At 40.8% G+C, this 288358-nt stretch overlaps 1 protein-coding gene across 2 annotated transcripts; it reads right to left on the minus strand.

Annotated features, from left to right (window-relative positions):
• Nucleotides 1-12074: 12074 nt before the first annotated feature.
• Nucleotides 12075-240620, minus strand: SUCLG2 (succinate-CoA ligase GDP-forming subunit beta). Of its 2 annotated transcripts, XM_074957444.1 has the most exons (11): nucleotides 240492-240620; nucleotides 198575-198716; nucleotides 135928-136027; nucleotides 135705-135795; nucleotides 124054-124206; nucleotides 122943-123032; nucleotides 119464-119560; nucleotides 107932-108093; nucleotides 102066-102208; nucleotides 28928-29048; nucleotides 12075-14123 (listed from the first exon to the last, which is right to left on the minus strand). In XM_074957444.1, exons 1-11 carry the CDS (start codon nucleotides 240573-240575, stop codon nucleotides 14008-14010), a joined length of 1299 nt encoding a protein of 432 aa, XP_074813545.1. In that variant the 5' UTR covers nucleotides 240576-240620; the 3' UTR covers nucleotides 12075-14007. The 2 variants fall into 2 exon arrangements, with proteins under 2 accessions (XP_074813545.1, XP_074813546.1); XM_074957445.1 differs by lacking the exon at nucleotides 28928-29048.
• Nucleotides 240621-288358: the final 47738 nt, after the last annotated feature.

A 288358-nucleotide genomic window follows, 5' to 3' on the forward strand; every position in this document is an offset into this window, starting at 1 on the left:
CTCCCACAAAATTTTACACACAGATTTGTTTGTTCAAAATTTCTTGTGGGGGAAAAAAAATCATTTTCCAACCAACTCTGTGTAAAAACATATTTGTTTCCCTTTTCAGTTCCACGAGGGTAGGGGGGCTGGTATGTATGGCTTGTTGGCTGGTATTTCTGGTTGACAGTTTAATAATGTATTGACTTTGTAGCCTTTGTTTAATTTATTAGGTTACCAAGGGGCCTTTGGCTTTGATGCACTATAAATAAATAATTATAATAATTAACCCCCGCATTTCACTCCTTTTAATAAATGTCAGATGGGAAGTGGCAGTGCAGTTACAACCAATTCCAGCGTCAGGAACACTTATCCTAAGGTCATTTTATTGCATGTGAACAGGATCCTGAGAAAGCTCTTAATGCCTAAAATATGGAAAAACATTTCATTGTCTGGATGATCTGCTCTTTATCCAAACTTCTGTATTTTTAAGTTAGTTTCCAAGCCTGTCCAACATTACCTAGAGGCATGAAAGATGCAAGCAAAGCAGCCCAAGAAAAGTGGATGAAAAGGAATATTGTCTCTTTGTTGCTGTATCATTTTAGCTAAGGTGGAGGCAAAAAAGAAAGAGAATATTTATCATTGTTAAGGCTGCACGTCTTTCACAGAGGTCACGGATTCCATGACTTTCTGTGACTTCTGCAGCAGCCAGCAGCAGTTTGGGTGTGTGGGACAGAGCTCAGGGCTGGGGCAGGGGATTGGGGTACAGGGCGGCGCTTACCTAGGGGTGGGGGGCTCCCTGGCTCCTACTGGCATGGCCATGCAGCTCCTAGGTGGAGGGGCCAGGAGGCTCCGCCCATGCCCGCAGGCCCCACCCCCACAAATCCCATTGGCTATGGGTCTCGGCTAATGGGAGGTGGGCAGCTGGTCAACCCCCCACCCCAGCATCTGCGGGGCCCCTAGACCGCCCCCTCCCCAGAGCACCCAAAGCCCCCTGCCCAAGTTTTAGTTAGGAGTATATAGTAAAAGTCATGGACAGGTCACGGGCCGTGAATTTTTGTTTACTGCTTGTGACCTGTCCATGACTTTTACAAAAAATACCCCTGACTAAAAAGTAGCCTTAATCATTGGCAACAACTGAATATTTAAGAGCTCGGTGTGCTTTTAACAAGTCAACACAGGAAATCATCTCTAGATTTACATAATGTTATCAGCTGCCCATGCTAGTAGTTTAGAAAATTCCACCAAAAATGCACCATTATTTTTCAGAATGTCTATGGGCAGTTTATCCCCCTGAAATATCCTTTAAAAAAAGTTCCCATCAGTGGTAGCCAAAAGATGGGGTTTTTTTCCATCCCTTAGGGAAGGGATTGTTGGCTATATTTCAGAAACCCCTTATTACAGCATAGTAATGCAATATGTTTATATTATACAACATATTTATTTTGAAATAATACTCTGATTCTGTATTTTACACAGAACTCAAGTATACATTGAAAAACTTGATGACATACACCCAAAAATGTGATATTCAGGTCACTTTTGGATTCCATCATATTCCTGTTTTTGTGCATTTTCTCTCTCTTCTCATGAGACAAATCACACTATCTCAAAATAAAAATGTATTTTATTCGCAAGTCTCTGAAAACATATTTCTGCCCTCTTTTGTGCTATTTTTGTTTGCTTGCAAATACCTAGTTCCTGCTCACATTTTCTTTTATAATTTGCTCCCTGTATTAATCGCAAACATATTGCAGGCTGTATAACCAATAATTGATGAAGCTAGCAACCGTCACCCAACAAAGCAGTTATTACATGCCTCATTCAGATTGGCTATTTGATATTGGTAACTAATTATTCAATTTGCATATAATAAAGATTCAAAAGCCCTTCTCTATCAGCTAGAGTGAGAACTACTGTTATCTTGCTTGACAAAATGCATGTGCTAAGATTCCCAATGCCTTTTGGCAGGAATTCATTGGTGCAGATGTATTCCTTCTTTTAGGCACCATTTGGTTCGATTATTTTTAATGTTTAATGGCAGAATAATTGGACCAAATGGTGATGCATGCGCCAATAAAAATATTTTCATCAGATATTTTATTGCCTAGTCCTATAGTTACAGGGTTAAGCATTTTGTTCTATTGACTTGTGACTGACAGTGAACTTTATATTCTATTTTCATAAATCACTTGATCAGTTTTAATTGGGGAGAACGCTGAACAAATGGACACCGGCCTGCCGACCAAAAATGAAAAAGAAACAATGAAAAACAAAGCTGCTATATAACAATCCCATCTACCCCAGGACAGAACCCCCACCATAAGCAGTGGGGGGAACCTGGCACACAGGACAAACGTGAGGTGCCCTGGGATGTCTTCATCATGTTAGCAGGCAGCTCGGCTTGAAGAGTGAGACAGTTAATGATTTCCCCTTATTATACTCATAAAGGGCCTGCAGTCCTTACTCAGGCAAAGTTACCAACTACTTCAATGGGAGATTTGGCTGAGAAAGCATAAGGCTTGATCCAAAGCTCATTAAAGTCAATAGGAGTCTGGGACCTGTACTGAAGCTGGGCACTGTGCAGGGATGTAAAGGATGCTTTATTTCGCCTTTGTGCCTTGTTGATCCTGGGCTGGTTGGTGGCCAATTCACCCATCAGCCTGGGCTGCACTAACTTGCACCCAGGAAAGATTTTGCTCTCTGGGAATGCTGCCAGCACAACACCTGCACCAGAAGGCTTTTGCTGAAGGTGGCAATGATGTAGAGCAGGCTCTAGAGCAGCCAGGGGACCCCTTTACACCTAGGACCAGATCATCCTGATTTATGTCCCTTTTCCATTAGCATAGCTGGGGTAAAGGGACCTCAGGCCAACCACAAACCATAAATCTGCTCTGATCAAGGGATTTGTGTGATATGAGTGACCCCCTCACAGTCACTATGCAGAGCTGTATCAAACCACCCCCATCTTTAAAGCAACTAACATGCCTATGTATGCAATGTGAAAATCCCACCTTATCTGCAGGAGATTCCTCCCACTAGGTTAACTCCACTGTACCACACTGAATTTTTGGTGTGGCATTTTAAGGTTCCAGGGGTTAAACTTTCCAAAGTGCCTATGTGTCTTATGAGGAGGCTACGCCCCATTGCCTTTCAGGCTTTGGCTCTTAAATCACTTAGCCCATGGTCCTCAGAGATATTTAGATGCTTAACTCCCATTGATTTAATTGAAATCAGTGGGAGTCAGGCATCTAAATACCTTTGACTATCTGGGTGGTAGGCACTTTGGTAAATGCTACCCCAGGACAGTGCTGCACCATTGTGTTATCCTTCATGGCAATGATTCCAGGGATATCATGTGCAAGGGAAGGGTTGCAAGCATTTTGGAAGACAGAATTGCAATTCAGAACTAATTGGAGAAATGGTCTGAATTCATCAAGATGAAATTCCATAAACATAAATGCAAGGCATGTCACTTGGAAGGAAAAAATGCACAGCTACAAAGTGGGGACTAACTGTGGTTAGCTGGAAAGAATCTAGTGATTGTAATGGACCACAAATTAAATATCAGTCAATAACATGGTGCTGTTGCGAAAAAAAAAGGCTACTATCATTCTGAGGTATGTTAACAGCGATGTTATACATAAGACATGGAGCTTTATGCCTGGTTCTGGGCACCACACTTTAGGAAAGCTGTGGACAAATTGGAGACAGTCCAGAGGAGAGCAACAAAAATGATGTAAGGTTTAGACAACCCGATCTATGAGGTAAGGTTAAAAAATTGGCATGTTTAATCTTGAGGAAAGACTGAGGGGAGACTAGATACAGTCTTCAAATCTGCGAAGGGCTGGTATAAAGAGGACAGTGATCAATTGGCCACTGAAGGTAGGGCAAGAAGTAATGGACTTAATCTGCAGCAAGGGAGATTTAGGTTAGACAGGAAAAATCTTCTAATTAGAAGGGTAGTTGGAATAGGCTTCCAAGGGGGCTTGCGGAATCCCCACCATTGGAGGTTTTTAAGAACAGGTTCGACAAACCCCATGCCAGGAATGGTCTAGGTTTACTTGGTCCTGCATCAGCACAGAGCCTGGACTTAAAGTCCCTTCCAGTCCTACATTTTTCTGATTGTATGATATTTTGGATATTTAATAGCTATACTTACCACCCTCCTTGTTATACATATGTATTAATCTGCATTGCCTTATTGTCCCTTTTCCTAGCAAAGGAGAGGTTGTATCAGAGGAGGTTCTCACCTGGACCCTCATTTATTAAGCAAACCCTTATCCAGTCTGTAGGTAGATGGTGGCACCCGAGGTGAGACTTAGCCCTGTGCTGAGACTTGTCTTCACAGAGTTGTCTTTGTGGTATTTATGACATTGAGGCTGAGGTATTCAAAGCCACCTACGGGATTAGGCTGCCCAGTTCCTGTTAGATATTAATGGGAATTGGGCATCTATATCACCTAGGTGGCTTTGGAGCGGCCATCCTAAGTGAACACGTACACCAGCTGTGCTGAGAGCGATTGCTCTGAGCGTGGCACAATGAAAATCACCCCGCCAAGCCATGTTCATTGGGAACACAGGAGCAGGTACCAGAGCATTAGAGTATGGGCAATAGCCCCTTTCCTGATCAGTCTCGTTTGAAATGTTGTTATAACCCAATCCATTACTATAGCATCATTCATGGAAGAGCCTCTGAGAACATTTCCCAGCCAGGGCTGCTGTGGTTAAGGCAAGTCACAGGACTGGGTAATTAAGCTGCCCACTCATCTACGTGCAGGGCGCCTCCTGTAGCTGTCTTCCCAGAGAATGAAAGGAAATTACAAACGCAAGATACAAGAGATAGGCCATTTAGAAACTGTTCATTGCAAGAGCATTGAGGTGAAGAGGCAGCAGGCTCCAGTAGACAGGCCGCTGGACTGAGACTCAGGAGATGTGAGTTGCATTCCGAGCTCTGCCACTGACTTGCTGGACAACCTTGAGCAAGTTACTTCACCTCTCGGCAACTATTTCCCCTCCTGTTACTGTCTGTCATGCCTATTTAGATTGAACGTTCCTTTGGGGCAAGGACTGCCTCTTGCCTGTGTCTAGCAAAATGAGGCCCTGGTTTCAACTGTGGCAGTGAACGCGGATGGGAAGTTAGGCAGTACAGAAAGTACGCCGGGGGGTGAAGCCTGCAGAACAGGATCAGATCAGTGGATTGGGGTGGGAGGATGGGTTGCAAGTGTGTAGAGGATTTACAAGCTAGGAGGTGAATTCACCTAAACTGTACGGTCTCTAGGGCATATCGTGTCTTCCGTGTTACTTGTCTGTAACCTAGTACAACGGGGCCCTGATCCTCTAGGGGTGGGGGTTCCTAGGTGTTATTGTAATATAAACAATAATAGCCCATTTTGTAACGGATCCAGAAATGATCAAGAGCTGAGGAAAGGGGGCGGTTTTCTTCCCATTTCTGGGAAATTCCTGTATTAGCTGAAAAAAATCAATAGGGGATGGATTTTTTTTTTAAACTGAAGAGGAGATCCGGGAAAACCCCAGAAGAACTTACTGGTATTCCCCATGCCCAAATACCCCAGGCACACAGACCTGCTATCCCATCCACAAACACCCCAGATGGCATGCCAGTACACAACTGTTGCTCAACCCCTGTAACCTCACTCCTGGCTATACTTTTGTTGAGGTCTTAGACTCCTGTGAAACTGGCCATGCCCTCCCCAGGAGGGCGATACCATACCTAGGAAGTTAAATGGGCTCCCTTTGGCTCACCTAAGACCGCTGGGCCAGAGCAGCGTGATGTTTAACTGTTTATTCTAGTTTACCTGTAATAATCTAATAAATAGCAAAGTAGAATGAAACCAGAGTGAAGAACTCTAAAGGGAGTTATTACAGGAGAGATTTAGCAGAGCTTAGGTAATATTAAAGTGATGTGTTTTTAAATTTTTTCAATTAGTTTATAATCACAGGCATCCGGCCAGTTTTGAGAGGCAAGGACTTATCATGCAGGGATAGAAGAAAGTGTCAGCTACTACAACTGAAGATCGTGCCCCTTGGGTGAGCAGAAGAAGCTGAAACCCAGGGGTGATCCTGGAGTGGTGCAGGACTCTGACTAACAGCTCAATCCAGGTCTGAATTCTTACACAGTGAGCTGATGTCAGTCAGGATTTATTACTGGCCAGGACTAGATGGAGGCTGGAATTTAGCAGAAGGGTTCTATCCAATAGAGAGGAGTGAGTCTCGCAACGGGAGCTGTGGGGGCAAACAATCTACCTAGTCTGAAGATGGAGCTTGATATGTTTATAAAGGAAATCATACAACGAGGTGTCTGTGATATCAGAGCACTGGACTGGACGACCCAAGAAGTCCCTTCCAGTACTATGTTCCTATCACTGGTGCAGATGAGAATGAGCAAGTTTGTCACATAAAACAGTTTATTAATACTTAGCACTATTATATACTTATATACAGACCTAAACACACACACTTGTGACAGAGAACATAAGAACGGCCAGACTGGGTCAGACCAAAGGTCCATCTAGCCCAGTATCCTGTCTTCCGACTGTGCCCCGTGGCCAATGGCACTGCATAATAGAAATGCAACTACTTCATATAGCTAATACATTTAGTTCTCCTGGGAAAAGTGGGGTTTCTTTGTGGGTATTTTTTGCCTGTCAGATTTATTTTATATTTTTCAGGGAAAACAACAGAGTTCCCTGGGAATTGAGAGATTTGGGGGAGGGGGACAGAAAATTTCAACAAAAATGTTTCTGGTGAAATTTTAATAAGAACATTTGGATCGTTCATCAAAAATAAGAAAACTTTTAGGGTTGCAGTGGTTCAAAGTTTTTCTGCAGTTCCAAAAGCAAAAAGTTGAAAATATTTGGCTAAATGAAAGCACAGGGAGCCTGCTGATTTAAGGGGGTGAAAGCCCCCTGCCTGTTCTGAGGAGGGGGAGGAAACGCTCCTTGTCCCCTGTGTGGGAGGAACCGGCCCTTACTCATTGATGGCTGTGTTGTACGTCTCCATGGAAATACCCACAGGAGGGGCAGCGTGGAAGTGGAGGTCAGGCAGGGAACTGATGTTCCTCTCATGGGGACTTCACCAAATATTCCCTGTAAACAGGGAGGGGGCTGTAGAGGCAGCATGGGGCCTGCCTTGCTCTGCAGCTCCTGGGAGTCTGTGAAGAAGGGACCTTCCTCCTTCACCCCTCCCAACCCTGTTGATAGTCAGCCCTTCCACATTGCTCCTCTGGCACCCCTCTAACAGCATGGCTCCCCTCTAGCACCCCACACCTTTGCACACCTCCTGCTCTAGGGGGGATGCAGCAGAGACCCAATTAACAACCCCTCCAAGCAGCCTGAATTTATGCACAGGCAACTGCTTAGATGGCTGCGGACTACGGATTTAGGGCATGATCAGTGCAGACAGCCGCCTCACCCTTCCATACCTTCAAACCCCTTTGGAGGAGGAGCTTCCTCAGAGAACTTGTGTGTGAAGTAGGTGTCATTACAGGCCAGGTAGCACACTCCTATCTCTACACAAAAGTCACAGAGACAGTCAGCGTATGGAAATGCAGTCAGGTAGGGAAGGTCCATCTGATGCAGGTCCCTTTCCCTGCCTGAAGTGGAGACGGTTACCAAGCTTCAAGTGAATCTTTTCTCCTTGTGTCTAAGCGTTTTCCTGTGTTTGACAAGCAGCGCACCACTAGAAAACCCAGGTGTACGACTAATGGTTTGAAATCTGAAGATCGGGCCTTACAAGGCTGAACAAAGCCATTGAAAAGTTTCAGGACTGAGCAACAGTGCATCTATTTTCCTGATGAAAGGAACCTGCCATCAAACCTACTACAGCCGGGCTAGAAAAAAAGTTTTAAATAAATGCGATCGGCACAAATTTTGCACCTCAGCATGCACACACATGTACTGATTTCCTCGGGGTGACAGGCAAATCCTGCTACTTTACTTACGAACGGGCTTCAGGAAGCAGGGGAAAAATTGTTGGTGCAACCTGTTCCCTTTTAAATTAAACATATTCAGGTTGATAGAGACTCCTTGTTCTTCACCTGGCCTGTTCCGCAGCGCAATAGCCGTGTTCTGTGTGTTAAAATAAATCTTGCGTTTGCATACTCTGACTTTCATTTCCTGACAGCTGGACATCCATTCTCTGGGAACTAAATGAAAAGCTGCTTTTCTCAAGCATAAAGCCTCTCTCGCTACCAAGACCCCCTCCAGCCATAGAACCAATATTTTGGCATAGATAATGACTGGCCCCCACACAGCTGAAGACTACTTCACCTCATTCCCAGTAAATTGCTCCTGCCCCCATTCCCAGCGCGAGTGGAGTGGGGAGAGCAGGGTCTGTGTTCCTGGTGCTCCTCAAAGCCCTGTGACTGAGGGAGGGGAGAAAGAGTTCGGGCGTGTCTACATGGAGCTGCAGCAATGGGGGCGGGTGACAGGATCCTCACCTGGGTTACCTGGAGTTGTCTGCAGACCTGGTGTAAGAACTGAGATGGAAATTCCTTCCCCGGGTCACCACAGATGAAGCTTGGTGGGCTAAACTGCAACATGGCATGATTCACCAATGCTGCCTTGACTGTCCCAGTCCTTTTATCCTTCAGTGGCTGCACCACCATTGACTTTGAGAGGGTGTCAGACGCTACCAGCTAATACCGATTTCCAGCTGGTGTTTCTGGTAATGGGCCTTTCAAGTCAATCTGTATGAACTCCCAGGACTTACTATGTTGGGGCATTTCCCCTAAAGGAAATTTGTCTCTTCTTGCTGGTGCTTTCCTGTCTCGACAGATAAAAAGTATTCAGTCCTTAACATGTGTGGCCATGCCTAACCAAAAAAATCTGCTGAATATGCCGATCAGTGTCTTTTCAGACCCAGGTGGCCTGCACTTCGTTATCATGAAGGCCTCCAGTACTGTTCCCTGTAAGACAATCCTGTTATCTTCATACACCAGCAAATTGGTAGCTAGATCAATGGATAATCGTTCCTGAACTGCACTGAACCTACCCAGTCTGGGTCTCCTTCAGTAGATCTATCGGCAAACCAAACATAACTCAGGGTCCTTTCACTGTTTTCGCCAGATGTCATCACAAGACGAGTCTGAGTCTGTTCTCACTGCCCTCACCTCAATTTGTTCAAATGCAAATCGGACAGTGATCTTTGAAGCATTACACGTTACTAGGAATAGATGGAATGGGCCCAAGAATTTAAACTTCACAGCTGATGATCTCTGCTCCTTGAGAGGCTTTGAGATGCCAGCTACACTAGACACTGTCCCCAAAATCTGATTTTTCATTAGCTGCACTTCCTGGTCAGTCACATTAATTGCTCTTACCCAGAACTCCCAATTTGGTCCTGCTCAAAACAGAGTTCCGCTAAACAGCAATCCCAACTGGATATTCATAGCTTCAAACTCTCCTACAGGTTCACTGCCGCAGTCCTTTACCCACAGGGGTATTATTGCATGATGTCCTAGCTTCACCATAACTTTATTCTGAGCTATTCATCTCTGTCACTCTGTAGGCATGGCCAGGGCACGTCTAAAGTTGCCTGCCACGGTCCACACTTCCTCCTACCTACATCCAAAATGGATAGCTGAGTATTGTCTAGGAACAAATTTGTTTTACTGTCCCTCCCATGAGTTCTTGTGATGCCCTCAGATGGAATCCATTCCCAATACAACAGCCCTAGAAATATCTGTCACCACAACAAAGTCCGTAACACCCAGCTGTTCCTTTTTCTTTGGAAGAACTTTAAAGAGATCTTGTCAAACCCTAATACAATGTCAGTGTGCAAGGATTTTCATCCTTTTATTCTTGTTCTAATAGGGCCCCGTCCTAGAACCTTTGACAACATATCAAAACGTCACCTGAACTTACGTTCTGAAGCAAGTTATTACAATGACGTTTGACACCATGTGTGCCTTTGGCTGGTGTTTTCCAGATGGCCTGTACTTTGCAATCTGCCTTCCAGTACTTGTCGGGATTCTTATGAAGTAATAACTGCTGTGTCACTAATGTCATGCATGGGTTCTGCCTTAAACACTAGGCTTCTACACCCACTCCAATTCGGTCCGGTGACGGTCCACTCAGTACCCCCGTGGATGTTTTGTGCAGAAGACTGACAAAGCACCGTGACTCAGAATGGTGCAGCTAGAAGCTCACCCTTGTGCGCATACTGAAGTCAGTTGCTGAGTTTCTGTTGAATAGCAAACATCAATGGTCACCTTCTCCATACGTCTCCACAGGCAGCTCAGTGCCCTGCAGGACTGACGCCATGCATCCAAAACGGGCTAGGGGGTGAGGAATATAAAGACAAATTACAAGTAAGGGCTTTGGTTCCAATTCCTGGCACCAGCAGTTTTGGCACGTTTATTCCGTGCAAAGAACGTCAACCAAGGACATTGAACAACTAAAGAGTGAAAAGTACTTTTGAACCCAGCACGTTCTAATTATTGGAGTGAAAAAATGCTGCTGAATTTGGCATTTCTAACCTTCAAATTCCACCACACACAGTGTTGTCAAACCACGGCACCTCTGAAGTGCAAGCATTCTCCAAAGTTTATACAGTTTCTGCATATCATCTCCAAAATAAAAATAAGGTTTTTGTAAGGGTGCAGTGCACTGCCCCATTCTGTATGTGTATATTGGGTATGATGCTTGGACAGGACTGGAAACACCTTATCATAAATGGAGGCATACAGCTTAAAACAAACCAACCAACATGCTTAAAAGCCTAAGATCACACAAGAATTGCCCATATGGAATTAAATCCACATCAACTTCACTTCACAGGTCCATAAAAAGGTACAGAATGGAAGAGCAGATAAGTCAGCAGGCAAACAAATCAGTCTTCTTACTCTAAAAAGAATAAGCAAAGTCATTAATTGGGTTGACTTTTGCATTTATTTGGCTAAATATTTGGTGCACGTGAAAACATTTGAAAAAATTTCATACAAATGTGCCAAATACTATTATTCTTTATGAATTTAGAACCCAAAAAGGTAAGTTATTGTGTGCATCTTTCACTCATTTTTATAGACACATTCCAGCGACTGTTGCAAATTACTGGATCAAAGTAGAGAAGATGCTTATGGTAAGGAAAGAAAAGACTTCCGTGACGAATATAAAAAGATTGTTTTAAATTTCAAGTACTAAAATGCACTAAATGCAAGAAACTGAAATTCACTGTTTAAGGCATGGGTGAGAAATACAGGATCAAGATTTTATCTGGTTGAGGTAAATAGGAGTTTTGCCACTGACTTTAGTAAGGCCATAAAGAACAGGGAGGAGCATTTATTCACATTCTGGGAAAGTAGGCAGCTCCATGGACATTAAGATGAATTTTAAAATGAAAAACTGGATCCATTTACAATCATATTTACCACTGGAAGTTGAGTCAGCCATACTAAATTACTTCCCTCAAAAACCTAAACTCCTTTTCATGGGTTGCTAAATTTAATTACCAGTTCTGTATATTTTAAAAAATTTAGTAGAAAGTTTAAACACAAACTCCTAGGGAAATCAGCACTGCTTCAAACAATACTGGTAGCAAAAAACATTTAATTCCAACTACCACAAAACTTTCAAAAGCACTAATTATTTAATATTTAAAAAGGCTACAATATGAAAATTTGGATTAATTAGCACAGGTCCAAACTAATGCCCACTTCTCTCAGATCTATATGTAGATTAACCTGAGTGTGTGTATGTTGGATACCATAAGAAAGCTAAAAAGAACAGGAGTACTTGTGGCACTTTAGAGACTAACACATTTATTAGAGCATAAGCTTTCGTGAGCTACAGCTACAGCATCCGATGAAGTGAGCTGTAGCTCACGAAAGCTCATGCTCAAATAAATTGGTTAGTCTCTAAGGTGCCACAAGTCCTCCTTTTCTTTTTATGGATACAGACTAACACGGCTGCTATTCTGAAACCTGTCATAAGAAAGCTAGATACTGTATGGGACCTTAACAAGGAAATATTTACTTTACCACTTTACTGACTGACACAAAAATGTTTTTATTTTCCTGTACTTAAAATATGTCATACTGAGATGTTTATGACAAGGGTTTCTTTCTTTTTCTTAAAAGTAGCCCACCGTATAATCATTTACCAGACCCTCATTAAATTGATCAAATACTTATCTTTAATTGAATTAGTAATTTTCTTATATGGACAGTAACTCACACTAGTATGTTTATCACTATTCTAATGAGGATATATTTTTTTCCCTTGGGCAACAGGGTGAAGGAAGAGGAATTAGGTAATTGAAGAATCTGGCTATACTGTATATCTACATAGATTAATCTAAATCAATCATTTCTGAATATAAATGTTGTCATGGAAATGTCAACAAAAATATAAATGACAAAGTATTTTTTCCCAAATAAAGCAGAGTGTTGATTAGAGTGGAGCAAATAATTCACAATGAATAATTTATTAGACAAATTTTACCTTTTCCCCCATTTACAAATTGTTCAGAAACAGATCATGACATTATCTCATTGGTACATTACTCAAAATTATTCACAAATTTCAGCAAACAGTTTGTGGTCTGCAATGTGTACTTCATTGATTAGTTACTCAAGCCACTTGGTAGTGTCTTCTGTTCCCTGATTGAATGATTTGTGTAAATAATCAACAGCTTGAATTATTATAACAGTACAAATGACTCTATAATCAAAATAGGATTTTTAGTGGATATACTCACATCTTCTTGTCAATTTGTTTGAAATGGGCCACCTTGTTTAAATTGGCCTCATTCGCATTACAAAAGTGATTTCCACCCCTTCTTATCAACTGTTGAGAATAGCCCACTTCCACCTTAATTGAATTGGCTCATCAGCACTGACCCCCCCACTTGGTAAGGCAACTCCCACCTTTTCATGGGCTGTGTATTTATACCTGCCTACTGTATTTTCCACTCCATGCATCTGATGAAGTGGGTTTTAGCCCATGAAAGCTTATGCCCAAATAAATTTGGTAGTCTCTAAGGTGCCCCAAGGACTCCTCATTGTTCTTGTCTGAAGTATTTGCGTTACTAACGCTTGAGCATTCAAATGTTTGTGAAAAGTGAACAAGAAAAGTTTTTTTCACAGCAAATCAAAATTCTTTTTTGGAAATAGAGTGACTATTTTGAGAATTTTTTTCTTATTACTCACATAGTGCGGCTATTGATTCGTACGTTATGCTAAATACTCAGAATTGCAATAACTACTATTACTTAAAGAGTTTATTTTGAAAAGTTGGCAGCCATTAGATTCACTGCATACATACACCCATAGATACCGTATGGCACGGACACATTTGGAAGGACGGTACTCAATTTCACCTCCAATGGCTACTCAATCAACTGAATCACATGTCATCTGTTTACTGGTACAGTAGAAGAATGGACGGTCCTTTCACTACTACAAATAACGGTATTCAATTTTTTTCCTATTGTGAGGTACACTTTTTGTATCTGAATACAAAGAAATCATTTTCAGGCATGGAGTGTGATACAAGCACAAATTATCTAAGGAAGAAAACTAACCTATTTATTGAAAGCAGATTTTTTTTTTGTTATTGTAAAAATTCATAAAAATACATCAATCGATGATTAGGCTTTACTTTTGCCTGCCGACTCTTTAGGACATTAAAAATGAACTCAAATGTTTTTCCAAAAAAATGTGGAAACAGTATTTGTTGGATTAGGGAAGAACCCTGTCGACAGGAATCAGTAAGTTGCTAATTATACCTTATTCACAAATCCATCAACTGCATTATTTTGGAAAAAAACACACGCAAAAAACCCCCCCAGGAACTTTGTGGAATTAAATGTTAATTAACGTATTTCTCAATCCAGAAATTTGCAGATTGAGGATTCACTAATTTTCGTACCGTCTGGGTATGTCAGATGGATAAATTCAGCAATACTGATGACTGCTTTAAGGAACCCTAATAATTCTCCCTACAACAAGAATGTGAATGTCACTTTTGTGAATCACAGAACCTCTACGGCAAATATCTTCAAGGAGTCATTTGTTTTCCACACTAGCCACTGCTTTCTTTGCTGCATCCTCAAGGTCCCTTGCAGAAGTAATTGGTAATCCACTTTCATTCAGAATGCGACGTGCCTCATGAACATTCGTTCCTAGAAAGGAAATTGAAAAGGTTAACTAATGAATACATGTTGCAAATGCTTTCTATTAACCCTTCATCAACCTGGTTTAAAGCATTAAACCTGATTTAATTTTGCTTTAAAGAGAGAGGAGTCACGTAGGGGTCTGAGCCCAGGAACTCCTAAAATCTAATTCCAACTCTGACAGTGCCAACTTCTGTGGCCTCAGATAAGCTGCTCTCTGATAACAGTACTTACCTATATCACAGGAGTGTTATGAGGACTCAGGGGCCAATCCAATGTCCACTGAAGTCAATGAAAAGACTCCCATGGATAATGGACCATGCTCCATTCCATTAACGTTTGTAAAACACTTTGAAGATTAAAAGCACTGGACACAGGTTAGGGGTATTATTATTACAAAAAAACCCCACCAGATTATTAATGATAACTCTAAAATCCACCTGTGATGGCCTCAAAGGAGTAAAATTATTATTATTTTTATTTTTAAGAAGCTTGAGGTTTCTGCGCAATCCTGAGAATTAGACTGTTTGGGAGTAGCTGATGCAAGTAGCCAAGGTATAGTCTGACCCTCTGACGATAAAGTACTTCTGCACCTCTGCTTAAAGTCCAGAAGGACTGGAGATAGAAGAGCATTCAACTGTAAATTATTCAGAGAATGAGCATGACATTATCCTTTGTTCCCTGAAAGATATCAAATACTATAATATCATTTGTAAGACTGTACAGCTATTGAGCCTATGTGCTCTGTTTGTAGACAAACACTTCAAATACACTCAACAGAGCACTCTCATAGTCATGAAAAAAGGCTATAAATTAAGAGAGACATTTCAGGGAAATGCGTGTTTCACACTGTCAGACTCATATAAAAGGCAAATGCAGAGTTAAATGAGAACAGATTAATGAAAAGAGATGACTGATTGTCATTGAAGCTCTTCGTTTATTAATACTGCACAGGGACAGGTCCTTTGAAATGTTCTGGCACAGTGATCACATATATTTAGTGTTTCCCCAGAAGTCTCTTACCTGGTTTGATGCAATACATTTGGCACCTCCTGGAAACACCAAACTGAAAATGATGGGCAGTTTTTACTTGCATTTCATGATGGGTGAGACAAAGGATTTAGAAAATTACTGGCAGACTTTCTCTCTCTTAACCCTTTCTGAGGATTTACTAAGCACATATTGAACATATAAAACTTCCAAAGGGAGACGGACATGACACTTAAAAGGTAGGCTGCTAGGTACCTGAGACCCCAATATGGAGGATTGTTAAGAACTAGGCAAACTGTTCACAACCATCAGTGTGTTCAGTAATGTTAAGTTTATTCTCCTGTTCATTCATTGACTGCAAACAGGCTCTACTTTTTACTAAGATGTTCTCTGTATGTAAAACAACACTGGGTCAAAACAGTGCATTATAGAAATATGTGAAAGAACCTGGAATTTACTGAAAATGATATTCATATTCAAAATCACGATCTGACTGTGAAATCACTTTGCCCAGTATGTTAAAAGTGTGCCAGACATAATGGGACAAATTCGTCCCTGATTTCAGGCATCACAGATGCTCAGATATGACAGAGATGGGAGCGATATAGTTCCCTAGACATCTAGATAAAATAGACCCTGCAACTCATCAAAATATGAGCCTATCACTAGATTTCCTGAGTTCTTGATGTCCTCTGTTGTTGCTATGCGTTCCAAAGTCTATGCCTTCACCCTCAAAATCCCCATGCTTCACAATGCCTCATGGCCACACATCCACTAGACCATAATATGGAGTGTTCATGCTCCATATTATATAGGATATAAAGTCCTAATGTAATCATTTCACTGAACTGTGCTTAGGAGTGACAATATTGATTTTAACCTTAAAGAGTCAATATTTTCACAGCTCCAACAGCCAGTAAAATCTCTCACTCTGAACTGTAGAAATGTTTCACTATTCCCCATAATTTATGCCCGACTTAAATTTATACATTCTACAACCCTGTTCGGTTAAATCAACAATCATTTTCTATTTGGAGTCCAAAAGAAATCCAGGGACACAACTGCATAGAACACTGATGTGCTGGGCTTATTTCTTTAGCATCACTGAGACGACGTGTTGCCAAAATGGTGCACATCCACAGAAGCATGGTTATGCCAACTTTATTGTATGGCAATGAAATGTGGGCACTGGGAAGTGGTGGACTGACATTTTTGATTCTCTTAGTCTTTGTCAGCTGCAGTAGCAGGACAAGATCAGAAACAGGGGTATTCGTAGCCGAACCCCGCAACTGCCTCCATCAGCACTGGTTCAATTTCAGTGCCTTTGGTACGGTCCTGTTGTTAGAATGGAAGACCAACAAATTATGAAGCATGTTTACCAAGGAATGCTGCTACACATCTGGCAATCATGTGGGCACCAAAAGCTTCGGTGGTGAGATAAGATCACCACTGATGGACATAGACTGAACATCCAGCCAAATGGTCTTAAGGACCTAGCTAGAGATCAGTCTGGGTGGCATTCAGTCTGCAAACACCATTATCATCAAGGCAAATCCGAAAAGATGCATACCCAAGTCCAAGATAGTGAGAACTAAGAGGTAGAGAACATCTGGTGTGAAGTCCTCCTCATCAATTTAGACCATGTACGCTAGGTAGAAGTCAGAGCAGCATAAAGGGGCTCAAGAAGTCCCAGATCCAGCTGAGGCAAGATTCCCTGGGCATTGTGCCTGAGGAAGTCGGCCATAAGGTTGCCTTCAAAGTACCCCCTAGCAATCCTTGGTGTAGGGTGATGCATGGGCGGCAGGACACTTTGGGGCAGGGCTGCACCAGGTTCTAGAGTGGAGATTTTGGGCTTTGTTGCAGCCCATAAGTTGGTGCACACAGCCTAATGTAGTTCCCAGGCCAGTCTAAGTTACACTGGAAGCCTCTCCAGCCCCCAGAGCAGCCCAAGATTGGGAAGATGCAAAATTAACTTAAAGCCACTGTAACCCCTGTGGGTTCTATGCTGAGAATGAAATCCCATGTACGTGTGTCATGCATTTCTGTTATCTAAACATTAATGGGATAGTATTGCTGGTGCAAGCCATGGTCTTTATGTAATACAGATGGAGTGCCTCTCTTTTCAAGTGTAGAAGATAGTCTCAAGGTAGGGGATGTATCAGAAATTGGTGTGGCACCTGATCTTCACCAACTTGGTGTTTTTAAATAAAGCTTTTTTAAAAAAATGTAAGTTAAGTTTTCTGCAGTGTGGACAGATGTGTAGATAGACCAATGTTTTATATATCAGAGGGGTAGCTGTGTTAGTCTGGATCTGTAAAAGCAGCAAAGAGTCCTGCGGCACCTTATAGACTAACAGACGTATTGGAGCATAAGCTTTCGTGGGTGAATACCCACTTCGTCAGTTGCATGCAGTGGAAGTTTTCAGAGGCAGGTGTAAATATGCAAGCAAGAATCAGGCTAGGGATAACGAGGTTAGTTCGATCAGGGAGGATGAGGCCCTCTTCCAGTAGTTGAGGTGTGAACACCAAGGGAGGAGAAACTGCTTTTGAAGTTGGCTAGCCATTCACAGTCTTTGTTTAATCCTGAGCTGATGGTGTAAAATTTGCAAATGAACTGAAGCTCACCAGTTTCTCTTTGAAGTCTGGTCCTGAAGTTTTTTTGCTACAGGATGGCTACCTTTAAATCTGCTATTGTGCGTCCAGGGAGATTGAAGTGTTCTCCTACAGGTCTTTGTATATTGCCATTCATAATATCTGATTTGTGTCCATTTATCCTTTTACGTAGGGACTGTCCGGTTTGGCTGATGTACATAGCAGAGGGGCATTGCTGGCACATGATGGCACATATTACATTGGTGGACGTGCAGGTGAATGTACCGGTGATGGTGTGGCTGATCTGGTTAGGTCCTGTGATGGTGTCGCTGGTGTAGATATGTGGGCAGAGTTGGCATCGAGGTTTGTTGCATGGATTGGTTCCTGAGTTAGAGTTACTATGGTGCGGTGTGTTGTTGCTCGTGAGAATATGCTTCAGGTTGGCGGGTTGTCTGTGGACGAGGACTGGCCTGCCTCCCAAGGCCTGTGAAAGTGAGGGATCGTTGTCCAGGATAGGTTGTAGATCACTGATGATGCGTTGGAGAGGTTTTAGCTGAGGACCGTATGTGATGGCCAGTGGAGTTCTGTTGGTTTCTTTCTTGGGCTTGTCTTGCAGCAGGAGGCTTCTGGGTACACGTCTGGCTCTGTTGATCTGTTTCCTTATTTCCTTATGCGGGTATCGTAGTTTTGAGAATGCTTGGTGAAGATCTTGTAAGTGTTGGTCTCTGTTTGAGGGGTTGGAGCAAATGCGGTTGTACTTCAGTGCTTGGCTGTAGACAATGCATTGTGTGATGTGTCCGGGATGGAAGCTGGACGCATGAAGGTAGGCATAGCGGTCAGTGGGTTTTCGGTATAGGGTGGTGTTAACGTGACAGTCACTTATTTGCACCGTGGTGTCTAGGAAGTGGACCTCCCATGTGGATTGGTCCAGGCTGAGGTTGATGGTGGGGTGGAAGCTGTTGAAATCATGGTGGAATTCTTCCAGGGTTTCCTTCCCATGGGTTAAGATGGGTCCACTCCATTATTTTAGTGGCCTAACTGCACTGACCCTGCAAACCTAACTCCCTTTTTTTAAGACACCCTCGCCCCTGCTCTTTTGATCCTGCTCTTTTTTGCTTATTTAATAGACAATTCTTAAGAGTACAGCACAAAGGCAATCCTACAAAAGGCAAGCCCAATTCCCCTTTGCCGCTAGAGTGTAATTAATGTCATCTCAATATTTAACAATCGATGCTGCTTCAGCCCTTTAATCAATGCTAATCCTAAATTTTAAAGACTATTGCACACCACTAGTGATTATGTCAGGACATTGCTGTAGAACACAAAGATAAACTATAACAAGTTTGCGTCAGGAAAGAGGTAATTTCTCAAGAAACATGCTGATTTTTTTATTTCCAAATTAAATTACCCTGACACAATTTTGATTGCACTAACTTTGTAGGATTTCAAGTCCTTTTTCTGATCATCTTTTTCCTTTCCTGATTTCATTCTTTTTAATCCCAGCTCCCCATCCTTTTTCAGGAACAGAGTCATACTAATGAAGGTGAATGGTGAAGGTTTCTGACTCTTCCAAAACCAGAAGAGCAGTTGTTCATATTCCCCCCTGGCTATAACCCCTACATTTAGGAAAACAGCAGTGAAGAAAAAATTGGACTTTCCGGACCCTTTCCTTCAACAAAGCTAAGTGACAACTCTGAAAACCGATACACTAAGCAACATACAAGGATCCCTCGACAGGTGTTTTGGCTGCATAGGTGGAATTCAAACTAGGGACTGCATCAGAAATTGTCAGCGTAAGGACCTGAACTGATCCTCTTTAAGAGTAGATTCTATAACTTTCCCTCCCCCTCATCAAATTGCTCCTTCATTTGCCTTGTCAAAATGTTTAAATTACTTCATAATTCCTGGACCTACCAAAATGAATTATAATTATATGTGTAGTTATACTTTAATTACATCCTTAATTATTAATCATGCAGTAAACATGCTCAGTAGCATGCAACTTTCTCTTCGGGGTGCTCATGATTTTAAAGTGTGATTTTGCTTAATAGAAACATGGAGAGGGTTTTTTTTTTTTTAAATAATTATACAATATTTTGAGATAGATAACAGCTCTATTCTGCCACAAGCAAGAGCCTGTTTCTGCAGTGGGCTCAAGTCAAGGTTCCCACTCCCTCAATTGATAGAAGCCAAAGACATCTCTGCAGCAGCAGGTCTGCTTACTTTTGTGATCGAAGAGGCAGATGGCTGAAGGAGGAATAACTAACTGTCTGCTACTGTCCTAGCAGCACTGGGAGAAGAGGTCATGCTTTCTATCCCCATGCACTGCACGGACAGTCGCAGCTTGTCTACAAAGGTCAATGACAACTAAGCAGCACCTGAAATCTATGACAGAAGGGAGCCCTGCCTGCTCTGTAATGTTTAGAAAAATCCTGTAGAAGTTCATAGAAGATTATAACCTTGATATAGTTTTTTCCCCCCCCAACCATCCTGTAGTATTTAAGGCAGAAATACATATCCACATGCAGAAGAACTCTTCAGGGTGGTTTTAAAAAGCCTACAGAAAAGGTATCCTTCTCTATAAAAATTCTTTAGGTTGTTAGAATAACTCTTATGGAATCCCATTTAATTTCTACAGAACCCCGCAGGATTAATCTGGCGCACAGATACAACAGTGATAACCAAATATAACTAAGATTAGACAGATGGATTGATTGATAGGCTTCTATAGGACTTTTCCATAAAAGGAGGAGGGTGGGAGGCGAGATAGAGCGAGAGACATTTTGCTGGCTATTTTCCTACAAAGCAAAAACATTATGCTATTTGTAGTATCCGAGTATTTAAAACTAACATTTTCTCTTCATGAAGTTGCTGAGGTCAATCTACCAACAGGTCAGAATGGGAGCAGTACATTAGATGTATGCTGTCTCACGTTGATTGCTCTAGACTGTACTTGACTAATATATTAACAAAATCAATACAAGACACAAACTAAAAAAAAAGGTTTTAGACAAAAGAATGGAGATAGGAAATTGGAAAAGTGAACCAATCTGTCTCACAATCAAAAGAGTGTGATTTTGGTACACATGAAATACAAAACAGCCTTCTAAACAGGACATACAAATAAAGACACTTTCAACAAGTATGCTGTAAATGACTGATATTTTCTGCTTCTGGAAATTCAGTTTGCTTTTGTTATGTACATAGTGATAGACATTTTAGGAAGATGGATAAAAGAGAGAAACTTGAATGATGTCTCTAAAACAGTCTGAAAGCACGGAAATGGATCTAAAAACTAAATAATCTGAAAGCATTAGAAACAGGCTTAAAAACTAAAGTAAAATGCCTTATATGGCAGTGGAAATTAAAGCAAAAAAAAAAAAATCCCCACAAAACTAGTCTAACATTAACCTCCTGCCACTGGATGGTGTCAGAGAACTGTAAACAGAATTCCATACATAGGCTATCAAGATAATCTCCCCTTCACTTATGCTATAATCAGCTGTATAGCAGTGAAAATGCACAATATTACAGGCTGCTTTCTACCTGACTCCTATTATAAGAATGCCATTGTACACGGGGAAAGCGAACCTCTCTTTTATTTTCTCTCTCTCAAGTTAATATCAATGTCACTCTATGGATTAGCCTGCAACGTGTATTTTTACCAGCACATCTTTGCACTCCACTTTATTTCAAATACACACTTTTGAATCATAGACCCAGAAGCGTTACAGTGTTTGCTGTGTCATGTCTCAAATTCACATTTCTGTTGTTACCACTTGAAGTACTTGTTACCACTAACCCAGAATTTTATTACACACATTTATTGTAAGTATGCTACCTTAAAAACCTACTTATAATTACTCTATTAGACATGTTTTATTGCTACAGTTTTAACAATATACAAAATCAGTTTATATTGTTATAAATGTATCTCTCGGTATGTCTACACTGCGATAAGAAAACCTGCAGCACCGACTCTGAGCCCGGGTCAGCTGATTTGGGCTTGTGGGGCTCGGGCTGACATCCAGGCTCTGGGACTCTCCTCCTTCCTTGGTCCCAGAGCCTGGGCTCCACATCGAGCCTGAACCTCCACACTGCAATTTGATTAGCCCATCAGCCTGAGCCTGCGATAGCTGACCCCAGACAGCTGCAACTTGCTGCAGGTCTTTTACTGCAGTGCAAATGTATCCTCTAGAAACTATGGATACTCGGGAACATTAAAAGTTTGAATGAAAAAAAAATCAATGTTTTTATAGCGCTCGCGAATGTGGTGTTTGGCCATACACATGAACTAGAAACAGAATGCGCTGCCATTTTGAAAATTGAGGTTCAGGAATGGGTTCAAGATTTCTGCAGTAACATCCAGCCCTTACCAGAAAATAGGGGAGAAAGTGTTTGCATCTGGGAGTGTGCAGGAAAGTGAGAGAAATAAAGAAATAACTTTCAAAACTGAGTACAGCCTTCCTAGCGGACATTTTGTTAGGGCATCATGGTGAGATATTTCATCACTCACATTTTGGTTAGTAAGGCTTCATCAGTGATACCACATTGTGACCAGGTGTCATTGCATAGCAATGTTTCAACCTCATGACACTATGTAGTGGTATACATCAAGGGCATTTCATCTCCATTAGTATACACACAGTTTCGAGTTAGAAATGTACAACCTTGAGAGCCTGGAAGAGTCAAGTGTTTGGAGTGGAATATAGAGCCTTTCACTTAGTCACCAGTGAGTTTTGGGATTAAATGGAAAGTTATTGTCAACTGAAGACTGGGTTTTGGTGGTTTATGAATTTTGTAGCCTTTGGCTACAAAATCAAGAAGAGATTATCTTCCAAGACTTTACTGCAGAAATCCTTTAAAACTTTCTATTCTGATATTCCTTTCTCCATTTTCTACTCTATATTTTCACCATAGCATTTTTCACGTTGAATTTTCAAACTCAGGATGTCAGAGTGGGGTTAACATTAGGCAAAAAATATTTCTTCATACTTTCAGACGTGTGTACATAATACCGTATGTTCTCGTCTCCTGTTAATCACAATAATTTGGGCGCTCATGTTTTTGGTAGATTTACATACGAGAACAGCATTTGTGCTCACAAACTGGACAACAAATAGCATTCAAATATGCAAATTGGGCAGATACATAACTGCTCTACTTGTGCGTGAAAACAGTTTCCATGTGCAACTCTGAAATTCTGAGCATGAAAAATTTTAGGTCTGCAAACGCATACCCAAAAACTTGGATGGGCAATTTTGGAAATGGAAATTCAGAAGCCAGTTTTGAAAACGTGGTCCTGTCTGCCTTCTAGCATGGACCATACACAATAACAGAGTCCACTCCCATTTGTTCCTGTCCTTATTATGGACACATTTGAAAGAAGTTCACTTTTTGGAGGGAAGAGAGAGAATGTCACAGATTCTCAACCAAAAAGCAGGAGAATATTTCATTTTATTGTGACAAAGTTAATCTCTTTATTCTTCCCTACCCTCAGTTTTTATTTTATTTTTGACCACAACAATGAGCTGCATTTTGGCTTTAGCCCAACACTGCTGGTTAGTCTATGTAGAAATCAGTTCAAACAGAATGTTATATTAAAAGGGGAGAAAAAAAAATCCTGTAAAACGGCTGCACGTACCCAGTAGAACCCATGTCTCTTATGTCTATAAAAGTTAAAACCTAGAATGTGTGGTTTTTCCAGTCACCCACGAGCCTTTTAAACAAAAATAATCCTGCGTCTCAGCTGGTGAGTTCTTTTCTGATAAGGCAAGTAAATACATGTAATTATAAAGTTACCATTTTCAAAGAGGAGAGTAATCCTTTCTTTATCCACTGGTAAAACAGCTTGTAGTTATTATACAGCTGAGAACAAAGATTTGTCCACAAAATCCTGCTAAATCAAGACAGATTTGACTGATTAAAACTTTACTCATCAAGACATTTGAAATACATTGCATGTGGGCAAAGAGTCTTTAAAGTGCAGGGCACAAATCGGTTAGATTTATGGGAGTACTCATGAACCTTCTGCTGGGAAAACGTACAAAATGGAAATACAAAAATGTGTGTTGGTCTCTCTTTCATCCAATGAAACGTAAAATAGTATCAGTTTTTTTTTAAAATGTTTTGGGAGCCCTTATGGCTTTCGCTGTATTGATTATTAATTCAGAATAATTTTATCTTCATACAAAGTGATGGGGGTTCAAAGAAGAGCAACATAGATGATTACGGGGTTGGAGGGATTGACTTTTGGAAGACAGATGAAAAGAACTGCTTATGAATAGGTTGGCTGAATGACTAAGGAGGCAGGGGAAGGGGCAGTCACATGAGAAGGGTCTATAAGTAAAATACCTGAAGGGAGTAAACACCACAGAAGTCCTTGCTTAGGGGGATACAGGAGGTAAAACTACGACTAATAAGATGAATTAAAAGCAACATTAGGGCTAACAGCCATAGCTACGGTATTATGGTGGGACAGTCTCCAAAGGGAACAGAGGTAGCTCCATCTCCCAAGACATTTAAACCAGCCTGGATAATCCCAGGAACCAATACTGCATGGGAAGGGAATGATTGATTAACTGATTTTTTCCATCTCTTCCATGAAGATCCAGTATTGATCCCAACAGACTAAGCAGCACACACAACTCTTCTGAGATAAAGGTCCTAGATGCAATGGGGCCAATTTGGGTCCCTGGACTGGTTGTCATAAACCATGTTCAGGTGGTAGTACAGAGGACATACAGGAGCCTCAAGGGGTTTTGGCAAGAAATCTGTCAGTGCAGGAGCAGTGTCGGGTCAATCAAGGCAGCCCTGCTTGCAAGCCCCTGCGTAATCATGAGTTACAGCATTCAGTGCTAGGGAGATTCTGGGCTGCAGGGCAGGCCATAGGCAGCTGCAGGTTAGAGCAGTACCAGGGTTGCTCTAACACACACCATGGATTGCTTTAGTTTTTGCAGTGTTCCAGAACCTGGGGAGGGCAAAGGTAGTGAAAATAACATGGCACAAGGTCCAGACATACAGGATCACGGACTGTGCAAATTACAAGTAGACGAAAACATCAAGAATTCCCATGTGATGCATTAGACAGGCAGTAGTTTAAGATGGGCCATAAACATTGCAGCCTAGTTTTCCCTGTGTCCCCTAGATGGTTTAAAAGAAAATGGTAATAACCAGCCTACAACTACAACTGTGAATTACCTTCTTCCAAACATGATAGCTTTTCAATTCCTAAATCAGTTCACTAACAGCTATTAAATCAAGAAAACTACGGCTGCTCTTAGCAAAAAACTAAAACAAACAACAAAAGTTGCATGAAAAATAATCAAATGTTGAGGCTTTACATACAAAATGAATTCCTATCTCTTAGCTACCTCCTTTGCTCTCTGAGTCACCTACATTAAATTACTCTGTTAGTTTGCCTTTCTTTAGGAATGAGGGAGTGTTTCATCATCCAATGAAATCCCCAGCAACCTATTTCTATGCTTCAATTCAGAGGTGTTTAAGGTTCTACCTATTTGGCAGAGTACTGGGCCTCCACTGATGGTCATGTTGCTTAATGCACTACTGGAAGGTGCTCAGATATTGCGGGGATGACTGTGGTACAAGAAAGTAAACAGAATAGAAGGAGTGCATGCTACAAGCTTTGGCATCCCCTGATGTCATGTGGAAATGACCTATGCACAGCAGAATGACACTGAGGGATGTGAAAACTTAGCTTCTTTGCCAAGGTGAAGAGAAGAAGTTTTTCAGATATGGAGTTTCACAGGGCCAACCTGCCACTTCAAGAGCCATGCCCCCAAGGCTCTGCATGTAACACTCACATTTTGGATAGCAACTACCTACCCCTTTAACAGGAAACATGGTGCATCCTGCCAGTGACCTGCCACACTCTTATTTGGTACAAGAGAAAAACAATGAGCCTGGTTGGTTAAAATGTATTGTCTGGCTCTTGATGTATACGCAAGGACACAATTGCTCCCCCACCCGCACTGAGCCTGAAAAGCCAGAGGGGTTCTAAAAAGCCTGGAATCCTTCACTGCAAAGACACCGATGGACAGCACAAGCCGCTCTGCAGTTCTAAGGCAGGGGCAGTTCCTACTACAGGTGGTTGAAATATTTTCAAAATTTTGATAGAATTTCAAATTTTGGGGGAAAACATTTGAAAGAAAAAATATAATATTCCCCTCCCCCCTCTTTTAAATTTCATTTCATTTATTTATTTATATACACGTTCTACTTCCTGCTATTCTGCAAGGAGTAACGCCAACGGGTCAGAGCTCAAGTGCTCAAGCTCATCAGCCACGCTCCATTTTCTACCCTGGATTGCTCTAAGCCCTGGGCTGCCTACTGTAAATATAGGGAAAAGTACCTGAGATACAACGCTATAGGTAAACCTGTGCAAGTGCTGACTTTTACATGGTGACCCCTATTAATCACCCCTCTCCAGGCACCGTCCAGAGGAAAAAGAGATGGGCCTTACATCAAACCCGCAAGGCCAAAGACTCAGACTCTGACAAATCAATTCCAGAACCAAGAGTTCTTCCCTGAGAACATTCTGCCACCAGGCCATCAAACCTGGGCAGTCGGCAAAAACACACCCCAGTAGATTCCACCCCCCACAGTGGCAAACAGGGAGAGAGGTGGCCTCACAATCTGTACGAGGCATTAAAACAGAAAAAAACAAAACAAAAAAACTCAACGCAACGAATAGAATAAAACCAGGCTTCATTGCAAAAGTCCTTAATGGTTAATATAATGCTGTAAAGAAGTGTATTTGTAGCACAGTTAAATGATTGGGTATGACTATGTCCTTGTAACTCTATAAGTTTGTGTAGGGAGCCAGGGTGGCTTCCCTCCGAACCAGAGGGTAAAGAGCCACTCTCTCAGCCAGACCAAACTTACTCCAACCCCCCGAAGGGGAGGGGTGGAAAAGGAAGTATACAGGGTGGGGCCCTTGGCCCAGTCAGGGCAGCACCAGGGAGGGAGACAGACCCAGGCTGCTGGCTGTTCCCCCCAGACCCTCGGGTAGCAGAATCCCGACAATGCCACTGACCCTTGCCGGCACTCCCCCCTGCCTGAGGGGCGCACTACAGACCCTTGCCAGCACCCCTCCCTCCGCTAATTCCCTAGGGACAGAAAGGTGTGACCAAGGCCTGCCGGTGAGACAGTAGCTCCCACTGCCCCCCAGCGGTGGGGGACCAACTGAAACCTGTCACAGTTTGGTATACAATATGAATCAGTTTGCACACGAAAATTGTGAATGACCAAGATCATGAATATTCTGTCAGGCAAACTATTCACATTCTTTGATCTATCAGAGAGAGACCTATGCAGAGAAAACCATAGTAGGACGCTCAAAGGTGTAATCTTGCCTTTCATGTTTTTATGTTAAGCTAAACTAATGTACTTGCTGACAAAACAACCCACTATAGCATGAATATTGATTTTACTGAGAAAAATGCCTTTAAAAACACCTGTTATGAAGTCTTTCCAAATGCGCTTATCAAAAACAAATGATTTGAATATAAGAATGTTGATGTCAGGGACCTCGGGTTTTGAACCTTGGTCCGCAGGGCTCTTCGGAGCTACTAACTTCTAGCCTGTCACCTAGTGACCTGCTAACTGTTGTCAGAATAGGAGCTGAACTCTGACAGAGGACCCCAGTCCTGGAATCCAATAGGCAGAATGTTAGTCATCCTAATTAGTTCAAAGCTTCTACATAAACCAGCACAGAAACAGGTAATTGTCCATTCAGCTGGGTTCTGCCTGCTTTGGACTGCTTCCTACTTCTACTGCTGACCTCCTGGTACCCTGACCCTGCCTGATTCCAGACACCAGACCTCAGTTTGCCCTCTGGCCTGACTCCTGATTCCTGCTCCAACCACTAGGTCGGACTGCCCACGTCCTGATCATGACTGTTATGCTGGTTTCAACAGATTGCGGGAAACCAAAACACTTTTCCTCTTATTGTCAAAAAAACCCAATCTTCCTTCCTCAATTCTTTCAGGAGACTTTTCAGAAACTGATGGAAGGAGTTGTGGGATTCTTTTTTTTAAGATAGCAAAATAACAAAAATATATTAAAACGAGCAACTGCCGAGCCACCAGACTTTTTAAAGCTTCACTGACTTTAAGGCCAGAAGGGACCACTATGATCATCTAGTCTGAGCTCCTGCACAACACAGGCAACAGAACCCACATCAAGTTTGTAATTTCTGGATGAGCGAGGGAAGAGATTGAGAACTCAAAAGTTAAGAAGCTTGTCTGGAATTTATTCAAGCTGCCATCCCCAAAGCTGCTGTGTTTTTAAAAACTGAGCTGGAGATCTGGGAAAGAACAGGTCATCCAAGTAGAATAATATTGTCTCTCTTTTATATTGTTCTTCATTTTATTCTTGCTTATGGCATTATAATTGGTCTGTGTCCGGATACATGTGTATACTATAACTGTGCTCAGTAAAAATTATTTGGAAAGGGAAAACAAACCCATCCAGCAAATATGCCCTTCCATGAAAACATTTTCTGTTTCGGCTGGAAATACAATGAGTAAAGTTTTTCTCATTGTATTTCAGCCCTTCCATTTGCATCTGGGGCCAGGAACTATAGAAATATGCGGGAAGAGTTCATTTATTGTATTTTAGATTTATACAGAAGACCATAAAACCTCTAGTTAGGGCTGTAGGTACTTTTCCAGATATTAAAAGTACAATCAGACTAACAGACGAAAATAAACAGAACCAGGAAGGGGAAAAAGGCAACACTTTAACGACAGATCCCCATCCCAGTACCTGGGAACAGAGATGAACTTTGCCATGTTCTCTAAAGATCAATGGATTTGGGTGATTTTGGACTGACTGCATGAATGAATCCCAAAGTTCAGGGCTCCTCCAAGAGAATTACCTGCCAGAAACTCACTCTCTTCTAAACCAAGGGGGTTCTAGCTTGCGTGCCTCTGCTTTAGTGAAGAGGCAAATGCTGCAGTCTTTTTTCAGAGAAAGCTCCTACTCAAGTTTTGCCTGAGTAAGGACTGAATAAAGACTGGAGGGTATGACCCTAAGTCATAGGGTTTCAGGTAAAGTTACACAGGCAAAGAGTTGGGTCAATTCTTATTGCATCTGAACTAGTTTGTGCATCCTTTACACGAGCCTGGAGAACAGAATAAGCTGAAGTGGAACACGGTGTAATTGAGAGCAGCTGAGAGCCGACTTTAGCCCCAAACCTTTATCACTCACCTTCAAGTCTGACAACCAGAGGCACCTTCAGTTCAAGTTCTCGACAGGCTTTGGTAATGCCATTTGCGATAATGGCACAGTTCACAATACCACCAAAAATGTTGACCAGTATTGCTTCAACCTTAAAAAAAAAAAAAAAGGGGGGGGGGAAATGATACGGTCACTGTTTTAGGCATTACTTTCTAAACAGGGGTATAAAGCACAGCCCAGGGGACATTCTCCCCTTTTACACACATGCCAACTACTACTGAAATCAGTAAATGGCACCCTGTGTAACTCATGAGGAGAACTTGCTGCTGGGTCAAAAAAAGCGTTTACTGTCTATAACGAGCTGTTTGGTGGTCTCGGCTTAAATTGTCATGGGTAGGCATTCACATTGCAAAAACCGTTAGTTTGGAGACTGGACTACTGGAGGTGGGCACTGGAAAAAGTTTAGACTTAGTGGCCAGACAGTGTTCTTATCTTTGCCTAGGCTGTAACCTTTATTATGCACAGACGGATTCAGTTTCTAACGCAGTCCAATTAATTCCTGGAATAAGTGGGCACAGTTATACAGGTTTGTGGCCCAACAGCCCTAATGGGAGAAATCCATTCCCATAGTGGTACATGCAAGTGATGCAATAGACCTTGTGCCGGCCCTCTGCACAAGGGGTGAATTTCATGCCTCTGCAGGAAGCAGTGAGATGGTGCCAATAGAAGACCATTTTAAGTATTTATTTTAAACCTAAAATAAGTAAAAAATAAAAGTAAATGAAAGTTTTAAGCTTGACTTGTAAACAAACCAAAGATAAATATCCTCTGTGCGTTAGATATTGTACAGACAGTTCAGAAACATCAGAATGGGATATATTTTTAAGAGAACGCATTATCTTTCCTGCATACCATAAAAAGCAAAAGGCTACTAATATACTGCGTGTAAGAGAGAGAGGGAGGCAGCGGGAGCGTGCATGTTTGTATGTGTGTGAAAAAACGATGGCAATTCTTATATTCTGTAGCAGGCACTTCTAATTTTCTTAGTAATGAAATTTAGCATGTGGATACTTACTGAAAAGTTTGCATGTATTCTATATTAAAAGTAACACAGATAAAAAGGTAATATACGCATCTTGACTTGATAAATAGGAGTAAGAAAATTCTTTATAATTAACAAGGCGACATAGGTAATAAAGAGAATTCATTACAACAGATTAATTGATGACACCTCCAGAAAATGGCTATTCATCAACTTAGAGGAATTGAAATTCCTGCACCCAATTCTCAATTAAATTATCCTACATTACATGCAAGACATTTGTGGATGCTCTTCGTGCCCCCTTTTATAATCATGCCATTCAAAGACAGCAAGAAACAAAAGGTGCAATGTGTATTTTAAAACTTAACATAGTAACGTGCCCTGGGAAAAATATCTTTAAAATAAGACCCATCTAACTTGATGTTTACAATGAATATATTAATGCAACAAGATCATCGTTCCATGTGGCATAATTCTGTAAAACATTTGACTATCTTAGTAAGGTACCAAAAATAATACTTATCTATTTGATCATTAAGTAGGGGTGCCCTTCCAGCCAATGCACTGCAATTTGTATCGGTCCCAACAGGCCACCCAGAGAAGATTTTCTCCCCTTCCAAGTGTAGCTGGCATACATGGTTCATTTGAGTCCTGATCTTGTGCAGGTGGTAGCGTTGGGATGAAGAGGGGGTAAAGAGCAAGGTGGTTCCAGAGCTGCAGTCTTGCAGCCAGTGCTAACATTTCACCAAGGACTGGAAGGGGCAAGAAAAAGCCATGGTCCAGTTCCCTTTAATCTAGCTACTGCAGGTAACAGCCTTCCTCATGGCTCTAGCCATCCCAGCACAAGCCCATCAGGGACCCTAGCTACGTATTTGGGTTACTAGCCCTTCCTGAATTCCGTGCCACCATGTCTACACTGCTATTGTTACCTATGCTAGCTAGATTAAAGCTAGCATAGGTATGCCTATCCATGCTACAATCACACCTTAATTTGCTGCATAGACGTATCCCAAATGAACATTTTGCCCAGCTCGACACGGTCAAGTTTATGCTGTCACCAAATAAATTTCCTGCAGTCATGCACGTTCATGTTTCTGAGCAACTGGGTTTAAGATGTCATTGCAGGCAAAACATTATAATTAGCTCCTGTGATTGCAATCTCATATACCGAGACTGAAGGCTTGCCACTGTTAGCATTATTTCTATCCTTGAGACATCCATTTAAAAAACAAAACAACAATAATTAACACTTCCCTTACTACCAGGAATTGTTTCATTAGTATCCTTCGGTGGATCTCAGATTGCAAAAACATTGGTTATTACAAGCACATGCAGTATTCATAGTATAGAAAGGAACTCTAACCTAAGCAGAATTTTAATATCATTAAGAAGGCAATGGTACCATCTCATTAATGTTTCTCGTCACTTCTCCTGTTCTCATCTTCAAGCGTTTCTTCATGCAGCCTTGTATGTCTGGAACAGTCTCCATCTGTCCATGCACTAAGTATCCTCTGTCTCTCCTCTCAAATTTCGTATTAAAAGCTACTTCTTTCACCTAGCCTTCCATTATTGATCTACTAGGATACTATCGGGCCCTACTTCTTTCCTCATCCTCTCAGTGTTTGCACGTCTAGAGTCATGCAGTTTAGATTTGCTAGCTCCTCTGGGTAGCATCCTGGCTCATCTATGTGTTTTCTAAAGTACTCTGCACATTAATAATGTCTAAACTCCAATATCTGAATTTCTTCCGGAGAAGCGTTGTGATAATTGGGCTGACAAATTTATCCTAACCGTGAGCTCAATTATAAAAAGTATATGAAAGTTCGTAAGAGGTTACAATAATCTATAACAACAAAAATTGATGGAAAGTAGGTCAAGTGACTTTCAAAAATGAATGTTATAAACAGATGCAAGAGAACCAGACAGAGAGATTAAATAAGTCAAAACAACCAAAGGCCATGCCAGTATAATTCAAGGACTGAGTCAAAATCGTGCTTGGTAAAAAACAGGAGATGTGGAACCGGAAATAAATGAATCAGAATTGATGTGTCAGATATTAGGCCTGACAAAATTAAGAGAGGATGGGCTATTCCACCCATCATTCCCTTTCTGGGTGCTTAAAACAAAGAGACTTTGGGGGGAGAAAGGACAGAAGTACAGACGGAGACTACTGGAGTGAGCTTCACCATCATGGCTGCCATTCCCACTGTTTCCTGGGACTCCTAACTTTCATCATCCTGATCCTAAGAGATGTCCTGACCTAGTCAGGCCAGAGAGAGGATCCAATGACATTGCGATCCTTCCCAGCTGCAGGTGAATCCCAACCACTACCTGAGATGAAACAGGATTGGACTTTAACAGCAGCATCAGCTCCAGTGCATCTCAACTAATTTCTTCTCTTTTACCCAAAACGACAGTTATAACCATCTTTGATATCATCTAAGTGACTGTCAAATAAGGGTTTTTTTCCGTCTAAAATTTCACAGCTAAAGGGAAAGGGAACAAGGGATGTTGTTAAAATGAAAGCCTTACTTAATACTTTACATTTCAAATGCTTTAACAGAATCCTTCATTTCTGTATCTTTAATAAAAGGTTAAAGGTGATTCTTATGGTGTTTCTGCACCAGGGTACTAAGCAGGCTTAGATCTCTTTATACACCTTGTTTAACACTCTTTAATGTTGGACAGTGACTAGGTCACGTGAACACCTTTGACCCATGTATTCCATCTAAATTAATAAAACAGAAGTTAGGTACCATAATTCAATATACAAGACAACAGCTGCTACACTTTAAGTACTGTACCTACACTAGCAATAACTAGCTACGTATGTAGCGTTATGTATGGTATTTCATCATCTGCAGTATACAAGATGACATAAGGAAAGGAATAATCTCCTCATTACACCAATATAGACTCCTAATTCACTTCAAAACAGTTTTCTCTTCTCCACATGGTTCAGATGTGTGTCAATATTTTTATTTAATGACATCTTTCAATTTGCTAAATGCATGCATTTTTCATACACAGAGTCTTGTTTTCATTACAGATCTTTCCAGACATTATGATGATGGTGTCAATGTATTTTATTTACTTCAGCTTGGGTCATGTTGTTCTCGAATCTTTTCTATTGTAGAAACATACAAAGGCGAAAGCCAGAAAAATCTCTCTCTCACTGACACATGCTTGATTGGTGTTTGCAGGTGAAAAATGCAAAGACAAACAGCCTTTCAAAGTATAAACATACTAATCTTTTTGGCAGAGAGATGCTTATGCAAATAGATAAAATGCCATCCACCTGCCTCAAGGGGTGGTGCCTCCTCACCTTCATAGTCTCTAGCCCAGAAGTGGGCAAACTACGGCCCGCGGGACCATCCTGCCCGGCCCCTGAGCTCCCAGCTGGGGAGGCTAGTCCCTGGCCCCTCTCCCGCTGTCTCTCCTCCCCTGCAGCCGCGCGGCTTGCGCCCACCCACCTCCCAGGCTTTCCAATAAGCCTGTGCTGCCACTCTGAGTGGCATGGTAAGGGGGAGGTGGATAAGGGGCAGGAGGTCCCGGGGAGTAGTCAGGAGGCGATTGGATGGGGCAGAGGCGGTCAGGAGACAGGGGGGTTGGATGGGGCGGGGTTCTGGGAGGGAGGAGACAGGGAGAAGGGAGGGTTGGATAGGGGGTGGGGTCCTGGGGGGGCAATTAGGGATGGGGGTCGGATAGGGCGGGGGGGGGCCTGTCAGGGGACAGGGAGCATTGGATAGGGGTGGGGTCCCGGGAGGAGGTGGATAAGGGGCAGGAGGGGGCAGTCAGGGGACAGGGAGCAGGGGGGGTTGGATGGGTTGGGGGTTCTGAGGGGGACAGTCAGGGGGCGGGAAGTGGGAGGGGCGGATAGGAGGTGGGGGCCAGGCTGTTAGTGGAGGCACAGCCTTCCCTATCCAGCCCTCCATCCCATTTTGCAACCCTGATGTGGCCCTCGGGCCAAAAAGTTTGCCCACCCCTGCTCTAGCCACTCATTGGGTGGCTCAGGAAGGAAGGGAGCTGATTGATTCCTCGCCCTCCCCCTTCATTGACTTAAAACCCTAGCGTGGGCCATGTGGAGCCTCTTTCTGACCATTCCAGCAGCCCCATCCTCCTCACCCAATACTGGTAATCTCAGAGCTGTGTTCTGCGGATACTCCAGGTCTGACCGATCACCCGTTTTGTGAGCAGGAATTTTTTCTTCCCATAGGGACCAAATTGGCAGAGGCCTGGGAGTTTTTTTGCCTTCCTCACTCATGCTGGAAGCACAGTTAAGTTACATAAGAATAGGATTTAATCATTAGTGATCGTATTTCGTAAGGGTTTTAGTTTGTTGCAATTCGTGGCCAGTTTCCAATGTTGTTAAAAGGATAAAACGAACAGTCCCCAGAAGTAAAAGACCTGGAATTTTACTGATTGGGCCTTGTGCTTATGGAATAGGGGAAGACTTCATGGGCTCAGGTTCTCCCTTTTAGCACCGTCTATCCCCCTCGCTGCACGGTGGGTGGTAGAACTCAGAAGAGTGAGCTGAGTCCTGGGGGTAGGCTGAGGAGGGTCTACCCTGAGTTATGGGTTATATGGTAGAAGCCCTGCACTGGAACCTCTTAAAATGCATGATAGGGTGGGTAGCCCTCTTCCCGTATGTTAAGTTTAATAAAGTTGAGGCCGGCTGCTGAAAATCCATCCCTATGTTTGTCTTCATTTGCTGTCACGTCTACTTCAAAGTTTCTTACCATTAAAATATACTGTAATTTTGTACTACAACAGTGGTGCATACAAGAGACACTTCTCTGTCTTTTCTAAAATATGTTCCTAATTTGGGGACATTGTACCAGGCATGTGACAAATCAACTTAAGCAAGTGTGTTGACATTACTAAAGATAAGGAAGAGGATTTTATGCCCAATACATATATTTTAATTCCTAATGCAGAATTTCTCATTTAAGTATCTGCTTTTCAGTTTTCAAGTTGAATTCTAATCAGTTCTCCTAATCCATTGGCAGCTAAAGGAGAAAAAAAATGTTGAAGGAAATTAGATGCAGCTTGGATAATTGATGTTTGTATGCCTGGCTTTAATAAAAATACTCTGTTAAATCAGAGATGAGTCTAAAAAGATTCAATCAATAAGACACTGAATCAGGTGGAGAATTCAATCTTGGGTTTTATTGTAATCTTATAAATAAACCACAGATCAGTTCAAATGGTGCAGAGAGATTCACTTATAAACTCTGCTGAAATTTGGGAACATTGTTTATATTTGCTTCCCTACCCTGAGTAGATCTTGCAGTTCTAAATAACGGTCTTCTGAAGTAACTGTAACAGCATTCAGATGCTGTGCTAGGATGAAAAGATTTTTAGTATTTTATGTGCACAGAGAAAACCTGTAAGTGTGCAGATTGCGCAGTCGGGATTAAGAACCCACCCACTGAATACTGGGATAAATATATATTAACATAAACAGCGTCTGATGCACCTGGAACATAAATGCACATTTAGAGTAGTGCACTCTGCCTGCATACAAGAAAGATCACCTTGAACAACATATTAATAATTAACATTTCTATCCAACTTCATGTCCTGTAAGACAAGTCTACATTTCAGTAACCTTTAGTAGGGTAATCTAGATATAGGCATCTCCACAGGGCAAGTGTTTCCTTTTACACAGACAAGGTGGGTGAGGTAATATCTTTTATTGGACCAACTTCTGCTGGTGAAAAAGACAAGCTTTTAAGCTACACAGAGCACTTCTTCAGACACACACACACAGCAGACTTGAAATCTCCATTGAGGCGAGCTACAACCAGTTTTGTAGCCTTCCAGTGAAGAAAAAACAATGGGCAGTAATGTGAAGGCATCGTTACTGCTAGATACTCAATATACATCTCATCAATTCCAAGTTTCAGAGTTAGTGGTGGAAACTGAACCGTGTTAACATGAGAGCTGTTCATGCTAGATGACAGTATTGAGCCTTTTGTAAATGTCAGAATGCCCATTAATATGCAAAAATGAAATATCCATCAGTATTGTGTGTACATACATGCACACGTATACCACAAAAATATGCATATACATATTTGTCTGTCTGTCTCTCTCTCTCTATAAAATTACATACATATAATTATGCACACATTCTGCATTGCCGTATCATTTTAAATAATGAAGCTGTGAACTACAGTTAATTACTTTTTGTTTATCCTGTCATCACGATACCAAACAAACCCTTCAAAAATGTTAAAAGTTTAAAACTTCAGAAAAAAAAATTAAATGCAGTTCTACAATTTTTAACACAGTAATTCTGCTAATGGATTACTCTTAAAGCTGTATAGCTCCTTGACAAAATCCAGTCAGTTATTATGTTGCAGGCAAGTAAGAACATTCACAGTATGGCATGCGGACAGCTTTGGTCTACCGGTACTTTAAGTTCAGTTTGTACAGTTATATAATATGTAACTGCCTATTATGGAACTTCCTATATATTTCTTGGTCTCTAAAATGTTCTGAAGTCTTAAAAAACATATTACAACATTCAGTTATTGTACATTTAAGAATTAATATGAGGGGGCATCCATGAAGCATTCCCCTAACCCCAAAAATCCATTTATAAATCTATAAACAGGACGTCTAGCTGTCTGCAGCTGCAGAGTTCCAGTCTGCCAAGTATCCTCTGAATTCTACAGTGCCAACATGAATATTGTATTTGATGGAAAGACTGGAGAGAGCACTTGTTTTTGGTGAAAAACTAGATATTTGCATGTTTCTATTTTTCTTTCTTTTCCCCCCTCCCATTTTATTGTAGAACAACTAGAGCAGACTTAGAACAATGATGCATGTTAGCACTCCGCAGCAATGACATCTATTTAGTATCGAGCATCTCTGATAGCTTGAAAAAAATAAATTAAAATAAAATAAAATAAAAAGCCTACATTAATACTTTAATTACAATGAATCTAATCATTGTAAGTGGAAAAATAGTTTTAAGAATATCTTCATATACACACAACGATCATGGATAGAAGACACTGCAGGGGAAGGCCAAAGACTTGGTATCTGGACCGGATAGCTGCAGACCTCAGAGAGAGCAATTTTCATGACAGCTGATCCCAAATAGGGAAGTGACATGAAATCAGAAGACCATATCTATCTATCTAGACAAGTAATTCAAGATGAAAATGACTGCAATACTCAGGTCCCCAAAATCAAAACTGCTGCTAATGTTCTCTTTGTGAGATACTTCTACCGAAGACAAATTAATGTTATCTAATCTTGTGACAGTAGGAAAAACTAATCTTCTGGATTAGTTCTCCATCTACTACTAATGTGAGATCTCTGTCACTCTCTCTCTTCCACACACTCTCTCCCTCTCTCTATACCATAAACAATATTCTAAAATTACTGATATTGCTGTCTGACCTTGCGGTAATCAGTTGCTCTGAAGCTTGATCCATTTATTTTAGCTGAAACAAACTGCTCAGCAAATGTCAGTAAAACCGTATCTGCAGTGAATTAAAAGCTACATTGACAAAGAACTTCCTTATAGCTTGCTGTGATTGAAATCTGACAAAACCTCTTTATACCTCCAGGCACCTAAACATATTGATTGACCACTCCTCTTCAAATATAAATAAGCTCTATTTAACCCCTTCACCAGCTAATGACATATCTAAAGACTATGAGGCAGGTAATACTTCATACGTTTTGTCTTCTTTTTTGTGGGTGATTGTGGCAAAACAGTGGGAATATTAATCTAAGGTGCCATCTAATGTCAGAAATATTTTCCATATATTTGAATGCTATACAGTGAGTTTGCGTGATAGCTGGAACGTGTTTTCAGGCTAACGGGGCACTATATCACAGTTGATAGGTCTAAGTATGTAACAAGTTTGACAACAATCCGTTGTTAAAGGTCCTAGCTTCAGGTCTGTGGATATATAATTTTATATAACTGATCCATTCAGGTATCAGAAAACAGATGAACAAGAAGGGCAGCATACTGGTAGATATTGCTTTTCAAAGAGCGCCCCCTGCTTTTCTACCTTCAAATCAGAAACCTTCAAAAAAGGGGAAGCTGTCAAAGTGAGGTTGTAAACGAGTATGCTATGGGAAGACACTGGGGTCCCAGCAGTAATGGTTGGTAAGAGCAGACGGAGGCTATGGCTACGCTGCAGAATTTACAGCGGGGCAGCTGGACCAATGCAGCTGTAGCACTCCTAGTGCAGACGCTCTATGCTGATGGGAGAGCGCTCTCCCGTCGATTGAATGGCCCCAGCCCCTGCGAGTGGCGGTAGCTATGCCCGTGGGAGAAGCTCTCCTGCCAATATAGCGCTGTCCACGCCAGCACTTAGGCCAGTGTAACTTATAGCGCTCAGGGGGGTGGCTTATTTGCTCCTGGTGTCGACAGCATCATAACTTATACAGACCTAAGCTGGAGGTAAGGTGTATGTAGCCTCAGTAAAACTCTTTGGGATAGACCCACAAAGGGATTTAGGCACCTAACTGCTACACAAAACCCATGCTCAGCTCCAAGCTGACTTGTAGGTACCTGAATTCCCATGATGCCTGAGTTTCCGCCAGTAATCCTACACATAGCCGCCTCAGACCTGATGACCAGCACCTAAATCCCAGCGAGATCCTCAAATTAGATGTTCCTCTGCCTATCTTGCCTGTAGGGCCCGATCCATTAAGCATGAAGCCGAACAGATCGAGCACCGCATGAAATGCTGGAGGAGGAGGAGGAGATGATGGTGGTGCCCTTATAGCCTGTAGCCCAGTGGTTACAGCACTCACCCAGGTTGTGGGAGACCTAGGTTCAAATTCCCACTCTGCCTGCTGTGGAGCAGGGATTTTTGAACCAAGGGCTCCCACCTCTCCAGAGAGCTCCCTGGTGAAACTGTTCCACTTTTAAAAAATAATTAGGTAGTCATGGGAGCAAGGACTTGAACTTGGCCCACATCCAAGGTGCGTGACCTAACTCCTGGGCTAAGGGATCACTCCCACTCTCTCTCTCTCTTTCTCTGGCCCAAGAAAGGACTTAAGCACCTAACTCCAGGAGAGGGTTCACAGTTGTGAATCCTGAGCAGAAATAGGTGCCTCCCACCAACCAAACCGTAGGCGCCTAAGCCCCACTGCTCTCCTCAGCATTTCCTATTGGTTAGCTTAGGCACCTCCCCGCTTAGCTTGCTGCCTTTTATGGCTCCCTCTCTTAGGTGCCTGACTCTCCCTATACATTGTTCAGAGAGCCTTGATGCCGAACTTGGGGCTGTGGATTCCATTAGGCAGCAGTGCGCCTATTCATTAGGCGATGCAATGCTGAACCTAAATCCCCTTTGTGAATCTAGCCTCCGGAGGATGGATACAGGGGACAATCTTACAATCTCTGTGCTCATTTTTGTCAGCTCCAGTCTGATGTCAGAGATGGACATTTTTCCAAAGAGCAGAATACTCCATGTGTTTAGGGTGGTAGCTCCAGCAGCCATCCTCCAAAACAAACAGGCACTTCTACAACGTGAGAACCTCCAAGAGCTTCACAAACCCTAATGAATCAAGCCCTACAGCTCTCTTATCAGGTAAATGTGCGTTGCATTATTTTCCTGATTTTACTTGTGGGAAAACTGAGGCACAGAGAGGTTAATGAGTGGCCCAAAGTGACATAGGAAGCCTGTGGCAGAGCCAGGATCAGAACCTAGATCTCCCATCTCTCAGTTTTAACTTTCTGCTTTGCATGGGTACGTCTACATTGCAATAAACAACTAGAGGCACCGAGTCTCAGAGCCTGGTCAGCTGACTTCGGCTGCCGGGCTATAAAACAGCAGTGTACATTCTCGGACGGGACCACGGAGGGTCTCAGAGCCCAGGCTCCAGCCTGAGCTTCTGCACTGCAATGTTGTAGCCCTGCAGCCCAATTTCCACAAGCCCGAGTTGGCTGACCACAGGTCTTTTCCTGAGGTGTAGGCATACCCCATGTGTCTGACGTGCCTGGGCTTGACGATTACAATACTCAATGTGGGTGTCATTAGTCATACCATCTGAAATGTGGATCAGGAATGGATTCCCTGCATATCTTACCTGCTGCAGTTAAACCACCCACATAAACCTGGCTGCATGTGATTTTACATACTTTTAGCAAAAGAAGAGATCCAAAAGCAAACTCCAACCTTCAAGGATGTCATCTGGATTTGCAACACTCTCTGAAGAATTTTGAATCCATAAACCAAAGAATGGATGACACTCATCCATGTACTTTTTTTTTTTTAAATCTGACAGACACAGTACGGATAATCTTCATTGAATATGTAATCCAAGAAAATATAAAGCTATGCTCAGGAGACCTGTTCTACGCTGGGCAGCCAAAATGAAGAGACAAGTAAAATGGAGACATAGACCTTGTTCCCAGGAGCAGAGCAGATATAGAAGTCTCAGCCGGTCCAGACCCACATTTCTGCTAAAATACAAAGAGCACTGTATCCTAGAATCATAGAAATATGGGGCTGGAAGGGACCTCGAGAGATCATCAAGTCCAGCCCCCTGCACTGAGGCAGGACCAAGTAAACCTAGACCAACCCTGACAAGGGATTGTCCAACCTGTTCTTAAAGACCTCCAATGATGGGGATTCTACAACCTCCCTTGGAAGCCTGTTCCAGAGTTTACCTACCCTTAGAATTAGAAAGTTTTTCCTCACATCTACCCTAAATCTCCCTTGCTGCAGATTAAGCCCGTTATCATTTAAAGGTTGTGCTGCCCTTGGAGAGTGCACAAAAGTTATTCCATATTTTAATGTTATCTGCTCTTTTCTTTTTATTAAAAAGCAAACAAAAAACATGCACCCATGGGACAAAACTGAGCTCCATGGGACATAAACGTTCAGTGCCATACATTGGCCTTTAATTTTGCGTCTCCAAAACCTGGCACCCACAACACTCAGTTTTGGGTATGCAAATTACACTTCTCTTCTAATTAGGCTGGAAGATGTATCACTCATGATTTGTTTATTTGTCTGATTTATATGTAACAGTGTTATTTGTATATATCAATCTGTCCTTCTGAGGGTGCAGACTCTTTGGGCCTGATTTCAGAGGCCTTATGCACCCGCAACTTGCACTAAAAGTGTAGGTGCTCAGCACTTCTGAAAATCAGGTATTTGGCCTTACAAATTTAGAATCCACTTTTAAAGAATACTTTTCTGAGTATGAACTCAGTTGTATTGCACCTTTGCCATAGTGTTCGGGGGATAGTGGGAGACTGGCAAAGCATTGAGAGAACTGCTATAATTTAGAGAAAAATGACAAATTAAAATGGTAGTGGTCAGTTCTGTGCTGGGATTTGACGGGCCTTTTTTAGTTTTTGGGGAACACATTTAACTTTGCTGAAGTTAGTATTACTTGGCACTACTACAGCATGTTAATGTCTGTACAGTGCTCTCGGCAGGTAGGGAATGAATCCTCACACCTGTCTGAGGGAAGTAAGTATCATTATCTCCAATCTGCAGCCAGGGAAACTCAGGCAAGGCAGAGAGGTGAAACGATTTTCCAAGTCCACACAAGAAGTTGGTGGTTGGGCTTGGATTATAACTCAGGTGTTCCTGTCTCCCAACACCAATCTCACTCCTTTACAACACATTGCTTTTAGTGGTAAATTGACCTCCCCTCATCCTGGAGGTTTTCAAATTGGTTTTCATCTGAATGTTTATATTTTCTTACAGTCTGGCATGAATACAGTGATCATGAAAAGCAGAGACTGATGCAATGACTGAACCAAGTATAATGGCTCTCCAATGCAGTCCACCAAGCCAATATATTCCTTACTATTAAGCCATCGTTTTTGACCAGACTGGGCTGTATCGTTTTGCCAATGTGTGTGAACACCACATCTATGATGGATTACATTGAAAATCACCACATACACTATACTTGTTTTCTAATCAATTTTGAATGCCGCTTTCTAATGGTGAAAGTTTAGTGAATGAACTCGTTCTAGACTTCTCGGATGGATTTGATGTAGTTATTAAAAACTATGCATGGATCTCAAAATAATTGAAAAAATAATGCAAAAAACCCCCAAGCAAGACTATTCTCACCCTTAACACTTTCGTTATGTCTTACTTTTCTTACTGCAGCACCTAGACTGTAATGGAGAGCTGATCCCATTGTGCTAGATGCTGCACTACACGCAGCAAAGGAAAAGTCTCTGCACCAAAGAGCTTACAAACTAAACAGACAAGACATTCTAGGAGCAGGGAAACATCCCCACTATATGGGCAGGGAACTGAGGCACAGAAAGATCAAGGGACTTGCCATAAGCCAAATAGGGGTCTGTAGCAAAGCTGGAACTGAATCTAAATCTCCTGATTCCCAGTCCAAATGCCTCAGGCACAAGACTCTTGCAAATATCTTTTTAACAGAAATTCAATTCTATAACATCCTTTTCTACTGCTTAAGAACCACGACATATGGCTCAAGAGCCACATCAATCCTATGTGAATAGAGAAGTAAATGGAACCTTTGCACAAAAAATCAATGGGCGTGCATGGCTCTCAATGTTTTGCTATGGATCAGCATATGATATATTTCGTTATAACATATACTGGCACAGACATACACATACATTATTTGCACTACAAAATATATGCAAAACAAGGGAAAGGAACACACAGGCCAACATTTTACTAAGTTAAAAACTTAAAAAAACCTAACAAGATGCAACTTTATATATTCTGTTTTATCCAGTGAAAAAGTATTTTAAATAGTCAGTCTTATTTTCAAAACTAAAAATGCTTCTCCCTATGGATTCTGGATGCAGCCCTACTAAAAAGCATTTTTATTTTTTTAGCACTCTGAAAAGGTCAGAATTTTGAGGGTTAAAATAACTTCAATGGAAAGAAATTTGAACAGATTCTGATAGAACTAAAATTAAGTTTGAAATATATTTTTAATGGTGTTCAGCATTAAATTCAAAAATACTCAATTGCCACATAAATTATATAGAATTACCAAAATACAGGCTGGACATTATACTGAACTCAGAGTTGCAGTGTGATTACACACTGACTTATTCATGAGATTAGTCCAGAAGAGAGATAAGCACTTTGCTAGCTACAATACTCAAAATGACGTAATAAAAGGTTGAAATCATATAGGCATATCTTTGCTCAATATGCATCTGTTCCCACTGATAGTTGGGATATGAACATTTATGAATGCCTTGAAAATGCTATTTTAACTGCAGGTTAAACGCAACCTGCCTTATTCAATGTTGAAATCTTACTCAGATCTACTAACTTTTCCTATTAGAGCCCATCTACAGTCCATTTACAAAGATTCAGCATATGTATCACATTGGTGTGAAAGATTTAGACAAACATCAACATGAAATCAATTGCTCAACACATCCACTAGAGGACAGTGCAATTCAATATGGAAAAGGAATATAAATATCCCCTTGGAGAGAAGACCTGGGTTATTTCTTCTACTTACAGCCAAGCCATCTAATTTTACTTTATAAAAATGGTGTAGAATTTTATTTTGCTTCTTTGGGAAGGTACTTCCAAAGCCTGAAAGTCACAAATTTAAAGAGGGCAAGTTATCTAAAAAGGAAAACAGGAAAGCTTGTGGCTGTGTGAAGAAATATGAATATAATGACATTTTTAATGTTTTTTACCATTGTGAAATGGGTCAAGATTTTAAATTAGTCCAAAAAAAAAAAAAAAGCATAATTGTTACCTCATCAGGAGAAAAACTCTGGTGGAAACACAGGAAAGAATTCAGATTCCCCAGCCAGGTGTTGACTGGCTGATGGGGAGAGGCAGGAAAATAGATTTTCTTAACTGCTGGGACTGGAAGCGTGGCCACCATTCCCACTAAGTCAGGAGACAAATCAACCACAGCTGCAAAACTATTTAGGCTGTCAGTGGCTGCTATGCTTGTGCTGTGTGCACTTTTGGAGATATATAGCACGAAGAACCGTCACAAAGCTCAATCCATCACTCCTTTCTGCTCCAAGTGTGGGGTGCATTTATTTGACCTTGCCTTCTCTAATATAAGACATAGCAGGAAGTGTGCGTGTGCATGCAGTGCGTATGATTCTCCATCTGGGGAGAGAAAGCACAACATGGGACAGATGTTAGGCATGTGGCTTAACGTATTGCTGGAAGGTGCTCAGATACTGTGGTGGAGAGCACAGTATAAAAACCTGTATAGAATAGAAAAAAATTGTGAATGGATGTGGATTATAATATCTGGACTGCATATTAGCAGTCCATATTAGTAATTAGCATATTAGTTCAGGGTTCCTGCTGGCTAAGGAGAAGACTGAAAACCTTTCTCCTGATATAACTAATTTAGCACTCTGTTGGATACTTTGTTCTGGTTAATTCACCTCTCTAGAAAAAAAGGTTTCAAGATTCCAACTGCCATGTGTCTGCAAAGTTATTCTGCAACTCCAATGAGTCATTTGAATTTCATGCGCTGAGCCAGTGCTCCAGGCCCTCCTCTCCATACCTGCCGCAAACTCAGATCCAGAATGCTCCACCATTTGATTTGGCTGTCAAGAGAAATAAAGGTTATTTGCTGGACTGGGAAAGACTGCCGAAAGAATTCAATGATGTGTCCCTTCTGTCTCTCTGAAGGGATTACTGTTATGGACCTAGAAGTCCTTTGACAGGAGTGAGAGAAAAGTTCAGATCCAAGGTGTTCTGTAGCAGGCTGGGATGTGCTCAGCATGGGGACCAGGCCTAGCTCCCAAGGGGACTTGTTTGTGACATTTTCTTCCTGGAATTCTCCCTTATTCCCTTTTGATCACAATATGGGAAGAGATTCAAGAATTAACTGGCTCAGTTCCCTAGCTCAATGGAATCCAGAATGCTGGACTGTGCGTCCCAGGCCCCATACTTGATAAGAGCCTTCTGCTCAAGTGACCGTGGTCTGTGCTTGTGGAGCAGAAAGAAATGAGTTGTATCCCCACCGTCACTATGAAATTCCAAATGGACACGGTGGGCAGCAAAGAGAAAACTGTGAACTTCCAGGTTGTCATGGCTGGTACGATATCTATTTTTAGCTCAGCACTCCTTGCAATGACAATACTCCGAATGTTTTGTTTTGTTTACAGGATGACACACTGAGTCCTAGCACAAGGAAGCAGTTGGGATCTAACAATGATGTCACTGTTTTCATGTACCCTTTGTACCTGACGACAATTATATTAATAGAAAACTAACTATTCCCCTAGTGTGACCCTGTCAAGGTTCCTTCCCCACTCTGAACTCTAGGGTACAGATGTGGGGACCTGCATGAAAGACCCCCAAGCTTATTCTTACCAGCTTAGGTTAAAAACTTCCCCAAGGTACAAACTTTGCATTGTCCTTGAACCCTATGCTGCCACCACCAAGCGTGTTAAACAAAGAACAGGGAAAGAGCCCATTTGGAGACATCTTCCCCCAAAATATACCCCCCAAGCCCTACACCCCCTTTCCTGGGGAAGGCTTGATAATAATCCTCACCAATTGGTGAAGGTGAACACAGACCCAAATCCTTGGATTTTAAGAACAATGAAAAATCAATCAGATTCATAAAAGAAGAATTTTAATTAAAGAAAAGGTAAAAGAATCACCTCTGTAAAATCACGATGGTAACTACTTCACAGGGTAATCAGATTCAAAACATAGAGAATCCCTCTAGGCGAAACCTTAAGTTACAAAAAGACTCAAAAACAGGAATATACATTCCATCCAGAACAGCTTATTTTACAAGCCATTAAACAAAGAAAACCTAACACATTTTCTAGCTAGATTACTTACTAACTTTACAGAAGTTGGAGAACTTGCATCCTGATCTGTTCCCGGCAAACGCATCACACAGACAGACAAACCCTTTGTTCCCCCCAAATCCAGATTTGAAAGAATCTTGTCCCCTCATTGGCCATTTTGGGTCAGGTTCCAGCGGGGTTACCTTAGCTTCTTAACCCTTTACAGGTGAAAGGATTTTGCCTCTGGCCAGGAGGGATTTCATAGCACTGTATACAGAAAGGTGGTTACCCTTCCCTTTACATTTTTGACAGACCCCTTACTTACACAACAGATTAGAATGCAGTATGGGAGGAAAAAAAATAAAGAGACTTTTAGATAATTTTTTGAAAAAGTATCAGATATGGGATATTGCTTCATTAATATTTTCAGCTGAGGGCATTACACTAGTATTTCACTGTCTGACTGCACATTTAGAATCAACATGTGGCAAGAGACGTTTTCAAGTCAGAAATGGCCTCTCCAACATAACTAGAAGAAATTAAATATTATTTAATCTCATTTGTTCCATTCATACCATTTATCAAGTCCATATTATTTTGGTAGCAAAGCACCAACCGTACTAATTAATCTGGAAATCAAGTTCTACAACAGATGGTGAAAAAATGAGAACAAAATTGCCCACCTATCTAAAGAGCAAAATCAGCCAACATAGTAGTTAGGACCTAACATGGCCTAATCTTGCACAAACTTAATACTGGACACAGTCCCAGTGATGTAGGTGGAACTATTCATAGCAATAGGACGTTCTCAGAGTAGTAAACGCCTGGAGGATCGTTCAGTACTTAGGGAACATTTGGGGGTCATGATGGATAATCAGCGGAACATGAGCTCCCACTGCAACACTATGACCAAAAGGGCAAGTACAATCCTGGGGTGCATAAACAGGGGAGTCCTGAGTAGCAGTAGAGAGGTTAGATTACCTCTGTATTTGGCACTGGTATGACTGCTGCTGAATATTGTGTCCAGATCTGGTGCCTACAATTCAAGAAAGATGTTGATAAATTGGAGAGGGTTAAAAGAAGAGTCACAAGAATGATTAATGGATTAGAAAACATGCCTTTTATAGTAATAGACTAAAGGAGAAAGTTAAGGGGTGATTTGATTCCAGTCTATAAATACCTACATGGGTAACAAAGATTGAATAATGATTTCTTCAATCTTGCAGAGAAAGATATAAAGACAATCTAATGGCTGGAAGTTGAAGATACACAAATTCAAACTGGAAATAAGGCGTAAATTTGTAATAGTGAGAGTAAATAACTGTTGGAACAACTTACGAAGAGTCATGGAGACCATTTTTTAATAAAGATTGGATGATCTAAAACATCTGCTCTAGGAATTCTACTGGGGAGGTTCTGTGGCCTGTGTGTTATGCAGGAGGTCAGCTTAAGTCAGGGGTGGGCAAACTACGGCCCGTGGGCCGGATCCGTCCCGCGAGCCATTTTAAGCCGGCCCCAAGCCGTGCCAAGCGGCTCGGCCCCACTCCGGCTGGGGCGCTGGGTCGGAGGCTGCACCAAGTGGCTTGGCCCCACTCCGGCCGGGGTGCTGGGTTGGGCCTGCACAACACAGCTCGGTCCTGCTCAGTCCACACCCCTGAGCCTCTCCCCATGCCCCAACCCCGATCCCCCTCCCACCCTCCGAATCCCTCAGTCCCAGCCCAGAGCACCCTCCTACATCCCAAACTCCTCATCCCCAGCCCCACCCCAGAGCCCACACCCTGTCCCACACCCCAACCCCAATTTTGTGAGCATTCGTGGCCCTCCATACAATTTCTATTCCCTGGTGTGGCCTTCGGGCAAAAAAATTTGCCCACCCCTGGCCTAAGTGATCACAATGGTCTCTTCTGGCCTTGGCATCTATGAATACATATCATCATCCAGCTGTGCAAAATGAATGTAGGAGACTGTACATGCTAGTTGTGTACACCCCAAAATCCCCTTACCTGAGAAAGATTACACAATATTTTAGCTGTGAATAGATCCTTCACAACGGAATAAAAGTTTCATATCACATTTAATCCAATATCATCCTGCATTTTGCTTCTTGCACCTTACGTTTAATTTCTTAATGAAATTGTACTTTGAAGCGTTTTTGACATTTTTAAAGAACCTGAAGTTCAAATTAGATTTCTGATTGCTAAACGATATTCAGTTATGTGAAAAATAAAAATAAAATAAGTAAAGGATTCATTATTTAAGCAATATGACAAAATAGGCAGTATATTTCTCTACTATATAAGAAATCCGCTATGACAGTGAATGTATTTCTGTATATCATGCTTTATGTGGTGTTATAAGGTTAAGGGCTGAGTGACTCTAACCACTTGAAAAGTGCAAAATCTTCTAAAAAGACAGTGCCTGGAGTATCTTAATGCTGTGATAAAATGGAACTAGCGGAGTGTACACTCCAATATGCAGCATGGATATAGTCAATGTAAATTATTGTTGAATTTTAGGAGTTAGAGTTTTACTGATTGAGTTCATCCTTGTACATTAACAGCACTCTAGGAAATTTACCAAAAATGTACAGTTCTTTGTTTTTATGAAGATCATAAGTACCCATGAAATGGACATCATATATGCACACTGCAGCTTTACTGAAAATCTACAAGACATCACATATGATTTCTGATAATTGTGGAAGAGTTCAAATCTGATAGCCCATTCCAAAGACCCACTTACAAATATGTATTATAAATAAGATAGGCAGGTTCATCAATGTATTTAATGAACATTGATATCAATTTGACATTACTGACAGGCAAATCTCCTTTGCTAACCACAATTCTAAAGCCACTTCATCATTCATAAAGAGAATAAAACCTCTTCAATGACATTTTAAATCCTTATTGGAAATGGTCTTTGGGGAAGAACTGGGCAAGAAATTGTGTGAATGCTACAAAACTGAATATCCAAATTATTTTTGGAAGTAACTATAAGCACAGCAGAAACAGAAAACTAGTTCCCAATATTAGCATAACACTCCTGACTATGCCATTCACTGAGATGTAGTAACACTATCTGTGTCTCACTCTATTTGCAAGCCTCTCCACAGTGCAGAGATTAGTGAATGAAGGCTATGTCTACACTGCAATTAGACACCCACGGCAGGCCTGTGCCAGCTCACTTGGGCTTGTGGGGCTCAGGCTAATTGCAGTGTAGATGTTTGTGCTTGGGTTGCAGCCCAAGCTCTGGGACCCTGGGACATACCCCCTGTTTTTTGGGAGGTGCAGGAGCTAGCTATCCTTGCATAGAGCAACTTTCAGGAGCGAGACATTTATATGGCTAATGAGAACATCCACAGCTACATTAAACAGAGGAGAAAAAGAAGAAAAAGAAAATGAGCCCTCATGACTCAGGGCATCAGCCAACCACTAACTGATAGAGTTAGAAATCAATTCCCCCTGTAGACAGGTTCTCTGAAACATTTGGGACTGGCCACTGTCAGAGATTTAACTAGTTAGATACAGATCTAGTCTGACAATTTCCATATTCTTTAGACAGTTGACCATCTGGATATTGTGTAATTGTATCCCCAAAATTGCAAGTGTAAAATTAGAAGTCTTTTTTGCATGTCTGGCCCTAAAACATTTTTTTTACTTTAAAATGCAAATTAGAATGCAAAACACCTCCCTCACAAACTCCCACCTATGACTCTTGAAAATTATTTGCCTTCTGGCTTTTTTCAGGACTTCCTCAGGCCATGATTTCATCTTTTCTCTGCACCAGTTGGGCTAGACACTTGCTTTATTTTCATTAAAGCTGAAAGTCTCACATAATCACAGGATTCCAGGACCTGGGGCAGTTAACAGTGACACCAAATATTCTGAGACTTGTGATGAAATGTATGGACATCTACTTTCTACCTCTATCTGCTGGACTCCACATTTTCCTTTCGGTAAAGGATTGGCCCAAGCACCATGTTTTAAAAATTGATGTCAAGGGAATAATTACTGAATCTAACCCACAGCCCAACTGATTTTCATTCCATAACTGACTATATACCCTAGAGAAAAGTACGGTGTATTTACCTACAATATCAAAATACTATATTTTGCTCTCGTCCACAAAAAATCAGATAAGGAGCAGTTATTTATCAGATACAGAGTCTCGGGAGAGCTTAATACTTTGTCACCTGAGACATATGTCTGACATGTATTCCCCATGCAGAGGGGAATGCAGTATCACAGAAACTCATATCTAGGTCAGACTATTGTTTTGATAGATGGAAACTCCTGAAAAAGAATTCTAAACTGGAGGACCTTTAATTAAAGCATAAAATGTATTGTCAAGGATACTGAATGATATATGCTTTGTCTAACATATAAAACCTGAAAATAATTAAAAAGTGTTCTTTTACAATAACACTAATAATGAAAAACCCAAATTATTGTGCATATGAGGTTTTGAATTATTACTACATCAACATCAGCAAATCAAAATGCATGCCCATCAACTCTTTACTATAAAATTTATACAAGACTGCATAAAAATAGAGAGCGGTAATGTTTGAGTCATGTGTCCTTGTTATCAATTACAATGATAATATTGTGAAAGCATTACAATCTTTTCAATTTAAGCACACTGTTTAATCAGGACGCAGTGTCTGTCTAGTGATTGTAATCAGACACTTGGAACTAAAGCCCTTACTTCTTTAATGTGAAGAATTCCTTGCTATTCCACCAAAAGGAATTGGACTTCATCAGATAAATGCAACTGTGACTCATGCCAGATTTGTCACTATGATTCTTGGCAGAGAGAGTAGGTGGAGCTTTTGCACTGCCCTTCCAATGCACCAGCGCTGTGGGAGGTATAGGCAGACAAGGGATGACCCACTCAGAGCTGGGGGAGACTGGGAGGCAGATTATGATTGGCTGAGCCACAATCTCCTTCCCAGTCTGCTCCAGGGCAGCATGTTGTTCAGGGCTGGAATCAAAGCCACAATTCAGTCCTTAACAGGACTTTTGTCCTGACTTTCCTCTGTTGGGACCCCCAGCCTCCCTTGCTATGTATATTAAAACCATGCACTGGGAGCAGAGTTTCTGGAAGATGAATGATCGTTTTTATCTTCTGTGAGGTTATATAAAAGTAATTTGAAAGGTTTTTTTTTAAATGGAATAACTGACAGTTTAAAAATTAATGATCAGTAAATTACATTTTCACACAGCTAGAGTGCAACGTTAAGGATCACATTATTGGATGACTGGATGGCTCACAGGCTTGACATTGTTTCTAGAGCTTTTTGGATTTTGTTAATCATCATAACACGCAGTCTGGGATTAAAAAAAACCAAACCCCACTCAGAAAATATACTGGGCCAGATCCCCAGCCGGTGTATATCAGAGCTATGACAGTTTACTCCGGCTGAGAATCTGGCCACCATCTTTACTTTACGTACCCTTTATCATGCGCTTCATTTGACCTCAAAATTTCTGCATTTCAGTTTCTGGGAAAGACTCATTCTCCTTGCAAAGAAACAAACACACAATACGATTTATCAGCAGCCTCCCCCTAGTTTATAGCAACGTACAATAAACAAGAGGGGAGTGTCCAACCCACAGCCCTGAAGTGATCTGAACAGCAAATCTGAACTGTGAAAGAAGTCACAGTGCTACATGAAGAAACAGATGGAGTGAGCATAAAACAATCACAGAAAAGCCAGAGCGAAGGAACGGTAATCAAGGTTGAGATGTTCAAGGCAGACTAGGGGATTCAGACACATTAAAATTAAAGAAGATGCATCTAAGGCTACATCTACACTAGTGGTTCTCAAGCTATTTACCACTGTGGGCCACATATGCAGCTCTCTATGTTACGTGTGCTGCAGCCACACGATCTATATACTAACTGTGTGGCCCTGAGGATGTCACGTGGGCCACAGCTGGGTGCTGACTGGGCCACAAGCCTATGCTGGCAAAACTTACGTCACTCAGGGGTGTGAATATTCCACCCCATGAGCAACATAAATTACACTGACAAACGCTCATGTGCATAGTGCTATGTCGGCGGGAGAGCTTCTCCCACTAACACAGCTTCTGCCGCTCATGGGCCTGGGTTTTTTATGCTCTCTCCCGTCGGCATAAAGCGTCTTCACCGCACGTGCTGTAGCAGCGCAGCTGTTATCGGTACAGCTGCACGTATAGATGTAGCCTAAATCACGGGCTGCTTTGTAAATCTCAACCCAGATCTCTGTGTAATAGAGCATCGGATAAGGGTCTCTCTCTTAACCCTAGGTGACCAATATTACCCTAGCTGACAAGGGAACTTGGTTACAAAATGATTTGCAGTGAGGGCAACAGAAATGTAACCTGCAGATCCTCTGTCTCAAGGAGATCTGTATTAATCAACAACGATTTAGGGCTTGGCCCTGCCCTCTGATAGGCTGCGAAGTACTGTTTACAAGCATCTGCTTGGAAACCATTTAAAAATTGGACTAATAAGCATAGCTTGGTAATGGTGAAAATTATTAGTCGCATGGATTGGCTTTGAGGAGTATGGCTGAGATTTCAAAGCCATCTATGGGATTTAGAGGTACATTACTTTTAATGGAAATTGGGCATCCAAATCTCTTGTGGCTTTGAAAATCCCAGTTAAAGTACTCAGGATAGGGCTCAAACTACTACACTGCGCACACTATTGCTTGAAACTAAATATGACCAATCTTCTGTAACAAGTGGGGAGAAATGAATAAGGAGTACTAGTCAATATTCAGTTACAAAACTGACTACCAACTGTCGCCAAAAGCCATAATTTCCTACGGTGTTTTTAAAATGACATATCACTTCTACATTAAGATTTTCTGCAATGATCATTGCAATATACAATATTGGTGATTTAAGAATATAAACACAAGATTACAGTAATTTCTTGTTTCGGGACTCTTAAGAGAAAACTGATTAGGAAATAACATTCTGTAAAAAGAAAACATCTTATTAAATTAATTCCTAAACACATCTGTGAAGCAAATCCAACATAAGCTTGATCTACATTAATAATGAAAATCTTTATCAATTCTCAACCTCTGAGTAAATCAGACCCAAGAAAATCAGATGAATGGTTTTACCCTGTAAAAGTGCAAAAGCAAAATGTGAAGTTTACTATCTTCTTGGGGCCACTTTTCATTTTTCACAGCTGGAAGAGATCAGAAGAGTGTACTCAAATTTCCCAGCTTTTGGGGATTTTTCACAATGTTACCACAATGCTCTGTTCTCACATACAAGTTACTATTTGTACTGTGTTAGTGGAGAAAGGAACCAGTCAGGATCTGGGCATTGTTACTCTAGGGTCAGTACAGCTACATAAGAAATCAGAGTCCCTAAAACCAAAGCTTACAATATAAACAGATAAGGGACATTCAGGGAGTGGGGAGATGAATATGATCTAACACACAGTTTTATATTTGCACAGTAAACTTTTTATATACTTTAATTTTTTTTTTAAAATCAGCTATACCCAACTGAACAGATCCTGGGGAGGGATTTAAAGAGAGATCATTACAGATCATTTCAGAGAGGTTGTTTCATACATAGGGGTAGTGTGTAACAACACTGTTTGTTAACAAAAAAAGAGTGCGTGCAGTATAACAGGATTTACCTAAACCATCAGCTGAGAATCACAACTGTTCATTTAAAACTGATATATTACTCTTTAAAGGCCACAAACCAAATGCACAATAAAGGAACTGAAAATGAGCTCAATATAAGCACAGCACAAACCTCACTGGTGGCACTGAGAACTGCTGTTCACCTTCTCTTAGCCAGCATTCGATGGAGTTTATTCCAGCTATAAACTTCCATTTTATTTTAGTTGCCATTTTAGTGCTAAATTTGGTCTGCTTGGGAAAACTAGTGTACATACTTGCCATAAAAAAACATGGTAATGTGTGCCTGTATTCTTCTCAGTAATGGCCTTGTAAACTACTAGCTAAAAATAGATTATTCATGCTAAAGGATAATGGAGTGTGCCCAAAGAACCCAGTGCAATGCCTACTGCAACTGATAAATAGACATCAGTGGGTGTTGGACTTGGGCAATGGTGAGCCATTGCTGATTGATGGGATATACAAGGAAAAATGCGCAAACCAAGCCTTTATACCAATGGCTACATCAACAAAGGGGACTTAGGCTCAGCACTGCAATACCTAAATTTATGCTCTGCTGCCCAGTGGGATTCTCAGCCGCGAGTTAGGTGCCTAGGCTCCATACATAATGCATGGGGAGAGACAGGGGCCTAAAAAAGGGATTCACAGAAGCCAGCAAACTAAGCTGCTTAAACTAGCAAGTAGGAAATGCAGAGATGGGCGGGCCCTAAGCCCCAGCCCTCAAAAGGGCATTCGGTGCCTCCCTCCAGCTGGGATTCACAAGCATAAACCCTCTCCAGGAGTTGGTAACTCCTTTCTTGCAAAAAATGAAGGTGGTGGCGGCCTTCTAGCCAATGGCCCAGTGGTTAGAGCACTCACCCAGGATATGGGAGACCCAAGTTCAAATCTACACCCTTCCCATTCTAGAGCAAGGACTTGAACCCAGGTGTTCCACATCCCAGGTAAGCGCCTTAAACCCTCGGATGAATCTCTACCAGTGTCTCCTATTGAAGCTGTTCCACTTTATATAAAATACTTTACTATTCATAGAGCCAGAGGGAGAGAGAATGACCAGAACAGTCTATTGCACTCACTTCTGGGCTCAGATTCCAGACCCCGCACTAATTAATATTTAAGTATTTCATACAAAGTGAAACAGCTTCAACAGGAGCGTGAGAGCGCCCCACTCCAGAATACCCCATAGCTCAGTGGTTAGGGCACTCACCGACAAGACAGGAGATCTCAGTCCCTGCTCTGAATCAGACAGAGTAAGGATTTGAGGCAGTGCCTCCCACATCCTGTGTAAGTGCTCTAACTGCTGTATATTAGGGTGTCAGGGCAGAGCCACCACATCATCGTCAGCTGCATTCTGTGCGGTGCCCAATCTGGAAGACATGCTCTTAGATGGCCTCTGACAACACTTACAGGGGAACTCCTAGCTTGTTAATCTGCCTTGGCTTAGGTACTAAGCAGCCTGGTAGCATCAGGAGGTAGGCAGCCATGTGCAGGTGCACAGGCAGAATTTAAGTGCTACGGGGACTTTAGGAGCCTACAGGGTTAGGTGGTAACTATGCAGGTATTCTCAGGACCTAAATTTTGCATTTGGGCATCTAAAGTGGCAATTAGGTGCCTAAATCCTTTTGTAGCTCTAGCCTTAAGTTCCTGCCCAGAAAGGCGCTGGGGAGAAAATGTCTGACCCACAGTTCCTTGGGGGTCTTCAATGAATAGGACCCTACACCACATTTTGGCCCTTTGAGAACACACACCAAACTACTCATTTATTTTAGACATTATCAATGAGTCCCTTGAAATATAGATACAGATGGCCTTTGTCAAATCAATCAAATTTAAATCTTGATGTTGGTAAAAGCAGTTGAGTGGTCTTGAAAAGTAGTAAAAAAGAACAGCACCAGACTACCCTGCAGCATTATAAATAGCTCTTAGCTTGGTGACATCTAAAAGCGCTTACAAAGAGCAGAGCAAAGGCTTTTGGTTTGCTTCAGACTAATTAAAATGTTTAAAAAGCATTTAATTACAATATGCCAAACAATATAAATGTAAAGATCTTTCCTACAGAGACTGTGTGATGAATTGAATTTATTTTTTTTAATCAAACCCTTGGCAAGCAGTGTGGATTTCTTGTTTGTAAACAACTATACTAATGCTAAACATATTTATTCATGGCTTGACAAGAAATATTGCTATGTAATTAATCATTTCCCTATCTAATTTAGACAAAATAAAAAAAACAAAAACAGAACTTGTACCCCTCTCCCATTATGAAATAGTCAGCTATACCCAAATGAATAATTATCTGAATTATCAACTATCGACACATGTGCAGCTCTTTTCAGTCCAAACAATGCCAGACCCTTGATGCATGTTGGTAATCTCATACACATTCACTTACTCTTTGTTTTAACTAAGAAAATCTCCTTATATATTAAATACGCTCACAATCATGAACTATTAAAACTATTGTTTCAAGTTATCTATTTATTGCAGGCTTCCCTATTTATATTCATTGCTAAGATGCCAACTCTGAATTAATTGGAAAGTGTCTGCTTGAGTGGGGGGGGGAAATGTTAAAGGCCATGGGTTAAGATTAATTCTTTGAAAATAAGGTAACACTTTAAAGCTCTGGAAAGTCGTCACTGGAATTGGCTCCTAAAACGGTGCCTTGCTTTGAAAACTAAAAGAACTGAGTTAATATAAAAATTTTCATTAGTACATATTTAGTTTTACAAGTCTAAATTGTTTGAAACTGTAAGAGTGGTTTGATTTTTATATACAAACATTTGTAGACCTCAAAGGTTGTGCGATATTACCTTTCAAGCTGTAACTTTCTTCCTGGTTCTCAAAGGAGTCAACATGAAAACACAGCAAACTAACATGTTTATGTAAAAAAGATCAAACTCCTTGTGAAAAATGTAATATCAATCAAAAGAAAAGGAAATTTAAACTCCTGCTTGAGTGTCTTTTTGCACATAAAGACAGCGTACCTGTATTATTTTGGGGAAGTTCTGTGGCCTGTTATACAGGAGGTCAGACTGGATGAACACAATGGTCCCTTCTGGCCTTGGAATCTATGAATACGTTTTTGAACTTAAACGGAGAAAAATACAACTACATTTACAAAGTTATTGTACACAAAAAGAATAATCTTATCTGTAAAAAGGTGCAGGCACATTGCACAAGTGACAACTTTGCCAGACAAGATCTTCTGCTGCAAAAAAATTAAAATAACGAGACAAAAGCCCTTACTTCATGCTAGAGGCCTAGCACAGAATAGCATGATTATACCACTTCTTTCTGAACACTGCTTTTGATTCGGGTTGAGTCTGGAGTTAACAAAACAACATATTCCATGGGGAAACTGTGCGAGGTCTGTCCAGCTTAAAAGGCAAACACTGTTTAAATTTCAATATTACAAATAAACTACAGAAAATATATTTTTGGCAGAGTGATGGGGGGACAAAAGGGTAGGAACAATTTAATTTTAGAATTCTCTTACATTCCGTGAAGTAGAAAGAATAATTCTAGAGTAACAGCAGCTGATAATACGTTTATTGTGGAAGCCTTACATTGTCATTTGTCTTCAGTGTCTGCTGCTGACAGATAGACTCATTTATAATCCTTTGCCAGCCTAAAACTGGCAAACTCCTTTGAATTAGTCCCCAAACTTGAGCTGACGAATTCAATTCTTTCCACAAATGACTGGGCAGTGTCTCAAAACTTTGCTTAGAGAAAGTAAAAAGTCTTATATCTTGGCTAACAGAGGGTTTCTATGGGCTTTTCCCCAGTTTTCGTTGGAATACTGATTCTTTTGAGTTTTAAGGAAAATCTGGACGCACAGTAAACAAACAAACAAACAAATACAATCACATTTATTTTTTTAAAAATTCCAAAACCCAGATCTTAGCACTCCTTTCCACCCCCTCAAACTTCAGGGAAGTTAAGATCCTGGTCCAAACTACATGACACTGCATCTCTAACTCCACAGGGAATTTTTATCAAGCAGACTCCAAGAAATTGCCATTGTCTATTCCATTACTTGCTACAGAAAGAAGGCTTGGAGTAGACAAGACTTGAACACACAGTGAATTAATCAGACTTTCTGTTCACATTCATGATTATTTTCCTCCTCCTCAAAGGTTCTCAGGCTCCCATTGTTCCCACCCAGAGAATGCAGTCCCATGGAAACCCTTTACTGAAAGGCTCTCAATGTATTTTACCTGCACATGCAACAAAAGTTATGTTCAAATATTCTATTCAGGCAGCTATGATAAGAGGTGTAGCAGGTTAGTACATTACTCCTTTGCTTTGGGACTTTTTTTTTTAAGGTTCTGTGAAATTAGTTTGATGGTCTATCAAATCCCCCCTGCATCCATGACCAAATATCTCTCTCAGTGTGGAATGACTGTCAATCTGAACACCTGAAAGAACACTACTGCAATCAGAAAGGTGATGCAAAGCAGGATTGAAGAGCACTGGAAAATGTGTGTGATGGGCCCTAGCTATTAGAAAATTACTTCATAAATACCCAAATGCTTTAGAGTCATATCTGCCACCATTTATTGATTTTTCCAATATCCAGATGCAAAAAACAAAACAAATGTTCAATACACCAAGGGGCTTTTACCACTCAGAACTGAGGAAATAAATACATGAATGTCAACAAATCTTGCAAAAAGAAAAGGAGTACTTGTGGCACCTCAGAGACTAACAAATTTATTTGAGCATAAGCTTTCGTGAGCTACAGCATCCGATGAAGTGAAAGCTTATGCTCATATAAATTTGTTAGTCTCTAAGGTGGCACAAGTACTCTTTTCCTTTTCTTTTTGCGAATACAAACTAACACGGCTGCTACTCAAACAAATCTTGGTTGCACAGAAAATTTAAGCAATAGATGTACACATTTAGAAATGAGGAAAGATTAAAAGAACTGGGTATGTTTAATACAGTAGATTCCGCTTATAGCGCCCCTCGCCTGCCAGCAAATACCTGTTACTATCGGCAGTTGCAAATAAGTGGGAGGCCTGCAGCCCCTTCTGCCCTGCTTTGCTGGGAGGCAGCCTCAGAAGAAAGTAGTGGGATGGGCAGAGCACCGGGCACAGGCAAATTTGTGGGGCTGCAGCCAGGGAAGGCACGTCCCAGTGCTTGCTTCCCTGGCTGCAGCCTTGCAAATTGCCTTGGGGGGGGGGGGGGGGAGACAGGGAGGGAAGAAAGACACGTTCTTCCAAAAAATGTTAATAAGCAGCACGCTGTTCCCAGTATCCAAATTCCAGTAACAATCAAGTCAGTGGGATGGGATTGGTTCCTTGTCAAAATGTTAACCAGAAGTTGTTAACACCCAGTTTTCTATTAGCAGAATCTACTGTATTGAGAAAAGGAGACTGAGGGGGGACCGGATAACAGTCTTCAAATCGGTTAAGGGCTGGTATAAAGAGGATGGTGATCAATTGTTCTCCATGTCCATGGTAGGTAGGCCATGTAGTAATGGGCTTAATCTAAAGCCAGGGAGATTTAGGTTAGACATTAGAAAAAGAACTTCCTAATTATAAGGATTGGTGAGCACTGGAATAGGCTTCCAAGGAAGGCTGTGGAATTCCTGTCATTGGAGTTTTTAAAAACAAACAGGTTAGACAAACACCTGTCAGGATGGGTTAGGTTTACTATGTCCTGCCTCAACATGGCTGGGCTAGGTGACCTCTAAAGGTCATTTCCAGCCCTACACTTTAATGATTCTGTGAGTAAATGATTTGGAAAGGGGAGGGAATAGTGAGAGAGCAGAAAATCAAGACCGGAGAAGACTGTGAGGAGCTTCAGAGAGAGATTTAAACAACTAGGCTAATGAGCAAGATGGCAAAAAAAATGAAGCTCAATATCAATAAATGCAAAGTAATGTACCCTGAATGGAAAAAATTAAAAGTACTCTTAACACCTTACAAGTTAACTGTATCAACCCAAGTAAGGGGCCACGGCACCACTGCAAACAGCTCAGTGAAGACCTCTGCTCAATGGCTACTAGATGCTACGATAATACGAGTAATAACAATGTGCAACAGTGCTCAAAAAGCCAACAAGACTTTAGGATACTTAGGGAAAGCTATGGAGAATAAAATGGAAAATATTGTAAAGCCATTTATATAAATCAATAGTGTGGCCTCACATGGCATACTGTGCACCGTTCTGGTTACCCCAACTTAAAAAGGATATGGCAATATTTGAAGGGGGTCACAGAATGATTAAGAGCCTGAAAGAGCTCCCACATGAAGAGAGACTGAAAAGACTGGGATTCTTTACCTTGCAAAGGAGATGAGTAAAAGGGGACATGATAAAAATATATCAAATGAATAGTCTAGAGAAGGTAGATGCAGAGGTTTTTTTCCCTCCCTGTCTTATAAAACAAGAACATGTAGCCATTCAATTAAATTACAAGTGACAAATTCAAAACTCAAAAATGGAAATACATGTAATTAGACTGTGGAACTCACTGTCACAGGAAGTTATCGCCAAGAACTGCACAAGATTCAAAAAGTGCGTTGTGTGAAAAAATACTTTGTTTGTTTTAAACCTGCTGCCTACTAATTTCATTGGGTGGCCACTAGTTCTTCCGTTATGAGAAGGAGTAAATAACACTTCCATATTTACTTTCTCCACACCAGTCATGATTTTATAGACCTCTATCGTATCCCTCCTTATCATCTCTTTTCCAAGCTGAAAAGTCCCAGTCTTATTAATTTCTCCTCATATAGAAGCTGTTCCATACCCCTAATCATTTTTGTTGCCCTTTTCTGAACCTTTTCCAAGCCCAATATATACTTTTGAGATGGGGCGACCATATCTGCCTGTAGTATTTAAGATGTGAGTTTACCATGGATTTATATAGAGGCAATATGATATTTTCTGTCTTCTTACCTATCCCTTTCTTAATGATTCCCAATATTCTGTTTGGTTTTTTTGATTGCCGCTGCACATTGAGTGGATGTTTTCAAAGAACTAGCCACAATGACTCCAAGATCTTTCTTGAGTGGTAACAGCTCATTTAGACCCCATCATATTATATGTATAGTTGGGATTATGTTTTCCAATGTGCATTGATCAACACTGAATTGATCCAGTATGTCAATTCTGTGATCCTATAACTGTACACTTATTTCCCCCTATTCGGATGTAGTCACTAAAAGGGTAGTACTTGTCCATGTCTGAATAATACTGACAAAAACCACCATTCATGCACAGTCCAAATAATCAAAGTCTGGATAACAAAGGGACAATCCTAACGCATGTGCACACTCTTAAACTACTGAAGAACCGTACAATTTTATATACTCTAAAAGGAGAAGAGATTAGGAGACACTACTGCTATTCCATGAATGAAAGCAGAAAACTTGGGCTTCTTCGCAGGATAATCAACAGAGATACATTTATACTCTTATCAAGTTAGCACACGTTACAGAATCTAAAACATTTATTTGCTCACATACACAGAATGTTCATTTCCAGTTACCTTCATCAAAAGTACCAAATATATGTAAACCTAATTAACTTTAAATGCTGTAACTCCATGAAAGCGAATTATTCTCTCATTGCCCTGATGATTTACAATGCATTTAACCATGTCAAGTGCATGAATAATTAACGCGTTGAATGAAAAGTTAATTAAAATAATACAAGAAAACAAATATCAAACGTTAAGATATGCCAACTGCTAAGCAGTTGTTTTGTCTGTTATTCCATACCTGCCTACTACAGGATTTCTTACACCTTCCTCTGAACTAACTGGTAATGGCCACTGTTGGACACATACTCATAGATGGGTTCAATGTAGCATTTCCTATGTTCCTACATTATGGCATACACATAGGATAAAATTAAAGGAGAGGCTACTATAACTACAGTAAATACATTATATTAATGTTTTGCAAATGTGGTTTATCAGCAATTTTCTTTTTAACTAGTTCTCGAGTCAGCCTTCCAAAGTAGGTGGTGTATCTGTTCTGTTTACAGTGTCCAGCACAAATGGGTCCTGCTAAATAACTAGGTAATACTAGGTGCTGCAGTAATACAAATACATTATTATATTTGTTGTTGTCGTCACCAAAGGGTCTGAGTTCCTAGTCAGAACAGAGATGTCTCAAAAAATGTTCTCAGCTTTAGTGCTTATTACACAATTTTTTTCTTGCTTTCATTTTCTGACTTTCTCCCTCTTTGGAACTCAAGCTCACATGAAATTTCCCTTCCTGCAAAATAACTGTGTCCTAGTTAATCATCACTATATTCTGTCTACAATCTTACATCCTTGGTTTTGATTAATCAGAACATCAGCAAATTCAGCATCACTGATTTCCTCTTATAGTTGCAGCTGTGATGACGGCTTCTAGAAATACTGAATCGGGAAGAAAATGTTGAAATAATGCTACACTTTGAGAAATGTCTCTCCTTTCCCTTCAACGTACATCTCATGCACAGGTAATAAAGCTATTTTTGAAGTCATTACTACCTCTCAGGTTCTGAAGTTAAAGAGATGACAAGTTTTAAAAAGTGTTTGTGAGAGTCCTATCTATCCAGGTTCTTGTAATGTGCCCATCACTGTAGTATTGAAAATCTTAAGCAAAATCATAGCAGAAAATGAATTCCACAAACCCTTCTAGCAGAGATAGCCATGAATGTTCCCAATTAACAATGGTAAAAGTGAAGGAAGTGTTCAGGTTTCTCCAAACATTTTCAGCTGAAATAAAGAGCCTATCTTCAACGCTAACTGCGACAGCATAGTTGTCTGGCATAGTTAAGAACACAGCCATGTTCCAACAACATCTTTTCATTGTAGTGTGGGCAGACCAGACTGTGCTAAAACTGTTAAGGAATAGCGTGACAACTTAGGTCATGGCATGCGTTAACGAACACAGTTCTATAACCATGATGTGCCATCCATACTTCAAACAAAAATAGTTTTTAGAACATGAAAGCCCTTAACCAAGCCAGACATTTGGGAGTTGGCAGTTAGGCTCTTACTGTAGACAGGCCCGCAGAGAAACCGAATGACATTTTTACTGATTTTTGGACAGCCCTTTCAGTTTTCCAATTAATAAAAGCATCAACTAGTAGTTGCCTTTAGTGCAATAAGATACTAAAATAGTGACTTGTTCCTCATTAATTTTTCATTTCCACAAGCAGAAGTCTTTTCTGTGACCATGCAGTGCCAATACAGACACATTTCAGGAGCGTTCAACACTGGACACATACATATTCCTCAGTTTTCAATTTCGCTGCGTAGCTTCCTATGCAACTTGGACACATCAGCCACAGCACCAGACAACTTTTCACCAGAAACTTGTAACTTGACATATACCTTTGCTTGCCTTAGGCTTAAATTGATTAATTCATCTTTCACTTGTGATAAAGTCTTTTAAATGCTTCAGTAAGAAGAGACAGCCTTCATGAACTGGACCAGAAAAAGGAAGATATCTGGACTCTTTTTACACTTAAAATGAAAGAATATGGTAGCATCCAGAGTCATGCAATCAGAAGTCATCTATGACTTAAATTTGGCTGTTTTTGTGTGCACAAGTTCAGTTTCTCCTATATTCTTTTCAATGTTCACTTTGGAGACTACACTAATACTACAATGCAATGTTTCAGTCCTTTTACCTCTCCACATTTGTCATCTACTTGTGAATAGAGCAATGATGAGAGGAATGCTGGGTTTAGTTCTGGAGTTCTCACTTTACAAAGGATATGCATATTGGAGACGGTTCAGAAAAAAGCCTCAAGAATTATTCGAGGTGTACAAAACACACTTTACAGTGAGAGACATAAAGAACTCTACTAATTATTGATGAGAAGGTTAAGGGCAACTTCTGCCTACAAAGGGAGAAGATATTTGGTTCTTTTGGGCATCAACAGAATACAAGGAGAGGAAGTAGAAGCCAGAAAAATTAAAATTGTATATAAGGTGCAAACCTTTAAGAGTGAGAAATTAAAAACTCCGGAACAGCTTACAAAGGGATGCGATAGATTCCCCATCAAGTGAAGTCTTTAATCAAAGATGAATGCTGTTCTAAAAGATATGTTCTAGTTGAAAAGGCGTGAGGCTCAATGCAGGAATTACTGGGTGATGTGTTATTCAGGTCAGACTAGATGATTATAATGGTCCCTTCTGACCTAACAACCTATGAATCTATGTCCCAAGATGCAAACAGATTGGTTTTTCTTCTGCCATTTCTATACATCTCAGAAACACCATGCAACAAAATTATATGTACAGTTTTGCTTGGTTTGCTACAGTTTAACTTGGATACAGAACTAGATCCTCAGCAGATGTAAATCAAAGTAACTCCACTGATTTCTCAATGGAGAATTAGCACCAATTACACCAAGTTACACCAGCAGAGGGCCTAACCCATAGCTTTGTCTACGGTAGTGCTCATGTTCAAGTGCCTTTTCTCTTTCTCTACGCAATATAAAAAACTTTGCCCCGATTCAGTTTATGCCGTACGTAGACAAAGAGGGTCTATTCAGAAACATGTGAGCAGTCAAAGTTGATGTGGATTCTTTGAGAACAGGTATAGTAAACTGAAGCTTTCACTAAACTGGATACACATTCCAGAGTACTAGATGCCAAAATACAGACAATTAGGAAAGTTACTGTAACACCAATGATGATGGTGCATCGAGAAGGAAACTAAAAAGGCTATGGTAATTTCAAGGTCCATTAGACACACATTGGGTGGGGAGGAAATGAAATAGAAAAGGACAAAATCAGTAGGGAAAGAAATTTTAATTTCAAGCTTCTAAGAAGGTATTATGAATAATGCAAAGAAAAAAAGAATCCCCCAAATATTTATGCTTTTAACATTTGGAAATTAGAAACATAATCGTTAAAGGGACACTACTATTGGCATGCAATCCCACAAAATACTGATAAGGACAACTTAAAGCTCATGTCCCAGTGACAATCTCTTCATTCATGCCCTGGCCACTGTGCCTGCTACTTCCCCTTCACATGTGAAAGGCTCAAGGTGGAAGCTTATTGGCTGCATTGTACCCCATCTGCATCTTTGGCTGAGGAGGGGAGAGAAGTAACCCTACCGGACAATGCCGTTCACCAACTTCCTTTCTTAGGACCTGATCCAATGCCCAGCAAAATCCACAGTCTCCTAGTGATTTCAATGGGTGTTGGACAAAGAGGAAGACAAAGATCTTGCTCAGTTCAATGACAGGGATCTGGGCAGAGCAGTCACCCTCTTGATCTTTCCTCTGCTGCACATCATGCAGGTATATCAGTACAGGGTGTCAATAACACCATTCAAAATTTCTTCCCCCTCTTCCCTTATTAGGATCCTCCCAGTGGCTAATGATGCAAGTTTTAAGATTTACAAATTCATAACATAATTTCATTTCCTATGACTGAAATAGCTACACAGCAACATCCTATTCAACACTAACACACTCTTGGGGAAAGAGATGCCCATTAGCTTAGACGCATAGAATCATAGAATATCAGGGTTGGAAGGGACCTCAGGAGGTCATCTAGTCCAACCCCCTGCTCAAAGCAGGACCAATCCCCAACTAAATCATCCCAGACAGGGCTTTGTCAAGCCTGACCTTAAAAACTTCTAAGGAAGGAGATTCCACCACCTCCCTAGGTAATGCATTCCAGTGTTTCACCACCCTCCTAGTGAAAAAGTTTTTCCTAATATCCAACCTAAACCTCCCCCACTGCAACTTGAGACCATTACTCCTCGTTCTGTCATCTACTACCACTGAGAACAGTCTAGATCCATCCTCTTTGGAACCCCTTTTCAGGTAGTTGAAAGCAGCTTCTCTCACAGCAGTGCTCAAGTGCATTGTCATCATGGTAGGACAGGAGGCGAGGGTGAGAAACTGTCAAGTTCAGAAGCTAAACTGACTACACACAAAATGCTATTCAAAAGAATAAAGTAGACAATCTGAGATGAGGGGAAAGTACTGTATTCCTCTACAATCTGCTTCATTTAGTGACCCTAGGTGTTATTTATAACAAAGGTAGGTAAAATAATTCAGACAAGAATGGGATTTTTTGGTTATCATCCCTTTATTATGTGCAAAGAGGCATGAAGATGTGAAATGCTCTGTTACTGTACAAATGGTGTGTAAAAGCAGCACTTTCTGGAAGTGAAGAGAAACATGTTTCTAATTATCATTGTGCATCTACTATTCCAGCTGATATTATTCTATGCTTCTTTCAAGTAAAGAACAGGAACTGAAAGTAAATTGCAGCAGCACTGGTCTGATTTTCACTATTATTTCAGAGAAAATGAGCTAAAATCAACCCTTTGAAGCTTTTCACTGTTCAAGATACGTTCAGCAATCTAGAAACTTGGTGTTCCGATAGATGCATCCCCCCCATCCATGCAGCTCAGAAGAGTGGTAGAAATACTGTAGCTTGCAGGGTGGACATTTCAAGACAGTGAATGTGCATTCAAAAGATATGACCTTGGACATATGTAAAGAGGGAAAGCAGCTAGAACAAACATTTACAACACTCCTAAATATAGAATTAGAGTTGAGAATGGATAAAGGACATTAGATATTAGCCAGATCCTATTATGTCTAAATGACAAACATTCATGCAACGTTCTGGTGCTATGTTACTCTGCCTGTTCTCAGCTATAAGCGCAATCATTAATGCACCAAAGTTTCACTTTTCTAACTATTATGTCCCTGATGTTAAATGGCCTTTATATCTTAAATTGGTTAATAAAAATCAGATATAGGGTAGATGTAGCCTGAGAAAGGACTGGCAAAATGTGGTGACTAATTTGAAGGCATTAACTCTTTAGGCTCATGTAGTGAATATACAACCTGCATAACATGAACATCACAAAGGTATCACCTCAAAGCCCCCTGTTAAATCATCTCCCAAAATGCCCCCCTCCAATATTTATCTTGTAACAGAAATAATGAGCTCAGCACAAGGCACTCCCTAGAGATTAACGATCAGTTGAGGTTAATGGCCCTCAGCTATGCCTCGGGCCATCAACTCCTCCCAGCCAGTCATCAATCCCCAAGAAATGCCTGATGCTTCAATTCGTAGTGCTTAAGCATCAAGCTTGTAAATTTTCCGAGCACTATAACTCAAAAAGTAACATTTTTTCCCCCTTCATATACCAGTATTTCGCTAGAGCAGATGGGTCACATAAAATGAAAGTGACTTTCTTTTATAGGGACCCTCTACAGCTTTACAAAACAGAGCTGTATTTATTTATGCTTATTCGTTCAGGAAGCTTATAAATAAAACCTCTTTCCCTTTCAATTCTGTAAATTTCCCATCTGACAAAACAATGACCCAAAACTCCCCTCAAAAAGAAAATTTATCAAGCCTGTCAGTAGAGAGAAGTGCGAAGTGCACCCTCTGGGAAACATGTTTATTAGTTACTTTGTGATGCAGAACAATCAGAGGGAGCACTAGAGCACAAAACCGTTTCCTACAGGTGCAACAGAAGAAAAAAATGGAATTTAAAAATTGAGTAAGAGTGACACACCGCAGCCAGGTGCAGTGTGATGTGATGGCTGTGACACAGGACGGAGACTCTGGAGAGCTGAGAGCTGTTACAATCCTGGCTCCACCACTGACCTGCCATCTAACTTTGGGCAAGTTACCTCACGGCCCTATGCTTTTCTTTCCCCTCCTACTCTTGGTCTGTCCTGTCTATTGTGAGCTTCTTAGGGAAGGGACTGTCTCTCAGCTACATGTTGGCACAGCACCTCGCACAGTGAGATCCTGGTTTCGGCTGGCATTTGTAGGTGTTACTGGAATACAAGCAACAATTATGGACCTGCCATGGTAGACCACTGCACCTGTCCGGAGCCCCAGCAAATCAGTGGGGCTCCTACCTGGCTGTAGGGGTCCATATGCATTGACCCAGCCCCAAACTTTTCAGCTATCATTGCCCAATTCAGCTGGCCATAACCTTTTATTTATTTTAACAGCTACTTATGCTACCACTTCATTTTTCTGAAACCAAAATTGTACAGCATGTAAAAATTACTTTTTCCCCCGCCCCCTCTCAATTCCTTTTATTAGTATTTAGGAGAGTCATGATATGTGAGAAAGCTTGCTTAATCACCTCAGACACAGTCCAATGAAAGAACATTTTTTTTTCTTTATTCATGTTGTTACGTGGTCAATCAATTTTAATCTATTCTAATATATTCATTCAGAAGGTCAATTATCCAAATGCGTCTAATTCAGGCTGCACCTGATCTTGGCAGCCAACGAACCATTAAAAGGGCATCTGTTCTTTATTTTATATATTTATTTTTGCAATGGTTATCAAATTTCACATTCTTTCCTTTTTATACTATTCTGACTAACAAGACCTGCTTTACAAAGCACATTCGGGGGGGGGGGGGGGAGAGGGAAGAGAAAATCTATTCTCTGAAGTCCAAAAGCAAAGAAAATTCTCTGTGGGGTTCACAGAGTCCATGAATATGACAAACAAAGCAGAGTTTAATTATTTCACAACCATTTACTTTGAGGAGAATACCACAACAGATTCTGGAAAATGTTGACATTACATTTAGCAAAAGACCATACAAAATATCAGACTATTATCATATGCATTTATATTGGCACTCAACTAGCATTAGCTGTGAAGAAAACAGGGCTACCTGTCAGACAACAACAGGCACAAATTGGCAAGCTATTAGAATGCCAACTGGATGTATTCAATTAGAAAATTTACTACAGCATCAAAATGGCTTGCTTTTAAGATAAGGCAGAAATGGTGCGTGTGTTGACTGGGGAGAAAAAAACAATACCGAAAATTAACAAGCATACAAAATAATTTCTCTTACTGTCTGTTATAAAGGCTGCAAATATAGAGTGATTAACAACTATAAAATACTTCCTGTGAGAAAAGTCAATATTCAGAAAGAGGTAAAGAGAAGCACTGTAGTCCAGTGCTTATAGCGCAAGACGAGGATACAGGTGTTTTGTACCTGCCTGACTAGCTGTGTGACTTAGACAAAACCCTTAGGCCTGCAATCTCAAACTTTGTCGCTGATTTTGGGTGCACATGACCTGAGTCTGATTTTCTCAAGTATTGAGCAGCTGCAGATCCCACTGATTTCAATTAAAATTGTGGGTGCTCCACATATGGGAGAAAAAGAGAAAAAACAAACCTAAAGCGGTCCCAGTTTGGGCACCAAAAACCAGTGGTTACCTTTGAAATCTGGGCTTTAACCCCTCTCTGACTCCATCTGTATGTTGGGGTAATACCTGCCTACCTCACAGGGATGTTGTCAGCTGGAGACACACTCAGGCACCTCGATACAAGGCTGGAGCGTTTACTCCAGAGTCCCTCTTCACCAGCCCTGCCCGATGTACCATGGAGTGCACTCAACTAGAGGCTCTTGAGTCGCTGCTGTGCCACCGTCTCCCTTAATCTGTTCTCTCAGATCCTTCCTTCCCCATAATTGTGTAGCACACTGGAGTCCAAAGAAGTCAGCAGCATTGGGCGTACAATGTTGGGCATGGGCTTTTTGAGCCAGTTTTTTAGATAATTAAGATATTCATATTCAGACTAAATATAATGTGATAAATGCCCCCAATGAATGAAGGAACTCATTGCTTCTAGACCTCCTACTTCTTTGGAGGACTCTTCTTTGAAGTACTGTCACTTATTGCAACCCTTCAAGCCCCCTGTTCTCATCCTTCACTCTTGCATCCTCCCCTCCCCCGCAAAATATATACCCAACATAGCATATGGTTTATGGTATAATAGGTTGGGACTAGGTCTCCTGCATTCTCACATTTACCTCCTTGTTTCTTCTGCTACTTAAAGTTTTATTTAAAAAATTAGTCACCATAATAATTTATTAGACCATAAAAGTTGTCTGTTTTTTGCCACTCCAATGTTTAATCCTAGTACACTCAGTTTTGCCTGGCAAAACAGTTTTGCTCCCTCCCTGATATTCACACCCATCAAATATTTGAAGATGCTGATCATATCTCTCCTCCCACTTAGATCAAGTTTTTAATTATTTCAGTCTTTCCTCATAAGTCAGTCACCTCCCAACATCAATTATTTTTGCTGCTCTTCTCCACACTCATTCAATTTATAGAGACATAGAAGTTTTATGGATGGCGTGAACCAGCCAGCTATGCCTCTGGCCCAGTTTATTGAATCCTAAGTGGAAATGATTTGAAAAGAAAGGAAAAATAAAGCTTTCCCAATCCACATGTTTACAGACAACTACCAAAGTTCACCATGGCCTTCAAAAATATTTACAACAGAAAAAAACCTGAATATTTTTACTATACCTTAGGGTCAGAAAGTTCTGACAGTGCTTGAGAATCTCTGGACTAGAGAATAGCCGCCATATATTTGTGGGTGGTGGGGGGGGAGGGATGTGTGTAATTGCACTTGTTATGCTAAAACTGTTTATGGAATGTATGGAAAATCGGGGTGTGTGTGTGTGAGAGAGAGAGAGAGAGAGGGAGAGAGAGACCGAGAAAAAAAATGAAGAATATAAACTAACATGGGATGACATGGGATCCTATGCTGAGAATTTAGAGTGACAGCATCTCTCATGGGTACCAGAAATAGGTATGAATTATGCAGGTTACCCAAACAAGTGACAATAATAATGATAGGATCCCACAACAGGAAATATATTATTTTATGTCATTTATTTTGTTTAGCATTTTTGTTGCTGTTCTTTTTGCCGCCTTCCGATTTTCCCCCTGTTGAAGGAAACTGGTTTCTACGGAAACAATGTTGCCATTGATATGGCATCCACATGCTCACTATAAAGTCAGTTTACCGAGTGTTTCAAAATGTATATGACAGTTTAAGAAATCTGAGAATTCTGCAAGGGTTATGACAACTGCTACAGCCCCAGCCACGTCTTCTCTAGTGGACAGCCACCAGTCTGCTATACCGGATCCAAACCTTTCAAGCTTCCAGCTGGCACAGAGCCCAGAAACTCCCTCTAAGTCTGGCCTCCCAGGCACACTCCCAGGGTAGACTCCCATTGGCACCTCTCCTTGGGATGAGAGATACCACAGTCCAACTGTCCTCAGCCCTGAGACCAGTTGCTGAATCTCCCAAGCCTCCCTACTAGCTTATGCATGCTCCCTCAAGGCCCACCGCTGTGGGCACTCTGGGTTACAGTTTAACTCTAACCTGACAGGTTTCAGAGTGGTAGCCGTGTTAGTCTGTACCAGCAAAAACAACGAGGAGTCCTTGTGGCACCTTCAAGACTGAGAAATTTATTTGGGCATAGGCTTTCGTGAGCTAAAACCCACTTCATCAGATGCATGGAGTGGAGCATACAGTAGGGAGGTATAAATACACAGAATAAATACACAGCTGATACTCACACCTTTTTGTCAACTGTTTGAAATGGGCTACCTTATTTACATTGGCCTCATTAGCACTACAAAAGTGATTTCCACTCCTTCTTGTCAACTGTTGAGAAAAGCCCACTTCCACCTTAATTGAACTGGCTCGTTAGCACTGACCCCCCACTTGGTAAGGCAACTCCCATCTTTTCATATGCTGTGTATTTATACCTCCCTACTGTAGGTTCCACTCCATGCATCTGATGAAGTGGGTTTTAGCCCATGAAACCTTATGCCCAAATAAATTTCTTAGTCTCTAAGGTGCCACAAGGACTGCTTGTTGTTTTTTCTAACCTGACAGTTAAAACAAGGAAACCTGGCTTTGCAAAGTAACTTCTTAAACACACAAACTCTACTCATAGATGGCACAAGAGAGAGACAGATCTTGGCAAAAAAACAAACTCGGGCACATAATCTCCCTTAGTCCAGTCTCTCACTCTGTTGTGAGTCTCTGGTCCATCCTGCCTCCACTTTTTGCTGAGTCATCTGGGTCTGGTGATAAAAGAGCTCCCCTTACTTAGGGAATATACCACTTTTAAAAGCAGTCTGACAGCTTTTGCTGTCCTGCTGGGATTTTACAGCCTTCAACCTCATAGGAGATTCCTGGCACAGAATTGTTAACAGTCAATGGCTGTATCTGTAACAACCCCATTGTTCTAGCAGGACAAAGCTACCCTGTGTTGATGGCTCCTCCATGGCCCTATTTCAGTTGCTCAGACATGGCTTGTTTTCTGCTACAAAATGGAAGTTCTAATCCACAGGAAATGTTACAATCATAAATGCTATTCAGAAAACCAAGACAAAGTCATAAGCTTATATAGAGATATTCCCCAAACTGTCACAATGACAGTGTGTGATGTGTGGTTTAAAATATATATTACATACACATGGCTAACAGCTTGATTTCTGGGATGTGTAAAAAGAATACCAAGCACTGAATGCTGATTATATATTTTAAACGGAGGACACAATTCTTTACCGACAAGGTTGTAAAAACCATTTTTGTTCACTTTGCATTGAAAAGAACTATGTGATCTTGTGTAGTAATGGCCTTATCTGATCTTATTGAGACCAGTGCAAATCATGAGTAACTGCAGTAATGTCAGTGGAGTGTCAACAGTATACAATGGATTTCAGTGACAGGAGAATCTGGCCCTAACTGTGTGTGTGCTGAAACAAATCTCTTTTCTTCCTATTGCAGTTTTGAAATTTCACAGCTAGTTCTCATAAAAGAAAAACTTCAGAATTATTGTCAATTCCAGCCACAGAATAATCATATTTGTAGTGCTCAAAATAAAAGGCACTTTTCCCTGCTGACTGGCAGATCCACTGCGAGTAAATCTCATCAGCTTCAAAAGAAGAGTGGAACTGGGCCCAATTCACCATTGCATGGACATATGAACAACACTTACTCATTCAGCTAGTTCCTCTGACATCCAGGAAAACAGTTGCATGAGTCAGGACCATAGGATTGGGCCCAGGATTTACAGACACTAAGGAAATGATAATAGTTATTGAGCATGCAGGTCAAAAGCCAGAGAAACTGTTTCTGTAACACTGTGAATCACTTGGATTAGCCCCAAATCAATCTTTTGTCTTTGTCACATACTATATTAGAAAATTCACGAGCAGAACTGGCAAATATTAACTCAAAAAATCTCAAATCAATGGTAAAGTAGATGGTAAGTTGCAGCAGAATAAAAGCACTATGAAACAGCAGGATTGGGGGAAGAGAAAAAGTAATTTGGGTCAGCTTTGTGACAGAGTGGGATATTTCTGTGTCAAATTGTGAATGCTATCTTGTACTACGTGTTAACTAATAGCACAGTGACTGAACAAGCCTGTCCTGAATTCTGAACAGCTGCCCTACCCAGGAAAGGTGCTTGACACCTCGTTGAAGGACTATCACTGAAAAACTACCACCCCTGTCATATGGGACCATTGACTTTGGTTCTCTCTCAACTACTGACTCATCCCAATGGAACGTAAGAACGGCCATACTGCGTCAGACGAATGGTCCGTCCAGCCCAGTATCTTGTCTTCCGACAGTGGCTAATGACAGGTGTTTCAGAGGGAATTAACAGAAGAGGTAATCATCAAATGATCCATCCCCTGTCACCTATTTCCAGCTTCTGGCAAACAGAGGCTTGGGACACCATCCCTGCCCATCCTGGCTAATAGCCATTGATGCAACTATCCTCCATGAATTTATCTAGTTCTTTTTTGAACCCCGTTATAATCTTGGCCTTCACAGCATCATCTGAAAAAGAGTTCCACATACTGACTGTGTGTTGTGTGAAGAAATACATTTTTGTTTGTTTTAAACCTACTGCCTATTAATTTCATTGGGTGACCTCTAGTTCTTGTGCTATGTGAAGGAATAACAACACTTCCTTATTTTCCTTCTCCACACCAGTCATGATTTTATAGACCTCTATCATATCTTCCCTTAGACATCTCTTTTCCACGCTGAAAAGTCCCAGTCTTATTAAGCTCTCCTCAGACAGAAGCTGTTCCATACCCCTAATCATTTTTGTTGCCTTTTTATGTACCTTTTCCAATTCCAATATATCTTTTTTGAGAGGGGCGACCAGACAAGTATTCAAGATGTGGGCATAATATGGATTTAGATAGAGGAAATATGATATTTTCTGTCTTATTATTTATCCCTTTCCTAATGATTCCCAACATTCTGTTGGCTTTTTTGACTGCCGCTGCATATTGAGTGGATGTTTTCAGAGAACTATCCATAATAACTCTATACTCTTTCCTGAGTAGTAACAGCTAATTTAGACCCCATCATTTTATATGCATAGTTGGAATTATGGTTTTCCAATGTTCATTACTTTGCATTTATCAACATGGAATTTCATGTCATGTTGTTGCCCAGTCACCCAGTTTTGTGAGATCCTTTTGCGACTCTTTGCAGTCTGCTTTGGACGTAACTATCTTGAATAGTTTTGTATCATTTGAAAATTTTGCCACCTCACTGTTTACCCCCTTTTACAGATCATTTATAAATATGTTGAATAGGACTGGGCTCAGTACAGGCCCCTGGGGGACACCACTATTTACCTCTCTCCATTCTGAAAACTGACCATTTATCCCTACCCTTTGCTGTCTATCTTTTAACCAGTTACTGATCCATGAGAGGACCTTCCTTCCCTCTTACCCCATGACAGCTTACTTTGCTTTAGAGCCTTTGGTGAGGGACCTTGTCAAAGGCTTTCTGAAAGTCTAAATACACTATATCCACTGGATCACACCTGTCCACATGCTTGTTGACTCCTCTCAAAGAATTGTAGTAGATTGGTCAGGCATGATTTCCTTTTAAAAAATCATGTTGACTCTTCCCCAAATAAATTATGTTCATCTCTGTGTCTGATCATTCTGTTCTTTACTATAGTTTCAACTACTTTGCCTGGTACTGAAGTTAGGTTTACCAGCCTATAATTGCGGGATTGTCTCTGGAGCCTTTTTTAAAAATTGGAGTCACATTAGCTATCCTCCAGTCATATGGTACAGAAGCTGATTTAAATGACACGCTACATACCGGTTAATAGTTCTGCAATTTCACATTTGAGTTCCTTCAGAACTCTTGGGTGAATACCATCTGGTCCTGGTGATTTATTACTGTTTAATTTATCAGTTTGTTCCAAAACCTTCTCTAATCACACCTCAATCTAGGACAGTACCTCAGATTTGTCACCTAAAAAGACTGACTCCGGTTAGGGAATCTCCATCATATCCTCAACCGTGAAGACTGATGCAAAGAATTCATTTAGTTTCTCCACAATGGCCTTATCGTCCTTGTGTGCTCCTTTAGAATCTCAATCATCCAGTGGCTCAGTTGGTTGTTTAGCAGTCTTCCTGCTTCCGATGTACTTAAATTATTTTTGCTGTTACTTTTTGAGTCTTTGGCTAGCTGTTCTTTAAATTCTTTTTTGGAGTTCTTAATGATATTTTTACACTTTACTTGCTAATGTTTATGCTCTTTTCCATTTTCCTCCATAGGATTTGATTTTCACTTTTTTAAAGGATGCCTTTTTGCTTCTCACTGTTTCTTTTACTTTGTTGTTTAGCCATGGTGCCACTTCTTTGTCTTCTTACTATGTTTTTTAATTTGGGATATACATTTAAATTGAGCCTCTATTACGGTGACTTTAAAAATTTCCATGCAGCTTGCAGGGATATCATTTTTGGCACTGTACCTTTCAACTTCTGGTTAACTAACTACTTCATTTTTGTGTAGTTCCCCTTTCTGAAATTAAATCCTACCATGGTGGGCTACTTTGGTGTCTCTCCCCCCCCCCACAAACTTACAGGGATGTTAAATTTTATTATGTTATGGTCACTATTATCAAGTGGTTCAGCTATATTCACCTCTTGGACCAGATCCTGTGCTCTACTTAGAACTAAATCAAGAACTGCCTCTCCTCTTGTGTTCCAGGACTAGCTGCTCCAAGAAGCAGTCATTTAAGGTGTCAAAAAACTTTATTTCTGCATCCTGTCCTAAGGTGACATGTACCTAGTCAATATGGGGATAGTTGAAATCTCCCATTATTATTGATTTTTATAGCCTGTCTAATCTCTCTGAGCATTTCACAGTCACTATCACCATCCTGGTCAGGTGGTCGGTAATATATCCATACTGCTATATTCTTATTATTCAAGAATGGAATTACTATCCATAGAGATTCTATGGTACAAATTGGTTCATATATATATATATATATATATATATATATATATATTTTTTTTACTTCATTTGACTCTGTGCTTTCTTTCACATATAGTGCCACTCTCCCTTCAGTACGACTTATTTTGTCCTTCCGATATATTTTGTACCCTGGTATTATTGTGTCCCACTGATTATCCTCATTCCACCAAGTTTCAGTGATGCCTATTATATCAATATCCTCATTTAATATGAGGCACTCAAGTTCACCCATCTTAGAATTTAGATTTCTACCATTTGTATATAAGCACTTAAAAATTGTCATTTTTTAGCTGTCTGCCATTATGTGATGTAATTGAATGGATCCCTTGCTATATGCCCCATCAGGGTTCGGCATATTCTCCCTCTCATGTCCAGCCAGCACAGGGGTGGCTGGCAGATGGGGAATCCCTTCAGACACACAGAGGGGGCAGACCTATACTCCAGAGAGTCCAAGGGCTGCAACTACACCCAACAGTTGGTGCCCTCCCAAAAATTTTTGCATCCATGGAGCATCTGGCCACAGTCTCAACCTTTGCTCTTTGTAACTGGATATTGAGAGGCTAAACTGTTTGTAAAAGTGCTTTGACATGTATCCAGGCCTGGGGTCACAAAAGCTAAACGCTCTGAGATGAGGACCACAGTCAACAACTCTGCTTCTCAGGCACAAGAGAACTTTCTACCCTAAGGGTAAAGCTCATCTGTGCAGGAGACAGAGCTTCCTTGAGGTTGGGCTCAAATATTCTAATGACCATCCCCAAACTCACCATTCTCCCTCTCCAAGCCCAAGGTACCCTTCCTCAACCTGCCTTTTCTAACCAATGCAGAACAGCACGTACGTTGCAAAAACAAACCCCACTAGAACACATTATGCCACACACACAATTCACCCTCTGGGGAGAGGATGAAAAGATGAACCACATGTGACAGATATTAGTCAAGTCACTAAATTTACTATGGAAGGACTCTCAAATACTGCAGTGCTCGGGGTGGTAAAAGAACCTATGCAGAATACAAGTTAAAAGCATTATTATAACTTTAAATGTTTTCACCTCAACAACAGCAACTACAACCCAACCCCTCAAAAACCTCTACTTCATGTAAAACACGAATGCCTCAATGAACTACTATGTTAAAACCAACAGCATAGGGCTAAAGAGCTCTTGAGTACATGGGCAAGATCAAAGCAGGTAGGTTCAATAAACTGTAGTAATTGTTTAGAGGGTTGAGGAGCATCACTTCCACAGCATTTCTGAAGTAATTTTCTCTAGTGACATGCTATGTTTTGTCTTACTGAACATTTAACCTCTAGATTTGGACAGCACACATTTGGCATAGGCACATTTCTTTAGGGAACACTAGAGCAGTTACTTCAAGTGACAGTTTTCTAATTATTCTGTCAAGCATCAATCTGTGAAGTTCCAAGTTCCTCAGAGCCCTGACTGACAGGGCAATCAGTGCTTTACTTAAAGCCTACGTATCAGCTTCTCCAAACAGCTCTGACCTGCCAAATGCTAACAAAAGCCGTTTTAAAAAGGAATGCAAAAATCTGACTATCACCACCACTCCCCAGTTTGTGCCTATGCGGTACCAAAAATGCACATGTGCTCACCAAAAACTGCAGTTTCACCTCCAGTGCATATAGTGAAATTGGGAACAAAAAACACAGCATATGCTGCTTTCCCAGACTCCAACAGTTCATGCCAGGGGTTTTCTTTGCAGCAACTGCAGCTGTGAAAAATAAGCATCAGAAGCACCGGAGGAAATGGAGATGTGGAATTATTTTTACAAATCAGTTTCCAGAGCATTCCAATTAGCTTGTATTTTTCTCTTTTAGGACAAGTTTCTTCGTACTACTTTGGGCCTGATTCTGCCCCCTTATATGTCATGAAGATTACCCAAACCAAACAACAGTCCCACTGAAATCAATGGGACTAAGAATTTGTGGAGGAAGGTATTACTCAATAAGAGAAAGAGCAGAGAAATCAAGTACTTCTTGTGACTAAAGTTTAGGGGATAATGGATACTATTTATCTGGTCCTGATGCTCTTACTAAAGATAAGAAATGTAAAAGAACAAATGCATAAGTAGGTTCTATGCTCTTTATCAAATTCACTATTAAATCCAAAACTGAATCTGAGTTTGACCACTATGTCTGAGAGTCTCAGGATACAGCTAGCATTGGACTGAGTTTGGAGTATAGGCAGTCATTTTGCACTCTGTAATCCCACGGATGAGTTCCTCAATCACTGGAGTAGCTAATATTGATTATTCTTGGTGATCATACAAGTGACTCTCTTCAGCATTAGCTCAGGACTTCACAGTCCCCAGGGAACTATCCCACATAGTAACTAGCTCAAAACATCTAGCTGGTCACACTCAATCTTCTCCAGTGGCTGAATCTGGAGGATAGGAGTGGTCATGGACTAACCATGGTGTCCTACATCTCCCTTGGGCACTATGTTTATGCGTGTGTTCAGAGTTTTTATATTTCTAGTTTTTCTAAAGGAATTTTATAAATATACAGTTTAGATTACTCTTCCAATGAAGGCTCATCTTTCAAATGCTGATGCCCCAACTCAATGAGAAATTGAAACAATATAGATTTCTGTGCTCTACAGGTTTTGTTGTACTTGCAGGATGTTGGTAGGAAAGATACACTCCTCAATTTATTCTCAACTCTCCTAAAAGTACCAACATCTAATGTTTTGCTATTGTTTAGGTTTATTCACAGAAGTGTCACATGGGCATCTGGCAATATGAAATAGCAGAATGTTTGTTAATATTGATTTCTATGGTGTCGAAACTTGAGTCCTACTCAAAGTCTTTCCTCCCCCCGACCACCTTAGATCTAAAGCTAAGATGCAAAATAATGTAGGTTTGGCGAACAGCCACTCGTCATCAACAGTACGGTACTGGAAAACAGGTGGATCAAAATTGAGAAATGTGTGGTTAATGAAGAAATGAAATGCCAGCAAGTCTGCAGTAGAAGGCACAACGTGTGTTATCGTTAACGACAAGGAGCCGCACAAGATATTCCCAATAGAATCAATCCTTAATTCTATTTTACTGGAAAAAAGTATATTATATAATTTAATTGGTATCAGGATCTTGGATCTAGCTGTGAATCAAAACTTTGAGTAAATAGATTGCCTGTGATTTATGAAGTGGAGAAGGGGAAACCACAGAATCCAAAGTCATACACCTTCAATGAATCCACATTATTTTGCAGTTGTCATTAGGCATGTCTTCATCCTGGGTGCTACGTAAGTCATCACTACGGTGACAGGGTTAGTGTTGCATTATGGGCAAGATTCAGATATCCTTACTCACCCTCAGTAGTGTATTATTTTGCAAGTGGGCTCATTGAGTTCAGGGGGTCTACTCATTGAGGAAGGTGCCATGCAGTGTAAGGGAGAGTACCAGATTCAGGCCCCACATGCATAGGTCCTGCTTGCTCACATATATCACTTGATGGCATGGAGCTTACAAATTTGACCAACAACAAGTGATACAACAAGTGCATCAAGAAGGGTCTGTGACAGAGGGCCAAAAATAGTAACAATCAATGGAGGAAAACTTGTCCTGCTGGCTGGCTGAACAGCTGCTAACAACATGTTGTTCTGTGATGCTAAGTAGAAAACAAGGCTGCCCTTCTCGTATTAGCAAAACTAAAGTTGCACCGATATTTAATCATCATCATCATCGGAGATTGGTTTACTCTGCTGCTACATATTGCAGGCTTGATTTTGGTTGAAATTGTTTTCATTTTATCTCTTTAGTTCAATTACTTCTGTAATTTGCAAGACAAAGTAAAAACAAAAAATGTATTTGCGTTTCTCTTCTAAGTACAACCCCTCCCTTCCAACAACAGCTGTACAGGGTCCCGTGAAAGTTTTGATTAAAGGCAAATCCTTCACAATTCAGAGAGCACATACTCAATCAGTGGTCGAAGAGGAAAACCTCCAGGGAGGGCAGGAACTAAATAATTCTGATAAGGTTTCTGTGACTTTCCAGCAAACAGTAATTTGCTCTATTATATATCTTCAATGAAAAGTCATGCATTGTAGTCCCAAACCTTTAAATCAAATGATTTGCTGGACATTAGGCATTCAAGTCCTATCACCTATTATACAATATTGACTCTGCACATTCATTCATTTCCCCCCAATAATTGATTTCTTTCTTTTTTTTTTTTGAAAGGCTAGCCAGTTACACACTTAATAGTATTCTGGAAGGGTCACAATCAGGATTTAGTTAAATAAAAGTAAACTCTGCCACAAAAAAATTGAGCTTTACTTAACTGTGAAAAAATACATTCATCTGTCTATGACATCCTTTTACTTTTTTTGTGTCATGATTAATCCAAAATCTACCACCAGTGGGAGCCATTGATATTTTACTTTAAGGCTTCTGCTTTAATAAGGTTGAGTTTACCTTGTCAACAAGAACAAAGCTTTGTACAGTGGAGTTGCATCTTACGCGGGGGTTAAGTTCTAAAGTCAGTGCATAAGGCGAAAATCGCGTATAGTCAAAATTACCCTTGAAAATCCCTTCAATCACCCATAAAGTACAGTATCCTGTACATGGTTTTGTGTATACAACCCTGTACAGTACTATGTGTAAATGTATAATGTATACGGTAATGTACAGTATATCAAAGAGTACATATGCAAAATATAATTTTATAGAACTGTATTTTTAATTACAGGGGGTCATCAGGGCATGATGTCAATCCAGGAGACGGAGGTGGCAGAGAGCTTGGGTGATGGAGAGCGAGTCATAGATGAAGTGGTTGGCTCTGGTTCAGCTCAAGAAGTTGATTGCGTAGGCTCATCTGCTGCTGGTTGTTTTTCCTTGAAAAACATGGTGATCGGCAACTGTTGCTGTTGTCTCTTGAGTTGCTCAAACATTTCTTGATACAGTCTCAAATTGTCTGTAATACTACGTGTGATTTTGAGGCTTCGTTCCATAGAGGGATCGTATTCAGAAATTAAATCATTCAGGTGTTTCGCTTCTTGGAACACTTCAGCAAATTTATGAAGATTCCAACTTGCTGGCTCTTCCTGTTTGTCGTCATCATCTTTGTCTTCTGTAGACGATTTTATCAATTCCTCTAACTCTTCGTTAGCCAATGTTTCTCTATGGCTCTCAATTAATTCAATTTCTTCCTCAAGGAGGTCGATGAAGCCATCACTACCCACTTGCCTGGCCACCTGAACAATGCGTTTCACTTCTTTGTCAATGGTCGGAAACCCCTTAAAATCATTCACACATTCTTTCCATAGGTTTTGCCAACATGCATTGGCTGTTTCAGGCTTGACTGCATCCATTGCCTGTTTAATATAAATGATGCAATCGGCAATGTTGAAGGACTTCCAACACTCCATCACATTAAGATTGGGATCAGCATCCATAGCGCTACGTATCCGTGAGAAAGTAAGCCTCGTGTACGTGGCCTTGAAACAGCGAATCACGCCTTAGTTGAGAGGTTGGAGGTATTGCGGGGAAGAAAGACGACTTCAACATCGCTATGCGCAAACCAGAGTGCCTCAGGGTGGCCAGGAGCATTGTCTACGATCAGCAACACTTTAAAGTCAAGTCCTTTCTCTTCGAGGTACTGATTGACCTCCGGAATTAAACCCTTGTGGAACCACTGCAGAAATAATGCTGCCGTCACCCAAGCCTTTTTATCTGATGGACACAACACAGGCAGGAGATTTTTGTTCTTGCCTTTTAGGGCACCGGGGATTTGCAGCCCTGTAGAGCAAGCCCAGCTTTATTAAATGTCCAGCCGCATTGCCACAAAACACAGTCACACGATCTTTAGCTGCTTGGAAGCCAGGGGCTTGTCTTTCTGATTTCGAAATGTAAGTGCAGTTGGGCATTTTTTTTCAAGAAGAGCCCAGTCTCATCAGCATTAAAAACTTGTTCCGGAAGATAGCCCTTTTCTTCTATGATTTTCTTTAATTGTTCAGGGTAGGCTTTTGCTGCCTCTTCATTGGCAGATGCAGCTTCACCAGTAGTCTGCATGTTTTTGAGGTTAAAGCGGTTCCTAAAACTGTTAAGCCAACCTTGGTTGGCTTTGAATTCCTTCTCATCAGAAGGCTGTCCCTCTTTGGCGGGAGGTTTGAACAGCACATAGAGGCTAAGAGCCTTTTCTCGCAATGTGTTGCCATCGATAGACACACGTTAACGGTTCATGTCTTCCTGCCATAAGTTTAATGCCTTTTCAGTCTTCACTGAAGTCTTATCACGCACCTGGCTCATCACCTTAGCAGTTATTGGAGCACTTGATGCCACGGCTTGACGAATTTCTCTCTCTCGAATCTTGATGGCACAGATGCTAGATTCGTTGTGGCCATATTTACGCGCCACGCTGGAGACTGACATACTGTCTCCCAATAAGTCCAACACAGCCAGTTTTGTCTCCAGCGTTGGAACAGATCGCTGTTTCTTCGGCTGAGCACCAGATGAAGAAGTTGGCTTGTGTTAGGGGCCATGTTGTACGAAAAATACGTATCTTTAAACACTAGAATCACACTCAGTGCGGCAAGATGCTCACACTATGAGAGGCATTTGGGAACTGAGACCGACTGAGGGAACAGCAGATTCACGTCTCCCATCTCACGTTCACTCCACAGCATACGCTCATTGAGTGGAATGGTGGGCGGAATCGCCCGCACTATTTATAGGTATCTTGTTATTTTTCCTTTTTTTTGCTGAGCGCGTATAGTTGAATTCATGTAAGTTACATGCGCGTATGATGTGACTCACCTGTACTAACTCTCATGACTAATATTCTCAGTTGGAGTTCATTTGTGAATACAACTCTGGCATGTGTTTGTAAGCCAAATTAAAGATCCCCCCTCCCCCGCCCCGCCCCTTTAAAGTTGCCTTTTGGTCAACTGAATATTGGTATCATCCAGTAAATCCACAACTCCATGCAATCAGAAAAGTGATTCTGCATTTCTGATGACCGGATTGCTGAGACACCTATGTTCTAGGCAGTAAGCCTCTCTCCATATGTATAAACTTTGTTCTGTCATGACAATTGGGATTGGTTGCTCCACTATTACTGACAGTTCCTGGAGTTAGTCAGTCTACAGTCAGCAACAGAATGTTCTTTCTCCCCAGAAGTCTTTCAGAGCTTAAATTTGGCAAACTTTGGTGCACACTGTACAGCAATTGTGTTTGCTTAGACTTTCATTAAACAATTAGGGCCTGGTTTTCGAAATAGGGTTCACACAATTGCATGCCCAAAAAGGGGCATGAAAATGCACACCTCATTTCCACATGTAATTATCACAACTACACATACGTATTCAGGTAGCCGTACATGCAAATAGTCAGTTATGTTCAATTGAAGCTAACTTCACATGCCAAATTTTGAAAAAGAGGTTCTTAATCTTTCTTTTCTTTTGGGGGATGATTTAAAAAGTTTATAATAAGTGATCTCTTCATGACAGTTGGGGCAGCAATGGCTTGACACTATGTATGGTGGCTCTAAGCACTTTTTGTGTATTGTTCATTGTAAAGTGCTTAGCTTCAGTTGTGGTAGAAGTTATATCTTAAATTTTTTAAAGGTTCAAAATTATATCGTAATTCCAAATAAAGTTTAAAAGCGCCATTTAAAATTAACCTCGGCTACCAGATAATATTTATCTTTGTCTCCTTCACAACTATACACAAACATTCCAAGCCTTCTTTGAAACATTAGCCATCTTTGAACTATTTACATATATTTCATCTGCATTCAAATAAATGAAAAATATGAAGCTATTCTTTATATTATTTATACATTATTTATATTCTTATATAGCTAAGCTTTCTTCCCCAAAAATCTTTTCAAATATAAATGTATTACAATTGTAAATACACTAGACATACCATCTAAACATGCGAGTTTAATATCTTATTTTCACTGCAACATTAATACTATGAGAAAAATGAAAAAAGTATATTTCATCACTCATTAGAAATACAACATGCTGGAATGTAAATAGTACAGAACCTGTCCTACTCTACAGAAGCAAATGTATATTACAGCAAGTATTGCAGTTAAGGTTGAGAAGGCCTTTATTTTATTTTTTTTGCTCACTTATTCCAATTTTAGTTTTCATTACTTTTCAAACAAAACAAAAATAACTGTTCCAATAACATTTTTGGATCTTGTTGCAACATTTCAGCAAAATCCATTCACTCATACATTATCTACCATTCACTATTCTCTCCCTATGTGTACCCACTATATACATGAGTGTGTGTATATTTAGATATTTGCATGCGCACGCACACACACACACTTTCTTTTAATAGGGTGGGATTTTCAAAAGCACTCGTGTTGGGCCGATTGAAAAATTTTCCATCAAAACTTTTCAACAAAATGAATTTTTTTCCTCCAGAAAATATGTCTTCTTTCCAGAGAAAATTTTGACTTTTTGTTGAAAAAATAAAAAACTTCTAGGCCTAAAAGTTTTGGGTTTTTGGATAAGAAAGTTTTTCTACAAAAATACCCCTACAGCCCGCACTACACTCTGTTTCATATAAAATTTCTAACATCTTCAGTGGGAGCAGAGTTAGGCGAATGCTGAGTGATTTTGAAAATTTTAATTTTTACACTTAGGTTGAACCTTTAGCTTTTTAATAAGTAAGGATTTTAACCATCACTTAAGTGATGTCGATACCAGTTATATATTATTTATATTTTGCTCTGCTTTGGGGCACCAACTGTGGATCAGGGTGTCATTGTGCTGTACACGCAGACATAGTAAAAAAGACAGTCTCTGCCCTCCAGAAGTTCATAATTTACATTATTCATAGATTACAAAGCTAAAAAGAATCATTGTGATCAGCTAGTCTGATCTGCTTTAATACAGGCCATAGGACTTCCCTGAATTAATTCCTATTTGAACTAGAGCATATCTTCAAGAAAAACATTCACATGTGATTAAAAAATGTCCAGTGATGGTGAATCCACCACCACCCTTGGTAAATTGTACCAGTAGCTAATTCACTTTAAAAAACTGCACCTTATTTCCAGTATGAATTTGTGTAGTTTAACACCAGATCCTGCTCTCTTGAAGCCAGTGGGAGTTATTGGAAACAGAATCGGTCATTTATTCTCTACCAATAAATTGCTACATATTTTAGCAAACACAAAAGAAGGGCATTGGGTTGAATATCAGCTTTTTGTCACTAAATCTCTTAAAAGTGCATCAATTCATGTTGACATAAAGGCTCTCATCATATATTTCTGTGTGCTGGATTTCTTGATCAAATTTCAAGTTTAATTCAATATCATCATTTGAGAAACACTATTACTTCTCCATTTATCAAATAAAGGTATTAAATCACTTTTTCCTTCTAACATGTTTGAAAATGCCCGTGCAGCAAATGAAGGTTGTATTTTGTAACAAGGAAGGACAGTGTACTAAATCATAGCAAAATGTCCACTCTCAAAAAGCAAGAGAGGGGAAAAAATCATTAAAAAAAGAAATTTAACGTACTGGGAGCAACAACAGAAAATAAACCTCTTGTGGAAACACATAGTTGCTAGTAATTTACCTGCCACACAAATGAGCGAGACAAACTACTGTAGATCAATGAATGATAAAATGCTATCCAGAATGCTAAGGGTTAAGATTTTGGATGGATTTGTTTTTGTATTTTTTTTTCTAACCTCCACGAACAAGAACAAGAAACCCAAAATGTTTGCTAAAAAGCTATTCTATCAGAATTCTAGCTGAGAAAAAGAGATGTGCTCAGAATGCTAACACATGATTAATGAAGAAACCCATAGATAAACTGAATGAAAAATAATTAACTCTGATATGTGCCACTTGTCCCACAGGAATGCTAACTGATATGCATGGGCACAGTACTCCACTTACAGAAGACTCCTCCAGTTGTGGAGAAAGACAATTCCCCATTGCTGGTGCCGGGAATGCAGATAAATGCCTATCGTATCTGAAAAAGAAGCTTCAATTGTGAGAAAGATGCCACTCAGAGTAAAAAATATGATCTAATTTGCTGAATTTACAAGTTCTTAAAAAAAAGAAAAAAGATTTCCCCACTTTCTTTCTGAAACGAGGTAAACCTGAATCTACCATGGAAACTCTAGAGAGTGAAGGAAAGAACACTGAAGTGAGAGAGGAGACAGGCATAGACTCTCAGATGTGAAGAGTAGAAGAAAAAAACAAAATAAAGATATTCTCTTCTTTCAAAGAGATTAATCACATCCCTGAAGAAGACTCAAGACTTTAATTCAGCTCCATGTAATAAAGATAATACATGCAGGAGACTCTTGTAGAAAGATCAAATGAATGAGAAGCATAAACTGCACATGATAACAACAAATAACCTGTTCTTATTCTGGGATCTTTACAGTGGCTCTTATTAAAATGTGAGTAAGACATCTACAAATCTATATACATTCAAATAATAATAATACAATATATTTTGCATTGATAACAGCCTTTTGATTGACATAGCTATTTTTAACAAACTTGTCTATTACTTCCTCATGCTGTTTGTTGCTGTTAAAAGTTCCAGGGTTTCGTGCTCCCATCCCCCAAAGCTGTGAGCCACCACCACACTGAACTATACGCTGTATAAGATGATGTGGCAACAGAATAGGGAGAACCTAAACCAAGAATTCTCAAATACCCATGCCATACGACTCAACCAGTCTCACTAAAATGGAGTACAACTTCTCTGTCACTGATATCCTAAACAGAACCAGTTACCTAAAGGTAACAAAGACAGTGTGTATCCTGCAGGGAAGAATCCTCCATTGGCAAGGAAATGGACTGGGTATTTTAATAGGTCTTTTCCTTCATTAATGCCAACAATTCCAAGAGTTGCTTAATTGTAAGACTTTCTTAAATAGTTATTTGTAATAACTTTTCCATAATAGCTGTCAAAATCAGTTATGAAGAGCTTATTTAAAAACTGCTTTTTTAAAACAAACAAAACATGCATTTGTTTTGAAAATTTCAGAGTAGCAACTGTGTTAGTCTGCATTCGCAAAAAGAAAAGGAGTACTCGTGGCACCTTAGAGACTAACCAATTTATTTGAGTATAAGCTCACGAAAGCTTACACTCAAATAAATTGGTTAGTCTCTAAGGTGCCACAAGTACTCCTTTTCTTTTTGTCTTGAAGAGAAACACTTGTCACAAGATGACATTTTACCAAACATTAGGATCAGTCCTGTAAACCTAACTCACATGGACAGGCCTTACTCTAAGCAATCTTTGCAGGATCAGGCCCTTAATTCTTTGGTCTATGAAAAATGATCAAATAAATTATTCTGAAAGAGTAAAAATATTAGCTATTTGAATATGACCAACATTTTCAAACAAAGCTACCTAGATAGTAGATGACAAGATCCATGGTTATTGCTCAACCCTTTATGCTGTGTGTAAATACATTATCGAGATAGTGTCTAACATGACAAAAAACAAACAGCTGATTTCTACACTGATGCCACAGGAAGAGCATTGTGTTACCAAGACCGAATGAGAAAATAACTATTTGACACACACAGTTCCTCATCTAGGTTTATCTCAGTGACAGACAGATGGAAGTGAGGTGGTCAGAACTCCTCATTTTGATGGAAAGAACATAATCACTTTTTCTGACGGCCTTAACAAGCCAAATGTTTAAAATTAATGGCTATTAAGACGCACTTTTCTCTACAGACTAACTTTACTAACCAGGTAAAGTAAGAGTTCTAATTATATTTTATTTCCTACCAATATGACCTTTTAATTTGATTAGAGTTTCATTCCTCCTCTACATGTGCAAGATGGATTATCTGTAATAAGATTCATAATCAATTATTCATCCCACTGGAATGAATTACCAATTTAACTAAGGTACCCAAAAATCTCTTAACTTCTTATATTTATTCACTGTGAAGTGAGACAAATACACCTTTAAAATCTACGCAGTTTCTAAAGTATAATAAAGTAAAGAGTCAAATACTTCTGTGATTTATTAGCCCATTATGTTATATCCTTTAACTAAGCACTGAGGACGTACATACGTATATATACTTTGGTTCTGCTACCAGGTGTTCAGCAAATAAAGACTCCATTGCTAGCAAATGTTTGACGAGATTGGCCTTAACTTCAATTATTTAAACAAGAAAAATCTCAATACCTAAAACCCAGCAGTCATGTTAGTCCTATGTCCCCATCAAAGGCATGAATAAAAGACGAAGACCCCAATGGGCGCCTAATGAGATATGGCTTGAGATCAACGTCCCCAACCAGCCCTGTCCTCAGACAAAGAACTGGGCAGGAACATGTGGTGCTTCTAATCTGTACTAGATATATAATGCACTTGCAATATCCATTTATTTGTTGAATCCTGCTGCCACTCACTCTTGACCCTGTATTCACGCATGAAGTAAGAACTGGCCATCCTTTGACACGTTACCAAAAGAACTCCTGAGAAGCTGGAACAGCTACCCAAATTCTGCCCGCAGCTTGAACAATGCAGCCTCAACTGAACACCTATTCTAACACACACAGAGCGTGTCTACATGAACATTTAGTTCGCGGCAAGCTGAGGTTTCAATCCACTATGAACTAGCCTGCCGCAGACAAACTCTCCACATTGACCTTGCTGATTCGTTAATGCACTGTGATCTAGTCCTGGACATTGTGGGGATTCACTCAGGTGGAAATGATCTTGGCCCTTTTCCTGGTGTACTCCTCAAATGATGTATGAGAGCATATTTGGACCAACTAGGAGATTTGCGCCCAGGAGCTGTGATAATCTTCTCTGATTTGACTGACGATTGGCATGATTGCTACAGCAACAATATGAAAGCTATTAATAAGTCTTGGAAAAACATTAATTGGGAAATTGGAGGGTTCATGGCTGACTAGAAAATGTGTACTGTATGGCACAGAAACATGGACACTTCACTATTTCTCGGAGATCGGGTATATCGATCAGACATGGGTCAGAGCATCTTTCTCTCAAACATAGAACTGTCAGTATGTTGGGACAGAAACCCTCTCTGTAACTTCTCTCACCAGCCCTGCCACAAGCTCCACCCTCCAACCGTTCTGAAATGCAGTCAGGAACAGCATTCCACTATAACACAGTTGTCCTTCATTCTGGGAACCACATGTGAATCAGGTTAGAGGAGGGGGCAAAAGTAACAACAATAGAAACTTTTGCATACCAGCGAGTGAGGACTTCAGAAAGATGGTGGGAGAGGGGGCTTGGTACAACAGCGAGGAGGGGGCCAGGTTGGGGGAGGGAGCACAGTGAGTGGATCGGTGGCATGGCTGGGGAGAAGTGTTGAAGCAGGCTGGTGGGGCCTTGCTGATGTGTGTGTGAGGGGATTGGAGGCACTGGCTAGCCGGGTAGGGATGCAAATGGCAGGACATGATGCGTACAACTGCCTAAATGAAGACTAATTCCTACCAACAACATATCCTAGTTTTTTGAACCAGAAGAAAAATTCAATGGCAAAAAAACCTACATTAACGCAGAGCTAAGGTTGCTTGGTGGTACTTCATCCCCTTGCAGGATGCTGAGTTAAGCAAAACTCAAATGTCTGAAAGCCAGGAAATGCACATGTAAGGTTGCCCATGCAAACTTAACTTTCAGCTCTTTCAGCAATGCCCCAAATATGCCCCATTAACACACATATCATTACTCTGCCAACCCCACAGTTGCTGAAATGTATAAGCTCTTCACCTCCTTTTACAACCCATTCACTCTAATGCACAAAATTCCAGGTTCTAGCAACACTAGTAAAGGAAAAATGCTTGTCGGTCAACGCCACCTTCCCTCTACTCTCCTCGAGCTATGCCACATACTCACACTGGCCTTTGGCACTATATGATTCAGGAGGTTCCAGATCCTGGCATATGCTCACACACTTAGCCAACTCCCCAGAAAGAATACCACAGTGACCAGTTTAAGAATCATTTCAGAACCTTTACAAACTCCCTTAAACTTAGTCATAGGATACCAGGTCAACCTACACTTCTGCCTAACCATCATTAAAGCATGAGTATCCTCGCATATTCCACCTCACTGCTGACAATATCCTTTGTAATAAAAGCGCTAGCCCTGCTACCGACACAAACTACACTATTCTCCATATAGAAAAGGAGTACTTGTGGCACCTTAGAGACTAACCAATTTATTTGAGCATAAGCTTTCGTGAGCTACAGATCACTTCATCGGATGCTGTAGCTCACGAAAGCTTATGCTCAAATAAATTGGTTAGTCTCTAAGGTGCCACAAGTCCTCCTTTTCTTTTTCCGAATACAGACTAACACGGCTGCTACTCTGAAAACCATTCTCCATAGAAATACTGCATCCTGAAGGCACCCATGCACCTATTCCCTCTTCTCATTCACACAGAAGGGTGGAAAACATGGATTTTCTCGTATCACAGGGCTTGTATGCACTAGCGCTTACTTCAGTATACCTTCAGTCACTCAGGGGTGTGGAAAAGCCACATCCGAGTGCCATAAATTACGTAAACCTAAGCGCCGGTGTGAACAGCACTATGCTGGCAGAAGAAGCTCTCCCACCAACACAGTTACTGCCGCTTAGGCAGGTGGAGTAATTATGCTGACGGGAGAGCTCTCCCTTGTAACAGAGTGTCTGCACTAGACGCGCTACATCGGTAGAGCTATGCCACTGTACTGATGCTAGCGTAGACTAGCCCACAATCACAGCTCCGTCACACGCCTCAAAATAATCTGCAGACCTCAAACAATAGCTCTACCAAGCACAGCTAACTGCTGCATCCACCCTTCAGGACAGCTACACCTGACACTGATCACGCTCACTTTCCCTGAGTGCATGCAGATGATAAATGCTTCGACTGCTCTCACATCCCAGCCCACTACTGACAATACCTGTTGAACAGAACACCTGTGGGCCTGCTAATGCTAACATACGCAATTCTGCTCTGCAATGCTGTATGCTAGATCCTGAAGGTACCCATGCAGCTCTTCCCTTTGCTCACACACCTCGGAGGGTGAAAAACATTGCTCTCTTTCCTACTGTAATAACAGCTCTGTCACACACACACACACACACACACAGGTGATCCATGCATACCCTCATATCAGAGACACACCCGTCTTTACCAAGCAGACCCAACTGCCGCCTCCACCATTCAGTGTAGGTACACCTAACACAGGGACTGCACCTGGAGCGTATGCAAATAATTCCCATTGGCCGTGCTGGCCCCAGGGGAAGAGAGGGAAGGTGGTATGGGCAGCTATTATTTTCTTTTGTCCTTTAATCATGTTAGATGGAACCCAGTGTATGACAAAGAATGGGATATAAAAGGAGAAGAGCTTGTACATTCCGGCAACTGTAGAGTTGGCATGCTGAAGGTACATGTGAATGCGGCATATCGGGGCATTGCTGAAAGAGGACACGGGCGACATTAACTGTGCATTTCCTGGTTTTCAGATGTCTGAGTTCTGCTCAACTCAATGTTTTGCAAGGGGCCAACATATCACCAAGCAACCTTAATTCTGCATTAATGTAGATTTTTTTGCCATTTAATATATAATTATTTGGATTACCTAATACCCTTTCTAAAAAGTGCAGTTATTTTGATTATAAATGTATTGATTCAATACAATTATCTCTGTAAATCGTGAGATTGCAAATTTCCACAAATACTGGCAATATGCCAGCAATCTCTTAAAGAAAAATCCTTTCTGCAATGAAATTTTGTTTTTCTAGCACTTCATACACATTAAATAGTGTGAAAGATGACTAGTCGTTTCAGAATAATGCCTGCATGAGCGCAAGGATGTACGTTTAAAAAAAAAATCTCTGATCAAGTTTTATTAGTTTGTATTGCAAACATGTTCTCACAGATACAGTACTGATGAAAATTATGGGTACTGTCTCAAGTTAATGCACATTAAGGCACCTGGACATCTTCAACCTTGCAGTGCCCCATTGTGTTCAATTAAAGATCAGGTATTTGCATAAATCTGATGCAGAAAATATGACCTGCACTATTCAACTTTCTCCCAATCTTACAAGGGGCCTCTATGATCTAATGTGTCCTTTTCATCTCTAACTACTATGATCCCATGATAGAAATCCAACGCTATCAAAAGCCTGAAGAGAGAAAGCATTACTGATCATACAAAATCTGAAGTAGTGTTTAGCAATTTGACTCTCCCCCAAATATTCTATTGTTGCCCCAAACAAAACTGTTTAAATTTGGTTGCTTCATCGTAGACAACAATCATAGCCCTGTCTTCAAACAGAAATATTTTAACATTATGGGGTTGTACATTCATTGGAGGGGGCGTGGTCTAAGGGTCTGAAGAGTCATGAGACCTGGATTCTATCCTCAGCTCAGCCACTTACCCCTGACCTTGGGCAAGCTGTTTTCATCACTCTGTTTCCCATCCCACCCTCTGTCTGTGTTGTCTATTTTGACAGTAATCTCTTCAGGGGAGGGATGGTCTCTCCCTAGGTGTCTGCACAGTGTCTAGCAGAATGGGTCCCTGAGTTCAACTGGGGCCTCGGGCACTACTGTAAGAGAAAAATAATAATAGTAGATTGACATAATTTGATCTAGTTGCTGAAGCATAGGATATTTACATACTTTACTAGCTTGAAACTGCCTGACTTTGATGTCAGAAACACAATCAGGGCACCTCTCAATTTTGTATTGCTATTTATTTATTTATCTATCTATCATTTGGCTCATACAAAAGCAATGCTAAGTGTACAGTTCCTGTTAGGTTGTGGCTTTGCAAAAAGAAAGGAAGTCATACGGAGAGAAGTCACTTCTATAGCACTTTACATCTTTCATGTACTGCATAAACCTTTAATTAATGCCCAGCTTCCCCATCAGGTAGATGAGTATTATAACTCACCTTTTACAGATTGGGGGTGGGGGAGGGAACAGACAGTTTAAGCCCTAAACTTTCAAAAGAGTCCACTAATTCCTAGTGGCTCAATTTTTGGACACCCAGCTGGCGTTACCAACCCTTAGGCACTTAGGCATCTTAAACTGGTCTCCCAAAAACCGAGATGCTCAACATTAAGGGACATTTTTAAAAATTCAAGCCTAAGTATTTGTCCCAGGACAAAGTCAGAGTCCACATCAGAATGCCTTGGCTCCCAGTCGAGTTCAGTGACTAGGCATTGCTTCCTCTCAAAGATATCTACCATTTTTAGCATACAACCAGTACACCATGGACATTTTTCACTACAAGAGTTCTCCAACAATAGCTTTTCAAGGACTTAAAAATTCGTCCCATGCTTCACTCACTTGTGGGAAAACACGCAAGGCATAAAGAAAACACTTTGCCTGCTGGGCAAAGAAGAGCGGGGTAATGAGGTGTGTAAAGGATGTATGATATTTGAATGAGAAAGCAAAAGAGTTTCTAATGACTACATAAGAATATGGTTCTCTCTACATTATCTGAAATGACATGCAATCTGACAATTCAAACAAATCCGATGCTAGACTGCTATAATACATCTATACCTGAGTGCTATTTACATTTCATTTCAACTTCACTGTATACACATTGACACTGGTAGCTGAGGAAGCCGGGAAGGTCATTTGATCCTAATGCTCAAAGGTCTGACATCCTTACAACTTTGGAAAATTCAACTACCAGTAATCAGTCAGTTACTTAAATACAGAAATTGACCAATAGGTTAGTCTTCTACCACCCTACTCAGTTCCTACGATGGGCCCCTGGTTTATGTAGCCTTCTTTGTTTTAAACTTTACATACTACCTTCCATCTGCAGATTTTAAAGATTATTTAATCCAAAGAGATGCTGTTGAAGAGCAAAGAGGAAGCTGTTCTAAAGCTCCAGTCCCCAACAGTTTGCTGATTCCCATTTACTCCTATAGCCACTGCAGAACAGTGGGTGAAATGGCAGCTTGGCCTTGACTCTCCCGTTCTCGGCAAGGGAGAAGAACAGTGGAAGCAATATAAATAGCCATGTTTCAGAGCTTCAGTGGGTGTCATGAGATGAGCCAATGTACAGTGTTCCCTCTTGGATCCATGATACAACACACTGTCCCAGCCCTGGGCATTCACTGAACTGCACTCCTTACGTTCAGCTGGGTTCCTTCCTCCGCACACATCACTATCAGGATTAAAATGTCCTGCAGGTCAAATTCAACTTTTAGTGACACTTGTGCAAACCCACTGCCCTTCGATAATGTTATTGTATTACTGTAGCGCCTAGGAGCCCAGTCAGACCAGGACCCCATTGTGCTAGGTGCTGTACAAAAACAGAACAAAAAGACTGTCTCTGCACATCAAAAAACTTGTTTCAGAGTAGCAGCTGTATTAGTCTGTATTCACAAAAAGAAAAGGAGTACTTGTGGCACCTTAGAGACTTACAAATTTATTTGAGCATAAGCTTAAGTGAGATACAGCTCACTTCATCAGATGCATTCAGTGGAAAATACAGTGGGGAGATTTATATACATAGAGAACATGAAACAATGGGTGTTACCATATACACTGTAATGCGAGTAATCACTTAAGGTGAGCTATTACCAGCAGGAGAGCAGGGAAAAAAACACCTTTTGTAGTGATAATCAAGGTGGGCCATTTCCATCAGTTGACAAGAATGTCTGAGGAACAGTGGGGGGGTTGGGGGGGGGGAATAAACATGGGGAAATAGTTTTACTTTGTGTAATGACCCATCCACTCCCAGTCTTTATTCAAGCCTAAGTTAATTGTATCCAGTTTGCAAATTAATTCCAATTCAGCAGTCTCTCATTGGAGTCTGTTTTCGAAGTTTTTTTGTTGAAGGATTGCCACTTTTAGGTCTGTAATCGAGTGACCAAAGAGATTGAAGTGTTCTCCATCTGGTTTTTGAATGTTATAATTCTTGACGTCTGATTTGTGTCCATTTATTCTTTTACGTAGAGACTGTCCAGTTTGACCAATGTGCATCGAAGAGGGGCACTGCTGGCACATGATGGCATATATCACATTGGTAGATGTACAGGTGAACGAGCCTCTGATAGTGTGGCTGATGTGATTAGGCCCTATGATGGTATCCCCTGAATAGATATGTGGACACAGTTGGCAATGGGCTTTGTTGCAAGGATAGGTTCCTGGGTCAGTGGTTTTGTTGTGTGGTGTGTGGTTGCTGGTGAGAATTTGCTTCAGGTTGGGGGACTGTCTGTAAGCAAGGACTGGCCCGTCTCCCAAGATCTGTGAGAGTGATGGGTCGTCCTTCAGGATAGGTTGTAGATCCTTGATGATGCGTTGGAGAGGTTTTAGTTGGGGGCTGAAGGTGATGGCTAGTGGCGTTCTGTTATTTTCTTTGTTGGGCCTGTCCTGTGGTAGGTGACTTCTGGGTACTCTTCTGGATCTGTCAATCTGTTTCTTCACTTCCGCAGGTGTGTATTGTAGTTGTAAGAATGCTTGATAGAGATCTTGTAGGTGTTTGTCTCTGTCTGAGGGGTTGGAGCAAATGCGGTTGTATCGTAGAGCTTGGCTGTAGACAATGGATCGTGTGGTGTGGTCTGGATGAAAGCTGGAGGCATGTAGGTAGGAATAGCAGTCAGTGTTTCCGGTATAGGGTGGTGTTTATGTGACCATCGCTTATTAGCACCGTAGTGTCCAGGAAGTGGATCTCTTGTGTGGACTGGTCCAGGCTGAGGTTGATGGTGGAATGGAAATTGTTGAAATCATGGTGGAATTCCTCAAGGGCTTCTTTTCCATGGGTCCAGATGATGAAGATGTCATCAATGTAGCGCAAGTAGAGTAGGGGCGTTAGGGGACGAGAGCTGAAGAAGCGTTGTTCTAAGTCAGCCATAAAAATGTTGGCATACTGTGCGGCCATGCGGGTATCCACAGCAGTGCCGCTGATTTGAAGGTATACATTGTCCCCAAATGTGAAATAGTTATGGGTGAGGACAAAGTCACAAAGTTCAGCCACCAGGTTAGCCGTGACATTATCGGGGATACTGTTCCTGACGGCTTGTAGTCCATCTTTGTGTGGAATGTTGGTGTAGAGGGCTTCTACATCCATAGTGGCCAGGATGGTGTTTTCAGGAAGATCACCGATGGATTGTAGTTTCTCAGGAAGTCAGTGGTGTCTTGAAGATAGCTGGGAGTGCTGGTAGCGTAGGGCCTGAGGAGGGAGTCTACATAGCCAGAACTTGTGTTATCCCCGGGCCTTCAGTGTACTGAGTCAACTTAGTAGAAAGATCTTTTGAAGAGGCATAGGGCAGAAAACAATCCAACTCACTCTCCCAAAACTCTTTGGGCTCTGAAGAAGTGAAAGATAACACAACCGTAAAAACCTTACGTTTATCATTAATCTAGAATTTTGAATACACGCAAGACACGAAACTGCTGAGTACGAAAGCGACATTTTCACATCGTCAGTCATATAGTAAAGCGACACCTTTGTGGTAAAATATAGTTAGCATTTGGGCTGATGGGAGGAAGTATGACTTCAGAAACAACACCCTGAGCAAGTGTCTGTATGTGTTTGATTGACCAGGTTGCTATACTCTCACAAACTAAACCAGGAAACAACTGTGCCCCTCCTTACTTGCTGCAGTTACTCAGCATGGGAACTCTGAGTTTTATGAACTGAACTAATATACTCCCACAAAATAAAGATCAAGTAAATTAAAGAATTTCCTGGTTGAAGTGTGAAGTTTCACTTTACTTTCTCTCCCCCTGCGCCCGAAATCTCTTAATACGCTCAAACCTCTGCTATGGTAGTACAAAACAACAACTCCCTTCTGCTACTACATAATGGGCCACAACTTTAAGAAAACTAATATTCAGAATCCCTCAAGCCCAAATGATAAACTGATGGCGAATATGTCTTCTATAATAAGCAAGGATAAACTGTATTATTTGAACACAAAGCACAGCTGGAAAATAAGTGAATTGCAAAATATGTAATGATCCTCTACTTCTGAATTCTGTTCAGTGCCTCAGATGCTGAGAAAATGAAAAACCACAAGACCTCTGCTTCACACACACAACTGAATGTCAAGGCACATCAATGCCATTATTTTCCTTCACTGAGGTGGACAAAGAGATGCATCTGATATAAGCAAACAGCAGTGATAGGAATAAGAATGCTTATTCCGTATGCATAAAACAATAATCTGTTTGGACTAAGGAATGGCTGAAGGAAAAACAAATTAAGCTTCTCTTGGGTTTGAAAGTAATTATTCCCTTTATATGAGTTAACAGATGTCAATATATAATATTTTGCTTGAAAAATATTTGTTAGCCAATATAATTTTTTGCAATTAAACACTTGTTAACATCAGTTGATTTGATTAAATTTTTCCATTGTTAATGACACCATTTAAAACAATAGGGGCTTCAGTTGTTGAAAGAGATAAATTTTAGTCTCTCTTTTCAGTGAAGTTACTACTTTTCAATAAATCATTGCATTTAGATTCCACTGTTCAGGTCAGTGCTGGAGGTCCGTCGATGGTAAAACAGAACTGCTTATAATTTCTTTAAGGTGACTTTGTATCTGTTAACTTATACAAGCTTCATCACTGAATATCTCATTGTATTTTAACCTTCCTGTGAGAGAGAGGAATATCTCCATTTTACAGCTGGAAACTGAAGCACAAGGTAGATTAAAGTGACTTTCCCAAGGTCCCACATGAAGTCTGTGTCTGGTCTGGGAACTGAACCCAGCTCTTCTGAGTTCCAGTCCAGTGCCCTATCCAGTAGACCGTTGTTCCTACCCTGTCAATAGCTTTTAGACTTTCAAGTACATTGGGGTCCTGGTCCATCCCCAGGGCTCCTAGGAAGAACAGTAATACAAATAATCAATAATAATAGGTCAGTATTTTTCAACACTGGTGAGGACACAAGTAGAATTTGGAGAGAACAAGTAACTCCTCACTGGTCAGCACTCTACCAGGGGTTTGCTGATCAGCACTCCACTCCCCTCATCAAACAAGCTCCTCAGCACTGCTGTGGCACTTAAGACTGCAACTTCTTTCCCGCCTTATTGTGTGAGAAAGAAGAGCAATGAAATCCCACTGATGCCTCCCCACAGCTTGGAAAACGAGGACAGAGACCGGAACTTTCCCTTCTTCATGCAGGTAGCCACAGGAAAGGGAAGAGAGCTCAACTCCTGCCAAGACAGATGCACCACAGGAATTTGTGCAAAGGAGACAGGCAAGTGGGGTCACAGGAAGAAAAACGTGGCCAGATTTTGGGCTGCTAGGGGGAAAAAAGTTCAGCACCACTTCCTACAACCAATCTGATGTGTGCAGCACTGAATAGCTGGAAGACAGCATACAAGGCCAGAATAGGATGAAAAGCTCAAATAAGACTCAAATTTTAAAGGTGGTATTTCCATTTTAAAGACCATGGTTGATGTTTTCCAAGAAACATAACTAATTTCTTTTCTTAAATGCTCCAATTAACAGTCAGACTTAGGAAAAATGTTAAACTACAAGATCATGACATTCTGTTTGAGGAGAATTTAGTTCCTCAGCTTTGCTCAACCCACTTCCTTCCCCCCAATTTTTCCCCCTATACCAAATATACACTTTAAAGACAGAGTCCTATTTTAAAGCATATTTGATCATTTTCTGGAAGATTTAATCTCTTTTAGAGTCCCCAGCTAAAAGTTCAGAACTATATATTGTAGTCAGCTGCCCTCAGGGCATCTGGTGGTTTATATAATTCTCAGAGGCTCTCTATCTGTTTTGGAGATGTTTGCCGTCTTTAATAGGCCTGGAAACTCCCAAGAGCAAATTTTTCCTTTCTTGGATAAGGTAGGAAACAGGTTAAAGGTTGTAGGGTAATTAATAACTGACTACAGACTCCAAGTACTACACTAAACATAATAACCCATGGGGATCAAAGCTCAGTATTAGTTAAGAAATGGTAAAGGCTCATTAGATCATCTTTTCCATCTCCCCGTCAATGCAGAAAATAGTATTCAGATTGAGGAAGGACCCGATATTCAACTGCCATTTGTTTACTGAAGAGAAAAAATATAAAATGATTATTTTAAAATTGGCAATAAGCTTCTCTGTGACCTTAAGATGCACAGCAGTAAGGATGGTCACACGTACACCATGAGTTTAACCTCTAGTTTGTCCAAACCTGGTACAGTTGATTTGCTCCTGGGGATACGTCTACACAGCAACCAGGCACCTGCAGCTGGCCTGTGCCAGCTGACTTGCGCTCGGGGCTCTTTCATTGCTGTGTAGGCTTCAGCGATGGAGCCTGGACTCTAGGATTGTGCGAGGAAGTCTACCCAGCAATGAAACAGCCCCACAGCCCAAGTCCCGCGAACCTGATTCAGCTGGCACAGGCCAGCCACGTGTTTTCCTTTGCTGTGTACTGGGTGTTTAATAGGAGACTGATACACTGCTATGTGTCCTCAGAAATCCTAATTGAATCCCACACATATTCTTCATATATTACTGCTGAAAATGAAAGCTGAATTTCAGCTGATATCATGCTGACTTGAAACAGTGTCACTGATGGGCATAGAGCCAAAAGGATAAAAACTAAATCAGTGAAATCACAGGGCTGACGAGAGGTAGTTCAGAAGTGCCTCACTGAAACCAGACAAAGCCCCTCTGGGTGACTACAACATAAAAGCTAGGGAACGTTGACTGGTGTGCAGGGACAAAGTCAAAGGAACTGAGGTTAATACCTTAAAACTGGATGATGAGCAATAATTTCTGTAGGATTCAAAATCTAAACTGGACAAAGCCAAAACCACCCTTTGTACTTACGCGTTAGAGCGTCTGACATTCCTAGGGGTTAAATGCCCTAGGGCCGATAAGTGTCCTGCTGAAAACTATTTTAGAAAAAGTACTTGCCCACTGGGATACTAAGCAGTCATACGAGAAAAGAGTGGGAAGCAAGGGAAATAGTCAGAAAGCAAATGAGAGAACAAAGGGGGAGAGAAATAAAAGAAAACAGGAAAAGGCCTACAAAGTAAGAAAATTCTTTCAGTGAAAAAAGAGAGGCAGAGAGACAATACACAAAGGATAATGTAAAAATATAAAAAAAGAAAGAAAGGGACAAAGAGGAGAAGGCTAAGCAAATGAAATGAAGAAAGGAAAAAATGAAAAAATGAAATAAAAATTAGAGACATGAGTTATGGAGCATTCAGGCTGATGACTTGCACATCTTGGGCTAGACACTCATGTGGTAAAATGGCAGAGATCCACTGAGTCATGCCACTTATCCCCACTGAAATCAGAGTGAAGATCTGGAGTAGGATGGGGATAGATAGTCAGATATTAACAAGAGGTACAGAAATGCCTATGAATTATATTAATTAAACTGGATACATGTCTCATCAAAATCAGCACATGCAGAGCACCTAGGAAATGTGCAGTCACAATCATAGTGTGAGAGCACATCCTACTTTATTCCATAATCATCACTGTGGTACATTGTCGAGATAAGACCACACCACACTTATCTGTGAGTCACTGTGTCGCAATGCAATTTAGTCCCCAAATCTCTACCTCTGTTCAGCCGTTGATTACCATACTAAACACCCATCTCTGAATAATACAGACAAATGTCAAACCCTCCCCCCCCCCCCTTTTTTTTTTTTTTAAATCTGTGACTCTAGTACTCATAAAAGTGAGGGAGGATTCAACAGTGCTGACCAGTGTCAGGCATAGTGCAGGTAACTATTCAAATCTCCCCCCAGATAATTCTGCCAGAGCCTGCTCCCCTCCTCTCCCCACCCTGACTTGCAGCACCCTTGCTTTTCTACCTCTCTGTTCTTTCAAGCACAGATCTACCAACCAATCTGATGTGTGTCATGGATTGCAAAAACCCCAGCCTGGATTAGGTCAAAAGGGACAATCCACTTCCTTCATTTGTAACCTTGAGCATAACCTGAACCTAGGCCTCTAGAAGCGAAACGTCGGTGCCCATCTAACCATGAGAATATAAACAATTTCTTTATCCTTCTAATTATTACTACTACTACTAAGGGGGAGGGTCATATGCTACATAGCTTACATAGGCCTAACTTTTTGCACACACCAGGGGTTCCTTACATCCATCCATTCCCTTGCCCCACAAGCTTCCTATGGGTCACCCTCCCATCCTCCTCTTTTTCAGGGACTCCCCACAACTTCTCCCAATCTCCCCTTTGCCATGGGTTCTATGTAACCCACTATCTCCTTTCTCTCTTACGAGGGCTTCCACCAGCCTACTTTCTCCTTGCAGGGTGGCCCCCACAGCCCCTCCGGTCCCAAGCACAGCTCTATGCACACACCAATACATAAACTCATCATGACAACCAAGTGCAGAACATTACAAGCTTTCATAAAAGACCTCACTTGACATAGTTTATACACAATACGACTGTAAACAACCAGTTGATTCAATTGCTCATTCTTTGGGGTTCAGACCCCCGTTCTCTCCATGGGGTCTCTGGACCTTGTCACAGTGACACCACAGGTTGTGTGTGCCTTCTCTCTGTGTGCTCTTCACTCATTCCAGGGTCCTCCATTCTCCCAGTGTCCCCCCCACTCCATTCATAGGAGGGTGCCCCATTCTCCCATGGCAGTGGCTGTCTGCCCCCCACATTCCCACCATGCTAGGGCTTCTGTACGCCTCATTCCACCACTTCCCCCACAGTAGGGTCCTCCAATCTGGGCCCCCGCCATGGCAGGGACCGTGTGCATGCTTCCTTGAACCCCCCGCCCTCCCTTTCTGCCTGCTCCAACTATTCTTCTTCTTTATTTCTGGGAGATAAGTCCTTCAGGGCGCCAACATGTTAAATTCCACTGGAAGGATGAGCAGGGATGAGATGGGGAATTGTTTTGCTAGAAGGCACTAAAAAGTGCCATTGACCAGTTGTTTGATCTACAGGCAACTGCAGAGATTCTAGAGGCTATGGCGATGCTAGTATGATAGCAGGGGCTTTGTGGATTCCCCATTATGCCCCTTCTGGTCTTCAGATCCCCCCCCATCCAAAGAAATAAGGTTCTAGCTACTGATGCCTAGAACATTCCCTGAACTTTGGAATTGATCAGACATGGCATCCGAAAGCAACCATTTTATATAGAGAGAAACCAACAGAGAAATGCCCTTGAGGTGAGTGTAAGGCTTTCACAAGCTCGGCCAGTTGTTTGTATTACAGCAGTACCCAGAGATCCCTAACTGTGCTAGGCGTTGTACAAACACATGATAATGGAGCTCCTTCCCTTAGATAAGTCAGACAAGTGGAATTTTATTCCTCCCATTTTATAGATGGGTACCTGAGGTACAGAGAGATTCAACGACTTGTCCAGGGTCACACAGGAGGTCTATGACTGAGCTAGGAATTGAACCCACGTCTTACGAGTCCCAGTGCAGTGCCTTAACTATATGACCATCCCTTCACATAGACCAGTGGTTTCCCACCTTTTTTCATTTGCAGACCCCTCAAAATTTCACATGGAGGTGCAAACCGCTTTGGAAAGCTTAGACAGTCTGCGGACCACAGATTGCAAACCACAATTTTAGACCACCCTTCTAGTAAGTTATCCTCAAGTGTCACAAGATCATCATTTATATTTATTCAGCATATTACTGATAGACAAATGTCCTTATATTAGTGCATTAGGAAACATCCTGTACAAAGACAGTTTTTACCTTAGGATCAGCAGTGAGCAATTTGAATGCCTGATAGACTTGTGCTTCCTTCACACCTCCACCAAGATCCAGGAAGTTGGCTGGCTTTCCACCATTAAGGGAAATGATATCACAGGTTGCCATAGCAAGACCAGCTCCATTCACTGTAATTGTAAGAGTCAGGTGGTGATATTTTACAAAAGGGAATTCAGACTTGTGAAATGTGATACGGCACATCAGTTCAAGGCAAGGACTAGTCCTAAAACTTCACTTATTTCCGGCTCCACTTGATTTGTTTCAAATTAGGCCAACACCTGAATTTTTTAGGAGTGACTTAGTAGACATAAATGAACAAAATCATATGAAGGTTTCAAAGTAACAGCCGTGTTAGTCTGTATTCGCAAAAAGAAAAGGAGTACTTGTGGCACCTTAGAGACTAACCAATTTATTTGAGCATAAGCTTTCGTGAGCTACAGCTCACTTCATCGGATGCATACTGTGGAAAGTGTAGAAGATCTTTTTATACACACAAAGCATGAAAAAATACCTCCTCCCACCCCACTCTCCTGCTGGTAATAGCTTATCTAAAGTGATCACTCTCCTTACAATGTGTATGATAATCAAGTTGGGCCATTTCCAGCACAAACCCAGGTTTTCTCTCCCCCCCCCGCCCCACACACAAACCCACTCTCCTGTTGGTAATAGCTTATCTAAAGTGACCACTCTCCTTACAATGTGTATGATAATCAAGGTGGGCCATTTCCAGCACAAATCCAGGGTTTAACAAGAACGTCTGGGGGGGGGGGGGGTAGGAAAAAACAAGGGGAAATAAGTTACCTTGCATAATAACTCTACTCAAGCCTAAGTTAATTCTATCCAATTTGCAAATGAATTCCAATTCAGCAGTCTCTCGCTGGAGTCTAGATTTGAAGTTTTTTTGTTGTAATATCGCAACTTTCATGTCTGTAATCGCGTGACCAGAGAGATTGAAGTGTTCTCCGACTGGTTTATGAATGTTATAATTCTTGACATCTGATTTGTGTCCATTTATTCTTTTACGTAGAGACTGTCCAGTTTGACCAATGTACATGGCAGAGGGGCACTGCTGGCACATGATGGCATATATCACATTGGTGGATGTGCAGGTGAACAAGCCTCCGATAGTGTGGCTGATGTTATTAGGCCCTGTGATGGTGTCCCCTGAATAGATATGTGGGCACAGTTGGCAACGGGCTTTGTTGCAAGGATAGGTTCCTGGGTTAGTGGTTCTCTTGTGTGGTATGTGATTGCTGGTGAGTATTTGCTTCAGGTTGGGGGGCTGTCTGTAGGCAAGGACCGGCCTGTCTCCCAAGATTTGTGAGAGTGTTGGGTCATGCTTCAGGATAGGTTGTAGATCCTTAAAAATGCGTTGGAAGGGTTTTAGTTGGGGGCTGAAGGTGACGGCTAGTGGTGTTCTATTATTTTCTTTGTTAGGCCTGTCCTGTGGTAGGTGACTTCTGGGTACTCTTCTGGCTCTGTCAATCTGTTTCTTCACTTCCGCAGGTGGGTATTGTAGTTGTAAGAATGCTTGATAGAGATCTTATAGGTGTTTGTCTCTGTCTGAGGGGTTGGAGCAAATGCGGTTGTATCACAGAGCTTGGCTGTAGACAATGGATCGTGTGGTGTGGTCAGGGTGAAAGCTGGAGGCATGTAGGTAGGAATAGCGGTCAGTAGGTTTCCGGTACAGGGTGGTGTTTATGTGACCATCGTTTATTAACACTGTAGTGTCCAGGAAGTGGATCTCTTGTGTGGACTGGTCCAGGCTGAGGTTGATGGTGGGATGGAAATTGTTGAAATCATGGTGGAATTCCTCAAGGGCTTCTTTTCCATGGGTCCAGATGATGAAGATGTCATCAATATAGCGCAAATAGAGTAGGGGCGTTAGAACAACGCTTCCTCAGCTCTCGTCCCCTAAGTCAGCCATAAAAATGTTGGCATAGTGTGGGGCCATGCGGATACCCATAGCAGTGCTGCTGATTTGAAGGTATACATTGTCCCCAAATGTAAAATAGTTATGGGTAAGGACAAAGTCACAAAGTTCAGCCACCAGGTTAGCCGTGACATTATCGGGGATAGTGTTCTTCACGGCTTGTAGTCCATCTTTGTGTGGAATGTTGGTGTAGAGGGCTTCTACATCCATAGTGGCCAGGATGGTGTTATCAGGAAGATTACCGATGGATTGTAGTTTCCTCAGGAAGTCAGTGGTGTCTCGAAGGTAGCTGGGAGTGCTGGTAGCATAGGGCCTGAGGAGGGAGTCTACATAGCCAGACAATCCTGCTGTCAGGGTGCCAATGCCTGAGATGATGGGGCGTCCAGGATTTCCAGGTTTATGGATCTTGGGTAGTAGACAGAATATCCCAGGTCGGGGTTCCAGGGGTGTGTCTGTACGGATTTGATCTTGTGCTTTTTCAGGGAGTTTCTTGAGCAAATGCTGTAGTTGCTTTTGGTAACTCTCAGTGGGATCAGAGGGTAATGGCTTGTAGAAAGTGGTGTTGGAGAGCTGCCGAGCAGCCTCTTGTTCATATTCTGACCTATTCATGATGACAACGGCACCTCCTTTGTCAGCCTTTTTGATTATGATGTCAGAGTTGTTTCTGAGGCTGTGGATGGCATTGTGTTCCGCACGGCTGAGGTTATGGGGCAAGTGATGCTGCTTTTCCACAATTTCAGCCCGTGCACGTCGGCGGAAGCACTCTATGTAGAAGTCCAGTCTGCTGTCTCGACCTTCAGTAGGAGTCCACCTAGAATCCTTCTTTTTGTAGTGTTGGTAGGGAGGTCTCTGTGGATTAGTATGTTGTTCAGAGGTATGTTGGAAATATTCCTTGAGTCACTTTAGATAAGCTATTACCAACAGGAGAGTGTGGGGGGGGGGTGAGGGGGAGAAAACCTGGATTTGTGCTGGAAATGGCCCAACTTGATTATCATACACATTGTAAGGAGAGTGATCACTTTAGATAAGCTATTACCAGCAGGAGAGTGGGGTGGGGGGGGAGGTATTTTTTCATGCTTTGTGTGTATAAAAAGATCTTCTACACTTTCCACAGTATGCATCCGATGAAGTGAGCTGTAACTCACGAAAGCTTATGCTCAAATAAATTGGTTAGTCTCTAAGGTGCCACAAGTACTCCTTTTCTTTTTGCGTCATATGAAGGGTGTCCTGTAGAAAAAAAAAAAAGCTTCTAAGAAAAGGGATTTCATAATAATTAAAGGTTTCAGAGTAGCAGCCGTGTTAGTCTGTATTCGCAAAAAGAAAAGGAGTACTTGTGGCACCTTAGAGACTAACCAATTTATTTGAGCATGAGCTTTCGTGAGCTACAGCTCACTTCATCGGATGCATTCAGTGGAAAATACAGTCAAATGAATTTGTTAGTCTCTAAGGTGCCACAAGTACTCCTTTTCTTTTTGATAATAATGAAAGAGGATTACGCACCACACATGTAACTGCACATAAATATCCCCCTCAGAGTAAAGGACAAAAATTATTCTTAACCCAGCAGAAACACAAAGTAAAGTATCCTTCACTTATTACTGATCCCATAATTCCCCTGCCACACTTACAAACCATGTCTAATTTCATTAACCTTGGTAAGACTAATACTGCATTACAAAATATTTTAAAACTGAATATTCATTTTAACAAATTTGTTCAAATCATGAAAATTCTCACACGATGTTCAAAAGGGGGAATGCTTTCTTCTATTAAAATGTGTTTCGACACACTGGCATCCCATATCCTTTGCTACTTTAAATGCTGCTAGTGTTGCAAGGACATTAGCTCATCCGGGTGAGATGAATCAGAATGGTTTGGTACATTAAAGTTATTGCTTCTGTACAAAGTAAGTCTTTTTATATCACATGTAATTTTATGCAGGTTTCTACTGTACAGAACAGAACCATAAGGATCAGGTCTCGGGCACTGAATACGATGTTACTGATGGTTTAATGAGCTACACATTTTTTTAATGTTAGTTCCTTTAAAAGATTGACACGGCATTGGTCTTAATGCAATGAATTGGTTCTACTGCAACCTGAGCATCTTTCAAATAACTGGGTAGAGCATAAATCTAAGCACTATAAACTGTGGGCAGTAACAAAAGTTACAGTACCTCCATATACCACTTCTCCTCCTCTAGAGGATAAACCATTTTAGCTAATTCGGATCAAAACGATGAAGTCAATTCTTTTCAGAATAAAATGTTCTGGCTTAAACAATTTACATGCAACTGAAAATGTTTTGCATAATGATTTAAATATTTCATCTATTTTACTTCTATGAAAAAAGGAATTTCAGCTAAAACAAAGGTTTCAGCATAATGCAAAATGTATTAATTACTATTTGACAAGAGAAATATTGAGATGTCAAGTTTCAGAGTAACAGCCGTGTTAGTCTGTATTCGCAAAAAGAAAAGGAGTACGTGTGGCATCTTAGAGACTAACCAATTTATTTGAGCATGAGCTTTCGTGAGCTACAGCTCACTTCATCGGATGCATACTGTGGAAACTGCAGAAGACATTATATACACAGAGACCATGAAACAATACCTCCTCCCACCCCACTCTCCTGCTGGTAATAGCTTATCTAAAGTGATCATCAAGATGGGCCATTTCCAGCACAAATCCAGGTTTTCTCACCCTGGATTTGTGCTGGAAATGGCCCATCTTGATGATCACTTTAGATAAGCTATTACCAGCAGGAGAGTGGGGTGGGAGGAGGTATTGTTTCATGGTCTCTGTGTATATAATGTCTTCTGCAGTTTCCACAGTATGCATCCGATGAAGTGAGCTGTAGCTCACGAAAGCTCATGCTCAAATAAATTGGTTAGTCTCTAAGGTGCCACAAGTACTCCTTTTCTTATTGAGATGTCAAGGGAACCAAATTTATATGGTGAGAAACCAAAGTTTAAATCCAGTTTGATTTTGTTTTTTAAAGTATTTTCAGATTTTTTAAAATATATATATATTTTTTCTGAACCCATTGTTGATACTTAGAAGGGCCATCCAGGCTAACCTGAGAATAGCAGCACTAACCATGCACGGGCTTACGTCTCAACCTCACCCCCCTTTTTAACCTATGTGCGCACTCCTGCCTGCTGCTCCTTCAATTTCAGCTTCCCGTTTGCTGTTGCTCGTACTGGTATTCCCTATTACTACTATTACCTTCTTACAGAATTTGGGGAAGTGCAGGCGACATCAGCAAAATAATAAAGAGGACTAGTCACTCAAAGTGCTGTCAAAAAATAGAATGAAAATCAAAATACACAAATTAAGCAAATTTTACAAACTGAGAAAGTATATATTTGTCTTTAATCTCTTTCTGTCAGAGTAATGCTGACAGAACGGGTGGGAGGGATAGCTCAGTGGTTTGAGCATTGGCCTGCTAAACCCAGGGTTGTGAGTTCAATCCTTGAGGGGGCCATTTGGGATCTGGGGCAAAAACTGGGGATTGGTCCTGCTTTGAGCAGGGGGTTGGACTAGATGAGCTCCTGAGGTCCCTTCCAACCCTGATATTCTATGAATGCTCACTATATGACTAAAAATCAACCAGTTAGCTAACAATCTTAGGGTTCACTTGTAACAGTAGATACAGTGTTATCAGATGGAAATGTGATTTTTGAATTGTGGTGTCACTTTAAAGAGTTCACTGGTAATAAAATAGAACCGGATCCTGAAAACACTTAAGCACGTGAGTAATTTTATGTATTTAGATTATTATTCTATTGTAAATATTTCTGATAATACTCTCTGTAACTGACTGTAAACAGAAATAGGTTAGTCAATTGATATTGAAAACTCTGAATTGTTAATTGGTTATACCAAGATATTGATGAAGACAGATTGCTTTTCTTACCAAAGCAAGCAATATTCCCATCCAGTCCAATGTACTTTAAGTCATATTTGGCAGCTTCATTTTCCATAGGCTCATTCTCAGACTTGTCATCCATGGCAAATATCTCTTTTTGCCTAAACTCGGCATTGTCGTCAAAGTTTATCTTGGCATCAAAGCAAACAACTAAATGAAGGGGGGGAAAAACATCACATTACGGATACTGAATGGTCATTTAGAATTCAGAAATTAACTTCCGCATGTGTAATGTCACATAAAAGTGCAATATTCTTTCATAATTATGTACGAAGGCCCTGATTCTGTTTCCATAGTAATCAACAGCAGTTTTGGAAAGCAGGACTAGGGCCCTAAAACACTTTTTCCAAAGTCCAGGCATGGGTGATGGCACTGAAAGCTTCCCCACACAATAATGTCATGGTGTCCTAAGTTATGGGTTGTGGAAACCACTTCTAGAGGTAGGAGAACAGTTTGTGTTCCATGCTCATTTTAACTGCCCCATCCATAAAGATGTCAGTTATGAGGGTGGTTTTCATGATCTGGAGGATGGCGTGGACTGCACCCTCAGTAAGTTTGCAGGTGACACTAAACTGGGAGGAGAGGTAGATATGCTGGAGGGTAGGGATAGGATACAGAGGGACCTAGACAAATTAGAGGATTGGGCCAAAAGAAATCTGATGAGGTTCAACAAGGACAAGAACAGAGTCCTGCACTTAGGACGGAAGAATCCCATGCACCGCTACAGACTAGGGACCGAATAGCTAGGCAGCAGTTCTGCAGAAAAGGACCTAGGGGTTACAGTGGACGAGAAGCTGGATATGAGTCAACAGTGTGCCCTTGTTGCCAAGAAGGCCAATGGCATTTTGGGATGTATACGTAGGGGCATTGCCAGCAGATCAAGGGACGTGATCGTTCCCCTCTATTTGACACTGGTGAGGCCTCATCTGGAGTACTGTGCCCAGTTTTGGGCCCCACACTACAAGAAGGATGTGGAAAAATTGGAAAACGTCCAGCGGAAGGCAACAAAAATGATTAGGGGACTGGAACACATGACTTATGAGGAGAAGCTGAGGGAACTGGGATTGTTTAGTCTGCGGAACAGAATTGGGGGGGAGGGGAGGATTTGATAGCTGCTTTCAACTACCTGAAAGGAGGTTCCAAAGAGGATGGATCTAGACTGTTCTCAGTGGTGGCAGATGACAGAACGAGGAGTAATGGTCTCACGTTGCAGTACGGGAGGTTTAGGTTAGATATTGGGAAAAACTTTTTCACTAGGAGCGTGGTGAAGCACTGGAATGTGTTACCTAGGGAGGTGGTGGAATCTCCTTCCTTAGATATTTTTAAGGTCAGGCTTGACAAAGCCCTGGCTGGGATGATTTAGTTGGGGATTGGTCCTGCTTTGAGCAGGGGGTTCGACTAGATGACCTCCTGAGGTCCCTTCCAACCCTGATATTCTATGATTCTATGATCTGTACAGTTGTAGTGACCCCAACAAATCATTTCATCCCTGGGCTACTTCCCCATGGCCTCCTCCCAACACCTTCTTTATCCTCACCATAGGACCTTTCTCCTGGTGTCTGACAATGCTTGTACTCCTAGGTCCTCCAACAGTACGCATTCTCTCTCAGCTCCTAGTGCCTCTTGCTCCCAGCTCCTCACACGCACACCACAAACTGAAGTGAGCTCCTTTTTAAACCCAGGTGCCCTGATTAGCCTGCCTTAATTGATTCTAGCAGCTTCTTGATTGGCTGCAGGTGTTCTAATCAGCCTGTCTGTCTTAATTGTTTCCAGAAGGTTCCTGATTGTTCTGGAACCTTACCTGTTACCTTACCCAGGGAAAAGGGACCTACTTGACCTGGGGCTAATATGTCTGCCTTCTATTACTCTTCTGTAGCCATCTGGCCCGACCCTGTCACAACACACATATATACACACACACTACACATTAAATAGCTCCATAGTAGATAAAGAATATAACTGGAGAAAAAGTTTATTTTACAGTCTATTTGGTTCCTTGCAAACTCTTCCTTTAAAGAAATTAACAACAGCTTTAAGTATACATTAAGCATGATCAACACATAACTTTTTATAAATAAAGAAAATGGGAAAGTACATACAGGACTTTTCTTTAACTTGAACATCTGTTGTGGTTGTAAGAAAGCAGTAAACTGCAACTAAATAGGACTATATTTAATAATAGTTATGGACTATTTTAATTCTAAGGGTTAAAAATGAGTTTACTATGAACGGCTATGATGAATACTGACTGACTACTTTTATGGATTTTACAAAGGCAAACATCTTAATAGATTAAAAATGTGATAGTAAAAATAAGAATATATACAAATTACTTTATTATTAAAGCACTAATGACCTGTGGTTTGGACATTTACTAGAAATTAATCACTGGCTAAAGCAATTGATGTTTTGCAGCAAGCCAGCCAGACTAACTGCCTGGAAACCATTAATGCTATTACTATAATATAAAATTGATAGCAATGTTTGTCTGTATCTATTGCGTCTTCAGCTGTGTCTTGCCACTGTTGTGTGCGCACATGCACATACACATACACACAGAGCAAACGAAAGAGAATACCATATAGAAAAGTATTAGTCTTACTTCCTGATGGAAAAGTTTTGTTTTAATTCTTTTAAATACAAGAATTTGCTGCCCTTGACTCACAATCAATACTGGAATAAATTACAACAGATCAAGACCAGTCTCAGCTACTTCAGTTTTGGAGAACTACTTACAAGTGTACATGTGTGATAAATACCCCATGGAAGATTCTAGATCTTACCCTATAATAAATACAAATTATGCAAGTATGTCATGTGGGAATCTGCTAGAATAAGAAATATGTGAAGTCAATAATATGCTTTCCAATGTACTAGTAATGCATTAATTTTTGTTAACAATGAATTAAGGCCTATACCAGCATCAGAACCATACAACCAATTTCCCATTTCAAATGTTACCTTGATTATTTAATAAAAAGACCCAGAACTAGAATAAAATGCAGTTTTCAGAGGCCCTTGGTTTTCCATTCTAAGTTTACCTTAGACATAAACATTTTCAGTGTCACATTAATGGAATCTTATTTCTCTGGAACATTCATCTTTAACAGGCCACACTACGTATAAAGTAGCAAGAAAAAACACCTATTAATATTTATCAAACAATTTTCACCATCAAAAGCACATTGTTACACGCATGATAGATTATACAAATGAATTTTCCTTCTGAACAAATATCAAAGAAAGCTTCAATACTTATATTCATGGAGAGTTTTTGTTGTTTTTCCTAGTGGTAAAAGATTTGGGGAGTTGCTAATTCAACAGCTTACACTGAGAACAAAAAATGAATTAATAAATATTGACAGTTATAGGCCTTTGACTCCAGAGTGTTAACAAAGGAATGTGTTACAATAGGAGACAAAAGGAAACACACACAGGGCAATGCATTTCATAACGGAAATGCAGACATAAGTGAAAAATAAAAGCAGCGAAAAATAAGCCCATTTGAATTGTTATTTTGACAAGAACAAACACTCTTCATGTGCTGTGCTGTATTTTATCAGGATGAATAATTGCAATAAGCTATTCAAATGTGCCTAGACACACAGAGGGGTGTGGTGTTGGATTTTTTGTTTGTTTTTTGTTAAGTTTTTAAAGGATGAAATGCTGCGGGCATCCTCTGCTGTGCACAAAGCAGAAAATGGGCAGAGGGAGAATTCCATGCATCTCTGCCACTCTGGCAGTTCCTGCAGGCACTATACTCCTGCTCCCCTGCTACACTTACTGGGTGTGGAGGAGCGGAAAAAGTGGTGCGGCAACTGTGACAATCCTTCCGAGGATGCCCTGCTTGGCAACCTTCTGTACCCTCAGCCATTCCTGAAAAGCTCAGCTGATTCCCCAGCTACATCAACTCACCTCTCCCCCACTGCCCTGAACCTCATCAGTGAAAGGTACTGACCTGGCTCCCCCCATCAACCTCCCAGCTACAGAGCATGATCTGTTCAAGAGTACCAATACCTGCACTTACTCATTACTTAGCTTCCCGATGCTCCTTCTACCCCATTGCAGAACCTACGTGCTACCTTCACTCTTTGCCGCAGCTCCAGGCCAGATGTGTCCCCACAAGTATCAGACACTGGCCTCTCTGCTCCCACACGCCCATCAGATTTGGGCACAGCCTTAGCCTTTTATGGAGTTCTCAATCTCTGCTTTCGACTCTAGCAGCAGAAAGTCCATACAGCAAAAGTCGAAATATGCAGCAAACTCTCCCTGTGCAGCCATCCACAGCTTTGGGCCTGTTTCGCATGCAGACCCTGAACCAGAGAATTCGGCCCTTAACGTCCTCTAATTTAAGTGAAAAGTTTCTAATATATTAAAAAAAAAAATCTTTAGTATGCAAACGGCATATTATTCGGTAATTGAGTCCAGCCTGTTACCAGTCCAGAATTATTCCCCAGTATTTATATCCTTGTTTGAAGATACCGTGCCTCTTTAAAGGTCTGATATGATTAGGGTGACCAGATGTCCAGATTTTATAGGGACAGTCCCAATAGTTGGGAATTTTTCTTATATAGGCACCTATTACTCTCCTCCCCCGTCCCGATTTTTCACACTTTCTATCTGGTCACCCTAGATATGATAAGCCCTGTTCATCACAATCCTATTGTAACAAAGCTGCCACTTCCTGAGCAGTCTCTTGTGGCCGGAGTTCCCTTTGCAGCAGCCTCCCTCTGTTCTCCATCTTCAGGGCCCCCTATAGTCTCTCTCATAAGTCTTACCGCCCTCCGCTTGGGGCAGGTTTAATGCCCATAGACCGTTCCAAACAGTCCATCACTGCCATCCAAAGATTCCTACTTATCCCACTGGCTCTTCTGCCATCCACATGGAGCTCTTCACAGGGTCACTTCTCATAGCTCTCTCCCCCCCGGAGGTTGGCCTTTTGGCTCTGGCTTCGGCTTCCTTCTCTTGCCAGTGTCTCCCCATTCTGAGGGAGAAACACTCACTCATCCAGAGAGCTCCTCCGAATAGCAGGAAGAGAGGGGAACCCTGCCCCACACTACACTACAAGGCTCCTGATCCGGGGCCTTAAAAGAACAGTGTTCTGGGGTTTTCCCCCCATCCAACCCAAAATTCCCTGGAACTGCAGCCTCTCTTCTGTTACCAGGCCATTTTCCTGGGCCATTCAACTCCCTGGAATGGGGTCTTCTTGCCTCCCTCTACTCTTAAAGAGCCAGTATACCCCATTATACCTATCAAGAGAATTTGGACCCCACCTTTTGAAGTGATCCAAACAAGATAAGCATTATCAGTGTATATTTCAATACCTTATTTTTACTCAAATTATTTGACTATGCATCCCCACTTTAGTGAATGGAAAAACCAAAAAGTCAATGATTTTTAAGGCCAGAAGGAATCACTAGATCATCTAGGCTGACCTTCTTGTATATCACAGGACACCAGCACCAATCAGCACCCACACACTAAACAAAAATCCTGCTCACCTTACTCCAATTTGTTCTAGTGAAGTCAATAGGATTATTCACATAAATGAGGCAAGCAAGATTTGGTCTACTGGGGTTCCTGAGGACAGAATTCCCCTTTATGTTTAAAACTTGGCTTCTGGCGGAAATACATTGGACAACAGTCCTAGTTTTATACCACGGAAAAAAAGTTTTATAAACTGGGTGAAAACGTAATAAAGCTATAATTGATTGATAGGAATTTTACTTAAATTTATTAAACTGAGTAAGATTTATAAAATAAAGGTCATTAATCCATTTCTATGTCATTAATGCATCTTAGATGAACTAGAAACCAAGCATCCAATACTGCACTAAAATTCTCAAATCTTATTTTCCACTCTGAAATACTGTTGTTCGTTTTCCAAATGCAAAATCTATACAAAATACTTTAGGGTTTTTGAAAACAACAGAAAATAAAAAACAAAACAACCCCACCAACCACCAGCAAAAACATGCTGTTGTATCAAGGCAGCATTTATAAATTTTGGTAATTAATCATTTTTTTCTAATTCAGTTTTATTTGACAACTGCTCATTATACTCAAAACACACATACACTTGATCGTGATTATAATGCAATCTCTGAATTACTGTCAGATGGAACTGTAAGCAAATTATTTCTACTGATGTTTGTTTTAAAAATGTCACTTTATGATACTGCATGTTAATGTCCAAAAACCTGTACAAAAAACAACTTAGCTGCAACAACACATATCAAGTGGGGTTTTTGTTTAAGTTTCTAGTAGTTACTAATACCAACAGAATTTCAATTAAAGCACAGGAAAAGTCTATTTATTGTCTACTACTCTGCCAATTCTACTGTGTTTGATTTCATGCATGAAAGATTGTTGGCCAGTTGGATGAAAGATTGTTACAGTCTCTGCTCACAACCCAGTTCTTGAATTTCTGAGCAAAGGGAGCCTAACTATATTAAACTATCTTATTTGGTTTTTAATGAAAAAACGTTTATGTACAAAGTAACTGTGGACAATTAAAAAGCTTGTACAGTAACTCCTCACTTAATGCTGTAGTTATGTTCCTGAAAAATGCGACTTTAAGCGAAACAATGTTAAGCGAATCCAATTTTCCCATAAGAATTAATGTAAATGGGGGGGTTAGGTTCCAGGGAAATTTTTTTCACCAGACAGAAGACTGTATTTTATACACACACACACACACACACAAAGTATAAGTTTTAAATAAACAATTTAATACTGGTACACAGCGATGATGTTTGTGAAGCTTGGTTGAGGTGGTGAAGTCAGAGGGTGGGATATTTCCCAGGGGATGCCTTACTGCTAAATGATGAACTAGCAATTGGCTGAGTCCTCAAGGGTTAAGTCATTGTTAATGTAGCCTCACACTCCACAAGGCAGCACGAATGGAGGGAGGGGAGACAGCATGGCAGACAGAGAGAGAGAGAGAGAGACACACACCTTGTGCGTGTGAGAGATACACATTGCTCCTTTAAGTACGCTGACCCCACTCTAAGTACACTGCCTTTTAAAGTTAATCAGCAAGCTGAGAGGGCAGCTGCTGCCAGGAAACTCCCTCCATCCTGAGCCCTGCTGTGTGTCCCCCCTGCTATACAGAAGATGGGGTAAGTGGGGTGCAGGAGTAGGGGGAAGGGGGACAACCTGACATTAGGCCCCCTCTTTCCCCCTCCCCTGCATAGCAAGCAGGAGGCTCCAAGGCAGAGGGCAGGAGCAGCACATGGCAGTGAGGTGAGGGACAGCTGAACTGTCAGCAATTGGTAACCTGCTGGGCAGCTGTCGCACAGTGAACTTAGGGGAGCGGGAAGCTGATAGGGGGGCTGCCAGTCCACCCTGGTTCCAAGCCCCCACCAGCTAGCTGCAACGAGCTTCTCTTCCTGCAAGCAGTGGACAAAGCAGGTGGCTGCCAAACGACGTTATAAGGGAGCATTGCACAACTTTAAATGAGTATGTTCCCTAATTGATCAGCAACTTGACAACGAAACAACGTTAACCGGGACGACTTTAAGTGAGGAGTTACTGTATTTAGCACCACTCCTCCCGAAGGAGCTGATGGAGATGCTGTCTGACACGGTGACTATCTTCTCCTATTGGAATGGACGATTTCAACAGCCATCATGACAATTCCTGCTGCTGTAATAACCCAAAACCTCCCCTCCACATTTTCTACCTTCAGTTTCTAATCTCTGGACCTACCTGGACAATCAGTCATACCTTGGATGTGATTTTAAGGCTCTACATAGACAAAAGGAACACTAGAAACACATCTGAATTGACCACTACTTCCTCAAGGCACAAATCAAATACCTCCCAGTTGCTAGACAAGTAAACACAACTAGAACGGTCTACCCACAAAGCTTAAATTCCAAAATATCCTTAAAGGTAAATCTACCCCATTAGCAAGTCACTATGACACTCATTAACCACATCCACTGACACATGGTCACTCAAGTATCCACTCCCTTCCTATCAAACACAGAATTCCACATCATTCTCCACTAAACAGCAGCAGAGGAAGTGGGAGGGAAGAAAACATGAGCATTGATGGAAGAAAACAAATGCACATTACAAATTGGTTCTGTCACAGGAATGTGTGTGTGTCTATGGTTAGATCATGGAAGAGGTAAAGAAATTCCATCTCCCCTCCATCACAGGCTCTGATAAATCTTGACCTGTTGAACTATTCTGGGCCAGCACTTCTCATATTTGATAGAATAACCCCTAAGCATGACATAATTCAACTGGCCCTTAAGCCATGACCCCAATGACTTTCCAACTACTGCCCACTATCCAACCTCCTCCCATTTTGGAGCAAAAACTCTCCAAGGGCCATCTCCATCTTCATCTAAACATAGCCAGTATCTTGGATCCCTCCCTGTCAGGCTTCTGGCCAGGACAGTGAACAGAGATGGGGCTGATATTTCTGAAAGATTATCTTTTGCTGTTTATGAACATGGGCCATGCATCTACAATCCTATTGCCTGACTTCTCCACAGTGTCTGGTATGGCCAACCATGGAACCCTGCTGTCCTGACTCAAAAAACTGAAGGGGTTAGTGGATCATGCAGAAATAGCTTCAAAGAGCCTTCTCAGGCCAAACCTAGAGAGAGGCATGTAAGAGATACTGTCTCCTCCACCTTCAAAGCCCTAGCTATGGATCCCATAGGGATCCATCCACTCTCTCATCTTGTTCACCTCAGTGAAACCATTAGAGCAGACTGTGAAACGTTACAGACCAAAAATTCTTTATATAAGATTCAATAAGCCAGTGACATGTAGCCCCGTATTACCTTCACAGCTGACGCTAACAGCATCATCTTTCAGCCAACCAGTGACATAGCTGATATCAGCAACTGGACGAAGAGTATCTCAGAAGACTTAGGTGGTCCTGATGCGGAGATGGAGGAACCTGCCCCTTATATAACATTACCCTCCAACAAAAGCATCTGCACTCTGATAATTAAGTCTGTTCACATCCTCAGCATCCACCTGAATACCTACTTATTTTGGATACCTAAATAAATACAACCACCAAACAAAATTGACATTTTTGAGATCCAGCAACCCTCACTTCACAGAAAAAAATGAAACTCGTGCTCATCAGACAGAGCTTTCTCAGCAAGGGGCCCGTGAATCTAGAATTAAATCCCAGAAGAGATCAGGATGAATATGAACCTTGTGATCTTCAGAGTAAAATGCACAAGACCACCTCTTTGGTCTAGCCTTCCCACAGCACCACAATAAGTAAATACATATATAATCCCTAATAACGGGAGGGAACAGACAGAGAAGAAACATATCCTTACAGTTACATGTCATAATTTTGGTAGGCTCTCCGATGCTAGGGTGATGGGTGCTTTTTGAGAACCTAATTAACACACCTTACAGATATTATGAGTGTTGACTGACATCGTCCAACAAGCCCCTTTGACTGTTCTCTCACGACGGTTGCAGGACCCAACCTTTCAGATTGCCAGGGCCTGTCAAAGAGGCTAACAGACTTGCAAGAGCTGGTAGGTCATATAACAGGCTCTTTAAAAACAGCTATCCTGTTGGAAGGAGTGAGTGAATTAATGGAGTGGAGGACCATAGAAAGTAGCAAAGTGAGTATTGGTTACTTACAGGAGGGGGCACATCAGGTTTAAAACAAACATAAGGAAGTACTTCTTCACACAATGCACGGTCAACCTTTGGAACTCATTGCCAGGAGGTGATGTAAAGGCCAAAATTAGAACGGGGTTCAAAAAATAATTAGATAAGTTCATGGAGGATAGGTTCATCAGTGGCTATTAGCCAAGATGGCCACAGATGCAACCCCACATTCTAGGTGTCCCTTAATTTCTGATTGCCAGAAGCTGGGACTGGACGATAGAGGTTGGATCACTTGATAAACTGCCCAGTTCTGTTAATTTCCTCTGAAACATCTGGCACTGGCCGCTGTCAGAGACAGGATACTGGGCTAGATGGACCTGTGGTCTGACCCACCACGACCATTCTTATGTTCATGTGTAGATGATAAACCCAAAAGTGATCTGGGGCTGATAATGGGAATGTGTACTAAGCACTTGTGTGCACATGCATTTAGCATTCATTATTTTAACAGTAGCTTTTAAATTAAACCTACAATTTTATATTATATCTAAATGTAAGTATGTGTGTGAATAATTTTCCACCAACTAATTGCTACAATACTATCACAAAGAGCAGCATGGATGTCATATTCTACTTTGACAATACATTTTATTTATTTTAATACTTAGCGTTAGCCAGCCCAACAATCCCTACTCCCTTGTCTTTGAAAAATTCCATCATGGTTGTATAACACAATGGCTGATTGAGTCTTTCCAAATGTGGTTGCTGCCTATTGAAATGAATGAGAAATCTGCTGCTCTTACACTCCGTTGAAACACAGATTCAGCTTTGAGTTATGCCATCCTTTGCACTTCATACCAACTCCTTGCACCAGCACTCTACTTGACCACACCCTTTTCCCTGAAATACCCTCCTGAGCCGTTATGCCACTCCTGAAATAAATCCTCTTCTCACTGCTCTTCCATGGAACACATCTCCCAAGAATTAATGCCATTCTTTACAGCTCTTTCTGCCAGGTTAGATGCTGTTGCTCCATTCAATTCTGTCCTGAAGGTTTACCTGAATATCTAAGACTTTTGCAGTTTGTCCCATTATTAATGATTTGATGAAAAGGATTAGTGTGATATTTTTGTCCTCCACCACTTCTCTTAAATTCAAACTAATCCTTCTACTGCACCAAACGTAACTTACTATTATTTTTTCAAGTCTATAATCTTTCAATGCATTTACAACATTGTAAAGAGACAGGGGCAAACCCAGAGGAAACATAAATGGTGTACTGTACGTGTCAGTAAATTGCTAAGACGACGACAAGCTAGTGTCATTAATATACCAAGAGTGCAGAAAGGTAGGGTTATATCAGAAAAAGCAACCAACAGAAGAAGTGCAAGATAAAGCAGCTTCCCATCTTTATCTTGCACAGTCTTATACCTACTTCCACAGGTGAGGCAAATCCACCACCCTTTACCTTCCCAAAGGATACAGTCAGGTGTGAACTCCATTAGCCCAACAGGTCTTCCTCTCTCCTATGCTCCGATATCTTTCATAGTCACGCACCTATAACTGCAACTTACCTGTACATTCAAGATGAAATCCTAAAATAATGAGTGTTTTCCTCTCTAGCCCACTAATTACAATAGCATGAGCAAAAATACTTTGTATAAAAAGTAAGAAAAAGTTGACGTTTGTCACCAAGCAACATGCAGATGCTGATACTTTCCGTATTTAGATGACATAAGAGGTATTGATTGCCATGTTAAAATCTATCATGGGAACATTTATGAATATTGCTAAAATTAAATTACACAGTGAAATTAATGCAAAGCTGCTGCTATCACCTTCTATGAAATTTAATGAATAGTTTGCATAAAGAAAGAGTTATAATATATTCATTTGTTTTCTTTCATTTCTTACCTTGTCCTTCTGGGGTTTCACCAAATGGATTCACTTCAACCTGAGTAGCATCAATTTTCAGGAAAAGATTGTACAGCTTCTTAATTTGATCTGCTGCCTAAATTTGATCAAGTGATTTGTAAGTAGCATGCAGAAAAAGGAACAGTAAACCTTTACATCTATTTTTAGTATCTCAAATTACATAATATCTCAAGTTCGGTAGAAGATTACAGCAGCTCTCGATTAAGGGAATTACAGTAGTATTTACTTCAAATGGAGTTTTACCCTACCAAAAATATTAAGAATAAAGCCTAAAAGTTTTGATAAACATTTTGTAAATGCTATCTTCATAGTATACAAACTGAGGAATTTCAGTAAAATGAACAGCATCGTTAATATAAACAAGCTTAATTTAAGCAAAATCAAATAAGTTTCTGAGTTCATAATGAATATATTTTCTCCGGTATGCTGATATTCAAGTTAAGTAGTTATGTTAATGAGTCTAAATTCAGAAACTGAGAAGTAATGTGGATTTGATGAGTGCAGATTAACTGCTGAATCTGTTTAGAAAAAATATAAATCTCCCTCCTACATCAAAATGCAACTTTTCCCTGTAGAAACAACAATTGAAAGATTCGGTTTGTTTATTTAAAAGTCAGTCTCTCCTGCTTCCCACTGCTGTTCTTTGCCCCCTCCTCTCTCTCTCTCTCTCTCTGTGGCTGTGTGTGGGGGTGGGCAGGGCTAACCGTTACATAATATTAAGTCCTCAACCACTGTTTACCTCTGCTCTTCCCCCATTAACAGGTCAGCTATGTTTTAAGCATTGGAAATGTGACATCCCAAGTAAACCAACCTTTCCACCTGCAATTAATTTGTATATTCTAACCCTATTGGTTGCAATGAGGTAGCAGAAAGATTGGGACCCCAAAAACCACACATTCCAAAGCTTTTTCCCTTGGTCAGTGGTTCAGTTAACCAAAAACTCAAACCAAAACATTTGGGATCTTTCGGAAAGTAAGGAAGGGAACCAAATTAAAAACCAAACTTGGTTTTATGTTGCTTCTACCTTTATGAAAAACCCCACTACTACTGTTGGACAGTTATAGCCAAATTCTACAGTCGTGTAACATTGAGGGAATGGTTGTGATTTACATCTATATTGTACCAGTACCAACTTCCAAGTTCCTAAACTTATTTGTTATTAAATATGTGCCAAATAATCTCAAAGTAATTCTTGTTCTATGGGCCGTTGCCAAGCAGTTTGTTACTTGTATTTAATATTTAAGCTATTATCTGTCTCAGTTGTAATTGGACACAGAAATATGTAACCTGTTTCCTAACTGGATGATGGCATAATTATTAGAATGAAATTTCTGGGGTGAATACTCCTCTTTGAATTAAACATTCACTTCTCACAAATATGTGCATACAATTCAGTTTCTACAAACATTTCTGCCAATACACTGGCTCAGTCGAAAATCTGCAGAAAATGAATTTAAAAGGTTCATGAACAGCCAATGCAAATTCCATTCTGAGATATTTGCCAAGCTCTAATTGTGCGTGTTCTGTATGCACATATATTTGCACTTTCTTTGGGACGACACCAAATGGGCCAAATCCTGCTCTCAGTTCTATGGGTGACTCTCCCATGGAATTGCGCCCCTGTAACCGAGACATTAATAGTAGTGTATTAAAACAACATAAATAAAAAAAATACAATTTGCGAGCAAACTAATATATTATTAAAATAGGAGCTCATGTAACATTAACTACTAGAAATTCATTATTGCATCAGAATTTAGCCATGCTCTTATTTTTAAGGCACCAGTGAGCAGGTCTATAAAATTGGGATGACAGTCTCACGCCCACTCCGAGCCCTTCATAACAAGGAAAAAGGGCAGGAACGGTATAAGGGGGCTCTAAAAGCCCAGTGTCAGGGCAGGAGTCCCCAGCACAGGCACTGAGTGTAGACAACAGCCCTATGGCTATTTCCTGCAAGCCTTAGTGTAGGGGGTCTGCCACGGCAGGCAGAGCATCCAGGGATGAGGCCACTACCTGCAGCGTTAAGGAGAGTCCAGACAGCATAAGGCAGCTGCAACTTATAGAGCAGCCCAGAATCAAGAGGACACAACGGTGCTTAAAGCCACCATAGCTCCCTGCCCCCTAGGCTGCAAGTTCTGTGCTGAGACCCTAAGGGTATGATCTACACGGAAATTAACCACGTACAGCTGGCCTGGGTCAGCTGACTCAGACTTGCAGGGCTCAGGCTGTGGACTGTAAACTTGCAGGGTAGACGTTCAGGCTGGGGCAGGAGCTTGGGCTCTGAAACCCACCCCCATTGCTGGGTTTCACAGTCCAGGCTCCAGCCCAAACCCAAAACATCTACATTGCTATTTTTAGCCCCGCAGCGCGATTCCGAGTCAGTTTTAGCCCCAGGCTCTGAGACTGGCTGCAGTCGGTCTTTCTGAGGTGTAGACGTACCTTTAGAGGAGCAGCACAGAATTCACACCCCAGAAGTAGTTGCTATTCAAATGGACCTTTTTATTTATTGACCTATCCATTACTTTTCCTTACTTCAGTAAATTCCATCCAAGAGGTTATGGCACATGGAAAGAAACATATAAAATAGTTCAGTTTAACAGCCCAAGTATTGTTGTCAATAATTAAGTACCAGAACTTTGCAAGGGTTGAAAGGTTTGATATAATCATTCGCTCTCATTGAAGATACTGCTAAATCTTCAAATGTGCGTTAATCAACTTAATGATTATGCATTTGTTAATTGCACAGTTGGGATGGAAAACAATTAGAAGTGCTGTATTAAAAATGCAAAGATTCTACAGAAAAGGGATTCTACAGGAAAGGCATTTTGATATTATGTGGAAAAGTATGAAGAAAGAGCATATGATAGCTGTCTTTTACACCTATTAACATTAACTCAAATACAGCTGTTTCCTGTCTACAAAGTGATTCACTCCAGCACTGTATCTTGTGATATTATGTACTATATACAATTCCTAGCATAAAACAGAGATAAGCGCTGATGCACTGAAAATTCTACTCTCAGAATCCTGTCAGCAAACTGGCAGCCTTTGTTTGATGTCTCTCAGACTTTAAAAAAGTAAACCATTCTTCAGCTTTACAAAACACCTATTTGTTGATGCCTGTCATATTGCATTTGAGATATTAAGGACCTGATCCAGCAAAGGGATCCATGTGGGCAATCTGTTACACGCACTGAAATCAACGGAACTCACAAGATCAAGGACTGAATCTATTTAATTTCAGGAACAATAAATTTTCTGTTAGCACCCACCCTGCACCTAAATAGGCAACACCTGTTATGAGACAGGTTGAATTTATTAAGATACAAACTTTTTAAGCATGACCCTAAAAGGCATAAAGCCTCTCAGAACCAGTCAGAAGGTATTTATTACTTAGCAGAACTGGCACCTTCACCCTCTCTGTCTGAAGACAATTGAACCCTTCCCTGTCAAGTTACCTGCTGTTGCAAAGGTCCTTTGAATCCTAAATTTTCTGCCATCTGCAATGCTTGGTTGTCCTTTACACCTTCAAAAATATCTATTTCCTCCTGTTACAATAAAGTACATAAAGAGAATTAAGGTATTCAATCTGAGTAGAGATTTATAACTTGAAAAGAAAAATGCTTAGTATATATTTGCAAATTAGTAATTAAAGTATGGCAGTTTGCCAAAGTTCTCGGAGATTCAGGCTATAGCAGCTGCCTATAGGGTATGTTATAATTATCACACCATCTATAAAACAGTCCTTGCAAAAAACTATATAATTCTTCAGGGTGGCATGCTGACAAGACAATCTGACACCAGTTTTCATTTTTAATTACTGTACAGATGGCGTTGATGAATATTTAGGTTGTTAATTTTTATGACATCTTCTGGAAAGTCTCCAAGACAGTGGTATTGCTGCCCAGTAATATTACTAAGTTTATATAATTTCACAATGTGCATTAAATATTTTTGCTCCCCCCCATAATTATACATGTCTATATCAATTATTTGCCCAAATGAATAGCTTATCTACTCATTACCAAGACACAGAAACATCATAAATACTTGAATGCATTACTCATCATTCAGCAGTGAGTACATGTCAACAGTGACAACACAGTGGTATCTGAGGTGCAAGACTTAAACCTATACTAAGAGGAGGAAATAATTGACAACGTCTGCCTTTGAAATCAGGTGTGTTTTTTTTAATTGCCAGTCATGGTATTGACCCTAAGCCTGCCTGCAAAAGAACTAGCCTAACCACCCTTTCCAATTAGTTAAAGTGAAACATGAAAGATACTAAGAAACATTTAAGAAAATGCTTCATATACAGGCGACCTTTAACATGTGAAATTTAGAGCATTGCCTCACTAAGACTTTGACTAGATTAGGAAAAGAGCTCTAGGGTTAACAAAATGAGATGCTGAACCTTCCTCATCTCCCAGGATCAGGTTTCTATTTCGTTATATGAAATTGTTATATATTTAATTTATTTATTTATTTACTGTAACGTCTTTCCACAGAGGACATTTTTTTCATTTGGAAATCTGATTACAGTTTGAGTCTGAAATATCATTTTGATACCTTAAAGATAAGTTCCGGGCTAGTAGCCGCCACTTCTTCTATGTCAACACCCCCCTGTGGGCTGCCAACCATAACAGGTCCATTGCAAGCTCTGTCCATCAAAATTGCAAAGTAGGTTTCCCTCGAAATATTCAGTGCTTCTGCAACCATCACCTAAAAATTAACATGGGTGAAAAAAACCAAACAATCTTTTTAACTGGTATATCTTGGCTGGTGAGATTTAACCATAATATTTTTTTAATTTGTTGTGGTATCTGGGAGTACTAAATGTCATAAAATCCAAAGAGCAATTATGAATCAGAAGAAAAAGATAAAATTTTACACCACTGTGAACTGCTAGCAGAAAATATAGTGGCTCATACTTCAACACAGTCTTAAAGCAGCTACAGTTTTATGTTACAGGCACGAGATACTACATTAGCCTTTTTCTTCTCTCAATTCCTATATCAGAGGCTTCCATGACATAGCCATTTACATTAGAATATATAATAATAATTGTAAATGAGGGATCCAATCATCCCTTCTAAACAAGAACCCCAAAGCAGAGGATGACAACTGGGAAAATCTCAGCATCTCCTTTCCATTCTTTCATGAACATGAATGATTCTAGCACTTAAGCAGGGAATGGGGGAGTACATATAGCTTGCTAACCCTGTGGGGCTTAGGGATCCGGAGAGAAAAAACAGCAGCCCTGCAGATTTCAGAGCAGCAGAACAAGTCTTAGCCGCTCCGTGCTGCCCATTGGAAGTATGCTTCCTAAGAAGATGGTCTGCCATTGATGGCCCAGGTGACATATCTCCAAGGAGGACAGAAGGTCCAAGAGGAGGAGTTAAGGTTGTTTGCTATGGCATTAATTCCAGCACAGATTTACCCCTAGGAACCCACTATGTCCCAAGGAGATGATTGCATGTAGAGCCGCTGCTCTAAAGCTCTCTCCTCTTCTACTATAAAGGCTCCCAAACGCACATGGAATGAAACTGCCTCCATATCATGAAGCTGCAACTCCTCCCCTTCTGCACTCCCCACAATAGATCCACTTACTTTCACTCCCCTCCACCAGCATAAATGGGGGAACACACTCATGCCTATCTATGACCTATAGTTTAGCTTCCAAGGAAATACGGACTTTACATTACACCTGTGTGTTTGGAATCCGTGTGCCCATTTTGTTACAGCACAGTAATAACTATGCTCACTTTTCCATCTGGATTGTTGGCCATCATACCTATTACCTAATAGCAATGACCGATGTAAGGCAACACTAATAAAAAGAAAGTTGCTAGGGATGGACTTCCTGTTAGCCATTTAAGAGACTAAGCACACTTTTATACTTGCCACATTACTCACCAAAATAACTCTTTTTGACATAAGAGTATCAAATTACTTTAAATGTTCATTTTAAATAACTTCACTGTATTACTATTAGTAGGTGCTGTTAGTTATCTTGATAGGTGCCAGACGGACAAGCCCAGGACTGGAGCTCTCTCTGTAAAAGTGGACTAAGCACACCTAACATGGTAGCAATGTCGGCTTCCCTACCTCAATCCTGAAGTCCAGGGAACATCCCTGGGGCAGAGTGATTCACTCTCCAGTTCCATTCACTCTCTGGATTCTCTACTGAGAACATCACCAAGGGTGTCAATGAGCCATATCAGATTGGTGGTGACAACTCTAACATGGACACCCTTTCAATGGAAACTATAGAGATCAGCAACTCAGTTTACTAAGTGGGCTAAGAAACAAGTATCAAATGAGAATGACTTACTGATCTGGGCTGCTTATAAATCAATGGCTTTAAACAGTCATCTTAGATTAATGCTTTGTGTATACCATTATTCATGAAGTATCCATTATTTAATGAATGAAATACATAGGGTCAGATTTACTGCTGGTATAACTTTGTTGAAATCAAATCACGGCCCACATTTGTTTTAAACGTAAGGCTCCTGTACACTCCTGGTATCTAACTGTAAGGTGTATTCCATTGAATAATGCTTCCTTGGATTTCAAGGTTCCACGACTATAAATGAGAAACTTTTACCAATTTATTTAGTATTCTACTAAATAAGTATATGAGGAAGAATGCACTTACCTTATGCCAGTCCGTACTTAACAGAATAGGAAAAAATAAGAAACAAGAAATTAAATAAAGTTCCTCTCTATCAGCTGGGCAGAAGGGAGGGAAGATGCTATTTGTTTATGGACCTTTGAATGGGAAGAAATTTTGACCCTTAAAATAATTTTGCTTCCTTTTCCCTCTCCCTTGCTTTCTTTACAGAACATCTGGAAAGCTAAAGGAATAGTTCAAAAAAGCAACTATTCAAAAGCAGAAAAAAACTAGAGTTAAAGGAAGCCAGTAACAAATAATACAGAAAACTACTTTATTTTGTAAAGGTTTCTAGTCAAGGCTGCTCTAAAGGGAAATGAAAAGCCAGTATCCCAAGTATAGGTCATCTACCTGTCACTATTGTTAATGTAACAAGCATGGATATGGAAAATGGGCTTGGTTTGTTGCAGTTAGAACTTTTACCTGCACCAGTATATCTGAAATGGTTGAGTCAGTTGCTCTATTTAGAGGTCAAGCAAAACCACCCGTCAAAAGGCACCTGAAATTTTGGCACCAGAAACTCTTATCTGTGTTCTTCAGACAAAGTTCCCATAGCTCAAAGGGAAAGGGAGAAATGTTAATGGAAGTGTCACTAAAATACTGCTAAGTGATATGTTTAAGCGCTAAGGGTGGGATTTTCAAAGGGCACTTAGGGAGTTAGGAGTCCAGCTCCCATTGAATTTAAATTAGAGTTCAGTGTCCAATTCCCTTTGGCTTCCAGCCTAAATCAATGGTGATGAAACGACAATACAAACAACATAGATTCTTTTAAACCAAGCCAATCAAAAGCCCTAACCTAAATATGTTAACCTCCATAACTTCAGAAATAAAAAATGGTTACCTACCTTACTTAACTGTTGTTCTTCGAGATGTGTTGCTCATGTCTATTCCATTGTAGGTGTGTGCATGCCCACGTGCACAGTTGTTGGAGATTTTTGCCTTAGAGGTATCTGTACAGTCAGCTGTGGTGCCCTCTGGAGTGCTGCACTCATGAGTCGTTATATTAGGCACTGCTGGCCCTATACCCTCTCAGTTCCTTCTTGCTGGCAACTCCGACAGAGGGGAAGGAGTGCAGGTAATGGATGGACATGAGCAACACATCTCGAAGAACAACAATTATGAAAGGTAGGTAACCGTTTTTTCTTTGAGTGCTTGCTCATGCCGATTCCATTCTAGGTGACTCACAAGCAGTGTTCCTGGAGGCGGGCTGGGACTTCATCGTTCTGCGGCTTGCAACATTGCTCTACCAAAGCCAGCATCATCTTGGACTTGCTGGGTAACTGAGTAGTGAGACGTGAACGTGTGAACAGACGACCAAGTAGCAGCCCTACAGAACTGCACCTCAAGATCACCGGTGAAGTGACCACCCTGGCCGCCAAATCAGCTGCATCCCAAGACCATTTGGAGGGAGCACCATGCCACTGTAGTACCTGCCTCAACAAGGGCCCTAAATTCTTGGGCCGAGTCCTGGGTCCGGGAGTCCTTGAACTTATGGAGGGAGTCCCATAGGTTAAAGTTGTATCTCCCCAGAAAAGACTGGTAGTTTGCAACCTAGAATTGAAGGCTGGCCGTGGAATAAATTTTCCTTCCCAAAAGGTCCAGCCTCTTGGCCTCCATTTTTGGGGATAGAACTGGATTGCCCGTCTGCCTCTCTCATTGGCCACAGAAATGACCAACAACCCCAGGGGAGGGTGAATGTGCAAGTATTTGAACCCCTTGGCTAGGGTGAAATACTTCTTTTCAGTCCTCCTGGAGGTGGGCGGGATTGAGGATGGGGTTTCCAAAGGGCTTTGGCAATCTTTAGGACCCCATCGTGCACCAGAAGTGAGACACGTACGAGGGTTGATGCAGAGAGCACATTAAACAAGGTGACTGATAGCACTGCCATCTCCTCCACCTCTAGGCCTAAGTTTGTGGCCACCCTTTGGAGCAGGACTTGGTGCTCCTTAAAATTGTCTGGTGGGCTAGCATGAGAGGGCCCCGCAACAGCCTCATCTGGAGAGGATGAGGACAACTGGACCACCGGGGGAGGGCCCAGAGCTTCATCCCCCACGGGGGAAGGAGGTTTTGGGGGGTGGGCACTCATTCCTCCACCCTGGTGTCCGATTGCACTTCGTACACCAATCCTGGTGCCACCCATGCTGTCCATTGCTTTTCTGAAGTTGCTACTGATGATTGGTGCGAAGGAGGCATCAGCATAACCGGCTTGGCCCAGCACTCCAGAAAGGCCACTGGCCCTGCTGCCAGGGCGGAATCGTGGAGGCGGATGCAGCCCCAGGTGGCCAGTCACGCCCATACTGCCTCAGTGAGAGGCTGAACTCCCTTTCTGAGCTGGAGGAATCCCCTTCTGGTGACCACAGTGCGGCCGTCGACCCCTGAGTCTGGTGACTAACTGTCACCGTGGATGAACAGTGCCTTGAATAAGCGGATTGGTGCCGGAAGCGGGGCGGGGGGGATCAGTACTGCGTTGGGGAATGTTCCCACAGTCTTGGTGTTGGCAACCTACGTCATGGAGACGGTTGGCGGGAGGATGACTGGTGCCAGCCATATGGTGACCGGTGTCTCTCTCTGGGCGAACCTTGTTGAGAGGGCCAACACCGGGAGCACAGTGCCAGCGATCTGAAGTGGTGAACCGGCAACCTGGGTGGACATGGAGATCTACGGCATGGCAATGGAGAGCGCTGCCTCGGCTCCGGGGACCAGCGGCATTCGCGTGCATTCTAGGAGGATACTACAACTGGCTTGCCCTCGTAGGGAGTTTTTGCTGGGGCCACTGCAACGTGCGGTGCCGACTGCACTAGAGAGTCCTTTGCTCTCTGGGCGCTGGAAGAGCCTGGGAAGGTGGCGGCTCTGCCAATAGCCTGGAACCCCTACTGCTGCCTGGAGTCCGTGGCGGATCCCTCAGGGGGGGCAGAAGCCCCCATTGGGGGGCACCTCATGTGGTTCCAGGGTGGGCGGGTGGTCTGAACAGGGTCCTTTACCCGATGCTCCTTGGTCTTTCTTGCTCGGTGCCAGGTCATGCTTCTTAGATTTCTCCTTGGGCATCAGCGAACGGGAGCAATGCCAGGTAGAATCTGGTGTCGGGGTGAACTACACTCCGAGGCCGAAGTACTGGGAGTTGAGTCTGTCCGGGACGGCCCCAAGGCCAGACGGAGAGCAGCCTCCATGAGGAGAACGCTCAAACGGATGTCGCGCTCCTTCTGTGTTCTGGAACGAAAGCTCCTACAGGTGTGACACTTTTCTTTGACATATGATTCCCCTAAGCACTTCAGGCAGCTGCTATGGGGGTCACTAACATGCATACGCCTGTTACAGTAAGCACAGGGCTTAAAACCCGGAGAGCGAGGCATGCCCCGCCTGGGGCAAAGTCCCCGCTGGGACCCTAACATATACCTACAGTGCTTAACAACTACTTCGCTAACTAACTACTGTCAACAAAACTATTTACAAAGCACTAAATCACAAAGCAAAGGAGAACCTGCTAACCACTTGCTAGGAAGGGACAGATACACTCTGACAAACCGCCAGGGGCGGTAAGAAGGAACTGAGAGGTCACAGGGCCGGCGGTGCCTAATATACCAATGCAGGAGCTCGGCACTCCAGAGGGTGCCACAGCCGACCCTACGGATACCGCTAAGGTAAAAATCTCCAACAACTGTGCACGTGGGCACGCACACGCCTAGACTGGAATCGACATGAGCAAGCACTCGAAGAAGAGCCTTGAGTTGTTCAAGATGATAACTGACAGGCATCCATGGTACAGAATTATTGATTTTTTTCACGTAAAAATTCTAATTTCCTCCACAGATCGGTGTAGAATGCCTAGCAATTTCTTGCAAGTAGAACAGGGTTAGCGCAAAGGGAAGAAGTATGTAGGCAGATAAAAGGTACCTTATCTTTAAAAGTCCCATCTTAGTAAGAGAAAAGTGTCAGTCATATAATGTCTGGCATAAGAATGCAAACAGAAGTCTGCAGTGTTAGAGACTGCCCATTTGCTATTAATGAGGGGCATATGCCAATAGTTAATCGGGAATCCCCTCATTAGGCCTTCCTTCCTTCCTTGACAATAAAAAGACGGAAGGAGTGAGGTAATGGACGAAGGGAGAAGGAGGAGAAGGAAGAAAGGAAGAATAGAGAAAGTAAATAAGGAAGTGTTATTTACTCCTCACTACACTAGAACTAGGGGTCACCAAATGAAATTAATAAGCAGCAGGTTTAAAAGGAAGTATTTCTTCACACAACACATAGTCAACCTGTGGAACTCTCTCCCAGAGGATGTTGTGAAGGCCAAGACTATAACAGGGTTCAAAAAAGAACTAGATAAGTTCATAGAGGATAGGTCCATCAATGGCTATTAGTCAGGATGGGCAGGGATGGTGTCTCTAACCTCTGTTTGCCAGAAGCTGGGAATAGGCAACAGGGGATGGATCACTTGATGATTACCTGTTCTGTTCATTCCCTATGGGGCACCTGGCATTGGCCACTGCCGGAAGACAGGATACTGGGCTAGATGGCTGCTCTTATGTTACGAAATGCCTAACTCTGAATACCTTAGTGATATTCCTGAATTGATGAGGAAGCTCCCCCAGCAAAATCACTGATAAATCAGGTTCCTCATCCAGTGCCACCTAAGGCTTGGAAGACTGTCAGCACTTATTGACCAGCCACATCACAGAGGAGTTTGACACATCAGTGGATGAGAGAAAAGGGTGGACTAGTGGCTCTCTAACGACCAGCAACTCTTTCAGTCTTCCCTCAGGAAATCATCTCATCAGAGTTTACCTGCTTTGAAGTGGGTGACTTGGCCTTCATGGTAGAGTTCATTGCTACATTTAGACTTCCACTAAATTTCCCACCCACCTCCAGTGAGAAAGGTGCAGTAGTTTGTATCTGCAATGCCATCTAAGTGAGGTGGGGCTAGAGATAGAGAATTTGGAAGAGAAGATGGGACAAGAAGTGCCAGTCCTTCACATGTAATTCATCTTGGGCTTTTACCTGGTGTTCACATGACGTAAGCAACTGACTCCATCGGTCCAGGCCAGTGCATAAGAAACCATAGAATTTTGGGGTTTTTTTCTTGTATTGTTCTGCTTTGCTTATGATGAAAAGTATGACAATTCATTATCCTATTTTCCACAGCAGTTTTATTAAAAAAAAAATGTCTTGGGAAAGCTGTTATTTTAAAGCCACCCTAATTACTTTATATTTTCTTGCTTTAACATTTAGCCTTCTAACACTCTGCCTGTAAGTTAAATGTCTAATTTCATATGGAAATCTAAAATGGCCCTTTGATACTGAATCATATATTAGAAATGTTAATTCTCTTATTGCTTGGAGAAAAGTCACAGATATCAGGTTCTCTAAGTTGTCATGATAAGCAGAAGACTGCCTGCTCAGATAACCAGACTCTCCAAATTCCAGGGTGCCATATGAGGATTTTATGTAAACCTCACAAAATAGCTGCCAAGTTCTAAAGGAGCCAAGGGGACTTCTATTTATTTAAGAAATATCCATTTTAAGAAGCACAGCCACGTTTAAATACTTCTGTAGGCACATATGCAGAAAAAGACAGTTCTACATTTGAGAACTCAAGTTTGGATAACAAACTTCATTTTCTACATGACTATTCTAACTGTAGAAAGATTTTGAGCTTTAACATTTATCCTTAAAAATGAATATTGCTATCTCCTAGAACTCAACACCTGCTCATGCCTTTCATCACTAACACCTGCTGATGCTGACGATAAAAATTACACCCATTGTCCAGATGCGTTGTGCAACTAAGTTTCATCACCTGTGTGCAGGTGTTCGAAATCACCACCTGAGAAGCACGGTCATGGGTGTCTGTGTTGCAGATTTGCAAGATTTATCCAAATCCACTTTACAACAACTAACTATTTTTATTTTGTTGCCGGGACCCGAGCAATTTATCCCATCAGCGTGAACGGTGATGCTGGTTTATTCAAGGACTTTTCCACCAGCATTAAGAAACAAATCCTCACCATTGTGACTTAATAAAAAATGAGAATATAAGGTTCTGTTTACAAGGCAGAGTTTTACCAGTTATATTGAAATAACTAAACCAATATAATTATATCAATATAACTCCCTGTGTGGACACTTACTCAGGAACAAGAGTGGGTTTTTTAGGTTAGCTCAAATGCCTTTCAGTGAGACAAACTAAACTGAAAAAAGCCACTCTTGTTCCAAAATAAGACTGTCCACACACCAAGTAATACTGGTATAAGTATACTAGTTAAATTCACTCCTTAGCTTGCATAACTTTCCTGTGTGGACAAACCCTAAGAAAAGGAGCATGGGGAAATGGTTTGAGCAGGGGACTGGGAGGCAGGAAATCCCGACTTCTAATCCCAAACCTACAACCAACTTGTTATGTGGTCTTGGACAAGTAATTTAATCTATGTATTTCTTCATCTGTAAAATAATTATGAAATACCTATTTGAAAAAAATATGATTATTTAATTTTCTAAAGTGCTAAATAATTTACTCAAACTTTCTAAAAGAGCAGAAAAGTGAAAAAAAGAAAGAATATCTTTCCGTACTGACTTGTAATTTACTTTAACCAAGTTATAGGACAAGACATATTCCTATTGCAATAGAACAAAAATGCCTACTATCTCCTGAATCTCCATTGCCATAGTTAAATGCAGAGGTTACTGAAGGCACTCTCCTCTGCTCAAACTGCTACCTTTTATTTTTGTCTCTTCAAGATTTACGAGACATTTTCTGTGCACAAAAATTTCTATATGTTAAATGTTATCCTGGAGATACAAAATCCATTTAGCTATCACATACAATGATGAAATTCTATCCTACAACTAAGATTGTGGAACCTGATACTGCAGTGTGACATTAATACTCTGAATGACTTGTAATTTCTGTAAATTACAGCTAGTTCCAAGATGCTAACAAAAGCAGAGTCTGCCTAGAAAGTAAAGTCCCCCCCCCGCCCATATATCTTTTAAGAGGAGTCAATAGCTTTTCACAAAAACACTTCTGTTGAATTAGAGAGATATGCATCATTATAAAGGTCTATGTTTTCTCCAAAATCTATTGAGTAATGAGGGCATAGCAGTCTAGTTATCATTATTTACTTTTGATAGATGTACCCACTTAGTATAAAGTAGGGCTAGTGTGTTTGCTTGGCAATCTGATAAAGCCTAGATAAATCATTACGATCACAAAATGCGTTTACAAAATGTACAGTAAACTGGTTATTGCAGTACAATTCAAGAAAACTTGTGCATGTGATAAAGATGGAGAATATGCCAATTTGCTGAAATGCACCAAAACTCTGCAATGGTAAAGATTTTACATTTAGAACAAAATGGCTTGCTACCACGAGAAGCACAAAACACGTGGGCTAGCAATCCCTTACTACTGATTGCAGACAACAAAATGCACATGCATATTGAAGAGAAATCATAGATCCACATTAAAATGCTTTTATGTGTACTGTAATATGTTTCCACATATCCTTGCTGGACAGCAAAAATACATACATTCTAGTCTATATACATACTTACACTGTGCTAATCATTGTCATATCTGAGCACCTGATATTCTTCCACACAGAGACTTTAGGGTCAGAAGAGACCATGATCACTTAGTCTGAATACCTAAAAAAAGACTCACCCACCCGTTCCTGTAATATTCCTCTAACCTCTGGTTGAGTTACTGAAGTTCTCGAATCACGATTTAAAGACTTCAAGTTTTGCAGAGTATCCACCATTTACACTAGTTTAAACCTGCAAGTGACCCATGCCCCATGCTGCAGACAAAGGCGAAAAAACCCATATCTCATATGGATACGCTCTCCAGTTAACAACAATAATTTTTAATAATCATTACACTGAATTTAGCTTTTTCTCTCTTCATAGAACAATTGAACAGACTGATTTTCTCTGATTTATTCATTGCTGGATTTTTTTTTCTTTATTAAAATCCCTCTGGCTTGATATCTGAACAACATCGTTTAGGTGAGGTTGGTTATATAAGCTACATGGTATTCTCTCTTCCCTGGTTGGATGACAATACCTTATGATTATTTTATCTGGTATGAATGTTCATGGAAAACAAAACACAAAAGGGACACTATTTAAAGAAATGACAATTTTCTTTAAAAAAAACAAAAACAAATATTGATGGGAATTTTTTTCACTATTCACACAAATCTAGTCACTATGTTTCCAGGTTTCAGAGTAACAGCCTCTTGCTCCTGACACTATATATATTTACAGAAGCAATGTGCTGAAGGGGAGAAAAAGAAGCTACAAATAATACGTTTTATCTTTACAATACATAATGTATGGAGCTTTCTGGATATCCACTATGTAAGAGCATCTTCGTACTCTCTCTACTAAATTAAGTTAGTGTGCTTTCATTTAAATAATCCATTCTGAAAATACAGACTTTTCATTTCTATTGATTTTCAATGGAAATTAGAAGTCCGCTTTGTAGATTTGACCATTTAAACGAATGCACAATCTTCCAATCAGATGGGGGGTGAGGGGGGAAACAAATGTTCCTCTGCTGGAGTATTTCAAACAGTTTAGCTAACACAAAAAGGCATAAGACTTTACAGAGGAAGAGAGCTTTCACCACACAATATTCTGAGAACAGCTGTAAACTGAGAAATGTCTCTCTTGTATTTAGTATCAGAGTTTCTGAGAGGTAGCAGTAATTTTTGTTTCTTCTTTTTTACTATTTCAAATTAAACTTCTATCAGGAACTATACTAGTCAGCTTTTCTTCTTCCCACAGAGATACTGCTAAAGACACACAACAGAACGTTCCTCAGCCACACAACAAAAAGCATCTCTTCAGCTACATGTCCTCTTTCTCCACCAACGCCAAGACGCTGGCACTACATTAGCAGCTACCCATTTTTTCTTCAACTCCTGCCAAAGAAGTTTGCATAGCTGTCTCCTGGCATCAAGTAGGCAGCATAGCTCTTCATTATATTCCCTCTCTCAACAAAGCAAAGTTAGAGAAAAAAAAAATCTGAAAATTTCCAGCAGCAGCCTTACTTACTTGATTTAATTCCTTAAAGGATTCAATTGAAGCATGAAAGTCTAAGAAAGCCTGGCCTGAAGGGCTACCTATGTTTCTCTTACTTAGGCCAATAATTAAGCACATGACCACCCCACAAAAAAGGCACTTTGGGCATCCTAGAAAAAGCAATTCCCCAAAATGGAGAATGTAATATTTCTCCTTTTAAAGTCACCTACCAAAAGGCATACTTCTGCTACAGAGATCAGGTTAGAATTTGCTAGGCATTCGCTTCATCATACACAGCAAAATGGAGTGTATGTCGTGGCCAATTTCAGAATATTTAGTGGTGAACAAACATTTAAAAGCAGACAAAGATAACATATTTTCCTTTGTCATATTAATAGGATGCAGTCAATCAGGGATTTAAATAAAAAAGGAGTGGAAAACACAATGGCATACACTACAGCACGTTTGTTCAGTTGCAACTGTAAACTATCTTCAATTTTTAAGGAAGAGGAAAGAATCTTACTTTCTTAACTTTAACGCCATCCTTTGGAGTTTGCTTTGTTGCGAGATTGTACCCAATCATCTGTTCAGCAAGCTGCCCAACAACCTTAGGGCTACAAAAGAAGGGAAAAAGTCAATTTACTAACATGTATTAAAGATATTTTGATCAGTTAAAACAGCCGTTGCAAAAGCCTCAATACTATCAGTAGCATATTACTCATGTCTTTTGAATTTTAGAGACTTACTCTTTAGTTAGATGGACCCCTCCTTTCAATCCACTATTAAAAACACCTTTTCCTCTCCCTCCAGCTAGGATTTGAGCCTTTAGAACAATTTCTGTTGCCTCTGTAAGAGAAAAAAAATACACAGTTTTGCTATTAAATGTCATTTATTGAGCCATAGCAACTATTAACCTATTTCAAAAAGCAAGTAGTACAGTACCACTACAACATATTTAAAAATAAACTCACTAAAATTCAAAACAGCTAGACAGTCTTACAGAGAAGTCAGTTTTGTTCATAACACAACACACCAACAAGTGTTAAAGAACATCCACGAGTTACCCATTAGCTGGCTAAAATATGTTGGTATTTAGACAAACAGTCATTAATAATGTATAACTTGAATAATAATCATGTAACTTGCATAATTTGGTTGCCTAGTTTTTAGAATTGTTTTCAATACATGGACCAGAGCATATGTCCTTTGAGTGGTCACATGTGCACATGGTAGCAGGCAAATGTTTATGGAGAGAGAGTAAATTTCAGTCCCTGATTGAAGCCCAAACAACAAGGGTGTAGATATGGGGATGCAAGGAAGACTCCAATCTCCAAGTGCAGGCTCGGTAGGGAGCAGCTGGACATCAATCCCTAGGCTAAAGCAGGAGCTGCTAATCCTACATGGGGGTTTTGGTCCACTTGATCCAATGTCCAAGCCAATGCCTTTTTCCCTGGTTTCAAGCTCCCCACTTTACAGTGGAGTAGGGAAAGTCCAGCTTTGCTGTGCACAAGGGATACAGAATGCCCTAGGTACTCATTTGTATGCATTTCCCTGACCCCTGTGAAACAACACCACCCCAGTTCTGGGGCCTTGCACACCTTCTTCAGCCCTGGGTGACGTTCACCTGCAATAAAATACTAGGGCAGAGGTAAATGGCTACTCCAGCCTCACTCTGCCCCTCTACTCTCTGTGTGGCCTTGTACAGAGAAGCAGCTGCTCTCATCTCACTCTGCCTCCTTCTCCTATAAAGCCTGCGCACAGGGAAACAGTCCAGCCACCATCCTGCCCATGCAGCATCCTGCCCAGAGTGTAACAGCTGCTCCCCTAGGTGGTGCTATGTGCACAGAGATTAACCACCATTCTTGTCTTATTTTCCAGTTCGTTCTCCTCGCCTTGCAGCGACTGGCCAGGGAGCTCAGAGGGTTGCTGCCTGACGGGTAGAGTTGTGAGGTAGGGGCTGGGCTGGGCTGCTTAGCAGGCAGGGAAGGTGTGGCTCTCTCCTCCCCCAAGCCAGGCTGAACCCCAGGTGGGGGGGGGGGGGGAAGAAGGGCAATAAGACATCTAAACTGATTGAACCGCATGGGGGGAAGGTGCAAAACCCCTTGGGAAGGAGGCCTGAGACCTCCAAACTGGGAGCATGTTTGTCTCATCCACTTGTTACGTCTTCTCTTTTAGGCTGTAAATTCTGAGGCAGGGACACTTGTTTACTGGGTTTGCACAGTGCATATTAAAATCGGGTCCAGCATAGTTGAATCTTTAGTCACAAATGCAAAGTAAATGTTAAACAACAACAACTATGGGGGAGGAATTTACTCAATGAACCCAGCAGGACTTTGCACTGCACCCCCACTAAAACCTCATACACCCATGCTCCTAAACTACTCCCTTCTCATCAGCATGGGAAAGCAGAAAGCTCACAAGATTAACTACGTCACACCAAAGAAGGAAGCAAGTTTCAGATTTGAGATACGTCACAACATCCCTGATCCCGCTCAAAGAATGTCCTGCTCCTACCACCCTCCTTTTTCAACCAAAGAACTGTTAGCTCAAACATTTCAGCTGATCTCAGCTACCCTGTGAGCACATAAGGAGAAAGGTGAATTCACTTGTAGCCAGCATCCATACCATTTACAGCTTTGGAAGTCAAAACCAATATCTAATGTGGAATTCACATGAACCCAAAGATACCGGGTTCTGCACTAGCTAAAGTTTCCAAATGGTCTTGGTACAGCCAATTTAAAGGCAAGAGTAATCTGATCTGGCAGTGACAAGCACATGGAAACTGCAGTGAGGTCAGAAGAAGAACAACATAAGAACGGCCATGCTGGGTCAGACCAAAGGTCCATCTAGCCCAGTATCCTGTCTTCCGACAGTGACCAGTGCCAGAAACTAGGGATACCATCCCTGCCCATCCTGGCTAATAGCTATTAAGGTCTATATCCAAAATAAAAAAGGTACTATCTAACCTTCTAGCTAAGCACAGATGGAAAAGAAAAAGAGAGCACTCTTAACAGTGCTGCTACCTGGACTTCCAGAAGCATAAGAAATGTGTGTTAATCTATGAAGAAACAGAGTGTCCAAAAAATGTTTTATTAATGATTACTAGCTTCAGTTTTTCACAGCTATCAGGATGCCCCCACACGTATTATGAAGAGATGAGGTCTAGATATTAATGCACTATAAAGCACTGTCCGGAAAATGCTCATGTTTAAAATTGTTCCATGTTTTGTTCTTATGGGATCTGATGCAATTCCTGTTGAAGTTTATGGAAGGCTTCGACTTCAGTGGGAGTTCGATGAAGTCATTAATTAATGCACTTATTTTGTGTGCGCGCGTGCACGCAAGAAACTGTGGTATTTGCTCAGTCACTACAGCTGACAATATAACTATTTACCTGAATATTTAACCACATTTTAGTATTAAGACTAAAACACAAGTTTTTCACACAGCTGGTAAAAGTAGCACTCCAAAGTACATCTGATTTTCAGGCTTCTCAAGACAAAACCCCCATGCTTATCCATCCACTAACATTTGGCATATATCATTCTGACCCTTAAGAACATTCTCCTTGAAAATACTTCATGCATTTCAACATATTCATGTTCCCAGCTCTCCTATTATTCATGCCACTGCAAGGCAGATAACAAGGAAATTTAAATGCAACAAAGTTTTATATCAGTGTTTTCTAAGCATACAAATTATTAAGATGAATTAAACTATAAATCACTTTCCAACCCACAGTAGCAAAACCTAAAATCACATGGCTGCTATGACAAAACATCTAAGTTGGCACTGTTAATGGACACTACAAGCATTTAATTAGATTAGTTTTAGTCACTAACCATCCTGACAATGAAAGCTTTGTATTTCCAACGATAAGTGCTGTCAATTATGCATGTAATCATTACCCTTGTACCACAGGTCTTAAGGCCACCAAGTCAATTTCACTCATAGCTTGCATGCTATACAATGAACTAATTATATTCATTTGGCTATAACAAAGTAAGAGAGCTGAATTAAATGCATATATTATTATAGTCTGCCAAAAAGAATATCTAGGCAATAAAATAACTGCACAAAGACAACGATCAAAGACATAAATAAGTGCACTAAAGTAAGAATAACCATGTAAAGGTTAGACCTGAAGTACTAATCAATACACCAGCTCAGCAGAACACAGTAGAGCAGGTTCTTCTTGCCCTAGGGGAAACCAACATGAAGTAATGTAATTCAATAGTTATTTGCCCAAGCTCTGGAAAATGAAGTAAACCAGCCAAATCTTATTTTACCGTAACTAGGCTTGATCATTCAGTATTTATCAAGTTGATTCACTACTTATTGCCACCATTTCTATTTTATTTAAAGATCTGATTTCTAGAAAAGCTCTCACAAATTTCTATTTTGTTTTTATGTTACGTCCTGCCTGATCTCCCAGATTACATTAGGAAAGACTATCCCATACAAGAAATGTAATTTTAGTCAGAATATATCAAGTGATTTAACTGTACTCACAGGATAACTTGTAAAAGAAGCATAGATTCTAATAGATTTTCTACGGAAATACATTACACGTATATTCAGACAATGTTATAATGGATCTATTCAGTTATCATCTATTCAAACTGTTTTATCAAAGCTACGAGCAATTGTAACTGCACAAATTTGTGCAGTTACAAACATTTAAGACTTTAAAAGGGCCTAGCACAATTAATAAAGTAACATGTCAATAGTTAAAAGCATGTTCTATGCCACAGCATAATGCAGCATTTTCAACAGCACTTTGCTTTGCAACTAAGGTCTCTCAGTCGATTTCTATTTCTGTCTATTGGCTGATAAGTCTTTGTGTGAAATTAATTTAAGTGTTTTCTTTACAGTTACAAAAAAAAAAGGTCAGACTGCTCATTAAAAGTGCATAGGTTTTGTCAGTAATTCAGCAGTAATATCCCCCAACTGTTCCATGCGGAATAAAGAAATGCTTCTGATGATAGCCTGTGTTCTTAACTAATTACAATCTGAATATATTTAGTATCAAAGACTTGAAAATGTTTTCACTAGATTTTACTTATATTTTGTTTCTTAGTTAACACTAATGGAAAATGTTATTTCTGGTCATTTTCATGTTAATTTGCCTTTCTTGGTTTTGGAGAGAGGTTCATTCAAAATATTCACATACATTTGTTTCAACAAAATCCACCTGGTTTCTAGTGAATCTGTCAGAGCTGAGGATCAAAGTCTCCAGTCGTTACTTAGGCTGTGTCTACACTATGCAGACTATACTGGCATATCTATGCTGGCAGAACCCTGTGTCAGATGCAGCATACACCAATGGAAGAGGTTGTTCCATTGTCATAGCAACACCACCTCCCTGAATGTTGATAGAACTTTTTTCCATTAACATTGCTGCATCTACACTGGGGATTAGGGTGGCATAGCGATATAGGTCAAGGGTGGTTAGGTTTTTGTTTTTGTTTTTTTTCCACACTGTAGTTTTATTGAGCTAATTTTTAAGTACAGAGAAAACCTTAGGCAAAATTTTCACCGACTTTAAGGACCTACAATTATAGCAAAGACCTAAGTACATTCCTAGCAAATTAATATTATATCCAGATATAGACATAGATAAAACCTATCTATTTTTTCAAAGACAAAATTTAACATGTTAGCATTTCAAAATGGAACATAATGCTCAAAGGGACAAAAATCCTTTATATTGCATTCTACAATACATCTCCCTCTTTTCTATTAGTATTGTGAATACAAATTGCAGTGCTACACCTTGAAATTGAAATAGGCTCAGTGCTATAATGAAAGCCTATTTTGAATTAATAAAATTGGACCTGCCTTTTGGGAACTATGATTATTCCAGTCCCTTGGAACTGCCTGCAGCAAAAATGAACCACTTGTTTTCAGCCCACTGCTGTGTATATTTAACTACTGGATTCTTGATCACAAAACAATGCATTGAGGACTGTGGTTTCACCTGTTACAGAACTTGATAACTTTTCACTACTGTTGATAGGAATATGTGACTTTAAATTAAGAATGTTAACAAATACATTAAAATTTGCTGTAGCTTATCAAAAAATAAACCACTGTGCAGAAACAACATATGGCAGGATGTGCGGCTGTTCTCACATAACAATAGGAATCATGTGCCTGGTCAGAAAGAACACCAAAGAACTTCAAGGCTATGTTAATAAGGAATCATACGACATGTGGTTAGAGCATGGGACTGGGAGCCAGGACCTCCTGATATCAAATCCTGATTGTACCTCTGACTCATTATATAATTTTCAGCAAACCTCATAATCGGTCTCTCACTTTCTCTATCTGTAAATCGGGGATAACACTACTTACTTATCTCACAGGGGTTCTGCAAAAAATTAATTAAAGTTTGCACCTGTTTTAAAAACACAGGGATTATTCACTACTGCCTTATTATATTTTTACCCCATGTAAGGCACCTGATTACACTGTGGAAAGCAGAAGGTGGTGGTGAATCAAAATCCATGCAGTGCTGTGTAAGTTCAACAGAGGATGAAATTTTGCTGTAAAATTTGCTGCAGTAATATCTATTGTTATGAGTTCAGTGTACATAGCAAAATAGATGCAAGTAACCCAATGGCATGGGAACAGAACATTACAGTGTAATGAAGGAGAATCAAGGGCAGGACAATTGAGCCGCCGACAGAGTAGTGTTTCCAATCACACTATGGACCTATTGACCCTGGTGAGCACTACATAAACTTCATATAAAAGAGGTCTGGATGGAAATGAATGTAATCAGCATGGCCATAAAAATCTATGGGCTACAGTGTGGCTGGCTTCACATAGGTGACAGAGGAGATAAGCAGCTTTCCTCTCTTAGATCCATGAGAAGAGGGCAGTCAAAATGTGGTTGGGAAGCACGGATGTTACACAGGCCTACTGCTGCCACCTCCCAAAAGCCAGCGTGTAATGAGGGCTCCTGCAGCACACTCCCCTTTGCATGCCCCTCAGCATTGGCTGTGGCAGTTGCATCTGAGACCAAACTCTCAACCTTGGAAGAGTAAACGTTCAAATTTGGGACTTTCTACCTAGCTATTTTCAAGATAGAGCTATTATGTTTTCCAAGAGGCTAATATGGCAAGAGCCTTCTCTCTTACCCTTCTTCTTCTAAGCTTTAAGAAGGATGCAGTGGTTTCGACAGCACACTCACCGATTGCCAGCTAAACAAAGTGAGATGTGAAATAGTAGCTGCCCATATTAGGACATATCTTCCCCTCCTCCTCCTCTTCCCCCCTCCCCCACTCCAAAAAAACCACAGCAAAGCGTTTAGGTGTGTTAAAGGTCTACAGATTTTGATTTGCTGTAAACTTAAGCTCTCTTCTCTGTCCTTCCCACTCTATCCTCACCCCTACCCTCGCACAACTGTCTTTCTACATGAGTGTTTTCCACTACCTTTGATTTTCAGACTACCTTCTGAAATAAGTCAGATAAATCATCCTTTTTATGACTCCGTACTTTTGAATATATTGTATATTTATTACTAAATTATAAGCCTCATTGAAACCTATAAAGATAAATTAGCCAATCCCTTGATCCTGTCACTGATGTTATTAATTGCTTTCATAACCCTTACTACACACTTCATCAGTGATAAAAATTTTAAAGCTAGATAAAATCAACTAAGCTAAGGCTCACCCTTAATACCGGACTCTTAAATCTTCTCAAAATAAGTAATCAAGTATCCAGCTTTTCTGCATTTTAAGATAATCCTAATAAATCCTAATTTATTTCTATAATAAATGGGTCTTCATTTAATCTAGGAGCACCAATTTCATATATTTACACACCTAGAGGCATGGGTTCTGAGGAAAAAATTACATGTAATTAATGACCGTCACAATGTATAGACACACACAAGGGTGCAGAATTAAGGTTCGCCCTTAGGGGAATTCTGCGTCGCTGCGTGCACACAGAATTCATGTCCCCCACAGACTTCTTTGTTTCCCCATAGAGAATGATGGAGAAGCAAAGGGAAGCTGCAGGAATGGTCACATGCACCTCCCCAGAAGTGAGGGCACATGGTTTCAGGCACCCGGAGCAGTCACTGGAGAGTTAAATCACCACGGGTGGGGGGAGACTAGTCTGGGGATGCCTCAGCTAGTGTTTCCTACCCTGCACTGGGCTCAGCTGCTAGTCCCTCCTCTCCTCCACACATCCCCTCCTCCCGCCAGGCCCCCACCACCCGCAGGGACGCAGCAGCTTCGCAGGGAGGGGATGGAGGAGAGGAGGGATGGGTGAGCAGTGGGTGCCTCGGAGAAGGGGAAGAGCAGGGATGGGAAAGGGCAGACCACAGACAGGGCCACCATGGCACAGGTTCCTGGTGCAGCCGCTGCTGCTCTGCCACCAGATGAGGCTTAGCCTCTCCTAGCCTATTATACCCACCGCCTATGTTGCCCGCATAGCTCCTCAGCCACAGGGGTGTGTGGGGGGGTCTCTCTATGGGAAGCTGCTCCCGTCTGCCCAAACCCCATGCATCCAGCTCCCAACACCCAGAAAACCCTCACCAAGCCACCCATACCTAAACTCCAACCCTGCCGAGCCTCACCCCCTGCATCTAGAGCCCCTTGGCACCCAGTCCCCCTTTGCACCCAGACGCCTGCACCAAACCGCATCCCTTCTACATCCAGACCCCCACCAAGCCACTCCCCCCTGCATCGAGCCCCACCCCGCACCTAGATCGCTCCCCGAGCCCCCCCCACCCAAACCTCCACGCTGCACCTGCCCTCCTTGCCCCCCAAATCCCACCCCTCCTGCATCCAGATCCCTGCTGAGCAACTCCCCCTGCATCTGGAACCCCACCCCTGCACTCAGACCACCCCCTCATTGAGTCCCCCACACTCAGACCCCCACCACAATAAGCCCCACCCCCCTGCACCTGGACCATCCCACCAAGCCCCCCACACCAAGCCCGCCTTCCCCACCCCGCTGATCCCCAATAACCTTCACCTGGACTCCCCTGTAGAGTTCCATTCCCCCTGGTGCCAGAACCCCTCAACAAGCTGCTGTGCATCCAGACCCCCCACTGAGCCATGCGCACCCAGACTGCCCCACACAGAACCCTCTCACCCCACACCTGGATCCTGGCACACTAAGCCCCTCCACACTTGGATCCTGCCATGCTTAGCCTGCTTGCCCCAAACCTGGAATGGGGGCCAGGTTTGGTTGTGCGCATGAGACTCTGTCGCTCTCACTTTCTTATCTTGGTGCAGAGGAGCAGGGCCCTGGGGTGTTTCTGGGGCAGGTCCAGCCCTTGCACTGTGTCAGGGTGAGGTGCAGCCTCACTGCTGAGTCCATGGTCTTGGGGTGTGGGGGGTGGAGAGGGTGCTGCAGGGTGATCTCCCACTTCTCTGCAGCCAGTGGCCTATGCTTCCCACTGCCATGCTGGAGAGTCTACATTTATTTACTGACAAATAAAATATGCAGAACTTTAAAATATTGTGTGCAGAATTTGTATGTATTTATTTGTGGGTGCAGAATTCCCTCTGGGGTAAAGGTTGCATGGGCTGTATTAATTCGGGCATTCTCTAACTTCTGAGTGCTTGACTTTGCAACACCAACTTGTTTTAATGTACCTTTTGGTAGTAATATACCTGGATTAAACAAAGTGATTAATTGTCACCCTTGTTGACAAACTCAGTCGAGGTGACATGGATTGAAAGGGCACGAAAAAGGAAATCTCCTTTTATGTCTAAATGAAGTCCCTGTGAAACAGGGCTGAAGTACATTGATGATACAGTGCAGGAAAGCTTGCTCTGCCAGCTCTCAAGCCGCATCTGCTCTGTAATAAATAAAGTTCAGTGTCTAGTGTTGTCAACCTGGCACCTTGCAGGACCAAGCATTTAATCTAAATTTGTTTGAAAAGTTATGTAAACTCTGATTATACTGGCCACTTCCCACTGTATCCTGTTAGGGCTCATCTTAACATAAACTACCCACAGTTACCTTTTAAAACATTCCCTTTGTTCTGTGTTAAACTATAATAAAATATATAACACCACATTTGTGACTATACTACATACTAGCCAAAATACAACAAGACATACAATACAATACAATACAGAAATAAAACCCCTCTGTCCACACACACCCCAAGATGTCACCTGCCACCCAGCACTGCAGCCCACATGGGGTCTAAACAAACAATTACAACCCATACTCAATAGGGACCACATCCTGAAAGAAATCTTTCCTGAACTCCCTCTTCTGGCCTTCAAACAACCCCTCAACCTCTCCAAGCTCATCATCAGAAGCAAGCTCCCCACAGGCCAGGACACACCAACTCAAAGTGGCTTCAGACCTTTCCAGACCAACATATGCAAAACCTGTAGACATATCTCCACTGCTACAATGATCAACATCCCCCATAACACACATTTCAAGATCCATGGGTCCTACACATGCCTATCACAATATTTAGTGTACCTTATCCAGTGCACTAAATGCCACAACTATGTGAGCAAAACCAGACAATCACTACATTCTTGAATAAACACACATAGGAAAATGACAAAAAGACAAAAATACCACATCACCTGTGGGATGTACATTTTTCACAAAGTCCTCACCCTCAAAGGAAACCTGCACAAACACCTTCTGAAGATGAGCCTGGGAGCTTAAATTCATAACTTTGCTAGACATTAAAAGTCACGGACTGAATAAAAACACTGGATTTATGACTTATTAAAATATATATATATATATATATATATATATATATATATATATATATATATATATAAAAAAACCCACTAACCATCCCCCTCCATTTCTCCCCCCACTATGATTGGAGAGATGTTAACAGGCCATTTCACCTGGAATGGTCCCTTGAAATGTGCTATGTATGCTAAACAATCTGTTCCACCTTGTATTTAGTTATTGCACTCCGAGTACCTTTCCCAGATCTGAAGCAGAGCTCTGTGTAAGTCTCAAAAGCTTTGTCTCTCTCACCAGCAGGAATTGGTCCAATAAAAGATATTACATCACCTACCTTGTCTAGCCAAAATTTCCTCATTTTGTGGTTTTGTGTATGCAACTGGATAAATTAAAATCAGTTTGTTTAACCAAATACACTGATAAATGAAGTGATACACTATGAGAATGAAGAGGTACGTAAATTCCCCCACTAATTTAATTTCTACTGTTCAGTTGACTCATGCACTGTGATTTTTTTACTTTATTATATCTTTTATTTTCAGCCATGAGAGCACCTTTAAGATTGAGAACTCTGATAACATATACAGAACTAATGTTGAAATTTTTCCCTTTCGTGATCTCATTGATGAGTAAAAGAAAGCCACCCTAATACCTATTTTTGGGGCGCAATCCCAGGACACGTTTCAGCATCTCCATCACAAACTGACACCCTGACCCATCTCAGACTTAATTTGTGCCTATGCACAGCGAACCATTGTGATTTAGGACATATCCTTCTAAACTGCAGGTGTTTTAAAACTGGCATCTCTGCTGTTATAAAACTCTTCCTGCATCTCCTGATCTTCTAGTCTTCAAATGTACATTTGGAACTTGTCTATTTCCCATGTGAATATAAAATATAGAGGCACATTAGCTGAATATTCCAAAAGGGAAATATAACTTTTTGAAGCCTGATGTGATTTAAGAAACCTGAAGGTTTGACGGGGTGTTGATTTGGGGGTGAGGGGAGGTTAGTAGATTTTCAGCAGGTATTTGTGCTGAGCATGACTTTCTATTTTTGAGGAAGGAAGGGGAATATGGGGGATATATTAGGATGTGTGAATTGCCAGTTTTCTCTTTGTAGCGGTGTCTTTTAAAGTTCTCAAAACTTATAAGACTGCCATTACCCAAATATCCGAGAACTTTTTTTTTTTTTGTTAAACATCATTTTGTTTTAATGCAAAAGTGGTTAGTGGAGTCAGGCAGCTCAACTGTGTCCTAAAATCCTGACTGAATACCATAGCAGCCCTCATTATAATGCAGCTGAGAGAACAGATTTTATGCAATCTGTAGTGCTGAAGTCAAGCAGTCATTAAGAACAAATACCACTCTTGCCCCTAGCTGCAATATGTACACTTGTTTTCTTGGAATGTTGTCAAAATTTCATTCTTTGTGATTATGCGCAGAGCTCTGGAGCTAGAAAAATCTCTCTTTTTGGACTTTTGATTCTGACTCCTTTATGCATTACTGAACTGCAGAATTGATATTGGGGAACTTGTGCCTAGTGAAGCAAATACAAAAACCAGGGAATTAACATTGCTTTGTGCATACTTCACTAAAAACCAGGGAATTAACATTGCTTTGTGCATACTTCACTTTTAGGCGTAAACATTCTTTTAAAAAATAGCAAGAAATCCTTACGTGCAGAATACAGAAAGCGTAAAAAAAATCTGTGCAGCTACTCAAAGAAGTCACATGCCGAAGAGAGACAACAAGGTTACTGCCAAATCAAGACGTTTTAACAAATTGATACCATAATACATATAGCATGACAGCGAAATACAAAACAGAGATTCCTAATTTAGCCCTGCCACATCACTTTCATAGAACACCTGGCTTGTTCCGCTTTGCATGGTGCTTAGTAGCCTCAATTCCACCATCTTCAAAGGGGGCTCAGTATGTGACAGGATGGAGATCTTTATTCACCATTTCTTCTGAGTGTCTCTGGTTCAGTATTGTGTACTATTGAGCTGGGTCATTTTCCTGGGAACATGTGGGTGCTAAAATGATCTCTATGTTGAACTATGCTGGCTCAACAGACCCAAGGGCAGAAACCAAGTAAGAAAGTGTGGAGATGGCAATGGATTTGCATTACAGCTGCTACTCATCTCCACATATAGCACTTGTGGTCCTTGCTTCTTGGCCCTGGTCCTAACATAACAGCATAAATGTCCCTTACAAATCAAACACCACAGAGCTAATACAAACTTTGCGTTTTAGATCTTTCTAAACTTGGGTTCTGCATGTTAGCAAAACTTGCCAACCTGTGACAGTACGGAGACAGCAAAAGCAGCCACAATATGGAAAGTGCTAGGAAGTCTCAAGCAGGAAGAAATAAAAAAAAGAAATATACTACAGAAAATACAATGGGTGTTAAGACCTGGACATTTACCACTTGCAACAGTGAAATTTACTGCTGTATTGCCCATTTGGAGAGCTGCAAATACCACAGATACCATAATGAAAATAAATACTACATTGTAATAAACTTACAGTTTTTTAGTAGGGCCTATTGTAACATCTGATGCTGGGCATAAATCCTGAGTGGAAAAGTAGAAGCAAAGAATGAAATTCATTCCTATGAGGAGGGCTAGCAAAAGACCTAAGCAGCACTTAAGTCCTATTTTGAGGATACAAGTGATGCATGGACATTATACTGCCCGCTGCTCAGTGGGTGAATTTCACCCAAAGAGAGTGAAAATAAAAAGAGGAATAAAAGAGAAAAAACATCTGATGTGAATTGGTTATGATGTTTCTTTCTTGTCCAGTGAAGGCTGAGTAATTGGAGATTTGTGGCGAACAGCTCATATTCATGTCTAATGCCACCAAAAATCTAGATAGCAAGGTGCACCCACATTTGAAGTGGGCAGAAAAAACCCATTGCACAAAGGCAGTTTTCTAGATTTAAATGAGAGACAGTCTATGTGAAACAGAGAATTAAATGTAGACTATTTAATTAAAGGCAGAAATACTGAAACCAGAATTGAAGGTATATTTATTTTGGAATATATTGTATTGCATGTTTTTCTGGGGAAAAAATCCTTATAAGGATTACTGATAGTTTTCGTGGCACCTAGCTTTTCATTTAACACACAATTCCTGCGTTAAGCAGTTCAAAAAGAAATGTTTTGCCCCTCAAGCAAATGGTATATATTAACTACTGTAAGGAGATGAAGTTTCATCTGCAGTATGCATCACTGTTTTAGATGCTTTATCATCTTTTCACCTGCACATTTACCAATGTGATATGTGCCATCATGTGCCAGCAATGCTCCTCTGCCATGTACATTGGCCACACTGGACAGTCTCTATGTAAAAGAATAAATGGACACAAATCAGACGTCAAGAATTATAACATTCAAAAACCAGTCGGAGAACAGTTCAATCTCTTTGGTCACTCGATTACAGACCTAAAAGTGGCAATTCTTCAACAAAAAAACTTCAAAAACAGACTCCAACGAGAGACTGCTGAATTGGAATTAATTTGCAAACTGGATGCAATTAACTTAGGCTTGAATAAAGACTGGGAGTGGATGGGTCATTACACAAGGTAAAACTATTTCCCCATGTTTATTTCTCCCCCCCACACACTGTTCCTCACACATTCTTGTCAACTGCTGGGAATGGCCCACCTTGATCATCACTACAAAAGGTTTTTTCCCCTTCGCTCTCCTGCTGGTAATAGCTCACCTTACCTGATCACTCTTGTTACAGAGTGTATGGTAACACCCATTGTTTCATGTTCTCTGTGTATATAAATCTCCCCACTGTATTTTCCACTGCATGCATCCGATGAAGTGAGCCGTAGCTCATGAAAGCTTATGCTCAAATAAATTGGTTAGTCTCTAAGGTGCCACAAGTACTCCTTTTCTTTTTGCAGATACAGACTAACATGGCTGCTACTCTGAAACCTGTATTTTATAAGTAACAGCACTCATACCGTTGACAGGTACGACTGACATTCTTCTCTGCTTCTCCCAGTTCTGTCTGCACAGTATAGAGTATTTTTCATATTTCTTTACATCCAGTCCTGCAATGCTCCCTGAACTAGGTTTCTCCTTCCTGATCTACAAGAGGTACAGCAGAGCTTGACATGACAACATGCAGAAACACAAAAATCACTTCCAACACTGCAGTCCGTACTGGGAAACAATAGTGGGAGCTCAATATTAGATACAAGGCAAACTTCAGTATTTTCCTTTGCACTTTAACAAAGGTTCAGGTACAGAGGTGTGAGAGTATGGATTAGTTTGTGCCATTGCTGTACCTGTTCTATGAATAAGCACAGGACTTCACTCTCCAGGGGATTAAGTCTGACCCTTCTCACAAGCACTAACACTCAGACTGAGAATTTTTAAATTGTTTTTAAAAAGTTACAGAAGGGATTAAAGATATGCAGTTATCCAAAGTAGGCTATAATTTTAAAGGGCAACCTCCCTTTCTGCAACCATACCATGTGCTGGCAGTTTTTGCATCACAGGCACACTTAGTAGTACTAGTTCATCGTAATTACATGCCGGCAGGTACAAATCACTTTATTTATCACGTGACTATTAATATTTGCACCCACATTAAACTAAAGGTGCAAAAAAATGCAGGTGCAATAGCTGCATGCAAAAAATGGCAGGCTGGGAGAGGTTCAGATGAAAAAAATCAGTTCCCACTGCACTTTTAAGGTATAATAATTTTGGAGTCTTTCATCTTTACGAACTATTTAACAGCAAATTCATTGAAAAATCACACTTGCAGCTGACTTGATTTTACAAAACAGATGTCATTTAATATCTTCAATTTATTTTAAAGGAAGACTTGCAAAATAATGAATAAAAATACCCAACACCTTATGGACTCGGTTGCAAAGATTTTTCAAATATTTGGAGACGTTTAGGATAAAACAATGAGAGGTTTAAATTCTGTTACCGTACATCACATAGAAACATAGGCCCCGATATAAGCCCCATGCTATAATCCTTAAAACATTCTGGAATGTTGAACAAGGAGGTTTCAGGTGGTTTAGAATGGCAAGAATAAATAAAGCATTTTATTTGTGAAATCTCACAGGAAATATTCAATTAATTTAAATGTACAGAAGACATTTTCAGAACATGTCTTGTGTGTTTAATTTCAAACAGTGGCTTGATTAAAACTGTACCAACTTTTACTCTGTTCCCTGTCCTTTCCTGACATTTCTTTACCCCTTTAAGTTTTCTTTATGGATTTATAAATCGTTGCTTATTATACACAATTACACCATGCTGTGTATGAGGACACCCCACAAACTGTTAGCTTGATTAACTTAATAGATTTCAGGGTGTGATTTCCAATTAATTTCATTTTCCATATGCATATGAAGATCCATGGGAAGCCAAAATTACAGAGTAGCCTTATGGGGCCAAATAAGGAACAATTAAAAGTAATTTTATAATTTCTGTGCACTAAAAATAATAATAAATAATAATAATAATAAATAATAATAATAAAATACATATGGTTAATGCCATGGAGGAAATAAAAAACTTCAGGAGTATCTGTTGATATCTAGTAATACAGTCACTTCCTCTCCATGTTAGCCTAAGGGTCAAATGGTCAACCGTAGTGCTGGCCAAAATCCAGAATCACAACTATCAAACAGCATGTCTGTGTGATGAGTTAGTGCGCAGCAAATTTGGGCACAAATCTACAGTGCATCCAACATGCCACACATTAACTGTCTGTGTGGACCCTGCTGCTGTGCACTAAGACCTCCAGCTGTTACGCAAAACACCCCACGGAACTTTTAGTGAAGAGCGCAGGGTCCACACAGACAGTGTGCTGCATGCTAGAGCAGTGTAGATTTGAACCCCAGCTTGCCCGCACACAAACTGGTCATCCAGGCCTGCACATGAGACTCCACAATGGTGTAGGGGTCCACCTATGCTAAACAACTTGAAGGTCAGTCAATACTGCAACACTCTTGGGCTCAATACTGTTCTGGATTTGGTAACATCCCTGTCTTGACCCCGTAACATGTATGCATAGAGCATATGTTGTCGAAAAAGAAAGGATGGTCCAGAGGTTCAGATGCCAGGCTGGGACTTGGGAAACTTGGGTTCAGTGCTTTGCTCTACCACAGAATTCCTGGGTGACCGTAGGGATTCTCTCTGTGCCCTACATCCCATCTGTAAAGTGGGGGAAATAATATTTCCCTGCCTCACAGGAATGTTAGGAAGATAACAAAATACATCAAAGATTATTAGGTGCTCCATCATCGTCAGGGGGCCACATAAAAGGGTCTTAGAAAGATATTTTCTTCCATTGGAAATGAAGCTGAGGTGCAGAGTGGTTTTAATTCTTTTCTTTGGGAGAGAGGAACCAGACAAACAGAACACACACTAGTCCTGGTAACTTATAAGGTGGTATCACCAGCAACTCAAAAGTCAAAAGTAAATGGAAAGACTTATTTATAAAAATAAATATGGCACTTATCACCTTACCATGTCATGGGGACAACAGAGACATGAGATGTTCTAAACAAAGAGACATAAAAAAAAAAATCGACCCGCAAACAAAAGGTTATTTTTAAGGTATAAGGAACTGTGCTCCTTTCCAAAGCAGGCCTATTTGTAAATTTGTCACATAGAATTTCTTGCATTCACAAATATTGTAAACTATAATTCTGTCAATTCTCAAAGGTGCAATTTTGTCAAATTTATCTTTCACGAGAAGACATTTAAAGGCAAATATCCAAGGTAAGCCAAAGAGCAAAAAAATCTCTAACATCCTTTCAAAATTCACACTCATGTGGCTCCATTTTTTTCCCCTTAACCACCAGCTACTCTTCCTACTCCCCATCGCCCCCCAAATTAAACTCTCAACTTAAAAATATCAGTGCAAGGAATTCGCTAATCTATAAAACATGTGGAATCAATTCAAAATTTCAAGAATAGTTTTTCACTGTGTATAAAAAGTGCAGTGAACAATTTTATTTTCCTCGTATTGTCTGTTTTATTTTATTACAAGCTTCTTCATCAACTCAGTCTTTTGTTCGTTTTTGCTGTTGTTTGTTTAAAAATAGAGGAATAGTCAATTAATTCCATCTTTTCATTCCGGTTAATACTAATGCGATCTAAATATACAGCAAGGGGAGAACATGCACAGAACTCTATGGGTTCAAATGTGAATATACATGTTACAAATAATATTATTGTACATGCTCTTATTCATATCAATAGAGACATTAAAAGATAGAAGGAAAAGTTCCAATGTGGTCCAAACACCAAGAACAGTGCTTCGAGAATACTTTGTAAATTCTAATATTTGGAGCAGGTTGGTGAGAACATGCCGCAGTCAGCCAGATAGGTTTAAAAGAGAGCTCTGAAAGAAGACACACACTAGAAATGATGTAGTATAAACAATTTCTGTTGAGGCTCGATTTTAACCCTCTTGTGTATTTTCCACACACAGCGAAGGGGTGTAATGGCTCTATTGGGACAAAAAGGGACAGCCTACACGAAGAGATATACAACAGACAACATTTGTTGAAGAAGGCAGCTCCTATAGAACAAAATAAAGCCCAACCGTGGGGAAATATTGACACAGTTGTACACTTCTGTCAATCCTGAGCACTCTCTTTTCCAGCACAACAGATGCTGAAAATAATTATGTTTTGGAGGCAAACAGAAAAGTTCTTCCAAAACACACACTTTCTGTAAAGGAGCTATGAAACAGCCATTTAGTATTTATAAAAAGAAAAGGAGGACTTGTGGCACCTTAGAGACTAACCAATTTATTTGAGCATAAGCTTTCGTGAGCTACAGCTCACTTCATCGGATGCATACTGTGGAAAGTACAGAAGATCTTTTTATACACACAAACCATGAAAAAATGGGTGTTTACCATGACAAAAGGTTTTCTCTCCCCCCACCCCACTCTCCTGCTGGTAATAGCTTATCTAAAGTGATCACTCTCCTTACAATGTGTATGATAATCAAGTTGGGCAATTTCCAGCACAAATTCAGGTTTTCTCCCCACCCCATCCCCCCCCCCACAAACCCACTCTCCTGTTTGTACAAGTACTCCTTTTCTTTTTGCGAATACAGACTAACACGGCTGTTACTCTGAAACCTGTCTTAGTATTTATAGAATCTGTATGCCATAAGCATGTCTCCTGAGTGTAAGTGAGGCCAGCTGTGTTTTTGTGCAAACCATGGATATTAACAAAGGACTGCAAATACCATACCATTCTGGTATCATGAGGCTTTTTCTATGATGCCTCAGGTATGTACAAGCATGGCACTGATTAGGCACAGGTAAATACTTAAGTACCACCAAAATTTACTCATTTCCTGACTTTGGCTCAAGAAACAAACCAAACTCAGGGTTCAGGTTTCCTCCTAGACTTGTGGGAAGGGAGAGAGAGACGGAGACGGACTCAGTTTTAAAGGGTCATGTGGCTAGGGACAAATCTCTTTCTGAGTTGCTAGAACAGCTGACACACACTCATATGTTCTGACCCTGCTTCTCAAACTCGGCACTCAGCAGAGACAGAGATGGAGGGAAGATAAGGAATCTGTTGGCTCTGCAGCTTTGGGAGAGAAGCAGGAGGCACCTTGAAATGTCACCCACAGGAATTTAAGAGAATATGGAATCTGTATTTGAATGTAAATTTATTCTATTCTCACTTGTATAATCTCATTTGACTCAGATATAATAGGTCTGCAGGCTGTGCCCTCTGGGCAGGCAAATGCCACTATAGCCACCAGCCTTACCCAGTCTCTGTAAATCTCTCTTCCCCGCTCAAACATCTACAGGTCAGGTACAATCTGCCAGTGTATTATTTCTTTATGAAAATCTAAACAAATATTTCCTTAGACGTCTACTTTAAGTAGAAATTATAATTATTTGTATTACCGTAGTGTCCAGGAGCTCTATTCATGGACCTCCCTGTGCTGGACAAAGAACAGTCAGAGACTATTTTATAAATCTCACACAATAGGGGAGATGAGCCTAGAACTCTTGTCAATCAGTTCCCAACTAAAAGTCTTCGACTCCTGAGCTAAAGGAGGATTCTAGCAGCTACTGCTCCTGGTAGGTCCTTCATTCCCCCTTTGGTTCAGTTCTAGAGCACAACAATCATATCCAAACACACAAGAGAGCCAATAAATTACAATATCAGAGATGGAGTGTTCCTTCTGTGAAAAATTACCTTATTATACTGATGTGTGTTTCTTTTCCACTGTTACTGTGAACCCCTGAAGAGTCATCCTGCATTTTTGTGGCAGTTCAGTTGAATCATTCTAACATAAGTCAACACATTTCTGACACTGGATCTTGCAGACAACATTGCTGGAGACGTACGAAAGTAAATCCTGTATCTGGATTTTTCTTTTCCCTTGGAAGGTTATACAGTATTTGACGTGCTCAGTGCAGGAGCACATATTTGGCAGAGTCAATTTATATGGTTCACTGCCTGCCTTTTTTCTCCTTTTCTGTTGAATGTTTATTTCATAGCAGCATTTGTTTTACATTTTCAACAACTTGCAATGTGGACTACATGATTGAGTGTAAGGAAAGTGCTGACATGACATGTTACGTTGCTGAAATATGACAGGAACCAAAATTCAGAATGACATTACATAGAATCATCATCATCGTCATCAGAAGAGGCCAAAAGCATCACCAGCACCTTGTTGTAGAACATGATTTCACAGACACACACCCCAGCACTTCAAGTTTGCCCATTTTGCCTTTAAAAGCAAATCTGAAAAATCAAACAGGAATGACAGATGCTTAAATTAATCATCATCCAATCTCTACTAAAAACTGAGGGCTCAGCAAAGACAATTTTCTAAATAGTCACATACAGAAGGTTTTGTTTTCAGTAATTAAAGGGAGAGATCTTGAAATCTTTCCATGATGCCTATAACTAATTAGATGATTAATTAAGGCTATACAGAGAGGCAGGTGGTGTTGATCCACATGTTTTAAAAATGTATATAAAAATTTCCACAAATTTCCACATCCACGTATTCCCATCCCCTCCTCTGCTTATGGTGTCATTCAAGGTCCCGTGGCAAACTTGGATATCAAACTGAAGTACAACTGAGAGGTCTGCTCACAGAGGTCAGATTGCAGGACTGGTTCCTTAGATTATAAACTCAAAATAGAAACCCCCTCTTCCTAAGAGCTTGTACAGCTCAGAGCAAAAAAAGGGTCCTGATCCTGATTCAGACCTTTTGGCAACATCGTAATAGAAATAAAAAGTATTCGGTTTTTTAAAAAGTCATATATTTACCAACAGGAACCACCAGGTCAATACAATTATTTCTTTGTGTAAATACTGTATAGTGGAAACTGTGGTATCTCAACTATCATTTGTGCAGTAAAATTACATATATTTCTCAACTACACTGCGATTATTTTGTGACACAATTCATATTTCCCCCCAAACTGGCATTTTTAAAACAAATTTCCCTTCCACTTGAATGCTAGCTATATTAAATAAAAGCTCTACGGAACTACTGAACATGCTCATCAGGTATTTTTCAAATATAAGTGTCATTTTAAAACATTTTCAAAAGTATCACAAAAGTCTATTCCCTATTAAGGACTAACTCGCGAACATAATATTTTTAGAGCTAAACTGCTTCACCTCATTTTTATAAAACTGAAATTGCTAGGGTTATACAAATATAATGAAAGTCTATTCCATAGACTGTGACAACATTAAGAGTCTTGGTTAGGTATTGACAGATTTTTCTTCAAAGCAAGCTCTAGGACTTCACTTTTAAAGCCAATTGTATTGGATAAATAAAAAATGAAATCAGATAATGGGCACAATAATTTTCTTCTACTTCATTACCACTCATCTGAAACTGAACTTCTACAATCAAGTCATTTTCTTTAGCCAATTATTTTAACACTAACCTGTTTTTCTAATATTAGCTCAGTTGACGCTTGCAAAGCCCAGTTTGCATCTGCCTATGGAACTTCTAAGCAGCACGAATTAAACTGAGGTTAGCTTCTTAGCTGCAGCCTGAAGCAAAGTTGAAGTAACAACAGGTTTCTGGTTTTGAACATAGGGAGTTGTAGTCAAAGAAAATGGATTACTACTCCATTAAAAACAAAACCGTGGGGTATCAAGGATTGATGGCCTGTGTAAAGTAAAAAGCTCCACCCTCCAGAGAAGGCCATTTGGAATCCTAAATAGGTCAAAGCAGGGCAAGAACACATCGAAGAATAAGGTCCATTGTCCAGAGAGAGAGAGAGAACGAACATTTTCTATGTATTTGTAACCTGGAAAACAGGGAGGAGAAGCAAGAGAGGGGTGGTGGGAAAAAGAAGAAAGTCAGAGGGGTGATGATCCTGAACCACCCTGTGAAGTAAAGTACTTTCCATCCAGAGTGAGAGAGGTTTCCTAGCCCTGGATAGTGGAGCTCTAGAGAAAAACTTTAGCCACCTGTACAGAAAAGATGTTGGAGAGAAAAAGACATGTGAGGCTCTGACCTTGGCCATCCAAACTAGTGAAGTATGCTCAATTCAGTAAGCATTTCACAAAGCCTTCCACTGCCCTGGGACAATGAACGAAGAGACAAGGGAACAAATAAAAAGGAAAATGAAGAGTGGATTACTTTCAAAAAGAGCTGTACCACACATTGTCATCGTGCCCAAAAGACAAAGTGATGAAGCTTTGCAAGCAATGTTCCCTCAAATTTTTTACATCCATGTGCAGAATGAATTTTGTTATGTGCACCAATACGGAGGTGATATGTGGCGGGGCTGGGGCTGAGGGGTTCGGAGTGTGGGAGGGGGCTCAGGGCTGAGACAGAGAATTGGGGTGCGAGGGGATGAAGGCTGGGGCTGCGGGCTCTGGGATGGGGCTAGGGATGAGGGGTTTTGGGTGCAGGGGAGGGCTAGAGCAGAGGGTTGGGGTGGGGGGGTGGTGCAGGCTCTAGGGTGGGGCCGGGCAAAAGGCACCTCTCCCCACCTGCGTAGCCCTTGATAGCCTGTTGTGCAGCCGCGCAGCTTAGAGGGAATTTAGTTTGCAAGGTCATTTCCTTGACATCATAAGCCAAGAAAGCAAAGTTGGCAATTTTCTGCTGACATCTCCAAGAATCTATCCCGTTATGCTATAAATTAATTGAATGGATACAGAAACAAAAGTTTCGAATCCTGATCCTGAATGGGATTATTCACAAATGAGGTGCTACAGGATTGGACTCTTATCACAGAAATGTAGGCCTGGAAGGGACCTTGACAGATCATCTAGTCCAGTCCCCTGCACTAAAGCAGGACTTAGTATTAGACAATTCCTGACAGATGTTTTGTCCAACCTGTTCTTAAAAATTGCCAACGACAGATTCCACAACCTCCCTACCTAATTTGTTCCAGTGCTTAACTGCCCTTACACATAGGAAGTTTTTACCTAAACTAAATCACCCTTGCTGCAATTTAAGCCTATTTCTTCTTGTGCTGTCCTTAGCGATTGATCTATAATTTTCTGGGTTGTCCATTACCAATGCAATCATTTTTCTAAGCAATTTGATCACTTGCATACATTAAAATATTGTTTGGTGTCAGGAATTAAGATTTATCAAGTGTAGCAAACCAGTGTAATTTTCATTGGTAGAAACAAAACCTTGTTACTAAGAATTAAAGATTAAAAGTCAATGAGAATATTTTAGAACAAAAATGGTAGTTTGATGACAGTGGCTTAAATTGCATGCATATCACAAGACACAAAACCAAATTCATATTATGTAGTATGGACCTTGATCAGCAAAGCACTTAAGTATGTACTTGGCTTTTAAGCATGGAGTAGCATCCTTAACTTCAAAAATTCTGTTTAGATACTTTTGACTCAATCAAGTATGATATAAAAAGCATTTCTACAATATTTGTGAAAATGTTCACATACCTTTTACACTCTTATAATTAGTTTTGTTTTTTATTTTTGTATTTTCAATACCACATTAGCCCTCAACGATGACAAACTTCTTCAAAAATGAAAAGCTTGTTTAAAAATCACAGTGGTAAGACCTAATTTTTCATAACTGATAACTTATATGGCTGTCTATCTTGAAACATCTTTTAGACAGCTAATTTTCAAAAGGGACTACTAGCACCAACCCTTTGAAAAAAAATAGATCCTTTTAAACGGTCTCAAAGCTTGACACCTTAAAATTATCAAATTATTGCTTTTGAAAATTTAGGCTGTCTCTATTTGAAAATAGCATTCTGTACATACATGTGATTTTTCCTTTTTCTTTCTCCCCACTTCCTCAAGACATACCAAACTACTGACCTCCAGATATATGCATGCAACATATGATATTTACAGCTTCAAACAAATATACAGAAATTAACTTTCCCTTAATGCAGAAACTGGCCTGTTTATTTCAAATGTATGGTCCTATAGAGTAATGCACATGCAAGGACACACAGATTAGTTATTGGTATATTTGAATCTCCCATTTAAACTTAAATTAACATACTGTACTTTTATGAATCTTATTTAAATTATAGCTTTTTTAAATCACGGCAATTTAATGGTAAAACAAAGTTAAAGAAAGTTTATTCAGTCGTAAATTTCAATTTGTGCTTTTTACATGTAAATTCTCAATCATAACGTTGTAATACAGGCCCTGAATCAACAAAGCAATGAAGTTATGATTCAAACCCCACTGAAATGAAAGGGAATCCTTTCATTGACTTCACTAGGCTTTGGATCCCCCCTTAAGCACGTGTTTAAGGCCATCGCTGTTCAACAGAGTACTTATACAATTAAAGTTCAAGATGCTTAGGAGGTTTGCCGTATCGGGGCAACAGAGCCCAATTCTGTTCTCAGGCACTCCTGTGTCCCATACCTATCTGAGAGATTCATAGATTCCAAGGCCAGAAGGGCCTCTTGCATAACAGGCCACAGAACTCCTCCAATATAATTCCTTTTCAACTAGGGCATTTAAAAAATTATTTGATTTAAATTTAATAGGATAAATTGTGTCCATACTATGGGTGATATATGAGTTCTGAAGGAAGATTTTATATGTTAAGCAAGATCAACTCTCCAAGGTTAATATTTTAAAAATGTTTAAATTAATAAAAAATGAATAAGAAAACGAACACAAAATTTGTTGCTCTTCAGAAAGTTTGCACAGTCCCTTTCCTTCCTCATTTTTTCTGCTGACACTTTAATCTCCTCTTATAAATATGCTCCCATAAAAACAAATCACATTTTATTTATTAAAAGAAAAAATATGATTCACTAAAAAGCAGAAAACCCAATCTCCATAAGGTTTCCCTCAACAGTGACTTAAATTAGTTTTTAGATGAAGATTCAAAATGTGTACCTTGCAATGCATTTGAGAAAGAATAATAGTCTCTTAACTGTACACGCTACAGAATATTTTCCCCTTGTATCACATAAGGTGCTTAAAAGCTAATAACTTAGACCAGTCCTACACAGGTAAAATCAGTGACAATTCTTTGAAACATAAGTACACTGCAATAAGGAGCCGGACATATCTGAATAATGTTTGCTTATACCTATGCAGCTAAGAAATGCATAACATTCACCTAAAGCACTATTTTACAGTTTTTACATTCAAGTCACTTACTCCCAACAGTTGATTGAGAGGGAAAAAACTTTACTCTTCTGTAAATGTATTCTACTTGGAAAAGTGTCTGTATAAAGCACACCAGGGAATAGGGGTGCAAGCAGAGCATCACACCTTGCCCTTTGTTTAGATTGTCAGTTTTCCCTTTTGATCTTCCTTTGCACTTGAAGAACCAAAAATTGATTTTCCCAGTTGAAGCTAAAGTAGAAAAGGAACAATGTTTTATTAAAGATTCTTCGTTTCCCCGCATATGACTATTTATTTATTTATATACAAAGAAATTCTGTCTTTTTGTTCATGTGAAAAAATGTTTTCAAGAAAGTAGTGCTCTGACACATTAATTCAATATACTGTGTGTAATTTAAAAACAGGAAAGGAGAAAAAGATGATCATTGCAAATATTGTAGACTTCATAAAAAGACTTTGAGGGGGTTCTCTTATCCTTAGGATATAATGGTAGCACTGGTTCCTTTAGCGATGAAAACATGAATGAAATCCTGGCTCTGTTGTAGTCAATGGCAAAACTCCCTTTGATTTCAGTGGGGTCAGCATTTCACCCCATGATTTTAAAATCACATTCTAAAGATAATATGGGTTTACATTACTAGTGAAAAGGATTAACCAACTAACTAGTTCTGCAACTAGTTGTTGGTGTAACAATTTGTAGGGCTCACAAAACCTCAAATGCCACAAACTTTCCCCATGCCTAATTTACAATAATATAAAGATATTCAGCAACAGAACATTTGCATTAAAATAGCTTTTCAGAGACCTAAGAAGAAGCAAGCAAGGTCTTGGGAGCCACTACTTCCATCATAGACTCCATTCAATCCTTTCCAAATAACTAAGTACCAAAGGAGGAGGCTTTGATCCTAAACAAATGTTATTAACTCCTTCCATTGATATCAATGGGCTCTTAGATATCTTCCAGTGTTCCATAAAAAAGCCATCTACCACCATGTATGAAAGTAATGCTTATTTGTAGGGCAAGAAACATTGTATAAATTATAGGCTAATTACATCATTAAATAGATTAAATACTAGACAAGCACTAGCACCATGCCAGAACACAAATTACTCTAGAGCATATCTACACAGAGTTAGGGCATGTCTACACTTACCTCCGGAGCGATCGATCCAGCGGGGGTTGATTTATCGTGTCTAGTGAAGACATGATAAATCGACCGCTGAGCCCTCTCCCGTCGACTCCAGTACTCCACTGACGCGAGAAGCATAGACGAGTCGACGGGAGAGCGGCAGCAGTCGACCTACCATAGTGAAGACACCACGGTAAGTATCTCTAAGTACGTCAACTTCAACTACGCTATTTTAGACCGACTTAGCTCACTCCCCCCACCCACCCCCAGTGTAGACCCAGGCCTCAGTGAGCTCCAAGCCGGGGTGTAAGTTTACAGAGCTCCACACTAACTGGATATGTGGATCCTGTTACTACCATGCCTCAGAAGTTCCATAGTGGACTTTGATCTACTACAGTGTGAAACTTTAGAACTCTTAGTGCGTTGTAGGATACATATGGTGATTTAGTGCACAGCATGCTAGTGAATGGCAGACTCTCCCAGGAGTCTCTTCTATCATGTTCTTTTAGCTCCCTGAAGATATTTTAGTGTCTAACCTTCTGAGTTGTTGTATTAATTGGGCCTACAAATTTATCCTAATTGTGAGCTCAACTGTACAAAGTAAGTGTAAGTTCATAGGATGTCATAATAACCTGTAACAAATGTAGATGGGAAAAGGTGCTAAAAAAAGATCAAGATTGAATTAGTCCAAACTAAAAGACCGACTGATACAATTAAAGGACCGTGTTAAGATTATGATTGGTAAACAAGAGGAGTACAGCACTGGAAATCAATGAACCAAAACAGGCGAGCTGGAAATTACGTCTATTGGTAGACAAAATGAGGAGGGAACCGGCTATTCCACCATCATTCCCTTTTGGAGTCCTCAAAGAAAGAGAATATGGGAGGAAAAATTGGCTACTAGATTGAGTTTCACCATCATGGCTACCACCCCCAATATCTACTGGGACACAGGACCGATGTCATCTTGAGAAATGTCCTGGCCAGACTGGACCAGAAAAAGGGACCCAGATGAGAGAGGGACTCCACCGGCTCAATCCCTGCCACCTAGGATGTGAGAATGTTAGCACTCCCCTCTCCCAACCCCACCCCCATGTGTCCTTTTCTATCCTATCACTCTTATTTTGCCTTCTATTTAGTAAGAGTCTGGGTCAGCCAGCCAGCACTGTATATTTTGCAACACTGCTGTAAGCCTGTGAACCGAGAGAGGAACCTAAAAGCAATGCCCTAAACAGCCCAATGTCGGTACAAGTTTGCCAAGTCCCAGAGTGGCTGAAGACTGTGTCTTTTTTTTTTTCTAGTAGTGAGAGAGAAGCTGCAGTTTCTATGTTTGCTGTTCTTTTCTTTCCCCTTTGTGTTGTTTGTCTTGTTTTGTCTTCTATGAAATGGGATTGACTTTAACAGCAAGAACAAGTTCAGCCCATCTCAGCTCACTTCTCTTTCCCCCCCGCCAAAAGAACACTTATTAGCATCTTTAACACCATCTAAGAGACTGTCATACAAGGCTTTTTTCTCCCTTCAGAAAGGGAACGTAAATGAGGAATGTCATTAAAATTAAAGCCTTACTTAATATTTCAAAAGCTTTTTTCCGTATCTTTAACAACAGGTTAAAAGCATTTGTTTAAAAGCACCATGCTCTGCAGGCTGAGGTCTCAAACCCTGAGCCTTGTTTAAAATTGTTTACTGTTGGAAAGTGACTGGGCTATGTTAACATCTTTAACTCTTCGGGCACATTTATTCCATCTAAGTTAATACAACAGAGCTACTCTTGGCATCATAGTGACAGCAGCTGACCTTTCAACACTGAGTCAAGAAGGAGATACTGGGACCATTCATCCTGGTATTAGAGAAGGAAGACTTGTGCTTTCCTCACTGCTGAAGTGGTTCCTTTAATACTGCTGGCAATGCTCTGGTGAATCTTAGGCAGAAATCAAAACTCAAACTGATCCTTTGCTGTTGGTGACAGAAGCTGTAGACGCTGTTTTGCGACTGGAAGGAGGGTAGACAGGTCCGACAGTTTCTAAACAACAGTGATGGTGAAAGTCAAAGAAATGAAAAGCCTGCAGTAAATATCTGCCCCACTACCCTTCAGCTTGGCAGCTGAGATAGCATGAGCAGCTATGATGGCTGGAAATAAGGTGAAGATCAGCAAAGGCCAGTTTTATTCAGGTCTAGCTCAGGAAATACAGCTCTGTTTTTGCTTCTCTTTGCAGTACTAGCCACTACACTGGGAATCAATATCCCTGAGGATTTTTAAAATACCTACTCCAAAATGCAGATATAGAGAGTTGTTTACTGACCATCCATCCACAATGTAAGCACAGAACTTCCAGCTTTCTGCAAGGGATGATATGTGAAGGAAATTTCACTTCCTTGCTCAAGAGGAATTTGAAAACAGGGAATAAGCAACAACTGCATGGATACTGAAAGAGCACAGAGTCAATTCAGATGTTTTTGGATCAGTAAAGTGGCAGGGTGCTTGGGCACATTACAGGTCTTGCATTCGCCCATCTGTTATGTCCCAACTGTCCATTTTTATTATGCGTAGAGTGGTTAGAATACCAATCAGCTGAAAGAAAGACTCAATCAAATGGATGTTACGCTTGTCAGCAGCAGAGAGCTATACACCAGTTTTATGACTGTGATCCAGTAACGAATTTCTAGGTTCAGATATGCTGCTGCTTAAGCAACATGTGAACTGAATGTAACCCTAAAGTCAGCTGTTATTAATCCTCAAAAGCTTATGTCCTCCCTGACACTCCAACAAATATTACAAAAGTACTGTAGTTAATACTTTATTAGCTATAGGTCAGCAAGTTGCTTTAGCACACTGGGGAAAAAACTCACTTTTCAAGTCTTGTGTTGAGTCATTTAACTGTGTCTGCCTGGGGTTTATAAATTGGAAGAAGTAACTGCTGAAACGAATGTGACAGTTTATTACTACTTTTCTCTTGAGCGAGAAACAGAGTTTCAGATTTTGTTGAAGTGTCAGGTATAGCATAGGCCCATTTTTCTCTCACAGGCAACCTTTTTGCACGATGTTTTGTTCATTCCTTCTCTTCCACTCTAACTTTCCCATTTTTGAGGTCAAGTGAAATACATTACTTCTTGGGAAATGGCTGCAAGTGACCGTAAAGGAATTAGAGGTGGTACAATCTACCTGATGCGATGCCCCAAGAGACGACTATAAGTAAAACAGCTCACTAGGATGATCCGAGGAATAGAAAACCTGTCTTATGAAAGGAGACTCAAGGAGCTTGGCTTGTTTAGCCTAACTAAAAGAAGGTTGAGGGGAGATATGATTGCTCTCTATAAATATATCAGAGGGATAAATACCGGAGAGGGAGAGGAATTATTTAAGCTCAGTACCAATGTGGACACAAGAACAAACGGATATAAACTGGCCATCGGGAAGTTTAGACTTGAAATTAGACGAAGGTTTCTAACCATCAGTGGAGTGAAGTTCTGGAATAGCCTTCCAAGGGAAGCAGTGGGGGCAAAAGATCTATCTGGCTTCAAGGTTAAACTCGATAAGTTTATGGAGGAGATGGTATAATAGGATAGCATGATTTTGGCAATTAATTGATCTTTAAGTATTCATGGTAAATAAGCCCAATGGCCTGTGATGGGATGTTAGATGTGGTGGGATTTGAGTTACTACAGAGAATTCTTTCCTGGGTTTCTGGCTGCTGAATCTTGCCCACATGCTCAGGGTTCAGCTGATCGCCAGATTTGGGGTCGGGAAGGAATTTTCCTCCAGGGCAGATTGGAAGAGGCCCTGGGGGGGTTTCGCCTTCCTCTGTAGCATGGGGCATGGGTCACTTGCTGGAGGATTCTCTGAACCTTGAAGTCTTTAAACCATGATTTGAGGACTTCAATAGCTCAGACATAGGTGAGAGGTTTATTGCAGGAGTGGGTGGGTGAGATTCTGTGGCCTGCATTGTGCAGGAGGTCAGACTAGATGATCATAATGGTCCATTCTGACCTTAATATCTATGAGTCTATGAAGACAAATTGTGTAAATTAACACTGCACCATATGTTCTATAACCTACATCTGATTACACTCATTTTCTGGACCATCAACTTGTGTGTCACAGCAACTTACACTGATACATAACATACTGCACCTTATTCACAGTGCTCAAATCCTGCCAGAACTTTTTGGCGGGAGCCGGAATGGCATCTTACAGTACTTCTAAAGTGCAGCACTCACTCCCTGCTTACACATTACCTAAGAACTTAGTCCCTAAAGTTTCTATCTTTGTATTCAAAGTTGCTGATTTTAGCTTTTCTTTTTTCATTCAGCTATGGTATTTTAAAGGAATATTTAAAGTTCTGTATGATGCTGTGTACTTAATATTATATGCTGGATAGTAAATTGCAAGAACACAGACTGAAAAGAGATAGGCTAGTGATAAATCTTTATTCATACCTTTCTGGAAGTGTCTAAAACTTCCAACCAGACGAAAAATCTGCACAAAACCTAAACTGGAAGGAAACAGGTGTCTCTCACTTGAGAGACACAGTAAGTGTAAGTTAAACTTTATTTTCCTCTCTAAGATGTTCAAAAAATTGACATTCCAGAGACAAACACAAGGAACCAAACTGAAAAGTACTATGGTATATATGGAGTTAGGCTACAACACAGCCAGTTAATTTAGCATGTCTAAGTACATGACTAGTCCCTTTGCCAGCAATGGGACTACTTATAGGTATGTATCTAACTTGAAGCATAACTTGGGCCTCAAGTGGGAAAAGTCATTACGAAAATGATAAATCAGAAAATTTTTTTTACATATTTATAAATATTGAAACCATGTGATACTTTGAATGAAGGACAAATGAAACTGGAAGCAGGGCTGAACCTGACAGCACAGAAGAAAAAACAAACAGAATTTGACAAGGAGAAATAACATTTTCTATGACAGTTAAATTTGTACTAGTCAATCTCATATTCCTCCGGCTATTTTACTCCAACAAATACTAAACAAATGCAACAATGTACTAGAGACAAACAGTGGAAATGCAACCAATCAGAAGAAAACTGACTGTATTTCATCTTAAAGTGACACAAAATAAAAGCCTTTGGAAAACTTTTATCTATGGTAACAAGATGTTGGATATTGGACAGAAAAGCAGAAATCTCATCTAAATGCGACATTAATCTCTAGTATAGCATATCACACAAGCCTAACAGACACTAGATTTAGAAAACCAATTACTAGGAAAATAAAGTGGATAAAGAGGGTCAGAGGGGGAAAATGATCACTATGGGTCTGACCCAAAGCCCATTAAAGTTAATGGGAATCTTTCCAGTGACTTCAATGGATTAGAGTTAAGCTCTCTAACTCGGTGTTTCTCATGCCGCCACCAGAGGCTTTTCTTGTGGCCACAGCCCCCTGGGCAGTGATTGGAGGAGGGAGGGCAAAGCAGTGGCCTCAAGCCCCAGGGCCACCAGCAGGGGTTGGGCCCTGCCCGCATCTGGAGACACAAATACTGGAGGAGCAGGCAACCAGAGTTCCTGGAGACGGGGGGGGGTGTCAAACTTCAGACCTTGGATGGCGGGCAGCAGGCTCAGGCCACGGGGTTTTGGGCTCCAGCTGAGCGGTGGCAGGCTCCCACCCCGAGGCATGGGGCTTCAGGCTCCAGCCCCTGGGCTCACCCTCTCTATCGCCCCGGCCCCCGCTGCTTTCCTACCCACCTCCCCATTCAGGGCTTAATTTGTCCCTGGTCTTCCCGGGGCTGAGTAAATCTGCTGTGAAAAGTGATATTTGTATGTTTGTTAATATCATTTTTCACAGCAGACTTAGTAGCTAGCTGGAAGGCTATGAAAAGTGATATTAACATACAATTATCATGTTTCACAGCAGAAGACTTACCAGCTAGCAAGTCTTTTAAAAAAAATAAAAAATAAAAAAAAGCAACTAAAAAAAGGCAAAAGAAACAACAACCAAAAAATACAAGCATGAGCAAAGCACCTTATTTGTGTTTCTATTCTGTTTAGGTCCAATAGAGAATAGAGACAATTCTACATTACTTTTATTACTGAGGCTGCAAAAAACCCCAATAAAAATAAATGACAATGACTTGAACAGGTGTATGTCCATATGTCATAAATAGAAAGGGAAGGGTAAACCCCTTTAAAATCCCTCCGGGCCAGAGGAAATCTCCTCTCACCTGTAAAGGGTTAAGAAGCTAAAGGTAACCTCGCTGGCACCTGACCAAAATGACCAATGAGGAGACAAGATACTTTCAAAAGCTGGGAGGAGGGAGAGAAACAAAGGGTTTGTGTGTCTGTCTACATTTTGTCTTTGCCGGGGATAGACCAGGAATGAAGCCTTAGAACTTTTAGTAAGTAATCTAGCTAGGTATGTGTTAGATTATGATTTCTTTAAATGGCTGAGAAAAGAATTGTGCTGAATAGAATAACTATTTCTGTCTGTGTATCTTTTTTGTAACTTAAGGTTTTTGCCTAGAGAGGTTCTGTATGTTTTGAATCTAATTACCCTGTAAGGTATTTACCATCCTGATTTTACAGGGGGGATTTCTTATTTCTAATTCTATTTTTATTAAAAGTCTTCTTGTAAGAAAATTGAATGCTTTTTCATTGTTCTCAGATCCAGGGGTTTGGGTCTGTGGTCACCTATGCAAATTGGTGAGGCTTTTTATCCAACATTTCCCAGGAAAGGGAGGGTGCAAGTGTTAGGAGGATTGTTCATTGTTCTTAAGATCCAAGGGTCTGGGTCTGTAGTCACCTAGGCAAATTGGTGAGGCTTTTTACCAAACCTTGTCCAGGAAGTAGGGTGCAAGGTTTTTGGGAAGTATTTTGGGGGGAAAGACGTGTCCAAACAGCTCTTCCCCAGTAACCAGTATTTGTTTGGTGGTGGTAGCGGCCAATCCAAGGACAAAAGGGTGGAATATTTTGTACCTTGGGGAAGTTTTGACCTAAGCTGGTAAAGATAAGCTTAGGAGGTTTTTCATGCAGGTCCCCACATCTGTACCCTAGAGTTCAGAGTGGGGGAGGAACCTTGACACCATATTTAATTGTTTTTCCTAAAGTTAATTAAGTATTTTAAGGAAAATTGTCAGAGCGGCCACTACCAAGAGGTAGTGGCTGCACTTTGACGCCACCAAAACGTTTGTTGTGAGAATCCCTGCTTTAAATGAATCAAAATACTCACTCTTCCCCTCATTTTATAAATCCATATGGCAAAAACTTTAAAGGTCCCACCATGAAGTGCCTATTATGAGTAACCATTAAGGGTTATCAAAAAATTTCTGTCAGGGTTTTCAATTTAATGAAGTTTTGCTTAAAATGTGTTCACTTTCCACAGAAAGCCTGAATTTTTAATTGCAAATCCAAACCTCCAAAAACCAAAATATTTTTATTTGACTTATGATACAGTGCTTCAGGGAATCACTAGTTCAGTCTTCTCATGTCCCCATTCCTCTTTATGGGTCAGGCTCCCTGACCATACTACATCCTCCATGATGCACCACACCCACAATCTCCCATGGTGCACTGCCTCCCTTCTCCATGAGGGGAGACCATGGTGGGAGATGTAGTCCAACCAGGGAGGCTTACCTATAGAGGAGAATAGGGCACGAGGGACCCAAAGTACAACTACCATGAAGCACAAGCAGCATTTCCACATCCCCTTTTTTTGTGATTTTCAATTTCTGGAAAAAAAAAAATCAAAATTTTCCACAAGGAAAAAAAAATTCTGACTATGTTCAGAAATTATGAAAAAGTTTTCACCCCTTAACAATGACACCAGAAACAATGGTTGACCTAAGCTGTAGCAGAATGTACAAGATACAGAACACGCCTATGTAACATTTTCACCACCATATTTGTTGTAACAATACAAAATCTATTTACATTTATTTTTTAAAAAAATCAAATTTTGTAAACTATCCTGGATGTATTTTTCACTAAATATTTTGCTGGACATTGCATGAAAATATTCTTGAGGGCTACAGTCTCATTTAAAAAACATTGTAATGCAGGCAGTTAGATAATACCTCTCAATTGAATCCACCAGGTTTATGAAGAGACATTTTATATTCAAAGTGTTGAAATATTTTACTTTTTTTCAAATGCAAATATTTGAAGTAATATAGGTAAACATTTTAAATTCACGCCTTCTCAAATATGAAGCAGCAGATTAATGAAATGTCAGAACATCCTTAACTTTAAAAACTGCTTTACCATTTTAGGTAGAGTTTAGCTAAAAAAAATAAAAAAATAAAATCACAGCTTCTTATAGCTGATCACATTTCTCAACTGCTGATGTTTTCAGAATATCAACTCAAATTGCTCCTATCTTTAGAGCTAAAGCAGCCTTCGTAAGTCATACCAACCTTTGTAAAATACCAGTTAAGATTATTTTACAGTGTAGGTGACAAGGAGGTAGTGATCCCACACAAAGCATGGGACTCTTCTCAGCTGCGTAAGATTCAGAAGGTCAGCTCTCAGAGAGGCACATCTTGCCTGGTTCAAAACCATTGTTTTTTTCAGCAGGTAAATGACAATCCCAAACAGAATAGCCAAGAGTCTTCCATGTCAATCATGGCCCTTCTTGATCTCCTCCTGTCTGACGAATAATTAACCTAATTTTCCTAACCTCCCCACAGAGCTAAAATACTTTCGTTCCAGCTGACCCATCCTGTACTGTTTTCAACAGTTACATAGCATCCAGGATTGCAGATAACATTCTGGGCATGAGCTCACCAACCTTCAGGACAGCCCTAGCATTTGTTCTTACTTACATTTTATTCTTCCACTGATAGTGCCCAAGTTTCATAAAATGGACACAAGAAAGGTAAAAAAAAAAAAAAAAAAAAAAAGTAACAATATTCTTTCTGCATGCGCTGTCACAGAGAATAGCAAAAATACTAGCAATTTACAGTATCTAGTGCAATGCTTAGGCGGCTGTTCAAGGCCCCAACCATACAATCAGAACCGTGTGGGCAGACCCTTGTATACATGCAAAGCCCCACTGAAGTCAAGGGGGGCCCATGGTATGGATCCGATTGCAAGATCAGGGACAGAGTCTGTTCTATACTTGGTTGTGGGGGAAGAAAGAGACTGACTGAAGTTTTTCTGTAAAATACTGATCTCACCATTAGCTTACTAATCAAATGCAAAGATGAAGTGAGCTGTAGCTCACGAAAGCTTATGCTCAGATAAATTTGTTAGTCTCTAAGGTGCCACAAGTCCTCCTTTTCTTTATACTATAAGAAGTGTTTTTCAAGTGGTGTTGGGAGTTGCCCCAAATCACTCTCAAATTCCAAACCCTTAGAACAAAAGGTGGTTGAGTATTCTCCAGAGAGGTGCTAAGCACCACGTTCCCCCAACCTTCTAGCACTTCTTTCTTATTGTCTGAACTGGGTTTCTGCTGACTTGCTCTCAATGCAGGAACTGGGAATGCAGACAAAACACACATCTGTGTTCAATTAAAAAAATAGATCTGCATGCCCTTTGCATACTGATGGTGTCATGACTCAAAACCTTTCTCAGTATCTTCTATAGAAGATTCATCCACGTGTTGAGCGAGGAGGGCAACAGAACCGAATTCTGCAGGATCTCCACCCACCTAATGGCAAAGCAGATGAAAAAATAGCCAACGCTACTCTCTTAAACGTCTTAGAGAACAACAAATAGACCCACCCAACATCATCTATCCCAGATGGAGTCTGCAGGCCAGATCAACCCTACCCAAAAGCTGCTGACAAATCTGAACAACTCAGCTTAGACAGCTGAACTTTATCTACTCCTAGGAGGTGGTCATCAACCAATGACACCAGTGCTATCTTTCCGACACAACCAGGCCAAATGCCAGACAGATCAAGACCAAGGAAACCAGAGAACTCCAGATAACACCGAAGTTGTCACCATTAATACTCACCAAAAGAAAAGGAAAACTACAGAAAGGGTGATAATAGACTGAAATTGCCAAAAATCAAGTAACAGAGTCACAGTCACAAAGTCTAAGGTTAGAAGAGACCACCAGGTCCATCTAGTCTGACACCGCCCAGCACCCACACACTAAATCCAACAACCAAAATTAGACCAAAATATTACAGCCCAGAGGAGACTAGATATGTACCACATGCACAGAAGAGGCAGGACCAAGGTGCACCAGTTACTCAAAGGGGGGAATTCTGCACCAGTGCACACATGCAGAATTCATTTCCTCGGCAGATTTCCACCCTCCTCTCCCCCCACAGAAAATACATTCCGATGGAATTACACCTTTCACCCACCAGGGACCGCTGTGGCACCAAAAGACAGGACAGCCAGCCAAGGAGAGGGAGGAGAAGAGGCTCTCTTCCTCACAGCACCTTGCTCACAGGGCCAGGTAAGGAGGCACTGTATAGGGGGGAGACAGACAGAGCTGGGCACACAGGGCTGCTGGGGGGATCATAGACTGGGGTTCAGAAAGGCTAGTGCAGGGGACAGACTGGGGTGGAGGGACAGGCGCTAGTGGGGTGATAGCATTGAGCCTGGGCTGAATGGGAATGGGGGTGCAGGGCTACATGGAAAGGGGGAGACAGCTGAGCAGGGATGCAGAGACACATGAGAACAGGGGAAGATGTACCAGACTGAATGGGAGAGGCTAGGATCCCCAACTTCTTAACAATCCCTCCCCCCTCAAAAAAACCTCTCTTCTATACTTCTCCCGCCCACACCCAACAACCCTCCAAATTCACACCCAGGCTCCTTCCCAGCAATTACTTCTCTCTCCCTCAGCTCCTCTGTTTCCCTGACTCCCCCAAGCCCTTGCACTGCTTCTGAGTGGTAAAGGAAATACGTTTATGTATTGTAATTTAAATGAATTATTACTCAAAGTTCTGTATTAATTTGCCTACTAAGGAATCTACTCATCAAAAACATTTCCTGAATTTTTTGTTGTTGTCTGTATTGTTACAGACAAACTTGCTGACAGGTATTTTGAAATACCAAAATAATTGAAACTGGCATGATTATAATTGTGTTATATTGACAAATATAATATGCAGAATTTTAAAATATTGTGCACAGAATTTTTAATTTTTTGGCACAGAGTTCCCCCAGGGTAACCAGTGCTGAGGCCCCCACTATGGGAGGGAAATTATTCAGTGAGATATACCCAGATAATCCAGGGAAGTGTCCTGCACCCGGACACTGCAGAAAAAGATGAAATACATTTGCAATCTGACTTGGGGAAAAATTCTTTCCTGACCCTCACATATGGCAATCAGTTAAACCCTGAGCATGTGAGCAAGAACCACCCAGCCAAGCACCTGACAGAAAGAATGCTCGGTGCCAACTCAGAGCCCTCCCCCCAATGTCCAATTACTGTCTGTGACCAAGCTTTATGCTTCAGGGGAAGGAGAAGACAGACAGAATACACATTAGTGGGGGAGGGGAGGGAATCCCTTCCCCACTCCTGCAAGTGGCTGAAACCCTGATGCATGAGCTTTTAGGAACATAAGAAAAACCAGATGTAAGCCCCAGGACTGCTGAGTCCCACCCCCTGCCATCACAAGCAATCCCATCATAAATCACACAAATTTCTTCAGCTCTCTCTCAAAACTAATTGAGTTGTCTGCCCCCACAAGTTCTATTGGTAAGCTGTTCCAGAACCCCATTTCTCTAATGGTTAGAAACCTTCATCTAATTTCCAGCCTGAATTTGTTCCTGGCCAGTATATATCCATTTGTTCTTGTGCCAACATTATCCATTAGCTTAAATAGCTCATCAGCCTCCCTGGTATTTACCCCCATAATGTATTTATAGAGAGCAATCATATCCCCTCACAGACTTCTTTATGCTAAGCTAAATAAGCCAAGCTCTTCCAGTCCCCTTTGATAAATAGGCCCTCCTGTCCCCTGATCATCCTAGTTGTATTTCTCTGAACCTATTCCAGTTTAAATTCATTTTTCTTGAACAGGGGTGACCAGAATTATACACAGTATTCCAAATGAGATGCCTTGTACAATGGCATCAATACTTCTCTCTCTCTCTGGAAATACCTTAGCACACTCCTACTTTTTATGCCAAGGTCATGAATAAAAATATTGACTAAGAGTGGTCCCAAAACTGACCCTTGAGGAACTCCACTAGTAACCTCTCTGCAGTCATAAAATTGACGTTTCAGCCCAACCAGTCACCTTCTCGCCTTTAGCCAGTTCCTTAATCACCTTACAATTCTTATACTGATCCCCCCTCCTCCCTAATTTAACTAATAACTTCCCATGTTAAATGCTTTACTGAAGTTTAAGTGTACAAATCTACTGCCCTTCTTTTTTAGATAAGGGATCCATTATTGTCTCAGTGAAGGAAATCAGATTAGTCTGGCATGATCTACCTTTGGTAAACCCAAGTTGCATTACATCCTCTTTATCATTTACTTTCACGAATTTAATTATTCTTTCCTTCACAATTTGTTCTAAAATCTTGCATGCTACACAGGTCAGACTAACAGGTCTATAATTGCCCAAATCACTTTCTTGCCTTTCTTAAATATAGGTCCAATGTTAGCTAGCCTCCAGTCATATGGTGGTTTCTGCAGCATGTGTTTTAACTATTTGATGAAGGAATCTAGTAGTCATACCATGCTATTCGTAGGCATTCAAGCTCTCCCCACCTCTTGCTAGCCATAGGAGGCTCCAACTCAAAGCTCCCCTAAAGCCCCAGTGAGAAAGACGGCATCAAAATCAGAGGGGATGTGGATGTTGCATTTGTCTTCTCCACAGATGAACCTACTACTGCATTGGTCACCATTCTGGCCAACATGCTGGGGATTGAATAGGAGACCTCCAGAGCTAAAGGCATGAGCTGCTACAGCTTGAGCTAAAGAGACAAAGCTCTGCATCTGGAAGCTAAAGCAACTCATACCGTAAGTAGATCAGCACAAAGAGGACCTGTAATACAACACCAGTAGGTTATATTACTATGAAGACAGGCAGTCTTATCCACAAAAATAGAAAATTTCACAAGAAGAAAAAAAAAACATTTCCAAGAGAGGCAGCCTGGATTCACCAAGCTGTTAACCATCTGGAAGAGTTCTCCTGGAAGGGACTTCATAGACGCTACTGCAGTACAGAACAAGAAACTTTTCTCACTTCCACCGACCCACACTTGAAAAATCTCTTTGTGCTTCTATGGATCCAACTCAATGTTATTCTTACCACAGGCATTCTCAAATAAAGCATCTTTTACAGGCCATCTGAATACAAGGTCAAATGTGCAGATGACATATAGAGAAAGGATAACTGGGAGATGCCATATTCAATTATCATTGTGGACCTAGCTACCAGAATAACTTGGTTTATTCAGCTTATTGCAAGTTTTACTTATGTTATTCAGAAATCTGCTCGATAAAGTGTATTCTAAGTTCAATATCAGATACATACCTTCTATTGAGGGACTATATTATGGCACTTGTAAGCAGATAGATTTTCTGATTACTGTGATGCCAAGTGAGCTCAGCAACTGCATCATAGAATATCAGGGTTGGAAGGGACCTCAGGATGTCATCTAGTCCAACACCCTGCTCAAAGCAAGACCAATCCCCAACTAAATCATCCCAGCCAGGGCTTTGTCAAGCCTGATCTTAAAAACCTCAAAGGAAGGAGATTCCACCACCTCCCTAGGTAATCCGTTCCAGTGCTTCACCACCCTCCTAGTGAAAAAGTTTTTCCTAATATCCAACCTAAAACTCCCCCACTGCAACTTGAGACCATTACTCCTCGTTCTGTCATCTGCTACCACTGAGAACAGTCTAGATCCATCCTTTTTGGAACCCCCTTTCAGGTAGTTGAAAGCAGCTATCAAATCCCCCCTCATTCTTCTCTTCCGCAGACTAAACAATCCCAGTTCCCTCAGCTTCTCCTCGTAAGTCATGTGTTCCAATCCCCTAATCATTTTTGTTGCCCTCCGCTGGACGCTTTCCAATTTTTCCACATCCTTCTTGTGGTGTGGGGCCCAAAACTGGACACAGTACTCCAGATGAGGCCTCACCAATGTCGAATAGAGGGGAATGATCACGTCCCTCGATCTGCTGGCAATGCCCCTACTTATACATCCCAAAATGCCATTGGCCTTCTTGGCAACAAGGGCACACTGTTGACTCATATCCAGCTTCTCGTCCACTGTTACCCCTAGGTCCTTTTCTGCAGAACTGCTGCCTAGCCATTCAGTCCCTAGTCTGTAGTGGTGCATGGGATTCTTCCTTCCTAAGTGCAAGACTCTGTACTTGTCCTTGTTGAACCTCAACAGATTTCTTTTGGTCCAATCCTCTAATTTGTCTAGGTCCCTCTGTATCCTATTCCTACCCTCCAGCGTATCTACCTCTCCTCCCAGTTTAGTGTCATCTGCAAACTTGCTGAGGGTGCAATCCACACCATCCTCCAGATCATTAATGAAGATATTGAACAAAACCGGCCCGAGGACCGACCCTTGGGGCACTCCACTTGATACCAGCTGCCAACTAGACATGGAGCCATTGATCACTACCCGTTGAGCCCGAGAACTACAAAGAGAATTCTGCTTCCTGGGGTGTCAGGTCTTCCCACCACATGTTTAAGGACTGCTAACTAAAAAGCAGTAATGCCAGTGTTTGTTCTACAATTATATAAAATGTTTAGTTGTGCACTACATTTTTATTCCACAGTGTGCTTTGCACAAGCGATGGAAAATTTAAATATACATAAGGATAGATTGAACTGCAGGCACAAACCTCATTCATTGCACCTCTAACTACGTGAATAAAGATAAAAATCAGGTACTTACAGGCACTTAGATTTGTACCTGAAATTCTTTACCGGTACCAGAACACAACTGTAACCTATCCAGGACCAATTTACCCTCAGAAACAGAATCACAGGCTCCTCTTGACTGGATATTTACTTCATAATGTAGTAAATATGTTGAAGTAATAACCACTTTTCTTCCCTAAACAGAAATACTAAGACATAGAATCTGAATACAAGCAGTCATGACAGCAGGTCTGAATGCATTAGGGGTCTGTTCCAAAGTCCACTGAAGTCAATGGAAAGCCTCCAACTGATTTCAATGGGTGCTGAAACAGAACCTTAAGCTGGGAGAACTTTCCGTACATATTAACTGCAAAAGTTTGCTATTTTCCATGGTATTCCCCCCACCCCAGAACCCCAAAAGAAGCCAAATTAAGACAAGTCATGAGAGTAAAAGGGCACAAAATACAGCTTCAAGGGCAGCAAAGACAGATTCTGTCTGCCTCATGACGAACAAACAACAACCGCCAGATGCAGCTCACCCTGACCTATATTCAGTGTTGAGTAGTGTCTTCTGCTACACTTGCTTGTTAAAAAGAATACGGTATCTGTCACTGATAAATTACTTTCTCCCAAGTCTTAGCCATCCAAAATTGTTTAAAAGAGAGCTGCAGTTTTATTTTTTAAGAAAGGTGTGACAATTGAGGAGTCGTGCATCTTGGCAGAATACCTTCCTACATCTTTAATTAAATATAAGTACAATTTTCAAAACTGCTTAAGTCCAATTTATTTTCAGTGAGCCTTGGGCTCCTAAATTATTTGGATGCTTTTGAAAAGAATACCCTGTATCTGTCAGGACACACAATTAACCATTATATCTTCCTCAAAAAAATTGACACATTTGCTGCAAATGGGAAAAAAATGTAGAAGTCAATTTTTGCATGCACCGTACACACTTCATCATTCAGAGTCAATACTAAGTACATTTCCTTTGTGCCAAATTTTCTGAATGCATCCCCTAGATGTACAGAGAAGGGACAGTTTGGCATGAGAATCTCTCCATGTCACAGCAGAAGAATCAGCTGTCTCTATAGCAGCATTCCCACAGACAGCACTCTGTGCATCCCAGATGAGTATGGCAGAGAGGGTTTGTGCCAAGAACGGCCAGGGATAAGGGGATGCACCTCATTTTACACTGGTCTTGATGAGCACAGGGCAGGAAGATAATACAGTTTTAGCAGGTACTGTATTTCCTATTTAGCTCTCCAACTGGGATCTACTACTTTAGGCCCCAGCTCAGGAAAACATCCCTATTCAGGACAGCACTTAAGCATGGACTTTATCTAAAGAACATGCTTAAGTCCAATTTTAATGAAAGTTAAGCATGTGCTTAAATGCCGTCCTGAATAGGGATAGACTTAAGTATGTGCTTAAGTTCTTTTCTGAATCAGGGCTTTAAAACGGGGGCCTCAGCTCAGCTTCTGGCCTTAGGAGCCCTGCAATGGATATTTTCGCCGGGACGGAGAAATTAGGTCCAGAGTTTGCTGGGGTTTTTCAAAGTTCAAGGATATGGCATTCCAGAGCCTACATGGTATATAAATCAAGACCACAGGAAACCACTAAAATGCAGTAGATTTGTGACTAGATACTGAACAACAGAGTACATCCATCCTCATCGTAAGATGGTTCTTGGTAACAAAGCACTGAATGTTAAAGTTTTGTTCAGATGGGGTTTAAACACATTTTGAGGATGAAGAAACTAAAGCACAAAGAGACCAAATTTTCAGAAGTGACCACTAATTTTAGACACTCAGTTGTAGTCACTGGGAGCTATGGGTGCTTAGTAACCGCTGAAAAATCAGGTCTTACGTGTTTCAAGTTGGGGACCCAAACATTGAGGTACTCAAAGTTAGCTGACGCTTCCAATAATCTTTGGCCTCTTTGTGCTGAAATTCCATTATCTGTAAAATAAGGCTGTGTTAAACCCCATGAGATCAAAAGTTTTGGCCTAAGTGATTTGCTCAAGGTCACAAAGTGAGCAAGTGGCAGAGCTGAAAAAACTTTAAGTAGCAAGGACTCCAATCTCCTCATTCCTAGTCCAGTGCTCAAGATAATACTCTAACATCAACCCCTCCAAAGCAACCAGTCTACTGTACTTGTGCTAGAAATAACAAAAGTAGGACAAGTCGAATCAAGCTAGCAAAGTTACTCACTGTTTCTCTCTCTCTCACACACACACACACACACACACACACACACACAGGTGGCGGGAAGTTGTCACTGGAGGACCCTTGCCTCTGGAATTAACCCCACTGGTTTTACAGCCCTTGAGGGCTATGAGTGAAATCCTTGCCCCAACGAAGTCACTGAGATATCTGTCACTGACTTCAATCAATCAAAATTTTCACTCCAGATTCTCATTTCAATTAATCCATTTTTACAGCACAGTACCTGAGTTCAAAAGAACTCTGATGACCTTCATGCGGTGGTGTAAGACTCATCCATCCTAAAGGCCAATCTTCTACAAGCAGTCCCAATAAATTCAATGCAACTATTCTCTGATTTTACAGCAGTGCAACTCCCTTGCTATCATAGGAGTTACAGTGGCACAGAATCAGGCCCATGAGTAAGGTCTTGACGGATCTAACTTTTACCATTTGACTGAGGTGACTGGGTGGATGGAGATGCATTTTTCTGATACTGTTCAGGAGGTGAATTGCTTTAAAAAAAACTGAGGCATGCTGCCAAAAATATTTCTATTTGGGAAAAAAGGTACAAATGCAAAGATCAGGCTCAACGTGAAATAAATAGAGCTATCTTAAAGGAGAGAGAGCACTCAAAAGTTAAAGGCTGGCTTCTGGACAATAACCATTACTTTACTTCTTGTCTATATAATTCCGTAAAATAAAAGTGACAATGAAATGAATGTCAAAACAATCTGACATCTCTTTCAGTACTGTTGTAGTTCATGCCATTAGGAAACTTCTTATTCACATACACCTGGGAATATACAGTCAGCTAGGAGACAAAGAATATTGAGTTTTAAAAAACAGACCAAGACTCATTTATGTCACAACTCTAAGGAACCACACAGCTTCAGAGAGAGAGCACTCTGCCATATTGCTAAAATGTGGTCACTATGAGTCCAGGTGGGTGGGAGGGAAGCTGGGGAACGGTTCAGAAATTTCCCCAATGTCACAAATGGGTACTACAATAAGGCTTTACAAATTAAAAAGAAAACAAAACTATTTTCTGTACATTTTCCAAATTAAGCCAGAATATAACCCCTCACCCCCGCAATCGGCATTTTCTTACTTTGATAATAATCAGCCCCCAAATCAATTTAAAACAAATGGCTACTGAGAAATGTAGAAGGTGCAATTTCTCTCTCCTAAACAGCTGCTAAGAGTGCACAAAAAACAATGCTGTTTAGTTTTCCATGTTATACATAAAGCTTGTCTAACACTTCCAATTTTATGCATTAAAAAAATGAAAATCTCATGCAGCTGCTGCTTAATTATGCATCTGGCTATTGTTGCAGCTGCAGGATTATCTTGAACAACAGTAAAATATGGTGGGACAAGTTAGGAATAAAGTCATTTTGTACCTGACTTTTTTTAGTAACGTGTTGCATTTCTTACATGCCTTTTTAAACTTTGATGTTGAGAACTATGCTTTCCGTAACTTTGTTTTTTTAAGAAACACAACTCCTTTAGATATATTTAACAGCTAAGAATTCTTTCTATGACATATAAAATATGAAATTCAGTACCCTATTTCTAACACATTTTTTTTCTTTGTGTTGTTACAGTACTTCCAAGCAGCTATTTTGGTAATTTGATCAGAAATCCAACACAGAAAACAATAAGTCAGCACAACATTAGTGTCAAACATCTGAAATGAGATTTTGATTTGTTAGCCCCCTACCTATTGCTCATATTACTATAAATCTATTGAATATGAAGACATTTGATGACTACAAATAGTTATAAAACACCAAACACCAAAAGCATACTTGAACTTAGCTTACTGTTGCCTTGCACGTCATTTTCTAACAAAAAGTACAAATGGTTGTTCTGTTTTGTGTTTAACCAAGCATTTATAAGTAACTCCATTTCTATCAGCCTTTGAGGAATCTTACGTTTAAAATATTAAATGTAAAAATATTTAACTTTAAAGTTGAAAGAAAGACAGATTTAAAGCCTGGAAGCAAAATTTAGACTGAATCCTTCGTAACACTATTTTAAAGGGAGTTAAAAAAACCAACAACATTGCAATTAAGTAACAAACGTTCAGGGGCTGATTTTCAGAATTTAGCTGTGCAAATGCATCCAATTTTGTGCTCAGAAGTGGCCATTTCAACTTTCAATTGGTCATTTCCACATGCAGTTAGAGCAACTGCCTGAGCCTACAGGAATTTTGCACACAAATACGTACAAGGATTTTTCCATGCTCAGATTTCTGAAGATCTAGCCACCTCCAGAAGTAGCAGGAGACAAGCCACTGCATAAGGAAAAGTAAGGGGAGGCTCTGTGCAGCATGCGCCAAGGACACCACGCTGCCTTAATTCGCTCGTGACCAATGTCCCATATTGCCCAGCTCTCTCTGCCTCTGTAAAACAATGCTCAATAACATTAAATGGTCAGCTGAAGGAGGCGAAAGGAGGACATGGAGAAAAAGAGGGGGAAAACAGAGGCAGCAGAAACAACATTCCAGAATAGCTGACAGAAGTGACACCAACACAAAAACCCCATCACACCCTGGAAAAGGGAAGGGGGCAGTGGCAACATTTCAGTAAAGCAGACTTCAGTAAAAACAACCTTTAAACACCTTTCTTAACTCCTTTCAATCTCCATGATTGAGGTTTTCCCAGTAGATGGGGTAAATAAATTGGATCACAGACATATTGATTACTCAGCTGCCCTTGAAAAATTACATTAGAGTAAATAACAGTACCGTGCAGGCTGTTACTTTCATTACTCTTATTCCCGTTTACTACTTTCATCATTTAGTGCCACTTTTAGAGAGACAGGGAGATGTTAATCCTTTTTCTGCTCCATGTATCACGGGTAGCAAAACACTTTCTTATTCTGGGAAAGCTGCCCAACAGCAAGCTATTGTAAGGAGAACATGTAAAGAGAAGACTATTCACATTAGTAACAACTACTATTGGTTATCAAGTGCCAGCAGCGGGCACGAAACTTTACATCTCTGCCTCGAGCAGCATGTAATATAGCTCAAACGTGGAGGAAGCAGCTCGGTCAGACAGACAGACTGTTTGGTGGCAGCATGATCTGGAGATGGTGTTGAATTATTGCAGGATCAGTAGGAAGAAGGATCAAGGAAGGATCAGAAGGGGAAGTGGTAAGTTGTTTAGCACTAAAAAGAGACTTTTCCAAGTATAGGGGTGACAAGGAAAACAATAAAGACCAGAGGAGAGAAGACTAAAAGTGTTGGGGACACTGGGGCACGGCTACTAGGTAACTCGAGGGGATGGAAGACCACGAGTGTCGATGAAGCCCCCTCGCACTAGGCCCAAGTGTCTTTGCCCCCCCCCCCGCCCTTGCCTGGAGGCACTCACAGCAGTTATGCTGAGGATCTGCAACAATATGTTGCAGAGTCAGACTGCCTGAAACTAAACAAGGCCAAACAGGGCAGATATGGAAGAAAAATGCTAAATAAAAAAGTTTTATGTATAGTTTAACAAATGATACAGAGAACAAGGGAACTAGCTGGGAACTGGATTGGCTGGCTATATGGATACTTAGGGCAGCTTGCTGTTGGATAGGTATGCTGGGAAAAAGGATGTATAAAAGCCTGTGTAACTTCCTGCTCTGGGTGCAGGATTTGAGATTCTATTCTCCCTGTACCTTTTTGCAGCTGCAAATAAACTTTTCTGCTTCTCCACCACGTTATGATTATTGGGTGTAGCGAACCAACCCCAGCTGTTGTTTAGCCTCTCGGCACTGGGTGCCGGCAACAAAATGGAGAGGGCTTGGACCAAGCAAAGGGAATGAGGAAGGGAGAACAGAGACATAGGCAGGGGCAAACTGTGCTACCCAGAAATGGAGGATGAATCACCTGAACGGGCTGCAAAGAGAGCTAGTATTCAAAGAAAGTAGAGGTCACAGAGTGACGGCAAAGGAAGAGGATTAGATTACTGAGGAGGGGCGGGCGAATTGTAGAACCACTTGAGATGCTCTCTGGTTTCACCACCCACAGAATATGAAATCCAGAGTTGTGGGGAAAACAAAATACTTGGTTTTAAAACCAAAATTATGGAATGGAATTATAGCTGGAAAAAATAGCTAATTTTTCCAGTTCAGTGGCAGTTCTGGAGGGCATGGGGGAAGAATTGGCAAAAATCTGGTTCAGATCAAACCAAATCTAAACATTTTTGGAATTCTCCATGAACTGCAAAGTCCATTTCAGGTTTGTTCCAGAGCAAGGATTTGAATCTGGGTGTCTCAGATCCCAGATGAATGGCTAAAGGTTATAACGAGGCAGCAACAGCACCACCATCCCCTCCTGGGCATCTGGCTGTTTTGTGAATGGCTGAAATTACTCAGCTCAAATCTGGGAAGAGTTTTAGGTTGGCCACAGAAATGCTTTGGGTTACGACATAGAAATGCCCCAAATACCTGCTAAATGTGTGGTGGTAAATATTTTAAACTGGAAAACGAGACGCTCCAGCAGTACCCTCAATATTATCAAAACTGATCACATTTCACAGGAAGAACAGTCCTAGGTTATTTCACGCCTAACTGTTTCACATCAAACTGCAAGAATTTGAACATTAAACGAAGCAAGAATTGTCCAACCTTATGTGAGTTGTATGCAGTTTGTTACACGGGTTAACAAGCAACAGCGGAGCAATCGTTCTATATAATTCGTTACAGGTAGATGTTCTCAGCCATGTGGAAAATTCTAGCTATCCAGATTCTTTGGGCACTTCACAGTATTTTGAGTTTAAAAGGGATCTTATATTAAAGACTGTATTTAAGAAGCACTGAATCATAACAGCAATGTTCTGGGTTGAGAAGTAGGCCCAGCGTTTGTGGAAACGCTTCTCTTCTTGTAAGAAGTGTAGCTATTGAATATTATCAATATAGTTCACCAAAAGGTTAATGAGAATTCAAAGCATTAGAAATATCTACACACATGCCAGTGTCTTTTCCGGACAAAACTAACTCAACAATATTCAAGATTGGTCAGAACAGTGTATTCTATTAGGGATAAGATGACCACTGACTGCGCAGACATGCTTTGACTTTCCTGCTTTGAACTCTTCAGCTACCTACTTTCTCTTAATTAAATCACTCAATCATTCAACGAAGCCCCTGGAAGCTGCTTTCATTCATGTTTAAATTAAATGGCAAAGCAGCACGGTAATGGAAGGATTAGATACAGGTCTCAAAAAGGACCAGACCATACAAGGCCAATGACCCAGCACTTTTTTTCCAGGGTCCCATCTTTTTCTGCAGAAACTCAGCTTTCATTTAAAGAAAAGGGTCATACCTATAGATACTACAGCAGCATAGCTACGGCACTGTAGCTACACACTTGTGACCCCGTTATGCGTAGACGCAGACTAAAATGACAGAAAGCGTTGCTGATACTCCACTTCCCCAAGTGACGGTAACTAGGTCAATGATGGAAGCATTCTTCCGTCGACCTAGCTGTGTCTACCCCAGGAGATAGGTCAACATAGCTATGGCACTCAGGTGTGTGGATTTTTCACACCCCTGAGCACACTAGTTATGTCGATCTAAGTTTTTAGTGTAGCCCACGCCTCAAACGCAAGTTCGGAAGAAAACCATGCAACCATGAAACAAAATCAATGCAATAACTTCTGTCTCAGTATGCAGTAAGCCTGAAACCGATCTGAGAGGTTAAAAATGACCCACTCATATCAATGCCTGATGGAAGGCAACTCAGATGTCCAATGGCAATAATTGTCAACATTTAACTATTCCACAAATATCAAAAGATGTATTAAAAAGAGAGGAGGATCGCAGATCTGCACAATCAACTACCAGAAGCATCTCATTTTGATACAATTAGTAGATTATGTTTGAAAGAGTACAACTCCTCCCCCTCCCCTTCCAATTTGGCTCATGGAAGTAGAAGGCCAGAATGGAAGACTTGTGTACATTAAAATGTACTGCAATGTTTTTTTTTCTATATCATTTGATTCTTTTGTATTTGAAGCTGAAGGGTGTATTGCTTTTCAGTATCCGTTGGAAATTCGGGGGGGGGGATGGGGACACTTCAGGGTGATCTCCCACCTCAATGCAGCCAGTGGCCTGTGCTCCCCACTGCCATACTGGAGCAACATTTGACAAAATCTGCAGAATTTTAAAATATTCTACGCATAATTTTAATTTTTTGGTGCAGAATTCCCTCAGGAGTAATTTGTGTCAAACTCTGTTTGGGTGGAAATTTGAATTCAATTAAAAATGCACAGTCATAGCTTTTTAATTTTTTAATAAATAAAACTACCTTAATGTGCTTGATACATTTATAAAAAGTTTATCTAAACATGTTTTGCATTTAAAACTGATTTATTAAACAAAGGAAGTATTCTCCATTAGTAAATGGAACTGATTGTTTCTGGTTATACCATGACCGTCAAGATGTTAGAATTAGTAGATCTCATCCTCTCATGATCTAGTTTTTATTCATAGATTGCAAAAGCAAAATACATTTCCCTACATTTTCAGCTTCCAACTGGTTTCTTAACTTTGAATGAACTGGCCATTAAACTGAATTACTTGAATAAACTGAAATGAGGAAAATATTCTCTCTGCACCTGCAGAAGAGGCTTCCGTTTGGTCATGTGTCATCTTGGGTAGTTTCTGAAGAAATATTGTAAACGTATTGTCTGCATTTACTCTAAACTTTTCTTCTAATCCATTAGTGCAAAGGAAACAGACACTGCAATTTGAAATTTCTGAGGCAATCAAGAGCGTTGTTTCTATTCAGCTGTCTGAAAGAATGTGATCATTTGGTTTCAGATTAATTTCAGGTGAAAGCTGTGTTATATTATGAAGAGTTCCTTTGTGAGTATCCTACAATAGAGACTATCCAAATGTCATTAAAGGTCCCTTTAAAAAGCTTGTTCTCTTCCACTGTTCTGTCATCTACTCAGCTGGCTGTACAGCTTGATCTGTTTTACACGTTGTAGTCTGCCTTCTTTGTACAACTTCATTCCTTTTTCTTTTTAACCTGAACTACTATGTCAGGTCTGCCAATATCACACTAAAAAAGTAAAGGAAGTGTCGGAGGGGAATTAAAATATGGCAGGAGACTGTGTTTCCCCTTCCTCCCCTCTGCTCCTTGACAGAAATTACCTTCCACTTCCTTCATGATTCAATAGACTTTAGACACACACTAAACAGAACTTTATTCTTTCCTTGTATAGTGAGCAGTCCCCAAAGAAAAGTAAGTTATGTACTCTACAGTAAAAATCACTATTATTTATATATAGTAAAAGTCGCTGGGGTTCCATGGTTGTGTTGCTCTGAAGGTGTCAGGAAATTCAGATAATAAATACTTAAAATAATTTTCTATGGCCCTACCAGAAAAGGACCAGTCCCAGCTGAGGGAAAAACAATCTTTCATACAGTTCCTCTCAATATTTGATCTAAAATATGGATTTCTGAAACACTCCTTGAAGAGAGAAATTTTGTTTAAGATATTGGCTAGTGGTTCCTCTGTCTCCAAGAGGATAAATCTTCAGACACAGGGACTCTCAGAGCCTGTCATATAGCTGAGAGGGAAGGGGGCGGGGCGGGAGGGGCACGCAACGCAAAGCTTCTGCCATGGTGCAGAAGGAGGGATGAGGGAAAGGGGAGAATGAAGAGCACGCAGAACTCCTCATGGAGGTGGTCATGGAGATGAAAATGGGGGATCCTAGTATGCAGAGGGAATAGGATATTCAGGTCACACAGAATCCCTGGCATATATTGGAGGTGTGAATAAGGGGGCACAAAGAGACCCAGGCATGGGGGAAAAGGAAGAAACAGGGGTGCAGGACATAACCCCAGTATGAGGAAAAATGTGAAGGATTGCAGGCACCCCTGAAATAAAAGGGGATGGGATGGTAGTGTACTACTAGGAGGCAGGGGGAAAGGCCGCAATGGAGGAATGTGAGGAGTCTCTGGTTTTGTTATCTTGAATCATAAATACATGGAAGAACATGTAAAATGAAATGGAGATAAAGAATATCTTCTCTTAGTATAGAAGCACCAGAAGTATTGTTATACTAAAGTGAGATCCAGACAAAAAGACTTGTGTGAGAATGTAGGAATAGCTCACTATGGGCAAAATTCACCCTTCTGAAATGTTAAATCAGCGTCTGACAGCAGTAGTTTCTACTGCGGATACAGAGAGAATATTTTCTTAATTTCAGTTTCCCCAACTAGGTCAGTTCAATAGCTAAGACAATGACTGGGAGTTGAAAAAGCAGGAAAGCTTGTTTCTGTCTCCCAATATATAAACAAAAATTAGATGTGAAAGGATGTGATCTACTAGTTCTAAAATCCTGAAGGATGTGATAACCAGAAGCAATCAGTTCAATTCACTAACTACAGGTACTTCCTTTATTTAATACATCAGACAGGTTTAAATGCAAAACACATTTTAATAAACTTACTCCCCCCTCACCCCTTATGTATCCACCAACTTGAGGGTATTATTTAACTAATAAAATATTTTAAAATGCTGTTTGTGCATTTTAATAGAAGTTGAATCTCCATCCAAATGCTGCTTGACACAAATCATAAGTAAAGAAGAAATGCCTTTTTCACCATTTTCTAACATCAAAAAATATAAAAATTAAGAATCTGAATAAATGTATAGTAATTTATGTAACTTAAAATAATACATACAAATAGTGTAACCTTCTGATTAGCGAAAAAGAAATCCCAAATTTAGTGTAGTATAAAGACCGCATTTAGCTGCAAATCAATCTTTTTAATGTTAACCAACTAAGGAGAATCAACCTTTCAACAGGAAAATAGCTAAAAAATACAAATGCAAAACAAGATTAAAATCAATTATTTTAAATCAAGGTTTCCAGCTTGCACGTTTAAACCATGATTAAAATCAGTGATTATTTAAATCAAATCCACGCTGGCCTATACACCACCTAAAGCCCACTTGAGCCTCGTTTGAAGGATTTAAGTGGTTTCCTTTGCACAAAGGTGAATTTTATGCTGTAGGACAAGTTAATATTGTCAACATCGTCAGAGGAAAGTCTATGGTTCAGCACACAACGGAATCCAGTTTCCAAGCTTCACAGTCTTGTGCCTTACAACAACTCCATCCTTTTAATAATAAGAACGTGACACCTTCAGGTCAGCCAGTTACCAGGTGGTATTCAGAATCATTTCAGCACAGCATTTTCTCCGATAAGCATTACCTATGTTTTTCACTCTATATGCACTACAAATACTGTGTAGCACAACTCCTGTGAAATCTCCTCCTGTACCCTACAACATATCTTCTGCACAAACATCTCAGACATACACCCTAACACATGGCACAAAAACAATAGATTTTGTGAGGTTTAAAATGCTTTCATATGTTAAAATTTGAGATTGTCTCAGTATTACTGGATTAGGCTGACTCACAAGCCGCAAGTGGCTCTTTCAATGTGTCTCCTGCGGCTCTTTGCAGACATGATATTAAAATACTGTGATTTAATTATTAACCAATCAGGATGCTTTTACCATGTTATTAACCAACTGTAGTTGAGAAATAATACTTGGTTATTTTGCTGTGAGAATAAAATATAATAGAGTGTCTGTCTGTGCGTGTGTGTGTGTGTCTATATATAAAGGGAGAGAGAGAGAGAGAGAATATGAAACAATGAATTCACAATATTGTGGCTCTTCAGGGTAATGTTGATCGCTAATTTGGCTCCTGAACCACTGAGGTCTGAGTATCACTGCTCTAATCCATACATAGCATAGATGGCGCACAATTCTGAATTTGCAGGATTGAATACTATTGATCATCAAACATTACATTACATCAATATGTTCCTATCGCTCAAAGGAATAATAAAGACAGTCCACTCCTGTGACACTTAGATTGAGCATGCTGAACCAGTACAGAGGAGTTATCTTATTCTGCAAGTGGCAAGCTGGTGGTCATGTAGCAATGACAGCTTACACCCAGTAACATTAAATGCACAATCTACCATTAAGTAAAGTTTCTTACAATGGATCTTATTATGACTGCAGCATCTAATTCCTAAAGATCCTTGGAAACTGTTTGATTTTTACATATCAAATATTTTTAATACTGCTATTTTTAGCTGATCATCCACAGCTCATCCACCTCCTCGTCCTCCTTTTCAGAAGCAGAGACTTGTCCCCAACATACACAAAAGCATGAAAACACACAGTCTGTATTTTAATACTTGGATCATATATAATAATACAGACAAACAACAGACTCTCAAATCCCTCAGCTTGTTCTGTGTTGAAGAGAGGTCCTTAATTGAGGTAGTTTGTTTATCCACTGAGTTTCTTTACAAGCCAGACCGAGCAAGACTGTAATATTTTCACATATATCACAATCTATTTCTTTTGGAAACTTAGAAATCTTGACTTGAAACATAAAATCACATAACGTTAAACTTTCTGACATTCTGCAAATAGTGCCTCCTCTACAACAGTCACATCTGAGAATTGTTTAGTATGAAAAAGCAACAAAATCTTTGGAGCCCAGTTCTGTGTTCCTTACCGTGCAAAACTCCCTTGCAAGTCAATATGAATTATGTCACTTAAATTTTCCTGACATCTGCCATGCTTATCTTGCTGGAAAAAACTACTGATCTTTTAATTTATTTAAAAATCTCTTCTAGATTGCCTTCTGTATTATTAAGGTTTTCAAAATCTTTCCAAGGAAATTACTATTCAAGGTTCATGTTAGAGAGGGTTTACCATAACAGAGATACTAAACATTTTACAATAGAACTGCTGATACCCAATTATTGGATAAAGACTTATCTTTTTACGTGTGTGTATAACACCTTCATCTAAGTAGTTTACTAGATTTTGAAATACAGCCATAAAATAAAAAAGGAAGCTGAAAGATTAAAGTTTCATGGCTCAATTCCTTACAGGAGTAACCTGTATATTAGAGGAATTTGATGCACACTACTTCCATTTCATTGAGAACCGAGGCCTTGTCTACACTTAAAAGGGTTTGCCATGCAGTTAGGCCAGCAAAACCTTCTAGCGTAGACAAGCTTATACCAGCAAACAAGTCCATTTGTCAGTATAGCTTACAAACAGTTCTCCGAGTGAAAGAATATATATTGGCAAAATGACTTTTCTTTGCCAGCATAATTATTTGTCACTAGATCTTTCACCACTACAGAAATGTTGTCCCCCCCCCAAAATAAAAAAAAGTCACACCCCTAACCGACACTGCAATACAAGCAAAATTTTTAAGTGTAGACTAGGACTTGGAGTGAACTAAATTTTAAGTTACTTTGCCTATCTTCTCGTATTTCATAAGCTGTATCACTAAAAAAGAAAACGTCACATTACCTTGTTAGTTTTTCTTATTAAACTAAAGCAGTTTCTAGGTTAAATGAAAAGGAGATGCAACATGTCAGCAATAACAGACATCTACAAACAAACCTAAGGGTCCTCATGGCCAGTAAAGGAGGAAAACAGCAGCTCTGGTAATTACTATAGTCCTTACATTCACTAAGTACTAACGTAGATATTCAATTTAAATAACTGTCTTTACTGTCCAGTTCAAAACATATGGAAAAAATATGACATAGGATTTAGAGAGGTTACCTGACAAAGGTATTTCTTATGCCATTGTTTTATGGGACTTGTAAGACAATGGTGTAATATTACATGATTTCACTTTTTAATTTATTTCCTGCAATTTTGTAATACATAAATCAGTGGCCCATTGCTACATTGACTTTTTTTTTTTTAAAACAGTGTGACAAAAATAAAGCTATATGAAAACCCCCATCTCGTCTCAATCTCCCTTAATCACCACCCTCATCAGGACCCGCTCTCTTCAGTTGCTCAAGAGAAAAGGGGAGCATGGCCACAATCTCTGAAGCTCAACAGTCCCTGACTATTTTTGAAACAAGGGTGAAAACCTGTTCCACAACTGAGGTCCTGTCCCAAAAAAACAGAGGAATCCAGCTGGAGCTTGCTTGTTGGCCGTAGCTGCAGCAGTATGGCATGGGGGAATTGCAGTCTTTCCAGCACACAGTATTTGGTCAAGTCATGTAATTTTTTTATGAATAAAGTGCAACAGTCTCATACTTATTGTTAACACAGGATCAGATTAGAACCCTTCCTTACTCAGATACTTTTAATCCTGTCAGAGCATCTAAGAGAACATGCTTCTCCTGTGTTCATGCTATTGTCTGTCATCAGATCTTTCATTTCAACAGAGGTTAAAGAGTCTGTGAATGGATATTTTGTGCTATGATAACTAGCTTTTATTTTTAACCTGGAATGCGTGGGTAAGTGTTTGATGTGTATTTTGTTTGAAAAACTGAATATAATCAAATTTTTAATAAAAGACCCAGCACGTTAAGTTGAGGGTAGTTACCATATGTCACTTTAGGATATAATACTTATCATTACTCTTCAGATACTTGTGTAGTAATCATAAAAAGTTGCTTATCAGAATACAATGCCTTTGTTCTCTAGGCGGAAGCCTGCACAAGGACCAGGCTTGGGGCTAGGAGCTACTCAGTTCAGAAATTCTGTCTATGGAATACCTCCCTGTCTAATCAGGTCACTCCATTTTTGAACTTTTTGGTGTCTCCTGTAGGTTCCTCCTTTTTGATTTGCAGCTTGTTTTTCGGTGGGCCATTTGGTCCATTCTTATTTCATTATGTAAATCTTTTTTATTGTGTCCTTTGTGGGATGACCCCAAGTGATAGAGATGCTAGTGAAGTGACTGAACATAAAACAGATAAACATGACACTGATCTGCAACTGTAATGTAATGATCAATATACCGTCATCAGAACTTATGTTCTTGCTGCTGGATTTTCAAACCACACCTTATGACAAAATGACAGCACAACATGCAGAATGATGAGGAGGATATTGTTAATTACTTAAGGAATCAACGAGTATGTCAATCATTTCAACATGCAACCATTCTTCATATTGTAAAGCACAATTCCTTTATTGCACAGTAACTCTCTATTCTTCTGATGCAACTATATAAAATGACAAAAGGGTAAATTATCACTGACTGATGGAAACATTTATGTAGCTGAAAGTGTTGATAAGCTAGCCAAGTTCAGTAAGAGCACTGCATATAGTTCACATTCTGCAGATGGTTTAGCAGAGAATTAGTTTCTGCTTTTATATTTTATTTTTCTTACCATGCTAAAAAATATTTTCAATACAATTTTCTCCCTAGATCAACATTCCTGTGATTTATATGCCACAGTCAATGACATCATTAATATACTGTGGATATGCCAAACAATAAGACTGCTATTCAAATGAACTCCCATCTATTTTTATAAGCAAGTAATCACAGACTAGCTTTTATTTTTGTCTCTATTATAAATCCTTTTCTTTTCCCCCATTTCCTGATTTTCACCCACATAGCACCACTTCTCAAGGTAAAAGCAGGAAGGTGGCTATATTTCAATAGCTCCACTGAACCAATACTATAGAAAGAGAATTGGCGAGGAAGAGAGAGTTTAAGAAATGGCAGACAGAGTGTCTCAGGGATGCTGAATTTGTGTTTTATCTGATAAACTGGCATATGTTACCATCACAGCACAGATTTTTGCCTGTGTTACCTGGGGAACCTATCACTATCGTGACTGTTAGTTGAGGAGGGGTAAAAAGGATGGATGGATTTGGGATTACAAAACAATATCCTAGATTTTCATTTAGAACAAATATCCCTAGAAGGCCAGAGCAAAAAAATTTCAAATTTCCTTTGGGGGTTAAATATCTCTACCCAGGTGCCTAGAACAAGAAGGGCAGACGCAGGATGGAATAGCTTGTTTGTATGCATTTGCACTGCTACCTTATTAAAAGAGTATGGGTAATCTCTATGAAAATTATTGTGATCAGGATACCAAACAACTTACTGGCCTTGACTATCCATTTATAAAGTTTCAGTCATGTTCCTCAAAATAAGCATGAAATATAAAACAGCCTTCAGAAGGATTAATTGGGGAAAGGAGACAATGATCTGAGAAAGTGTCCAAAAAGGAACACTTCTCACTCAACTGCTGTCAGTCTAATTCTGACTCAGAAGAGTCAACAGTCAATTGCAAGAGGCCCCAGAGAAGAATCTAAGATCAGAATTCCAGAGAATCAGGGAAGATAAACTTCACATTTACTGACATTGACTTGCATTACAAACTTGAGACCAAATTCCAACGTACCTAGTGAAGTGGTATACAAATAACTCAATGCAGAATCTGGCCTCACAATATTTTAAGCTTTTCTTTTAATATACAAAGTTATTTTTCTATCCAAAGGTCCATTCAAACTAACAGGATGCATGGTCATTTCAATGAACAAATCTTGAAAAAAGTTATTTCAATTATTCCAAAAAGAAAAGGAGGACTTGTGGCACCTTAGAGACTAACCAATTTATTTGAGCTACAGCTCACTTCAGCTTATGCTCAAATAAATTGGTTAGTCTCTAAGGTGCCACAAGTATTCCTTTTCTTTTTGCGAATACAGACTAACATGGCTGCTACTCTGAAACCTTTCAATTATTCCAGTATTTCATTGGGCAGATTAATATTTTAGATACTTCTACACCAACATTCCACACAAAGATGGACTACAAGCTGTCAGGAACAGTATCCCCAACAATGTCACGGCAATACCCTTTAGCTCCTGGAGATCAGTTCAGGTCTCTGATATAACCACGTTAATTTACTTTGTTGTGTGCAAGATTTGAGAATATTTAACTAAGCAGTACATTTAAATGGCTTATGCATATAAGAAACATGAGACAAAAAACAGCTTTTTATTGCTAAACAGACAATTGCTGGAAGATTGGCACAAGAGCCATCATATTACTCGTGGATAGTTTATCTGTTCTGATTCAGAATTGTGTGAGTGGAAAACAAAGGGCAAGCTGCTATCAAATAGAAATATCTAGTAATCAGGTTTTTAAAAAATGCTTAAAAGCGGGGTCATTTACAAGATCACATTCTCTTTCAGTAGCACAGCTACCCTGTCATGTTTGAGCTGAAGACCCTCTGACACAGGAACATTGTGTACTTCAATACTCTGTGCTAAATTCTTCCTGCAGGTACACCACAATGTTGATAGGGAACATCAACAAAGCATAGAATTTGGATTTAGCACATCTGGGTTCCTTTCCTGGCTTTTGTCACACACCTTTTGTCACTCATAGATACTAAGGTCAGAAGGGACCATTATGATCATCTAGTCTGACCTCCTGCACAACGCAGGCCACAGAATCTCACCCACCCACTCCTGCAGTAAACCTCTCACCTATGTCTGAGCTATTGAAGTCCTCAAATCATGGTTTAAAGACTTTAAGGCGCAGAGAATCCTCCAGCAAGTGACCCGTGCCCCATGCTACAGAGGAAGGCGAAAAACCCTCAGGGCCTCTTCCAGTCTGCCCTGGAGGAAAATTCCTTCCCGACCCCAAATATGGCAATCAGCTAAACCCTGAGCATGTGGGCAAGATTCACCAGCCAGATACTACAGAGAATTCTTTCCTGGGTAATTCAGATCCCACCCCATCTAACATCCCATCACAGACCACTGGGCCTATATACCATGAACATTTAAAGATCAATTAATTGACAAAATCATGTTATCCCATCATACCATGTCCTCCATAAACTTATCGAGTTTAACCTCGAAGCCAGATAGGTCTTTTACTCCCACTGCTTCCCTTGGAAGGCTATTCCAAAACTTCACTCCTCTGATTGTTAGAAACCTTTGTCTAATTTCAAGTCTAAACTTCCCAATGACCAGTTTATATCCATTTGTTTCATAGATACTAAGGTCAAAAGGGACCATTATGATCATCTAGTCTGACCTCCTACACTACAGTGCTAATAAGCGATGGTCACATAAACACCACCCTATACCGGAAACCTACTGACTGCTATACTTACCTACATGCCTCCAGCTTTCATCCAGACCACACACCACATGATCCATTGTCTACAGCCAAGCTCTACGATACAACCACATTTGCTCCTACCCCTCAGACAGAGACAAACACCTACAAGATCTCTAGCAAGCGTTCTTACAACTACAATGCCCACCTCCTGAAGTGAAGAAACAGATTGACAGAGCCAGAAGAGTACCCAGAAGTTATCTACTACAGGACAGGCCCAATAAAGAAAACAACAGAACGCCACTCGCCATCACCTTCAGCCCCCAACTAAAACCTCTCCAACGCATCATCAAGGATCTACAACCTATCCTGAAGGACGATCCATCACTCTCACAGATCTTTGGAGACAGGCCAGTCCTTGCTTACAGACAGCCCCCCAACTTGAAGCAAATGCTCACCAGCAACCACACACCACACAACAAAAACACTAACCCAGGAACCCATCCTTGCAACAAAGCCCGTTGCCAACTGTGTCCACATATCTATTCAGGGGACACCATCATAGGGCCTAATCACATCAGCCACACTATCAGAGGCTCGTTTACCTGCACATCTACCAATGTGATATGTGCCAGCAATGCCCCTCTGCCATGTACATTGGCTAAACTGGACAGTCTCTACGTAAAAGAATAAATGGACACAAATCAGACATCAAGAATATTACATTCAAAAACCAGTCGGAGAACACTTCAATCTCTTTGGTCACTCGATTACTGACCTAAAAGTGGCAATTCTTCAACAAAAAAACTTCAAAAACAGACTCCAACGAGACACTACTGAATTGGAATTAATTTGCAAACTGGATACAATTAACTTAGGCTTGAATAAAGACTGGGAGTGGATGTGTCATTACACAAAGTAAAACTATTTCCCCTTGTTTATTTCCCCTCCTACTGATCTTGTAAAGTACTGGAAATGGCCCACCTTGATTATCACTACAAAAGGTCTCCCCTCTCCTCTCCCTTCCCTCCCACCCCCGCTCTCCGGCTGGTAATAGCTCACCTTTCCTGATCACTCTCATTACAGTGTGTATGGTAACACCCATTGTTTCATGTTCTCTGTGTATAAAATCTCCCCACTATATTTTCCACTGTATGCATCCGATGCAGTGAGCTGTAGCTCACGAAAGCTTATGCTCTAATAAATTTGTTAGTCTCTAAGGTGCCACAAGTACTCCTTTTCTTTTTACGGATACAGACTAACATGGCTGCTACTCTGAAACCTGAACCAAGATTGTCCCCTACAACCATTTCTTCTTTGAGGTCCTCACTACTCACCAAAACCAAATCTAAAACAGCATCCCCCCAGTCAGTTCAGCAACTACTTGATGAAGGAATCCATCAGCTGTCGCATCTAGGAAAATCTGAGCCCTATTATTATTACTAGCACTCGTCCTCCAGTCTGTATCTGGGAAGTTAAAGTCTCCCATGATCACGCAGTTTCCATTAGTATTTACTTCATTAAAAACATTAAAGAGGGCTCTATCCATATCCAAATTAGATCCCGGTGGTCTATAGCACACCCCAAGCACTATCCCAGGGGAGGCGCTAACAGTTTTCTTCCCCAATGTAATTTTTGCCCAGACGGACTCCGTCTTATCCATTCCATCACTTCTTATTTCTTTACATTCTACCTCATCATTGATACACAATGCTACTCCACCACCTTTAGCTTTATTTCTGTCTTTCCGAAACAGCACATACCCTTCAATACCCGTAGTGCAATCATGACTACTATTCCACCATGTTTCTGTTATCCCTATATCATCTGGTTTCACTTCCTGCACCAGTAGCTCTAGTTCCTCCATTTTGTTACCTGGGCTCCTCGCATTGGTGTGCAAACATCTTAATTTTTGCTGTTTGGCCTCGCTCACATTTTGTACCCAATTAGGCACGGTCATTCTACAGCCAGTATAACCTATTAGACTGGTATTCACACTGCCCTTCTTCCTTATATCCATTCTCCTACCCACGGCTGTATCCTTTCTTACTTTGTTTTCTTCACTCTCAATGCTAAAATCCGGCATGGAGATTACCTGGACATCTCCCAGTCATCTCCCCCAAATTCCTAGTTTAAAGCTCTCTTAATCAGTTGTGCCAGCCTCCATCCTAGAAGTTTATTTCCTTCCCTACTCAGATAAAGTCCATCCTAAGAGAACTGTCCTCTGTCCATGAATGCCTCCCAGTAGCCATACATCCCAAAGCCCTCCTTATAGCACCACTGCCTAAGCCATCTATTGATAGTCATAATCTTGTCACACCTTTGTTGCCCTTCTCTAGGAACAGGCAGAATCCCACTAAAGATCACCTGAGCCTCAATTTCCTTAAGCGTCTTCCCCAACCTAGCATAGTCTCCCTTAATACTTTCCAGCAAGAATCTAGCCGTATCATTTGTTCCCACATGAAGGATAATTAGGAGATTCTTTCCCGCTCCCTTTAGGATCCTTTTCAACCTCAGGTCTACATCCCGTATCTTAGCACCTGGAAGACAGCACACCCTTCTATTCTCTGGATCAGCTCTGGTTACAGGCCTGTCTATTCTTCTCAGTAAAGAGTCCCCGATCACATAGACCTATATCTTTTCCTGGTGACGGTACTATTCTCCAGTCTATCCCCTGTTCCCTCTGGCTGCAAGTTCTTTCCATTCCTATTCTCCCTTGCAATCCTCTTCAACCCATCCTGTATCCTCCTGGGGCTCATATTTGGTGTAGTCTCTATTGACTCTTCCCCTTTTCCTATAGGACTAGCCGCTCTTCTCTTCTTCCTTGCCCTTCCACCTTCAGTGACTACCTGCTGAGCCCCTTCTTCATTTTCCAACTCTACAAACCTATTCTTGAGCTCTATTTCTCCTTCACTAGCCCGTCTTTTCCTTTGCCTGGTTCTTTTAGTCACATGCTTCCACTGACCACTTTCTTCACCCAGCAGTCTCCCCTCAGAATTCCTCAGTCCTGCTTCCATCTGCAAGTCTGAGCTTTCCCCTTCAGACACCTCATGTCTTCGCTCCATAATCTGCTCAAACCCCTTCTAAACTCAACCAGACTTTCCACCTAAAACTCCAAACCTCGGATCTTTTCCTCCATCAGCTCTAACAGACGGCATTTCATGCATACAAAACTCTTACCAGGTACCCCCCTCCAAGATCATGTACATACCGCAGCTTCCACATCCAGTCATCTTCATTGTCTCTTCCACTATATGGGTCACTCCCACTGCTGCCTCTGTATCAGTTATAGCCTTCCCACCTAAATCCTGTTAATCTGGGAAACACAAACCACACCACCACCCACAGCAAAAACAAACCCCAAACAAGCACCACAAGACAAACTCCCCTTTCAAACTCCCACTGAATCTCCCCTGTTTACAGCTCTGTTTGCTGCTCCTGTGCTGCTATACCTTTATGTGACCCCAGATTCCGCATATGAACAAAACCCACTATACACAAATATAAGTCTGTTTAAAAGCAATTTGATTTATACTTGTTTTCTTCCTCTGTTAGAACAGAGTTTTGTTTGAAAACACGGTGGTTGTTTTTTAAAAAGACGTTCATCTGTTTCTGTCTCTTGCTCCCGAAGTCATGACCCTGCTCAGGATTGTGAGTTCAATCCTTGAGGGGGCCATTTAGGGATCTGGGGCAAAAACTGGGGACTGGTCCTGCTTTGAGCAGGGGGTTGGATTAGATGACTTCCTGAGGTCCCTTCCAACCCTGATATTCTATGATTCTATGACATGACAATGATTTCTATAGCAGCCACTCATAATGTTACAATCTTGATTCTGAATGTATTAAAACTGACACAAGCAATGTTAAAGGCTCCATGTTATATGCAGTTTACAAAATAAAATTATGGTGGAAATAAAACCACGCTCTGAAAAATATTGCTGTTATAAAGCTCGCTTCACATGTGCAATGAAACAAGCACTTATCGACTGGATGATATTTCAAACCTCTACAATAAACATTAAATTTAAGATTGTGTACAACTAATATAACTCATTACAAGGCAATTTATTTTCTAGGCTGGTATCTAGCAAAGCAGATAGTCACTGTTACTAGTCAACTTACTTAGCCTCTTAGCAGCCTCCAGGGCATCATTTGCAGAGTCAGCCACGAAGAATCTCTGAACTGTAACCCCATGGTCTGCCATCAGTTTTTTACTCTGGTATTCCTGCAGGTTCAGCCATCGTCTCGGGGTTAATTGAACAGCCTCCAGAAATAAGGAGAAACAAAATGCTCATTATGAACCGTTCATGCAACAGTCAACTGAACTATTAAGCCTCAAACTAACAACAAACAAAATTATTTAGGAGAAAAGGAAGAATGTGCATCATTTTAGGAAAATGCCATCTCAACATGTGTGGCAAACACATTCTGACACCTATCAAATATACTAAAAGGCTGCACAAGGCTCAGAGGGTGATCTTGGTTTGATGTGTGTGTCTCATTTAAAATCAACACAGGTTTGCAAATTTCCTTGGTTTGATTTCTACAGTATATTTATGGTTTTATGCATTTCTGTGCTACCTAAAAAGACAATAAAATTGTTACATTAATAAAAATATTCTTTGCTTTAGTTGAAAGTCCATAACATACAAACAATAAGTTTCTCAGACACTATATACACGCTTTTCAGAGGGGTAGCCATGTTACTCTCTATCAGCAAAAACAACGAGGAGTCCTTGTGGTACCTTAGAGACCAACAAATGTATTTGGGCAAAAGCTTTCGTGGGCTAGAACCTGCTTCATCAGATGCATGGAGTGGAAAATACAGTAGCAGATACACACACACACACACACACACACAGAGTACATGAAAAGATGGGAGTTGCCTTACCAAGTGGGCAGTCAGTCTAACGAGACAATTCAATTAACAGTAGAATACCAAGGGAGGAAAAAATCACTTTTGTAGTGGTAATGAGGGTGGCCCATTTCAAACAGTTGACAAGAAGGTGTGAGTAACAGTAGGGGGAAATTACTACGGTAACATCAGTTTTTCTAATGACCCATCCACGCCTAGTCTTTATTCAGGCCTAATTTGATGGTGTCCAGTTTGCAAATTAATTCCACTTCTGCAGTTTCACGTTGGAGTCTGTTTTTGAAGTTTTTTTGTTGAAGAATTGCCACTTTTAAGTTTGTTATTGAGTGACCAGGGAGGTTGAAGTGTTCTACTACTGGTTTTTGAATGTTATCATTCCTGATGTCAGATTTGTGTCCATTTATTCTTTTGAGTAGAGACTGTCCGGTTTGGCCAATGTACATGGCAGAGAGGCATTGCTGGCACATGATGGCATTTATCACATTTGGTAGATGTGCAGGTGAACGAGCCCACTAATGGTGTGGCTGATGTGGTTAGGTCCTATGATGGTATCCCTTGAATAGATATGCGGACAGAGTTGGCACCGGGGTTTGTTGCAGGGTTTGGATACTGGGTTCGTGTTTTAGTTGTGTGGCGTGTAGTTGCTGGTGAATATTTGCTTCAGGTTGGGGGGCTGTCTGTCTGTCCATCCTTGCTTACAGAGCAACCAGCAACTACACACCACAAAAACAGACTCCAACGTGAAACTGCAGAAGTGGAATTAATTTGCAAACTGGACACCATCAAATTAGGCCTGAATAAAGACTAGGTGTGGATGGGTCATTAGAAAAACTGATTTTACCGTACTAATTTCCCCCTACTGTTACTCACACCTTCTTGTCAACTGTTTGAAATGGGCCACCCTCATTACCACTACAAAAGTGATTTTTCCACCCTTCGTATTCTACTGTTAATTGAATTGTCTCATTAGACTGACCCCCCTACTTGGTAAGGCAACTCCCATCTTTTCATGTACTCTGTGTGTGAGTATATATACCTGCTACTGTATTTTCCACTCCATGCATCTGATGAAGTGGGTTCTAGCCCACAAAAGCTTATGCCCAAACAAATTTGTTAGTCTCTAAGGTGCCACAAATGACTTCTCATTGTTTTTATATACACACTGTACATCTGAGTAGGACATTTTTTAAATTTCAATTAAGGGTTAAATTTTCAAAGTAATAAATCCCAACACATTTTAAAAGGCTTGGCATCTATTCCTGATTGGCTCTGTTTTAGTGACCTTTTGAAAAGGAACTAGCAAATGACCAGTGTGGCCATATGAGTCCAGGAGTAGCAGCAGAAGGAACAACTTCCCAACCTCACCATACAAGGTATACAAATTATTCATACTTATACACGTGTATAATTATGTATGTGTGTGTTATATATACCATGGGTGGGAGGGGGGGCTGGGAGAGAGACAGAGACTTATGCACACAAACCAAAGGCCAAGAAAACAAAAGATCACAAGCAAGTGTTGAGTCTTGCCTCCATGGGAGCCACAGGTGCACCACTGAAAAGTGCAGACAGGGGCATTTCAGAGTTGTGAGCTCAAAGGAGTGGGCCTGAAGTCTACTCCTTTCTATACGATACTGCTACATGACCAGCTGATCCAACTTCACCCTTTTTTAGCTGAGATGCCTCAGCTCTTTCTTTAAAGCTTCAAATACTAATATTAAAGACTTTGCCTGGCTACTGCTGAACATTGTGAACAATCCTCTCTAGCTTCCTCATCTAACATGAGCAGCTTTGATGAACAAAGACTGACACAAAAAAATACTGCACCACATCAGGTGGCTGCTTGCCTGGCTCCACTTTACACTCTCCAAATATAATTGGATTGTGTTTTTAGGCTAAACAAATTTAGTGGTGGTGATGAAAGGTGCCAGAGTGACAGCCCTGGAGACTGAAGTCCCATTTATCCATACAACGGATACTGCACAGAAAAGAATGAAAGCATGCACTGCCCCCTTCCCCCCCCACCTCTTCCCCCCGAAGGAGTCTCAACACTGACTTAGAGGCACCACTACCAGGAGAGAATAAAGTCTCCATGTCCAGTGTTAACAATACCAGCCATTTAGTGTCTGAAAGCACCTAGCACACACTGGGTTCTAGAAGAAACACATAATTACAACAATTTAGTAGTAAAACCTACTTCAGGAAAACCACATAACAGATAGCTTTGCCATCAAATCTGTGCGTCCCTCTGGACATTTTCCCTCTATCCCATAAACCAGCATTTCCCAAACTTGGGACACCGCTTGTTCAGGGAAAGCCCCTGGCGGGCTCGGCCGGTTTGTTTACCTGCCACGTCCACGGGTTCAGCCGATCACAGCTCCCACTGGCCGTGGTTCGCTGTGCCCGGACAATGGGAACTGATGGAAGTGGCGCAGGCTGAGGGACGTACTGGCCGCCACTTCCCACAGCCCCCATTGGCCGGGCACAGCGAACCACGGCCAGTGGGAGCCAGGATCGGCAGAACCTGCGGACGCAGCAGGTAAACAAACCGGCCGGGCCCACCATGGGCTTTCCCTGAACAAGCGGTGTCCCAAGTTTGGGAAACACTGCCATAAGCCATACCACTTATCTGGCTAAGTTATTGTAGATCCAAATTTCCTTGCTTTTGTACATGTTACACTTCCATTACTACTATATTTTTTAAAATATATATTCCATGATCTAAAGTCAAAAATAAATTTAACGTATGTCATTTAGGCCCTGATCCCGCAAAACATTTGTACATGTTTAACTACAAGCATGTCAGTAATCCCACTGATACTAAACACATTGGTAAATCATTACAGAACTGAGGTTTTATATGTTCCCAGATCAGAGTGTTACAACTTACAGTGAATATGGAACAACCCTCATTGTCAACACAATTTCTTGAAAAAATTAACTTTAGTTAAAATTTACAAGGGGAAGGGGGAGGGGGAGGGGGGAAGACATCTGAAAGTTCTACTATAACCTGGATTTGAAATGTTCCATGACCAACCAACTCATGCGCCCCTCTCACACACTTAACCAAGCATGACCATACTTTTAGAAATATCTGCAGGCTGGCTAACATTTCTTCTTGGGATCCACATTAAAATTGTCAAATAGAAAAGGGAAGAGTTAACTGAAAAGGGACATCAGCCTGAATGACAGCAGTGCTACCTGGCTGTGGTTTAATTACAATCTGTGTCATGCAGAAGACACTCTTCTCCTTATGGAGAGATGAACTGCTGCCCCTGTGGCAGATAACCCACCATAATTTCTCAGCTGCTCATAAAATAAAAAGCACTGAAGGCATGCTGGCACCTCTCAGTTGGACATAACAGAAAGGATTATTTATGATATTAATACTTTGATCTCTAAAAGCAGGACATAAAACAATGATTATCCTTATATAGTTTTATACTAAAAACAAAAAAATGGTAATATGTCCACCTTTCAACAATATATGGCTTTTATGCAATACTGGAGTTTTAGATATTACATTATATCAAAAACGAACATCCATCTGTTGCCACTTCCTTTGAAACAGAGGACACAAAAGACTGATATTAAAGACACGTAAAAGCCATGTACTTTTATACAGGAAATGTGAGGTTTTGTATATTACAAAGTGATTCCTGCAGAATTGAAACAATTACAAATGGCTCAGAACTCATTTTAAATAATGGCTGAAGTATTTTAGAAGAATAAAATGCTTATAGTGAATACCTACAATAACCTGCCTCTAAATTTTAGGTAATAATTCCACCATGCAAGTGTCTCAACTTGTTTTTTATTTCTCTATGATCTTCAGAGTCAATACATTTACTTTTCGATTTATACACCACATCCAAATTTAAAGCCACTAACTAGTCACTCTCGTAATTCCTGAATGAGAATATTTTCCCTCTCATGTTTTCTTCACAACCACACCCTCAAAGGGGTGCTCTCTCACACATAACCAAAGCTTATTTTAAGGCTAGAAGGGCCTAGTATGATTGTCTAGTTTGACCTGCTGCAACACATGCTATGGCATCCTACCCAATAATTCCTGCATCAAGCCCATCATTTCTATTTGAATTATAGCATCTCTTTTAGAAAGAGTAGAGAAGGTTTCTTAGATATATCGAGCACATTAAAAAGCCCCCCGCCTCTTTTCCTCTGTGTGTGTGTTCAAGCACAGTTATAACATTAAAATCCTGGGGGCTTAATTTTACACTCTTCATTTGGATTCTTTTGTCTTCAAAATATTCCTATGCTGCATTCATTCAACAAAATGTTAATGCGCTCTGCTACAAATTAATTGCCACCGATATACAGTTCAATTCTTTATTCTGTGTAAATATACATATCAGATACATACACACATGCAGATTGGAGTGAAGGATTACAGAGTCAAATGTATTTCCCCAGGAATTTAGAAGTGATGAAACAGAGGTATACAATACTATATATCACACATTGAGGGAACTACTGTCCACTAGATGTCAGTTTTCTAATTTAAGGAGAAACAGCTACTTATAAGATTAAAAAAGGTTGGCTGATCTAAAGGCTGGCAAATACAGACACAAAAGTATGGTAGCTCAGTATTGTAGGGGCCAATCATTATCAGATGAGTGCTCAGGAAGGGTTGGTGCTTTACTGCATGTTTACACTGAAGACCAAACATGAATTGTGTAATTTCTTCCCTTTGTTTTCACTCCTGATCGCCCCTTTCCCCAACACCAGTGTAAACCTTCCCAAGCATTACTTGATTTCTCCTTCCAAGTGAGGTACTTATCTCATGAGCTCTCATTTGCGCTATCAGCTGCCAGGCATCCCCTCACATACCCTACTAGAGCAGCAGCCAAAACAACTGCAGTGAAATGGAGTCTCAGATGATTAGACCCATTAGAGGTGACCTTGCAGAACACAGCTACTGATCCTCTGCCTTGCCAGATGCAGTCTGAGATAGCTTTTGGGAGGAGAGGGGAATGGGGGAGAGTGTGAGAAGAGCCTTTGCAACCAGGATGCAGCATCAGCCAGGACCTCCAAGAGCAAGTGACTGAGCCCTACTGTGTGAGAGGCAAAGGAGAATCCAAATGCACTACATAGGCCCTCATCCAATAGAAGAGCAATCCCAGTTCCCTGTGGAACTAAGTATTGGGGAAGTTAATAGCTAGTTTAAAAAAATCCCTTGTTGGTCAAGGGGTCGGGAGCTCATACCCATAACTCCGGTGAATACAGTAGGTTTTCTATGCTTTTAAGCCACTCCTCTTAAAATTCCTCACGTGTCTGATTAAGCTCCTGCCTGCCCGTTCAGGTGCATCTCATGCATTGAAAATTCTGACCATTATGTTACCTGATGAGCCCCAAAAGAATAAGATTTTTTTTACAAGTCTTCAATGGGCATAACATTATATAAATGATAAACATTATTTCAGCTGTAAGAGAAGATAGAAAAAGAAGAACACTTTTAAACTGTTCAGGTTAGAAGACAACTATCTTGGAAGAAAAAGCTTGATCAGACCAGCTGGCTTTGAGACATTCTGCTGTGGTTACTAGTTGTATTTGAGAAGTACACCTCTTTGTCAAGGCCTGGAGCTCAGCACAACATCTGTGAAGGCATTCCTCATGCTCTCGCTCTCTCTCTCTCTTGCTCAATAGGGAATTTACAAGTCTGACTTTCAGGGTACAGAAAAATAAGCTTTTAGTTAATTCATTTATCGTGCCTTGAAAATATGCACGCAAAAAGAACAAAATTTTTACTTTTACCTTCTTGAAAGGGTTTCAAGATATTATTTGGAGGTTAAAAACAGATTATTCAAGGAAAAATTCTATTCTCATTCAAACTATGCTTTAAAAAGTTCTCTCCTAAAATATGCTACAATTACTAATGAACAGAACAAGTTACAGTTTTCATATTTCAACAGTGTTTTATCAGTTTTTTTCAAACAAAAATGTTTCCAAGAAAGAGCTGTTGCAGTTTCATATTTCTGTTTAAAAAAAAAAAAACAGATAAGTTAGCATCCTCACTTTGACAAACCATTTTAAAATTTCAGACTTGTGCACAGATAATTGTTGTTCGCAAAACTATCTCAAAGAAATTCTTTGTTCTCTATGGTATACTCCTTAATATCCACAGCTATAACAGAAGAGTATTTCTGAATTTACTCTCATCCCTAAAAGATAGCTTTTTATGTCACTGAGAAAGGGAATTTTCTAAGCAAACCAAAAGAAAATATTTATACTCCACAAGTTTTTCAGAATTTGATTGCAATTACAATCTCCTCAGAAAAAAGAAAATCCTTACATTTATTACAATTAGTAAATTAAATTTATTAATCTCTATGACTATTCAATTAGCTCTCTCTGGTTGGATGCAGCAAGCATCTTCTTTCAAAACAGGTGTCATCGGGAAGGCTTTAAATTCCTCAAGTACGAAGCAGCAGTAGGTATGAAAAATCATCTTCCTGAAAAATCCCATTTTCACAAACAAAAAGCAAAGTGAGGTTAGTGGTTAAAGCAAGAGGCTGGGAGTCAATTCTATTCCCAAATGCACTACTAGCGTGTTGAACAACCTGGGCAAGTTCCACACCCCTTTGAACCTCCACCTCCAGAGTTTTCCAGTTGCAAAATGGGTATTAAAAACATCTTACTACCTCACGCGAGTGTTGTGAAGTGTAATTAATGTTTGAGAAGCCCTGTGGAGAGCATCAGATTAAAAAAAGGTGTTGCACAGAGAGATTTGTTCTTGCACCACCAGCGGAAAATAACATGAAAGAAAGAGAAGAATGATCCATGCCAATATTACGAACAAGTCAGAGCTGAGGTATAGAGAAGGAGACAGCAAGAAGAGTGTGGTTCAGAATCGGAAGAACTGGCAAAACGGATAACACAGCACCAGAACAAACCCCTGGAGAAATAATGAAAGACTATGCTTCTATAGAAGAGAGACACAAGATGTTTTTAATCACACCTTCACTTGCAAACCATAAAGTACTGCGCAACCATCTTACTTTAACCCTAAATTTCAACCAAGACGGGCTTTCAATCAGGATTTTTTTTTTTTTTTTTTTTTTACAACAGACCAACTCCATGTGATGAACTAGTGAAGATGATGAATGAAAACAGCCTACTATTATATACATTTGTTGCTTATCTATACACTTCAGAAATCAGTGGAAATTGACTCTATATTAAAAGTTCTGCAGAGCACAGGGACAAGAAAAAGTTACATTAAACCTCTTGAGAAACACAGACCTTCTGCCTTGATAAGGACAGGCAAAAAACAGTAATTACAAGAGAGACTGAGTGAAGGAAAAAGACATGCCCCTCTCTAAAAGATCTTTTCTCTTTCAAGAGCATCTTAAAAGTGAAAACTGGGAATCATTTGTGATGGATTATAGGCTAAAGCAAAAAACACTGTGATGACCAACAGCAGAAAAGACACTAATAACACCTGGCTCTAATTAGTTCTGTTATACTAAAAACATGCTTGAAGATAAAACAGAAAAATTCATCCTAATCAGAATGGAAACAAAGACCTTTGGATAGGTGGGACTACGGTGAATAGAACGAATGAAAGCCTCCAAGTCTTTACTACTCACTTTTACCCAGGGCTCAGAGGACACTATGATACAAGTCCCCTCAAAATGCACTTTTCCCAAGTATTCTCAAAACCTCATCAACATATTGTAGACAGGAAAAACATCCCAGGGATCACACACTCCATACCATGATGCATCTTATAGGTAAAAATAAGATATAGCACTGACTGACGTTACCAGTGCTATTGCACAACTGTACACCCTTAATACAAACACCACAAAGGACTTTATGGTAACAAGATTTTAAAAGAAACCTTATATTTTCCAGGCCGATTCTTCCCCTTGAGACTTCTTAGCAGGACACTTTAATTTGGCATGGAATGCGACTCTAACATCTCCTACCTGCCAGTTCTATTATTTATTCTCCCGCTCCCCTTTATGCCACAGCTCTGCTGCTGTGGACAATCTAGTTGCCCTCAGCAGTATTAAATTGCACCCAGAGGCACCAATGCACACTTGTCCATCCATAAAAAATAAACCATAGGGGAACCAGGCTGTGAGCAAGGATCAGTGGAAGTCATCTGAAAGTCTCTTTAAAGAAAATCTAAAAGGCTGAAAAGGGGAAAGAGTAAAACAAGGAAAAGCACAGGCTATTTTCTTATTTCTGTTCTCCCTCTTCCCCCACCCCCCCGTTCCACTCATAGCCCTTCCTCTCTTTCCAACTCCTCCTCCCACATTTCTGTCAGAAAAATCAAAGGAAAATCCCGGGGAGTATGCCATATATCTTTCACACTCTTTCACACAGGGCTGCATTTGGGTGGAATGCAACACGTTTTAATAGCTGAAGATACATTTGGGTTTTATGCCATTTACTTCTTAGCAATCTATTTCTTCACTGCAGGGTTGTATCGCAACATAAGAAGTGTAATCCATTTCATAGGTATTTCTGTCACTCCAACCTATCAAGCAAGCACTGGAAAAAGTCAATAAATGGACCTTGCTATAAAACCCCCTGAGATTGTGTGTGACATCTTGAATTTTGCATTTGTAGTCTGACAGTCAAGAACTAGGAGAACTTGAGCCTCAGTATTTCTGTTGGTGTGAAGCATTTTCTGCTGGCTGATATTGCTTCAGAAGATTGCCATTTTTCAAAAGAAAACAATTTCTTAAAGCACACTTTTTTTTAAAACCCTCAAATTCAAAATACTCATCACTGTAAAAGTATATTAATCTTAAATCTTAACTTTTACTATTGTGTTCCCAACAGTCCAAAGGAGGCTTCATGGTTAAAGAAAAAAAATGTTTCTAATTTTCTTTCCTTTTTCTGCACCCAATCCCATTTTTGTACATTTAAATTCAAGTTCATTTATCCAAGGGAAAAAAGCACAAGTCTCCCTTTACACAATCACAGAAGTGTAGGACTGGAAAGGACCTCAGCAGGTCATCTAGCACAGAAACCCTGCACTCAAGGCAGGACTATGCAATAACTAGACCATTCCTGACAGGTGTTTGTCTAACCTGTTCTTAAAAACCTCCAATGACGGAGATTCTACAACCTCCCTAGGTAATTTGTTCCAGTGCTTATCTTGTGTTTCTAACCCACAGAAACTAAAAACCATGCAATAATTTTCAGATAGTTGGATAAAGTGAAACTCAAGCTACAAGAATTACTCCCAGAAAAGGAAATTTTTATCAGCGTGTAAGGTAAGTGCCATTCACATCTTTACTGCAGGCTTCTAGTGGAATCAGTGTTACTACTAACAAAGTTATACAATAGCCATTATTTAGAACTCAGATACATCAGGTTTGTTAAAAGTAGAGCAGTGCTTTTTTTAAAAAGGGATTGGTCAAAGTGTCATAAGTAACCACTCCGAGCATAGTTCGTGACACTCAGTTTGTGACACATTTGAAAGTTGGGGTTGAAAACTTAATGCATCTCCACTGTAAAAAGTGTTTCAGGGTAATCTTCTTCCTTTCTTTTCTTTCCCTTGTCTTAGAAGCTAATATAAAAAGAGAAAAATTAAACAAATAGAATCAAAGATTCAGACTGATATACACCAGCAAAAGCAAGGAAAATATATGAGAGATAAAGAGGCACTCTAAAGGCGCTTTAAACTCACGATTCTCACTCTTGGGTTCATATTCCTTAGTGTTAATCCATAGGTACTCAAAGAGTTTGAGATTTTTTTAACGTATGGGTCCAAGCCAGGCTTTCACAGAAACACTATTAGAGGTAACTGAATTTCCCCTTCTTAACAAACCTGCTGTGAGTTATACCTGTACGTATATAAGTTCTGTATATTTTGCTTGTGGGCATGTACACTGTACAAAAACTACCATTCAGATGAAATATCTTCCATTGTTGTTTGCAGGTGCTAACAGCTGTGTTGGTCCCAAGATATTAAAAACACAAGGCAGGTGAGGTAATGTCTTTTATTGGACCAACTTCTGTTAGTGAAAGAGACAAGCTTTCGAGCTACACGAAGCTCTTCTTCTGAAAGCTTGTCTTTCTCACCAACAGAAGTTGGTCCAATAAAATATATTACTACCTCACCCTCTTTTGTCATTCAGATGAGTTGCATAGGCACATTAAAAGGAAAAGTCAGGTATCTTTTCCTGATCCCCCCGCAAAACCTAAATATACCAGGCATTTATTGGCTATTTCTAGAGAGCAAAATTGACTGTTTACACTCCCACAATCATCTCTATTTCCTGCTGTTTTGTTTGTAGAAAATGGACAGGGCGAAAGGTTGTCTCCCTCATCTCTCTGTAATAGTAGCACGTTATCTCAGGGATGTCAAATTAAGTTCGTTCCCTACCTAGTTTCCTGTTGCTTGAGATGTCACAAGGCGATAGAAATTAAAAGACAATTAGAATATGAATAAGAACAGCACTATAATTAAACAGGAGTGGAACAAGCAGCATATTTTACAGAAGGAAACAGTTTTCATATATAAAAAGACATTTGGAAATAACAGTTAACTAAGGTATTTTAGTCCTTATCTATATGCTTCATTAATTACCATCAGTCTCTTTGAGATGACCCACAAGGTTTCTTCCAAGTGTCTGCTTAAAAAAGCAAACCAAAAAATAAAACCCCTTATTTTTTGTGCATTTGAACAGGAAAAAGGCCTTCATATAGTCAAAACAAAAAAAAGTTTTCAAATTGAAGGGTAATTGACTGCTTGGGAAAAGATACTACCTTAGTTCTCCAAAGAATGAAATCTTCCATTTAGCCACACAATGGATACAGCGCTGGTAGTGGAAGCTTCACCACACTTCCTCACCACTATCCCTAAGAAGCTAGTTCATTTTCATTCCATCTTTGGCCTCTCTGCTGAAACTACTAGCAAAGACTCCAAGTATACTGGCACAACATGCTCACATTTCAGATGCTAACTCACCTTGAAACAGACTAAAGAGAACCCCAATTCATCTCACATACTGTAGAGAGACAGCTATTAGATATCCAGCTATCAGAAACCTGGATAGGATTTGAATTTATGACTCAGAAAAGAGGGTATATAATTCATTATCTAATCCAATGTGCCAGTCACTTTGTATTGGTTTTCACTTAATTACAGTAGATTAATTTCTACGTGGCCTTATCTTACCCCAAAGAATGTGTTTGTGCAAAACTAAAAGCAGACTTCATAGAACCTATTCAATGTGCTTTGATGTTCAGAAATAGCAGCTTTCGGCCCACAAACGTTGAACAAGTTTTGGATTGGTAAAGCAATTGATTATCCTGGGCTGATAAACCAGTTTCCAGATCCCTGCCTGCCCACGACAGATAAAACTCAGCCAAATACATAACTGTATAGCCTTTACCTCAATCAGCTGGTTGCTGCTGGCAGGCGACATCTTGCTGAAAAGTGTCATCATTTGTGAAAATCGTAGCAAGAACTGGAGGGGATCTCGTAAGACTTTCAGCCAGTTCCCATCCTGCTTTAAAAGTCATAGATCTTTAAACACCACATATTCTCTCTAAATATTAATGTGCTGGTGTGTTTTTTCTTAGACAAATATTAAAGCATTGTGATGGGGAAATCTTAACAGGATGGATTCAGATAAATACTCAAAGATTCAGATCTTTAACTCTACTCTAGAATTTTGTTTAAGAATAAGAATTTCAAAAATTCTTATGTAATATCCTGCCTAACTTCACATACAATTACATCAACTGAGCATACATGCTGGATATTGGTAGATATAAATGGCAAGTTATATATCCCAGTATCCCTTTGCACGCATAAATTGCCAGTTTGCATATGCACTTCTTGAAATCGGGCTCTTTTTTGGCTAATCTATTAAAAAGGACACTGCTTCTGGACTTCAACCTGCAATTTACTAGTGTTCGGTTTTAAACAATGTGCACTTACCAAAATATAAACGGCTAATCTATGTGTACAAGGTTACTATAACATAATTTTATAAAATAATCAAACTCTTTAAGGCAGGGACTGTCTCTTACTATGTACTTCCTACAGCATAGAGCCGAATGGGGCTGAAATAATTGTATCATCTGTGTAACAATAAATAAAAATAATAATGTGAAATTTGAAAACAAAGAAATTAAGGAAGATATATCAAGCACTATGGCATCCATAAATGTTCAAATCTTACAAAGGCATGTAACCAGATTAACTTTTGAACACTTAACTATGCAACCTGGACCATTTTTGTTTGGAGTAATGCATACACAGACAGACAAAAGGAATCTATCAATAAAACTGCACTCGCCAAGAGGTGATGCAGAAGTAATTAAAGACATTCATCCATTAATATTACTAATTTCAAATGACGACTGCTTACAACATGGAAATCTTAATGAAAAAAGATTTATTTTAAGCTCTTTCACAGCATGCATTTCCTAACTTTCAGAGTATTTTACTGACAATCAACAGGCATTTCACAATAAAGATCCAACAAAAGACTGCCAAACCCGTCTATTCTGTTTTTTTATGCTTCTACATAGCTAGGGCCCTACCAAATTAACAGTCCATTTTGGTCAATTTCACAGTCATAGGATTTTTAAAAACCATAAATTTCATAATTTCAGATTTAAATATCTGAAATTTCATGGTGGTGTAACTGTAGGGGTCCTGACCCAACTCTGAAGGCAGCAGCACAGAAGTAAGGGTGGCATGGTAGGGGATTGCCACTCTTACTTCTGCGCTGCTGCTGGTGGGGCACTGCCTTCAGAGCTGGGCACCTGGCCAACAGCCATAGCTCTCCTGCCTTCAGAGCTGGGTGGCCGAAGTAAGGGTGGCAATACTGCAACCCCCTATAGTAACCTTGCAACTTCCCCCACAATCCTCTTCAGGGTTGGGATCCCCAGTTTCAGAAACGCTGGTCTCCCCTGTGAAATCTGTATAGTACAGGGTAAAAAATACACAAAAGACCAGATTTCACAGGGGAGGCCAGATTTCACGGTCCGTGACTCGTTTTTCATGGCCATGAATTTGGTAGGGCCCTACACATAGCTAACACTGGGAAGACAGGAAGGGAAAATAAAATGTCAGTTCTCCAAAATCCCAAATTGTCCGTTTTAAAGCTTTTGCTAATTTAAAAATTCTCTTACTGCAGTAGCTTTCTCTGCCATTAGCCTGCCAGTTTCAGAAGACGGAAGAGTTTCCAATTCAGCTTTACACTACAAAGTGGTTTAAAAGTGACTGGAGGACCACAATCTGCTAATGAAAAGGCAGCTTTGAGGGGAAGGAACAATTTAAAATAGTCATCTTTAGCAATTCACACTCACCTTCTCCCATTCCAGGTGCCTGTTCAACCTATTTACTCTCCACAAGCAAACTCTCCCCCCAGCCCCTATTTAACTTAGCAGATGCACAAGATAAAAAAAAAAATGAGTATTTCAGATATGAGATCTCAACCATACTTTGCTGGGAGCTTGAAGTCATCAGAAAGGTCAATCAGAACGTTGGACAGCCAGTGTCCCCAGCCTGAGTCTAAGTAGCAATGAACAATGAAGAAATACTCTTCCATGATGCTTTTCAACTATATACAATACCCAAACAGAATTCACACTCACAAACAACGTAAGACAAAAGCAGTATTTGTCCCAGTTAAGAATTACATTAGGCAAGTTTAACTGACTAATCAATTAATGGTTGTACAGTTCTTTGAAGACAATGATATTTAAATGTAATTATGATGCAGGATTTTGCCTTGCCTGGGTTAGCGATGAGATTTTTGACAGCTCCACCAGAAAAGCAAGGTAACTTAAAGAACTTATTTTCCCCTAGCAAGAGTTTTCAAGGCAAAGCCATAGTCTGTACTTTCACAATCAGTAAAAGAAGAAAATGCATTTGTGGGGATTATTTTAGGAGTTATGGTAAACAAATCTTGTTGGAGCCCCTTTATTTGGACAAATGTAAAAGGAAAAACAACACTCAATTTCATGACTTGCAGGATCCCTTCTTTATTCAAGATAGAAACCCAGTATTAATATCATGAAGTGAAGATGGCTATGTTTGAAATATTTGATTTTAAGGCTGGCCAAATGAAATACAAACCCAATTCTGCTTCACTGAACCAAATATAGCTATAACCTGTGCTCACAGATTCTCTGTGAAGCAGCTCTACCAATGCAAATTATCAGCCATATATTTATAGTGTCAAGGTTTATAAATATGGAACATCTTATAATGGGTTATATTGGAAACAAGTCATCTGGGGAGAAAAATATGAGGGAAAAAATCTTTAGGAAGTGTCTCTTAATAGACAATGGCAACTACCTTTAGCATATGTTATCTAAAGCAAAAGTACCTAACCAAAAACGTATGTGCATATCCATCAGATTCTCTGCTGTTTCACAACTTATTTCATTAGTTCAGGGGTGGCCAACTGTGGCTCCGGAGCCACATGCAGCTCTTCAGAAGGTAATATGCGACTCCTTGTATAGGCACCGACCCCAGGGCTGGAGCTACAGACGCCTACTTTCCAATGTGCCATGGGATGCTCACTGCTCAACCCCTGGCTCTGCCCCAGGCCCTGCCCCCACTCCACCCCTTCCCGAACTGCCGTGCCCTCACTCCTTCCCTCCCCCACAGAGCCTCCTGCACACCATGAAACAGCTGATCGGGAGGTGCGGGGAGGAAGAGGGAGGCGGTGATTGGCAGGGCTGCCGGTGGATGGGAGGCGCTGGGAGCAGGGGGGGCGGGGAAGCTGATGAGGGGCTGCTGACATATTACCATGGCTCTTTGGCAACATACACTGGTAAATTCTGGCTCCTTCTCAGGCTCAAGTTGGCCTCCCCTGCATTAACTATGTGCTATGATGGGTAATACAAAGAAATCTTTACAGTTCCAAGTGTACGTGGAAGGAAACAAATATACAAAGAGGATAATGAAAAAAGTGTACGAGTCATCAATAAAAGAAAAGATTTCTATTACACTGTGAGCTATTCAATAAATGTAATTACGATATTGTAGTAGAAGTTCATATGAAAAGGAACAGCAGGAAAGATAACTAACTGAGGAAGCTTTCAAATGAACCAACGTTAAAATATGTAGGCTTTATTTTGCATACTTATACAAATGTGTGGCCAAAGAATCCGTTTCAAAAACAATCTCTGGGGTTGTTGTTTTTTTGGCACTTATGCTCTGCTGTCAGAAAACTAACAAGAGCTGCAATGATACTGAATGAAAACTTTGAAAATAAAAGACGTTTTTATTCGACAATGTTCATTTAAGAAAAAAGTTTATCTACTAAGCTATCATACATTTAATTACATAAATATGCATTTATATATACATATATGTTTTTATTTAAATGTACCTTCATGTTTACTTCCTGGTATGGTAGTAACCAACATACGAACATTTCAAACTAGAAATAAGTTGCAAATTTTTAACAGTAAGGGTAACTAGCCAATGGAACCAAGGAATGTGGCAGGGCACCACTCATTTGAAATCTTTAAATCAACATATTTCAGAGTGGTAGCTGTGTTAGTCTGTATCAGCAAAAACAATGAGGAGTCTTTGTGGCACCTTAGAGACGAACAAGTTTATTTGGGCATAAGCTTTTGTGGGCTAGAACCCACTTCATCAGATGTATGGGGTGGAAAATACAGGAGCAAGTATAAATAGCAGTGCCCCTCTGCCATGTACATTGGCCAAACTGGACAGTCACTACGCAAAAAAATAAATGGACACAAATCTGACATCAGGAATCATAACATTCAAAAACCGGTAGGAGAACACTTCAATCTCCCCGGTCACTCAATCACAGACCTTAAAGTGGCAATTCTTCAACAAAAAACTTCAAACACAGACTCCAACCTGAAACTGTAGAACTGGAATTAATTTGCAAACTGGACACCATCACATTAGGCCTGAATAAAGACAGGGAGTGGTTGGGTCATTACAAAACGTAAAACTAATTTCCCCCATACTAATTTCCCCCTACTGTTACTCAACTTCTTGTCAACTGTTTGAAATGGGCCATTCTCATTACGACTACAAAAGTTATTTTTCCTCCCTTGGTATTCTACTGTTAATTGAATTGTCTCAGACTGAGCTCACACTTGGTAAGGCAACTCCCATCTTTTCATGTATGATGTGTGTATGTGTATATACATATATACATTTATACATATACACACCTGCTCCTGTATTTTCCACTCCATACATCTGATGAAGTGGGTTCTAGCCCACAAAAGCTTATGCCCAAATAAATTTGTTAGTCTTTAAGGTGCCCAAAGGACTCCTCTTTTTTTTTTTTTTTTAAATCAACATGGGATGTCTTTCTGAAAGATATCCTGTAGTTCAGCCACAATTATTTGGCTTGATGCAGAAATCACTGGATGAAATTCTGGCCTGCATTGTCTTTCTTTCCTAGGAGAACTAACTAGGATGATTCTGCAGCAAATCTTATAGATCTCTGTATTTCAAAAAGTAACATGTGCACCACATTGATGAGACTTCTTACCCCTCCCAAAGATAGTCCAAATACAGTTGTTTAACATTGTTTTAAGTACCTGTAACTTGAATGTTTACCAGTTTAAACCACATTGCCTTCATCAGTATGGCCTTGACTGGGACACAGCCCTGTACTACTGCACAGAGGAGAAAGAGGTCACAGTCTTTGCCTGTAAGAACCACACCTAAATCTCCTTCTGGTGGAAAAGGAGGTTGCCCTCCTCTGATCTAAAATAGTATGAAAATATGACCAGAGTAGTGGATCTTTTTAAGTTGATATTGAAACCATAATTTTGTGAACAATCCTATTTTACATTAGGTCTTTTTTTCATTCAGAGTCTCATATAGGTTCAGCAGGGGAAACTTTTCATATTAAAGTCCCGATGTTATATAACATTTTTTAAAAGGACTTTTAAATAGGACTTATTTTGAAATGAACTGAAGATGACAGATACATACAGCAGACTCCAATTAATAATTATAAGCCTTTTGGTTCCACTTTCCCTTTTAAAGTACACCATGAACATTGTTGCACGGTAAATATAGTCTGCCTCATAAAAGGAAAAAAATAGAAAAAGTCACACTTGCAAGTTCTTCAAGGGCTAGAACATTTTGATCAATAAACTGCAAGGACAATTTACTGTTTTATACTGCTGAACCATATACTCACTCTTTGGAATGAGTGAGACCTGTCACTACAATTGTTAAGGTTTATGTAACCATCTCAACTTCAAATTACACAACTAATAAGATTGTGAAATATGTCCCCTAAACAGACTGTTTTCTGAAAGCTAGACAGCCTATTCATTTGGATAATTATTAGCATTCCTAATAGATATGCACTTTCTAGAAACAAGATGTTAAAGTCAAATAACTAAATTAATCACATCACACAGAAAAAGCAGAAAAACTGAGGGTTCGGTTTATAGCTACGTTTTAATGAATGTTTCCAGTTTTAAATAGCTAAAAACTGGTTTTAAAAAATTGTACTCAACCAAACATTTGAGAGCAGCACCAAGATTTTCAGAGCTAGAAGCCAAGACTTAAGCAACCTGAACAAGTGGCTGGATTTTCAGAAATACTGAGTGCTCGCAAATGCCCTCCAACCTCAGCGGGAACTACTGTGCAATCAGGACTGCTTAAAATCTCAATTTGCGCGTCTAAATGTGGCTTTGGCCCAGATTTATATCAAGTACACACTGGAAATAGTCAAAGCTGACCATTTTTGCAGTCTTGAAACTTTCTTGTGAAGAACTGGCAGACCTTAATGATCTATGTATCCTAGGTAGTTATATGGCCCCATTACTTCAGTGTGTGAGCTCTTCACATTCATTAATACATTTACCTTCATAACATTTCTATTACATATGGGGAACTAAGGCACAGAGAGGCTAAGGGACATGCCTCTAGACACAATGAAGTATGTAGTGGAGAAGAGACTTGAACCCAGGTCTGTCAAGTGTCCTAATTACAGGACAACAGTCCTGTCTCTCTGGAACAATCACCCAAACTCACTGGGGAGTTCATCCCTTGGAATAACAAGACTTCAGAAGGTCTACATTTAATATGATTCAAGGAGATTTTCACATAAGCCATCTGATGTATGTCACTAATTTAGTATTATCTCATGCACTCAAACTAGAGCTTTGTCTTCTGTCGGACTTTACGGATCTTGCCCTAAAGTCTTTCACAGACTTTGAGACTCAAAGGAAAGCCAATTTCCTCTTGTCATTACAAAGCAGGCTGTTTTGAAGTAGTTTAACAGAAGCCGCAGCAGACTACAGATAGAAAGTCGAGAAACACAGCACATTCCAGCAAGAAACATCAAGAAAATGACAATCTAACAGAAATCAAGGGAAGTGCTTACCTGAAATAGCGACATTTCAGTTCCACAAAGCGAAATTATTTTAGCTGAAAAGAGTGAGAAAAGGACAGCCATTTTGTACTCTTAACCATTTTCCCCATTAGTTAAAAGAAGCCGCTCTTTTTCCCAGTCTGCTTTAAAAAGGGACAATGGGAGAAATGATCATTTCAGCACAATCTAAGAAAGCAAAGACTGCAAACCCCAAATCATCATTAAATTTAAAAAGTTTATATAACTAATTTATTGCACTGACTTTAGCTGCCTTGTGAGAAGTAGGCAGCCACACTATCAATAGAACCACATTTTAAAAAAGGATTATTATAGCAAGGTTCCTGCATCACTAATTCATCACCTCCTACATATGAACAAAGGAAAGGCAGCTGTGTTGATCATAAAGGTTATAAAATATTATTATACTGGTTTTAAACAGTTCAATTACACAAATAAAGTTAAAATATGACCAGTTGTTTTTTTTAAATGATATTAAAGGATATCCAGTAGAACCTCAACCCAGTCTCCAATTGGGCATGCACGGTTTTGCACATGCATACCTCAGCATGAAAACCTGCACATGAAGCAGAAAGAGACTAACACCTGCGCACGTGCGCACACACACACAGGATGGTGTGTGAGTGTGAACATTCTATCACCTGTGAACACAGATGTTCGAATGCATCACTTTGGCATGCAAATCTTAGTGCCCGTAAGTATTTATAGCCAGAGCTGGAGGCTAGATTCTGAAAATCAAGACCTGCAGACCTGACCTGCACCACTGAAGTCAACGGGAACAGGTCCTAAAAGAGTTGCATTCACACACTAAAGAATATGACCAACTTGTTTCCCACTCAACCATCTATTGTATCTGAATATTTTCAGTTTTGGTGCATGCTACTATTAAATTCTAACCTCCCTAGAGGAATGTTAATTAAAAAATAAAAAGTGTAACTAACAGGCTATCTATAAATGTACTGCAGTTTTACATGGCCCTAAAAACACAAGCAGGTATTAAACTTTCAACTCACAATTCCTCTTGGATCGTGAGCGAGGTTTCTCTGTTTTAATCTGTTCAGAATCTGACTGACTTAAATAGCTCCTAGGGTCAGAAGGAGGAGGTAATTGGTTTTTCAAATATGGGGAAAAATGACTCGAAGCAATATCTGTATTATTCTCTCAATTAAATTTTTATCATGTATTCACAGGCACTTTAAGTGGGAAATAACATTATTCCTTCCTTCTAATTTCAGCATAATATAAAAGCAAATACTGGTTTTGACTTCTGTAATATTATAAAAACCAACAAGCATTTAAACGAATACTCTATAAATATCTATATTAATACTGTGGGCAGAAATATGGCCAGATTAGCCATGCGGACTACTTCTCTTTGAAAAGACAAAAAACTAGCATCCCACAAACAGCAACAAGGCTACATTTGCATTCACAGCATCAAACCTGAACATTTTCACAAGGCTAGTAACAAGAAAAGAAGGGGCAAAGAGGTAAAATTCAGCGGAGAGGAAATAAAATGGTGCACAAGGACAGCAACAATAAGCGACAGCAGTTACTGCTAGTCTGAAGGGACAGAATGAAGCTGGCAAAGTGACACAACTAAATAAATAGTAGGTGTCGGATCAGGGTGGATTTGATTTAAAATCACTAGTCAGGAAGACTCGATTTAATCATGGATTTCTACATAAAAGTGAATTCTTCTTGGTTGTTATAACCTTAATACATATTCTTCACAACTCAGAGATAGATGTAGGTTTCATTTTTAGAAGGTACACACTATACATTTTTAAGTGATTTATTTTGAAAACTTTTCCGATTAGTTTTACAGCTATATCAGAAAATGAATGACTGTTTGGTTATTTCATTTACCAAAGGTAAATGAAGCAGATATTTATGAAGAAGTCATTGGGAGGTGAACTATCTCCAAACCAGCAGGTTATTCATTAGTATTTGGAGGATTTTCTTGCCATGCTGTATTAGGAGAACATCATCTGACAGACATTTAAATTGTTTTATTCAACTAAAACAACAACGTTATGTGTTCTGGATTTTTTCTTCAACACATAATATTTTAACAAAACAAGCAAATGACTTTTTCAATTTAGTTAAACATTCAAGTTTTTTAAAATCAGGTTTGTTTTTGTTAAAATTTCTTTTAACTAAAATAGTTAAATGAAATATTTTAAAAAAAAATTAAATCAACTATGTCAGCCAGGTCAACATGAGAAACTTAAAATATTGGCTTCTGCAGCTAACTCAGTCGTCTTCACCTTCATTTTCCTGTTTGTTCATAATCTGGAAAAGAAAAACAAACTTTCCTACTTTTTCGGGTCCCAAACGATTTCTCAATTTTGAATGAATTAGTCCAAAGGAAGAAAATAGTTTTTCTACTCCGGCAGAAGAAGCTACTGCTGTTAAAAGTGAAATTACCACTTCAACCATTTATGAATCCAAGTGCTTAAGTGACTTTCACCAGTTCACTGGCGAGACTTTCTTTAAAGCATCATTAGCAAACATATATTTCTTGAATGGTTCGCCCTTAGCTCTGAAGTTTATTATAGTTGGCATTATGGAGGGATGATTGCTAGATGTCCACGTCATAGCCAACTCCTCTTCTTCAACAGTTAAGGGTTCACCCTGGTACTGAGTATTGAGAATATTTGCAAGAAAATGAGCTGGAGATAGTGCTTGTCCCATTCGTTTTTTAATGCTTGTAATTTAGCTCTGTCATTGCATATTTCTCTTTTTAAGATCTCACTCAGTTCCTTCCAAATTTCAATAGCGTCAGCAATAAAATAGCTATTTTCCTGAATTTTATTCAAGGCTACAGAAATAGGCTTCAGGATACTCAGCATGTGTTCAACATTTCTGTTAATCCCAATGTTGAGAACGTTGGCTGTGACAGTGCCATCTATTTATTCACGATTTTGTTCACAAACTATCATCAGATTAGGCCAGTTCTTTATATAGCTCTCAAAACAGTCCACTACTGAGTTCCATCTCTCCCACAAGACGTGCGTTAGCTTGGCTCCTCCCACTTTTTTCAGAGCAGCTGCTGCAAAGTGGTTGTTACAGAGGTACTTTGCAATTTCAACATTAGCCTTTATTTCTGGAACACTGAAGTCTTTGGCGAGGAGGTGCATCAAATGAGCACTGCAACTGTAAGTAATTAGCTTGGGACTCTCTTCTAAATTTCTTCTCATCTTGGATACATTTGCAACATTGTCTGTGACCCAAGCTGCGTACTAGACACTTGAATTTTTTTTCCCCACAGGTTGTTATAGCTTTTACTGCTACTTCTCGTAAGTATTCTGCTGTGTGCGCATTTCCTGATATATCAATTGTTTCTGTAAGGAAGACATTCCCTTCTTCTGTTGTCACACAAGCACATACAACAGGATCATTGTGGACATTGCTCCACCCATCAAGACTCAGGTTAACAATTTTACCCTCTAGATCTTTTGCACACTGCTCAATTTCTCTTTCATACACTTTATCCAGCAATTTGCCTGTGACATCTGCTCTGTTGGGTGGACCATATCCTGGTCTTAATGACGGACCCATGTTAATGAAGTGTGGGTTTTCAATCATACAGAAAGGAGAGTTTGTTGCATAAACATATCGGGCAATTTTTTCCATCAATTACCTCTTTTTGTAATCTGCTGGTTCTTATCACAAACTTATCTATGGTTGTTTCTGGATGATGAAGATTTTTTTTTCCTTTTTGCTACAGGTGATATACTGTGGCTACGTGACATATATAATGTGACTGAAACACTATCACTGGAAGAAAACTCAAACTATAGAAAATTATGGTGATCTTGAAGGTGGACAGTCTTCAGAATCCTGTATGTTGAGGATGGAGTCTCCTAAACAAAACAAGTCAATGCAGTTATTTAATTATTAATTACCATACTGCTCTCATTTACTATTACTCATTGCATTCACTGACACCCAATACTACTTTAAAGGTGAAATTGTAAAAGGAAGATCTCCCTATTTCAGCTATTTATTTTTTATCACAACTACATCTAAAATGATAGTACCACAGAGTAACAACTATATTTTTTGCTCAAACACGAGAATTCAAGAATAGTCTAGAAGGAAGACAGGCAGTCCTTAAGAAAAGTATGAAATAAAAAAAGTTTACCAACCTGAAGATCCTGCATGTTCAGACATGTTCCTTTCATCATCTTCAACGCAGCTTCCTCCTGAGAAGGAACGCTTCTCATGACATTGTCTCATTCAGGCACCCAGACCTTGCATTTCTTTATTGTGCTGTTTGCATTTTGCACGCATCCCTGTCTTACCCACAGGTAGAGGTACTTCACTAAAATATTCCCAAACTGGGTCTCTTTTACGGCCTGCTGCCATTATAGGTTTTCCCTTCTAGTGAGAGAATGGTATCGTAGATCTCAAATCAATGAAGGCTATACTCAGAAAGACCTCAAGACTTCTGGAATATGCTTCACTTTTGTTTCTACTGCCTGTCCCTCCCTTATCACATTTATCTCCAGACTTCTTCTCCTTGTCCAGGTCTATTCTGCCCCCACAATCTTCTATTCACTGAACTTTTTGAAACATTGCACTTTGAGAAAGAGGTAACTGATTGACTCAGTATACACAAATTTGCAGAGGACAACAGGGTTGAGGTCTGTTATTTCTCACTTCTCTATATTTATTTATTTTAAAACATTTTTGCTGTTAACAAGCATGTTATCTCTGGAGACAGAAATCCACAGTTTGAGAACTGCAAAACTAAGCATCTCTGATGGTATCTTCTAGACTGAGCACTGAGTCCCATTGGGTAGATAGAAAGATTAACCTAAATAATCTATACATAAGCCCCTGGAACCCCATAAAATTGGGTCCCTAATCCATGAACTATTAGAACTCATTTACAAAACGTTTCTTAAACATTACATGAATGAATTGTCTCATACTATAGAATTAGAATGTATAATCCCTATTCCATGATGAGATATCTTTGAGCTAAAATGTATCAATTAAAATGATCTTTAGATAGTGGAAGCAAGAGTTATGCAGGAGAACATCCAGTATGGCAAGTTCATGTGACATATGACCTTCACAAAGCCCATGGCTGACAGTTTAAAATAATAATTATAATAATAAAGGCACCAAAAAAACAGAAGAGACTCTAAAAGATAAAGCTGAATACACTGTGTAGAGTAAAAGGACAATACTGTACATCTTCATGAACCAGAAGTTCAAGTAAAGAGAAATAAAGAACCAGCAACAACACTTGAAGTCTTTGCTGTTCACTGACAAGTGATTAGGAAAAAAAAATCCAGCATGGTAGAAGGCAAACAATGAATCACTTAAGCAAAGTCCAACATAATTAAGAGTACCAACGGTAAAGAGTAGGGTGCAGGGGGAAAAAAGAGAAACAGCAACAGGAATAGAGTAATTGGACATGGTGACTTTTACTGTAGGTTTCTCCCTCAAAGATGGCCCGTGTCCAAAGTAGCCAAAAATACAGCCGTTTATATATCTACTAGCTGTTTTATGGATCATCAAAAATGAGTCACCTATTCCAGTTCTTACTGGACAAGTTTTCCTTTCACAAACTGCTCCACCACAACTGACATGGGGGGGGGGGGGGTGTCAGAATCTAAAAGACAGAAGAACTGAATGAATATGGAGACTCATCTACACTCTCAGTCCTATAGGTGGTCCCTGCAAGGAAGAATGAGGAACGAGTGAGAAGCAATATGAAGTAGCTATCCCCCGTGCAACTGGCCACAGGGTGTTTTAGGAAGGGGTTTGCAATGCCTCACAGGGGCAGGTACAATGTCACATGACGCAGGTTTCTCAATCCCATCATTCTATGGGCATCCTGCTAGGTTTCCAGATGCTTTACACCTGCCCTGGTAACCTACCATCTCTGTCAGAAAGCATGAATCCTGCACTGCTCTTCAGTACTGTGCTGTACGTTATGAACACTAGACTGGAAGAGGAGCTCAAAGGGAGGGGGCACTGTTCAGCTGAGGGAGGCCTTGAAGGAGCATTTTAACCCTGAGCCACAATAATGTGTGTTGCTGTAGTGCAGGGGTCCCCAATGCGGTGCCCGTGGGTGCAATGGTGCCTGCTGGGGCAGTTGTGTGCACCCGCAGGACACCGTGCCACCGAAAAGCCGCCGCCAAGCGCAGCCACAGAAGAACCGCCCGCCGAAATGCCGCTGAGAAGCGTTGCCATTTCTCGGCGGCATTTCGGCAGCGACGCTTCTTGCCGCTGGTCAGCAGCATTTCGGCAGCGGGGTATCTGGCGCCCGGCACAGTCTTCTGGGAATAGGAATATGCCATTCCCACAGAAAGGTTGGGGACCACTGCTGTAGTGTGCTGAGCCTGGCATTGTTTGCAGCGTGCTACTAACCTTGTAATGATTGCTGGGCGGGCCCAACTATCACAATGCATATGCACCTACTGCTAACGTCTTGAATGTTAGCAGCAGCCACCAGGGGATGGAAAATAATAAAGATAAATTCAGTTTCCATAAGTAGATTTTTATTCCACACCCATGCAAACATACCTATGTCATGCTGAGAAACTTCATACATGCAGGGGAAAGTATCTTTAAAGTGGATGGAACAGAGAATTCACAGCGTTCTCTCTTTTCCCTCGCCCTACCCCAGAGCCTCTTGCTTCCTAAGGGAAGGGAGATGCTGGGGACTAGTGGAGACTTCTGTGGGTTCTTCTCTCTTGTTCCCTCAAGCCCAACTTTTAACATTTCTCAAAGCTTTCCCAAGCAGCAGCAGAGTAAAACTGGATTTGAAATAGCAGCATCATATGCTCAGGGTTTAGCTGATGGCCATATTTGGGGTCGGGAAGGAATTTTTCTCCAGGCAGAGGCCCTGGAGGTTTTTCACCGTCCTCTGTAGCATGGGGCATGGGTCACTTGCTGGAGGATTCTCTGCTCCTTGAAGTCTTTAAACCACAATTTGAGCACTTCAATAGCTCAGACATAGGTGAGGTTTTTCGCAGGAGTGGGTGGGTGAGATTCTGTGGCCTGCGTTGTGCAGAAGGTCAGACTAGATGATCATAATGGTCCCTTCTGACCTTAGTATCTATGAATAAGTAGAGGCAACTAGAGCAGCAGAGGAGGGTCTGGAAGACAGCACTGAATTGGTTTACATTCGGTTCACACTCTGAAAATTTTAAAAAATCCTGTATGGTTGCGAAGATAAAGGAAACTTAGGATTTTCAGAAGGGGCCAGTTCTTGCCCAGGAAAGCTTCCTATTAGCCACTGGAGAGAGCACTTCTCAAATCCTGAGCCATAGCATCACACACAGTGCAACTCCCCAGTTTTCCAAAATGTTTCAGAAACATTGATACGCTTTATAACTTGAATATTCCAAGCTGCTGCCATTAGAAATGCAGGAAAATTTGCAAATATCTAAAGGAAACGAAGCTTGTGGCAACAAGGGGAGCACTGACAATCCTTATTTATACAAAAACAAACACACCACACTTACCACTTTTAACTGATCTTTGCCAGTTACCTACTAAAACAGTGGTTCTCAAACTTTTGTACTGGTGACCCCTTTCACATAGAAAGCCTCTGAGTGCCCCCCCTCCCGCCCCTGCTTCTAAATTAAAGACACCTTTTTATATATTTAAGACCATTATAAATGCTGGAGGTGAAGCGCGATTCGGGGTGGAGGCTGACAGCTTGTGACCCCCCCACATAAGAACCTCATGACCCCCTGAGAGGTCCCGACCCCAGTTTGAGAACCACTATACTACAACAAACATTTTAACTTCAAGGTTTCAGGACCATTTTTCGTCCCTCTCTGTCCTGCTATATGCCCTAGAACTGATTTTGCCAAGTGCTCCTTCTTGGTCTTTTATAATCAGTCTGACTGCAAACTGATTGTTCCCTAGTCTGACCCTTTCACTCTTAGCAATAATGTAGTTTGGTGTATGTTCAGCGGAGAGGGTCCCCTTTTTTTTCCCTCCACCAGCTGCATGTGTTTCAAGGATCACAAGATCTTTTCCTTCCCAGAGGCTAGTGAAGATTAGAAGGCGAAAAAAACGCACTCACGATGAAACGTTCTCTGAGATCATGCTGTCCTCCCACACTGACAGAGCACAGACGAATGCGTGGAGGCAGACAATGTCAGAGTGCAGGAAAGCACAAAATGACCGGGAGGAGAGGTGGCGGGCTGAAGAGAGGGCTGAAGCTGAAAGGTGGCGGCAGCGTGATGAGAGGAGGCTGAGGCTGCTGGAGGATCAAACTAATATGCTCCAGCATATGGTTGAGCTGCAGGAAAGGCAGCTGGAGCACAGACCGCCGCTACAGCCCCTGTGTAACCAACCGCCCTCCTCCACCAAGTTCCATAGCCTCCTCACCCAGACGCCCAAGAACGCGGTGCGGGGGCCTCCGGCCACCCAGCCACTCCACCCCCGAGGACTGCCCAAGCAACAGAAGGCTGGCATTCAATAAGTTTTAAAGTTTTAAACTTTTAAAGCGCTGTGTGGCCTTGTCCTTCCCTCCTCCACCACCCCTCCCAGGCTACCTTGGCAGTTATCCCCCTATTTGTGTGATGAATTAATAAAGAATGCATGAATGTGAAGCAACAATGACTTTATTGCCTCTGCAAGCGGTGATCGAAGTGAGGAAGGGAGGGTGGTTAGCTTACAGGGAAGTAGAGTGAACCAAGGGGCGGGGAGTATCATCAAGGAGAAACAAACAGAACTTTCACACCATAGCCTGGCGCCCTCCTGTGATCTTCTAACTGCCCTGGCAACAGGTGGTAGCTTTATCGACGAGAGAAGCCCTCCCATCAACATAGCTCCATCTACACCAGGGGTTAGGTCAGAATACCTGCGTCGCTCAAGGTTGTTGATTTTTCACACACCCTGAGCAATGTAGTTATAACGACATAATTTTGTATGATCAGTTGGCAAGAGCAAAATGGGACAAATGGCCAGTCTGGATAAAAAAGTGGGGTGTAGAGGAACATTCGGGAGGGGAAGCCAGCAGCAACGCCAGCCCTGGACAGGAGGGTGCGGTGCACCTCAGGCCAGCAACAACACCAAGTGGTTCGGGCCAGCCTCGCACGGTGTCTCGTTTTCACTTTGAGAAATATGGTCACCCTTCCTGTGAGTGCTCATTCGCCAAGGAAACCGACACAAACACTTTCAAAAGAGGCGTCTGGGAGCTTAAATGCATAACTTTACTAGCCACTAAAAACCATAGACTGAACAGAGACACTGGAATTATGGCTTATTGCAACAATCTAACTCCTCCCCCTCAGCCAGCTGCTTCCCCCACCCCTTCCTTTCCTCCCCATGACTGGAGGGGTGTTAACAGGCCACTTCACCTTGAATGGTCCCTTAAAAGGTGTTAACTACTTTTGTTAAATAATCTGTTTATTTAGCTTGTATTTAGCTCTGAGGGCTTGTCTACACTTATAGTGGTGCAGTTGTCCTGCTATAGAGCTTAATGAAGATGCTACCCAACAGGAAATGTTTCTCATACTCCACCTCCCCGAGAGATGGTAGCTATGTCAACGGGAGAAGCCCTCCCTTCAACATAGTGCTGTCTACACCAGGGGTTAGGTCAGCATAACTATATTGCTCAGGGGGATGGATTTTCCACACCCCTGAGCGACATAGTTATACCAACATAAGCTCCTAGACCAAGCCTGGAGTAAGTTTTCCGGACCTGAAGAAGAGCTCTGTGTAAGCTTGAAAGCTTGTCTCTCTCTCCAACAGAAGTTGGACCAGTAAAAGATATTACCTCACCCACCTTGTCTTGCTTAGTGTCACACAACCAGATTAAATCAGAAAACATTTGCAAAATAAACCGTTATGACAGTTTTTAAACAAACTTCAGGATTTACAAACTTCAACATAATAAATCAGTACTCAGAATGTTTATTGAGCATCCACATGCTTACAACTCAAAGGCGCTCAGAGCACCTTCACATTTCTGCACCCAATTTTCATTGCTTTTAAATAAGCCTATTTTTTGGATAAAATGTATGCGTAATAAAAATTCGGATTCAATTCTATTTTGTCAATGGACTAGCTATCAATAGCACTGTTTTCCATTAGTAATTAATTTTAGCCAAATTATGGCCATTTTGCTTATTTAAACTTCAAAGCTTTAGGAAAGGCAGCTTTCCTGGACCTAAAAATAAGGGCTTTGAAGTATCTATTGAAAATAGACTGCAATATACAACTGTGTAATCAGTTGCAGAAAATACTCTAATATGTTCCCTGCCTTTGCAAAGAAACTGATTGTTGGCGATATGCATTACTAACTGAAAGAGTGAAATGAAATATCTTCTCCACATAAATTAGAAATGTTCCCTTTATTTTAAATATCTTAAGGGAAAATTTAATATTTTTGCTCTCATCTTATAAAATGTTTAACTTCATAATTTTTCTACAATGTAAAAATTACACTTTTATGCAAAATATAACATTGAAAAAATGCTTTGCATATTTAATACAGCCAGCAGAAAAAGAAAATCTAAGGCTGTTTTACAACCTACAAAAAGATAAAATATTTATGATGTTCAGACTATGCTTTCCTATGAATTTTCAGTATACTTACTTCATCCTAATTTAAACTTTCTGAATTCTTAAGAAACCCAAGTCATGACCAATGAGTTGGTCAGAAGTGCTTCTGAATTTCTAACTCAAGTAATCATTTTATCAACGAAGCTTTTCAATACCGCTGTACATTAGAGAATATATTTCTTAAAAGTCTGTTAAGGAGTTGTGACATTATCTGATTAAAATATGAGATTATATAATTGGAACAAATCTTGTACAAAGGTTGTCAAGTAAGGTGTCTATGGAAAGGTTATGATTTGCTGAATAAGATTATGCTATTTGTATGCATGTATCATTTTTGTATTTGAAGTTATGAACATTGGCTCTATACCTGTATTTCAAATACGTTTTCTCCTGGGGTAACACCCATAAAGTATTTAGCCTGCATATCTTAAAGGGACTATTCAAATTAAGCGGCTCATCAAATTAAGCGGCTCAACTCACAATGGACCATGGAAGACGCCCATCGACGCCTGATGGACTTTCATGTGAACAACATAAAATAGGTAATGCCCTCTGCTGTGACTAAGTGAAATCATGCATAAACATGTGACTTGACCATGTGACAACAAACACCATCTTGCTACCTGTCATTTTCCACTAGCTGTCCTAAGGGCTTTGTTGGAAACAATGGATTTCCCTCCATATGGCAGAAGCTATAAAAGGCCCTGGAAACATCTCCATTTTACCTCTTTCCTGCTCAAGCCTCTGGACTATGAACTTATACTACTGGGAGCATTCTAACCAAGGGACTGAGGACCTTCCAATGATTTGGAAGCAAACAGAGACTTGACTTTCGCCAGTAGTTTATCCCAACACTGCTACAAGCCTGAACCAAGAACTTTTCATTTATTGTATGTATTTGATTCCTTTAACCAATTTTAACTCTCACCTTTCTTTCTTTTTATAAATAAATCTTTAAATTTTAGATTCTAAAGGATTGGCAACAGCGTGATTATTGGATCAGATCTGAGTTGTATATTGACCTGGGTGGTCCTTTGGGAGCAGAAGAACCTTTTGGTTTGACAACAGTGGTTTTAATAACCACCTATCTTTAAGTCTAGTGCCTGGGTATTGAATCCAGGACTGGAATGTCTAAGGAGACTGCTTTTCTGACTTCTTGTTAACCAGTGTGGTGAAACAGACGTTTACTTTTGTTGCTGGTCTGGTATATCTTACAGAGAGCATAACCACCAGTTTTGGGGTTTGTCCGCCCTTACTCTCAACAATTTGTCCTGAAATTGGTATTCTCAGTTGTGACCCACAAGGCACGTTGACAGGAGTCATTGATACTTTATGGAAAACTTAGATAAACATTCAATTTAGAAACAGTCTGGCCAATATTTGCCTGTATTCTCTTGTGTTTACTAGGGAATCAAGCATAAAAGGGAATCACTGTTTTAAGAAATTTTCCGCTCCTATTCTGTATTACTTGAAGTCACATACTAATAATCTGTATGGTATCCAATCACATCACCACAGTGGATTATGATTTTGAGCAGCCAGCAGCACATTTTTAAACAATAAAGATGCAAATATCCATAGTAATAAAAGAGATATGAAAATTAGAGGAAAACATAAGATATAAACAGAATTGTCCAATGTGTACCTTGACATGAAAGACAGTTTACTTTACTAATCCCAGGTGGGTTTACATAGCTCCCTTTTGTGAAGTATCAGACTAGATAGTTTCCACAGACTAGACTGAAATGAGCTCAAGTCACCATGGTACACCCATGAACGAATACAACCTTCTGATTTACTGGGTCAGGCAGCTGGAGAGAAACTGAAAAGTCAAATAATATTCCATTGAGGCAACCCCTTAAATAAGTGCCAAACAGATACTGGTGTGGCTGGAATAGGGGACCAAATGTTACAAGTATTTTTTTCCACCTATCGCAGGTCACTTTTTACCAGTATTTCTCAATTAGTCATGTTGGGTACTGGAAAACCACATGATGGAAATTTACACTGCTGCCATCATCAAATCCCAAAGCAAGGGTCTGGGACACTATAAGCAGTGTTAAGAACATAAGAACGGCCATACCGAGTCAAACCAAAGGTCCATCTAGCCCAATAGTATCCTGTCTTCCAACAGTGGCCAATGCCGCATGCTTCAGAGGGAATGAACAGAACAGTTAATCATCAATGATCCATCCCCTGTCACTCATTCCCAGCTTCTGGCAAACAGTGTTAACTCTTCATCATCAGAGACTTTGACCTTAAAGTGAATTTCTACATTTCCAGCATCACTGATCAAACACCCAGAAAAATAAATTTATTTTTAAGTCATCTTTAAAACAAAGCAATCTTGCTTCCTGGAAATGCAGGCACATTCACTGCATATGCTTAGCCATTTGAAATGATTGAGACATTTAGACCTAGGGAAGTTCATTCAATAAAAGCTAATCAGTGAGCTGAGGGAGTAAGGGAAAGCAATCCTTCATCAGAAGTATGCTCTTCCAATAGCTAAACACACTACCTACCTGACAGCTGACAACATTAATGAGGCACTAAGTGACAGGTCACTTGCAAAGCCAATGCCAACTCACACCAACTTCATGTAAGAGACAGTACAGAATGAATAGAGGAGTGAGAACATTGGCTCATCTACCGATAGCTGAATCAGTAACCGGCCAATAGTCTTCAAACCAGTTTCATATTGGACATTTGAAAAACGGGAGTGAGGGGGAGCCGCTCACGTTCTGTATTTGAGGAATGGAGTGGGAGTCAGGAACTCCTGAACGCTCAACCCGGCTCTGGCCCCAACTACATCTGTGGCGCCAAGCAAGTCACTTAAACTCTGTCTCAGTTTGCTCATTATTATAGGAATGGTCTATAAAAAGAGACGTCTACATATATATATAAATAAATGATTAAACTTAGATGGCACTCAAGAATATGAATCACCATTCCTGGGTTTTGTGAGACCAATACAATTTCTTGTTGTGCACTGCAAATGGCTTTTCCTGCATAGCTTTGGTTACAGCTATTACATGTATCTAAAAATTACAGCAAGTGATGTGTTAGTGTGAATTGAATATTTTGTTCATAATTCCAAAGTCACTCTCATGGTACTTTCACCTCTGCCTTGCACTTGTATATTTTTCCTTTACCAGACTCTTTCATGCCAATACTGTGTATCAGGAGCTGTTTTATTTTTTTGTTAAGTAGTAACTGCCTTCCTGGCAGCCATTTAACTGTTCTTTAGTCTTTGGACCCCTTAGAGGAAGACCTAAAAGAGTAATGAAATGTTCCATTGGTAAAAAAATTTTCAGCAACACAAATTGAGATTTTTTTTTCTTTTTTTTTCTTTTTCTTTTTCTTTTTTTTTTAAGAGTTTACCTCATTTTTAAAGAGTTTTTTTTAAGAGGTGTGGGGTTTTTTTGAAGAAAAAAAAAGTTTTTTAGCGTTTACCTCGTTTTTTTCCCCCGAGTTTACCTGTTCTTGTAATACCTTCCCATTTTTCATCTTGGCCAGTTTTTATTCCCAAGAGCTTCCTTATTGTTCCTAAAGTATTCTGAATACATAACATATAAATGGGTTTCAGAGTAGCAGCCGTGTTAGTCTGTATTCGCAAAAAGAAAAGGAGTACTTGTGGCACCTTAGAGACTAACATGCTCAAATAAATTTGTTAGTCTCTAAGGTGCCACAAGTTCTCCTTTTCTTTTTATATAAATGGGTGTTTTTTAAAATTGCTGTTACTGATATTCTCAATTTATTCATTCATTTTCAGACAAATGAAACTCTTCCATGTACAGTTTAATCATAAAAACCTAATTCAGTTTGGGACAAGGACATAATTTAAGGTCCACTGAATCCTGCAGGTCAGCATTCCATCTACTACACCACCTTTAAGATGAATCTCAGCTTTATTAACTTAAATTGCATGGGCACTATATAAAAAGTCACATTCATTTTGCAGAGCAACAAAGCACACAGGAAAATTGCAACATTTACAATGCAGCTTGTACAACCTCATTTAGCTGATAAGAACTTGTATATAACCTTTGGTCCTTCACTGGTAGACAACAAGAATCCATACCTTTATATTATGAAAAGAAAAAAAACTAAACCTGAACCATTAATTATGCAGGATACAGAGGGTAGAGGCGAATGTTTAAATTACTGTGTTTTCCAATGCCAAATCAATAATCAGTACTACTCAAATTAAGTAAAACCTAAAGAGTGTGTTTCATGCAATATACACAAATGAATATATGACTTTCAGAGCAACAATTTTAACACTTCACATTCACAGAACAGTCATAATTTTGAATGCTGACTTACTATCAGGGGCTTTATATTTCTATAAGAATTTGTCACAGAACCATTAAATACACCATATTATCTATGGACCCCAAGATATTAAAAAGGGAACTTTACATAAATTAAAAGAGTTGCTTTAAGACAAAGTCCACTATGCATCCACCCAACACTGAGGACGTGTCTAACTACAATATTACGATTTCTCCAGACAGTGACTTATAGGTTGTCAGGTCACCAGACAGACAGACAAAAAGAAACAATATGCAATATGTTGAAGATGGAGCACTATTGCTGTTTGGGAAGTCTATGGGCAAGCAGAGAGAGAGAGAAAAAATCAACCAAATAGAAAGTTGATAATTCCCCTGTGGATAAAGGTGATATTCACAAGCCTATATTTACTGAACATATTTTGTTCTCTGAATCAGCATATAATGGGATTAACAATGTAAAATAAATCTGTCCTTACAAATAAATGTTTGTGTGTATAAAGATGTTATCGTTACCATCTGTAACTTTTCTAAATTCTCCCTTTACACAATCAACAATATTTGGCTGCTATGTGAGACTATGTCAGCAGCAGCAGGATAAATCAGAAAATAGATAACAGAAGGCTTCAGGTCATCATGTTCATCGTCAGGCCAAGGAAGGATTTCTGCCTACGGTATGTGTTCAATGCTTTGTCCAATCTCTTTTTTTAAATGGCACAAGCCATTGGAGTACCAACATTTCCTGTGCAACAGTCTAGTAAACTCCACTGTTAGAAAATACTTCAATATTCAATCTAAAGTTTTCCTCTACTTAATTGCATCCCATAACTCCAAGCCTCTAAACTACTGATCTGATTTTTAATTGAATCAATATTAACTATGGATCAGTGCATAATTACCAGTTTCTAAGTTACTGTCATGACCAGTCACACTTATATCATGAAGCCCCACATTTTATTAAAGAACTTAGTGTAAAAAAGATGACAGTACAGATAAACGGGTTCAGCAGATGGCTAGAAGCTTGCTTCTTCAACAGAGCATATTAAAGAAGTGAATTTGCTGGAGTAGTTCCTTAGGGTATATGCTCAAAGCTGCGATGTATATGCTTGAAGCTACAAAAAAGAGATTGGGATGCCTGAAGGAACAATGCACTCAGAGACTCAACTGAAGGCGTGGTCAGACACTCAGCAGGAGTTTGGTTAAGTAACCACAAAACTGTACTAAACAATGAGCTGGATTTAACAAAATGGCATCCCTAAAAGGCAAAGGAATCAACAATTCACAATGACAGTCAACCCTCTAAAAAAAAGGAAAGGAGAAGGGTATAAAGAGAAATGAGTATATAAGGAGACTGTGGTTATTAAGGACCCAGGCTCAAACTCCTAAGCATTCTTCATGACACCTGTTCTGCAGGTCATTTGGTAGACAACAGAATCAAATGAGGTTAAACAAAATTTTCTGCTGACCCACTGTTTTGCAAGGATATGGCAGAATATTACCAAACATGTTACTATATAACATATACCGTAAAAACAAGGTGATAGGAGGAAAGTGACTGATACCTATACAATACAAGAACTCTTTCCAAGAGCACCAAGTTGTTCTTACAAATGAATACTGATTCTCCAGAGACTGTGTCTACCCACAGCTATAAACAGTACGTTAGAAGTAGATTGGTACCAATAGTTATTCTTATACTAGGCTTTACAAACGGCTAATTAATTCAAACTATACCGATGTGAGGTGACATTTGTTTAGGTGAACTGGCTGGAAATTAAGGTAGGGAGGATGTGTCCCCTTATCCTCAGAGTGGCACAGTCAGAATGAGTACCCAGAAGTCCCTCTCAGCTCCCACTGCAGTGCTCTATCCACCTGGCTTTGTCTCTCACTCACACACGCTCTACTAGATACCTAAAAGACAGTCTGAAAAGTGCTCAATAGAAGCAGAATAGAAAGTAAATGAATGGCAAAGTTTTTTTGCCTTTAAATAAAGCTGTGGTCACCAGCACAGAGTCCCACTGTCTTAAAGGCACAAGGGTCCATCTGCATGGAATTACTTGCAAGATCAGGGCCTACCTAAGGTTAGATTTCCCAACGGACATTATCTGACTCGGGAAAAAACATTATTTTTGCAGTAATAACCACTGCTTCCCCATATCATAACAGATTTATCATAATGTCCAATGGAACTGTCATGTATCTGTAAATTAGCACAGGAGGAATGGGCCAAAGGTTTGCTCCACATTTTATTTTTTTACAAGGAAATCCATGAAAATCTGCAAGCTTTTCATGCACTACATGCCTGCAGGGTTCAAGGCCCTCTGGACATAATACAACTAGAGCTCAAGGGCAAATCTGTCATCTACAAAGAGTCAAACTGAAGTATAGTCTGATTCTCCAAGAAAGGTTTAAATAATTTACATGAAGCTAAAGACCCATGAGGAAAAGTGTGAGAATTCTGGTTTTGGACTATAATTTATTTTTAATATATCCATTTGTGGTATGGCAGAACATGAATTTTATTTGGATCAATACCACCCTCAGATACTACTATGCTGGTTGGAAAGTTTTCTCCATTTGCAGAAATGATGGAAGACTTTATATGGATTTTCAGTGGTTACCCTTAAAAACTTGCTAATTTTGCTAAGGCAATTGGCAAGTTTTTACAGGTGATTCCTGTCACTAAATCATGATTTGACATTTTCAATGAGGCATGAAGGAGGGAGTCCTTCCTGGAGACTTGACAAGATTATACCATGGAAGGGGATTCTCCACGTTCACTGAGCCTGAGAATAAGGATTCATAATGCTCTTCTAGACACATATGCCACATAGTATATACTTTGCACTAGAAGGCTGAAGAATTGCCTTGAGCACTTTGTAATAATCCAGTCTCAATTATCCTTTGTTTATATTCATTGCTGAAATTTAGTTTACTGTTTCTGAGACTATTTTGAAAACACCCTATACTCCCAGAGGACCCAACTCCCCCTCAAGAAAAGAGGAGACTTCAATCTTGCAGGCCCATTGAATTCTGTCACAGAATGGTCTCTAGCGTGTTTTTCAGAGCTTTATAAATATTGCTCCAAGAAGAGTAGGCATGCATTCTCTTGTACAGGGACACTGTGGACAACTGAGATCCAGGTCTTATTTTTCCTGAAGGACTTGATAAGATATAATCTCTGTAAGCAGGAACCATTGCATAATTTATTAAAAATATAAGAGAAAAGAAGTTAGGAATCAGGCTACGAAATTTACTCTAACACCCGTAAAAATGTAACAACCAACAGAAAGTTAAAGTGTAAGAAATGTCTTGTAGTTTCCTTTTATTGGGAAAACTATGCAATACCATTTCTGAAACCTGGAACTATGACAAAAGACCAGACTAAGTACTGCTCCTTTAAATACTGCTCCTTTAAAATTAAGTTTTATAGAGGAATGTGTTTGTTTCTGAAGATTTCAAAGTCAGTACCACCCGCATTCATTCAAATGACTTCTCTGTTTCAATACAATAATGACCAGTGCAGTCAGTTTTGGCAACAGGAAAAAATCCATTATTTTTGTATAGCACGCAACACTCATTCGAGACAAAAAGCATTTCTGCAAATAAATCACCAAGATTACAGGGGAGTGAGCTAAATTCCAGTACAAATATACTCTCAAAAGGATACTATGACAACAGAGAGCTGTATCTCAGACAGCAAGAGGGGCCTACACAGTCCTTGCTTCTATATACAAAGTGTACAAATTAAGGCCCCAGTCCAGCAAACACTTTAGCAAACACTTAGCTTTACTACCTGTGTAGTGTCATCAAAATCAGTGAAACTATTCACAGTAGTTAAAGGTTACACACAAGTGGTTGAAGGACTGGGGCCTATAGACATGTTTTAATGAATCAGAAGCTAAATGTGGGGAATCATGGGAGAAATGGACTAAAAACCTTTATAATCACTGTTCTTTATTTCTATTACAATAATATGCAGAGGCCCTGATCAATACTGAAGCCACATTGCGCAAGACACTGAACATACACATCTGATACCCGGATGGCTTCAGAGGTAACCGTGTTACTCTGTATCCACAAAAAATAACGTGGAGTCCGGTGGCACCTTAAAGACTAACAGATTTATTTGGGCATAAGCTTTCGTGGGTAAAAAAGAAGATGCATCTGAAGAAGTGGGTTTTTTACCCATGAAAGCTTATGCCCAAATAAATCTGTTAGCCTTTAAGGTGCCACCGAACTCCACATTGTTTTTTATCTGAAGGCACTGTATCCCATTTTGGCCCCATTCTTGCAAACGCTATTCGACCTAGTGCTTACTACTGTGCATAATGCTATTAATTTCTGTTGGACCACTCACAGAACTGAGCCCTAACACCTGTGGTAAGTGTTTACAAGGTTGGGCATAAAGACCTAGGTATTTAAGCTTCCAACCTCCCTTGAAATTAGTGGAAGTTAAGAGTTCAAATACATTTATGGATCTGGGTCTTATTGTTCAAACCGATACACATGAACAGATCTCTGCACCCACCACTAAGCCCTACTGAAGTCTATACCGCTTCAGACAGGTGCAGGCATCTGCCGGTGCAATTTGTATGGCAGAATCAGGATTATACATTGTATTTCTTTTCCATTGAGTGATGTCAGGATCAACAACGTACTTTATCTGAAATAAAACTCACATAATACTGTACTACCAGGAGTGACACCTGCAGAGCAGAACAGGACTGGAAGCATGCTTTGTTAGCTCTAGAGGGCATTGCTTCTGGGAAAATACTTATACTCTGAAGCATGGACCAAAGCAAATATCTGTGCAGCTGCTGACCTGATAAAAAGGAAAAATAAAGCAGTTGGCTGCCAATGATACCGTAAGTGTCTACAATGTGTGTCTAATTTTATCCCCATGATTATTGCTATACACCCTGAGCCTGATCCTGCAGTCCTGGTGAACACCAAACTCCCATTAATTTACAGGGAAGTTTTGCCTAATTTAAAGGCTATATGAAAAGGTTCATTAATTGTTTCATAATGCCACTAAGACTCACAAAGTTATGGCATGCAGGTCAATTACTGACCTTCTCAGGTAAACTAGCGTGCCCTGGACATCAAAGACCCAGCAGTTCCCTTAGTTATACAAGAGCAACTCCCACAGAAGCCTACAGGATTTGTACTCCTAGAACAAAGAGCACCAAGGGCAAATCTGGTGGTCTTCCATTTCATTTTTATTCCACCATCCCAGGCATGATAACATTACTAAAAATAGGTTTCAGAGTAACAGCCGTGTTAGTCTGTATTCGCAAAAAGAAAAGGAGGACTTGTGGCACCTTAGAGACTAACACATTTATTTGAGCATAAGCTTTCGTGAGCTACAGCTCACTTCATCGGATGCATTCAGTGGAAAATACATAGAGAACATGAAACAATGGGTGTTACCATACACACTGTAATGACATTGGTCAAACTGGACAGTCTCTACGTAAAAGAATAAATGGACACAAATCAGACGTCAAGAATTATAACATTAAAAAACCAGTTGGAGAACACTTCAATCTCTTTGGTCACTCGATTACAGACCTAGAAGTTGCAAATTCTTCAACTTCAAAAACAAACTCCGAGAGACTGCTGAATTGGAATTAATTTGCAAAATGGATACAATTAACTTAGGCTTGAATAGAGACTGGGAGTGGATGGGTCATTACACAAAGTAAAAAGAAAAGGAGTACTTGTGGCACCTTAGCCTTTTCCTTTTCTTTTTACAGACTAACACGGCTGCTACTCTGAAACCTACAAAAAGTAAACTATTTCCCCATGTTTATTCCCCCCCTCCACCCCCCATTGTTCCTCAGATGTTCCTGTCAACTGCTGGAAATGGCCCACCTTGATTATCACTACAAAAGGTTTCTGCCCTTCTCTCCCCCCCCTCCCCCGCTGGTAATAGCTCACCTTAAGTGATCACTCTCGTTACAGTGTATATGGTAACAACCATTGTTTCGTGTTCTATATGTATATAAATCTCCCTTCTGCATTTTCCACTGAATGCATCCGATGAAGTGAGCTGTAGCTCACAAAAGCTTATGCTCAAATAAATTTGTTAGTCTCTAAGGTGCCACAAGTACTCCTTTTCTTTTTGCGATTACTAAAAATAGAATGTCTTTCCTACTGCATTGTTTAAATAATGATGTATTAATGTATTATGATGAGTTCTTCCACCGTTAAAAACAATTAACAATAGATTTAATTGAAATATAACTTCTTTGCATTCTGTACCACTGTCAAATAGCTATTAACAAGATAATAATAAGCAGCCATGATACACTTTACATTTACATTAAGAAAACTAGGAGTGGGGGCCTAGTAGGGAAGACTTGCAGATGAAATAATTAACCAAAACTAAAAGGCTACTCTAGAAACCATCAGGAGATAGTTATCAGAAGGCAGTTTTTAATTTGATTTAAACCATAATATTCACATCCTGGTTAAAATTACACAAATGTTAATTTTGGTCTCATTAAGCAGCACCAAGAAAATGGATAACGACATTGCTCAGATGGGCTTTTTAATTAAACAGACTCCAAAAAAAAGACACTCTCTTCAGTTTACCAGATTTCTACATAAATTAGCCCAAAGGGGAAATCCGAACAAGCAGTAGGTATGTATTTTCAGAGCTAGATCTAAAGTTCACATTTTTGAAAAGGGTCATATCAGCCTTGCACATAGAGCAGAAGTGAAACTTAGTAGCGGTCGGACATAAACACCATAAAACTAGGCAGACCACTTTCCATTTGCTGATTTTGGCCATGTCAACAGTATGGTTATGCTGCTTTATCACGAAAGTGTGGACACTTTATACAGTGACCAAAGTGGTTTTTTCATCAAAGTAGGTGAGACATGCATGAGAGGCAGTAGCTAGGTCGACAGAATTATTTTGTTGACCTAACCATGTCTACACAGGGGATTTGGTCAGCTTAACAGCATTCAGGAGTGGGAATTTTCCCACCCCGAAGCACAGTTGTTACTTTGGACCGAACTTTTAAGTACAGATTAGGTCTTAGGATGTGATCCCGCAACTTGTTGTCCATGAGCATAAGGGTTTATATGGGCAAAAAGATGCAGGATCAGAACCCTCTATTTTCAAAAAAAGAAACACGGCTGTTACTCTGAACCCTCTATTTTGTTGTTCTCTTTCTGCACATATAATACCATGTAAGTATTTAAGATTTTAATACTCCTGAAGTCATAAGAAAGCTAAGTTCCATAAACAAAACAGAAAGACACTTCTGTGCTCACTGGAGGTACCTGGTTTTTGTATATTTTTGACAAATCCGGCACATCCCTCATTTGCTGTAAGGGCATAACCCGAAACATCCGATAACCTCAGTACCATCATTAGGTTACTAGCATGTCTGCGCGCCCCTCATATGAGGCGGCTGTCCTTGACTTCAGGACTAGGGCTGCCTCTGACAGCACAGCAGGGGAGACCAGAAAAAGCAGGAGCGCTGCCCGAAACCGGAAGGTTGCGAACTTTGCAGATTTCAGCGGGGTAGCCGTGTTAGTCTGTATCAGTAAAAACAATGAGGCGTCCTTGTGGCACCTTCCAGACTAACCCATTTATTTGGGCTTAAGCTTTCGTGGGCTAAAACCCACTTCGTCAGGTGCACGAAGTGGAAAAGGCAGTCGGCAGGTACCAACGGACAGCGCTCCGCAGAGTTGCCCCGGCAGGGTGGTCTGATGGGCGCGCATTAAGCAACCACCGTGGCAAGGGGCCAGGAGTGGGGGGGGGGGCCCCCACTGACTGACACCCCCCCCGGAGAGAGGGAGACAGTGCGGGGGGGGGCCTTCGTTGATCAGCCTCCCCCCCCACCCAAGGAGAGGAGAGGGGCGGGGCGGGGGGGGGCCCCTCATTGAGCTGCCCCCCGTCCCTGAGCAGCCCGGGGCGGGCAGAGGGAGCCGGGCGCACTCACCGGGAAACTGCCCCTCAGCAGGGCGGAGCGGCGGGCCAGCCCCCGCAGCGCGGCCCCGGCCTGAGCTGCCACGGGAGACGCCATCTTCGCCGGGCCACGTGAGCTGCCCCGCGCCGGGGGAGGAGCCGCCGCCCTGCCTGGCTGGCGGTGATGTGGGGGGAAGTCGGCGTGTCTGTGGGGGGGTCAATGTGGGGGGGAGGGGGCTTTGGGGTGTCTGGGGGGGGGAGGGGTTGTGTGGAGGGAAGTCGGGGGTCACTGTGTGGGGGAGGGGTTGTGTGAAGGGAGGGGGCTTTGCGGTGTCTGTGGGAGAGGGGTTGGGCAGAGGGAGGGAGCTTTGGGGGTGTCTATGTGGGGGAGGGGTTGTGTAGAGGAGGCGGCTTTGGGGGTGTCTATGGGGGAGGGGTTGTGTAGAGGGAGGGGGCTTTGGGGTGTCTGTGGGGGGAGGGGTTGGGCAGAGTTAGAGGCTTTGGGGCATCTGTGTGGGGGAGGGGCTTTAGGGTGTCACTGTGGGAGGGATTTTGGGGTGTCATGGAAGGGGTTGTGTATTGGGGTGTCACTGTGAGGGGAGGGGTATGGAGGTGTCACTACAGGATAGTGTCTATGTGTGGGAGAGGGTTGTTTTGTGGGTGTCAGTGTATGTGAGCAAGGGGAGAGTGTTTGGGGTGAGTATAGGTGGGAGGTTGGAGGTGTCACTCTGGGTGGGGAAGGGGATGTTTGGGGGTATCGTGCAAGGAAGGGGCATGTGTTTTGGGGTGTGGTGTGTTTTGGGGTGTCACTGGGTGGAGCAGAGGACGATGTGTTTGGGGGGTCCCAATAGGAATCCACTCTTCTCACCCTAACCCTGCACTCTCTGGCTTTACAGAAAGAATTCATGATGTGCTCTGCTGCTTCTGCCACTGCTGCTGCATGAGAGATCATCCATTCAGGACAAAGTGCAGCCTAGCCCCTGCCTCATACTTGCTACAAAGTGAAAACTGGGGGCTAAAATTTCAAAAGTGACTACTGATTTGGGGTACCTCCATTGTTGAGACCCAAACTTGATTGTCTGCAAGTCCTGAGCACCTGTGCTCTGAAAATCAGGCCCCTTTATAGTGTCTCAGATGGGCACCTACAAATTAATATACTTGGAATCACTAGTCACTTCTGAAAATCTCGGCTTCTAGACTTTAGGGAGAGGCATACTATCAGAGCTAAGAGTCAGATCCACCATCTCTATCTGAGAATAATTTTCCCCAGTTGAGGAACCAGCTGAATGTTGCAAATCTTTCCACTGTACATGTGACAGGAATGCACTGTATACAGAAATGTGTTGGGCCTAGAGCCCTTACTGCGTACAGCAAAAAACCACATTTGTGATCTCAGTAGCTCCTCTCATAACAATTTAATATTTTATGATGCATGTCACTTAAACTGATTCTTTCCTCCTTATAGATCAAAATGATATATAAACATTAGTTACCCTGAGAGGTAGGTAAGTAAATATTATTATCCCCATTTTATGTTACAATCTCTGTAAATTGTGGGATGAAGAAAGGATTTCAAATCCCTTTTTCTCAAGACTAGGATGTGATGAGAGCCAAAGGAGAACCCTGCTGTGAATGCCTAAGGCTTATTGACAAAAAAGGCATATTCTTCAACAAAAAACTTTAAGAAACAGTTAGGGTTGAAAGTGTGTATCAGTGGATTCTTATTAACACCAACAACATTGCACTTCCTTTACAAAAATTCTACAATTGCAGAATAACCCAACTGCTGGCAAGGCTGGAATTCAACAGCTATTACTCATATTTAAGTGAAATACTGTAATATATTTAAAAAAAGCTTGTGAAGATGCTGCTTTTGACTGTATTATAATGTGCAGTCCTCAGAATTAACATAGAAACTAGCATGTGCCTGTTCTTGCAGAGTATTGTGTACAGTATTCAGTACTATGACAAAAAATATAATTTATTTTTGTTTCTTGAGTATGAATCTGTAAACACACCATTATCCGGCTGCCCAAATTATTATGGCTCTCTGCATTATAGGTATATATAGCAGATAGATAAACTTTCAGACAATGTGTGTGGGTTGCATATACCAATAACATTTGATAGTCTGAAGAACACTTTCACACAGAAATATAAATAGTTAAGAAGTGTCTGCACTGCACTTTTTAAATTGCTTAGATTTACCAAACAGAAAAAGGGAATGCAAAAATCCAGTCTCGTTCAAAGGGCTGATTTCTAGATGCCCCTGTGCAGGATATAGGGAAGGTGGAGAAGATGTAGAGATCTTCATTTTTCACACCTAACCCCCATGCACCTACACAGGAGCCAGGGAAGATTAGGCCTAACTCTCTCTAAAGCAGTAGGCTTTACATCCGTGTAATGCACCCAGAAGTCCTGCTTGGTGCCAACAGAGCATAGTCACTGGTCGGGACCATGTCTGGGCTCCTACACTCCCGGTTGCCTCATATTTGCTCTGGGGAGCACATGCTGAAGCTTTCAAACGGTGAGATCCTGTAGTCTTTACTTGGGTGAATAGTCAGTGGAATTACTCATGTGAGTTAGAGTTGTAGGTTTGAGTTCAAACGTATCTGCATCTGTTTTGTGGTGTTTGCAGTGTTGTTGTAGCCATGTTGGTCCCACGATATTAGACAAGGTGGGTGAGATAATTGTGATGGGATCCCTGGAGTGCAGCCTGGACTGAGGTACTGCTGAGCCCTCCCAAACTTACCAGCCTGGGTTGCCTCTCACTGTGATGCTGATGTCAAGCTCCAAGCCTCTGACAGGCACTGCACTTGCATAGCCATCCACAGGCAGGGATGCACCCAACTGAGTTACATGAATGCTCTCCTAGCCATTCATGAACCTTCAGTAAAGAGACTCCAGCCAATTCCCCCCAGCTCCTCAGTCTTGCACCCCAGAACTGTACTGTCTTGCAGTCAGACGGGTCAGAAGCCTGGCCAGTGTAAGTTCATTATCCAGTTTGCCACTTCCTTAATGTGGAGTGGACACACACTAGCCTTGTAAACTTAGCTGAGATCCCCAAGCACTTCAACCAAAACACACTTTTAGGTAAAATATAAAACAGATTTATTAACTACATAAAGATAGATTTTTAGGCGATTATAGGGAGCAAGTGTAGAGATCAAAGTTGGTTACTTAAGAAAAAAAATAAATTTGCAGTCTAAGTTCTACAAACTAAACAGGATTTGAATCAAGCAGTGTCTCACCCTGGCAGATGGTACAAACAGGTTACAGATCCTCAATAGACAGGGTGGGACTCTTTTCCATCCTGGGACCACCCTCCCCCCATTGAAAGTCTTTGTCCTCCAGATATTCCTCCAGGTGTTGAGTGGAGGGGAGGGAGAGAGGCCAAGTGATGATGTCGCTTCCCGTCTTTTATAGTTTCTTCAAGCTGGCTGGAAATATCTATGCTGTGACATGGGAGTCAGTCTCCATTGCATATGTGTTCTCTCTGAGAAGTCTCCATTGCATAGAGTCTCTGGGATTGTGAATTCTTTCTTTGGTGGGTATTGATGAGCCATTAACCACTGTCTGGCTACTCCATCGTTGTACCTGAAAGGCTGGTTGTGGGTGTTCTCGCAACATATTTCAGTAACATATACAGCAGTACATCATAACCTCACATATAATGACAGCACATACAATCCAACAGAATATTAATGTTCAAAAGATCAAGACTTGTAAAGTGATACCTCACAAGGCATACTTTGTACAAAACATATAATTATATGATAGCGTTGAATATGGGGGTTCCAGGATGCTACTCTGAGGTACAGAGTGTCACAATAATATCTTTTATTGAACTAACTTCTGTAGGGGAAAGAGACAAGTTTTTGAGCATACACAGACACCTGAAGATGAGCTCTGTGTAAGCTCAAAAGCTTGTCTCTTTCACCTACCTTGCCTCACAGTCCAATGTTCACAGTATTTAGGGAAACTCTTCTTGGCTTCTTGTGTCTCCACCAGACAAAACAAAACAACAAAAAACAGACTTTGGTCCAAAGCTTTTGCTTTTGTGCTTGGATTTTCTTTAGTATGGAACAATCGATAAATGTTTTTGCAATTAAACAAGGTCTAAAGAAACGTTGCAAGGCATCACTGCACAAATCATTATTCAGACCAAATGGTTGATAGTTTTAATGTTAAAACATTTTTCTAAAGTTTCCTTGTATCATAACTAGTAAGGAAAAACACAATCTTAGGTGTTCTCACATTTCCTCTTCTTCAACTTGGCAGTACTTGTTAATAGTGAAATAATGTGCTCATTTTCATATCCACATAGATTACCTCCCAAACTATTTGCTAAAGATGAATGTCATGCCAGCCCGTGGATGGTGTATCCTGCAGTTCAGAAAGGTTGTTTATCATGAACTTTTCATTTAAACATAAAACCATTTGACAAATATAAACTCATTATAGCCAGCAAAGCTGAATGGCAGTTTGTTAAAAAAATTATTTTTCTAAATAACATATCTGAGCTCATGCTGATACATGTCAGGAATAAAATCAGTATTACCGCAATGAAGCACAAAGCATTTATATTTTTATGGATAACAGTTCTCTATTCTGTAATGAAGCATATTTAAGTCAAATCCTACTTTCCTTATTCACATTATTAGTCCCATTGGTTTCAGTGGGACTACTGTTGTGAGTAAAGTGAGCAGGATATGACCGTCATGCTTTCATTTTGATCACTGATAATATGATGGCTGTCACCTATGACTAATTTTAACCCCTTCTTCAAGGTATTTTAGATAATAGCATGCAAAGAGATTTCTGTGTACCCGTTACCCTATGGTTATATCTGTGTCCACAGCAAAACGTTGAAAGCAATTTATTTCTACAATATTTCCTGCATAGTCATTGTAAGTATATATTAAAAGGAGATAACACTAAGACATGTTCTGGTAGGACTTTATAGTAAGTCCTGTCAAATTACTCACTATATCAATGTGAAAGGGGAGGCAAGAACAGAGAGCTAATGGCACAAAGAGTAGGGAACATCATTAACATAAGAAGCAGCTGGTAAATAAGGGCAGTTACAGAGGATGAAGGTAGAAAACAGTTTTTATCAGAAGCTGGCACAGTGTTTCAGGGAGAATACACAGTAGCAGCAAGATGCAACATGTACTCCCCCTCACTCTGGCCCAGCTTGGGTGTCTGGTGGAGACAGGGGCAGGAGAACAAGGCCATAGCCCTAATGGTTATAGTACCAGTGTTGTCACTAGAGTACCTGGATCCTAGTGTGCTAGTAGCTCAAGATATGAGTTGTGGCTGGTTCCTGCACTCTCTCTCACCCCTCTTTCCCTAGCATCCCTGCATGAGTCTAAGCACAAATTGGCCCTAAATAAGAAAGGGTATGGTATATGGTCAGGCGGTGACTGAGTGGATGAAGGGATATATTAGCTTAAACAGTACTAAAATAAGGGCATAAAATTTTGGAAAGAAAAAGGAGCATGAAAACAGAAGGTGAAGGAAGAAGGAAGGACCTGGATGAAATAGAGAAGTAGTACTTGGAAGGAAATGTTCTTTTAATGCAGGATGCTTTGGGTAGGTAGGAGTCTTGCCTGCACTGTCTTGAGTCAATCACAGTATAATTTTTACTTCCTGCTGCAGATAGATCACCAGCATGCATTTAGATACCTTTTTGCTTTCCCTCTTTCAGATTTCACCAACCTCCCCCACATTTGTTGAAAGAGCTGTATGAAATGGAGCAATTCAACAAAGGAATAGTGCAACAATCTTTGTTCCTCTTGCCATCATCATCCAGTTTGCTACATTGGGGCTACAGGTATTACAGAGAAGTTTACATTGTTAGGCTGCATAATAGCTTTGATTTTGGTAATTATGAACAGAGATGCAATGAGGTGTTTAACAACATGAGAAGTCTTTTAAAGTAAGAAAATACTTGGCTAAGAAGGAGAAAAAGGATTGAAATGAACCAGTCTTTTTTTAGATTTACAGAAAAAGTGGATATACCAGATGGAGTAGTAATAGTTCCTCAGCCTTTTGGTGTCAGACTGTATACATTTATATAAAAAGGAAATGTGCAGTAATTATGAAAGAAATTAATTGGCTGAAAAGAGTGGAAGCGGTCTATCAATTTACAAAAAATGTAATATTATCTTTTGCAAAGGGCCTAGCATATAATAAGGCAGGAAGGAGAGTTCAGGATTTTCAGTAGAGATAAGCTATAGGTATAAAACACTCTGCTCCAACAATGTTGAGCATTCTCAGTATTGTGGGTAGAGAGACAATTTTATTGAACTTCTGTCAGAGACAATAGAGGACTCTGACTACAGAAAGGTGTTAAGATCTGAGTTGTGGGATCTAATGGAGGAAAATGACTTCTCAGATGCTGGACTCTTTGATAAGCTGTGACTACCTTCCCCTCAAAGACTTCTAAGAAGCCATTACAAAACTATAGACAATCTAAATTCAGGAAAGAAAAATGTATCAGAATAAAGAAAAACTAAGGTAAAAAAGTTACTTGGGGAAAGCACACGGAGATTAGAAGAGCAAGAAATAGTACTACATGAAGAGGCAGTTTCTATAGTATATCTACTGAGTCTCAGTTTAGTATTTGGCCAAACATTGTATAAAGGGACATGGTAATTTGTCAGATATGCTGAGTGATGGATAGGACAATACATGATATGGTCATATATGTTGTATTTTAATATCTAACAATCTAACATTGAAATAACAATTTTGGAGGAGAAGAGGTCGGGGATGCTGGCCCAGGAGCACGTGTATCCAAGTTAAGAGGCAGCAGCTGGGCAAAGCCCAATGACCATCTCAGAACCTTTTATGAATAGTGGTTCATGCAGAGGTACACACAATGGATCTGCCCCAAGGGCTTGTCCACAGTAGGGGTTTGCAAAAAACCTTTTCTTATTATCGGCTCTGATTCCCCAATGGTTGCAATGTTGGGAGAGCTAGTGTCGTCAAGGCTTCTGCAGCTACCAGGATATTCATTGCCACATCGTTTCAATATGCTTTAAGCGGAGTAAGACAGTATGAGGTTAAAAATGCGACCACCTGAGGGAACCACTATGGGAGCTGCACCAATGTTAGCAAAAGTGGGAAACTCTTGCAAAAAAGCTAGCGTACACACAGCCAAAGTGTAAATAGCATAAAGAGTTGTTCCCCACTGCCCTTGGTCTGAGTTCCCTGGACTTGGATTTCTGCTCACAGGTTTTACATGTTCTGTGTAACTCCATTAGCTTCAGTGGAGCTCATTTGTTCTGGTATCAGAGAGAGGATTATCAGTTCGGCTTCCTCTACAGTGCTTTTTATTCTTGCCAGTCAAGGAGTGAGGGACTGAGTTTAATTCTGAACGTCATTCCCCTAAGCAGTAGCATTTAAAGCCACTAGTAAACCATCAGCCTGGCCCTGAGCAAGCACTAATCACCTATAAAGGTTTCAGAGTAGCAGCCATGTGAGTCTGTATTCGCAAAAAGAAAAGGAATACTTGTGGCACCTTAGAAACTAACAAATTTATTTGAGCATAAGCTTTCGTGAGCTACAGCTCACTTCATCGGATGCATTCAGTGGAAAATACGGTGGGGAGATTTATATACATAGAGAACATGAAACAATGGGTGTTACCATACACGCTGTAACGAGAGTGATCACTTAAGGTGAGCTATTACCAGCAGGAGAGCGGGGGGAGGGGTGGGAGGAGAAACCTTTTGTAGTGATAATCAAGGTGGGCCATTTCCAGCAGTTGACAAGAACGTCTGAGGAACAGTGAGTGGTGGGGGGCGGAATAAACGAGGGGAAATAGTTTTACTTTGTGTAATGACCCATCCACTCCCAGTCTCTATTCAAGCCTAAGTTAATTGTATCCAGTTTTCAAATTAATTCCAATTCAGCAGTCTCTTGTTGGAATCTGTTTTTGAAGTTTTTTTTTTTGTTGAAGAATTGCCACTTTTAGGTCTGTAATCGAGTGACCAAAGAGATTGAAGTATTCTCCGACTGGTTTTTGAATGTTATAATTCTTGACGTCTGATTTGTGTCCATTTATTCTTTTACGTAGAGACTGTCCAGTTTGACCAATGTACATCGCAGAAGGACATATATCACATTGGTAGATGTGCAGGTGAACGAGCCTCTGATAGTGTGGCTGATGTGATTAGGCCCTGTGATGGTGTCCCCTGAATAGCTATGTGGACACAGTTGGCAATGGGCTTTGTTGCAAGGATAGGTTCCTGGATTAGTGGTTCTGTTGTGTGGTGTATGGTTGCTGGTGAGTATTTGTTTCAAGTTGGGAGGCTGTCTGTAAGCAAGGATTGGCCTGTCTCCCAATATCTGTGAGAGTGATGGGTTGTAGATCCTTGATGATGCGTTGGAGAGGCTTTAGTTGGGGGCTGAAGGTGATGGCTAGTGGCGTTCTGTTATTTTCTTTGTTGGGCCTGTCCTGTAGTAGCTGACTTCTGGGTACTTTTCTGGCTCTGTCAATCTGTTTCTTCACTTCAGCAGGTGGGTATTGTAGTTGTAAGAATGCTTGATAGAGATCTTGTAGGTGTTTGTCTCTGTCTGAGGGGTTGGAGCAAATGCAGTTGTATCGTAGAGCTTGGCTGTAGACAATGGATCGTGTGGTGTGGTCTGGAGACTGCTGAATTGGAATTAATTTGCAAACTGGATACAATTAATTTAGGCTTGAATAGAGACTGGGAGTGGATGGGTCATTACACAAAGTAAAACTATTTCCCCTTGTTTATTCCACCCCCCCACCACTCACTGTTCCTCAGACGTTCTTGTCAACTGCTGGAAATGGCCCACCTTGATTATCACTACAAAAGGTTTCTCCTCCCACCCCCACACACCCCCACCCCGCTGGTAATAGCTCACCTTAAGTGATCACTCTCGTTACAGTGTGTATGGTAACACCCATTGTTTCATGTTTTCTATGTATATAAATCTCCCCGCTGTATTTTCCACTGAATGCAGCCGATGAAGTGAGCTGTAGCTCACGAAAGCTTATGCTCAGATAAATTTGTTAGTCTCTAAGGTGCCACAAGTACTCCTTTTCTTTCTCCTATAAAGGAAATTTCGTTGGGAGGAAATGTAACCTTCTCACAATTCAACATGCTATGAGTTGCATGTGGCTAACAGTCATTGCACATTGTAGGCCGAGTTTCACAATCCTTACTTAAGCAAAATTCTTATTGACATTAGTGAGAGATTTGCCTGAGTAAAGCCTGCAGGATCACACCCTTAGAGTGTTTCAGAACATTGGAGCTAACTAGATGCTGACTGTGTGGGGAGAAATTAATCATTTCAGTAGTACAATTATTAGAGTACAAGACAGGCCCACTACTGATAATCTAGTTATACTTCCCTCTCCCGAGTCCAATGCATTCACATACATCTACATACACACACCTTTCATACTGACAGAACAAGGAGTAATGGTCTCAAGTTGCAGTGTGGGAGGTTTAGGTTGGATAGTAGGAAAAACTTTTTCACTAGGAGGGTGGTGAAGCACTGGAATGCGTTACCTAGGGAGGTGGTTGAATCTCCTTCCTTTGAGGTTTTAAGGTCAGGCTTGACAAAGCCCTGGCTGGGATGATTTAGTTGGGGATTGGTCCTGCTTTGAGCAGGGGGTTAGACTAGATGACCTCCTGAGGTCCCTTCCAACCCTGATATTCTATGATTCTATGCACATAGTGTACACACATACATATACAGATACTTAGTGATGCATATGCGCATACACACAGTTATACATTTCTGCCAAGAAATAGCAATGGAAGGGTTATTTCCTACTTTTAAAACTTAGAGCTAGGAAGGAACAGTAATAACTTTCATAAGGCCTACATTTTTAATGTGTTAAATATATGAAATCAAGTAGGAAGTAACAAGTTTTAAGTCACTGTGCAGTTATTAAACAAATTAAAATGGGACTGCTCATGCCATTAGTCCGACTGTAGCAAAACTCTGAAAATTCCATTCTAGCATTCCGCATGAAATAGCAAATTTGAGTTAAAATTTCTCCAAGCATTTAATGGTTCTGCTAGCTGTCTGATTTAGTAAAGGTTCAGACCTTCTGAGAGTTTAACTTGTTAAAAAGTCATCTTCATTCTATCCACTGTCGTCTGTGCCAGACAGATTGTTTTTCCTTTATAAAGCGAGTTTTTATGTATTTGTTCTGTTTCTCTAGGAAAGTCTGTAATTTTTTAATGCATAAAGGGAAGTCTATGCTCAGAATCCTCCCCAATGTATTTTTATATTATCAGTCTGTGCTTGAGGAAAGGCTGATTTTCTTTTTCTGCAGTGGGAAACCAGTGAAGTCCAATTCATTAAAAGCAACTAGCTGCCGTGGGAGGTATGTGATTTGTTTTGCGAATTGTTTGTGCGTGACTCAAAATGCATATTGTACTAAAAATTCAGGGAGAACAATAGTCATTTAAGAGGCTGTGATGATTGTATATATAAATTAAGATAAAGTGCATCTAAAGTACAGAATGTCAAGGAAATTATCCACTCTTTTATTTGCTTATTTTAAATGTTCTTTCTTGTAGACTTTCTATTTATTTTTATTGAGCTTTGAGCTACAGTCTAAAATGAATCAATTTATTACTCATGTGGTTTCTATGATGGAATTCAGAGTAGGTTTCCCAACAAATGACAAAGTTTGAAGGGAAGGGATGAATGCTGAAGAAAACTTACTTTTCACTATTACTGTACTTAACATGAATGACTTTGCTAGGATAACTGTTGTCTATGGTGGTGATTACAAACAAAACATAAAACTTACTAGTGTAGTGATTTATAGAGATGAATGTGGAGTACTCAGATGTGATAGGTATTATGGCAGTAGGTTATAAGAAAAATAGTGTCTTAAGAGTCACTCCAATTTTTAAGTGAATTTGCTTTGGAATTTACTTCTGTGTAGTTGACTTTTACTAACACAGACGTTCATAAAAAGTTAATTTCAAAATCACACACATGCTTATCCGTCGAGGAACAACAACAATACCATATGATTATTTGACCAATAACAACTATCACATTTCAAATAGAGAACCATTCATAATCACCCTATAGTTAAAAATGTGTACTATTAGTCTAATAAAATAACGTAAAGTATTTGCAATCTATGCATAGACATTCTGCAAGCAAAAAAAAGATGCTAACTTTGTTGAATATATTATTCATTGTGTATTATTCACTCAGCTCTAGTGCTGAGTATCATCTAAAAATACAGCAGATACATAGGAGTTACAGTTGGTAAACCTAGTCACTGAGCAGCAGGAACAGGCATCAGGGTGACTTGAGCCCTGGTGTGGAGGACCTTGAGACTAGCAATGAGTTCTTCCTTTAACATCCCTCTCTGGATTTAGGAAGTGTATAGGTGCAAGCTGCCTTACATCAGAAACAGAGAACTATGCAGCTGGACTAGTTCCTTATAACCATTCCTTTCAGCAGGATATCCTACGAAAGTCTTTCATTCTTTTTTAGGCCAATGAAAGTGACATGTCAAGGAACTTTTTGACACTGTGTGTGTGTACACTACACACACACACACACACACACATTTATTGACAGAAGAAGGAGGCCTTAGGTTTATATCAAAATTTATATTAAATATGGGATAAGGAAGATCTTTGTTATACTGGCTTCTGTGACATTAGGATATCTGTAATATTTTACTTCTTCAGGTCTCCCATTTCTTCCTCTTATTCCTCCAAGACTGTGAATAAATTTTAGTTCACATAATATGGTTTAGAATAGCAGCAAACGTCGAGATTACTTGCAGATAATACTGTTTAGATTGAACAGATTCACCAGTGCACCCCATTCCTGACCTGTAATGTCAATGTCAATGTAACCGATTGAATAAATAAAGTAATATTTAATAACCAACAGAGATGAGGGGGTGAGAGTCAGCTTTAGAAAACTCTACCCAGCCGGACAAAAAATGACCTTCCTCAATGAACATTGAGTATGGCCCATCAGAAACCGCTTTACTCAATAGACACTGAAATACAGTTTATAAGATGAGTTGTTAATATTTGAAAGGCAGCTATCAAAGGTCATTGTATCCTCAACTGACCACCTCTTAGACCTAGTCTACACTTAAAAGTTTGATGGCATAGCTGTCCAGGTTAGGAATGTGAAAAAAATCACGCCCCCCTCCAACCAACATAACTATTCTTGGAAAAACTCCAGTATAGACAGTTATATCTGCTAAAAAGTCCTTTTGCTGTTGTAGCTTATTTCATTCAGGCGTCTGGTATAAACTGTAGAAGTAAAAGCACTCTCTTGATACTGTAAGCTGTGTCTCCACTAGGAGGGTTTGCTTCTATATCTACACATGCAAACCCTTACTAGTGTGGACAGGGCATTAGGCTTTAACTAAACCAACACATCCTGTGGATGCTCTCATTCAGAAATAAAATGGCCTTATTTCACTATAACCTAGTAATCCTTAAATTATAGTGAACTAAGGCCACTTTACTCCTGAGGTCATGAGGTCCTGAGGTCATGTCGATCCTACAGTATCCATGGCAACACAGCTGCTGTAGCATCATAGCAAAGGGGCCCATTTCCCATGAGCTGTGCTGCAAAGGTTGTGGTACCAACAGGACCAAGGAAGAGATAATAGCTGGCAGTGAGGTCAGGTAACAACCTATTTTAGCTGGTTCTTTCTGTTATATGCTAAACTATACAATGGTTGCATAATATGGATAAAACCTTGTCTAGTAAGGTTGCCATCCTAACTTAATCTAATTGCTGTCTCAGGTCTCTCAAAATGAAAGACTAATCTATGAAACTGCTGAATCACAAAGTCTCCTAACTCATGTACTCAGATATCAGAGTGATATCCAGATAAAGAGGACCTGTCTTGAGGAGGTTTCACTCATTTGTTAAAATAAAATGAAATTTCGCCCGGGAGCAATCTCTTTCCTTTATAAAGCGAAAAATCAGCCACTAAAATAATAACATATAAAGTCTCATTAATAACAACACACAATAAAAAATAAAGTGAGTGTAAACAAGCCAACCAGATGGTGCAGTATAAACAGGCAGACGTTTTAACTGTAACCTTCATGGCAGCAAATGCTATAGTTAAGAATGCAATTTAACTTTCATTAGAACATTTTTATTTCTGTGTTTAAGATGAAAGTTTCCAAGCATGTAAATTACTATTAAAGGTAAATTATTCTGGAAAGTTTGAGAAAAAAATAATTCAGTTCTTTTGTAGGTATAGTTACTATTTTCTAACCCTACCTTCTACTTCAGATTTCACACATATTGTAAACAAAAATTCACCATCTTTTCTCTGGGAAGAAGATTCTTGCTGACTTGTAGGGAAGGGAAATAATCGCACGTATGTTACCTTTCTGCCAAATGTCAGTATCAGCAGCTAGGTCTAAATTCAAAAAGTTTAGCAAACCCTTTCTAAAATAAACAACACATACATCTCAAACCCCCACCTAGATCTTCACTCCCACCTCTGACTCTGGGAAATTAAAATTTAACCTCCCTGGTCACCTTTCCTGGTGCTTTTTTCCCCACTCCCAAGAACACCAGAGTCATTTTAAAATGAAATGATAAAATAGGTTATTTGGGAAAACAGTACTTCCATATATGAATAAAAAATAAAATTGGCAAAACCAAAATAGTTTACATGGGGTATGGCCACCCCTACAGCCTTCGTTAATTTCCCCACTGGTTAAGGGTCAGCCTCCACTCACCTAAACATCACTCAGGAACCCAGTTGGATGCAGTGGTGGCCAAATAGTTGCTAGGAGGAGGCTCTCCCTTCCCTCTGCTTATTTCTGCTTCACAACTCTGGTCCCATTGTTGAGTCCCCTTCACTAATAGGGGTCTGTCCTTCGAGTCAAGTGTGCTCCACTGCTGCTGGTCTGGGGCCACAGAGTCAAGTTCACCTTACTGATGATTAACTCTGGGCTACTGCTACAGAATCTGTTCCCCTACTGCTGGTCAAGTGCTACAGCCTACCTTGAACAGGGACTAAAACCCTAGGTAGGAAAACCTAGAGCACTGCAAGACACCTGAACAGAATCCCTAGTCTTTCACCAGGTCCTTCAGCTCTGCTGCCCACCTTAAATTTTGAGCTCTGTACCAAAAGTCCATTACCTTTAGCTCAGGGTGATCCACTTTACCTAAAATATTACCTCATAATTTCTTTCCCCCCTTACATGACACACTTACATGCATCATTTAATATAATTTCCAAATGCAGAACATAACCAGATTCCAAACAATACAACAGAAAACGCTGGGAAGAAATGCGCTGGAGTGAAATTATCATATATAAATTAAGCCTTCCAGAGCTAGCTTTCTCCTGTGGGGGAAACAGAGAATTCTATCCCTCTAAGCCTCTGGCTCTGGAGGTTACATATAAATAGCACTTGTCATTCGTAGAGTTCAAAATACTTTACGAAGGTGGGTACTGTAGCACCATCATCATTTCCATGTTGTAGCTAGGAAAACTGTAATACAGAGCATTTAAGTGTGTTTCCCAAGATCACGTAGCTTATTCTGGAACCTAAATCGTAAAGTAAACCTAATCCCGATCCAGTTCTGAACGCTGACTCTTCAGCCCATGTCTATTTGTGAACAGTTTGTGCAATCCTTGAAAGGGCCATTTAGGAATCTGGGGCAAAAATTGGGGATTGGTCCTGCTTTGAACAGGGGGTTGGACTAGATGATCTCCTGAGGTCCCTTCCAACCCTGATATTCTATGATTCTATTCCTTGAGACTAAACATGCTCATAGGCTTTATTGGATTGCTTTTGAGGTAATGTGTATGATTACAGCTATTACTACATCTTAGCTACACCCAGTACACACTCCAGCTTGAACTCTTCCAAACGTTAACTTTCCACACCAGTGGTCAGGAGCACATTGCAATTTAACTTGATGGTTAATGAAAAGCTAAGATTAATGGCAATATGCTTTCATCAAGATACTGTATTACTTTCATGGGCTACTTGGAAATGGTGTCTAGTTTATTTTTAGTCTGGGTATTTCATTGCAGGAAAAACAACCTACTGAAGACATTCTTGGTAAAAAGAAAACCATATAAAGAAATACATGTTTTACAGAACAGACAACTATTGTTCAAATCCCAAATTATACAAAATTGGAAATAGATTCTAATCTCAATTACACCATAAAATGGTATAACTGAGATCAGAATTGAGTCCTCTTTGGAAATAGAGAGACCAATCGGTAGCCATTATGCAGACAAATTTCCTATTTCAAACATTTAATTCTCCCATGTATAACCATTTAAAGATAGAGGTCAATGAAAGATTTGCTGAATAATATCTGTGGCCACTGGGCCTGATTCTGATCTTATTTACACCACTTTTACTCCTGTGTTATTCCACTGACTTCAGTGGAGTTACTCCTGATTTACATCACTGTGGGATCACAGTCAGGCTCATGGTATTTAACAATATTTAAAATGAAGCAACAGGATGTTTGAAAAGCACATTATTCAGAAAAGAGACTAGGTGGGTGAGGTATATATCTTTTATTGTACTAACTTCAGTTGGAGAAAGAGACAAGCTTTCAAGCTACACAGAGCTCTTAGAATGGGAATTGAGAAAGGTCTTCTTAGAACAGCTCTGTGTAGCTCAGAAGCATGTCTCTTCTTCCAACTGAAGTTGGTCCAATAAAAGATAGGTTTCAGAGTAACAGCCGTGTTAGTCTGTATTCGCAAAAAGAAAAGGAGGACTTGTGGCACCTTAGAGACTGACCAATTTATCGTAGTCTCTAAGGTGCCACAAGTCCTCCTTTTCTTTTTGCAATAAAAGATATTACCTCACCCACCTTGTCTCTCTAATATACTGGGGCCAACACAACTATAACAACACCGCAAACGTTATTCATAAAAGGCGGTTATGAGAAAATGTAGGCACGTGAAGCTTCTTTCTCCTTCATTTTCAGTATTCATAGCCTATTTTCAGAACCTTACTCTCAAATTGGGTTCCCAAATCCTAGTCCAAACCTAATCTAGATTCAGAGCCAAACAACATCTCTTCAACCTATCTATAATTGAAATCTACCCTCATCTCACTGGTGAATATTCTGCTCTTAATTCACTGTCGGTAAACTTAATTTTAGACTTTATTTGCAGAGATTTAGATGAAATTGGGAAAAATGAAAATAGGCTAGACTCAAATAGGGCTGGCTGTGCATGTTGAAGGTGGGTGGCAGAAATTGAGAGAGATACCTGGGGAGATAAGTCTATGGAGAGCTAAATCAGAGACCTGGACAGAGACTTTGATGAAATATCTGGAGTTACAATGGGAAAGGAGCAAGGTCTTTATGATCTGACAGATACCTTTGCAAGGGCCAGGGGAGAACAGAAAAGGGCTAGGAGAGAATGTATGGGAAACAGAAACAATTAAACCTAAGTACTGCAGGCCATTTGAAGCAAACTAACATCAGTGACTTAGCACAATAAAATCCATGTGCGTTGAGGGATTATGAAGTCATCAGAGCCTCAGAGCCACAACTTGTAAATGATATTTTTGCACATTTTTTAATTAGGGAACAGTTTCATTGCTCTTAATAGAATTTCCCCAGTTGTGAAGATGAAGGGTTTTGGAGCTATATCACTACAAACACATTGAATAGGGCCAACAAAAGGGCCATAATGTTGCACACTAACATTACAGAACAGGAAATCAGCTCAACTATCAATTGAAAATGTGCACAGAAGAAATGTTGGCATTCATTGACCAGCCACTGAAATTTTATACTCTTTAACAATTGGTCTAGTGTTAGTGAAAGTGTCCAGCTAGTCACTAAAAAAACATGTTCATCCTGTCTCCTTAAATTTTACTACAACCTCTAAAAATGGAAGTATCCTGTAATGTTTACCCTATCTCCTGGCTCAAACTTTTTTTTGTTGTTAAAATTTTTATTGCTATATTTCAGTGTTTCCTTCCTTATTACTCTGATGATCCATGACGATTAGAATGGCATTGAAGCTGAGATTTAATGGATAACATATAAACCACTGATGAGACCACACAATTAAGACTTGGTCATTAATGTTGCTTTCTGGTGAAATTATTTTATGGGGAGCTGTCATAAATATAAAGGGAAGGGTAACCACCTTTCTGTATACAGTGCTATAAAATCCCTCCTGGCCAGAGGCAACATCCTGTTACCTGTGAAGGGTTAAGAAGCTCAGCTAACCTGGCTGGCACCTGACCCAAAGGACCAATAAGGGGACAAGATACTTTTAAATCTTGGGGGGTGGGGCGAAGGCTTTTGTTTTTGCTCTTTGTTTAAGTCGTGGTTCTCTCTTGGGACTGAGAGAGGCCAGACAGAAATCCATCTTCTCCAACCCATCCTAATCCAAGTCTCCAATATTGCAACCAGTAGAGGTAAGCCAGGCAAGGCGGATTAGTTTATCTTTTGTTTTATGTGAATTTTCCCTGTGTTAAGAGGGAGGTTTATTCCTGTTTTCTGTAACTTTAAGGTCTTGCCCAGAGGGGGATCCTCTTTGTTTTGAATCTGAATACCCTGTAAAGTATTTTCCATCCTGATTTTACAAAGATGGGTTTTACCTTTCATTTTTTTTAATAAAATCCTTCTTTTAAGAACCTGACTGATTTTTCCTTTGTTCCAAGATCCAGGAGTTTGGGTCTTTGATGATTTTGTAACAAATTGGTTAGGATATTATTCTCAAGCCTCCCCAGGAAAGGGGGTATGTAGGGCTTGGGGGGATATTTTAGGGGAAGATGTCTCCAAGTGGTCTCTTTCCCTGTCCTTTGTTTAAAACGCTTGGTGGGTGATAGCATACTGTTCAAGGACAAGGCAAAGTTTGTACCTTGGGGAAGTTTTTAACCTAAGCTGGAATAAGCTTAGGGGGTCTTTCATGCAGGTTCCCACATCTGTACCCTAGAGTTCAGAGTGGGGAAGGAGCCCTGACAGGAGCTTTGGATGAACAGCAAGTTTGGATCCATAACAAGTGAGAGTCCTTATATATATATATGAGTTATGCATACCAGGGCAATATCCTCCCCGCCACCCTCTGCCCGCCCACCCACCCGCCCCTGAAGTCAATAGGAGTTTTACCATTGATTTCTCTGGGACGGGACTTCAGCCCATTAGTGCATAGGTGCAAATGTATTGTGCATAGGAGATATACAAAACTTAACAAAGGTTTAATATGATCACTCTTTTGAGCCCAACTCTTGAGGACAATAGGCCAGCTCTCAACTATCCAAATAATGGAAAGAATATTCAACTAATATGCAAGTAGGAACTGTAATACATTTAAAATCACAACTTTTAGCTTCCAGGATAAAAGTAGTATAGAAAGCCCCCCGTAACTTTACACACGAGTCACCCCTTTAAAAAATCAATGAAACTATTCATGAGCATAAAGTTAAGCATGTGATTTTTGCTCATTAAGTTAAACACATGCAAAGTTTTGACCCTAAAAGGGAGAAGTGCCAGAGTCTCCATGAAGTGTGCTAAGGACTTTGCTATTGATTACATGCAAGCCACTCAGATACTACAGTAATGGATGGCAGTGTAAAACCCTAAGATAGATCGTTTATGTTACCCACTAGTTAGTGCCTTTTGATATTCCCTCTGTACCCGATCCACAGATGATATTATTATTGGCTGGGTTAAACCTAATTGAAACTGGTGTGTGTAACAGTTACCCTTCATTACTGAGAAATGTAAAAAACAATTAAGCTCCTTTATGGAACCAGACAACTGAAATAATAATAGCCTGCACCCAAAACCCAGGCGTGTGTCCCCACCCTAAATCAAGGCACATGTGGGTGAAGGCATTTCACTGGGTATTGTTTGATGGAGATGTGTGTGTCTGTCAGTGAGAGAAGCAGAAGAGACAACAGCGATCCTGAGAGAAGCAGCAGAAATCCAAGGACACTGCCAGAACAAGTGCCAGGAACGTGGCCCTAAAACAAGCTAGAGAGAGAGCACTTTTTGGGCTAAGTGTTGACTGAAAGAGGCTTGGAACAGTGAGCAAATAACCCATCTCCTGTTGTTTGATTCCTGCTGTATTCAGGGAAACAGGACTTTGTACATTTTTTGAAAATAAACAGGATTGCATCAAAGAAATACCTGACTCCTACCTCTTAGTCATATTCCTAGATGGTAAATTTTGTCTAACTGCTCAAGTCAAAAAGGGAACAATATCGTGTTACAGTTTTTAGCTCCAGGTGCTGGTGCTTCAGCTCAAGCTAAAGAAGCTAATGCTTTTTTGGGTCTGGAGTATCCAAAACATCTCCAGGATTGGGGCCTAAATAAATAAATCCCAGTATTGAGTAAATATTGGATAAGTAAATAAGTGAAAAAGATTAGTTGCAAATATTTTATAGGCTAATATATGTTGAGTAACTTGTTTTCAATCAATATATTTCAACAAACTCATTTAAATCTAAAGTTTCCAGCTTTGTTGTTGTTGTTTCTTTGAGAGTTGACAATTGCCCTTTGAAAATATCTGTTGTCATGCTTTCCAAACAAAGCATAGAACTCACATTTTATCCTCAAAGGATTTTATTCTACCTTTGTTTTCGATTTAATTTTTTTTTCAGCTGAATAGTATGAATTTTTTTAGATACATCTTCAGGATTTATGTGTTAATATTAGGTACCAGATGGAGAGGCTCTTTATCAGGTAAGCAATCCTAGGAGAAAGGCCTGAATGTTAACTCTGTGAGTGAGGATTGGAGCTATATTTTTTCTTTGACTAAATCTGATTCCATTTGGGTGACATGTAGGAGAGAATTCTTTTATTTTATTCACTGGTTATATTACTCCTTCAATAAACGACATAAATGCAGTTAAAAAAAATGCCTATGTTGTGGGGAAAATTCAATAGCAATGTACAGTAGGAACCAATGAACATATATTGCAGTTTACTACTGTTTGGTGTTCAGGTGGCTTACTGTCTTAGGAGTGTTTTCTAAAGCTTGAGATCAATATACTGCAAGATCCTGTTTTTAGCATAGTTGGTATTATTTCCATCATGCACATTGCTGAACAGAAATGACTCATTCTGGGCCCACATGTGCAGTTCTTACAACTACAACTACATGTTCAGTTCTGACTTTCCAGCTGTTGATGTTGACGTCAGCATTAGCAATACCTGATGGGCTAAAGTCCCACAGGGATTGGGGTCATGACCTGGGGTCATCGAATGGAATCATGATCCCGCAGAGACTTTTCTCCGTTTTGGACGGAAGGATGGGGAGTTGAATTTCCTGTTAAAAGCAATGGGCCAGATCCACCGCTGTGGTAAATCAGCATAGCACCATTGAGGTCTGTCGAGTTACCCCTGCGGAGTCCCTGGCTCACTGTTTTTCAAAACAGTTCATGCTTCCGGGCCTCCCCGCAACCCCATTCTTGGTCTAACTTATAAATGTGTCACACAGTGTTGCTTTCAGCATCCTATAGAATATACATATTTTTAAAGCACTCTCAAAAGCTGTCAGAGAGCTGCTGAGACAGTTATCTACTTTCAGGCCATTTGTAGCCAAGCTGAACTAGACAGGGCTGGATTAAGACATAGGCACTATAGGCCTGTACCTACAATCTAATTTCCTGGAGTCATGTGACTTCATCAGAATCTCAAATTCTGTAGCCCTTGTGCTTGTAAAGAAAAGCTTGGAGACATGAGCTCAGTGACAGACCCGTCTCTCATCCCTGTATGCTGGAGGGAATTCCCCTGGAACAGGAACCAAGGAAGACTGCTGCAGGCTCTCATCTGAAGACCCCTTTGCAAGACCTGGCTTATTGGTTGGGGCAGGATGGGGCTAGGGGCAGGAGGGCTGTGTTGGGGATGGGTCTGCTGCAAGGAGCACTGCAGAGATTCTGGGTGGCATTGTGGCCCAAAGGCAGCAGGGGACAGATTGTCATAGCATAGGCAGCCCTCTAATTAAGTTATGCTCGGGGTTGTCATGGGCTGTGATGCACCCCAGAATAGGAAGGGCACAAAGGTCCCCCCCCTCCCCCAAGGTTGCAAATTCTGTGAAACTCTGGTTCAATAGAGGACCTCACCCAATAGCTGTAAGAGTTGTACCCATACTTCCCAATGGGTTTTTAACACCAAGACCCACTATTCTGGTGGTTCTGCCACCCTCCGTGAAACAGATGTGCACCAGCTGTTCAGGCAAGTACTGGCAGCACCTCCTGCTGCCAGTCTGGGATACACCCCTGCTCCTCCCAAGGAGACTCTGCTCCTAGGGTTGGTAAGACCCTCTCCAGGAGGCCAAGGGTGCCCCCCTTGCCACCACCACATCATGGGAGAAGCAGAGTTATTGGGGGCGGGGGGCACATCACAGTATGCCTGAGGCTCCACACTGTGCTGACCTCACAAAACAGCAACTATTCTCCATGAACGTTTGCCTCTTTTCCCGTTAGTTTCCAGTCTATGGAAACCATCTTGAGGCTATCTTGGTCCATCTCATCCACTTCTGTGGCGGTTCTCCTACCCCTTTGCTAGGATTTCTTTAGTTTGTCATATCAAAAAAGCCCTGGCAACTCTTTGCACACAAGTCTTCTGCTAGAGAAAGCACATGCCTACCCAATTTCCAATTGAATAACCAAACTGCAAGCAGACCAATAGACCCAGAAGTCTCCCAGCTCCATTCAGAATGTTGTATTCAAAAGCACTCCAACATTTTACTACACTAGAAGCAATCTGAATCCTTACATTTATTCAAATTTATTTGTGTTTTAAATGTAGAGAGAAACTGCAAAGAATGTATATGCTTCAACAAGAATTGAACAAATAATTTGCATCGAACAATATATTTGATGAATGAAAGGTTTTATTTTTCTGCGCATGGAATATCTGTAAGCAGAGATGATTTCCTTCAATGTATTTGTTATTCAAAGAATCACTTTTCAACTTTTTTTTTAATTCTATGAATTTATCAGGAATATTCTGCATTTGAGAAATTAGCCCAGTTGTCACTGGTCAGATAGGTCCTATGGCATTGTTTCCAGTCCCAGATTTACAGTACTTTTGGCACTAATACTGATATTCTCTGTAAAATCTGTTTACTATGAATTTGTGCCAGAAAACTGTATTTCCCAAATGCTAGTGGAAATTGAGAACGGGGCAAACTTGTCAGAAACAATGTATTTAAAATGTGAATGAATATTCATGATAACATCTGTTCACATTATTTATATTTTTTAGAATGTAAGCTCTTCGAGGCAGGGACTGTACCTTCTGTGTTATTACTGTACTTAGTGTATTGTGGGTGATTCTGGAAGAAAGTAATAAATAATAATAACATTTATTCCCCCACCTTTAAGCTCAGAAATACAAAGTCTTTGCCTAGACAGGCTGTTTTGCTGCCCATTGTCACCTGCGTCTATTTATCTAACAAATATTGTCTGTTACTTTAGTCTGTCACAGCCCATGGTTCCATTTCCTGTCTACTTACGATGTGACTTACAGCACCATCACAGGACTGTTTAATAGATAGCTCAACATCATTTTCCCTCCCTGTTTTACGCAGTGTGTGGGACACATTTTTGATCCATTGTCTTTGTGAGGGACTGACCACGTACTGGAATCATATCTCATTGTCATAAAGATGCACTGGTTGTAAACCTTCTGTTCTGACTGAGTAGGGTGATTGCTCTTCCCAAATGTGCGCCAGCCTATTCTACTTCATCTCTTGATTTATTGTCATCTGGTTTCCATCTGACCTGAGCACATCTACTCTGTCACTTGTGCAATAACGGTCCCATCTGTACAGATACGCTTGTGTTTTGCTGTTGAGCTTGATCTTGATTTTATTCACTTCATCTTTACTCCCACATTTGGGATTTCATGGTTGAATGCCTTGGGGATTCAGTTTTCTTGAGCCTTGTTTGAAATTTCATTGGGGATATTTCATTCTGCATGTAATTGCACATTTTGTCACAAGATCTCTCAATTTAAACCCTGTTTGAATATGCTTCTATGGGAAATCATGACAGTATGATCAACTCAATTATACCATGACTTACAGAAGAATTTGCTATCATAAGATAGCTTTCTAGAGCATTACAAAAGCAGAGCTGGAAACCTTGTAGAAATCAAAATAATATTCCACCAATGATAGCATCAAGCATAATATAATCTAGATAGTGCTCATCAAGAATGCTACGTGATTAGTAAGTCTTCTACTCCTGTAATTGGAGAAATAGCAAAAATATATTTCTGTTCCAGGAGCAGGACTATTCTAATGTTTCAGCCATTCAACCTTATTTTAAATAACATACAATAGGCATATTTTGTGGCGCAAACAATCTAGCGAGTTAAAAACATTGTTTTATAGTTCTACTTTAAACACTTCAGGTTTTTTTATTGAAACCACTGAATTTTGTTTGGTTCACCTAAAATAATTCTTAATCATTCAAATACTGGTGAAAATAAATTATTCAAGGTGAAAGTGGCACTAAAACAAAGCATCCAGGGAAAGAATTGTCTCTTCATGCTTTTGTCCAGCACCCAGCACACTGGGGCCTCAATCCTGACTGGTGCCTCTGGTTGATATAATATAAATCACAAATACTAACTTTTTAAATGTATTTGCTATGTGCAGACTGTTTTGGTGGACTTTACCAAGAAAGGGGTATACACATACTTTAGCAATCCGTGTAAACAGATACCATTTATTTTGTACCACAACTCTATTTCATGCCCAAAATGAAGATGAGACAACAAAGGAAGTGACAGAAGAAATGAGTTGTTTTAAAGAGACAGTGATTGTGTCAAGTGATGAAGATGTGGTTTGCATACATAGACACAGAAATGGGATGCAGGCTGTTTGTTGTGCCTTCCCATCTTGCCATCCAAACACAACAGTTTTAGTTCTGAGTAGTTTATGTGGGACAGGCTACATTTAATAATAATGAAACAAATTGAAAAAAATCCTTCATAGTTTCCTCAGTTAATTCATGCTGTAGGATTCGGGGGTAGGACTGTTGGATTGCCAGGACCTTGCTCTGGGTCTGACAGGTATATGCATTTGACAAAAAAACCAACCCACCTTGCAAAGTGTATTTTTAAAAGTGAATATTAAAAAGAAGCAGGCTTGTGGCAATAAAGGCTGAAGAAAGTTTAGTTTGTTTGTGGAGAGAGTTATACAAATCATACTATTTTCCCCAGTGTTATTCGTGCTGCAGGAGCCTGGGAGAAAGCTTGTTGATGTCCCTGCAAAGGGTCTGAACTTACGTGTGGCACTGTTTAGTGGTCAGAGCAGAGGGCTGAGAGCCAAGTCTGACTTACTGAGAGATCAGTAGGTCTATTCCACTCACAAATACCTGTCAGAGAATTTTCTTAGGGTACCACCACATAACTTAACACTGGAACTTAGAAACATTCAGCCAGATCCTACAGTGCCTGTCCCTTTAAAACACGCTGGGCTGCTGGTAGACTGGAGCATTCTAAAATTAAAGGGACAGGGGCAATAGCTGCAGTGAGATCATGCAAAACACTTCTGGGGCCCAGTGCTGAAGACCAGGGAGATTCATTTGGTCTCCTGGCCCCAGGAGATGCTTCAGTGCAGTTTGGTAGGACCAGGTCTACTGGGTTGCCTCTTAAAGCCATGAGAGGCCAAACTAGATATTTTCTGAAGATCCAGGAGGAGAAAGCAAGTCTGCTGTCCATCCTCAAGAGACTATGGGAGAGTACGGCACACTAGTTTTCAAGAGGCTTATGAATGCACAGAGATACGTTTACAGAACATAGTTCTGCCATAGGCACAACGAAAATAAAACTACTAAGTACAGTAAAGCATGGGCATGCTTTGTATCCATCCCCAAGAAAGGACTGTGCAAATAATACACTGCACCAAGCCACAGAGAGCAGTGGTGAGAAACTGGTACCAGAATATGGCCTTCCAGCTGAGGTCTATGTGAATTCTGACTCCCCCTATCTTCACTGAGAGAGAAGGATGGATGAAAAGGCATAATTCCTGCAGGGAAAAACCACAACACTCTGGCCTCCTTGTTGCTGCCTTTGCTGTAGGTGTTGCGGCTGTGTCGCAGTTTCCGTTTCATTAATGATACATTGCCACTGTTGGTAATAACTCATGTAATCTTTGTGGATAGTGTCTTCATTCTCAAGGCAAACACATGCCATATATCTAAGTGAAGTGTAGAAGCCAGTATACAGCATTCCTCTGCTTGTGAGTGGTAGAGACTGAGGACCCCACCTCCTCTCTGCTTCTGTAGCCAAAGGGGAGCGAAAACATATGGATCGGGCAGTCAGTGATGGGGGCTGAATCATAGAATCATAGAATATCAGGGTTGGAAGGGACCTCAGGAGGTCATCTAGTCCAACCCCCTGCTCAAAGCAGGACCAATCCCCAATTAAATCATCCCAGCCAGGGCTTTGTCAAGCCTGACCTTAAAAATTTCTAAGGAAGGAGATTCTACCACCTCCCTAGGTAACGCATTCCAGTGTTTCACCACCCTCCTAGTGAAAAAGTTTTTCCTAATATCCAACCTAAACCTCCCCCACTGCAACTTGAGACCATTACTCCTTGTCCTGTCATCTTCTACCACTGAGAATAGTCTAGAACCATCCTCTTTGGAACCACCTCTCAGGTAGTTGAAAGCAGCTATCAAATCCCCCCTCATTCTTCTCTTCTGCAGACTAAACAATCCCAGTTCCCTCAGCCTCTCCTCATAGGTCATGTGTTCCAGACCCCTAATCATTTTTGTTGCCCTTCGCTGGACTCTCTCCAATTTATCCACATCCTTCTTGTAGTGTGGGGCCCAAAACTGGACACAGTACTCCAGATGAGGCCTCACCAATGTCGAATAGAGGGGAACGATCACGTCCCTCGATCTGCTCGCTATGCCCCTACTTATACATCCCAAAATGCCATTGGCCTTCTTGGCAACAAGGGCACACTGCTGACTCATATCCAGCTTCTCGTCCACTGTCACCCCTAGGTCCTTTTCCGCAGAAGGACAGATAGAAAGGAATCTGAGGCCAGATTTGCTGATTTAGTCAGTTTTATGACCTCTAGCCTTCGGAACATAATACAGAATAGTTTATAATGAGCCTGCACAGAATCCTTTACATTAGATTCCAGCAGTGGTACAAGTTCTTTTATCTGAGCGGAAGCTCGCTGAGCCTGTAGGCTGAAACACATGGAACAGCTCAGGAACTAAATAAATAGAATCAGCCCTCCATTCGCACAAAAACCAATCAAGAACTCAGTGTAAAAGACACAAACTACATAAGAGAACCGCTTAACTATATTCCATTAAAAATAACTCGATGGGAAGGAAACATTAGGGTTTCCCACTGAGTTTCAATGGGACTTGGACTCCTATATCATTTAGGTGCTTTTGAAAAATGTTACCACCAGGCTGTAAACAGTGATAACCACAAACTGTTGATGACAAAATACAATATACTGTAGTATCATGCACTTTGCATTCCATCACTTTAGATGCCCCTGTGTAATAACATCTATGACCGTGTACTAATTTGTGTATGCCAGCAGTGTCCATGTTAGTCATTTATATACAAGAAGTATAGTATGTGAGCCAAGGTCTCCTAGAGACTTGTATTTCTGTTCTGCCCCTTCACACTCCCTCTAAAATGTTTCACAATCCCTCAGGCAGTCTACTTTAAGAGTGTTGTATAGCACCCATTGTTTTAGTAGCTAAGCACTTCCAAGTCAATTAGATCTGCCTACTGAGGACTCCAGTAGATGTCATGGAGTTTTCTGCTCTTCTCCTTTCCGTGCTAATAGGAAGCTCTGCTAAGTACAGTTTTATTCCCTTCCCTTTGTCATTCCTTATTATGAGGAAGCTTTATCTAAGTGGACTGTCTCAAAGGGGACCAGACCCTAGATTAGTCTAATTTCATCTGGAAGCTTCTACAGCTGAATTCCCTCCACCAAGAATGCTTTACCTCTGGCTGTCCCTCATGTCATCCTGGTCTTGGAAAGCTGCAGCTCAAAGATGAATACGTGGTTGTGTCCTGACTTGCTGATGGCTTCAGCGATCAGACCAAGGCCTTGATCTGGCAGCAGAAGCAGAACAAGGGGCAGAGTGATCATATCATGCAACGAGGGGTTGGGTGACTGCAAACTGGGGTCAACACATTGCTTCCATCTTCAGCCCCAGATGCAATGAACCAGTGTGGAAGCAGTGATCTGAACACATGGATCACCAAAGGTAGACACTCACCCAGCACGAGAAGAAAGGGGCAAAGCTTAAATCATTTATCTATATTCCATTAAATATTAGCTAATGTTTCCTTGCATTAGGGTTAACACTCAAAAGAGAAGAAATGCCCAAGTTAAGGTTGCAGCATCCAACCCTTAGGATAAACAGTTCAAAAGCACCTAGGTGATTTAGGAGCCTAAGTCCCACTTTCAGTGGGACCATGCAGAAGGTGAAAGAAGGCAATTTTTTTTTGTCCACAGAGAAGTGCCGTCCTTTCATCTAGGGAGCTTGCAGGGTGAAGCTGATGTAGAAACATGCTGGAATAATCAGTGTGTCGGGGCAGAGGCTGCTTGAGCGAGTGTGGCTTGTGCATGTATTGATTGTGTGGATGTGCCGGGGGGAAGAAGGACTGGGTGCTTTGAGTTCCTTTTAGGTGAGGCCCGGGGCTATCAGAGGGTGGTAACCTTGGTGAGAGGCATTTTCTCATTTCTAGGCATGTAGGTGCTGACCTCACAGCCACTTGCTGGGATGGCTGGCAGGGAGTGTGGAAGCAGAGTTTGGAGGTCACAGCCAGGCATGGCCAGCAGGAGCGTGCAGCAGGCATGGAACTTCAAGGGGAAAGGATCAGAACGTCTCTGGGCCTCACTGCCCTGCTGTGCTGGGGTGCAGAGGAGGTGGGTGTCTCCTCACTAAGATAGAGTTTACAAAAATGGCATATGCCAAGGTGTACCATGACGTGCAGGGAGTGGCACATACAATGAGCTCCAAATCTGACAAAACAGCAGCGTTTCCAGTGATGTGATGCTAAAGCTCTGTTAAAGGCAACCGCTCCTACCCCACACACCTTGTGGTAGCAAAGAGAATTATTTCTCTTTGTAGTTGACTCTTAAACAGATTTTCTGTGAAGCTAAGGAGACTCTCAGTAAATACAGTCAGGGAAACTAAAAAGCTGGCTAAATTCAAATGAGATTAACAGTGAAGAAGGTTGTTTCACTTTCCCTGCATATTTTTTTCATGCTCATCTGAGATTTTTATTTGAAAATTAAAATAGTCACCTCCCCCCACTCAAATGGCCACAGGTTTTTTTTTTTTAATCCCTTTCAATCTATTTTTCAGAAACCTTCTTCATACTATGATCTCGCTAACAACTGCAGCCAACTGTTTTTCCAGCAATGAAGAAGTGAGACAGCTATTTGTCTCTTCTGTACATGATGTGATGCTGTTTCATGTGGAATTTCAAGCTTAATAACAAACTTCTCTGATAACAAGGCCATCCCAAGTGTACTTGATGCAGCAGTCTGGACTCCTGGTGTTTTGATCAGGAGCTCAAGTGAGGGCTTTCCCTTCACCTACAAGGGTGCCATGGAAAAAAAATGTTAGATACCCTGAGCAGCCAGCTGCTTGCCAATTTTCAAAAAGTATGTGTAGATCATTCCGTTAAAGTCAGGGGAAATACAGGGTTTGATAACAGGCCAGGGTCTGAGTCATAAGAACGTAAGAGCGGCCAGACTGGGTCAGACCAATGGTCCATCCTGTTTTCCGACAGTGACCAATTCCGGGTGCTTCAGAGGGAATAAACAGAACAGGCAATCATCGAGTGATCCACATGCATCTCACGCACACACTATCACAATGCATTATTTCTAAGAATTTTGTTTCGGAGAATGTTTTTATCCTTGCACTTGGTGCCAATAGAAGAGTGGGAGCTGAGCCCTTTTGGAAAACTGGCTCCAGCTGTGGTTGCTGAACACAATCAAAGCTGACCTACATGTATGTTTCATCTGGCATTTGCTAGCTAGTCACATGGCGATTTAGTATTTCGGGGTTCACACATGGTGTTTCAGAGGAGAAGGTGAGATGGAGAGTGCTCACTGGCTTGGTGTTAGTAATTACTTTTATTAGTAACGATAATCCTTCCTTGTAATGCCAATGCCTTCTGAGCCACTACTCACCTGACTTCTGCCTCTTTAGGCTCCCCGAGGCCATGCTAACCTTGCAGCCTGACCAGCTAAGCTGTGTCAGTCCTAGCCAACCCTTTGGGACCCCTTGCTCTTCTACATAGGAATGTTTCCTCGGGGGGTGGGCTGTGTCCCCCTGATGAGAGATTGGATGAGTCCTACTACAAAATTATGGATTTCAAGGGAGGCCTCTGCACTGTTGCCTACCCTTTGCTCCCTGGGTCTGATTCTCAATTAGGGATTCCTTGGCCACTAGCTTCCCTTAAATCTCTCTTATGCTGCAATGTAAGCTCCAAGTCTGCCACTCTTATTTTGAGTAGGACCTTATTCCATGAGTCTATCCCATTAAAACCGATGGGACTGAGGATGGAGTAAGGCATTGCTCAATGTAAAAGCAGTAGGATCAGGAACAATATTCCAGAGCTTGGCCTTCCCTACCCAACCTTTTCCCACTCCACGGAGTGAAACCCAAAGGGGCCCCCATGGAAGAACTACCACTGAGTCTGCAAAGGATTGGGATGGTTGCTGCATGGTGTCACAGCCTCACCAGCTGTGATCTGACGGAACAGGCTCCCTCCAGCTTCAGAAATGGAGGGGAACCATTTGAAAGAACAATGAATTTCTGTAGAAAGCAGCTGGAGATCCAGCAAATGGCCCTCTCCCTACTGAGTCACTGCTGAAACAATGCCTCAGCATGGTGGTAGATGGTACTGCGCTGCCGGAGGTGCTGTCCTTCGGATGGGATGTAAAACTGAGACCCTGAGTATGTGTGCTCAATAGGTATCCTGAGACACTTCATGTAAGAATAAGGGGGTAAACCTGACATGCTGGTGATGTTCTTGCTCAGGCAATGAAGTGCAGCTTCCCTCTCTCTGCATTTTATAGTGGATACGTTTTCTTCTCCACTTTCTTTCCTATGCAGATATGTAACATTGCTGTGCTCCGGTAAACTGAGGTCACTGCTGTTGAAAGACATGCAAAGAAGTCCCATATTCTTTACCTGCTTCATATAGGTGCTGTGAGGCTTGATTATTTATGCTACTAGACCACTTTGAGATCCTTGAAAAACAGGTGCCAGAGCATTATTATTCCCCACAGTATTCCGTTATTGGGCAGCAGATTGTCTGGAGCTGCCATTAGATATGCACAGGTGGCACTACTTACTGCAAGTTCTTTATTTCTGGTTGGCTCTCAGCAGCTTTTGACCTTGTTCTTATTTTAATCTCCAGTTAGTAGAGGAAGAGCAAAGAGAAGATGGGCCAGAGAGATGTTCAATAAAAAGAGTTTTCCTATTGCCGGATGTCGTAAAAGCAGGTTCCACTGTATTGCCCTGTGTGCTGATCCATTGCCCATCTTTTTTCTTGGACACTATCTCAGTGACATTTGATAGTTTAGTGCTAATAAGAGTACAATGGAACCTGTTAATGGGGAGCTTAGACACAGAGAAACTCTCAACATAGGATGCGACCTTGCCAACTTTAAACATATAGTATCCCATTGAACTCATTGGGTCTGATTCTTATTTACTCTAAGGCCCCTTTATATTAGAGCTGATTTAAAGTTTCTTATCAAAACTGCCTTTCAATGGAAAAATGGTCTTTCAACTAAACTACGTTTATCACGGGCAGCTGCTTCCCATGGAAAATTTCAAGTTTTGTAAAAAATGAAAAATTGAAAACCCAAAACTTCATTGCCAAGAGTCTTGCCAGTGAAGCCATGCCCCTTTGCACCAGTAGGGGGTACTGTTCCTTTTCTACACTAAAATTTGTCTCCGCTTGATGTTATTCTTAAATGACCTCAACATGATGGTTATACAATATATCTTTCTCACTCACTTCTGAATAATAAACTAGAAGACCCTGGAGAACTTCCAAGCATGATTATTCTGATTCTTCCCCTCTCATTTTCATTATATGGTATATTATTGAGCCTGTTGTTCCTGGCTATGAGCTGATGCTAATGGGCCACGGTGATGAGACTGTGCTGGCAAAAATGTGAGAAAAATTGAACTGGCAAGGTTGTGCTGGTAGCGTGGTTGTTAAGTTCATGTCAGTTGTATGTTGTGCTACATTAGTTCAGATGCTTTTTTGTGATATGGTGAAACAAAATCAGTGCCCAGACACTCTGCAGAACTTTCAGACAACAGCAAAAGGTTTTCCATTTCTTTGTATCAAGGATATACATTAACTTTGCTGAATGAATGACTGTAACATTGTAAATGTTACATGAGATCAAAACCCCATGTCTGCAGTATGCACAAGGAAGAATCTGCAATATTTGCCATCACTGTTGTGCTGTTACTTCCTTGATATTAAAGGGCTACATTATTTAAGACCTAGCCTTGTGTTGGGGGGCATTGTGATGGTCTGGGAGAGCTCAGAAAGGGATTGTGCCTAAGGGACTACTGCAGCCAATACATGCCCAATATCTGAAGGCAGCAGAATGCGGCCCTATCGTCATATTAATTAAAGAGTAGTGCATACATCAATTTACACTGTTAAAAATATCCACATGAAAAATGAATTGTTCAAATGTCTGTCACCTGCCCAGCTTCTCTCCCTTTGAAATAGAGATTTTTGCCTTTGGTTCCAGTGGAAGCAGGATTCCCACCCCTCCCCCCCATCACTAACCATGGTAGTACATTACTTATAATACTTTACTGAACTAAAGCAGAGGAATTTCAGGCAAAAGAGGTCATTAACCACTCCTTCCTAAATGTCTGTCTTCTGAGCATCCCAGAGTTTGAATAGCCCATATTCTGAAGGAAAAGACAACTCACTTTTAGCAGGGCTGAAATGATGCTGCTTAATAACTTTTTTTTTGAGAGTGCTGCCCCAAAAGCAACAGACCGCCTCGTGTTTCAGAAAATAGGACAAGATCCTCTGCTGGTATAAATTGGCAGAGCTCCACTGAAATCAAAATTGCTGCTCTGATTTATACCAGTGGAGGATCTGGCCCATAATTTCTAAATCTATTTTGCCAATATAATTCACATCTATATATGCATTCAAGTAAATGTTTGCAATGTATTGTTCTCAACGGTGTCTTTGCAAGCATCGTGTTTACAGCTGTACCCTTGTCTACTGGTACAAATTTTCTTGCACCATAATGCTCACTAAAACATTTCAAGTACCCAGCAAACTTACACGTTCATAAATTCAGTTGAACATCAGGTTTGCAGCATTTATCACCATTAGAAGAGAAATAGGGCATGTAAGGATGGCTTCCTTACATATTATTAATATTTCCTCCATCATTACCAATGAGTGCTGAAGTTTGCTGGTTTGGCACAAGGAAGCAAATGATACACAGAGCTACTGTTGAACGACGATGAATGTTCTGCAGTAATCTAGTGAGCAAGAAGATCGCCTGCAGTAAATCAGGCTACTTTACTTTAAAAATAAATTGTTACTAAAATCATTGTTAATGATCAATGTAGTTAACGTTCTTGTTGGTGAGGGGAACATTCATTCTGCATAGATAAATGGCAAAGCACACCATGGATTTAATTAAAGAGAACAGAGATAAGTGCTGCACTGTATTCTGAAGTAATGTGTACTGTACAAGTTGATTACTCTAAAGACAGCTTGATATTTTCTATTCCATTTAAAGTGAAGTTAAGGAATACACAGGATGATACGTATTCAGTCTGAACAGATTCTACTTTTTTAAGGAGGTGAATGGAAGATACTGAGTGCTAACTGGCCATGGGGGCCCTGCTGCAGCGCATGAAAAGTTGCATAGCAGGTTTTGCGGTACGTCAAAGTGCACAATGGGACTTTGTGTGCTGTAGTAGGGACTGCGTGGCCAGTTAGTGCACAGCAAGCTAGTATGCTGTCAGTTCATACCCTGGCTAGCCACTCACTAACTTCCCATGTAGACAAACCCTGAGGCTGGGCGGACGATAGGGGTGCAAATTGCAGAGGACGCTGCAGTGAGGCAGTTTAACTGCCGCATGTGGACACCATTGGCACAAATTGAAAGGTACCTAGTTCGTGTTAGAAGAGGATGCAGTGTAGGCAACTCCTAAGTGTTCAAAGAATTCAGCTCACATTTAGGGTGACTGGATGTCCCAATTTTATAGGGACAGTCCCAATTTTGGGGTCTTTTTCTTATATAGGCTCCTATTATCCCCCAGCCTCTGTCCTGATTTTTCACATTTGCTGTCTGGTCACCCTACTCACATTTAAAATGTATGTAACATGGAGCTGGTGTCTATACGCAGCACGCTTATGTCAAAAGAGGAGCATGACCTGTGAGCCTTACAATTATCAGCCATATGTGCTGCACGTGACTGTGACATGCAGGGTGTTTTCATAGTCAGGGCCACATTAATTAATTCCAGCAACCCTTTCAACCAGAAAGTTTGTATTGTCAACCATCACTGTCTTGGTTCTGCCTTGCCTAGTTGTCTCCATATAAAACAATTTTATTTTCAAGTGTACATCACCCAAGTCAAAAAGACATAACATTCCCAACTGTATAAAACAGCCTGTGGCAACTGGGTTAGAACTGTCAGCTTTACACATGGGGTGCCTGACAAACATATTATACCTACAATTCAAGGCTGACCTTATACTGCACCTGAATTCAAATCTGTGTACAGTATGGTGCTTTATATCCTAAGTAGGTTGTTAACACAGCCCTTTTCCTTTAGTGACATACTATAACTGCCAACTCTAAATTGTCGTAAACAGCAGCCAGAAGGTAGCATCATAAACTTAGTTCATTTTACAATAAAGATGCCAAATAATTGCTGTGCACACTCAAAAATATATTTTCCTTTTAAATAGTTTAATGCTCAAAGATAACAAGATTATTCCATAAAAAGTTACTACATTCCCCATATTTTAAAATCTATGGGGTGTCACAGAAACACATGGAATTGTAAACAGTTAGCCTACAGGGCTGCAAACTTTATTGAGATACAAACTTTACTGAGCTATTGAAAGAAGCACTGACAGCGAACAATACAGTCAGAAGGATCTAAAGGCAAGGGACTGCCTTCCTCTACAGCATGGGGTGTGAATCGCCTCCTCGGATCAGCTGGGCGTCTCTCATTCAATTTCCTGCCATTGCAGAGGCTTCAGGTGTTCGTGGCACCTCAGTCCCTCTTGTTCTTTCCCAGTGGCTTACAAGTTTAGTCTCCTGGGGACTTTAGTCCAGCTAAAGTCATTGGGTTTAATTTAGGGGGAGGTCTCTGGGTGAAATCTGATGACATATAGTATGAATATGACCCCTGGTGGAAGTAGGGTGTGTAATGCAAGTCAGGCAGGCTGGTGATGCAAAAACTGCCTGTCTTGAATCCATTGGTGCACAAGAGTGCAACTGGTATCCCTCTGAGCCAGTGGGAGTGAATCTGGAACACAGTTTGTAAATCATATAGAGATGGAAAGTACTCCAGGTGCTAAGTTTCACTATACATGGTTATTAGTACAGCTGTGTTACAACAGCCCCAAATGTAGACAAGTTATGGCCCCTGCCTTACAAGAGCATGCCTTTTACCTTACACATGCTTTCTGCTGCAGAGCTGTGCATTCTGTGTCTCATATTGTGACCCTAAGCACCCCTGTAGTCACACGCCACACTGTTGTAATAATCTTTGTACACAATATGCCTTGAGTGGTATCATTTGAAAAATAATATCTTGCTGGCCAAGAACTTCATGATAAAATGCATGTAGCATCATTATATGTAAAGTTATGAATTCCCCTTGTAGGATGTCACTAGCATATGTTCAAGACCAGACTCCCTTGAATGTAGTTTCCCCACCTGGGAGTTACTTGCAAAGTACTTTGAAAGACAATGAAAGTGTATTTGCATATCACATGAAGAGACTCATCCAGCTAACAAGGGGTTGAGGCAAAGCTCACACTATTGCGGCAGGGGAGGAGATTAACAACCACATGTTCATTCCATTGCACTGGAGGGAACAGAAATTAAAATAATTTGTATTTTAGCAGACACAGTTCCAGCAGGGAAAGAAGCAGCAGGAAACTTCCTTCAAGACAGACTCCATGTGGCCTACCTCACAGCTGGAAATAAACTTCTGTCTGGAGGTGTCCTCCAGAAGAATCCATTTCAAAGATTCATTGGACTATAAAAGAATGTGGCCAAGAAACCCCAGGTTATCTATCTTTCACCTAAGAAGACAAAGGTACCAGGCCTTTGATGTTGGTGGCTAGATCCTGACCCAGGAGTTTGGTCAGCCATCTTGATGGAAACATGTTGAGGACTTGATCTTGAATGAAGTCTAGCTCGTTTAGTTTGAGTTACTAGAAAGTGTTTTATCTTTATTTCTCTTGTAATCATTTCTGACTTTAATCCATATACTTGACTCACTTAAAATCTCTTTCTTTGGCATGAACTAAACTTGGTTTATTTTTAATCTAAACCAATCCAGTGCTGTGTTTGAACTGACCTGTCTGGTGTGGCCAGTTAAAGTAACAAACGGTTGGATATTGACTCTTTAAAGGAGCAACAATCCTTACCATTCCTCTGATTGTTCCAAGACAGGGCTGGACATTTCAGAACACACACTGTGGGGGCAATTTGGGGCTGTGAAGAGTGTGGCGTCACCTTACCAGTTGTTCACCAGGGTCATGGAGACCATGTGGTATTGCAAGCAGGCTCCAGGATCCAAAGCATTGGACCGGGGTGCCCAATACATGGGCTTAGAGTTCATGGTTGTTGCTGACTGTGGGCATCCCAGGAAGAGAACTACAGTAGCAAGGCATTGTGAGACACTCAGGGTCACACAGTAAAACTCTTTGCCAGTCTGGATTGCACCCCAGAATGTGACATGCATCAGTACTTCATTCCTGATCAGAAGTAAGAGTAAAATAGTGTAGTGCAAGCAAGAAATATGGAAGAGAAGAATGAGGGGGGATTTGATAGCTGCTTTCAACTACCTGAAAGGGGGTTACAAAGAAGATGGATCTAGACTGTTCTCAGTGGTAGCAGATGACAGAACGAGGAGTAATGGTCTCAAGTAGCAGTGGGGGAGGTTTAGGTTGGATATTCGGAAAAACTTTTTCACTAGGAGGGTGGTGAAGCACTGGAATGCATTACCTAGGGAGGTGGTGAAATCTCCTTCCTTTGAAGTTTTTAAGGTCAGGCTTGACAAAGCCCTGGCTGGGATGATTTAGTTGGGGATTGGTCCTGCTTCGAGCAGGGGGTTGGACTAGATGACCTCCTGAGGCCCTGTCCAACCCTGATATTCTATGAAAGTTATGAAAATCTGGATCCAAACTCACTGAAACATAGGGAAATTCAGATCCAGTTTCCAATTCAAATTCTACCTTGCAGGCCCAAATTCTACCTTGCAGGAGTAGGGTATTCTGTAGACGTTTTTGTACATCAGTGGAACCTGGGTTAGATTGGCCTGGTGGTAAAATACCAGTGCCCTGACTACACTTGAGCTGTCACCGTTGCTTGCACTCCGAGCAGCTGTTCCAGTGTTGTAAAATGTTGCAGTTTTCCTAGTATAGACAAGACCTTTCCGAAACACTGAAACTGCTTTGAAGCATCACTTTTTAATCTACAGATTCCTTTTTATCCCTCTATGTGCTTGTGTAACGTATTACCACGAATGGCCAAAGTTTTGCGTTCAACTGCTTTGGAAGTGAAATCTTAACGAGGGTTTTGTCTTAGCTTTGAATTGGTGCTGTTGCCACCCAGTGACAGATGTCAGGCTCTCAAACTTTGGATGTAATTATCGCTAGAGACAGTGAAAAAGAACAGGGTATTCTGTAGCATTTATACTGCTTTATAGCTAATGAAATTATTTTACACAGTGGGTGCTTGCTAACAAACAACCGTAATTCATCTAACAAATTAGCTTTTAAAATTGAGTGCCTACTTTCCCAACAAATCCTATGCTCAGAATTTTTAACTTCAAGCATCCTCCTCTCTCCCCTCGGGAGATATCTAGCCTGGATTCATTATGAAATGGGCACAGCCTATTAAGGTATTCTTTCCTCTTTGGGTATGACAGATATTCTCAAAGGAACTAAACTCATTTCTGCACAATGTACTAGAGACCTGAAGAAGTAAACTACAATTTATCTCCTCTGAATAGCACTCCTTAGGTCAGTGCATAAGCTAGATAACCTCCCAGTGAACTTTGCCTATGGATGCTTGTGTACAGCCACAAAGTAATATGGATTTATTTTGGTAACATACAAATCATTTTGCTGATAAATGTTGAAAGAAAACATTTTATTACCAATTTCTTGTAATTTACACGGAGCTGTGTTTTAATGGATTTTTTCCCCCTGCATTCAGACTGAGAGTTTGACTAGTTATACAGATTTTATTATGATCTTGCATATTGACTTTTAATTATGTACTGTTTAACAAAACAAATAGGGATGTCTTTCCCATCAAGGGATAGTTAAAGCAAACATGCTCTGTTGTGACTTACTTTCTTAGATCTTCCTCTTTAATACCTTGGTGAGTTGCTTAAAAATGCAAAAGTTGCAGGTTGCATTGAAAAGAATTAAGTGCTACACAGGCTATAACGTTTATTCTGAAAAGAAACTTTATAGGCTCCAGATGATTGGTTAGAAATGCTTTTTGGCCCTAAAATAAAAGGGAGTCAGATCCTGGACTTGTATAAACTGGCGTAGCACCATTTAACTCAGTAGAACTATGCTGAGGATCTGAGCCATGGTGCTTAGGTTCTGGTTCTGTAGTGGTGATGTTAAAGGCTCTTGCTCACCTTTTATTTCCATTGAGACAACAAAGGGGTGAAATTCAATGGGAGTTAGGTCCCTTTGAACACCCCGCTCATGTGACTTAAGTTTCTGCAAACTGTAGACATACATGAACCCTCCAATTGCTATCAGGATTGGAGGATCTAAGCAATCCTTTGAAGGTTTCCCTTAGCTTTCCAGTATACTTTTCAACCTAGCTAAACACCAATCTATAATAGGTGAACAATTTTTGCTGGGAAAAGTATGAACAGTGCCACAGCTAAATACCAGATCGAAGGTGAATGGTCTAACTATTTATGCTAAACTATCTGTTTGATCTTGTATTTAAAGTACCTTTCCCAGACCGGAAGAAAAGCTCTGTGTAGCTCAAAACTTGTCTCTCCCCAACAGAAGCCAGTCGAATAAAGGATATTACCTCATCCACCTTGTCTCTCTAATGTTGTATGGCTACATTTGTGCCTCAGCTATTGCCTTTTGAGTGAGATTGTTATTGGCCTTTGCATGGGACGTGGGGAGAGTGGGAGCTAGCAACCTCCACCCCACATCGCGCCCTCAGCATAGAGGCAGACCCAGTTTCAGTATTGCAGGGACTTCTGTCTCGTAGCACTCATGGGGGCACAGAGCATCCCAAGAGCAAGTGGGAGCATGTGTAGCCCCCAACTCTGACACTTGCCAACAGAGATGTATAGGCACAGAGAATGGAACATGTTTCACCATCCTAAGTGTAGTCAGCACCTATATATCAGCCACAATATCCCCCCGAACAACCTGCACAGTCCACTCCAAGTTACAATGTCACCTGAGACTCCTGCTCAGTGGTGCAACTTGGTACTGCCCCTCTCGAGGGCCTCACTGTACGTTGCCCAGCCCCTCCTTATCCAGCAAAGATATATCCCACTTCATAAAGCCACAGGAGTTAGAGCTGGAAAAAGGCAACTTAGATCATTCAGTCCCTGCCTCTGCAAGTGCAGGATGAATAACTCCAGACAGAGAATGAATTAGGTGTCAGCCTGAGTGCTGCTGCGAGGTGTTCTTTTTATGATATGACCCATATGTGCACCTCTCTCAGAAGTAGCCAGCATCTCTCCTCTACTGCTTCCAGCCTCTATTGGAACAGAGGTCCCAAGACTCCTCTTCAACCTACTGCTTCCTTGTGGCTACCGCCTAACAGCTGAGTCCTCTGGTTATCCCTAAATTGTTTTTTTAAGAGCATATGCAACATAACACCACAATAAGGGTGTGATTCACATACAAAGCTACTTTTTTCATGTTTTATTTGCTAATTCATCTGTGGAAGCTTCCCAGGGTTTATTTTAAACAGCCCATTTTAAAGACACATGTGCAGCAGAGTGGTGTGTGTGGAACGTCTAGAGCAGGGGTTCTCAAACTGGGGGTCAGGACCTCTCAGGGGGTCGTGAGGTTATTATATGGGGGGGGTTGCAAGCTGTCAGCCTCCACCCCAAACCCCACTTTGCCTCCAGCATTTATAATGGTGTTAAAATATTAAAAAGTGTTTTTAATTTATAAGGGCGGGGGGGGGTCACACTCAGAGGCTTGCTATGTGAAAGGGATCACCAGTACAAAAGTTTGAGAACCACTGGTCTAGAATATAGGCATGTAGTTTTCTCCAGGATACAATATCATGTGTCTACAAAACTGAAGAGAGAGGGGGTTGTGCTGAAATTCTGGCAACAAACTAGTCACAATACATATATTAGCCCAATGTTACCCTACCTGTTGATGTCAGCAGAGTTAGGCCAGGGATGAATTTGGCCTATTGGTGTCTTGTTTCACTGAACACCACGTTTTGTAGTTGAATATAAAATACGGACCTACTCCTGGTTTCAGTGAATACTTGCTTCCTGAGTCAATACATCTTGATATTTTCTCCAAAAAAAAAATATCAGTATTTGTTTAGGATTATTGTGTATGGCTATATAATATTTCAGGGAGCTCTAATCACTGATCTGGCTGGGCTCCATTTTCTGCTGGCCTACCAGAATGCTGTGAGGGGAATGCAGTCTCTGGGTCCTCAGGTATTTTAAGCTTCTGATGTCTGAACAGAGCCCCGGTACTGTCCCAGCTTGGGGTCCCTAGGCACATCCTTGGGGTGTAGACCTTCTCTTCAGCTGCCAAGCCCCTGGAACCAGTGCGGACTCCTCTGACTCCCCCTGTAGCTCGAACAGAATCCCACCGAAAAGTGTGAGCCTTCAGGGTTAGAGTTTAACTCTCCGGCGGTACATGGTATGTGTAGTGTAGGACACACAGAGTAACACCTTAAAAAGAAAAGGAGGACTTGTGGCACCTTAGAGGCTAACAAATTATTTGAGCATAAGCACGTTATTGCTCTTTCCTTAATCCCATGCTAAAAATAATATGACCGTTGTAGAGGTATGGGCAGTCCTTGTGTGCATACTTGCCACCTGATGTGAGGTTGTGGGTGTATCCCACTGTAATTTCCCCCAGTTCAGGTGGAAATAGGCTCACTTTGACAGCTTAGGGCAAAGAGAGACCAGCACACACTAACAAAATAGCATGTCCCCTTTTAATCAGTCTTCAGCACAGGAGCAATTACAATAAGCAGTTCATAAGGCCCTCACCTCAGGAACTTGGTTCAGCGCCCGTACTTAATGTCCACAAAACAAAGCCTCTGGTTAGGCTGCCCTTCTAGATCCCGAGAGACCGAGACGACCACCACCACTGCAGCCTGCATAAGTCCAACCCTTCTCAGCCTTGCTCAGCTTCCCTTGTTTTTGTCTAAATAGCCCACCCCAGGGTGGGGCGGGCCTCCTTGATTACACCCCAGGCTGTCCTGGTCATGGGCTCCAGACATCCCTTAAAGGGATAGTATGTTCCTACACACATTTCCCGAAACTTCAGCTCACCCTTCCCTTGGGTGTCCATGGGAGATAATATATGTTCAGGCAGCCAGGGTCCCCCTGTGCACTTCATCTGGCTTTTTCAGCAGCTTGTTTCAGCGTAAATTGGGTGAAAAATGGCCAAAGAGCAAGAGAAAATAGTGCCGCTCCTGCCCTTTTATAACCTTCCAGTCACCCAGTCAGGTAACTCCCTGGTCATCTGCAACAGATAAGCACAGAGTCCTACCAAATTATTTCATTGATAGGCAACCGCTCCTCGGCTAAACTAGTTCCTCTGGGCAGGGGCCAGCCTTTTCTGGAGCAATTACATTTCAATGCAGGACCATCCAAATTTAACGACCCTCTAGTCCGTAGTTAGCTGTGCACAACTACCCTGTTGGATTTACATCTATGCTGGACCGAAAAGAGACAACAGAGAAGGTAAAGAACCCGTCCTTCCAAAATGGAGTCGACAGTCTGACACAGATACATATCAAATTTGTAAGATGTACAGATTCCCCAAATCACCACAACTCTTTAACCCCATATTTTTCACTGTTAGATGGGTGAACATAACTAATATACTTGTGGGCTCACCAGTAGTGATAATAATTGTATATAGCACATATGATTCCACTTATATTCAGTATGCCTGTATCTTTTATAAACAATACATTAACAGTTCCAGTTCCAAGCATTAAGGACAGATTTTCCACTCCAGAATTTTAATGTAGTACCACCTATCTTACTCTATCCTATTTATTCACTGAATTTTCCTCTCCAGTATGCCTAATAGGGAATATTTTCCTGACAGAGAGAGAACACATGTTGAGTAAATCAAAATAAATAGCATTTTTATGTTGAAACATATTAATACAACACCACTTCTAAAGTAACCCTACAGGTGAGCAGGGCAAGCTGCCGTTGGAAAATGCAAGATAATGAGTCAACAGACTTCTTAATATTTAATCAACCAACTTGAGAGTGATTCATGAACCACTTATTGAACTTATTCAAGTAGTTCATGAATCACGTAGCTGAATAAATTCAAATACACACACACACACACAGATCTATACATGGAGATGTAGGATGAATACCAATCTGAACAAGGTGGCCATACAATTAAAATACAATGTGCCAGATCCTCTAGTGCAATGCACTCACTGAGCTCCACACCACCATGCCATGTGGTGTAATTATGCCCAGTGGGCCTGGCAACCAATGAGTTAATGCAAATACTGCCAGGCAGTGTTGATTGGCAGCCTCACAGCAGCTGGGAGAATAAAAGAGCTGGGAAGCAGAGGGATAGTGTGGCAGTCAGAGGAGCAAGGAGGCTGGAGAAGAGAACGCTTGCTAGCAAGCTGCTCAGAGACAGCACACTGAGAAGGGATGACCAAACCAACAGGCTGAAAAGCCTACAGAAACCAGGGGAAGTAGGAAGGAGCTCAGGCACAGCCAGGGTCCCTGCGTCCTGATTCTGCCTGTCTAACTTAAAGGCCATGAGCTGAAACCCAGGGGGTGGGCGCGCCTGGGTTCCCCAACCAACCCTTTTAGAGACTTAAGAACTGAGGGGGTTTTCAGACCCCCTGGGCACCTGGACCAGCTGACCCTGCCAGGAATAAGAAAAAAATAACCATGCACCCCGTGAGACTCAGGCAAGAGGGACTGACTGACTGGCTGCCCTGCCAGACTGTGAACTCTGATGCAATGCTCTGCCTGGCCAGAGGAGGTGCTGTGGCATCAACACATCAATCCACACACAAATATAAACTGGCCCTAAAACCAGGATAGCTAGGGTGGGGAGAATCAGCCCAATGAGCGGATGCACCCATGGCATAGATCTTGTACCCTTGCCTTCCCTGCTGCTGGTATAGCAGTGAAAAGCGTGCATGGCTGGGGTTCCCTTCCACCAGCCCAGTACCCTGCTGCGTTTTGGTGTTGGCATAAGTTTGATCAGCCCCTGGGCTGCTCTAACATGGCACAGGGGAATCAGCCTTACACAGAGAACCAGCCTTACACAGAGAACATGGCCTGTTTTCTGCAGGAGGTAGACTAGATGACCGCAATGGTCCCTTCTGGTCTTGGAATTTTGAATCTGCCTGGGAAGCTTCTCTGTGTAAGGCTGGTTCCCCTGTGCCATGATAGAGCAAATTGGGTGAGGGCAAGATTGGTGAATTTCAGTCCATTTTAGCAAATGCTTTGCTGATCTGCAATTTGACCCATTTTTGAGAAGATAAGTGCTCCCAGGCATTCTAGAGCACCCAGGCACCAACTTCCAACTTGGATAAGGTTGAGAACAGGAAATTCTATGGGGATATGTCTGGGATTTTTGACAAACTCCCATCATAATCACCAAAACAGGAGAGTTTTCATGGACTTTAATGAGCTCTGGATCAGGTCCAAAGTGGTGAACCCTGAGATGAATTCCTGATGTCTCTTTTCCTAGATAAGAGCTAGTTCTGGTATTGAAATAATTTCTTATGAAGGAAAATGCACATTTGTTGGGGCATCCATACAGACTCTCCACTGCTGCTTCTGAAGATAAGCTGATGTGACACTATCACCTACCTTCCTGAGGGAAAACTAAAATAAGGAAAACACGGTCACCAAATTTAGGACCAGATTCTACCACCCTTATGCATGCTGAGTAGTGCCCTATAGCAGTGGTTCTCAAACTAGGGCCGCTGCTTGTTCAGGGAAAGCCCCCGGTGAGCCGGGCCAGTTTGTTTACCTGCCGTGTCTGCAGGTTCGGCCGATTGCGGCTCCCACTGCAGGAAGGGCGGCCAGCACATCCCTCGGCCTGTGCTGCTTCCAGTAGCCCTCATTAGCCTGGAGCAGCGAACCGCGGCCAGTGGGAGCCGCGATCAGCTGAACCTGCAGACGCGGCAGGTAAACAAACTGGCCCGGCCCACCAGGGGCTTTCCCTGAACAAGCGGCATCCCTAGTTTGAGAACCACTGCCTATACCATGATCAGTCTTGTGGTGTTTAGTTATCACTCAGTGTTTGCAAGAGCGGTGCTTTATTATGGATCTTGTTCCATCTGGCTGTGCATAACAAGAGCTTCACAGCACTCTGCCCTGTCTGGGTGGAGTCTCCATCCCTGACAATTTTTAATTCTCTGGCCTGTGTTCCGCAGGAGGTCAGACTACATGACCGCAACGGTCCCTTCTGGCCTTGGAATCTTTGAATCTGCCTGGGAAGCTGTGACAGCCTTTTGTCAGGCCTGACCTCGTCACTATACCTCAAATGCTGTTGCAAAACCATGCTCTGAAGTATCCATATCCTCTGTTTGCAGGATGCTGGGAATGGGTGACAGGGGATGGATCCCTTGATGATTACCTGTACTGTTCATTCTCTCTTAAGCACCTGGCATTGGCCACTGTCCAAAGACAGTGAACTGGGCTGGACGGACCACTGGTCTGACCCAGTATGGCCGTTCTTATGAGGTCCAATTAAACATCAAGCCCTTAACTTTCAGAGCTGCAGCGTGCCTGTTCGTATGGTGAGCATAAGGAGGAAGTGCTTTAGTGAGGACTAATTAAGGTTTGCAAAGTGCTATAAAACACACCATTATTAATAATATCCCACTCAAAGCAGACCCATGGGGAATGGACTTCGGCAACAACATTGTGCCTTTTACAGGTGTGCATCTTAATTAGATTTAGCTAACTATCACATTGCCTGGTACCACAGTAATATACGCAGTGGTTGTTTATGCTCACTGTAGACCACACCCACTCAATGTGCTTTTTCCCCTTTAGTGGTGTCTGGCCCATAGATAGAGGTTGATGAGCCTACTGCAGCTATGGCTAACAGAGCTGGCTCTCTTATCTTAAGCAGCAGAGGATTTGCATTCAGATTTAGAGGTCTCAGTTTCAATCCCCACTGCCAACAACCTACTTATCTAGGGGCATGATGTTTAGATCAGTACGAGTAATTGACAGTTGGGACAACCAATGGAAGGGGGAAAGCACTGACTCCGAGAACTGGGACTTCCTTGCCTGGTGCTTAGCTGGTGTTTTATAGCACGTCAGTCACAGGTGCAGAACAGAATTTACAAGCTGGATGCCCTATGATTTCATCTGAGCTGTTCAAAAATGGGCAGCCTCATGTGTGCCACTGAGTGCCACAGCAAACAACGGAAACGTCTTATAAGAAGTGGCCTCAGGAGGGTGAATCAGAACTCCAGCAGAAAGACACAACCACTTTTCCTTATTGACCTTTAATATAGACTTTCCTTGTACTCTGCAATCAATGCAATTTTTTTCCACTGTGATCATAATGGCCATTACACTGAAAACAGCAGCAAGGAGTGAAAACAATATCAAATTAGAAAAAGGACTGAAAGATTTCTTAATTTGCTTTATGGATTTCTTCTGAGCTTTTTTCTTTTTCTCTTTTTGAAGTCAAATTATGTTCTTATAGTGAAGCCAAGTGGTCCACCCTGATTAATATCACACGCATTCCTCTGCTGCAGTACATTGCCAAAGGCAAGATATTACTTAGGGGGAAAAAAACAAATGCATAATAAATAGATCTACACAATCATTACTGAACTAAAATAGCAGTTAGGAAAGTATTTTTATTGTGAAAAACGAGCCTGTAACACTTGCTGGCTATTTGTAGCATTGTAATGTAAGTCAGATAAATTGGTGCCCAGGAGTATGACATTTCAAAAGCTAGAAAGTACACTGCATTTTTCTGATACGCCATTTTTGTAATTCTGCTAGCTATTTTCCTTCAGCAAGAAGCAATTCCCCTATGTCCAGGCAGTTCAATTAGAGAGTTGTAAATGTTGTCAGAATGACTCAAGCATAGGTGCCCCTGAGCAACGGGTGTAATTTCATACAGTATCATGGGCCCCACGCACTAGCAACTGGTGATTTGGTCAATTGCGTGCAATCCGATTAACTAACTTTTTAAATAACGACTCATTTATCTCTGTCTTGTAACCTTTGTATCACAAAACCTTTCATCTGATGTTAGAGATGCATTTTTCTCATCTAAAAGAGATAATAGATAGAGACCTGGATGAAAAAAGGCTCTTATTCCATTAGGTGGTTCTACTGACATCAGCAAAAGTTCACCCAATTCTGGAGATGGATGCAGTGGGCGGCTTTGTAATGTTATACATGGCTGCTTTATCTGTCATTATTCATAATATAGAACAATCCTACTTATCTCAAGAGGTTAGGACATATCTGAAACATTTAGCAACATGGGAGATCTGGATAAGAAAGCGAGCAATGGATGATGTAAACTTATATCAGCTCTCATGACTGACCATTTGGCTACAGGCCTTTGACTAACTAAATGGCTAAAGCCCAGTTAAACTAGATTATGCTCTAAGGGCCAGCTATACAAAGATAATTAGGAGCCTAAATATGCAGATAGGCACTCAGTGAGAGTTACAAAGCACCTAAATAGGTTAGGGGCCCAACTCCCATTACTTAGGTGCATAACTTGCTTAGGCACCTTTGTCAGACCCCTAGTGGGTCTGACAAATGCTTATCTGGATCTGTAGGATCCTAAATACCTTTGTACATCTGGCCCTAATTGAAGGGACAGCCACGTAGATGCAAGTCCTCTGTTTACCCACAACATGAGAACAGAGTAGACAGTGGCTATGCAACTTCCTCCCCAGCTAACTCTGGCAATATGTTTCAATAGTAACCTGAAAGAACGACCTCTAGGAGGTAAAATCCTTCTGGCCCGTTCAGTCCTTGACCTCCATGCTGAGACTCTCAATAAGGTGGAAATTCACAGCCCTTTTTTCTGCCTAAGCTGTATGGCTAATTCCTCCCTTTGCAGGTTTATCTCGTTCTTGTCGCTCCATGCAGACCTTTGTACAAGGAGGAAGATGGTCTTGTGCTGAAAGCACTGGTCTAGGACTTGCCTACACTACAGCACTGTGGTGCAGATGTTTCCTACAATCAACTGAAGGGGGTTTTCCATCAATGTATTTAATCCAGCTCTCCAAGAGGCAGTAGGTAGGTCAAGAGAAGAATTTTGCCATCAACCCAGTTGTGTCTACAGTGGTGGCTAGGTCAACCTAACTACATTGCACAAGAAGCAAAATTTTTCACAGCCCTGACTGATGTAGCAAGGTCAACCTAAGCTGTAGGTGTAGACCAGGCTTTAGAATAACAGGGTTTAATTTCCTGCTCTGACAGGCTTGAGGCAAGTCACTTAATTCTTCTGTGCCTTAATTCCCCAACTGTAAAATGGGGGTAGTAATACTTTATCTATTTAGACTGCAAGCTCTTTGGGGCAGAGACCCTGCCTTATTGTGTTTCTACAGTGCCTAGCACAATGGGGCCCTCATCTCAGCTGGTGCTATTGCAATACAAATATTAACAACAACATGCCTGCAATCTCCTGCCAGACTCCATCTGCATCTCCTCCATCCTCTCTGTCAAGTCCCTTCTTAAAACTTGCTTCTTTTAATATCTCCTCCTTTAAGGGAGTGTTAACAAACAATGCAAAACAGAAGTAATGTGATTAATGCACAATATCACAGCTCAGCCAGCTTATTGTTGTATCCCATACAAACTTTCTATACTGGATGAAAAGCAGTAAGTGTTTCAAGGCCGGGACATTATCTTTGTATATTGTGCAAAGCGTCTGTCACACTGTTGGTGTTGCATAAGTCCTTTTAAGGAACCAGTAAAGCCAAGTTCCAGGAGGGAAGTGAGTTGGGACATTATCTTACAGTTTCAACTGCTAACAAAAATGTTAATCAGTGGCAAGTGTGATGGTGGTAGAAAATGGGGTGTTTTCCCCAGAATATTTCAGTGAAAATGGAAAAAACCATAGACATTTTCCATGGAAAATTCTGACTTTGAGCAAAAATTGAAAGGTTTTGTCTGCAAACAAAAAACGTTTAGTCTGAAAACAGTTATAAAAAAGGCTGCCACAATGCGTGGTGGATAGTTCAGATGCCTGATGCTCCATGCTCTATGACTTCATGACTGGACTACATCTCCCATGACACACCATGGGAGCTCCCCTCTTGTGGTGCATCGTGGGAGTCACATGGCTATGGTGCATCATGGGAAATGTAATTTCCCAAGTGAAATGTTTGATTTTTCAACAAAATGTTTTCAGGTGAAGCATTTTGGTTTTCAGAGGAAAACGGAAAGC

This window comes from Natator depressus, chromosome 7 (assembly GCF_965152275.1).
Source record: "Natator depressus isolate rNatDep1 chromosome 7, rNatDep2.hap1, whole genome shotgun sequence".
In the NCBI taxonomy this organism is placed as follows: domain Eukaryota; kingdom Metazoa; phylum Chordata; order Testudines; family Cheloniidae; genus Natator; species Natator depressus.

Excerpts from the sequence above, each read along its gene's own strand:
- SUCLG2 (XM_074957444.1), bottom strand. The coding sequence starts at position 240,575 with ATGGCGTCTCCCGTGGCAGCTCAGGCCGGGGCCGCGCTGCGGGGGCTG. Across the intron at positions 135,796-135,927 it reads GGGGTCCATCTAACTAAAGA|CCCTAAGGTTGTTGGGCAGC; the intron begins GTAAGTCTCTAA and ends CTTCTTTTGTAG. Across the intron at positions 124,207-135,704 it reads ATGGCGTTAAAGTTAAGAAA|GTGATGGTTGCAGAAGCACT; the intron begins GTAAGATTCTTT and ends GTTAATTTTTAG.